The sequence below is a fragment of the Callorhinchus milii genome, unplaced genomic scaffold, assembly GCF_018977255.1.
Source record: "Callorhinchus milii isolate IMCB2004 unplaced genomic scaffold, IMCB_Cmil_1.0 Scaffold2, whole genome shotgun sequence".
Taxonomy (NCBI): Eukaryota; Metazoa; Chordata; class Chondrichthyes; order Chimaeriformes; family Callorhinchidae; genus Callorhinchus; species Callorhinchus milii.
The window spans coordinates 79,074,259-79,306,822 of record NW_024704743.1 but is presented as its reverse complement, the minus strand read 5'-3'; the positions used below and the strand labels follow the sequence as shown (position 1 = coordinate 79,306,822).

The 232,564-nt window shown below is 40.9% G+C and overlaps 3 protein-coding genes across 6 annotated transcripts in view; 1 reads left to right on the top strand and 2 right to left on the bottom strand.

Moving 5' to 3' along the window:
* Positions 1–9,243, bottom strand: part of cyrib (CYFIP related Rac1 interactor B) — an 86,462-nt gene extending 77,219 nt beyond the window's left edge. Inside the window, exon 1 of the mRNA XM_042346386.1 lies at positions 9,063–9,243. The gene's annotated coding sequence lies outside the window, so the exon portion shown is untranslated. The remainder of the gene's footprint in view (positions 1–9,062) is intronic.
* Positions 9,244–34,313: 25,070 nt separating this feature from the next.
* LOC103185093 (arf-GAP with SH3 domain, ANK repeat and PH domain-containing protein 1) lies at positions 34,314–157,435 on the bottom strand. 4 transcript variants are annotated; one of them, XM_042332547.1, is made up of 31 exons: positions 157,352–157,435; positions 156,544–156,626; positions 144,471–144,597; positions 105,633–105,705; positions 103,048–103,193; positions 101,573–101,647; positions 98,880–98,929; positions 97,732–97,861; positions 96,381–96,466; positions 95,876–95,951; positions 92,313–92,399; positions 80,607–80,615; positions 79,492–79,592; positions 78,858–78,927; positions 70,599–70,686; positions 69,432–69,480; positions 66,059–66,222; positions 60,399–60,532; positions 59,978–60,069; positions 59,201–59,387; positions 58,300–58,385; positions 57,472–57,587; positions 56,419–56,486; positions 54,403–54,510; positions 49,167–49,392; positions 47,559–47,735; positions 44,597–44,666; positions 43,223–43,287; positions 41,205–41,896; positions 38,043–38,165; positions 34,314–37,206 (listed from the first exon to the last, which is right to left on the bottom strand). In XM_042332547.1, exons 2-31 carry the CDS (start codon positions 156,600–156,602, stop codon positions 37,132–37,134), a joined length of 3,609 nt encoding a protein of 1,202 aa, XP_042188481.1. In that variant the 5' UTR covers positions 156,603–156,626; positions 157,352–157,435; the 3' UTR covers positions 34,314–37,131. The 4 variants fall into 4 exon arrangements, with proteins under 4 accessions (XP_042188481.1, XP_042188483.1, XP_042188482.1 ...); XM_042332549.1 differs by having other exon boundaries at positions 41,385–41,896; XM_042332548.1 differs by lacking the exon at positions 80,607–80,615.
* A 39,335-nt stretch (positions 157,436–196,770) lies between these two features.
* On the top strand, positions 196,771–226,792 carry tmem65 (transmembrane protein 65). Its single transcript, XM_042346999.1, has 8 exons — positions 196,771–197,056; positions 209,469–209,543; positions 216,029–216,073; positions 217,224–217,291; positions 217,635–217,689; positions 222,539–222,581; positions 223,982–224,087; positions 224,522–226,792. The coding sequence occupies exons 1-8, from the start codon at positions 196,771–196,773 to the stop codon at positions 224,651–224,653; spliced, it is 810 nt and encodes a 269-aa protein (XP_042202933.1). The 3' UTR covers positions 224,654–226,792.
* Positions 226,793–232,564: the final 5,772 nt, after the last annotated feature.

Genomic DNA, 232,564 nt, shown 5'->3' with positions numbered 1-232,564 from the left:
CCCACCCCAACACACACCCCTCACCCCAACACACACCCCCTCACCCCAACACACACCCCCTCACCCCAACACACACCCCCTCACCCCAACACACACCCCCTCACCCCAACACACACATCCTCACACACACCCCAACACACACCCTCTCACGAGGTGGTACGAGACACAAGGCAGCCGGAGGGTGAGGGGAAGAGAGGTGGAGCAAGAAGTAAAGGCGCCAGACACAAACACCGCTGGAGAGAAAACTACCCCTTACCCCCTTGTTATCTCTGCCACTGCATACACACCTACACCCACTCTAGTGCCCGCCTAGCACCCCACACCCCACCACTGCCTGAATGCCCCCTCCTCCCCCCACCACCACACACAACCATTCTGGTGCTCACATTACTGTGGATGCCTTCAAATGAGATGTTAAACCATAGTCCCAATTTCTGTTCTTTATGTGGATGTTGTTGTGTTGTACAGTGTTGTGCTCCAGATAAATTGGTGATGCACTTCATAGATGTTTTGCAGGACCTTGCAATACACAAAATGGCTGTCATGTTTCCCTACGGTCGCGACAGTAATTTCACAGTAATTACTGCGAAGCAGTTTAACACATTGAGACGTTCAAGATGCTAAAATCAAATGCATGCTCTTTTTCACCCAAACCACAACCACATCCCAACTCTAAACCTCCATAGCACCAATACCTATTTAGCCACCATGCCCAACCTTCCCAAACAATGCTCACCAGCCAAAAACATATTACTCAAGCTGGACCACAATTGCCAACTCAGTCCATGTTAGTCACATGTGTACTGTTGGCAATGAGGCTAAGTTACCATCACCCCCACACCATCCCCACTGTTCCCATCATCATGAGCCCATTACACTTCCACACAGCCTATACAATTCATTATTTATTTTCTTCCCCCGCCCCCCACCAAAGAAAAACATTCCTACAGCTTATTCACTTTACTCCAGACTGTTTCTCCCATCTCCTTCATAATGTCCCTTTACCACTCATTTACACACATCGTCCCCACTGTCTGCTCTGCACAGTCCTAGCACCCCCCCCCCCACCCCCACTTACTCACCCCACCTGCTCCAAAAATCACTTTCACACACACCACTGTCTATTCTCACGAAACATCCTGCTACGCACTCCCAGGAGGATTCTATGCCTACCTCACCACCTGCTCTGCAAACATCTGCACCTAAGCCATCTCAGCAGCACTGGGTTTGCAAACCCTGCAGATGCCAGTCACCACAAATTCCCACCACTCACTCAACACTTGGGATTGTGCAGCAAACTCATGGCTGCACATGCACACACACATACACAGCTTGTTCTGTGTGCTACATTCCAAGCAGTCCAAACTCTTTTCAACACACACACTTTCTCCTGCTTCCTAACACCTGTTACTCCTACCCTCCCCCCACAATGTACCAGGTTAATTCAGTGCCAGTATTTCCAGGGATCATATAGCACTCTCACCGAGTTCAATCCTCAGTGCAACCGCATATCCGCCAGTTGCTCCTTCAAGATAAAGCTCAGGCTTGAAATCTCTGAGCTAGGCAGTGGGTGCAGTGCAATTGTGTATTTGTGCCCACAACTCTGTATTCGCAAATTCCTGATCTCAATATTCCAGTGTGGAAAGATGCCAAGAGTCCAGACTTTTTCCAAGGGAGGAAGATTCACTGTGGACTTTTCACTCACACCTCAATTCTTCAACAGAGCGTCACCCTCTTACTTGGCATAAGCCAAGAGATGAAAAGTTATGAAATATTCCATAATTTTTAAAATAAGATAGTGCTTTAATCCTCTAGCATTTCCAACAGGATTCCTTCGGGGGGGGGGGGGGAAGCAGTGTGCCAGACTTCCAGCATGTGAAGCATGCTTTAACACTTCTAATTCTCCAAAAGGGGAATTCACAATCTCTTCCTGAATGTGCCAGATTGGTAAGTTCCCAATATGACTTCAGGTATGTAGGGAGTCATGGATTTGAAAGAAAGCACTGGTAAGTGCATTGCAAATGACCCCAAAGTTGAGTTGCGCGGGGGAGGGAGGATATGGTATAAAATGAGTCAAGAGTTCCTGTTTCGGATCATCATCCAGCAACCTCTGCTGAATAATAGATGTCAGATGAAGATCGGATCAAGTCACATTAGTCTGCTGACACTTGCTGTGTCTTCTATGCTGCAAATTACTTGATAAGAGAACCGGAAGTACATCACGTGAACCCATGGGAGCACTGAACTGGTGCAATCTGCAATTGAAGCTGAGTTCCCACAGGTTGGGGTGACATACTTTCTGTTACCTAAAGGAATTCCCATTCGTATTCCGAACTAAGAAATCCTGTTGGTAAACATCACACGTTAGATTTCATTGTCTATGCTTTGCATATGAAAAAGCATCATGGTTTTTTGCTGATGCCTGTGCGACTATACCCCAGATCAAGTCACTGCTTTCAGGAGGGGTAGTATTGGTGGGGGAGAGGGAGGGAAAGATAACAGGGTGCAGTATTAGAAGTTCAATTACCCAGGAACTCTCACACCAGCTTCCAGAGGATGTGAGAGCAGACCTTCAGTTTGTTTCTTTGAGACAGAACCCATCTTAATAATAATCCTTGCATTTGATATAGCGCCTTATCACGTCGTTGAGGCATCTCAAAGTGCTTTGTAAAGAAAATAGAGCGCAAACACCGCTGTTTATAATGATGAGGTTTGATTGTATATCAGGAAAAAAATGAAGCAATGAATGGTACCTACAAATTGCACAAGTTAAATTCTCATGGGTACCTCGATTTAATGTATGGTTTCAAAGATACTGTTCTGAATGACACTACATTTGCAGATAGAGTCTAAATGGTTCCAGCACCTATAAACATCCTCACGTGGATTAAAATAAATTCATCATTTGTACTGCAGCCCTGGGTGTTGACTCAGCATCTGCAAGTTGCTATGCAACAAATGTGCAGCGGTTACCATGGATACTACATGTTCCTTTTTGCAAAAGTGCAAATTTGATCTGGAAGCCGTGTGATTTCAGCTCGATGTCTCTCACCGGCACAATTTGCTCTTGGGGGATCACAAGTGTGCATGGGTGATTTTTTTTCTTAAAAATGCGTTTTATTTTCAGAATTACAAATAGCAAAATGGAGTCCACGCACCCAGAATTGTATATCCATCAAAGAGGGCCCCTTTCATCGACAATAATGCTTGGTGGTTAGAAGGGCTGGCAGTATGCTATGATTCAACATTACCACTCAAGAGAGTCACTGCACCAAGCCAAGGGGGTTGATTTCAGGGGCCACTTGGCACTCAAGTAAAGGAAAAAGCAAAGTGAATTGATCTCTGATAAATGTTCTTTCTCCACCTAGAGAAAATATAAGATTGCCTCCAATTGTACACCCCAGTGAGTTTAAGCTGCCTGTCACCACTTAACAGCAATACATATTTAGGTTCTGTACAAGTTCTTGTGGAACCTGTGGAAGCAAATCATGCCAAGGGCAACCCTGCCCCTGGCCCCACCCCACCCAGTCCGTTGAGTTATTTAATAGATCAGTCAATAGGAGTCCATGGAGCAGGATCAGCAAACATGGTATAACGGTTGTCAAATCCTCCCCACAATGTATACCTTCCAACCCTTGATGATGTTGTGGTGTGCCAATATATTAACAGCAACTTGCATTGATATAGTGCCCCTCATGCAGGCTAGCGTCCCAGAGCGCTTGACAAATCCAATGCATTTGGCAACTGTGAGCAAGCATTAGGATTGGTTGGAATCCTATTGCTTGTCGATAACCATGGGATGGTAAGAAAGCAGGATTGTTTGTAGACCCAATTTTATTTTGGATTTAATATTAAATGTCCCTCTCTGAGGGACCCATACCTTCAGAGTGCATGTCTTCCAGTTTCTAAATCATGGCTCAGAGCGCTCTCAAAGAGCTGGAGATCATGAGATTCCAAGAGACAAAGAGACTAGATTTACTTTCAGCCATAGGTAAGAAGCGCTGGAGCTACATTTCCCTTGCACAATGTAAAAGAGAAAACATATTTTAATAAAATACAGTAATCTAAAGAAGGAAAACAAAACAAAGTAAATAGTGGCCTCAAGGTTGTTGACCATCTCTGCGTGATATTAACCTGGTCAACCATTTGGTCTAACAGTAAGGATTGGATCTACAAACAGTCCTGCTTTCTTACCATCCCATTAGCAAGCAATAGGATTCCAACCAGTCTTAATGCTTGCTCACAGTTCAACGAATGTCAAATCCATTGGATTTAACAATTGGGTCCTATTTGCAATTTCTAGCAGTTGGCAGAGTGCCCTTGGACCTTTATTTCCTCGCAATTTTCCGGCTTTCAGAAATGACGATTAGCCATTCCCTGAATATTGGAAATCAGACCACTTTCAATATTCAACCACCAGAATTTGCAATTAGCACATCAAATCCTGTTTGTGAATATCACACATTAAACCACAGCTTATCTGAAGCACGCAGAAGGACATGTCCTAACAGCAGACACATTCCTGCATCTTTGTCAGTGTCTAAACAGAATGAAAGTAATTTCTCAAATAGCCCAATCCCCTGAAAGAGCACCAAAACTCTAGGAGGTCATCTCAGGATCCGAGCCAGTCTTGCACTTGCGACATCCCTTTGTTTCTCTCCTGAAAATCTGGCCAAGATCTGGAACTCGCTGCATGGAGAATCTGGGTGTAACCTCATGTCCAAACACTGTGGTGAACTTCCTGCAATCCTATTGCACATTACTCCACATCATCCCATTCAAAGCTGCTAAGACTTGTGCTGTCCCTATATCTTAGCCAGCACTAGGATTATAAACAAATCTATACCACCGTATTGTGTACATTCCAGATCAACACAGCATTCACCACAGCCTTTGCAATAGATCTGACAGTGGAACCTACAGGATGAGGAAATAGATTTCAAAAGCAAGCCTTCAAGTAGGTTCTTTATTGTATAAGCAGAAACCTTCTCAACCTAGCATTCAGAATCCTGAATGTAACCTCATGTCCAAGCAGCACATGAGGTTTGGACATGAGGTTATACTCACGATTCTCCATAGAGCACATTCCAGATCTTGGCCAGACTTTCAGGAGAGAAACAAAGGGGCCTAAGAACTGCAAATACCCTATATAAAAACCTCAGTGGTCACAGTATCAATCCTGCTAAACCATAGAGGTTTGGGGCCATTCCTGCTACCAAAACGTACCTTTAAACAACAGAAACATTTCAGGGAGGTTTCAATAATATTCAGCAAGTAAGAAGCATTCTCAAGAATCTACAGTATCCCCGAGTATCCTAATACTGGTTCATGCATTGTGGATGGATAGGTGGATGGATTCTAAGTAGTGTTGTTATTCACAAAAGCACAAATAGCACAAATGGTAAAGTTCAATCAAGCAAGAGCGATGGATAGTGAACCAGAAGAATCACCTGAACCCCTTTTGTACCCGCGGCTTCTGCCACACATGCACGACTCTGTCACTCCACGGTCAAATCTCAGGTGTGAAGAGAGCAAAGGCTGCAAAACGGAAAAGAGCACATCTACGCTCCATTCGCCTTGGACGGATGGGAAGTTGCAGATTGTCTGTCATGCAACGCAATCACCCACAGCTGTTCATATTGAGGGTGCCTGGAGCCAGCTCCGCTGAGCAATGATTTCTTAGTGAATGCCATGTCCTAAGTAATATCAAACCAAGGTTCTCAAGGGCATTGAAGCAGAGCAGTTTTATGGAGGTTGAAAATGTTAATAGCTGCTGATGATGCTCCTGCGCCAGGAGTTATGAGCAGTGTTGGAACTTGTGGTCAGATTATCTCTTGTGTGTTTGATTTCAAGCATATTGTCAGGGGCATTGGGCGTTCTCAAGACCACTACTAACTTGAATATTTTTAATATCCCTAATTAATATGCATTACTAATATTATTGTAAATAATATTTAATTATTCAATGTTATTGAAATGTCATCGTAGTTCAATGATATCCTTTCAGCCTAAAGCTCAGAGCTGCACCGCTAACCTGTCGGGATCATGTAAGCTTCAATATAGTAAGTGCTAAAAAGCAATTTTCACCAGCCCCGTCACCTGCAGCAAGTCCAGTTTGTTTCTATGCATTCCTAACCTTTACATGGATCTTTTTGAAAAAAAATGGTTCTTCATGAATACTCACTAACAAAGCAGGATTTTGCAAAAAGGCAAAGAAATATTAATTACTCTCTTCCTGGAGGGAACGATTATGCCAGGCACTCGAAAAGAGATTTCTGAACGAAAAAATGAGCTGCTGATATGATACGAGTAATCTTTGAGGCATCACAGCAAAGGCACTTACATTGAATGCAGGACATACACACGACACAATACCCTGAAGCCCCAGTCAGTGCTTTTATGTTTTGCTTTCTGTAATTTATACTCTAAATGTCAATGATTTTATAGGATTTTAAAGCTGTTGGTTAGAAGTTAGAACTGGGCCACACAGAATGCAACCCTTTTACTTTTTGGAGTTGGATTCAAACGCATTATAGATAGAGAGGATGTGTTGTCAATGAGGGACATGAATGGTCCAAGCAAAATAAATTGAGAAGAGTTCAATATCTTGATATTTTACTCATCTCAACCTGTCCATTTTTTCAAAAAAAAAAGGTTTTCCCTGTGGTAGGAAGCCCAATATCATTCTTCTAGACCTGGTAACCTGTCCCACCAGGCCTGCCAAGAAAATTAAAAAATACTAACTGACCCAGTTACTTTCCTTCTCCCCCATACAGGAAAGTGTCTGGCCTGTACATCCCAGAAAGCCTCACTACAAATGGTTGTTGAAGCCAAGTGCGTAAAAGCATTTAAAAAAATACACGAGGGAGAAGGGAATAAAGGTGTAAAGGAGAGAGTATTAAGAGGCTCATGAAGGATTAACATGGCACAAACCAATTGGGCTGAATGGCCCATTTCTGCATTCCCCAGTCTTTGCAATTCTATGTAAGATATTTGAAGAAAAATATTAAAGGGTATGTGGAAAGAGTAGTTGGGGGGAGGGCAGAGCCTTAAACCAGCACAACTGGATGGGTTGAACCACCTGCAAACATTGGGCTCTAATTAACAGTATTCCTGAATGGGATTTCTTAAGAAGGAATCTGAGTCAAGTAAAAGGAAACTCTTTCCAAATAACCAAATGTACATCACCCTGACCCATGGGAACACTTAGTGAATATGACCCATTTCCAGAGCAAAGTTCCTGGGCTGAGAGGCGTTTTAACTGGATTCCTAACAAAGGAATCCCAGTAAGAAATACAGTAAATTGGACCTCGTATGACTTTATGGTACTTTATTTGTTTAGGTGTCATCAATTTTCTCCAACAACCCAACCATGCTCAGGATCTTGCTTTGTTGAGGACAGTTTCAATGGCATTCCCAGCCCAAAGAGTCTTGTTTTTGTCATTTCTACACCCAGTTACTTTCGGCATTGACTGATGCAAATTTAAATGGATACGATAATGGAAATGTTATCATGATGGACTTGTTGTAGAGAATGAAACAATACATCAAGACCTCTGAACTGCATCCACTTCCTATGGATCTCCAGCACCAGAAAGGTGAGTGAATATAAAGAATGAAAATACTGCAATTTTGCCTCTCAAAAAACGAAACATAAAATGCTGCAGATCTGTATCTTAAACAGGCCACACCCCAACACTGAATCTAGATTAGAAATAACAGTTTTTCCGCTTAGTGAAGATGGACATTTATATGCAATAGAAACCGTCTACGAATAAACAGTCACTACACTTGATAACAATTCCCAGGGCAGGGCTTTAAGGCAGGCATTTCAACATTATAGATGCTACATCGAATGCAGGGATTGTTAATAGAAAGGGACACTGAGATTTGCTTTTGCAAACAACATATACTTTTGCATTGAGATAGAAACAAGTAAGATCACAAGATTATCGATGCAAATCTCTAGCAATGCGTTACAGACATAATATTGACCAACAATAATTTCTCAGGAGCTAATAAAACAAGCCTGGACTACAAAATGAAGTCACCCTGAACCAGGCGGCATTCAGACCAAGAGGAAACCTCTCCCCCTCTCTGTCTCTCTCTGCAACAGCGCAATCCTCCAGTCTATCAATGCTTCTCATTCACCGAAAATCCCAATGGCTTATCAGCCGGAAAAGAAAATGCAATTTGAATTAAATGCTGCAACATATGTACGGTTCAACCCGAGTCATAAATCCACGGAGATCAGACGTTTCCCATCGACTGACTTCTCTCTGGATATTTTTTTAAAAAAGAAAAGAAGCAATAAAGCCCCCGGAGACTGGGGGGGTAAAGGGGTCTCAGGTCCCCATCATTGGGGACGATCCTAATTCAGATTCTTCTCCAGGTGGCGATTTGCATCTCCTGCCTCAGCTGAGCTGACACCAGAGGACCATCACCCACACACGCACACACACCCACACACACACCCCCACCCACACCCCCACACACACACCCAGACACACACCCAGACACACACCCACACACACACCCACACACACACCCAGACACACACACACAGACACACACACACACACCACACACACACCCAGACACACACACACACCACACCACACACACACCCAGACACACACACACACCCAGACACACACACACCAGACACACACACACACACCCAGACACACACACACACACACCCAGACACACACCCAGACACACACACAGACACCCACACAGACACCCACCCACACAGACACCCACCCACACAGACACCCACCCACACAGACACCCACACACACCCACACACACAGACACCCACACACACACACACACACCCACACAGACAGACACCCACCCACACAGACAGAGACCCACCCACACAGACAGACAGACAGACACACAGACACACCCACACAGACACAGACACCTACACAGACACCCCCCCACACACCCACAGACAGACACCCACTCACACACCCACAGACACCCAGACATCAGCAGCTGACAGCACCTCCCGGCCCCACCGTGGGGTGTAACCCCCCCCTCTCACTCCCTACCTTTGCAGCTCAGTTTGTCAAAACGGGAAGTAATGTGGGAGTGAAGGCAGGTTCAGGCTGTGCAGTGGAAAGAGCTGTTACTTCCGGGTTGGTCAATTTCACGTCATTTGCTTCAGGTTTCTAACACCATCGAGGTCACAAAATCACTAAATATGGAATCAGATGGCAGAGAGAGAGGGAGAGAGAGGGGGACGTTCATTTCCTCTGCATCACACACAAGGCACACATGATAACTAACCTCACCTGCACCACTTCAAACACAGACACTCGCTGCTGCTGCTGCAATGCAATGCAATGGGTGGGTGGGTGGGTGGTGGGGGGGGGGGTTGACAGGCGAGACTGAGAGCAAAAAAAAATACCCTTTATTTTTGGAAGCGACGTGTCAAAGCAATTGCACAAGGCTTTCACAATCACGTCGGGTCTCTTCAGCCCCAGTGATAGTGAAGTAGTGAGTGGGGGGCTGTGCAGCTGCTGCAGCTGAGCAACAGCCTCTGCAGGCAATTTTGCAGCAAGGTTTGGGTTTTTATTAGCAGGAAAGTGCATTCTCACAAACTCAGCAGCTCAGAGCTGGGACCCCCCCCCCACACACACACACACCACACACACCCCCCCCACACACACACACCCCCACACACACACACACACACCACACCCCACACACACACCCCACACACACACACACACCCCACACACACACACACACACACACACCCCCCCCACACACACACACACCACACACACCCCACACACACCCCCCCCCCACACACACACACACACACACCACACACCCCCCCCCCCACACACACACACCCCCCACACCCCCCCCCCACACACACACACCCCCCACACCCCCCCCCACACACACACACACCCCACACACACACACACACACACACCACACACCCCCCCCCCACACACACACACACACACACCCCACACACACACACACACACACCCCCCCCACACACACACACACCACACACCCCCCCCCCACACACACACACACACACACACCCCACACACACACACCCCCCCCCCACACACACACACACACACACACACCCCCCCACACACACACACACCACACACCCCCCACACACAACACACACCCCCCCCCACACACACACCCCACACGCCTTTCGTTTTTTTTGCACTGAAAGTGAAGGATTTTCAGAGAAGGGCGTTGTCTGCTCTGTACATTTTAAACGGGGACAAAGTCTCGGTTCCTGTTCACAGCTGCTTTCAGTTGGGGATGGGGAAGGCCAAGTTTGCACTGATCGGATGCTTACTGTGCTGCAGCATAAACGCTCAGCGACAGGGATTTCGTGCTGCCTGTTCCGACTTGCTGTCTCACTTGCGAATACGTTTGCAGGCAATAGTTGGGCAGCGTTGCAAAGTCAATGCATTCTTCCCCTGTTTACAAACCTGCTGAAAAAAAAGTCTCAAGCAAAGCACATTTGCACAAAGAATGCTTCTGTGAAGGTGTGTTGCCTTCAAAGACATCTTTGGATGTCTGGTGTGCACTGTTGACATTGCCTTTCACTGGAGGGACGAGGAGAGAAGAGCACAGATCAATACTATGGCACAAATCTGGCTTATGCTGCATTGACACTATGCTTTGCAGTGAATCACCTCAATGTTACTGACGATTCATCACAAAAATGTCAGTGTAAATTGAGCCAGAATAAATTGCGCTGCAGCATTCCTCCTGAGACTTGAGAAGAAATGGTAACAGGAGCAGTTTGATCTCACTTGACTGCACAATAAACACAGCATTCTGCCTCCTCAAAGGATGCCCAAAGAATTTTCCAAGGGAGCATTTTCAGTTAACGTGACTGTGTATCAGTCTGGTGCAGTGAGTAGCACTCTTGCCTCTCAGTACCAGCTTTGGTCTTCTTCCCCCACCCAACTCGGTTCTTACCCCCCAACTCAGGTGCAAACCCTAGACTGTCCAGCGCCCTGGGACGTCCTCCCGATGTGAAAGGCATACATACAAGTTTGTTGATGAATCAGTAGTTGGGGATTCAACAACAACAAGATTCCATTTATAGAGCGCCTTTCACGTCAGGAGGACGTCCCAAGGCGCTGCACAGTTGGGTCATGACCCGAGCAGGGGGGAAATGGTCAGGGTGAGGGAGGGAGCGAGGAGGGGGGAAATGGTCAGGGTGAGGGGAGGGAGCGAGGAGGGGGGAAATGGTCAGGGTGAGGGGAGGGAAGGGAGGGAGCGAGGAGGGGGAAGAGAGTCGAGAGGGGAGCTGAAGGCTTGGTCAAAGAGAAAGGTCTTGAGACCGGCCTTGAAGGAGGAAAGGGAGGAGGCGGCGAAGGCACTGGGGGATAGAGTTCCAGAGCCTGGGGGCTGAGAGGCTGAAGGCCCGACCACCGATGGTAGGGCGGTTGGGGCGGGGGACGTGGAGGGAAGGGAGGGAGTGAGGAGGGGGGAAATGGTGAGGGGAGGGAAGGGAGGGAGCAAGGAGGGGGACAATGGTCAGGGTGAGGGGAGGGAAGGGAGGGAGCGAGGAGGGGGAAGAGAGTCGAGAGGGGAGCTGAAGGCACGGTCAAAGAGAAAAGCTCCACATTGAGACTTGGAACCCATACTATCTATGTAGACACTCCAATGCAGTGCTGTGGGTGTGCTGCATTTTGGAGATGTCCTTCAGATGAGAAGTTAACCTGAGGACCTTTCTGCCTGTTCAAGTTAATGTGAAAGACCCCATTGCGCTAATCGAAAAGAGAAGTGAGTTTCTCCCTGGCCTGGCCGACAATCCCCCAAATAAAATTGGTCGTTCACCTCATGTTTGTTTGGGACGTTGCTGTGTATAAATTGGCTGCCACATTTGCCCACAAAATATACAGTCACACCACTTTCCACCACCTCTTGTGATGCACTATGAGACATCTCAACGACATGATAAGGCACAAGGATTATTATTATGAATTAACTATGTGACCAGGTGTTATTTTACACACAAAAGCTAACACCTGTTTCAGAGTAATTTTTAACTAATGTGATGGGGATTCATTTAACCCCACTGTTACCATAATATATCAGAGCTTATATATATTGTATTACCGTGAAATAGACTATGAAGAACAGAGAGTTTATTAAGTTTAACAAAAAAAAGCAAGACTTGATAAACCAATGCGACCAAGGTGTGTTATCTTCCAGTGCAGTTTTACCCAATTGTGATATTTTAATCCTTTCCTTTTTTTTGACCGTCAGTTCCCCTATACCTGAAAATTGCTTATTACCAACAGTTTGTGGGTAGAGGGGAACTGAAGGTCAAAACAGGAGTAAGGTACTGATCGGTATTCATGTGGAAAATGACCCATATCAGGAAGCCTGAAGGTTTTATTTTGTGAAATATTCCACACTGCTGTTCTGCCCTCCATGACACTACTCACATGAACAACAACAGCAAATTACATTTGTATAGTGCTTTCACGTCAGGAGGACATTCCAAGGCACTGGACAGTCAAGGATCTGCACCCAAACTAGTGGTTGGGATCAGAAGGGGTGGAGGGCGGACAGGGTAGGGGTGGGCCTGCCAATGGTGGGGCGGGCAAGCCGGGGGACGTGAAGCAGGCCGAAGCCCACTGAGTGGAGGGAGCGGACAGGTTGCTAGGGGGTTAGGAGGTCACACAGGTAGGGGGGACCAAAGCCATGGAGGGCTTTGAAGGTGAAGAACAGGATATTGAACTGTATCCTCTGAGTGAGGGGGAGCCAATGGATCCGGGATAGGATGGGGGTGTTAGGGTCATGGAGCCTGGTGCGGAAGAGGACACGGGCTGCAGAGTTCTGGATGATCTGCAGCCTGTGAAGGGAGGAGTTGGGGAGGCCAACAAGCAGTGAGTTTGCTTAGTCGAGCCTCGATGTAATGAATAAGGGTCCATATTCAAGATCCTCATCCTCGCCTACAAGGCCATTCACGGCCTTGCTTCCTCCTACCTCTCCGACCTACTGTCCCCCTATCTACCTGCCCATACCCTCCGTTCCTCTGGCTCCGGTCTGCTCCACATCCCCCGCCCCAACCGCCCTACCATCGGTGGCCGGGCCTTCAGCCTCTCAGCCCCTAGGCTCTGGAACTCTATCCCCCAGTGCCTTCGCCGCCTCCTCCCTTTCCTCCTTCAAGGCCGGTCTCAAGACTTTTCTCTTTGACCGTGCCTTCAGCTCCCCTCTCGACTCTCTACCCCCTCCTCGCTCCCTCCCTTCCCTCCCTCACCCTGACCATTTCCCCCCTGCTCGGGTCCTGACCCAACTGTACAGCGCTTTGGGACGTCCTCCCGACATGAAAGGCGCTCTATAAATGAAATCTTGCTGTTGTTGTATATAAATGCAAGTTGTTGTTGCTTCTATTGTAATTGTGAGAAGCATTTTCAGTTAGAAAGTTTAGAATCATAGAGTGACAACATGGAAGAAGTCCATTTGGCCTTTTGTATCTGAGCTGACCCTGAGGGAGAGCAATCCTTTCAATCCCATTTACTTCTCTTTCCTCTGTACCCTTGTAACTTACTCTATATTATTTTAGAAGAGGGAACTTTTTAGATATCTATCTAGTTCCCTCTTGTAAGCCAATATAGATCCTGTCGCAACCGCCGAACCCAATTCCACATCCTAAAAACTTTCTATGTGTAAAAGAATTCCTCCTAATCTCCTCCTTAGGTAATTATTCTTAAATCGATGCCCTCTTGTCACTCTTGTCAGTGGAAACTGTCACAGTCTCAAGTCATAGGTCAAACCATTCATCCCTGGCATCATCCTAGTAAATCTTCTCTGCACCTTCTCTATGGCCTTAACATCCTTCCAAAGGTGAGGTGACCAAAACTGGAGACAGTATTCTTCAATAACTTGTTGTAATGTTGTTTCGCCTGTGTAAAACTGACAAAATGATGGATGCAGTAATTTTTCTGCTTCAGTATCAGTATTATGCCACGTGTGTGTAAATATATTTTTAAACCTATATAAATAGATAAAGCTACACTCTTTAGGAGAACAGATAGACACATCAACTTCCCTAAAATTTATCTATAACCTTAATAAGATGGGAGCTTAGGTTTGTGAGAACCACAATGTTTTTATATATACTCAGTCATTTGCATTCCAGCTGCAACAAAATTTCCTTCAATCTGCACATCTCCCAACACAGCGAAAAGATTGAGTACAATTTAATTTCCTCAACTCCTCCAGCATTATTTAATTCACATCTAGAACACATTGGGAACTGTGACAACCTACTCATCGCTGTTTACAGTATTGAAAGGAACTCCTAAGGTAATGTATTTTTCTCCAGTCCAAGGTTAACATCTAACTTCCTCTCAACCTTGCCGTTTCTGTGGAGACCTCTTGCTAGCTGACGATTACAATCAGGCACCACAAGCTAACAACAATACAATACACAATTTATCTTATATCGCACCTTTCTCATCCGGAGAATGTCTCAAAGCACTTGTTTTGAAGAAACAATATCAGTTTCGTGGATGTGTTCTCGGTATCCCAACTGGCCTAAAATTCCACCTATTGCAAGACTTGTTTTATCTTAGAATTTGAGGCCACACAGAATTGCGGAAGATTCTTAAACTTACTCTAACGTGGAAGCTGGTTTTCTGGAAATCTTTTTAAAAAAAACTCCAAATAAACATTGAATGGACTTATATGGACATAATTCAAAATTGGCTGAAGGGAAGGGAACAGAGGGTAGTCACTAGTCGAGCTAGGTCAAAATGGGGGGAGGTGTTCAGTGGAGTACCAGAGGGTAATTAACGACTGGAACAGGTTACCAGTAAGGGTGGTTGAGATCAGGACACTTGACTCATTTAAAAAACAGCTGAGAATAGATGGGCCTGCTTCACCTGAAACAATGTTGTGATCTTAATAAAAATAATCCTTGCATTTGATGTAGCATGTTTCGCATTGGGTGCTTCACAGAATATACTGTGAAATGCAGTAAATGAATATACTGTGAGTGAATACACAGAAAGTGGTACAACAACTTGACAAGTGATCTGGAAGAATTAGAGGTAGGAGAATGAAATATAGTTCCAGGAAACTAACAGCAAAAGGTAAAGTAATAACGAATGCAGAAGCATAGAGATTTTATCAGCTAAAAGACAAGACATTACCAAAAGAAATAAACAAAAAATAGATGAAGTCTAAGGGGATTGTCATTCACGTCAAAAGTAGGAAGAGGAAGAGAATGAAGAATGCCAAAGCAGCACAAAGTTTAAACTCAAACAGAAAGAAAAATTCTCAAATCCTCAAGACTAATAGAGGAACTATAAAATGTGTAATTTAATTGGTGTGGTTTTATTTTGTTTTCATTTCTCTTATTCTCTAGCGGCAGTTCATTGGATTAGAATATTTGGTTTCATCAATTATTAGCAAAAATCAAACATATAAATGTTTGAGAATCATCAAGCGAGATTTGGACAAGTGAATGTAAGTGTTGGTGCTTTTCAATATTCTGAAGAATTCTGTAGATATTCTTTGAAAAGGAAGGTTAGGGATAATAATGGGTGTAATAATTTTGAGGCATTTGCAACCTATGCCAAATAGGGGATCTATGTCAGCACAAGGGTATCTTTTTTGCCAATATGAAGAACCCCAGAAGAAGAGGAACCAATGGAGGAGCTACACAGAGCTACAGCTTCTAATTTTAACTAGAGTTAAAAGCCCTCTCTGTCCCCCTCATGTTCCTCATCATCTGCTCCTACCACCACCCCCATTCTACATTCCTTCCTCCCCATCTCTTCCTCCTCCATCTCACCCACCATCACCTCCATGAAACCCACCAGCTGCTGCCTTGACCCCCTCCCCATCAACTTACTGGTCACCCAGCTCCCCCTCCTCTGCCCACTACCGGCTGACGTCATCAACCAATCCCTCTCCTCCGGATCAGTCCCTGCCTCCCTCAAACCTGCTGTCATCACCACCCTCCTGAAAAAACCCTCCCCAGATCCTTCAAACCCCAGCCATTACCGCCCCATTTCTAACCTGCCCTTCCTCTCAAAAGTTCTAGAACGCGTCGTTGCAAACCAACTTTGCACACATCTCTCCTCCCACTTCCTCTTCGAACCCCTCCAGTCCGGTTTCCGCCATGCCCACAGTACAGAGACTGCGCTTGTGAAAGTCACAAATGACATCCTCTCTATCTGTGACCAGGGCTCCCTCTGCCTCCTTGTCCTCCTGGACCTCTCCATTGCGTTCGACACAGTCGATCATGCCATACTCCTCCACCGCCTTTCCTCCGTCATCCACCTCAGTGGGACCGCACTCGCCTGGTTCGAGTCCTACCTCACAAATCGCCATCAGTACATCTGCACAAACGGCTTCTCCTCCCACTCTCACCCGGTCACCTGTGGGGTACCCCAAGGATCCATCCTTGGCCCCCTCCTCTTTCTGATCTACATGCTCCCTCTTGGGGATGTCATCCGTAGACATGGGGTACATTTCCACAGGTATGCAGATGACACCCAACTCTATTTTTCCACCTCTCTTTGCGACCCTCCAGTCCCCTGATGTTCTGTCAGCCTGCCTGTCAGACCTCAAGGGTTCGATGAGCGCAAACTTCCTTCAGCTGAACATTGACAAGACGGAAGCCATACTCTTTGGCTCTCGTCAATGGCTAAAATCTCACAGCTCTCACCTCCTCCACCTATCCGACCTCCCCCTAAAACTCTCCGAACCCGTACGCACCCTTGGCGTCAGGTTCGACCCCCAATTATCCTTCCTCCCCCACATCCGGTCCCTCACCAGCACCGCCTTCTACCACCTCCAACGCATCGCCCGCCTCCACAAATACCTCTCCCCAAAAGCCACTGAAACCCTGGTTCATGCCTTTGTTACCTCTCCTGGACTATTCCAACGCCCTCTTCACCGGTCTCCCATCCACTTCCATCCATAAAATCCAAATCATTCAAAACTCTGCCGCCCACATTCGCACCTGTACAAAACTCCGCTCCCCGATTACCCCAGTCCTTGCCAGACGGCACTGGCTGCCTATCCCAGAGAGGATCGATTTCAAGATCCTCACCCTTGTATTCAAGTCCCTGCACTCCTCTGCAGCCCCTACCTCTCTGACCTCCTCTTTCCTCAGAACATTACCCATTACCTTCATTCCTCCGGGTCTGGCCTCCTCCTCGTCCCCCGAGTCCTCCGCTCCACCCTTGGCGGCCGTGCCTTCAGCCACTATGCCCCGAAGGCTCTGGAACTCCCTTCCTCACTCCCTTCATCTCGTTCCCTCCCTTCCCATTTTCAGGACTCTGCTGAAGACCTTTCTTTTGAACCGCGCCTTTGGTCACCTTCCCCCCCGCCTCCCCCTGGCTCGGCCCCGGGATCCGTTACTGTGAAACGCTCAGAGACACCGTCCGGCGTGGTGGGCGCTATATGAATCCAAGTTGTTGTTTTTGTTGTAGAGTTGTTTTAAATACTTTGGGAGAGAGTTCCAGAGAGTGGGGGTAAAATAAAAATATTAATAATCCTTGCATTTGATATAGCGCCTTATCACATCTTTGAGACATCTCAAAGCGTTCACAGAATATACTCTAAAGTAAATTGACTGTATATTTTGTGGGTGAAATGTGGCATCCGGTTGCACGCAGTAGTGTCCCACAAACAGTTGTAGATTGAGGGACCAAATTACTATTTTTTTTAAGGAATTATTACTCCCAGAAAAGTGATCCGTCAAGTGAATAACAACCGGGTTCTTACTTACTGCTAGGAAAACAAAGACGTGGGAAAAAAGGAAACTTGCCTAATGTTTTCGCCCTGCCCAGGAATTAATCTGGCTTGTAAGGCAAGTGCTCTAACCAATACACTACAGGACTCCACAATGGAGGATTCCAGAATGGCCACCGATAGTGGGGCAGCTGCAGTGGGAGCTGTGAAGCAGAGCAGTGCTTACTGAGCACTGGGAGCGGCCAGCTTGCTAGGGTTGAAGGAGGTCACAAGGCAAGCGATGTTGCAGAGATGGAGGAAAGTAGACCTGGTCACAGATCTGGATGAAAGGAGAGTTCAAGATCAAACAAAATGCCTCAGGCTGGAGTGAGCAGCAGGGAGTTTGATACAGTCAGCATTGGAGGGGAGGAGACACTGGGAGGAGCCGAGCAGAATAGCCTGAGTTCTGTCAATAATAAGTTGGAGCAAGCAGGACTTGAAGTCTGACAGGACTGAGAGGTTACAGCTCTAAGGAACAGCATAATTGTGGGCGCAGGAGGAGAAGCTTTAGAGGAGACATAGTCAGGGTCCTGGGACTGGTAAAAAGGAAACGAGGAAAGTGTGGAGGAAATGTACCAGGGAGAAGAAACAGTGGAGTGGTCAACAATTTTAAATGACAGAGAGATCTAGGTGGACAAGGGAGCCTTGGTCCAGACAGAGAGGAGTATATTCAAGCTCCACAACAGGATTTGGGATTTTCAGTCTAAACTGACACTCTAATAGGCTGTTGGGGGAGTGTTGCGCTGTTAAAAGTAGTCGTAGAGAGAACGTCGTGAGTGACTTTAACTAGGTCGGTCACAGCGATGTGGGCAAGGCAGTAGCCCCATTGGAGAGACTCATACAGGAAGTTGATTGAAAGAAAGGAGCATAGCTGGGAGGTGACAATGTGTAATAATATTTTTGGAATACACTGAAATCTTATACTTCTCTACGTTGTGTCTTTCATAAGATGAAGAGCCCCAGTTTAACCAATTCTTCTTCTTGGCTCTTCATTCCATCACTGAAATGCTGCACTCTGTCCAGCGCCTTGGGACGTCCTGCCGACGTGAAAGGCACTATACAAATGTAATCTTGTTGTTGTTGTTGGATTCAATCTCATCAATTGCTTTTCTCCATACAGACTCTAGGGCCTAGGCAGCTTCTTATGTCTCAGCAACCAGAACTGATGAGATTACATGAGCCAAAGGACCTTCTTCAACCAAATGTCTCTTGCAGTCTGTACGAAGGGTCACTGGAGCTATTTAACAGCAGAAGAGCTGGGTCCCAGATAGCCTCAAAAAGTGAAGATTTTGCGACAATTATAAATTTTAATATGATAGTTGAAATACACAGTCACTACACTTCACAGTATATTCTGTGAAGCTCTTTGAGTTGACTCAATGCCATGATAAGGCACTGTATTAAAAGCAAGGATTAATATATTATATCTTAAGGTACTCCCCTTTTTAAACTTGCTTCTCCTTCAAAGGGCTCACTTTAATGTATTTCAACAAACTCGCCAGTCAGCCAGTGCCTATGTATTCAAGCTCCACGTTAGGGATTTGGATCCTTAGTCTAAACTGACATTATAATAGACTGCTGGGGGAGCCTTGCAACAACAACGACAAAATTACATTTGTACAGCGCCTTTCACGTCGAGAGGACATCCCAAGGCGCTGGACAGTCAGCGCTTCAGACCCGAGCTGGGGGTCAGGATTGGGGAGGGTGGAGGGCATGGGGAGAACCTGGGAGATCGAAAGCATAGTCGAAGAGGAGGGTCTTGAGATGGGCCTTGAAGGAGGCAAAGGAGATGGAGGGACTGCGGGATGGAGTTCCAGAGGGTGGGGGCAGAGTGGTAGAAGGCATTGTTCAAGGTACAGTTTTTGGATGAGATGTTAACCTGAGATCCCACTTGACTGTTCAGGTGGACGTTAAAGTTCCCATGACACTATTCAAGAAGAGAAAGGAGTTTCTCCTGGTTTCCTGGCCAACAATCCCCGAAATAAAATTGGTGATTTACTTCATGGTTGTTTGTAGGACATTGCTGTGTACAAATTGACGTCTGAAACCAATTCACCTACAAATACACAGTTGATACACTTTACAGTAAGGCCTGCAAAGCAGTTTGAGATGTTCTCCTGGTATGAAAGTTGCTATGTCAAAATGCAAGGATTATATATTATTAAAATTATATTATTATTTTTCTGCATATTTATTAAATTTACTGATTTTCTTTGTGGCCAGTTTTGCTTAGTGATTAATTAGTTCACACCAGAAAATAAGACTCAGGATAATCATGCATATGTAGACTTTACACTAAAAAACTGTTTCACAGAATGCTAGTTGCACAAAATCTTACTGTGCAGACAGACTGCCATCAGATCTAGTTGCTCTGCTGCGGTTAATCTTTTTATAGCTGAATTTGCACAAGCATTGGGTTCTGGCTCAGTAACTTAACCAAGCAAGTTCTGCTGGATGATATCATAATAAGTTGTGGCTAATTCTGTCCCATGTAGACAATTCATTGAGACTGCTCTGTTCGCTAAAAAATAGCTAAATTTATCTTATGCAATTTTATATTACTTTATAATTTATCATTGCATTTCATTCATTTTAAAGTGTACGGGGACAAATTTGCTAAATTGAGTAGATAGAACATAACCCACATGAATTTGCAATGTTGAGTGAGCAGAGCCGAATAACCCCCAAATGTTTGTATGGTGGTTGGAGGGCAATTGATGACTGGAACGTGTTGCTAGGATATTGGACTCAATTATGATAGGGATTCGGTATGGTGGGTATTCTGGAAGGATGTGACCAAATTGGCTGAAAGGCCTGGAATCATTTACAGTGTAGCCTGCTGACACTCATCATCTGATACTGATCACACGTGAGGAAGGCACCAAAGGCTTCCAGGGACCCATGAAACCACCTGACAGCATGAGTCAGTGATTTCAGAGTCGGGAGGGGATTCCTCATCTGAACTGATCTTGCATTTGATATAGCATCTTATCACATCGTCGAGATGTCTCAAAGCATTTCACTGGATATGCTGTGAAGTGGATTGACTGTGTATTGTGTGGGCGAACAGGACAGCCAATTTGCACACAGCAATGTCCCATGAATAGCCATGGAGTGAGTGACTAATTTTATTTGAGGGATTGTTGGCCAGGACACTCTCTTCTCTTTTTGAATAGTCTCATGAGATCTTTAACGTTCACCTGAACAGTCAGATGGACCCCAAACCTTCTGACTCAGAGGCGAGAGTGCTACCACTGAGACAGGCTTATGATCTTGTGAAGAAAGTAAAATCATTGCTTTTGATGATAACTATCTAACTGGATGATATTTGGAAACTGTCTTGATGTGACACTCATTTTGTAAATTTAAATCCTCAGCCAGTACTTGCACATCCTTTAGCAAATCTCCCTTTTTTTGTCAATTGGGTCTCTGACACATGCAGAAATCCATCACCATGCTTAACAGTAGCCAAACTGAGAATTCCATGCATCCCACTATACATGGAAATTCCAGAGATTTTTATTGGAATGCGCACTCTCTTCCTGGAGGGACCCATCCTGCTTAATTAATTCCAGAAAATATTGGGCACAGGTTGTCAAGAGCGTAGACTTGGGACCCCAATGTGTGCATTGGGATACGACTAGAGGCTAACCAGCGAAATACTTTGTACATCTTGCTTCGTTTTCAATTTGACTAAATAACTATTGAGTTCACCTGATCATGTGTGAGAGCACCACCTCGCAGCGATGGGAGATTGGAATCTTGCAAATTGACTCCCTATCACAGATTCACTTACAAGTTCTCCCAATGCAGGGTGCAGAATAACAGACTGAGTTGTGTTTATTTCACCTCTGGGGAGGTTGCACTAACAGGAAGTATAGTGTATTGTTAGCATTGGTCATACTTTAACGCCTTCTAATTCTACAAGCAGGAAGAGGTGCATTGAAGTGTTGCAGCAACATGGATTTTGCAGTTCATGCCTCCTAATTTCCTGGAGCCTTTATTTCTCAGCAGTAAGATTACTGGGTAATGGGCGAATGGGTTTTTAAAGCCAAGCAATGTAATTATTACTCATTAGGGTTAAAGTGCTTGTGAAAAACAAAGCTATTAGAACCAATTTTCACAACAATGCATTGTGTGATTATAGGAAAAGGAAACTGAAATAGGAAAAGGAAACTGAAATATTTCAGTTCTCATAAAATGATCTTATCTGTATTAATGTAAATGTTCATAAATATTAATGACTATTGCCCAATCTGCAATGAATGAAATTATACTTCATGATTATTTTACACATTCTGTGTAAATAATAACACATTTCTCTCCCTCCACCCCCTGTTCGAGCCCCTCCAATCGGTTTCTACCCTGCCCTCAGCACAGAGTCGGCGCTTATCAAAGTTACTAATGACGTCCACTCACTGTGTGACTGGGTTCTGTCCTCCTGGACATCTCTGCTATGTTCGATACAGCCATGCCATCTTCCACCATCTCTCCTCCCACTTCCACCATAGCGGAACCGCCTGGTTCGAGTCCTACTTAACCAACTTTGTCTCCTAAAAGTTTTTTCCTCCCGCCCCCGCACAGTCACTTACAGGGTACCCCAAGGCTCAATCCTTGGTCCCCTCCTTTTCCTCACTTAACATTTTTTTAATTCTTGCATTTGATATAGAGCTTTTCACATCTTCTAGACGTCTCAAAGCGCTTCATAGAATATGCTGTAAAGTGAATTGAATGTATATCTGTAGGCGAAACGCGGCAGCCAATTGTGCACAGTAGTGTCCCCCAAACAGACGTGGATTGAAAATGACCAATTTATTATTGTTTTTGTTTTTGGAGGGATTATTATTAGGCGTGTGGAGTAAGGAAACTTGCCCAAGGTTTTGCCCTACCTGGAATTGAACCCAGGTGTCTCGCTTGCAAAGCGAATGCTCTAACCATTGAGCTACAGGACTCCACAGACAGTGATATTATCTGCAGGGTTAACTTTCACATGTATACAGATACATCCAAATCTACTTCTTCTCGTCCAGCTGTGATTCCAGGTCCGCTGATGTTCTGTCTGCTTGTCTGTAAGATATCCAAGGCCTGGATGAGCGCAAATTTTCTGCAACTGAATGTAGACATGGGGAGGACAAATTTTCAAGGCTATGGGGAGAGTGTGGGGGAGTAGGATTGAATTGGATAGCTCTTTTCAAAGAGCTGACACATACACGATGGGCCGAATGGCCTCCTTCTGTGTTGTATAATTCTATGATTCTGTGATATGATACTCCTTGACTCTCATGAAAGTCTTCTTACCTGTGGCTTGGACCTCTTTGACCTTTCCCTAAGAGTCATGTTAATTTCACCTCTGGGGTGGTTCCATTCTTTGGCCAAATGGTCATTTAAGAAAGTACTCCAGGGCTTTTGCTAATACTATACTACAAGCTGCAATGAGGTATCTGCAAATATAGACTTGAAGCACTTTAAATTATGATACTTGGGTTTAATTTGTACTTTAAATTCAGAAATTGCTTAAGTGTTGGCTATGAAATTCCCTAAGCAAAGCAATTGGCAGTGTTTAAGTAAGCACTATAATTCACACTGAAACCAAACCACATGTTTGATGCATCTCCATATGGATTGGGCTCTGTATTGTCACGTAATGTATCACACAGAAGTTGATCATTTTAGCCTCAAGGTCATTATTAAGGCAAGAGTGTAAACCGAGGTGCCATTTGATTGTTCAAGTTAAAGATCCCATCACACCAGCCCTTGCCCGGCTTCACTGGTCCCAATTATCAAATGGATCGATTTCAAGATCCTCTCACTCATTTTCAAATCCCTTCATGCCCTCACACCTCCCTACCTATCCGACCTGCTTACCCCCTACTCCACCAACCACTCGGCCGGCTCCGGCCTCCTATTTGCCCCTCGCCCCCCTCCGCTCCACCATCGGTGGCTGTGGCTTCAGCCACGACGTCCCAAAACTCTGGAACTCTCTCCCTCAATCCCTCCACCTTGCCCCCTCCCTCCCCAGCTTCAAATCCCATCTAAAGACCTTCCTTTTTGATCGTGCTTACGGTAACCTCCCTCTCCCTCTCCCCCGGCTCAGGGTCAGACTCCACCACTGTCAAGCATTCCGCTGCCCTGCATGAAGGGCATTATATAAATGCAAGTTGATGTTGACATTTTTTCAGAAAGAGGAAGGAATTTTCCCACTGTGCAGGCCAATAGTCTTCTAGATAAATTGATGATTCACCTCATGGATGCTTGTGGGAAATTGCTGCGCACAACTAGGTTGACATCTTCGTCTACAAGACACACAGTCACTACACTTCACAGTAAAACCCTGTGTTGCACTTTGAGATGCTCTAAAATGCTATATAATTGGTTATTGTGTAGAATACCAAACAATTTCATGCTTACATTTTTGCGTACCATTTTGCTCCGGTCCCAGGTAGGTCATCATTGACTTTCAATCTATAATCCAGCAGAGGGCATACCTTAAACACAGCAACTTGATATCCTCATATGCTATAAAGTACAAAAGTGGCACAAAGTAGGCGTCAGACTCGCTTGGTAAATCTCTTGCTTCTGAGTCACACACAGACATACACAGAATGGTGGAATGGGCTGACATGTGGCAGATGGATTTCAATGTGGATAAGTGTGAGGTGATACACTTAGGTAGGAAAAATGATAGGAGGCAATATAGACTTGGTAGCTCAATCTTAAGGGGGGTGAACGTACAGAGAGATCTGGGTGTTCAAGTAAACGAATCATAAAAGGTAGATAAGGCAGTAAAAAAGGCATTTGGTGTACTGAGCTTTATTAGTAGGGGCATAGAGTATAAGAGTAGGAGGTTATGGTTAATCTATACAAAACACTGGTTAGGCCTCAGCTGGAGTACTGCGTCCAGTTTTGGGCACCTTACTTCAGGAAGGACATTAAGGCACTGGAAAGGGTGCAGAGGAGATTCACGAGAATGATACCAGGAATGGGGAACCTTAGCTATGAGGACAGGCTGGAGAAGTTAGGACTTTTCCCATTAGAGCAGAGAAGGTTACGCGGGGCCCTGATAGAGGTCTTCAAGATCATGAAAGGTTTCGACAGGCTAGATAGGGAAAAGCTGTTTCCGCTGGTAGGTGTGTCTGTGACCCGTGGTCACAGTCTTAAGGTATCTACCAAAAGAAGCAGAGGGGAGGTTAGAAGAAATTTTTTCACTCAGCGAGTTGTTCGAATTTGGAATGATCTGCCTGAAAGGGTAGTGAAGTCCGATTCGATAACAGCTTTTAAGAGAGAACTGGATAGGTATCTGGGGAAGACGGGTTTGCAGGAGAAAGCTGGTGATTGGGGTTAGTGAAAGTGACTTGCTCTGTCAAAGGGCCGCACAGACTCGATGGGCCGAACGGCCTCCTTCTGTGCCGTAACATTCTATGAATCTATGAGTCAGAAGCTTACGGGTTCAAGCACTGAATCTAGGCTGCCGAGGGAGTGTTGCAATGTCAGAAATGGCGTACTTCGGGTGAGATGTTGAACCAAAAAAGGAGTAAGGGGCTAGAATGGAAATTGTTGTTACAGCCCTGAGCAGTCAAGCTGTGGAGAAATACCTAACTGAGGCCAGGGAGGCAATTCACTCTAGGACTCTCTTCCATACACCCCAATGGTATTGGGTAAGCTGCTCACCTGCCATTTGGCAGTGACTCTGTTTGACAAGTAGGGATAGAAGGCTTTTGAAAACAAATGTAAAATGTTACACACCTAGCATATTTTTATTGCAATAAACATACAGTAAATATTCTGAGACCTGCATAGCTTTCTTTTGTTTATCATATGCTTAAAAGGATATTTAAAATTATATTTATGTGTCAGCTCAGTCAGTCGCACTCTCGCCTCGGAGTCAGAAGGTTGTAACCTTCAAACCTATGTCAAGACTTAGAACTAATATAGTCTAAACTGACACTCTGATGCATTGCTGGGGTATGTGCTTCATTGTTGGTGGTACCGTCCTTCGGATGAGACGTTAAACCAAGGTCCTCTCTGCTTGTTCAGATGGACTTTAAAGATCCCATGGCACTATCTGAAAAGAGAAGTGTCCTGGTAAACAATCCCCCAAATAAAATTGGTCATTTAATTCATGACTGTTTGTGGGACATTACTTTGTGCAATTTGGCTGCTGTATTCACCTGCAAAACAGCCACTGCACTTTACATTATATCCTGTGTGCACTTGGAGACATCCTCCCATTGTGAAAGGTTCTGTATTAAAAGTAAGGATTATTATTATTTAAAATACCCCAGAGATGTTGGTGAACATGTGTCCCATTGCATCATTGTTGCTGTTCTGTTTCTGTGCTTTAAAACCTGCACACTTAATGGTTTCTTGATTCCTTTTACTGTTACAGACACTTTGGGTAATTTGTTTCAGTCATATTGACTATCTGGCTGATCATCTGAAACCCAATCACCTTGGTAAAGTCTTGTGGTCACACTTCCTGTGAGAATGTCACCTACATTACAATGGCCTTATACAATTTCATGAAGTAACAGCTTTAGAAAGCTCGAGGGAGGGGAGTTTGTTAAAAAAAGAACAATGCAATTTTACTGTCTGTCCTCAATAAAAAAGCCATGCACAAAGTCATAGTTTGTGCTTTGTCCAGTCATTACCAGTAGGCTTTGAACTAAATTACATTATTTTAATTCATAGGCGAGGCCGTTTGCAAATTGCTTGAAGTGCTCTGCAACACCCTATAAATAAGCATCAGCAAGTGCTACTTAGAGAGAAAAAAAGTGTTACAAATGTTCCATTTCCTCAATGCGTCGTCCAAAGGTTCAATCAATAACCCTAAGAAATACAATTCTTTATACCATCCTCCCAATGCTAACTGTAGACAATGTTCCCAGTGTCCTGCCCCAGCAGTTAACAGAACTAACCCGGTCAGCAATACCCACTTATCCATTATAGTCTTCAGAGTTCTCAAATGATTTCTGTGCACCTGTTGAAGAATGCAATGCCCATTAGGTTCAGCAGAAAGTGTCACTGCTCTAGATATTGAGACACTAATATCCACTCTGAGTTTTCCCTCCATATTAATTATCATAGAACCACAGAATTATACAGCACAGAAGGAGGCCATTCAGTCCATCATGTCTTTGCCGGCTCTTTGAAAAGAGCAAACCAATTTAATCCCACTCCCCCGCTCTCTCTCCATAGGCTTGCAAACTTGTCCTCCCCTAATAATTATCTAAGTTCTATGATCTTTTACTTTTACTTTGAAACAGAATACTTTCCTTCATGAAGGAGTGATGTTGAGTGCACCACATTTTAAGAGCCCTGTATTCTGATTATCAAGCTGATTATGAATTTAACTTGATGTACAGTTTGAGTTGTTATAGGTTTTGGTTCTTTTAGCAGCAATTTCTCCTCAACCAAGGACAGTGGTGGCCACCCCATGGCCTGTGGGGCCGTCAAGAGGCCCTCCGAACATTCGCACTCGTCTAGGTAACTCTGTCTTACATTAATGTTTTACATAAGAACATAAGAAATGCTAGACAAAAAAATCAAAGTCCATCTAGATTGCCTTCCACCTTCCCGGCTGTCGCATGCACAAATGTCCCAAACTATCTATGTACTATATCTCATAATGTTATTTCCTAAAAGAAAACTATCTAACCTGTGTTTGAAAGAATCAACACTTCCTGCTTCAACCATCTCTCTAGGGAGCCTGTTCCACAGGTTCACTATTCGCTCACTGAAATAGCATTTGTGTAGATTTGTTCTGAATTTACCCCTTTCAATCGAGGGGCGTGTCCTCTGGTTTTGTTTCCAGTTGTTTTTCTTGTTTGAATATTTCTTGATTTAAGGCATAAATCAGGAAATACTCAATCAAGAAATTGTATTTTGTTGGCCAACCAAACAGGTTGGTCAACATTGCCCAAAGTAATCCCCTCGACAGACACCCAATCCACATGAGTGGGACCACTGTTGTGTGTCTGCATTCTGGCTACAGACAGGTGGTGACTCAGATGAACAATGTGCCCGTGGTTTTGTGAAAGTGAGCATGACTTCACATTGTCACCAAGTCTTTATGAAAATTGACTGGAGTGTAGCATTCTCCCCCACAAATTGTTGTTTGAACCAGAATCCATAAATTCTAATAAGAGGGAATTAGATTTTTAATATAATAATAATAATAATAATAATCCTTGTATTTGGATTCTGTCTTTTCTCCCCCACATCCAAGCCATGACCCGCTCTGCCTTCCCTCACCTCCGTAACATCGCCCGACTCCGCCACTACCTCACCCCTCAGGCCGCTGAAATTCTTGTTCATGCCTTCATCACATCCAGGCTCGACTATGCAAACGCACTGCTTGTCGGCCTTCCCAACTCCTCCCTCCACAGGCTGCAGATAATCCAGAACTGTGCAGCCCGTGTCCTCTCCCGCACCAAACTCCGTGACCCCATCTCCCCCACTCTCGCCCGACTCCATTGGCTCCCTATCCTTCAGGGGATCCAGTTCAAGATCCTGGTCCTCACATACAAAGCCCTCCATGGCCTCGCCCCACCCTACCTCTGCGACCTCCTAACCCCCTACCAACCCGCCCGCTCCCTCCACTCAGCCGGCTCTGGCCTGCTCCATGTCCCCTGACCCACCCGCCCCACCATTGGCGGGAGAGCCTTCAGCCACTCTGCCCCCAATCTCTGGAACTCCATCCCCCATCACTCCACCACGACCCCTCCTTAGCCTCCTTCAAGTCCCGCCTCAAAACCCTCCTCTTCGACCATGCCATGGGCCACCCCCCTTCCCCTCCCCTCCTTTCTTCCTCCCTGACCCCAGCTCGGGACTGAATTGCTGTACACTGTCCAGCGTCCTGGGACGTCCTCCTGACGTGAAAGGCGCTATACAAATGTAATCTTGTTGTTGTTTAATGTCTCACGATGCACAATGCTTAACAAAGAATATTAAAGGCATCTCTGATGATTCCTTCATTTCCCTTATTTCCCTCAACCCCCATCATTGTTCACCCCTAAAATTGCCTCGCCCCCCCACTACTACTAGCACACAAAAACCTTGAGTCCTTCAAAATCCTGCCCATATGGCTCTCTGCCCACCTAGACTTCGACTGCTCTTCTTTGACCTGCTGGTTAACTCTGTCACCACCATCTTGGACCTCATTCCTACCAATTCCTGCACAACGGCTTATCATCAGAAAGCCCCCTGACACAGCACCCACCTAGCGCAGGCTCCATGAAACCCCAGGCTCATGCTGTTGTGTGCATCTGGCTTACATTTAGCCTCAAGGTCCTTAGGCAGATTGGGCTGGACTACACCAAACGTAACCAGTGCACCATTGTCTCAGCTAAATCTGCCTTCTCTTCCTGGAATTATCTTGGAAGATCCATCCGGCACTAGTCTACTCCATGACCCCCACTCTATCTGCACCACCATCAGAGGGTGAGCTTTCAACCACTTAGCACTGCTCTCTGGAACTCAGGCCCCTCCGATTTACTCCCTCGCTCTTCCCCACTTTCAAAGGACATCTAAAAATGTACCGCTTTGTCTGTGCTTCTGGTCATCTTTCCTCTCCTCACCTCCCGTGCCCAGGCAGAAATTGTCAGGCAATTTAGGATGTCCTCATAATATGAATGCTTAAGAATTCTCATACACTATCCCGCGTGAAGGGCGCTATATTAATGCAAGTTGTTGTTGTTGAACAGTGTTGTAAAAGTATAAATTGTATTATATTTTATTCTGGAGTCCTTCATCTTAACCCCCACTATTTCCACCTTCAGCCACCTCTCCCCTCCCCCAGTTCAGACTCCCTGTCAGTTGTGTGAAGCACTTTGACACATCTTCCCAATGTGAAAAGTGCTATAATAATAATAATCCTTCCATTTGCTATAGTGCCTTATCACGTCTTCGAAACGACTCAAAGCACTTCACTGTAAAGTGAATTGACTGTATATTTTAAATAACTTCGCAGTTGTTCACTTTCAACTCATGGAGCCTTAGGAACCTCAACGTTCTGTTCGACCTTCAACTCTCCTTCAAATCTTTCCCCTGGGCTCTGACCACGTCCGCATTCCTCCATTTCCACCTCCTGCCCTGGTCACTGACATCCCCAGCTTCATCCTCCAAAAGCTTCAGACTATTGAGAACTCCACAATCTGCATCCTCTCCTGTACTAGGCTGTGTGAGTCAAGGTGCCCCTTCTCACAGCCTAAGGCTCAGAGGTCTGCTGCAGCAATGGGTTTAAATCTTACTGTGAGTGTGCTTGGGCGTGGGCCTGTGAGAGAGCGTGACTGAATGGAAAAATGGAGAAATGAGAGCTATCTTGGAAAAGGAGGGGGGGAAAGCACTGTGCAAGCCAGTTGCATAGAATAATGGAAACAAGGGGAGTGGGTTTCACGGAAATGTCTGACTAATTTGGGTGAAAGTGTCAGAGAGGGGCGTTGGTGATGCTGTAAATGCAACAAAGAGAGCGACTAAAGGGAAGTGGTTCAATTGTGTTTTGAGATGTAATATTTCACCACCAAACAGCAAGGGTTTCTTTGGGGATTACAGCAGTAGCTCATCTCCACAGGGTGGCGCTGGTTTCTCTGGTGTGATTGCTCCTTGTGGCAGTAGATGGTGGTGTTATTTGTGTGCAATTGGAGTCTCAGGGACAGGTTGGTGTTGAGTTGTGACAGGAATTCCTGTTACCTGAGATAAGAGCCCTCCCCACTGACCTATTATCCTCGAATTTAAAAACGAGGATTATGGTTATATTAAGGGCGATGCTCATTGTGATGCTATGTGAGGAACATTTGTTAATGTGCAGCACCAACTCTGGAATATCAATAATAAACCTTGCATTTGATTTAGCAGTTTATTGCACCTTCCATATCAGGAGGATGTCTCAAGCACTTTACAGGATATACTGTGAAAGTCTTGTGATTGTAAATGTTATGGGCAAATGCAGAACTCAATTTACACACAGCAACGTCCCACAACAGCTATGGAGTGAATGACCAATTTTATTTGGGGGATTGTTGGTCAGGACATCAAAGAAACTCTTTAACATCCATTTGGTCAAGCAGATGGGACCTCGGTTTAATGTCTCAACCGCAGGACGGCACATCCAACAATGCAGGACAACCCCAGCTCTGCATGGGAGGCAAGATTGCAACATGGGTCTTGAACCCACAACCTTCTGACTCTGAAATAAAAATGCCACTGACTTAGCCAGGCTGACAAACATTCTGAAAATAAGACAAACTGCCCTTTCAGGGAGAACATATATGAACACCATTGATGTGCTCCAAAATTTTCCTTGTTGAGCTGTTCAGCACAGAGTCATGCTCTCAAAGTATAGACGCCATACAGTACTTAACAGTAATTCCCTTGAAACGCTTTGAGAGATCTTCCTGATGTGAAATGTGCAAGGATTATTGTTATTACTTTAATAGTACTTTAGTATGTTAATAGTAATATTAATTATTAGTAAAAATATTAATATTTATTACTATTATTATTATTTTTAGTACTTTAGCAGGGAACAAGGATACAAGTTTAGAGTTGCAAAATGCTATTTCAGGACAGACACCAGGAAGTATTTTTGAAGGGATTATTACCCTCAGCAAAGTGACCACAATCGACTAACAACCGGGTTCCTATTTACTGCAAGTTAACCGAAGTGTGTGGAGCAAGGAAACTTGCCTAACATTTCGCTCTGCCTGGGAATCGAATCCAGGTCCTCTTGCTTGCGAGGCGAGTGCTCTAACCATACTATAGGACTCCATTATGATGGGTCACCTCATTTACACACGTGGCGGGATTGAGTAGTGACTTATTGAGAAGCTGGAACAAGCTGGGTCACGGGTCAAGTTTTCATTTTTAAAACCGTCTTGAAACATTAACATTTGTTGTAGCCTTCAGCAGTCACACCATTCAACCACCCTCTGACACAGTCTTAATGATCGCTCTCATCTGAGATACAAACAAGCATGAAAGACATTGAAACCTTTGGCGCAGCTCATTCAGCTCCTCCATGTTGAAGTGGAAATTTCACTTCACTATACTTTTTGACTGAACACTGTAATGGAAATTCTATTGAAACACACAAGAAGCAGCAGCATTCATATGTTTTGTTTTATGGGGCATGCGGGAAAGAAAGGCAGGAATGAAAATCCCTTCGTCTGCTGGAGATCGGGAAGCGTTCTTTCCAATATGCCTGGATCCTGGATACATTGAAGGCTGAATAGGTCATTCACTCTGCAAATTTCACTCCCAGAAATACTACTTCACCATAATAGATATCTCAAGTCGGTATGAGCTACATACATGGTTGTGGGCTCCACTATTTGTATTTCTTTAAGTAAACCCCCCTCCCTCCCCAGGCTGAAACGGTTCTGCTGGTTGTCACCCCTACCCGTGGTGTGTGTGAAGCTAAGAGTCTCCAGGACTGGTCAGACTCAACAACATACCATGTTAGCACTCACTGTGGGGATGTAACAGCTGATAGTCTGTTGTAATAGTCTGTTGTCACCCAACCCCCATAGAGCTACAAGCAGCTCGAGGTGTGGAAGAACGTGACTGTTGACATCCAAAAGACTGGGCCCAAGGTGGTCAGTGTTCCATCTCTGGTTGGGTGGGTGAGAACATGCTGACTCTAAACTTCAAGGTGAGATTGAATCTCAAGGGTTCTGTGCTTGTCTAATGGGTCGCTGGACAATCTCAAAGCTTTCAATAATGCAAGCAATTAAACACTGGACAACCAGATACGGAAATTGACTTGGTGAGAGGTTAAGCAGTAAGAACCAACTCTGGCCTTGCCCCACAACTTTGAGACATTTTGAGGAAGGCACAATAAAAATGTATATGGTAAATAGAGAAAGATTGAGAACTAGCTTGAAAACTTTCTTAAATCTAATTTCTTAGTGAAATCAAACCATATTGGAATAAAAATGCTACAAAATCAACAGTAACTCAATAGGTGATGGTGTAGTATTTTCAAATAATAAATCTCACATCTGATGTAGGACCTTATCACGTGGCCAATGTCTCAAAGTGCTTCAGTGGATTTACTGTATGTAGATTGACTATTTGTAGTGAACATAGAGGCCAATTTGCTAATTAGAGATTGAGGCTAAATGGGTTTAGATAAATGAGCAAACATTCAAAGCGAGGTGCTGCCTTCTGAGTTTGGGAGAAATATTTGGGTGGAAGTTAAGGCTGAATGATGATTTGGAGGGAGGAAAAAAGGGAAATGGATTAATATTCTGGAGTCTTTGTTGTTTTGCTTTTGAGATTAGTGAGAACTTTTCTTCAGGAGATTGTTTGGGGTCTGTGATGAACCAAAAAGTTTTTTTTACCCATTTCAGACTTTAATCATAGAATTATATAGTACAGAAGGAGGCCATTAGGCCCATCGTGTCTTGTACCGGTTCTTTGAAAAGATCTATCCAATTCAATCCCACTCTCCCGCTCTCTCCCCATAGGCCTGCAAACTTGCTCTCCACAAATAATTATCTACTTCTCTCTTAAAAGTTGTTATCGCATTAGCTTCCGCCACCCTTTCAGGCAATGCATTCTGGATCCGAACAAATCGCTGTGTGAAAAAATTTCTCCTCACCTCCCCTCTGTTTCTTTTAACAACTATTATCAGTATTGCATTGCATTAAAAAGTGTTTGTGGTTATGATTTAAAGTTGAATTCATTTAAGATGATTGACACATTTCCTTAACACTGTAGAGGAATAATTGTTTGTGGTTAAACTCCCATACCCAATTTTTTATGGTATGATTTGGGATAAAGTTACACAGGAGCTAACCGATTTATAAGCATGTTTACAAAAGGTCTTACTGTGAGAAACTAGTACCACAAATAGGTATTTAATTGACCAATAGACAGTGACTCATAATTGACTTCCCCCTCCCCCCACATGTACAGATATTTCTGTCCACGCAATTATATATTCAAACCCTATTTAACCAATACAAATCTAGATGATAATAATCTTTGCATTTGATATAGCACTTTTCACATCTTCCAGACGTCTCAAAGCGCTTCACAGAATATACTGTAAAGTGAACTGACTGTATATTTGTGGGCGAAATGTAGATCAATAGGAGATTGCAGCTATCACTGTGAAAATGTATTTGGTTGTACCACAGATCCTGCTTGAAATACATCATCATATTTATTTCAATATATAAAAAGAAACCAGACCGTACTTGAATTATGACAATACTAAACGACCAAAACTAAGATTCAAATTGTAGAACCTCGAGTTTCTGTAATTTAAAATTCAATCTGTTTAATCCAAATTTGTTGGAATGTGGTATTGTGTTTTAGTCCTTACTGCTGACACCCACACCAGTTCTGCTTGTTATATAAAGTAAAATTACATAACAGTGTGAAATTGTAACTGTTTTCTTTATTCCTCTTGTTCATTGCACTGTTATCAACCTTGCACACAAGAAGAAATTAAGAAAATCCATGGAAAAGTTATACTGCAATTTTTACTGTCATATCAGTTGTATATATACTTTTGGAACTAAAACACGCAAGAAGCATTTGCATTCATATGTTTTGTTTTATGGGGGGTGGGCGGGAAAGAGAAAGACAGGAATGAAAAAAATAACTACATTCAGCTTTTAGGACATGTCACAGGATTTTATGTTGCAATGTAACAATATCAGAACACAACAGTTTTGTTCTTTTTAAATATCTTCCCATAACAAAATGTTTTACAGAATTAAAAAAAATCAAACTGGAAATACATGAGATATGGTAAACTGCAGTCAAATCACACAATTTCATGTCCAGTTGGCTGTCAGTACCACCCGATACACAGTTTTAAGGAACACATAATACAGGATAAAATGGATTACATTATTAAAAGAACTAAAGGGAAATGCCAAACCCACAATAGCTGTTTATCATTTGGCTTGCGGTTATAATTTATGCATTTATAACAATTACTTCAAAATATAAAGCAAATCATCTGAAATTACAGCATAAAATTGTGGCTTTAAGCGGAATGTACATCCAATCAGAATTCAAACTTCTGAAAATGCTCAATTTAATGCAAATCTTCAGCTGTTCATGATCACTTGGTGTAGTTTGGTTAATTCTCTGCTCGTTATATGCAGGAACTCAATTTGTGAATTTATGCACTGGGAGGAGTCATAAAGCCTATGATCAGTAACTTGTGCATGTTTCCCCTTCGAGCAAGACAACAATAATCGAAGGATTCAAATTGCTTTAAAACAGTTTGAGAGCCAGCTATATTCCGTGGCTTTGGAAATTTATATTTGCAATGAAGACAAGAGGATCTGTACTGGCAACAGGTTAGTTACATAAACAAGTCAATAAACTGCAAGACCACCACAGCACCAGGCCAGAAGTCTCGACTCAACACAGGTGATTACACGTTTTGACTTGTTTTCATCTAAATCTACTAATAGGAATATGTACCTTTATTAACAATTAAATTACATTGTTCAGAGAATTCTATAATCAGTTACTGTCATTGGAGATGAACGTAACTCAGTTTACTGAATATTTTAAGGATCGCACACCAAGGCCTACCCCTCAAGTATGAAATGTAAAAACTGTATTTATTTTTTTGGTCCCTAAAATAAGTTGAAATAATGCAATATCAATAATGATTGTAAAAGTGTACAGTTATCAAAGCCTTAAGCAAACTAAGATCCATGGTGTCACTTTGTTCCCTAACCAGTTCAAGATTTGTGCAAATAATGCAATTTCTTTCATCTATACAATGTAACAACCACAAGACAATTTTAAAAAAAGATTTAAAGTTGAGCAACTATTCATTGCCAATTATCCACAATACAAATAATTTTGTACATTCTTTCTCAATAACCTAGTGGATCACCAACTCTCCACGCCTTACCTCTATTGTCACATAGCATATTACAGTATAATGGTAGTTGACTTTAGGTGACAAATGGAGAAAGAGGGAAGATTTAAAATGGATTTCAGAACAATGTTGTTGCATCTTTAGCTTACACAATAGTTTCACATGCATTGATAATGTACTGTTTCAAAAGGTCTGTAAACATATTTACAATGAAGTATACTTTAAAACTGATAACTGCACACCTTTCATAAGAAAATAATTACATTTATATGTATGTGTGTATATCTACGCGCGTGTGTGAGCCTATGCATGTGTGCCTGTGCGTGCGCCTGTGCGTGTCTGTAATGTGCATCTTGCGTCTGCATTGCTATTGCTTGATTAGGGTTAATATAGCTAACTGCCAATTTTGAAACCTGCCCAGGTAGTCCTACCATAAAAAAAAGTGTCAACTCTATTAGCACAACCACCTCTGCTGCATTGGACAGCACCTTTTATTCTGTCAGTCTCAAATGGACTCGTGTGTTGCCAATGTCCTGTGAACCTTAATACGCTAGTTTTTAAATAGTTACTTTCTTCAGAAACATCCAAACTGTACTGGCATACTTTAGTTTACACTGAGAAATTGCATTAATGAACATAAAGGTGCTTGGCCCACTCAGCATCTTTGTTTAGGTCAATGCTTCAAAAAGTGAACAGATGATTAATTTAATTTCTCATCCTCAACAACCTAACTCTTGAAAAGGTAACCCAATCATAGCTCTTAAATCTTAACACCAGACTTTTAAAAAAACTGCAGACCTATCTCTAATTTTCACTGAATTCTCAACAGAACCATCAGAGCAACTCTGAATTGTGTCAAAATGTTTATCTGCTATAACGACTAACACCAACCAATGTGCGGAATTTTAGCAAGTCTCCTCGGAACGAGGTAAAAACTTTCAATAACATTTCCAGTCATTCTCTCTATAGATAAATTTGCCTGACCACTGCATACAATTAAAACCACATATAATCCCACAGGTACATTAAGAACAGTATGCACAGCATCCATGTTAAAAGCATAAGGAGCAAGGGGGCCAGTGCAAACTGAAAGCTGAACATATCCTCACCAAAACCATTATTTTTGTAATTGTAATCTGAATACTGAGATGATATCAATAAAAGTCAAGCTTTAAACAGTTAAAATCCTAAATGTGTCTGTCTATAATCAGACAAGCAGGCAGGAGATATATCCCATTGACAGTATTAGTAAGTGCTAGATGCCATGGATGGCTGCAGTACAACGAATAAGGCGCGCCAGGTTCCAAGGCTATTATAATACTGGAAAAGGCAGAATAACATAGTATATACAGTACATAATCACCTCACAAGGTGAACCTTAAATGACCTTTTGAACATCAGCTATATACAAAATATGCACAGGAATAAGCAGGCTGCAACCGCTTTTACAACATCAAATGAAGTGCCCCACAGCTTGAACGTGAGACGCTGGATCTCATGGTTCATTAATCAGATAATATGTGCACAAAGGACACGGGAAAAGCACCACTTCTGTCAGGATACCCCTCAACGTGACCAATCTGTTAAAATTAAGAAAAGTACAAAGATTTAATATCTAAAATTAAACATTTACTGTGCAGGCACACAGAGAAATAATTCCAACCCTGTAGACTTTCTTACTCTCGAGCACAGGAAATCTCCAAACACTTCTAGATTCTGATGTGCTAGCACTAGATATGGCTGGGGTGGGGGAAGAGAGAGAGAGGATGTGGAGGAGAACAGGAGAAACATCCTTTCTTTGGCTCTACCTGTGACTTTTTGGGGATGGTAAGATGAAGCTAAGTTTTATAGAACATGGTGAGGATGATGTGTATTGCAGCCCAAACGATCCTCTAACAGGAAGTCAAATGTCTAGGTACAAATACATTTTGTTGGTCAGCTGGGTTTTTGACAAATGCAGAACCCATCACCATACTTAAAGAGTATCCAAACCAGAGAGTTACACCTACACATGGAAATTTCCACATGTCTGGTAAGGGTGCACACTCTCTCCCTGAGGGATGCTCCTGCTTATCCAATTCTGGAGTGTTTTAGGTCCAGGTTGGCTTGGGGACACTAGAATGTGCAATGGGGTTCTGCTCGAGTTTAACCAGCTCAAACCCCAAAATGTGCCATCTAGAGCACTCTCTGGAAAGCTGTCCAGCTAAGACCACCCTCTCATTAAGGCTTTGGCTTGGAGGGTTAACAAGAGCCAGTTGAACTCCCTGCGTAACTCCCTTCCACGGTAACTATCCTTTCTGGTTGACCTGCTGTGCATCAGTGTTTTTTTCAGACAATAAAATGTTACAAAGGAAGGCTCTATCTCAAGATAGAATATATATCTGGAAGATGACAAGTAAACATTACTGACACTTACCCACCACTCCTGATCTTCTTCCCCTGTTACAACGATAACTTCTCCTTCAGCAAATGTAAGCTCGTCATCGTTATCTGCCTGGCAGTCATAGATAGTTTTTACTCGGCGAATCTTGGTCTTTGCCTTGGAAGGAAATCAAAGTTGATTAAAAAATACATCTCTGTTGTAATTAGCAATTTCATTGTTGGTCAGGATTGGTAAGCGCCACAGGACATCCCCCCTGACGTCAAAGACAGCAAAACTCGCATAAATCTTATCTTTATAAATTGCACAATTGCCTGAATTGGACATTCACCCAAGTCCCATTCGGTTTACTTTCAAAACCACTTCTTTGCACTACTCATATTAGTCACCTCCCAACCCTGCTCCCTTGCCCTCCATTACTCTTACTAGTTGCGGGAAACGATGTCTTGATCTGTCTACACATGCACACTTATCGGCCGGCTGCATTAAATTGTGGGAAACTTAGTTTTGATCATGTGCAGAAGAACTTAATTTCCCACGATTCAATGCGATTCCAACGCTTGCTGGTAAGTACACATGCAATGACGGATCATGATGTAGTCTTGATCAATCACCGCATACGCACTTTGAATTATGCATGCGTAGTGTAGATTATGGATTAAATCGGATTTCATACAACTTCTATAGTTTACCTGCAACTCGAACTTCACACAAGTCATATTAAATATTACAATCCCAACTGATGCGACTTATGAGTTTTAAGATAAATGTAACTTTGTATTGTATTGCACTTTCACACAAAATGTGTAAAGTACAGGAATCCATGACCAATAATAATAATAATAATCCTTGCATTTGATATAGCGCTTTTCACATCAGGAGGACGTCCCAAAGCGCTTCACAGAACACACTGTAAAGTGAATTGACTGTATATTTGTGGGCGAACGCGGCAGCCAATTGCGCACAGCAATGTCCCACAACAGTCATAGATTGAAAATTACCAATTTAATTATTGTTTTTGTTTTTTGGAGGGATTATTATTAGGAGTGTGGAGTAAGGAAACTTGCCCAAGGTTTCGCCCTCTGCCTGGAATTGAACTCAGGTCTCTCACTTGCAAAGCAAGTGCTCTAACCACTGAGCTACAGGACTCCAATCCCAAAGTAATTATTTTGCAAGCATTCAGCTAGAAAAATGAGACCCTCAAAACCCCCCAAAAATTGTTGAGGAACACTCTGCTTTTATTTCTTGTTGGACAAAAGCAATTAGGATTTAAGGGTTTATAGAATGTTATTTATGATGCTATTATCTTTAAATTAACTTTTAATATGTAAGGTGTTAAATCAAAAAAATGATTCTAATGGTGAATTGTTGTATAATATCATCAAAATAGNTTTTTTTCACAGGATGACCAATCAAATGTTTCAGTCAGTTCATCAGCGAAACAAGGCTGTTACAAGCAATAAAATACTATTAATGAGTTTTCCTTCTGCTCTTTCTTATTTTGTTTTTCTCCCATCCTTGTTCTGAGAGACTTGTGTTTGTCATTATATAATATTCCTTACATTTTGTATAAGGCCATTCAGGTCTGGAGGATATCCAAAAGTGCTTCACAGGATATACAGTAAAGTGGTGTGACTGTGTGTTTGTGGGCAAATGATGTTTGGCAAAGATGTATTTCATTTTCCCTTCTCCAGTGAAAGAAAGCAACAACAAAATTACATTTGTATAGCGCCTTTCACGTCGGGAGGACATCCCAAGGCGCTGGACAGACAAGAGTTTCAGACCCGAGCTGGGAGTTGGGGACGGTGGATGGTGGGGGAGGGGAAGCAGAGATCAAAAGCATGGTCGAAGAGATGGGTCTTGAAGGTGGCAAGAGAGGGGTCGAGGCAGAGGGACTGCGGGATGAAGCTCCAGAGGGTGGGGGCAGAGTGGCAGAAGGCCCGCCCGCCAATAGTAGGGTGAGCGAGGCGGAGGATGTGAAGCAGGCCGGAGCCCGCTGAGCAGAGGAAGTGAGCAGGATGGTAGTGGGCGTTAGGAGATCGCAGAGGTACGGGGGAGCAAGACCGTGGTGGGCTTTGAAGTTGAGGACCAGGATCTTGAACTGTATCCTCTGTGCGATGGGAAGCCAGTAGAGTCGGGCAAGGATGGGGGTGATAGGATAACGGAACCTAGTGCGGGAGAGGACACGGGCTGCAGAGTTCTGGATGATCTGCAGCCTGTGGAGGGAGGAGTTGGGGAGGCCGACGAGCAATGAGTTTGCATAGTCAAATCTCAATGTAATGAAAGCACGTATGAGGGTCTTGGCAAGTCAAGCTAAGGAGAACATGGTATCCAAGCATATATTCCAGGATTGCAAAGGCCTTTCTAACTGCCTACATTTACATTTAGTAAACTCTTTTCAGTCCCACGACAAAAACTAGGATAATCTGGATTTCCTAGTGTTCCTTTGCATTCTCTCAGGTTGACATAGAAAAACATAGAAAACAAAAAGGGACTTCACTTTTGGGCAATAAAAGGATTAGGATTAGCATGTCACATCAACAGGTTCATGTTGAATATCAAGAGACCTACTGGCCCTGCTGGAAACTGTTACATAGGTTCAGGATCCTAGACACATTAGGCAAATCGTGAGATACCATGCTTGAGCAGACAATATTATTCGGTTTCCTGAAGAAATCATATCTTCAGTTTCAACAATATTTTGGTATACTGTGAAACTGAAGGAGGAACAGGCTCAGAGTAAAATTATGAGATACTGATTTACAAAAGTGTGAATTTTCCATTTTTTTGTGTGGATCTTGTGTTCCTCAGAGTGGGATATATTCTGCTGGGAAATGGAACACTTACCATTTCAGGCATCTCGCATTGAGCCTCCCCAGTAAGGTTCAGCAGTTTGAGCAAAGTATACTGTACCAACAATGTGCCTCAACCCCAATCTAAGCAGAGCAGCCCTGCAACATCCAGCAAGACGATTCCTGCATCCCATATCAGCCTACTATTGCAACAAGAATTACCAAAGCTGTTCTTTATGTTCTTCACTAAACATAGAGAGTGCCTTGTTAATTAATTACTAGCATTTCTAATGTGATGCATGTAGGATTTCTTTAATTTTGATTTCCTCCTTTGTTTCCCTTCAACTTTTCAATTCCTTGTGTAAATGCGATTCATCATGACAAAAACAAACAGTTTAGAACTCACTGTATTTATCTTCCTAGGAAGGGGCACAGGGGTCTCAGGTAGACTGGGAGATGTACCATTTGCTTCCTCGGACGGTTGTCTCTGTGGTGTGTCTCCTGTCTGTGGTTTTGGAGGAATCTCTTGAGCCGGTGGCTTTTGAGAAACCTCTGCAGGCTGGGGCTTTTGGAAGACTTCGCCTACCTGGGGTTTTGGAGGGATCTCTCCTGGTTGTGGCTTTGGTGGGAGTTCCTTTAACTGTGGCTTCTGGGGCAAATCCCCAAGATGAGGCTTCTGGGGCAAATCCCCAAGGTGTGGTTTCGGGGGCAAGTCCCCAAGGTGTGGTTTCTGGGGCAAGTCTCCAAAGTGTGGCTTCTGGGGCAAATCTGCAATGTGCGGCTTCTGGGGCAAATCTGCAATGTGCGGCTTCTGGGGTAAATCTGCAACATGCGGCTTCTGGGGTAAATCTCCAACATGTGGCTTCTGGGGTAAATCTCCAACATGTGGCTTCTGGGGTAAATCTCCAACATGTGGCTTCTGGGGTAAATCTGCAACGTGTGGCTTCTGGGGCAAGTCTATAACATGCGGCTTCTGGGGCACGTCCACAGACTGCAGCTTTTGTGGCAAATCTCCGACCTGTGTTGACTTCTGAAAGGTATCTGAACCAGATTTGTCCACTGAAGCATGATGGACGCTATCAATTTTTCTCAGGGACACTAAGAATAAAATTGGTACAATTATGTTAAAAATTGGCAAAATGTGACAACCTTGGTATAAAACAACAAGATTACATTTGTATAGTGCCTTTCACGTCGGGAGGACGTCCCATATTCTAGATAGATTACTCTATCCCTTAGCAAAGAGCTTTTGGAAATTATTTGAATAAGAAAAAACAGATAACACGGAAATACAACTCAATCACATTCTCGTGTGAAAGTTTTAATTTCAACTAATTCAAATAAAAAAAATCAAGAAGCAACTTCTTTCTGTTCCCATGAATTTCATAGTTTTTCAGCTAGGATATTTAGGCAATATGGACCAAGGACTATCATCATCATAGTCATATCATCAGCAATGTTAGCTGACAGAAGACAAGCTTTATTTGGTGGGACAAGTCCTTCTCCTTCAGATTCCTGTTCTCCGAGGAGCAGGAATTCATATGAGATGTTCAATCTACTGACCTGACTGAGAACTGGCAAACAGAAACAAAAATACCAGTCACTCACTGAGGTTGGCAGAAGTTAAACATCAGTTGAGGCTAGCACGTGAACCCTGTACCTTTGCCCTACAGGACATTCTAGCATTCTCATGCTACAAGACTATTTCCACTTAATCCACCTCCAAAATATTTAATTATTTCTCAGCAAAATGTGAAACATTTTTTCACCATGTGTTATGTACATACCATGTACCAACTTCTGAAAGCCTACTTATAATTAATAGTACAAAGTACATTTTAAGTATTCAGCTTTTAAAAGAAATTGATGCATCAATGCATTTTTGAAACCATAGCTATCAGACTTTCTGCCCCATCCTTTGGAACTCTATTTCACATTCCCTTTGCCTCTCTCCCTCCTTCAAGGCGCGTCTCAAAACTCTCCTCTTCAACCACCCTCCTACCCTTCACACTCCCTGATCCTGATCCCCAGCTCAGGTGCAAATCCCTGGCTGTCCAGTGCCTTGGGATGTCCTCCCGAAGTGAAAGATGCTTTACAAATGTTACTTTGTATTGTATATTACTGGCATTACTCATTGGCCACTGCAAACGTTATGTGCAGCTGGCATCACCTCCTGCATGCTGTACATGTAGACTATGTAGGGAAATTTGTGTTGGTGTTACCCTAACCCAAGCCCACAGTGCGACCATGCTATAAACCACTGAGTTATACCGGAGTTTGACTATTTGATAAATGTATACTAGACTGAACCAATAGAAAAATTTACATTGAGCAAAATATGCTAGATTATTGATTTGGTTTGTTACAATTGTAAGTATTTAAACATTAAACTCATCTAATATTCTTTGAACTCCAAATTATTACCTTTTTGAGGTAGTTTGGGAAGGACTCGTGGGCCTAAGGCAGTTTTTGTGGTTCCAGACCCAGTACTGTACAAAGAAATAAAAACATTTGCAAGTTAAAATACTGTCTGTTTAAACTGTGCTTTGAAGATAAAGGCATACAACTCTGGAAACTCCATTCTGGAAAGTATCCCTATCTCAAATCATAAATCAAAACTGTCAAGCTCTGTATGGTAGGTTTTAATGTTTCTCACCAATCTTAAAAAAATAAATAACTGTTTTGTTACATTTGGACCACTAGATCGCTACACAATGTTACATTTCAACCTTATATTTTATTTATTATTAAACAAATCCTGTTCAAAGATTTTCATTAAGTCCTTAGTGAACCCTCAGGTTATACTTAGTAAAATGTCAGATGTGTGGCTCTTCCAAACTGTTTCCATATGGTCTCAACCCTTGCCATGTACTGAAACATTTTGTTACCCTGAGTTTGCAAACTTGGCACCATAGATATATATAAATGAAACATACAAACAGGTAGGTTAACAAAAATTAAAGGTTATACAAAATGTAAACAAAGAAAACAAAGGGAAGGAAATTAATTGGGCTTTTGTTGCATTAGAATTTGTAGGATGTCATTGTCGTAGGGTTGTTCTATATTCAAAAATAATCAATTAGAAGAACAATAATTCATTGTGTGAAGTTTGATGCATTAACTAATTGTTCAGTTAAAGAGGAAGGGCAATCTAAGGGTAGTACTTTATGATCAAAGTACTTCCCATTGCTGTAGAAGAACTATCTGTTCATTAGTTTATTATATTTTACCTGGAGTTGCCTGCCCTTGAGAAAGCATAGCACTGAAAATATACATCAGTATCCATTTAGCTAAAAAGGTTATTTCTACTAAGGTATTTATTTTAATTAATGTTCCCGTTTCATTAGCCGCTTCATTGTTTTCTGTAAAAGTCCATACCTCATTTCTGCCAGGCTTATGTTGAAATTCTGCACCCATTACTGATTGATTAACAGATATTTTATGGAAGAAAAAAAACTATTAAGCTCAATTTGTTTTTATCGCCTGTGTTTTGGATTTTCAGTCTATCCTGCTTTTCATTACTCTTGATGTAAGTAGGTACACAATGTCCCAGTTTATTTCAGACAAATAAACTTTAGTTCACCTTTTTAGTCATTGGAAAATAAATATGGTTTTCATCAGATTTTTTTTATATAGATAGTAGAGCAATAGTAGAGGTATGTTATGGAACCGTCTAAAATTGAAAAAAGTTATGAAAACATTGAGTATGAAAGAGAGCATAACTCTTTTGGTTAAAAGCAAGTATTCATCCATAATTTAACTTAAAACACAACTATGTTCAATACAGTCTATATTTACCATGGTTGTTGAGATATTCCCTCAAATTTACTCCCTGTTCTGTTCGATTGTGGTGGACCAGAATCTGTACCTGAGAGACAATCATATTTTAGTTTTATTCAGCATTACAACAACAACAACAAAATTACATTTATAGAGTGCCTTTCACGTCGGGAGGACGTCCCAAAGCGCTGAAATGCAGATAGGGAAAAAGTCTAAGGCAAACAACCAAACAGAGACAAGTACATATTAATTCCAGAGGGAAATACAGTATCAATAAACATTGTAAATGTCGGAAATATTTTTGGAAACTGTTAAGAAAATATTTCCAGACTACAAGTGTCCAACTACACTAAATAAATGGTAAGCGCTCCTCACATATCAAGCTCCTTCCTGCAACATGTCAATGAGGGCTACCCATCAACTAAAGGAGATCCTGAGAACTGAAAAGCAATATTCCAAATTTCTGCCGATCAGCACTATTTCTACATCAATACAAGCTAAAGCCTCGTGTTATAATATAGTTCAGAGACAGTATGCATTCTTGGGTTTAATAAAATGAATATCCATAGTTTACATTTGAGAAGTTTCAGATTTCACTTGTCAAAATTGCTAGCAATCCACTGTTGTAGTATTTTTTGTTAAGAGGGATGTGAAACTTGGTAGGAATATTATACAATCTAAACTGCAATAATAATTCACCAAATGGACAATGTTTCAAAGATAGTGGAGTAGATCCTACTACAGTATTCTATTGCTCACAGAGAAAATGTTTATGTACAGTTTTTCCCGAAACTATAAAAAATCATTACTAATTTCATTAATCATTACTATTTCTGCATTTTAAGACAAACACACTTATTTATGGCATCTGGGGTGCTCGCCAATTTGCTAGCCAAGCATTATTACAAATAGATTAACTATGATCACTTTGTGATCTTAGTTAATGTGTGATACCAGGTATAATGTCTCTTCTAGGAACTTATGTGGAAGTTATAGCTCTCAAACACAATGATTGATATCTGTGAAAGAATGCTGAAGAATGATTTTCTCTTCCTATTGATATTCCTTAGTAGCACAATCCTTTTTCCATCCATTTCCTCCTCCACTTTAGATGAAATGTATACCCTTCTGGTTTCAAATGATGGATTAGGAGTTTCAGATAGATACTGCTGCGAGTAATTGGACGTACTCTGAGCAATAGTTCTTTTATAAAATGCTCTCAAACAAATTCTTTAAAATGTTTATGTTTTCTGAAGAACTGGAATTTGATGTGCCTTTGGATTTTACAAGCTTAAACATTCTTGTTGGTAGGATTGTCCTTCACCAAATTAGGTTATGGAAGTTAGATGCTTTGCTGTGCTTGGAGCACGTTTCATACTTATAAATGATGTGATACCAGAAGGCAATGCAATTTCGTGTTTTGAGCATTAGTCCAATGAGAAGAATCAATAAATCCAAAATTATAATACAAATTAAATTCTAAAATTCTTTCTCAATACTACGAAGAATTGTATCTTAAAGAAAACATGATGAGTTTACCCTTCCATATCACATCTTTAACTTGACTGCTCTTTCTAAAGTATTGGGAGTGTGTTTTCCCCACCCAACTGCACTCCCACCTCTCCATCATCGCTTGCTTGTGCCCTCTAGTGTGTACAGACTCACTTGGTTGACACTAACAATGTCCCATTGCCATCTCTCGGTTTCTATTCTCGATTCTGTAGTATGTTCCAGTTAGTGCAATCTCAGTGTTCTGTTTGATCCTCAGGTCACTTTAAACCCCCACATCCGGTCCATTGCTGAGTCTCCTTTTTCCAATCCTGGACAGGGGCTATCTAGACCACTACGTCACTGAAATTGCTGCCTAAATTGTTATTCATGCATTTGTCATCTTGGAAGTTAGACTCCTCTAATCCTTGTTGGCCTTCCTAACTACAATCTCAAAAAGAACCAAAACTGCAGTCTATATTCTCTTCCACACAAGGTTCTGTACACTATATTCCCATCACCTCATTATTTTCATGCTCACATGGTTCCATATACTCCCAGTATCGTAGAAAATCAGCTTTAAGATCTTGGTCCTGCCCTTTAAATCCATTCACAGGTCTCACTGCTCCCCATCAAGGAAATGTTCTCTCTCGACCCACATGCTGTTCACCTGACATTGGTCTATTATGTATTCCTCAAGTATTTCAGCTCCAATGATAGGCAAGCCTGCAGTCACTATGTTCCTGCCCTCTAGAACTTGCTTCTAAAAATTATTACTAGTAGCAGAGGAGCTCTTGCCAATCCATGTGAACTCTCTAGAATTAGGTGAGAAGGATCCGTTCCTCCAGGGAGAGCATGCACAATAAATTCCAGATGTAGGAACATTTCCAAGTGTAAGTCACATACACATGTGGAACTCTGGGAGTCTGGGTTGGATACTGTAAAGCATGGTGAAGGATTTCTACATATATCAGACACATAGATAACCAAAAAAAAATCCAAAACTTCTCAACCCCATTTCCTCACTCCATATTTTCAAAACCTTAAACAAATCTTTGACCACACCTTTGGTCAACATCCCTATGTCTCCATTCTTTCTTCTCCATATTCATTCTGTGTGAAAGGTGTTATTGTATAAGTTGGGGTATAATAGCTTCCAGTTTATAAATGTATTAAAGAACAAAGCTTTCCTGAGTATATAGATGACATTCAACAATGCTGCTGACAATAGATGGACAACTAAAGATGCAGTGGAGAACTAGGTCTTACATAAAACAGTTGAATAATCAGCTGACCCAAAGAACCATGCAAAGGACATGTCCCTAGGTGATTTTGTCTCTCTCCCACATGAAAGTTGAATGCATGAGAAAGAATTACCTTATGCAGTTTTTTATTATTCATAGCACTGAATTTAGATAAACAATATCACCAATTTTCTGCTTCCAATGTAACTACTCTTTTTAACTGATTTAATGAAAGAATAAAAACTCACCCCAAGGAATCAGTCCTTTATTCTGGGGACCATGAGGTAGTGGGCTTGGAGGGTCAGATAGGGTTCGTTTGTGTCCAGGGGGTGGGGGTGGTGGTCTCTTCTTTGATAGAGTGGAGCTGCCAGTTGGGTTCTGGGAGCCTACAGGAAGGGTTGAAGGAGGGACTGGGCCAGGTGGAGCTAGAGAAGCACAAAAACACAGCTGAGTGCTGGAGGACATGTGGAGTGAGAGAGGTTATGAAAGCAGGCAATGATAGAACACAGCATAGAATCAAAAGCAACTCTGAGGTGTTAAACAACTGATTCCTGACCAACATTGACTAAAACTAATGACTGTTACACAAAAATTAAGTATTATGATCACATAATTGTTCATGCAATGCTCATACCTACCTATATTATTCAGACAAGATTATTTAAAAAAATGATATTCAGGATTCAAAGTAAAAGCCAATTTTACATCCTGACAAAACCATTCTTCCAGAATACCATATGAGTGATTTGCTTCATCTTGAAACTGGGTAAATAATACTCATTTAACAATGTTTTTGTTTTCGCCTTGTACGTTAATATATGCTTCTAATTGTAATTTATTGTTGATACTGTTAAATCACAGAAGTAAACATGCTTCAATTAATCAACTGAGCAGTATTATAACTTCACTTGTCTGGCCCTGTAGGGCTCTCGTTGTTACTATCAAAGTTATTGGTTGTGTTCACCTGTGGGGGAGAAGGTGAAACAGACCCAAACAATTCATGGAATAAATTAGAGAACAGTCTCTAAGAAAGTGAGTTGGGACTAATTTGGGACTTAAGAGCAGACATGATACTTTCAGTTACAAAAGCCAACAGAATGCTTGGATATACTGCAGAGTTAAGAATAGTAGAATACCAGAAAAATTATGGTTTACAATGCTCGAGCCAAGCCACGGCAAAAAAATGTTCAGCATAATTAAATGTCACAACAAGGTACATTTATATTAAAAAAAGGTAGAAAAGAGAACCAAGAACCCAAGTGAAATGAAGAAAGAGAAATTAATCATTTAGTCTGTAAAGAAGGTGGTTGGGGGGCTACATTAAAGTATATACGACTTGAATAGATATAAAAACATAAACCTAGATTTACTTTAGAATAAGCCAAGAAGGTAGGATTAGAGGACACAAATTAGTGTGAATTAAATTTCTAACATGTATCAGGAAAACACAAATTATTATGTTATAAAAAAGATTATGAGGATAATAAAAGTAAAAATAATGAGGTTAGTAGGGGTGACACATTAACCTAGACACTGCATTAACGTATACTAATTTTGTGATTCAGAAGGTGAATGTTTTGAAGTGTATGTATTATAGTGTGATATAACATGTTGAGTAACTCACATATTCATTAATAGTTGTTAAACAGCAAGTGGACGAAATAGAATACATTTACCACAGAATGAGACACGGCAGAATTATCATGCAGGGAATGGTACGTTGGCTCAACTGAAGTAATTAATGAATATTTTTAAAGTCATACAATTTGATGTTTTTACAAACAAAATGTGAATTACAACTTCTAATGAACTACTTTTAGAACCTTTGCCATTCCTCTTTCACTTTAGTCACCAACCTTTGTTTGGATTCCTAGGAGGAAGAGGAGGGGCATCCACAGCTGGTGATGTTGGAGAATCTGTGCTGCTCCCATATATTTGATTACTAAATGCTCCATATGAAAGCCTCTGTTTGTCTCGTGCGCTGCCGAAGCCTGGAATTGTGAGTTTATCTTGTGGAGAGAGACTGGACGAATGGCAAAAGCTTTGTGGCCTTGGAGAACGCTCTTTCTTTATAGGGCTGGTCTAATAGAGAGAAATGTACAAAACTAATTTTACAGAAGCTAAATTTATCAGACCACCACAACACACATTTATATAGAGTCCCAAAGCGCTTGACAGTGTAAGAGCATGATGCCGAGACAGGAGGTGATCATAGACATGGTCGTTGAGGAACGTCTTCAGGCGCGACCTGAAGATGGGGAAGGAAGGGGTAAGGTGGAGGGATAGAGGAAGAATGTTCCAGAGTTTCAGGGCATAGTGGCTGAAATCATGCCCACCAACTGTGGAATGGAGGGCACGAGGAACACGCGGAGGCAGCGGGTTGTGGGGTAAGCAGGTCGGAGTTGGGAGGTGCCAGGATATGAAGGAATTTGAAAACGAGTGGAATGATCTTGAAATCAATCTGTTTGGCAGTAGGGATCCAGTGGAGCCTGGCTAGAACTGGTGTGATGGGGGTACAGAGTTTAGTGAGTGAGTATGTGGGTGGCGGAGTTTTGGATCAGCTGGATCCTGTGCATGGTGGAGCTAGGGAGACCGGCAAAGAGGGCATTCGAAAAGTCGAGTCGGGAGGTGACAAATGATTAGATAAGTGTTTTGGCTGCATCTGGGGTAAGGTACGATTGGAGGCGGGCAATGTGGCAGAGGTGGAGGAAGGTGATCCTGATCAGGGTCCAGATGTCGGGCAGGAAGGACAGCTGTGGGTCTGTTCCCATTCCCCTAAAAACTGCCACCATCACTCCCACTTTGAAAAAACCCTCCCTTGATGCGTCGCAGCTATCAAGCTACCGGCCCATCTCCAACCTCCCCTTCCTGTCCAAGGTCCTTGAAAGAGTTGTCGCCTCCCAGCTGCGTTCTTTCCTCTCCGCCCATGCATTATTCGAACCTCTTCAGTCGGGTTTCCGTGCTGCCCATAGCACAGAAACCGCCCTGGTCAAGGTCACCAATGACATCTTGACCATCTGCGATCAGGGCTCCCTCTGCCTCCTCGTCCTCCTCGACCTATCGGCCGCATTCGATACGGTCGACCACGGTATCCTCCTCCACCACTTGTCCTCCCACCTCAACCTTCAAGGCCCTGTCTTTGAGTGGTTTAGGTCGTACCTCTCCCACCGTCTTCATTTTGTTTTCACAAACGGCTTTTCCTCCGGCCCCCGCACTGTCTCGTGCGGTGTCCCTCAGGGCTCTGTCCTCGGTCCCCTCCTCTTCACCCTCTATATGCTCCCCCTTGGTGACATCATCCGCAGACATGGGGTTAACTTCCACATGTATGCGGATGACACCCAACTCTACCTTTCCTCCTCTACCCTCAACTCCACGACCACCGATGTCCTGACAGCCTGCCTGTCCGACATCGAGTCCTGGACGAGAGACAACTTTCTTCAGCTCAACGTGCGCAAAACTGAGGCCCTCCTGATTGGCTCTCGTCAGCGCCTCCGCACCTCAGGCGCTGACAGCATCAGCATCCAAGGCTGCACTCTCCACCTCTCAAAGCCGGTCAGGAACCTCGGGGTTCTGTTCGACCCTGAGCTGTCCTTTCTCCCTCATATCCGCGCCACAACTGGCACCGCCTTCCATCACCTCCGGAACATCGCCAGACTACGGCACTACCTCACCCCTCACGCTGCTGAAACCCTGGTCCACGCCTTTGTCACCTCAAGGCTGGACTATGGGAACTCTCTCCTCGCCGGCCTTCCCGGCACCTCCCTCCACAAGCTGCAGGTCATTCAGAACTCTGCAGCTCGTGTACTGTCCCGCACCAGGCTTCGCGACCACATCACTCCCACCCTCGCTCGCCTCCACTGGCTCCCCATCCCCAAGAGGATTGAATTCAAGATCCTCATCCTCACTACAAGGCCATTCACGGCCTCGCTCCCTCCTACCTCTCCGACCTACTATCCCCCTACTTACCTGCCTGTACCCTCCGTTCCTCTGGCTCCGGTCTGCTCCACATCCCCCGCCCCAACCGCCCTACCATCGTTGGCCGGGCCTTCAGCCTCTCAGCCCCGAGGCTCCGGAACTCCATCCCCCAGTGCCTTCGCCTTACTTTCTCCCTTTCCTCCTTCAAGGCCGGTCTCAAGACCTTTCTCTTTGACCATGCCTTCAGTTCCCCTCTCGACTCTCTACCCTCTCCTCGCTCCCTCCCTTCCCTCACCCTGACCATTTCCCCCCTGCTCGGGTCCTGACGCAACTGTCCAGCACCTTGGAACGTCCTCCCGACGTGAAAGGCGCTCTATAAATGAAATCTTGTTGTTGTTGTTGAACCAGATTCCTAGGTCGGGCACTGGTTCGGTGAGTCTGAGGGATAGGTCAGAGAGGTTAAGGAGGTCAGAGCCCCACGATAGAAGACGTTGACGGTAGCCAAGGATTATGGCTTCCACCTCGTCAACATTTAGTTGTAAGAAATTTTCGCTCACCCAGGCCCTGATGTTTGCCAGACAAGCCGACAGAACACCGGCGGACCTGGAGTCATAGATTGCGGATGAAACACAAATGTATTTCTCCTCCAACGTGTGGAAGTTTACCCCATGTCTGCAGGTGACATCGCCAAGAGGGAGCATATACATGAGGAAGAGGAGCGAGCCAAGGATAGAGTCCTGGAGAAACCATTTGAGGAGATAAAGTGAAGGCGGTTTGTTAGGTAGGACTCGTACCACGTGAGTGTGGTTCCACTGGGTAGATGAGCGAGGGGAAGCTGTGGACGAGGATGCTGTGGTCGACTGTGTCGAACGCGGCAGAGAGGTCCAGGAGTCGAGGAGGCAGAAGAAGCCCTGGTCACAGAGAGCGAAGACCTCATCTATTCCATTAATATACCTTTTTCCAAAAGACCAAAGCTGACAGAAACTCAGGGATGAAAATTATTTGTAATCTTTGCCAAAAATGAATTTTGAAAAGCTACAGCACAGTTCACAAAGACCGTCAGCTAGTCAAATTCCAAGTTCAACAGTAATAAAATTGGTCATGCTGTGGCTAATTGGCTGTGCAAGAGATATTGTGTGCAAATTGTTTGCTGCATTCGCTTAAATAGTCACTACACCTCACAGAAAGCTTGAGATGTTCAACATTGTAAGTACTAAATCAAACACAAGAATTAATACCAAAACAGTAATTTGAAGCAGAATCCATACTTTTTTTTAAAAAAGAGATTGAACAAATATTCAAAAAATAAAAAAAAGCCTTAGTCTGCGCTTTAAAATTCTATGATTTAAACTTAAAAAAAGTCAATCCACTTTACTGTGAAGCTCTTTGAGACATCTTGAAGACGTGATAAGGCAATATATCAAATGCAAGGATTATTATTATGATTCTTTTTTTTAAATGAATGGCAAACCATAATATTGAAGATAATGTGTAGCCCTGTATTTGAATAACGATTTATTAATATGGTGGACGGCTGACCTGCCAGGAAACATACTCGTCTATCACGATTAGGTCTTCTCTCTCCTGACTTATTTCCAGAACCTTGCACCTGAGGGAAAGCACAACTACAAGTGCTACTTCTGATACAAACTCATTATTCCAAAACTTGAACTTCGTAGCTAGTGGACTGTTCTTGATTTGGGAAGTTTGGCAACTATCAAAACAACTTGAAACTTTATAGGCACATCTGGCAAAATTCAACTTTTGTAGTGCAACACATGCCTCAGGTTGCCTTAGTTGATAGCACTCTCATCTCTGACTCAGAAGCTTGTGTGTTCCTCAAAAACTGTAGGGAATGTTTTCCACTGTCCTGATCAATAATCCTCCACATAAATTGGTCATTCACTTTATGGCTAGGTGCAAGTTGATTAACGTATCTGTCTAAAAATATACAGTTAATATACTTTAAAGCAATTACCTGGGAAGCTTCTGAGATAAAAACAGAAGTCACTGGGAACTCTTAGCAGGTCAGGCAGCAGGTCAGGCAGCATCTATGGAGAAAGGAAAGTGAGTCAACGTTTCGGGTCCACGACCCTTCGTCAGAACTGGGAACTTTGTTGATTTCTGACCAAGGGTTATAGACCCGAAGGTTTGACTCACTTTTCTTTCTCCAGAGATGCTGTCTGACCTGCTGAGTGTTCCCAGCGACTTCTGTTTTTGTTTCAGATTTCCAGCATCTGCACTATTTTGCGGTTAGTGCAATCGCAGTGTTCTGTTTGATCCTCAAGTCCACTTTAAACCCCCCACATCTGGTCCATTCCTGAATCTCCTTTTTCTAATCCTGGAACAGGGGCTATCTAGACCACTACCTCACCCTCTCTGTTGCTGAAATTGTCATTCATGCATTTGTCAAAAGGGTCGTGGACCTGAAACTTTAACTCACTTTCCTTTCTCCATAGATGCCGCCTGACATGCTGAGTGTTCCCAGCGAATTCTGTTTGTTTCAGATTTCCAGCATCTGCAGTATTTTGCGTTAAGCTTCTGAGATACTTTGACTTTAAAATGTAAATTCTATATTTTATATATTCTCATGAGGGGAGCAAAATGCAGACACTCCAAGATGAAGTTCCAGAGGCAAAATGGCTCCATTTTGACGGTGCAGCAGATCGGATGGGTACGTGAAGCAAATCAGTGTCTGCTGAATGGAGGGAACTTCATCCTGGAGTGGCTCCATTTTGCTCCCCTCGGTCTCTGCATGCAAAATACCCTTAAGACCAATTTTGGATCATGCTTTCACCTTCCTTTTCTCTCCACCCCATCCCCCCCACCAAAAGAAAACAACTCAGGATTCCACTGAGCTGTGTGAAAAGCTTTGCAAGAGGTCGCAGAGGTAGCATGGGGCAAGACCATGGATGGATTCGCAAGTGAAAACGAGGATCTTGAATCTGATCTGATAGGGGAGCCAGTGGAACTGAGTGAGGATGGCGATGATGGGCTTTCAGAGCCTGGTGCAAGAGAGAATACGGACTGCAAAGATGCAGGACTATATCTAAAGCAATGGATGTTTCAAGGTCTCCCGACAGGTACTGAAAAGGCTGATTTAACTGTATTGAGGTACTTTTCTGTTAAGTGCTTGTCATTACAACAAATCACATTTCAAAAACACTCTGTGCTTACCTTTTCATCCAGGTCATCATCACTTTCATCAATTTCCTCTTGCCGTAACTGCCACTCGTATTCTACATGAATATGAGGATTAATCTTTCCTAAAGCTGCTTGATTAAGCTGGAATTAATAAAAAAAAAGTCATTGTGCAATTGCAGATAAAAACATCATGTAAAATATCCAATGGCTATTTTTATGATATGCAGTTAACTTTTTACTTTACTGCTTTTTAGCAGGATAGCAAAGATGATGTGGTGTCAACTCAAAAGATATGGACATATACTTTACAAATGCATGATAAGTGTTATCTAGTATGAAAACTAAAATCACAGTGCTTCAGATGATTTGGCCATTTAAACTGCAGGAATATACAAGTTCGTTTTCATTTTAGACATAAAATTGTTATTTTTTAATATCTTACTTAAATAGTGGACCGCTAAAATGGTTTGCAATTTAACCACTAAGTGGTACTAAAAGGTCATACCAATTTGAAGAGTGTCATAGTATATTGCAGTACAAATGTGCTTTTCCAAGGAGTAGCAGCATGTGAGTTAACTCACACAATCCCTCACATCAGTGAGATTCCAATTAGACGTCTGTGGTAATAACACTGAGTGAAAACTTAATGGGGGGAACAATTCCCTGGTGGGCAATGAGTATGGGTCAAGTATTGATACAGACCTGGCAATAGGTCACAACGTCTTTCACAGCATGAATTAATGTGTGACCCACAAATAGATTTTAAAAATATTTTTTAAAATCTAAGTACTAGATACAAGCTTGCTACAAAAGAGAAATACTCTCACCAATTTCATACTTTAAGATGTAAAATGTTAATACTTCCATTTGAAGTAATTAGAATATACTTTTGGTCTCTTACACAATTAAACCAGATAAATGCTGTGCACAACTGTTGTGCACAATGTTTAGTTGAAAAGTACTAACTATATACTTTACATGGAGCAGAAAATAACGCTAGAAGTAATTTGGTGAATTTTGCAACCCAAAATAATCCGAACAATGCAATAAATCCAGTTTGCAAGTAAGACCCTAATGTTCACTCTTTTCTCAAGAATAAAGCAAAAGACAATGAAATCTCCTCTTTCAGATAGCAATTACTTGAATCTTCTTAATATCCTTTCACTAGATTTTTCCTTCTCTTTATTTTGATGGGCAAAATGGCAGTAGATTTGATATCTGGAAAACTCTAAGGTGATTGTCAAATCTCAGTTTCTTGGTAGATTTCATTGTGTTATATTACAGCATCACCCAATCAGTAAATTCTGAATTTCTTGGGATGAATCATTCTTGGGCTCATAATAAATTGAATTGGTACTTATTTATTTGTATATACTGAAATATAATTCACAATGAATGCAGCAGCCAAGAAAATTAGGCACAGAGATTTATTAAGGAGAATCCAATTATAAAGGACTTCATTACAACTTATAAGGGGATTGTAGAGTGAACCCAAAGTTAGTTACCTAAAAATTCCAAGGGACATCAGCAACTACAGGCTTCCCTGGAAGTTTTATTCTGGTATTCCCCTTGCCAGCCAGTGGCTTACAGTGCTGATGGAGCAGGCTGTACCGCTGTACATATGCACAGTGAATGAGGAAAAGCTAATTGGCATTCACACCCTCCTATAGTGTTGATTGAGATTTTATGGATTCCAAGCACCGCTTTATAATGGGTGTTACTATATTATGCACTTTCATATTTAGTGTTAAATCTTGTGATTGACCAGAAATTTTGTGGAACAAAAATCAACACAAGTGCAAAAAACAGAACAACAACAACAACAACATTCCATTTATAAAGCGCCTTTCACGTCAGGAGGACGTCCCAAGGCGCTGCACAGTTGGATCATGACCCGAGCAGGGGGGAAATGGTCAGGGTGAGGGGAGGGAAAGGAGGGAGCGAGGAGGGGGGAAATGGTCAGGGTGAGGGGAGGGAAGGGAGGGAGCGAGAAGGGGGAAGAGAGTCGAGAGGGGAGCTGAAGGCTTGGTCAAAGAGAACATTTCTTACCAGTTCTTCACATTGAACACGTTTTAGTCTTTTTACTATATCAAGAGCAGTCTCACCACTCTGGTTTACTGTGAAGAAAGTACATAAAAGACAACAGTAAGAGAGACAAACATTACAATAAAACCAACATTTATCTAAGCTAAAAGCAAACTGTGGAAGTAGCTAAGAGTTCAGACTGCCCAGACAGATTTTTTTTACAATCACTTTGATAATATTTCAAAAATATATGAATGGTATAGCTTGAAGGTTATGTTGCCATTTTTGAAGACTTGAATCTTTCTTGAAACGTGTCTCAAAATCTACATTTAAAATCCTACAAAAGTACTCTAAAGTGCAGTCCACACGTGTTGAATGCCAATTCTAGTTTCTGGTATTGAATGTAATTATATGTTCTGAGGAAAGAAAACAATGATTTCAGCACTCTAGCATAAGTGGGGGGGGGGGCAAATTTGTGGGCGAAACCCGGCAGCCAATTGCGCACAGTGTTATTCCAGCTGAGATCACTGCTCCCGATTGCTACATATCCAATGGCCACTACTGGAAGGTTCATATGTGGACAGTGGGTGAAGCCAGGGTCAGGCTCTCCCACTCCCAAACTAGCCTTCGAAACTAAACAATATCTAAAACTAAACATGAGGCACAACATCTTCAGGCTGAAGGACTCAAAAGCAGCCAGTGGGATGAGTCAGCACCTTTGGGGCTAAGGAAAAACAAAAATCCTGTTTCTGTTTTTTTTTAAACATGGGAGAAACTGTTTTCCTTGCGTTACCTTCAAAAACTATATTCTATAAGATATTCAAAAATAAAGGTGAACTTGTACGGTTATCTTTATTATAATAATTGCATTTGATATAGCGCAAGGCTGGCAGGTGAGATGAGGAATTACCAATGGAAGAGGAAACACATTTGTCCTGTAAATTTTGTTAATTTACAAACTTGTGTATTCCTAAGTAAGATTAAGACTTACATTGGAAGCATTTATCTACAGAATATCTACAAATTATACCCATGATTAAAAAAAATAGAATCCAATACAACAGACAGAATACTCACCTATATCTAAACTTGGTTTGCCCCGAAGAAGCAATTTTAAACATTCAGTTTTATCCAAGATACAACAGTAATGTAGAGCTGTGTTTCCCTTTATAGTCTGTCTGTCCAGATTGCCACTATATAGGGGTTAAATAAATGAAACAACAATAAGTTTTGATTTTAATTGATCCATATTATATGACATGTGATATATCTACAGTACTTTTGAAAATTTCTACACGCAGGTTTAAACAGAAGGTAAAGGATATTGTTTTTCCCTTTCTTTCTTCTGAAAAGCATTTTCATGCTACACATTTTCCCAGCTAGCACACTGCTCCCAGGCCATGCTGCTCTGGAGCCAGCCACCTGAAATTCTAGGAATGTGTGCTAGATTGAACTGGACTTCATATTTTAATCTCCTTTTATTAATTAGCCTCTGCTGGAAACTCTGCTGCAGGGGTTGGGGTGGTGTGGGGTGGGGGGGAGAAACAGCTGCAGTTCACATTCCTGATCACTGTCCAGTTACCTCTGCTGGAAAGTGCATGTGTGGTTGAGAAGACGTCCAAGCTCAGCTGTGATTCCCCCAGAAGGTCATTTAGGTAAAATATTAAAAGGGGAAACTTGTAACTAATGGAAGCATTGACTCCAACTTGAGTCACTACTTTCAAGAAAGGGATGGAATTGGAGGAAGGGAAAGAGAAAATTATACAATGGTAAGAATACTGTACAGTTGTTTAGGTTATTATAGCAGTATGCGTAATAAATTGTGAATCCAACATAGCTAAGAAAAATAGAGTCAAGTGACCTGTGCTAACAGAAAAAAACTAACTTTACTAAAAGGTTCCATACCCATTTTGCACAAGAAAGTCAACCAGGTGGAGTGAAGTTCGGTCAGCAGTTCGCACTGCTAGATGAAGCACCGTCTCCCCTGGCTCCTGTTTGGTAGATAAAGATTTGTATTATTGTACAACCAAAACACTTGAAATTATTTTGAAAAGAATCAATATAAATAGTGTTATTCATGTCTTCAGTTTTACAAAAAACATCCCTCAACCTAAACAAAAATGCCAACTGCAACCACATTAGCTATTATAAAATAAAAAAATGCAAATTTATTGACAAAATGTCAATAAGAATGACTATGTAAATATTAAATGCAAGAGGGAAACATTCTCATAACATCGCTCAACAGTTTCCATCAACTCTGTACTTTTATTTATTGTGACGTACATATATAAAAATGTGCGTGTACATAAAAATACATATTGGAAGGTCATGTACTACTTGTATCAAACATGGTTAGAATACTTTAGTTATTTGACACTGAAATCCTCCATGTATGTACTAAGCTTGCACTTAACATTTGGTGCAAACTTGGTACATTTGAAAAGTCTAACTTGGACAGAAAATGGAAGTCTAGACCCTCAAAACAGAAATAATACAAATATAAAAATTGAGCAATATAAACAAATCATGAAGTTTGACAATATAAATTTAAATATTGTACAGTTTGCTCTGTCAGTTGCATTTTTAATGAAAAAAACTTAACAGGAACTGTCAAATATTGGAACCATTTCTACATTGCATTACAGTAACATTATTATTATGATGAAAGGTAAATTTATGGGTTACAAAGGCATCTAGTATAAATACAAAACAAGAACATGAATTAAACAAGAACAAGTCATATTTTATATATTGTAAATACAGAGCTGAATGGATTTCCAGTTAAACGGTCACTATTTCTCACCTGTCCAGGTTCTGGCAGTGGCTCCATTAGGTCAAATCCCTCTGCATAGACTTGGATTAGTGCAACTAAATCCCTGGATTTCACAGATTCCAACAACTCACTCATTTTCCCTACAGGAGACGTGCACGTCCTTCTGGCAAACTTATGTTCTACATATTTTGCATGAATGTATTCTTTACGTGCGGTCCTATATAAAAACATACGGTTGAATAAGATTATGGTCTTCTTAAATCCGTTCGGCATGAAAAATTGCAGTCAAGCTCCCAATGAAGGCATAACATTAACAATCTGAACATCTCTCTCATGTGATAATGCAGAGTACGAGTGATTCATATTTGAAAATATTACTGATGGATTAAAAAAAGGCAAAATATTAGAAATGTATAAATCATATTGAATAAGTGGGAACTGGACTAAAACCGATGAAAGCCCGTGCCAGCCTATTAAGAAAACAAACAAAATATCAACAATTTAAACCACCATGAATTAGAATTTGTCTATTTGTATCTATAGTCGATTTTCTTGGTTCATTATTTTCCTTTTTTATTGCTGTCTGATTTGGGTGGACATATTGGGACCAAACACCCTACCTTGCTATTTCAAAGAAATCTATCGAGTTGTTCTTCCTGTTAACCTCACTTATATTCCCTCATTTTTAATTTTTTTTGTAAACACTCTGGGACATTTATTTAATGTGAACAGGCACTAAAATAAATGCATTGATTTATTTCCTTTCAAGAATAACATTTTAAACAACTGTCTCACAAATGTACTTACATGTCACTGTTTGGAATAGGCTTTGGTGACGGATTTGGTAAATCGCCTTCCATAATTTCATTAAAACTGGTATTGCCTAAATTCTTGGCCAGCTGGATGTTGAAAAGAAAACAAATACCACATTTTAAAAAAATCATTTCTGCTTCTATACAATATGGTTGTTTTATATATATATTAAAAAAAGTAAGTCAGTTCTTACAAAGATTGATAATAGGCATTGCTAACAGTTAACCTGCTTATCAATGAAGTTAGGAGCTTTAGACAACCTTAAAGTTAAAAGCTTGGATAGAATAGTCCTGGTTGGATAAGTATTGTAAAATTTAATGCTCTGAGCTGTTATCACGAAGTCCTCATCCAGCATAAACCAGAATTGTTTTCATACACATGGGACACTCCATGCTCAACGATTAGGTTAACTCACCAAGAGTTCAGAGGTTCCTAATTTGTCCAGTTCTAGAGATTGTATTCGAGAAATATGCACTCCCATTTCTCTGTGTATCCCGGAACATTCTATACACGTCAAAATGCCAAGATTGGTTGAAAGCCATGTTGGATCTGCATGAGAACAAGAAATGTCATTTACCTTTTCAAATATAGATCATATCAAAGTAGTCTCTGTAGGTCTAAATAATAATCCTTGCATTTGATGTAGCGCCTTATCATACCTTCGAGACATCTCACAAAGCAATTCACGGAATATACTATAAAGTGGAGTGACTGTGTGTTCTGTGGGCAGCAGCGTCCCACAAACACTCACAGAGAGGAGATGGTTAAGGGGAGACAACCTAACTAATGTGGAGTCCTGTAGCGTAGTGGCTAGCGTGATTACCTCACAAGCGAGAGGACTTTTTAAGGCACGTTTCCTTACTCCACACACACAAGGCTCTGTCTACTCAGCAGCAAGCAGGAATTCAGCGGATTGCCCTCTGGGGGCAATAATCCCTCCCCCAATAAATGTGGTCACTCCATCCATGACTGTCTATAAATGACTTAATTGGTAAAAATTCTTATATGTGATTTGGAAGTTCTTAATTAGAAATCCACACATTTTAGGCCCCATAATTTGTATATTGTTAAAGCATAAAATAAAGGGGAACTGTGTGGCATAATGGGTTTGCACATTGCCCTTTCACCTTGGGTATCTGGGTTTGAGTTTAAATATAAATAATAGGTTGAAGGTTCCATTTTCTGTTGGATGTAAGGGTTTACATGGAAGTCCAACAAACCCCTCAAAGGTGAAAGTACAGTACTGTATATTGAAAACACTGAATGTATTTATCAATATTGTGTTTGAAGTGATTTAGCACTACTCAAGTTATACCGAAGTTATATATTAGTACTGCCTGCAGGTGGCAGCATGACTAAATTAAAATCTACAAAATGTAAACTGCAGTGCAGGCCTGTAACAATCTGAAATAAATTTCATACTTCTGCTAATTTATGTTGAGATTTTCTTTTAACAAGTAATTTGATCCCAATATGCAGACCATTGATAAATTACAAATGGTTTTATAATGTGAAACACCAAACTGGAATAGTTCAATCTACATTTATTAAACAGTTTTATTATGTCTCTTCACGTAAACTGCTTTCAACATATACTGTGGTTCTACTCACTAAAGGACACTGGACTGTAACAAATATCAAAGTGATATTATACCTCTGAAATATAGTCTGCAATGTGCAGATCTAGATTTGTGAAAAATTGTCATTATAACCAGTCCACCAAGGCATTTGTTTCAGTGATCACAAGTTCACAAGAAGTTTGGTTGGACGAGGCCCCTCGGCTCATTCGATTTTATCTTTCAAGATTACAAACACGATCCCTCTCCTATTCCAACAACAAGCAGTTTCCTAAACTGTCCTAAACTCAAAAAACATTCTTCTTGATAATGCATTCAAGTCGATAATTAGCTTTCCTAGTGTCTGATCAGAAATTGTTCTTCACACGCCTGGAACTGTGCCCTTTTGCTCTGGGTTTACTTTCTCAATCCCATTTAGAATTTTATAAACCACCATAAAGTCCCTCTCTCAGACGTCTCTTTTCAAGACAGAAGAAACCCATCTTATCTAATTGTTCTTCATAGATTGCTCATACCTTGGGGATTTACACATTACTGCCTCTAGAGCTTGGGCAACTCCCCTTACGTCACAGAGACCAGAACTGGAACCAGCACTTCAGGTCAGGTGCAGCCTGACTAGAGATCTGTACAAACTGAGTCTGATTTCTGGGAGCTGAATTTCAATAAATAATAATAATAATAATAATAATGCTTGCATTTGATATAGCGCTTTTCACGTCGGGAGGACGTCCCAAAGCGCTTCACAGAACACACTGTAAAGTGAGTTGACTGTATATTTGTGGGCGAACGCGGCAGCCAATTGCGCACAGGCATCTTATTTACCTGGTTTATTGCAGCTTCACACTGTTTCGAAATGATGAGCAATGAGTCAAATAAACTCCCAAGTCNTTTTTAGCTTGGGAAGTTATGTTCTATCTATAGAGTACATATGCTTTGTATTTTTATTGTTTACATGCAGTACTTTGTAAAACTCCCACAATTCATATCAGTCAGAGCCCTAACATTTAATATGACTTGCATAACATCCAAGTTGCAGGCAAACTATACAAGTCATATCAAATCCGATTTCATCAATAATCTACACTGCACATGCATAAATCAATGCTGCTGATAAGTGCAGATGCGGCAGTTCATCACTGCAGCTGGTAAGTGCATCAGCGGCGACAGATCAAGACTATGTTTCCCACGACTCAAAGCATCTTGGACTGTCGCCATATGTGGACTTATCGTCAAGCATTGAAATTGCATTGAGTTGCGGGAAATGATGTTTTTCTGCACCTGTGTCATTGAAACCAATCACCTGCTGCCTCGACCCCATCCCTACCCCTCTTCTTACCTCCCAGCTCCACCTCCTTACCCCTCTACTTGCAGACACCATAAACCCCTCCCTATCCCCTGGTACCATTCCCATCTCTTTAAAAATATCCGTCATCACTCCTATTCTAACCCTCCCTGGACCCATCCCTGCTCTCAAACTTCCGTCCCATCTCCAACCTCCATTCCTCTTTAAGGTCCACTGTGGCTGGAATGAGTTGTTGCTTCCCAGCTTCGCTCCTTCCTTTCCCACCACTCCCTTCATGAACCCTTCCAATCAGGTTTCCTTGCTGCCCACAGCACAGAAATAGCCCTGGTCAAAGTGACAAATGAGATTCTGTCCATCTGTGACCAGGGCTCCCTCTGCCTCCTCATCCTCCTTGACCTCTCTGCTGCCTTCGACACTGCTGACCACTCTATCCTCATCCACTGCCTCTCCTCTCACCTCAACCTTCTCCTTGAATGGTTCAGATCGTACCTCTCACACCGCTTCCACTTCACCTCCACAAACGGTTTCTCCTCTAGCCCCCGCCGTCTCGTGTGGGGTTCCTCAGGGCTCTGTCCTTGGTCCCCTCCTCTTCTATATCTATGTGCTCCCTCTTGGTGACATCATATGCAGACATGAGGTCATATATGTATGCGGATGACACCCAACTCTACCTCTCTGCCTCCACCCTTGACTCCAGGACTATTGCTGCGCTGACAGAATGTCTGTTAGACATCAAGTCCTGGATGAGAGCTAATTCTCTTCAGATGAACGTCAACAAGACCGAGGCTCTCCTGATTGGCTCCCGTCAGCGCCTCTACACCTCAGGCGCTGACAGCATCACCATCCATGGTTGGACACTCCACCTCACTGAGCCAGTCTGGAACCTTGGTGTCTTGTTTGACCCTCAACTATCCTTTCCACTCCACATCCGTGCCATGACCCGCTCTGCCTTCCCCCACCTCCGCAACATCGCCCGGCTCCGCCACTGTGTCGCATCGCAGGCCGCCGAAACCCTCAAACATGCATTCCAAAACAAGGGAGCATAGTCTTGAAATTAGAACCAGGCCATTTAAGAGTGAAATCAGGAAGCATTTTTCATTCAAAAAGGGTGATAGAAATCTGGAATTCTCTCCCCCAAAAGGCTGTGGATATTGGATCCATCCACACCTTCAAGAGTGAGTTTGATAGATTTTATTAGTTGAGGTACAGATCAGCCATGATCTAATTAAATAGCGGAACAGACTCGAAGGGCTGAACGGCCTCCTCATGTTCCTATGTTCCATAACATTGTGGCTTGACTATGCAAACTCCTTGCTTGTCGGCCTCCCTAACTCCTCCCTCCATAGGCCACAGATCATCCAGAACTCTACAGCCCGAGTCCTCTCCTGCACCAGGCTCCATGACTCTACCCCCCACTCCTCGCCGGACTCCACTGGCTTCCCATACAGTTCAAGATCCAGGTCCTTACCTTCAAAGCCCTCCATGGTCTTGCTCCCTCCCTACCTCTGTGGCCTCCTAACCTTCTACCAACCTGCCCGCTCCCTCCGCTCACCGGGCTCCAACCTGCTTCACGTCCCACATCTTGCTGGCCCCACCATTGGCAGGCCATTCTGCCACTCTGCCCCCACCCTCTGAAACTCCATCCCGCAGTCCCTCTGCCTCAGCCCCTCCCTTGCCTCCTTCAAGACCCATCTGAAGACTCTCCTCTTCAACCGACACCCAGCTCGGGTCTGAAACACTGACTGTCCAGTGCCTTGGGATGTCCTCCCAATGTGAAAGGCACTATGCAAGTAATTTTGTTGTTGTTGGATCAAGACTAGATTTCCCGCAATGTATTGCAGCTGTTACACGTGGGAGTATTGGAGGATAGGGGATCGGCGTTATGAGTTAGAAAGTGATTAATATGAGTCGTAGAAAGAAATCTAAGTGGTTTTGATAGAAATGGTACTGGAGTGAATGTACGACTTAGGGATTATACAACTTATAAAGATAAGACTTATGTGAGTTTTACTGTATTAAACTTAATTTTCCAGTGATCAGCCAAAGTACACTAACAGCTCTTTTGTAAAACCTTTGCTGCCTTCTCTGATTCCAGAGTTTTCCTAACTTGATGTCATCGGCATATTTAACTAACCTTACATTGAGTCTGTGAATCCAAGTCATTATTAATGTAGAAAAAGAACAGGAGGCATCTTGGTACCAAACCCTTAAAGAGGAACACCATTTAATACCTTCCTCCATTTTGATTTACCTCTTCTACAACACTACCACCTGCTTCTCCCTCACCCCCTCCCTCAGTTAACCAGTAATAATGTCTCACACTTGAAATCCAGTGATATCACCTTCTAAAAGTCTCTCATGTGGTACTTTGTCAAAGGCCCTTTGAATGTCCAGCTACAACACATCCAATGGCTTCACACAGATGTCTCCATGTGTCTTTCTAGCTTTCTCTCTCTCTCACTTCCAGTCTTTGCCCCCTCTCTATATCTAGTGGTCTGCTTGTAGGTCTGTCACTCGGACTCTTTTTCGCCAATCTTTGTTTCTCTGTTTTGTAAATTATCTCATACTCATTTGCTTTTTCCCTTAGCTCTCTTCCCTTATGTTCTCATCCTTGCTTTTTACACATCAAGTTAGTCTGACTCTGAATACCTGTCCTTTTACAGCTGTGGCTGGCTTCCACTTAATAATAATAATAATAATAATCCTTGCATTTGATATAGCGCTTTTCACGTCGGGAGGACGTCCCAAAGCGCTTCACAGAACACACTGTAAAGTGAATTGACTGTATATTTGTGGGCGAACGCGGCAGCCAATTGCGCACAGCAATGTCCCACAAACAGTCGTAGATTGAAAAATGACCAATTTAATTATTGTTTTTTTTTGGTTTTTTGGAGGGATTATTATTAGGCGTGTGGAGTAAGGAAACTTGCCCAAGGTTTCGAATTGAACTCAGGTCTCTCACTTGCAAAGCGAGTGCTCTAACCACTGAGCTACAGGACTCCACGACTCCACGGACTCCACTTGTCCCTCTCCTTTCTTTGCCTCCCTCCCCTTCGTTTGTCTTCTTCATTCCCCTCCTTCCCTAATTTTTTCCTCTTGTTTCTCGTTACAATAAAACCATTGGTAACATTCCTTACGATTAAAATAATAAATACAGAATTTTTTAACTGAAAAAAGTAATGAAGCACTACAAACCTGGGGCTCCACAGTCGCAACAGATATCATTGCCAGGCATGCGCTGCACATCTTCAATAATAGCTTTTGTCAGGTCCTCGATGCTGTTCTCTCCACTGGTTTGTTCTCCTCGGAATGCCATGTTTAATGCTTCCTCTTTACTGTTGGTTAACACAGATATCCACCTGTTCAAATAAAAATGATCCCAATTAACACTGTATGCATCTTCTCACATAAGACAGCCAAGATTGGAGAGTAAGCAATTAAATTACATATATTTGGTGTGTTCTAGCAGGTGCTAATATAAAGGCAGGAGTCTCTGACTGATCTGTAAAAGCTGAAGTAAAATTCCTCACTGCATCCATTTCAGGAACTGTCAATCAAAATTTCTGCATTGCATTTTGCCCAAGCAGTAATTTAGGGCACCACCAAACGCACCAATGACATCAAAACTAGTGACAGCTAGTTAGCTCAAATCCACCTTTCAAAATCAATCTTCTGTCAATCTTCAGGGCTATAACTTTGGGAGTGATCACAAACTGGCACATCGGGTTATTTCCAGCCAGTAAAAATGACTTCAAAATTACTCAGGACAGTGTTAGGTTTTGGCTAGCCAATAAAACTAATGCTTTACAGGACTAAACTTCTGTCTAGAACAGAATTGTTTAAGGAGAAAATACAGGAAAATTCTATCACCAGGTCATAAAGGAAAAGCACATCAACTGCCACGAGGGGGAGCTGCCTGATAACTGTTTCAGCAACAACACTTAAATAGATAGTCAAGATCACAAGATGGGTTCGGATAAAGAAATCCCTTCAATAAAAATGATGTTTGAACACATCCCTCCAAGTTACCAACTGAACAGTCTTCTTATTACGACATAAGGTTTGCTGAATAAATCCCATATTCCCATATTCTAGTCTATACTACTACATTTGGTAACTTGTTTCAGTTATTAAATACAACAACAACAACTTGGATTTATATAGCGCCCTCCACGCCGGACAGCGTCTCAGAGCGCTTTACAGTAACGGAACCCGGGGCCGAGACAGGGGGAGGGGGAAAAAGGTGACCAAAGGCGCGGTCGAAAAGAAAGGTCTTCAGCAGAGACCTGAAAATGGGAAGGGAGGGAGCGAGACAACGGGAGTGAGGAAGGCAGTCCCGGAGCCTCGGGGCATAGTGGCTGAAGGCACGGCCACCGAGGGTGGAGCGGAGGACTCGGGGGATGAGGAGGAGGCCAGACCCGGAGGAACGAAGGCAACGGTTTTGAGGAGAGAGGAGGTCAGAGAGGTAGGGGGGGTGCAGAGGAGTGGAGCGACTTGAATACAAGGGTGAGGATCTTGAAATCGATCCTCTCTGGGATAGGCAGCCAGTGCAGTCTGGCAAGGACTGGGGTGATCAGGGAGCGGAGTTTCGTGCAGGTGAGAATGCGGGCGGCAGAGTTACCTTCTGTGTAAGTAAATACTTCACAATGTTAGTCTTAAATTTACCTTTCACATCCCTGAACTTGTGCCCTTTTGTTAGACTGCCTTGGCGGATTTGAAAACATTGTTCCAGATTTCATTTTTTGATCTCTTTAAGCATTTTATAGCTCTAAGGGGTCTTTTCAAGGTAAAGAGGCCCTATTTTATTTATTCATTCCTCAAATCTCTTTCCTCTAAGGAGCTCTACCCTGCCCCCAGAGCCTGTCACAGTGAACTGAACATGTAATAGAGTATTCAAGAAATAGCATGACCAGAGCACCAATGTGGTTTAGCAGTACAATAACAACTTGCATTTACACAGCGTCCTTCGCGCAGGGTAGCGTCTTGGAGCGCTTGTACCAATAATCCTGAACTAAAAGATTTAATTATCATTGTTTGATATTGCTCTGGGCCAAAAGATTGGAGGTTGAAGTCTATCGGTACTTGAACTCTTAATTTAGGCAGACCGGCATTTGTGATACTGGGGGAGCAGTGCACTGTCGAGATGCTGTTCTTGTGAATTGTCAACCTTTCGTCTCACCTCAATCTTCACGGTTGTCCTTGAATAAATATTATTGCCTGACGTGGTTTACAAACGGTGAATGTTGAGTTAACCAACACCCTTAGATCTTCTGCAGCTTCCCCAAGTCGAGCTCTATCCCATCCAAGTGCCTCCTATTTTTACTTCCAAAATGCAATACCATGCATTTACCAATATTCAACTTTATTTGCCGATAATAAACCAAGTTGCATACACTCTCTTTGTAAGATCTTTGCTGTCTCCTAATTCTACTGGTTTGATGTTACCTGAACTTTTTTCTATCCTGTACTGCATCTGTGAATTAAGGCCATTTATACATAATAAGAATAGGAAGGGGCCCCAAAATACCCATTTTGACTACTAGAGCCTCCCCAAAAGTTCCCTTACAATTATCCTCTGCTTTCTTTCTTTTAGCTGGTTAATAATTTACAACTAAGTAATGATACCCACTAACATTTAGTGAAGCTGTGTCCTTGGTCGTACTCTGTCAAAGACCTTTGAATAACTTGGTAAATTAGAGAAAGTGGCTTTCCATTGTCAATTTGGAATATCAATTTGTTAAGTGTCTATGACATTGGTCATATAATAAGTCTACCCTCTGAAGTCATGCTGGCTGTGATAGGTAGATTATTTTTTTTACACAGATATGATTCCAGTTTGTTTGATTAGTGACTATCATAATTCAATTATTTAGGTTAGGCTGATGGGTCTGTAGTTATCAGGTACAGGTCTGTCACTCTTCTTGTATACAAAAAATATGCGTGTTTTCAGTCTGCTGTAATCTCCAATGATTTTTGACTTCCTCAAAATGACTACCAGTTTCTTATAAGTCCTCCATGGTCTCTATATGCTCTGATATACAGTGTACTTGTGCCTGTCTGATTTTTTTTCTTTATTTATAGGAGATCAATTCAGTTCCATTTAGCCAAATTGTATTCTTTAAAACTGAAGTCTCCAAAATGTGTTAAGATATTTAAATATATACAGTAACTTGTTTGTTGAATAATGTAAATGTGTAAGTAAGTAACACTGAATATCAAGAGGGCATTCTCCTTTGAACAACATCCATTATCTCTCTGGGGTGATTTCTACATTATAAATCAAATCAATGGTTTTCCTCAAAAAATAGATTTGCACTAAAGCTACAATATGCCTGTTTGTGCTGTGGTTTTAATGCAGGGGAATCAGGCATGAATCTGTTCATCACACACGACAAGCAGACTATGTATTGTGCAGTTAGCCTAGAACCATCTGAGGGAGTCAAGATCACAACAGTTGCTCTCCCTTCTCCAACAAACTTTGTAAAACATTTTTTTTTAGAAAAAGTGGCATCTTATACTAGAATTTTCTTCTTTTCTTCCTACCAATGATCATAGAAGAAGCACTTACACTTGGCAGTCCTGCTCATCTTCCGCTTGGAAATGATAAGTCCGGTTATCTGTTGGCATGGGAGAAAGAAACAGACATGAAAATATGACCCTAATATTAGAAATAGAATTACATTAGATAAAGACTATTAGTTACATCACAGCTGAAAACACGGCGTATTCATTGTTGTATAAAAAAATACCCTCAAGTCAACTTCCAATTACCAACCTACAATCATTAGATCTTGCATCTCTATCTTGAATATGCGAAGAATGTTAGTTGGTTATAATCTGGCTCAATAAAAAAGTGCGGGTGCACCTTTTCCACCACGACGTCCTCGTCCATTACAAAATCACCATAAATGTAGTTTCTGGCCCGCAGACCACCTGCGCTGCTTACCTGATGTCACTATGGGCGGAGCGGCTCTGGACACGCATGCAAGCTACAAATGGGCCACACACGGAGGGCCCCCTGTTGTGATCGCCTGTGTGTCTGTGCGTGCGCGTCTCTCTCCGGGTCTCTGAGTGCAGATCTCTCTCTCTCCGTGTATGTCTCTCTCTAGGTCTCCGAGTGTATGCATGTCTCTCTGTGTCTGTGAGTGTGTGTTTCTCTCTGTGTCCGTGAATGTGTGTCTCTCTCTGTGTGTATGTGTGTCTTTCTCTGTGTCTGTGAGTGTGTGTGTGTTTCTCTGTGTGTGTGTGTGTCGCTCTGTGTCTGTGAGTGGGTGTGCGTCTGTGTCTCTCTCTTTGTGTGTGTGTCGCTCTGTGTCTGTGAGTGTGTGTCTCTCTCTGGGTCTGTGAGTGTGTGTATGTCTCTCTCTGGGTCTGTGAGTGAGTGTGTGTCTTCCTCTGGGTCCCTGAGTGTGTGGGTGTCGCTCTCTGTATCTCTGAGTGTGTGGGTGTCGCTCTCTGGGTTTCTGAGTGTGTGGGTGTCGCTCTCTGGGTCTCTGAGTGTGTGGGTGTCGCTCTCTGGGTCTCTGAGTGTGTGTGTGTTGCTCTCTGGGTCTCTAGAGTGTGTGTGTGTCGCTCTCTGGGTCTCTGAGTGTGTGTGTGTGTGTCGCTCTCTGGCTTTCTGAGTGTGTGTGTGTGTCGCTCTCCTATGCATATACTTAGTTTCATATAATTAGGTCACTTCAAAATACCCAGCTATTTCCTATTAACTCAAATGAAATAGTAGAAGGAAACATACGTGATATTAAATCAAAGCATTTTTTCTCATCGCCACTGGGTTTCACCTGGCAAGTTAGTAAATTCAGTCTTGCTGGTTGTCTATTCACCTTAAAAATACAATAATATGCATTAAAGCACATCCTAAACCAGAATGTTTTATTTAACAAAACAATTTTTGTCCCCCACACCAATATTTCGTAAGTTACAGGAGAAAGTAATGTGGGGGGGTTTGTTCCTGTTTTCAGCTTGAAGCACTTCTCCCTTAATTGAAGGGTTCTTCTGTAGAGTAGAATTTAAGTTTCAAAGAAAATGATCATCTTTCAAACAAACAGTGGAGTCCTGAAGCTCAGTGGTCAGAGCACTTGCCTTGCAAGCGAGAGCCCTGGGTTTGATTCCCGGCAGGACGAAACCATGGGCAAGTTTCCTTACTCCACACGCCTGATAATAATCCCTCAAGAAAAAATAAATAAAATAATAATTTGGTCACTGAACACACAACTGTTTGTGGGACACTGCTGTGCACAATTGGCTGCCTCGTTTTGCCAACAAATATACAGTCAACTCACTTTAAGGTATATTGTGTGAAGCACTATGAGACGTCTAGAAGATGTAAAAAGGGTTACATTAAATGCAAGGATTATTTTATTATATAAAGATAATCTTAATGATATATCACAGGAACAGAGGCAGCTTAAGTATATATCCATTGAGTATATATCTGTCGAGTGTAACATCTTGCTGATCAAGAATATTAACTGCGTTTGAATAAAAATGATATCAAAGAAATATCACCAATGTTTGATTAAAGTACTTCGCCCCCATTCCTAGTTTTGAACATGTTATTTTAACCCTCAAGAAGTACAGTATGACTTTTTCCCCACAGAAAATATCTAAATTTTCCAGCCTGAACAAAATTATAATATAAACTATTTAATACGCTTCCATAAAAGAACTGTCAAAAGTCAAAATTATTTCTGAGCTGTGAGAAATTTTGTATGAAAAGAAAATAACAAAAATCTTAAATTTAGTAATGATACTAGCTAAAGGTAAAGACAACTCCAAAGTTTTATTGACAAGATGTATTTACCTCCCTGTCTGCTGAACTTTTAACAAAAAACACCTTGTTTTACACAAAGTAAAAAAATCTTGAAATAAAGGACCCATCTGCAGAGACCAGAAAACAAATGCATCAATCAAACAGCTGTCAGGAAGCAATTTCTTCATAATTGCTCTTTTAACCAACCCACTCAGCAGTAGTCTTTTCAACACAAATCCTGCTGAGCTTCGAGTCAGTGCATTTTGATTTCTGGGCTAAACAACTTAAAGATTGATGTGAAAAATCCATTTAAACATCTTCACTAGAAGGATACCACGTATAAGACTTAATACAAATGAAGAGAGGATAGAACAAATTACACTACAAGGTATCTGATAGATATGTTTAAGATACTGAGGAAGCAGGACAGTATAGATAGGCTAAAACCTACTTCCATCAGATGGGAAATAAGTGACAATGGGGCAGTTTCAGGATTGTTATCAGAAACATTAAGAGAAACTTAAAACAAAATATCTTCACTTAGAAAGCTGTAAGGGAATCACATTCATCAACACAAGCATCTATTAAAGCTGGATTAATAAAATCGCTCAATAGGTACCGGAGTAATAAAAACATTAAGGGCTTTAAGGAGAGAGTTGGAAAGTAGGATTAATAAAAAATGGGCAATTTAGAAAGACAAGCAGCAGTAATGGACAAAATTAACCAAATGATTCTCCTGTGCACAAAATTCCTGTTTCTATCTGCCATTTTTTGACTGTTGATAAAAATCGCTTCGCAACATGTCTGACAGAATTTAAATTTTTAACAATCCATCTAAAGGATGTTTAAAAAGAACCTTTATATTCCTCTTGCTATTTGCAAAATAAATCTTTAGAGTTGATTATTGGCCAACTCCAAAAAAAAACCATAGCAACTAATTGCATCTCCTTCAAGTCTGCCCGATTGAAATCGGTCAAAATACATTTATATAATAATCCTTGCATTTGATATAGCGCTTTTCACATCAGGAGGACGTCCCAAAGCGCTTCACATAACACACTGTAAAGTTAATTGACTGTATATTTGTGGGCGAACGCGGCAGCCAATTATGCACAGCAATGTCCCACAAACAGTCGTAGATTGAAAATGACCAATTTATTATTGTTTTTGGTTTTTATGGGATTATAAAAAAAATGAAGCATGCACACACACAAAATGTACCAGCACAGACACAGGGCCGTGCTGTACGATCTATTTACATTTAAAGGAATTGGAACAATGAAGGAACAGACAATTGTGTACATTGGGAGGAAATGAAAATTAACATCAAGCTTATGAAGAGGAAGAAGACAATTAAAAATTCTAAAAATATTAAGTATACTGTGACAAGATACCATATTTCACAGCACTTTTTCTAATGCTTTGCCAATCGTTATGAAGCCAATATCCGGTGGATAATATTGGCTTTTAATGCATTGCAATTTTAGCAAGAAATGCAAAGTCAATTTCTTACTTCAGTTGATATCTTAGTTATAATTTAATGACTTACAGGTTTCCAAATACTTGCAGTATACATTTTTCATTTGTCACTCTTTTCAACTAAGTAAACAGGCAAAATGATAAGAAACAAGCTAACAGATAATATTGCGCACATGGGCAAAACTTACAAAAATATTCTAATGCTATAAATTTTCCAAAACAATCCATGCCTTCAGTTCATTAACCTCTTTTCATTCTTTAAATATAACAGTACCAAGTTTGTCTTCGGTTCTTAGAACATGGACTGACATAATTTTTTATCACAGCCAAGTCTCTAGAAACTAATTAATAAATGAAATGCAAATGCAAGGATAAGTAATTTCACTATTTTAAAGGCAATAAATCTCTCAACCTTTATCAAAAGTAACCTCACTTTCTAATAAGGTCTTATTGTATTACATGACTCATGAATCAGGTTAACACTTCAAAACTTTTTTTTACCCAGGGGCATTAATCAACATATGGATAAATGATTAAAAATGAATAAGATACATAGCACTTGTCCCTTTCCATTAAATACATCTACATTCCAACATGCATGAAATAATTTTGTTTTTGCTTATATTTAATTCACTGCCACTTCTCTTCTAGGAATGCCTACCTTGAAGAAGTTCTGCTCTTCTCTTTGGCTTGAATTTCGTTCTTCCCTTTTACCCTGCTCACCTTCTTTGCTATCTGTTTCCCTCATCCTCTGTCCTCTACTCCATTTTCTCCTTTGCCCTGCCTCCCCCTCTCTGTTAGCCCTTAAAAGCCTCTCCCTCCCAACATGCCCCAATTCTGACAAAGGGTCATGGACCCAAAACGTTGACTCACTTTCCTTTCTCCATAGATGCTGCCTGATCTGCTGAGTGTTCCCAGCGAATTCTGTTTTTGCATGAAATAATATGCAGTTTAAAATTACCAATGTCATTTAACTATGCCATCTTTGCAGCAAGCCAATCTATTGTCAAGCATTTACCAGAAGCTTACTTACTTACACAAGGTTATGTTTTAATAATAATCATTAATCCTTGCTTTTTTTCTCCACGCATGTTTTGTGTTTTATTTTTTAAATCATTGTCAATCGAGGAGTAGCCCCAAATTCAAGATTACTGTTGAAGAATCTTGTAGCTTACAAGTAAATGAACCTCTGCAGCACTGTTTCCCAGGATGAATTATTTACAATACTGTATATGGCATTCTTTAATTCAATACCGTGGGTCTATCATTCTGTGTGAACTGCCCAGGGGTGGTAGGCTCTCAATCCCATTACCTTGTAATAAGCACTCTTCTGTTCTTCGAAAAGCGCCCACCTAAATTTTGAAGTTCGACTGACATCATTTCAGACACTTCTCTACTCTTTGATGTGAGATCACTGATTTTTAGAAAACTATCTTTTAAATCTTGCATTTTCAAACGTTACATTATTTTGTCTATCACAATAGATTGCATGAAGAAGGCTCTTCAGCCAATTTGATCTCATATTGAAAATATTTCCATTATTCCACTGAACAGTTTTTGAAAAAAAATTGTGTCCTGACCTCAAACATCCTTCATGGTAACCTGCTCTAGTCTTTATGTACCTTCTGTGTAAAGTTTGACTTTCTGGTATCTGCTCTAAACTTGGCCTTCACAACCTGAACCAAGCTATCTCGTCGTTCCCTGCAATATGTAAAATTATTCTTTTGAGTTTACTTCCCTTATCCCATTAAGCATCTTATATAACTCTACAGGGCCCGAATTGAGACATCTCATAGGTTTTAGAGCCCAGGTTACACACAGTTCATTTTCAAACACAGTTAATCAACCTTAGTTCTCTTGTTTTGTAGTGCCTCTGAGCATGACACATGCTGATTTGAACTCTCACATACAATTCAATATCCCTTATCAACAACAACAAGATACAACAACAAGATTCCATTTATAGAGCGCCTTTCACGTCAGAAGGACGTCCCAAGGCGCTGTACAGTTGGGTCAGGACCCGAGCAGGGGGGAAATGGTCAGGGTGAGGGAAGGGAGGGAGCGAGGAGGGGGGAAATGGTCAGGGTGAGGGGAGGGAAGGGAGGGAGCAAGGAGGGGGTAGAGAGTCGAGAGGGGAGCTGAAGGCACGATCAAAGAGAAAGGTCTTGAGACCGGACTTGAAGGAGGAAAGGGAGGAGGTGGCAAAGGCACTGGGGGATAGAGTTCCAGAGCCTGGGGGCTGAGAGGCTGAAGGCCCGGCACCGAAGGTAGGGCGGTTGGGGCGAGGAATGTGGAGCAGACCGGAGCCAGAGAAACGGAGGGTACGGGCGGGTAGGTAGGAGAATAGTAGGTCGGAGAGGTAGGAGGGAGCAAGGCCGTGAATGGCCTTGTAGGTGAGGATGAGGATCTTGAAATCAATCCTCTGGGGGATGGGGAGCCAGTGGAGGCGAGCGAGGGTGGGAGTGATGTGGTCGCGAAGCCTGGTGCGGGACAGTACACGAGCTGCAGAGTTCTGAATGACCTGCAGCTTGTGGAGGGAGGTGGCGGGAAGGCCGACGAGGAGAGAGTTCCCATAGTCCAGCCTTGAGGTGATAAAGGCGTGGACCAGGGTTTCAGCAGCGTGAGGGGTGAGGTAGTGCCGTAGTCTGGCGATATTCCGGAGGTGATGGAAGGCGGTGCCAGTTGTGGCGCGGATATGAGGGAGAAAGGACAGCTCAGGGTCGAACAGAACACCGAGGTTCCTGACTGGCTTTGAGAGGTGGAGAGTGCAGCCTTGGTTGCTGATGGTGTCAGCGCCTGACACCATCAGCATTATCCTATGAGATTATAAACCTTATTGGCTAGAATTGCCCATGCAATATTCCCTCTTTCAGTCGACACCAGAATGTGTCTTGGTCAGTGCAATTTAGCACGTTCTGTGCTTTATTAATTGCTGCTTCACATGCTTCAGACAGTTGAGGATTGAGTCACCTTAACTAACATCCACCTTTGTTTTTTTTACTTCAAACTCACTTGATTACAAGTGTATTAAATGATCAAGAAATGCCAGGTTTTATCCCATCCATGACTTCACTGCATTTAAAACCTAAATTGTTTACAGCAAAACATTTTCCTGAGAAAACTGCTATAATGTTCAGGAATAAAAGTATAATACAGTTCTCCAATTCAAAATAGCAAACCCATTATCATTTTTATTTAAAGTTGTTTGAGATCTTATTCATTTTGTTTTGGTTAAATGCAACAGCTGTTGAGGCACACACTTTTCTACTTAAACAGAAATAGGTTTGAGACAACCCACATGTCACTGCAGTATGCTGCCCAGTAATTATTCAGAAAGCCTGGCTGTGACATGTCGTAAACAGTTTGATTCTTAATAGTAATAATTATCAGTGTATTCACATAATAAGACAGTGATACGAGTCTTAATAAGGGAAGGTTGAACACATCTTATTATACTGATTGGTGATCGAAATGGGCTACTAATTCAGTAAAAACAAAACAAGTCTCTACGTTTTACAAATAGTAAGATATTTCAGCTATTTAGCCAGGTTAAATATTTAAAAAAAATACATACAGGGCAATCCCTTTAGAACACAGCTGCCTGGGTCCAATGTTTCAGGTCCTGAATTATTAATAGGTACAATAAAATGTCTGATGTCCAGGTCAGTATGTTGCCACTGACTTGCTTCCTGTTTTTCTTTGTCAGCTGGGTGTCTGACAAATGTGGAAACCCATCACCATGCTTAAGAGTATCCAAACCAAATTGAAAATTCCATGCATCCCACTTACACATGGAAATTTCAGATATAAGATTGTTGGAAAGCAATGCGCATTCTCTCCCTGGACTGATGCATCCACCCCCGCCCCCCTTACTATGTTCAAGCCTTAGAATCATAGAGCACAGAAGGAGGCCATTTGGCTAATCATATCCATACCAGCTCCTTGAAAGAGCTATCTAAATTAATCCCACTCCCCCGCTCTCTCCCCAAGGCCCTGCACATTTGTCCTCCCCAAATATCTATCTATTTCTCCCTTGAAAGTTCAGTTTCCACCACCCTTTTAGGCAATGCATTCCAGATCATTAATGAAGGCTAACTTTAACTAACTCCATCCTATTCTTTGTATACATTTATGACTTTCGCAGAAGTTACATTTTCAGATAATACTCAAATAAGGGGAACTGTGAAATTAGAGACTGCCAAGATCCTACAAAGAGCTTAGTACAATATGTACTTTGGCTGATCACTGGCAAATAAATTTCAATACAAATAAATGTATTACTGCATATAAAAACTAATTAATAGAACGTACGTACACTCCATGCACAGGATAGCACTTGCCAAGGAAAAAGTTGAAAGCGATCTAGGGGTATTAGTTGACTCATCTCTAACCACGTCAAAGCAGTATGAAGCAACAATAAACGAGGCAAACCGGATACAGTTCCAGATGGCCAAATAAATTGAGCTCAGTTCCCCAGGAGTCATGCTCAAACTATACAGTACTCGGATCAGATTACCCTCAAATGGTCGGGTTGCTACAACATCAGGGTGTTGCTCAGACCTTTCGAAATATATACGATGCTAAGTGGAACTGAGATAGTAAAGTCAGAACAATGACACATAGACAATTAAGGTATCTGGATAGGAATACAAAGGGTTGGAATCAAGAGAGGTAGAAGGCAAGGAGCATGGGGAAGAGAGGATGACCGAAGGTATGGTTGAAGAGGAAGGTCTTGAGATGGGCCTTGAAGGAGGCAAGGGAGGTGTCGAGGCAGAAGGGCTCAGGACGGAGTTCCAGAGAATGTGGGCAGAAAGGCTGAAGGTCCGACATGCCGATGGTGCAGGGGGCAGGGCGGGAACGTGGAGCAGGCCAATGCCTACCGAGCAGAGAGAGTAGATTGGTAGGTAAATGTTTAGTCAATAACAAAGGTAGGGAAGAGCAAGATCAGGGAGAGCTTTAAAGATGAGGACAAGGATCCTGAATTCAACCCTTTGGGGATGGGGAACCAGTGAAGCCAGGCGAGGATGGGAATGATTGGGTCACAGAGCCTGGTGCGGGAGAGCTCACAAGCTGCAGCTTGTGGAGTGAAGAATTGGGAAGTCTGGCTAGCAGGGAGTTAGCATTCAGCCTGGACGTAATTAAGGCATGGATGAGGTTCTCGGCAGGAGAGGAGAGATAGTGGCAGAGGTGTGCAATATTGCAGAGGTGGGGGAACGAAGAATGGGTCATGGCATCGATGTGGGGTTTAAGAGATGGCTCAGGCTCAAACAAGAAACCAAGATTCTGTACTGACTCTGTGAGGTGGAGTGTGCATCCATAAATAGTGATGCTGTTAGTGCCTGGAGTGAGAAGGTGCCAAGCAGGAGGGCTTTGATCTTGGCGATATTCAACTGGGGAAAATTGGCTCTCCTCCAGACTTAATATATGACAGACATTTTGTCAGGACAGCATTGGTCCTGGAGTTGATGGTGGAAGCAGAGAGGTAGAGTTAAGTATCATCTCCAAACATGTGGAAGTTAGCCCCATGCCTGCGGATGATACCCTGAGCGGGAGCATGTAGTTATTGAAAAAGAGAGAACCGAAGGCAGAGCCCTGGGGAACACGGCACGTAATTGCATTTAACGAATAAATTATACAATTCATAATATTTTTCCTATTTTATTTTCAATTAGCCACACTGCAATCAATATAATGCATCAATTCCTTAACATGAATGATTAAAATTATTGTTCTAATAAAGAAATATAAAGAGATATTACTTACAGTTGCATGTGATATAGTTAGATAGCCATTCTTGACGTTGCATTTTCTTCTCTGCCAAACCTTTCTAATGCTAAGTTTTAAGAAAAATATATTTTTGGTATATCGTACACAATTAACATCACAATAGTTTTGCCTGCCCATTATGAATACATGTGTATTTATTAACAGATGTGCTGAATATGCTACAAGCTATTTCCATAGCTTTGTTCTATGTACAATTCATTGTCAACTCTCATTTGTAAACTGCTCATCACAATTACGTTATTTGAGGTGAGCAGTGCCCCTGGAATCACATCCCAGCAAGAAGAGGATACTTGTCTCCACAATGAAGTATGGCTTTTTGATTCTGGCTAGTGAATAGACACAAAAAGGCATACATGGGGAAACAAGTAGAAAACAGATACATTAATTTTTTTAAAAACAAATCTCTCTCCTGCTTACTTCCCTCCCATCTTTTAATTCATCTCTGTAAACCACTTTGAAATACTCTCCTACATGAAAGGAGTTTTTAAACTGCAAGATGTTGAACCAACAAGTTTGAATAAGGCATTAAGAACTGATACCCTTTCAATTTAGATGTAGTGATCAGCAAGTGTTAAATCATCTAGTGTCTACATAGAAAATGAATACATACCCATCACTTTTTTTCATAAGGTATCCTTTCTTTTCACTGCCATACTCTTTGTTTCCCTGAAGTTGGTGCATACTGTATCCCGACTGCTTACTTTGGGAATCCTAGGCAAAGAAAATAGATAAATTAAAGCTATGAACAGTACATAGAATAGGAAAACACCAAATATCTAATAGCACTACATATGATCTAAAGAGTAACAACACTTAGATTATTCAGCCATCTTAATAGGTGTTATCTTAACTAATTGCATTAGTAACCCATTTTGAGTTTTTGAATAATATTTCGTAAATACCAACTTGTCAAGAGCAGTGCCATAAGATGACCACGGAACCTTTCTATGAACATATGCTCTATTCTGTTCTCAATTATAATTTGATGTGATAATTCAACTGTACGATTTTGTTTTTTAAGAGACACATGAACAATTATGATTTCACTTCATCTTCAATTGATAAATGTTCTTCATATAATCGCTAATAATGGAATATTTAAAACAAACTAACAAGGTGACTAAGATGAATATAGATACAACCTTAATTGAACCTTATACTGAATAATTGTATGTGTATGCCTTTATAGATTCCTTTTCCAGGAATATTGTAAAAACTAGACACATCTTAAAGTTTAGGTTTCTCTAACATCACCTTGATAAACTGACCTCAGTCTTAGAAGTGGTCAGGATTTTGTTTCATTTTCCTTTTCTATTCGATATTTGTCAATTTAGACCTCTGAGCATCAAGACTAAGGTGTACTGTACAACATGTAATACAATCTTCACAAAAATCATGGAAACTAAATCTGGGCAGATTTATGTTGGTGAGTCTCAAACCCCAATTCTCTGAATGCTGATCATTTGTCTCATCTTAAATTTCAACTCAGATTTTAAAATGTGAAAGGCAGTAATTTGATGATTACATATGGACTTGTTGAAGATAAACCCTTTGAAAATCTTGAGTTTATTTTATTCAATGTTCAACTGTTTCTTATTCTTTTCCAAACATTACTACAAGTTTTTACAATGGAAATATGAGAATTTCAGCAGTATAAAATAGGTAAGACACACAAAAAAAAACAAGACAAAACACATGCACAATTGATTAAAAGCTTTAACTTACTCTCCTAGACTTCGATCAGGAAAGGCAAAAGCATTTTTAGGAAGGAAAAAGTACAAAGTGTGAAAAATATATACTTTTACAAAGTTCATCAGGTACATATGAAAGAGTAGCGAGAATGCCTGAATTTTTACTGATGACATTAATAGAAATTTAAATTATAACAATGCCTATCATTTAAACTGTGTAAGATTCAAAAACTGCAGAGGCACAAAATCATATTTATTAACAAATGTCAATAATTCTACAGGTCTGTACTGTATGTATGCACTCAATTAACACCATCACAATTACTGGCTCAAATTCCAATACTGTTTTTAACTCACATACAGTAAGACTCACATAAGCCTGATCTGTATAAATCATATTATTGCTTAAGTCATACATCTGCGCAAGTCTGATTGAATTTCCTATTATTTATAAGTTTCACATAACTATATTTTGCAGAAGTTATATTAAATGTATGGTTCCAAGCAATACAACTTATGTGAGGTTTACTGTACATTTGCAATTATTTTCAGTTAGCCTCTAGTGCATCTCACAATACAAAATACATCCTAAATTGTAATAAGTATATTATCAGTACCAAATTTCACAGAGGCTTCTGAAATAGGACTGGCAAAACTCTTTCATCTGCAATATCTTCCATTTTAGGTAGCAGCACCCTCAGTGCTGCATTTTTGAAAAATGTGTTACAATTTCAATACTTCTAAAGTACTGGATTTATTGAGACAAGTTCCAGGACATTGAACCTGAAAATGAGTTGCATTCTTCATTGTTTTTCCTGACAAAATCATATACTTTTGCAATAAATTTCAGTTAGCTCCTAGGGTATTTCATGATATAAAATGCATGCCAAATTGTTATAACTATATTATCAGGACTAAATTTCACAGCGACATCCAGGAGCCAATTTTGCAAGCACAATAAAGAAGAAAATGCTGGGTTATGTTTACTGTGGCAGTGCCAAAAGATTCAATACATCACCTTTTAGAAAAATGTATACTGAATTGTGGAAACATTACTGATATCCATCATCAGGGACAAAGTAACTGAGTATCTGGATATTTAATAAGGGAGTCAGCATGATTTTATGAAAGATAGATCATACTTCACAAACGTAATGCTGTTCAACTCCTCGTTATGCACATGTCGACTATCGACTGCTCGTGTGAAATGCAACGTCAGCAAAAAAGTTTAGTTTTGTGTTTCCCAGGTATGCATGTTGCAAATGAACTGGTAACACAACAAAAGGTTTTTCTTTTTGAAGGCAAGATGTAAAGATTTAGAAAGTCAGACTCCGAGAAGTTTAAGTTTAAATTTTCTAATAGACACTTGGGAGTCTCAGAGGGAGAAAAGACTCAAAGACAGAAAGCAAGTTGGCACAGAGTGGTACAGTAAAACTCACATAATTCATATCAGTCAAGACTGTAACATAATTACTTTTGTGAAGTCCGAGTTATAGTTGTACTTGTAAAAATTGTGTAAAATCTGATTTAATCAATAATCTTCACTGTGCATGCATAATTCAATGTGCATGTGGCCCCATTGAATTGTGGAAAATGTAGTTTTGACCCTTGTCACATGCGCATATACTGGCAACCTTTGGAATCGCATTGAAATTGTGGGAAATTTAAGCTCTTCTGCGCATGTGGCGATGAGTCAAGACTAAGTTTCGTTGAATCAATAATGCTCGCCTTTCCCCCAGAGGGGCACATCCTGTTTACTTAATTCTGGAGAGTGTTAGTTACAGGTTGGCAAGACTCAAGGTTTGGAGACCTCAAGAGTGTGTGTCAGGGTACTGCTGGAGCTTAACCAGCTAAAACCATATCGCTTGACATTAAAAGCACTACCTTGGAAGCATCTCACTGCTGGTCCAACAAGGACCACCCTACACATGAGGGCTGGGCTTATTGGTGCTAAGAAGGAAGAGTGCCTGTGCCCAGTGATCATTCTTGTTACTCCAAGAACTGCCAATGAGTGCCCCGGCTGGTCTGTTACCAGCAGTGATCTGGAGTATCACAAATCCATCTGACTTGATTCTGACATTCCACTGCCAAGCAAGTCACCTTAGACCCAGCTCAGCGCCAACAAGACCCTGCTTATCTATCCCCAAAGAGATTGAGGGTTACCAGAGAATTGATATAGAAGGAACTTGCTCTGATTGGTACATAGTGAAAAGTTGTGTGCCCAGGGAATTGGTGATTGGGCCTCACTTTTTGATGATACAACTTTGAAATAGGTATACAGGGAAGTAATTATAAGTTTGCTGATAACACTAATAATAATAATCCTTGCATTTGATATAGCGCTTTTCACGTCGGGAGGACGTCCCAAAGCGCTTCACAGAACACACTGTAAAGTGAATTGACTGTATATTTGTGGGCGAACTCGGCAGCCAATTGCGCACAGCGATGTCCCACAAACAGTCGTAGATTGAAAATGACCAATTTATTATTGTTTTTGGTTTTGGAGGGATTATCATTAGGCGTGTGGAGTAAGGAAACTTGCCCAAGGTTTCGCCCTGCCTGGAATTGAACTCAGGTCTCTCGCTTGCAAAGCGAGTGCTCTAACCACTGAGCTACAGGACTCCACGAGTCCTACACTAGGACTAGACTAGGGAGTATTGTAAATTCTGGAGAGGACAGCAGAAAAATTGCAAAAGGACATAGACAAATTAAGTGAGTGGCTGGAACTTTACCAGATGGAATTTAAAATAGCAAACCATCTATCTATGTCTCTTTTATACATCCCGAAGGACATTAAAGTGTATGTAAAAAGGCAGGAAATACGTTTATTTTAAAAAGGCACAATATAAACTAGTATTCAGGACAGATTGAATGTTACTCTTGTTACTATACATAATTTTAAAAAAAATCTAAATTCAAAGCAATAAGGAAGATATGTTTACAAAAGACTCACTCAATCCTATTAAATGGATGGCTAGGTTAATTGAACATCTTGGCAAATTACAGGATTACAGGAATACTAATATGAAAAACACAAAATTGAAAGCATTAAAATATAACCCACAGATTACAACACATAAAATATGATTTGAATATTTTGTCCTTAAGGCTAGAAGTATCATCACTAGTGTCTACCATTCAAGTTCTACACTTTGCTATCTACACTAAATGCAGAAAGAGGGCAATATGGCACAAATCCTGGAATCTCAATATATTCTTAAAAAAATAGTCCTGGAAACCAGTTACTGAATACTCTAATAAGAGTATTATTATTATTAATGAGGGTGACAAATTCTGATAGCAGCTTTTCTCAAGACTCACATCACTGAAAAACTGAGTGGAGGTTGCCTGGATTTTATTCAAGATCTTTGGCATATTAACCCTCCCAGCATGAGAATTAACCATTATTTTGAATAACCCCAAGCTACTTGTCTTCATTATTTTGTTGGGAGGTTTTGACTTTTTAGTGTTGGTAAAGCCAATCCCAATTATAATGCATTTCTGATTTTACTCAAACGTTTTCCCTCCTTCAATCTTTACTTATAAAAAAACTGAGATGCTATCCCACGTCAAGGGTGCTATATAAATGCAAGTTGGTTGTTGTTATAATGAAATGGATTACATTATAAATTTAATATCCGACAACTATTACTACAAACCAAAAATACATGGTATGAATTTTCTTGAGATTGCTTCTTTAAAGAACCTCAACCCAAGCTTTAAATTTCTTCATGCTCTCATCTCACCCTACTTCTGCAATTTCCTCCAGCTCCATCGACCTGCCTCTCTGTACCCTTTGCTCCTCCAACTCTAGCCTCACCTTAACTGGCTCATCATATCTGGCCAAGCCTTTAGCATCCATGTACTTGCTCTCTGGACATTTTCCCAAAAGTCTCTTTGAGCTTTTTCTCTGACCTTCAAAATCCCCCCTTCTTGATTATGACTTTTATCATCATTCTCAAACTCCCTCCCCTTCATTCCACATTGCTCAATGATCCATGTCATCCTTTGAGACATTATTCTGTAAGTGCAAACCGTTTACAAAACTATGCTAGTTACTGGATAAAGAAAATTAAATTAAAAGTTATAAAACTATAGAACAGTAAGAACACAGAGATGTTAAATTTCATTTGGTGACTAAAATAATTTGCACTGCTACAAATTACACAACAGAATATGGGTAATATTCTTTTTTGGCATTTTACATTAATAATAATCCTTGCATTTGATATAGCGCTTTTCACATTGGGAGGACGTCCCAAAGCGCTTCACAGAATATACTGTAAAGTGAATTGACTGTATATTTGTGGGCGAACGCGGCAGCCAATTGCGCACAGCAATGTCCCACAAACAGTCGTAGATTGAAAATGACCAATTTATTATTGTTTTTTGTATTGGAGGGATTATTATTAGGCGTGTGGAGTAAGGAAACTTGCCCAAGGTTTCGCCCTGCCGGGAATTGAACTCAGGTCTCTCACTTGTAAAACGAGTGCTCTAACCACTGAACTACAGGACTCCACGAAGAGGTGGAGGTAAGGGTACATTGGGGTAAGGCTGGGCTTCAATTATTATTGCAGCACAAAGTGAGGAAAAAAAACCTACAGCACTTTTAAAATGAATATTGCATTCTTAGCTGAAGAAATATTGCATTCTTAGATGAAGGTAATAACAGTGTTCTGGCCCAAATATTTTATAGCAAGTAAATAACAATTTGTACTTCTATAGCACCCTTCATACCAGTAGTATCTCAGAGAGCTTAACAGCAGTTTGGTTTGATGCCGAGCTAGAAAAAGCTTAATTTTATCTCATCTTAGTGCTGCTTCTAGGCAAAATATTAACCAAACTACTAATGCTGTTTATGACCCCGGCCAAAGTAAGAAAGAACAGGAAACATAAATTTGGCTTCCGCATCCCTTTGGCCAGGAGCGACGAATAGTGCAATATAAACACAGCATTATTGCTATCGCTTTTCTTCCAGCAGTAAACAGCAGGATGCTTGAGGTTTTTTTTGAGGAAGCTACAAATAAAGCAGATGTGCAGATATTTGTACCCCCCATTTTATTTTGACATTCAGACTTTTTATAAAGCTCCACGCAAAAAGACTTGCATAAAAAGCCACAGGGGTCCAGTGAAGAACATAAGACTGTGTAGGAGAAGCTAGAGGAATAATATCAAATCGAAGGAATGCTAAGTGGAGTTCACAAAAGTAATTGTTGGGATATGATGGTTTCTAATCTGCAAAGGTGACCTGGATATCTCTCTGATAAATGGGTATTGAGCCATTATCTCCACTCTTCCCAATTAAAAGTGGCAGCATTCTCATGGGTCCTACATGGGAATAAGGGTGACAGTTACTGACAATACATTTCATCTTTTTTAAAAACTTAAATGTGGAAGTTCAAAGTCCTTCTGAAAATAAAACTAAATTGTATCTGGTTTTGTTTATTACTTTAAAAAACAAATTTACTAACGGCTTCTAAACTTATGCAAATGATCATTTCATGCTCTAACAATGATCATCTATAACAGGGATGGCCACTTATAGCCCATGAACTGCAAGTTGGCCATCCTGATCTTTTACATCCCATTAATTATTTTTGAACATTTTACCCACTGTTGATGTTAGACTAACTGGTCTTCAATGCCCAATTTAAATTTTGCTTTCTAATATCAGGATCAAATTCCCAATCCTCCAGTCTTCAAATACAACCCATTTATGGAGATATAAAAATATTATCCAGAGCCTCATCTATTCCTTTCTCAATTCCTTGAAAAGTCTATGATGCATACAGTCTGGTCCACATGTCTCAGAGCCATTTGATTCCTTGTAGCTTCTTCGAAACTTATGCTTTGCTCACCTCTACACGAATTAGTTTCCCAAGGCTATTGGACTTCATCTAGATTTTTTCTACTCTGAAGACTGGTGAGAGCAGCAAAGCTCATCTAAAGAGAACAGAGGTCACAGGGGTCAGAATTAATATTGAAGCAAAATATTTCCCACCTCTCTAATCTTCCAGAATTCTCTTTAGGAGGTATCTAGCAGATGAGCTATTTATTAGACATCATTTGTATGGATAAATATCTTATGTGGTTCAAAATGGGATTAAAGGTTATACGATAGGTTTAATTTAGATGATCATGCACATTGCAAAATGGTTTATGTTCCCTGGGATCTATTTGTGGTGGACAGGCAGCTAGAGCTGAATGGTGAAGTTTTTGTGTTGGATAAATATTTTTGAGTTATATTGTTAAGTTTTTGAGGTGTGTGTGTGTGTCGGAGGGGGGGAGCATTAATTTGCGCAAAACTATCCCTTTTCTACTTGCTTTTTCCCCAAATATCCTTTAAAGGATATCACATGGTTGTGATTGCTCCCATCTATTTTACATAAGAAAAAGTGGTTGAATTCCAATAGCTATTTGCATTCTGCTTTCACCTGCCATCTGTTTCCCTTCCAACATTAATTTTAGTGGACCTCAACTACGTTACTCCAAGTACACTATATGACAACATATATTGCAATAATAGTCTTCCAAGAAGGAGAATCTATCTCAAAGCGCTCATTTTAATTACATGTGTCTCATTTTAATTAATATAGAATTATATCCAAAACATATTTAGTAAAATGAAAATACAGAAAGAAAAATAAACCTTGCATTTGACTCCTTTCATACGAGTCATTTTATAGGATTTACTGTAAAGTGTAGCAAGCTTGTATTTTGCAGGCAAATATGGCAGCCAATTTCTGCACACAGAAATGCTTCATAAACAGCCATGAAGTGAAATAACCCAATTTTATTTGGGGATCACTGGCCAGAACACTGAAAAACTCCTTTCTCGTTTGGAATATTGCCAATGGATCTTTAATGACCACCTGAATGGCCAGCCCAGACGTAGCTGTAACATTTCACCTGAAGGACGGCATTTCCAACAATACAGCACTTCCCAGCGCTGAATCAGTCGAGATTGAGTTCGGAGTCCTGATTTATGGCGTGAACCCACAACCTTCTGAATTATAAAGACGTCTTCTAAATGTCTCAAAGCGTTTCACAGAATATAATGTAAAATTAATTGATTGTATTTTTGTGGGTGAAACGTTGCAACCAATTGCACACTGCAGTGTCCCACAAACAGTTGTGGATTTCAACAGAATTACCCGCAACTGGATCAAGCAAAATTTCAAGTGACAAAAATAAATGTGGTTTGGTTTCCAGTTTTGTGGCTACTCCAAAACAGAAGTAGCAACTGCAGGAAAATAAATATGGCTTCTAATGGTTGTTTAGCAGGTTGAAGAAAATAAGTAGGTTATTTTAAACTAAAAAAATGCCAATATGTACAATTCCCCTGTAGGATTATATGACTAACACAACAAACACTGCTCTGCATAATTTTAGATTCAGTTTCTTCAGGTTGATTTTCTTTGAAATTCAGACACCTAAAAAGAACACTACTCAACCATTCAGCAAAGGAACATTATTTGAGGATCTAAAAGAAGGGGAAGTTTATATAAAAAAAATGTCTGGCAGACAACAAGAGTCAAAATATGAATCTGCACCTCTGATACTAGGAGAACCAAAATACTGAGGTTTTTTTTACTAACTGACAATAGCAGAATCAAGATCAGACGCGCAATCCTTGAATCTTCTTAAAACTAGAAAGGTCCTTTTGCAAGAGCTATGGAAGCTTATTTTCAAACATATCATTTACCATTAACTGTTAAGTGACATCACAAGTATAGCACTTTCAGATGGGAATAAAGTGGACCGTTGCATGCATACTCTGGGACTGATGGCTACAAGAATATTGTGGTCCATTGCTTGAAATTCTTTAGAAGACCATTTTGAAACACCTTGAAACACTTTACACCGATGGGATCACTGAACGAGGGAAAAAACATCTTTTCCATTGAATATTTTTGTGTACAACCATTGTTGCTATTAGTGACTCCTCTATACACTATGATTGGGATTGAAATGGGTGATGTGGTGAAGATGAAGAAAGGCAGTCATGGTAAAACGGGAAACAGAACTGAGGGTCAAAACATTAATATGTTAATTATATTGCCTCAGGAAGAGAGCAACTGGGAAGATTGAGATGATCAGAGTCAGAGGCAAGGAAGTGTTGGTGGGAGCAAGTAAGATGGCTTTTATTTTGTTCACATTGAACTGAAAAACGTTGAGGCTCATTCAGGACCAGACAACTGGTTAGATCATCAATGGACTAGGAATCAAGGTAGAAGCAGAGAAATAGATTTGGGAGCCATTAGCATCTGCATGGAAATTTACTCCATACCTGATGTCACCAAGGATATACATATAAATGAGAAAAAGGAGGGCCGAAGATACAGCCCACGGGTACAGCACAGTTAACAAGGCAGAGACTGGAGGTGAAGCCGTCAGAGGAAATTAAGTTGAAGGATGAAACTGACCACCGGCTCCCTCGACCCCATCCTTACCCCTCTCCTTACTTCCCAGCTCCATCCCCTTGTCCCTCTAGTCACAGACATCATAAACCTCTCCGTCCACTGATACTGTTCCCACCTCATTAAAAACGGCCGTCATTACTCCTATCCTTTAAAAACCCTCCCTGGACCCATCTCTACTCCCAAACTACCACCCCATCTCCAACCTCCATTTCCTCTCCAAGGGTCCTGGAACGAGTTGCTGCTTCCCAGCTTCGCTCCTTCCTCTCCAGCCACTCCGTTCACAAACCCCTCCAATCTGGTTTCCGTACCACCCCAGCACAGAAACAACCCTGGTCAAAGTGACAAATGACACTCTGTCCATCTGCGATCAGGGCTCCCTCTGCCTCCTCATCCTCCCTCTCTGCTGCCTTCGACACCGTCGACCACTCTATCCTCATCCACCGCCTCTCCTCTCACCTCAACCTTCATAGCTCTATCCTTGACTGGTTCAGATCGCACCTCTCACACTGCTTCCACTTCATCTGCCCAAATAGTTTCTCCTCTAGCCCCGAACCGTCTCGTGCGGCGTTCCTCAGGGCACTGTCCTTGGTCCCCTCCTCTTCAATGTCTATATGCTCCCTCTTGGTGACATCATCCGCAGACATGGGGTCAACTTCCATATATACCATATATATTCCATATACCAATTTTATCTGTGGGATTGTTGGCCAGCACATCAGGAGAAACTCCCTCTCTTTTTAAATAGTATTTGAATAATATCCACCTAAAACAGGCAAATGGGATCTCAGTATAACCGAGGCAGCAAAGGACAGTGCCTCCAAAAATATAGCACAACCCCAGCACTGCATTGGATTGTCATCCTAGACTGTACGAGTTCAGACATGGGACTTGAACCCACAATCTTTCAACTTAGAGGCGAGAGTGCTACCAACTGAGCCAGACTGACATTATTTGCAAAGAGAAGGGAGTTCCTTTCTTCCTTTCCTCTTACTCATAGTGGCTCAGTTATTCTTTTTGTTAGTTCTCCCAATGCATTATCAGCATTCAAATAATATTAAAAAATAGAAAAGCAAAATAATTGGATTGTTTTGCAATTTTTTCCTAAATAAAGAGGGATCAATCATGACACTCATAACAATTAATGGGGAAAAAACAGTACTGTACAGGGCAACCTCATAATGCATGAAACAAGCTATCGTGCTCATTATAGCGCAGATCCATTTCATAGATTTCAAACATTATGTCACACTGGGGCTACACTGTATCATAAGTTACGTTAAAAATAATCTAAAAGTAGAATTGTAAAATGTACAAGGGAATTTTTCCACTCTGTAAAGGTAGAACAAGCCAAACAACAATAACAACAACAAGATTCCATTTATAGAGCGCCTTTCACGTCGGGAGGACATCCCAAGGCGCTGGTTGCATTTAACTTGGAATAACTTGCATTTTTACAGCATCCTTCATACAACAGGCCCCAATTAGTCATGTCAAGGGGGTAATTAGGAGTTGGGTAGGAGAGAAGCTCACAGAAGTAGGGAGATGCTATGATGTAAACTAATTTTTAGATGAGGATGTGAGGACCTTGAAGTCGATCCGTTGGGAGAAAGTGGAACTTAGCAACAGCTGAAAAAACAAAGTTTTTTTTTTCTCTTTTCTCCTGAATATTCTGACTAACTCGGGGACAGTCTCATTCACACAACCAAAAAGAGTTGATGGTATCTTGCCTAAGTGCAATTTTCATATGTGAGTAGAGAATGAATTTTGGTGACGTACCTGACCATGGGGAAAGAGGAAGAAAATCATAGCTAAATTAGATCCTGTGCCCAGCTGAGATGTACTTTCATGCTTGAGTCACTGGATAGCAATTAAGAACAGAAATCCTGACTCATGTCGATTCCAAAGCTAACTTCAATAACCAACTATGGTTAGCTACTTAAGGGCAAACTAGAGAAGAAAATCTTTAGCTTTCAGATCTGTACGGTTAATGCTACACGTGATCCATCTGTGGAGTAGTGGTGGCTAGCACTGTTGTGAGCAAGCTTAGTAATTTTTTACTAAAATGGTTCGTCTAAAATAAAAATTTCTAACTAAGTACAATTACATTTGAGACCCAAAACAAAATCTCGGAAGGTTCCCTGATGGCCTACTGGATAAAGGCCTACCGATGAGTCACTAAGCCACGCAGACCAATTCCCTGGTCTATGCTGAATTACTTTATCTGAGCCACAATAGCAGCAGGAGTGATACAAATTGGCTTCAGTGCCCAAGATAGAAGGAACAAATACATCAGAATGACTTTTTGCTGCTAATCTCTTACAAATGACTCCTGGTAAAAACTGTGCATATGAATGTGAGCCACAATCATGGCTCTCTCCATGGTTGAATGGTTTGCATAACTCATCACCTAGGATCACACAAAATAAATGACCATTTGGGTGAGGTGTCAAGGATTCCTGGCACTCATGAAGTGGAGAAAAAAGGACGAGTGGAGAATAAAAGTTGCTTTGAAAATATTTCATGTTAAATAGCAACTAAATTACTCAAGATATTGGGACGCATTACAGATATATTTTAGGCCAACCTATTTAGTAAAATCATCTATTACATTTTTAAACAATAGGATATTCATAGTTCAATCTTCAACAACAACAAAATGCAATTAGAACGCTTATTTATGCAGGGTAGTGTCTCGGAGCGTTTAACAGTAGTGTAAGCACAGTCAAAGAGGAAGGTCTTCAGGCATGATCTGAAAATGGGGAAGGAGGGGGCCAAGTGGATGGATTGAGGGAGAGAATTCCAAAGTTTCGGGGTGTAGTGCCTGAAAGCAGGGACAAGCAGGAGTTTGGAGCCAGCCAATCGGTTGGAGAGGTCGGCAGGTGCCAGGATACGAAAGGATTTGTAGACAAGTGTGAGGATCTTGAAGTCAATCCGTTCTGAGACAGGGAGTAAGTGGAGCCTGGTGAGGACCAGTGTGATGGGGGTATAGAGCTTCAACAATAATGACAAACTTAAAATGTAAGATAACAAATGCTATTCTGTATGAAAACAGAATCAAATCAATTATCCTTCGTATTTCAAAGTGTCATTAGGGAAAAACAATGTATCTACTTAATGCTACGTTTACAAGAGCTTTTATGAGACAAATCTAGTTTTATGCAAGTCAAAGTTATTTTAAATTTACAAGCAGAGAATGAAGAAATGGCATAATACATTAGGTATATGAAACACATTATTATCCCTCTCACCTATAACTTGTGGTATTTTGTTCATTTTATGAGATAAAGCAATAAATAATATATTTCAGATACACCTACCTCTTTATGTTCAAGTTGTAATGATGATTTGAGCATGTCTCGAAGTGTGCAGAGTTGCTTTTTTTCTTCATCCTGCGTTTGCTTTATCTGTGGAGACCAACATTTTCAACTGTCTTTTGTCAGCTATTAAAAGGTACACAGTACAATTTTACACTTTTATAGCACATTTCACGTCGGAAGGATATCCTAAAGCACTGAACAATTCTACATGAGCACCGGAGCTGAGGGTGGAAGATGAGGGAGGTGGTGCAGTCAAAAAGGTATGTTTTGGAGTACAGCTTGAAAGAGGAGAAGGACCTGAGAATGGAGTTCCAGGGAATGGAGTTCCGCCGATTGTGGGGCGGATAGTGAAGGGGACTAGCGTCAGCCAAGCGAAGGGAACGGCCGGGTTGGTAAGGGTGAAGGATGTTCCAGAGGTAGGGAGAAGTGAGATCACAGAGATCACAGAACATGGGAAGAAGTTAGACCACGTGTGAAATGTACTGAAATGTCCTGGTAGCAGAATGTAAAATTTCTATGAACCTACATCAATGACAAAACGGGTTAAACTTAAGGGCAATTTGATATATATCGCATTGCAACTAAAGAATTAAAAGAGTAAGCAAATTTGGAGAAATACCTACTATTCAAAGTATTTCCTGAATTCTAAAAGTATACAACAAAACAACATCACTGTCGCTGCTAACACTACATGCTAAGTATTGCTGTTCGAGTGTTTTCCAAGGTATCAGATTAGCTTCTGGGCTGGTCCAAAGAATTGACCCCTACTGAAATGAACGGAACTTCGCCAGGAAATATCTGGCACTTTTTCTGTAATAGTTGAAGGAGGAGTCAGGGCTCCCTGAGATTACTATGATGACTATATTTAATTAAACAGAATTTAACTTTATTTTTCCTGACAGAGATGGACGGGAGCCATTTGTTTTCTCATTGTGAATTATTTCACAGCGGATAAAGAGTTTTGCTTAAGAACAATTAACCCCACAAGGTAGTCTGGTTCCAAGCTACAAGGGTCCACAGTATGCCAGTCAATGATGATGACAACCCAGCAAAGCCTGCTCATCAGCAAGATTTAGAGGGCCAGACCTGTCACTGGGAACAACAATTCTTCTCACTCAGCTCCCATTAACCCTGCAAGCCAAGGCCCTAATGGTTAGGGGGATCCAAACTGGACAAGCAGTGGAAAAACTTGGTAGATATTGCTCTCAATGGCAAGCTATGCCATGTGCAGTACTACTGGAGTTCAGTTCATCAATTTCGTAATGAAACCACGCCACTGTTTGCAAGATTGCACTGACTCCTGGAGCTCAACTGGCTCAGAGGGGGTTTAAATATAAAATAGTCACAAATAGATCAAATAGGGAAGTTACAAGAAATTTCTTCACAAGGAGAGTGGTGGGAATGTGGAACATGTTACCACAAGGAGTTGTTGAGGCAAATATCATAGACGTATTCAAGGGGAAGCTAGATAGGTACATGAGGGAGAAAGGAATAGAAGGTTATGCTTGAAGGCTTAGTCGAGGAAGGGCAGGAGGAGGCTCATGTGGAGCATAATACCGGCATAGACCAGTTGGGCTGAATGCCCTGTTTCTGTGCTATATATTCTAATGTATTCTAAATATTGTTTTAAGACAGCAGGGTATGCAGAAATCCAATGCACTGTAGATTGTTGAATAGGCTATCTGGCTCCTCAATGAGACCTGAAAGCACACATTTTTAACTCTGCTGAGCACTAATAGATAGGGTGGTCGTATCTATAGCCATCCTTACATTTGGTATTGTGCCTTTCATGTTGGAAGGATGTCTCAAAGTAGTTCACAAGGATTGATTGTAAAGTGTAGTGACTGTTTTTTTCATAGAACAGAATCATAGAATATTATAATAATAATCCTTGCATTTGATATAGCGCTTTTCACGTCTTCTAGATGTCTCAAAGCGCTTCACAGAATATGCTGTAAAGTGAATTGACTGTATATTTGTGGGCGAAATGCGGCAGCCAATTGCGCACAGCAGTGTCCCACAAACAGTCGTGGATTGAAAATGACCAATTTATTATTTTTTTACAGCACAGAAGGAGACCATTTGGCGCATCATGCTTGTGCCAGCTCTTTGGAAGAGCTACCGAATCAGTCACATTCCCCTCCACTTACCCCATATCCTTGCAAATTTTTCCTTTTCATGTACCTATCTAATTCCCTAGTGAAAGTTGTTATTGAATCGGTTTCCACCATCCCTTCAGGCAGTGCATTCCAGACCGTAATAACTCTGTGTAAAAAAGAAATTCCCCTCATCTCCCCTCTGGTTTTTTTGCCAATTATCTTAAATCTATGTCACCCCTTTCTAACCCACATGCCAGTGGAAACAATTTCTCCCTATCTGCTCTACCAAAACCCCTCAAAATGTTGAGCAACTCTATTAAATCCCCCCTTAACATTCTCTGTTCTACGAGAACAATTCCAGCTTCTCTAGTCTCTCCACGCAACAAAAGTCCCTCATCTCTGGTACTATTCTGGTAAATCTCTTCTGCACTCTCTCCAAGGCCTTGATATCCTTCCTAAAGTGTGGTGCTCAGAATTGGACACAATACTCCAGCTGAGGCCCAACCAGTGACTTATAAAGGTTTAGCAGAACTTCTTTGCTTTTGTTTTGTGGGCAAACACAGCAGCCGGTTTGCACACAGCAATGTCCCAGAATCAGCCATGAAGTAAATAAACTTAACTAATACATGGATACCAGATTTTAAAATATGAAAATATCAGGGCCCCATTAGACAGCTACATTCCTCTAAAAAAATACAGTATGTGTTAAGTTCTAACAGAATTCTTTAAAGAGGAACCCTGTGGTGTCTAGGAGTCAGTATGCTAACTTTAGGAATACATTCTGGCTTCCTTACCAAGGAAACATTTGAAATGACAACCTATTGAACAACTTACATTAAAAAAACTTTACATTTGATATGATCAGCAGGCACTATCCTACTTCATGTCCACCCCCCCAATCCAACCCTACCTGCCCCACCATCAGTAGTTGTGCTTTCAGTCTATCTGTCCCCATTCTCTGGAAATCCATCCCTAGTGTCCTTCTGACTAGCCCTCTCTCTCACCTCTTTCTCTGATTGTGCCTTTGGTCATCTTCCTTTTTCAAATGCAACATTTATTCTGATGATGCATTTTTGCTTTCACCAATTGTTCTACTCGGTAGAGCTTATTCAAGAGATTATAGCACGTCAGTTTTACTATAGCTCTCATCAAGAAAGTGGAAGCCCCAAGGAAAGAGGAGCTTTGAGTCACCTTGCTGTGTACTACATTTGAACTCTGTTTGCCAAGGAGGACAAAATAGAATAATCACTTCTAACTGAAGGAAACACGAGGATATTGGTTTTAATGAGCTGTGAAATTGGTAACAATCCAAACTAGCCAAGCAAGAAACACTTAACATATCAGTCCACTTTTTGCTGATTAAGTAAAAACAATTTACCAATATGGCATCTACTTATGTAATTGAGTATGTAACACATTCAATTGGTGTTGCAATAAACTTTAGGTTGTAAATAAAATACTTACATTATACAAATCAGCAGCCAATTTTTCAATGTACTGCTTCAGTTTATCGGCAGTTTTTAAGCCATCCTGAAAAAAACTGCAAAACATTCGATAATCATTAAGCTGGACTGCCACTTATCCACATGCTAAATAACTGTGCTCTTAATAAGAATTACATCTGATATAGTACCTGTCACATTGCGAGGATATCTCAAAATGCTTCATCGTATATAGTATAGGTTATTATTATTATTATTATATGAGGTGTATCAAATGTATTGTATGGGGAATGCAGCAGCCAATTGTTTGTATGCTTATCTGTATTGGGCTACAATATAGAGGGCAAGTCAGGCCGTGAAGTCGGAGAAAAGCTTTCTAAATCGTCACAGGTTGTAACAAGGCACACAATTTTTCCTAAAATTGAAATGCCAGCGCAAAACATTTTTATGGAAAAAGACACGCACAAGTGCATGCACAAGGAGAAAGCAAAAACAAAAGGAGAAAAGTTTTTGAATTCTTAACTTACTTGCATTGAGCATGGTAATATTTGATGAGGTTCTGGAGCAAATCCACACCCTTTTTTGTCTTGATCTCATTTACTTTAATGAGATACTGAGCAAAGAAAAAACAAAAATAAAATATTAGTGAACTGTTAATAACTGGTCCTGGGCTGTTTAACATCTGGAAGAAATCATCATCAACTGCAAAATATTATAATAATTAACTTTCAAAACAATTTCCCTTGCAGTGACCCAAGAAAGACTTGATGCGGTTTTACTTCAAATTATGTTTGGGCCACATTACCTAATAATGGTACAATCTATTTTATAAAAACATTAAGTGGACATGACATGGTTAATTGTATTAGCACAGAAACACCTTCAGAACACAATCACTTCAAGGTGCTGCACAATGAGAACACATTTCCCTGTACAATACAGATTACCCTAGCTAATGAAAACATCATTCAAGCAGTAAAATACTCTACTGCGTTTCATTTTTGTTGGAAATCAGATCAATTCTGGCACAAATTTATTTTGAAGTCTAGATAACATTGCAGGTTTTAAGCCTCTTAGATCCTTTAAAGATTTGGGTAACAAATCAACACAAATGTAATCAGTAGGGGGGAAATTAACCCTTCAAGGTCTGCAGATGCATTCATCTGTCCAGTTCTGCCAGGTTCCCACGGCTTACGACAAATTCATTCATTGTCTGTGTGGTTTCCTTCTTCATGAATTGACCTGATCACTGCCATGTTGTGATTACATATTTTCAAATATATTGAACTTTCAGAGCACAAGGATTCACCACCTTCACCTTAACGACTTTGTTAAATTTGCATTTCAGATATGTTGCTCATTTTCAAATTAGGCTATATCATAACAAGTGCCATTCTTAAAACTTACCAATCAAGGTTGACTCAACAGTTAGATTTGAAGAAAACAAACTTTCATTCTGGCATGATGCAAAATTTGCAAGATAGCCCAAATTGATTGAACACATGAAAAAATAAACTTGGATCCTCTTTGATGAAAGTTAAACAAAATGACTGTGTAGCCAGAGTTCCAACAGATTACAAAATGCAAAACGGGCTGTTTAGTAAGATTTGATTTAGCTAAATTGATACGTGTTAAAAATCACTTCCACCAAATTTTATTCTTTCAGCCCTTCTCCTGAAGACATCTCATGGAAAGTATGTTTACACTGGCAGCTGTTCGAAGCAGGACCTCAGTGGAATTTTTCTCTACATGGCCAATTGACGACAATGCTAACTGCAGTCCCAGCATCACTGCCCAGCAGGCATATGCTCAAAATATACTTGTGCCTTACGCATGAATAGGCTTTTATTATATACAGAAAGCATGAACATATCTAACCTCACACATCTGAAGCTGAAAGAGTCGTCGCTCCTTCTCCATTTCTTCTGCAATTTCAGCGCCAGTGATTTCAGTCCGAATCATTCCATGTTGCTTTGCGTGCTCTCTTTTCTCTTTTTCAATTTTAGCACTGTTAACAAAGGTCAAATCAATTTTCCCTCAGTTTATATGCAATAACAAAATGGTCTTCACAGTTGCTTTTCATTGAACAATGTTGCTTACTACCTTGGTTATATTTAAAAGTCATAAGACAACCCATTTTCTGGAAAGAACAATGGACTAAAAAAAATCCTTTAGCACAAAACTAGAAGTACAATCGACAATAGATTAACAAGAAATTGCTGTTCTGTGAGATCTCAAACCAACACTTTGTTTTGCACCAAATTTATTTATCAAAAAGATCTGTAGAATTAAAAAATCCTAAAATTAAAAGGAAATATCAAACCAATCGAAAGCCCGATATCTGTAACAATTTGGAATCTGCTGTGGATATGAAGACAGAGCAGATATCAGTTCTCAGTCTGGGTATGTAGGTGTTTGTGTACATGGCTTTCTTGGTTTGTGTATATGTATGTGGCTCTATGCACTTTTTGCATCTCTAACCCTGTGGTTGACTGCACTGGATATCTCAACCTGACACTGATATTTGAAGATTAGGAAACATAACGAACTTGGTAACCTTGCATGCAACCAAACATTCTCACAACTTGACCTCTGAAATGTGGATAGTCAGTGTGTGTTCACATGGTATTCTACTCAAGATATAGCTACATTAAATAATCCAGAAATATGACAACATACAAGGCAACTATTATTGAAAAGATCGAAAAAGAATTAGATATCACATTACATGAATACAGATGGTGGCAATGACTTGCAGGGGTGGTCAGCTTCAACCACTCTCGAACATGTTTCTAGCACTAACAGTTCCAGTAACCATGGATCCATCGTGAACCCATGTTCAAAGTGAATTCACACTCTAACAAGACTTATGGAGATTGTATTTTGTTTATTAAAATTCCCAATTTTTAGCTGACTTTTATTAAGTCAGTCAGCCAGTCAACAATACATTAATGCTAAAATCAGATAATCAACAAAATTAAAACAAAAATTCCATACAACTTTTACACTTCACTTCAAATACCTACAACTTTGTTTCATAATCCTTCCATGCTTTGTCAAAAGGTTTCTTCAGATCCTGAAAATGAAAGATAGTTTCATTAAAAATAAATTTATCAATAAACATTTTAGAATTATTACTTTACAGAATGCATACTTCAGAAAAATCTTTTTTGTAATAAAAAGTCCTCGGTGTATAACATCACACATTCCCTAATTAAGATTTCTTTCGCTGATGCTACAAGATATGCAAAAATAGCACAGTAAAAATCTCTTTCTCGGGGGAGGTGCCTGCCCTCTGGCTGATTTCTTCACTGATATAATAGGCTTCCCCATATAGTCCTGTAGCTCAGTGGCTGGAGCACTCTCCTCGCATGGGAGAGACCTGGGTTCAATTCCTGGGCAGGGCGAAATGTTTGGCAAGTTTCCTTACTCCACACACTTCTGTCTACCTAGCAGTAAGTAGGAATCCGGATGTTAGTCGATTGGCAGATCACTTTTCCAGGGGGTAATAATTCCTTCAAAAAATAAATTGCTCACTTCAACCCACGAGTGTTTGTAGACAATGCTATGTGTAATTCGCCCACAAAATACAGTCAATTCACTTTACAGTATAATCTGTGAAGCACGTTGACATCTCAAAGACGTGGTAAGGCCCTATATCAAATGCAAGGATTATTATTATTATAGCGCATCTAAATTTAGGAAGTGTGTTTGCAAAATTACAAGTGCAAATTTATTTGTGGAACAAAGTGTTAGAACAATAAAAAAAGTTCTTGTGTTTGATATAGAGTCTTATCACATCCCTGAAACAACTCAATGGGCTTCACAGGATTTAATCCTGTGAAGCCCTCCCTTCCCTCCCCTCACCCTGACCATTTCCCCCCTGCTCGGGTCCTGACCCAACTGTACAGCGCCTTGGGACGTCCTCCCGATGTGAAAGGCGCTCTAGAAATGGAATCTTGTTGTTGTTGATGTCTAATGACTGTACATTTTGTAACTGATTGTGGCAGCCAATTTGTACATAGCAATATCTCACAAACAGCCATAAAATGATTGATTAATAACAATGAAAACGGAGGTCAGTTCTAGAAAACTGGGTTTCAACTTGTTTATTGTTAATTACTCAAGATAATTAAAAACTATTCACACGTTACTTTGAAATGTAGGTGGTGATAATTAAACTGCGCAGCCATTTACCACTACAGGAAAAAGGAGCATGGTCAGCTAGGTGTCTGACGCACCCGGAATCCCTTCAACATGCTTCTCTCCTTGGGACGTCCTGCCGACGTGAAAGACACTATGCAAATATAATTTGTTGTTGTTAACCGTATCCAAATCAAGCTACTAAGTTATACATACTTATGGAAATTTCTCTTTACCCGGTGTGGAGTGAATCGTCTCTTTCTGAAGGATCGATCCTGTTTACCTAATCCCCGAAAGTTTAGATGCAGATTGGCAAGAGCCAAAGCTTGGGACCCTTTCAAGGACTCATTTAACCAGCTAAACCCATTCAACTTGCCATTGTGATCACCGCAATGAAAGTTAACTCCATGTTTGCAGATAATATCACCAAGGAGAAATATGTATACAAGGAACAGGAGACAGCAAATAGAACCCTGAGGTTTACCACAACTGCTTACCTAATTTGGGAAAGTATTAGGCACAGGTAGGTAAGAACCAAGGCTTGGGGACCCCAGTGTGTGTATTGAAGTACTGCTGGAGTCTAACCAGCTAAAAGCTTGGCGCTTTTAGCTGTTTAGACTATAGCATGTGAGGGATTGAGCAGGTGAGGGAGGAAAAGCCATTGGAGGAAACAAAGTAGTGGTATCTGGCTGCAGTGTTTCGTCCACAAAAGACAGTCAATCCACTTTGCAGTATCTTTACCTGTGAAGCTCTTTGAGATGTCTCAAAGACATGCAGTTCAATATCAAATGCAAGGAATATTAGAAGGATTATCATCAAGTAGAACTGATTGGAATCAAGGCAGTGCCACGGAGGTAATGAGAGGGAAGAAGCGATCAAGAAGAATAGAGAGCTCTACAGTGTCGAAGGTGTGAAGGGCAGCAGAGAGATCAAGGAGGCACAGGGAGCCCTGGTCGCAGCAAACTCCTCTTGTGATCCAAAACCATTGATTCCATTCTTAAATTACTTTTTGCTCCCTTGAAGGTGTGGGATAAACAGTGAAGAACCCTTTTCTGATATTTGGTTCTCTTTAACAACTTCATCTCAAGTTTGGTATGCATGAACCAGATACAGAGTGAGGTACCTGTGTATTATAAACCTCAGAAGAATTCTGCACCATCAATGTGGTATTTCCATTTTCCACGAATCAGCAATGTGACTCTGGACAACAAAATTCATATCTGTTACTGGAGGACTTATTTCATGCAGCTCTGTCACAGTTACCAAAAGGAGTTGGCTTTAACAATAGCGTTTTGCATATTATTCAACTGCAGATTCCTGAGACGAAGGCTGTTTCAGCCTAATGTAACCCTTCTATTAAAAAAACATTTAGTGCTATATAAATAGAATTCCTTACAAAAAAGCATGAAATCCCGTCGATATCTAATATTTGAAGCCATCCATTACTTAAGATTATGACATCAACCCTAAATGCAATGCTATAATGCAGTTCTTGGTTATAACACTCTTGTGCATGCAGTGGGCATCTTGTGCATCTAGTGGGTGTACCATTAATTCATTAAATACATGAACTTACCCCTTTGACATCTTTTAGGTCTCCCTTTAATAATGAATCCAAAGTGAAGATGACATTGTGGCTAAGATTGTGCAGCTGAAAAGTACAATTTGATATTAATGACAATAGCAATTAAAGCAACAATGCAACTTTACAATATAATATCACACACCTTCATAATCTGAGCAATGGCTACTTAAATTGGTCAGTTTACCTGAGACAATGTAGAACAAATATTAAAATGTAAGGAGCCTACTGTAAGAACTTAATCATTCTTTGAAAGAAGTTCAGCTTTCACTTCCAAATAAAACGTTGCCATCATGTCATCTGAGGCAGATGGTTGTGAGTTCAAGCCCCACGTTGGGACACTCTAGGCCAGGGTTCTCAACCTGTGGTTTGAAACCCAAAATTGTGTCAAAAGGTCACAACTCCAAGTAATTCGGAATACAAATTCCACAATTCTGTGATTCAAAACTCCACCGCATGTTTTCAAACTCCCGCCAACCCATGTGATGCCCACAGCTTGATACTGATTGGTTTAGCTGAGGGCATCAATTGCGCTGCACCACATCAGAAACTATTGTTTCTTTTGTCTATTTTATTTAAAACTTAGCTTTTAATTTTAAATGTTCGGGAGAATTTTAAAAATATATTGTTAATATTAGGGATTAGGATTAGCAGTTAGCCGGAAAATCCATTTTGCCGGATCAGATCTCCCCCCCTATTAGTCTGGTAGCTGGGAGATTGGGTTTTGCTTTTCTAAAAAAAATGCCACTAATGCTGCACCGCATTTTAACTGTGTGCATGAGCTTCTGGTTCAAGAACTGATGGTGATTGTAAAGGTGGTTAGCAACTTGTCTTGGCCGGTCAAAAATTACTGTGAATTAATAAAACAGCGGAGCGGCTTTTGTGAAATGTTGAGAATTTAGAACCTGTAATTGTTGGTCAGAAGCTCTGTAATAAAGTTATTTAACCAACACCGGTGCCAGTGATCATTCAGTCAAATGCAACTTTCCATCACAGTCAATCTACTTTACAATTCCTGTGAAGCGATGACCTGAAAGCTGCTATAACAAATACAAGGATTATTATTATTTTATTTTACTGCAGGAGAGTTTGGAGCATATTTTAGTCAGTGAAGCACGACTTGTCGTCAGTGACATTTTTAAACTGTCCTGTTGCAAGTAGGAATTATTAATGTCAGGGCTAGGGATTCAAGGTTTACAAATGGATCCTAAACCCCAAAAAGAACCACTCATCCAAAACAGTTCTGGGGCAGCTCCGAACAGAATCTCGATTTAACATCTCATGCAAAGATTGGAACCTTCAACAATGCAGTACAACCCAACACTGCACAGGATTGCCCGCCTAGCATCCGCAAAGTCATAACATAAAGCTTGAAGCCACAGCCTTCTGACTCAGAAATGCGTCAGCTACCAATTGAGCTAGATTGATATCATATTTCCCAATGAAGGAGGAAAATGTTTAACCCTTACCAGATTTTTCAGCAATGTTGAGAGTTCCTTGGTGAGAGTGGAAAATTTAACAAAAGCTGTTCCAAGATCTGGATTATCACGGCTTAAAAAATTACTACCAAATTTATCCAGTGCTTGTGCATAGTTCTCTTCATTTTGCACATGTTCTGTAAAAGAAGCAAAACAAAGAAATGTACTCACTTCAACCATGAGGATGGCATACATTCTGCCAATAACTGAACTAACAGGCTCTTTCCCCAAAATACAAAGATGTTAACAGCAAGCATTATGAATTCCAATATTTGCCTTTATACAAGTTTAGGTCTTTCACATCGGAAGGATGTCCCAAGGCGATGGGTAGTTGAGGGTTTGTACCCAAACTGGAAACATATAATTACCAGTCATGTTGCATTGGAGCCAGCTCAGTCTCCAAAGGATGCCCCTTACCACCTATTTTCAGTTGTATAAAGGAAATTTTCTCTCTATTCATGCTCAGTTTTTAATTTATTTTTTTCTGTTTATTTTGTTTCTCTCCCATTACTTCTACAGGTTGAGGCAGTGTAGACAGGTTACCTATTCACCTTAATGAGAATGATACTGCTCTATAATTAAAAATATATTTAAAAATAAACACGTATTTTCATTCACGCTGAAGATTGTGGGTAAGCACTGCCTTCATTAGTATAAAACTGAAACTCCCCCAACAAGTCTTGATAAGGGGAAGAGAGGCAATTAATAGTAATATAATATAGTAACAGCAATAGGCAATTCAGCCAACTGTGCCTATTTCACCATTTTACTAGATTATAACAAATCTTAATTACATTTTCTCATATCCGTTAATATTAAAATGGGAGTTAGAAAGAGTTAGAAAGCAATCCAATTAGATCCAAATATCCACCCGGATAAGGTTTAAGCGTGTGCTTGGCAGGTGCATAATGACTAACTAATGACTATCTTCCTTGATGGTAGTAAGAGGCATCATTTTGGGGCTGAGCTGGCTCCGATGCAACATGCCTGGCAATGGAATATCAAAATTAAGTTGATCCTCTGTGATTGTCTCAGTAGTTTGGTTCCTGAATCAGGCAGGTCAATATAACTCCAATGCATTGTTGATAAGGGAGTGCAGAGGAAGTTTACGACAGTAAAACTCACATTAGTTGTATTGGTCAGGACCATAACATTTAATATGACATGTGTGAAGTATGTGTTACAGACAACCCTGTATTAAATCCGATTTAATCAATAATCTATACTGTACATGCATACTTCAATGCAGCCGGTGGACTGAGCCATACATACAGTGGAATCTAGTTACAACAGCAGTTGGGATCCATGAATAATCTGTCAGGACTTTTGCATTCACTGCACATGCACACAGAGAGATAACATTAACTGGCATTGAGAAGCTGAAATGGCCGACTTTTGGATCATTTGGTTGCAGTTGACATAATTTTGTGTGCACTGTGCATGCATAAAGCAGGAAGTGATGACCTGGGCCAATTGAAAAGTGCAGTAGCACCTGTTCCATGGAATCCACTAAAAATAACCTCCCTACAAACCTGGACACACAATGAGCTAGGCCCCGGGCCTCTCGCACTGTTGCTCGATGTTGCTACTGTGGGTGGAGTGACTCCTGTCTTGCATGCACAACGCGGGGAGTGTTGGTATGGCGGAAGCAGTACAAACAGGAATTCGTCTTCACCCGGCACCCGTGGCCTAAACTGAGCTCAGGCAACCAATTCTTGGTACGTGCTGTACTGTTCAAATTAACATTTTTAGTATTTTGAAAATAATTGTGTTTTGAGTGCCTTTCGGTGTTTTACAAATGTAATTTTGTTGTTTTTTTAATCCAGGTTGTTTCACAAAATGCAACTCTCAATAGCACCAATGAACTCTCCATTATTTTCCGCAAAACTTACCAAACTTTGCCACAATTTCCTGCAAAATTTCTCAAATGCCCCACAATTTTTAGCAAATATTTCTGCACTTTTTTATTAGACCATAAGACCTAGGAGCAGGAGTAGGCCATTCTGCCTCTCGAGCCTGCCCCACTATTTAATAAGATCATGGCTGATGATCTAACCTAATTCCATTTACCCGCCCTAAACCCCATATTCTTTTATCCTTTAGAAATCTATCAAACTCAGGAAATATATGCCGATAGCACCTTTCTTTAGACCTATAGCACCTATTGGCCCAAGTGATGACCTGGAAATCACCCATTTCAGCGCGAGAGCTATCTGGTATGTGGAAGTGGATGAACTGACTGCATGCATGAGCAGTGATTGGAGTCCACACCAAAACTGCATTAACAAGGATTCGATACTGTTAAGAAACATTACAAAGAACTGCACTACAGTTTGAACTACAACTATTCGAACTTATTCTTTCCTGAGAAGCAATGTGAAGATACACTGACTGCCCTCGTTTAGATTTCTGTAATTTTACATATTATTTGCTTGATTTTCATAACTAATTTCTTTGCACAAGTTAAAAATAAACATTGTTTTGGATATACAAAATTTACAAAAACAATAATCAGGAAAATTAGGTGCTTTGCCAAAGACACTATTGAGCTTTATGGATACAAAACTGAAACATACCTTGAACTGAAATGTTTATTGCTTTTGCAGATTTCTTCACTTTCTGTAGTGCATTTTTGTCCAAATCCAATGCCTGTTTTAAAAAAAATTGGAATATCAACCACATGAACATTTACTTTTACAGTGCGCTGTACCAGGTTTTACAAGTAAAAAACATGTAAAAATACAAGTAATTTTTTCATAGATTCATAGAATGTTATGGCACAGAAGGAGGCCATTCGGCCCATCGAGTCTGTGCGGCTCTTTGACAGAGCAAGTCACTTTCACTAACCCCAATCACCAGTTTTCTCCCCATAACCCTGCAAACCCGTCTTCCCCAGATACCTATCCAGTTCTCTCTTAAAAGCTGTTATCGAATCAGACTTCATTACCCTTTCAGGCAGATCATTCCAAATTCGAACAACTCGCTGAGTGAAAAAAATTCTTCTAACCTCCCCTCTGCTTCTTTTGGTAGATACCTTAAGACTGTGACCACAGCGGAAACAGCTTTTCCTTATCGAGCCTGTCGAAACCTTTCATGATCTTGAAGACCTCTATCAGGGCCCCGCGTAACCTTCTCTGCTCTAATGGGAAAAGTCCTAACTTCTCCAGCCTGTCCTCATAGCTAAGGTTCCCCATTCCTGGTATCATTCTCGTGAATCTCCTCTGCACCCTTTCCAGTGCCTTAATGTCCTTCCTGAAGTAAGGTGCCCAGAACTGGACGCAGTACTCCAGCTGAGGCCTAACCAGTGTTTTGTATAGATTAACCATAACCTCCTACTCTTATACTCTATGCCCCTACTAATAAAGCTCAGTACACCAAATGCCTTTTTATTGCCTTAGCTACCTGCCCCGCTACCTTTAATGATTCGTTTACTTGAACACCCAGATCTCTCTGTACGTTCACCTCCCTTAAGATTGAGCTACCAAGTCTATATTGCCTCCTATCATTTTTCCTACCTAAGTGCAACACCTCACACTTATCCACATTGAAATCCATCTGCCACATGTCAGCCCATTCCACCGTTCTGTGTATGTCTGCTTGCAGTTGGTTACAGTCCTCACTATTTACTACCCTACTTAAATTTGTACCTAATGTATCTGAAGATCATGAAGATAGCTGAAGATCAAGATCAAATCTGTTTTGCCATCCTCTACTGTCCTCAAAAGTGTCAGCCTGCCCCAAGTGGTAGCCCTCTAGCTTCCAAGTCAGAAGGTTGCAGATCCCAGACTGTCCAGCGCCTTGGGACACCTTCCTGATTTGAAAGGCACTAAACAAATATAATTTGTTGTTGTTGTTGAAGTCCTATGTCTGAGTGAGATGTTCACAGAGGTCCATCTCATCTGGCTATTCAGGGGGACATGAGAGATCCCATGGCACTTTTTGAAAAGAAAATAGTGTTTCTCCCAGGATCCTGGTCAACAATCCACCAAATAAAATTGGTCATTAATTTCATGGCCATTTGTGGGACATTGAAAGACCATGAAAGGCATGCGAAACGACATAAGCATCATATCAAATGCAAAGTTTATTATTAAAGAGGCTCTCTGCATTAGATAATATTTTGAGATATTTCCCTCTGCCCTGGAAAAATATCTTAGTAGGTGAGAAGACTAACATTAGCTTTGAGAAGAAATATTTGATGAACTAAAATGTAGCTAGGGAATTTTATACAAATGAATTTTCTACACATGGAACCTGAGGTTGCCTGTTGCTATTTTTCTTCACTCAAAGCAAAGGAAATATTTATGTTAGACATTCTATGCATCCCAAACTCTTCACTGTAGAAAAACTTCTAATTATTTCTCCTGTAAAATCTCAATACTTAAGGAAAATAGAGAAATAGATCATTTATTCTACTTGCAAGGAAGAAAGAAAATTCATAAGGGAAAGTCACGATTGATCAAGTCTTTCCCACTTGTGGAATAAATTACATATCCTACAGTTACCGCGGCAGTACTGTATGAATAACTTTGTCTAATTGCTATGAATAATGCACTGATTAAGCAGTAGTTGGGAGTTGAATTATATCTAACAGGTGCTGAAGCCAAGCTTCACAGGGACCTTTCATGATTTTGCTAAACCATCGTACATAGCACTGATACTGTAGTTACTAAACATACTTTAACTAGATTTGGATACAATTGGTTCTCTCCTCATTACAATTGCAACAGTTAAATGAGAGTCATGCATGATATATAACTCTATATTTTGATCTTGTGTTGCAAAACAGAAAAAAAGGTCACAAAGAATACTTTGTTACATCTATTCAAATATTGCCAAAATAATTAAAACCTCCCCATTACTATATGGCAGTATATACATGACAAGATGTACAAGGGTTCAGTTCAGATTTTTGAGCTCCTGATCTAAAATGCAACACCTGAAATGATTGAAGCTAAAACTATCAGAGATATTGTGCCAGAATAAAACGGATTATTTTTATATTATTGTATTTTTATATTATTCTATCTAACAAGTATCTTACCCACCATCCCTCATTGAATAATAAATAATGCCCAGAAAACCACTGAGCCGAACATTCATTCACAACAGCATAAGTACGTTCTCCAAAGTTTAAAAGCGTTGCCAAAGAGCGGCCCCTTTCATCAGTGCAAACCCACAGGTCACCAAAACCCACAATGAATGTGCAGACTGCCCCAATTCAGTATTTTAACCTGTTATTTTGAAGAACGAAGAGGGAGCAACTGGACATGACATTTACATCCATGTGACATTTTAGTGCAATCTTACCCTTCGTTGCAGTTAGATCTTCTTCATAATCCTAACAAGGGCCTTAATATTTTTTTGTTAGCATTCATCGCGACACCAAATCTTGATTTGGCTGCCATCCATTTGCACTATAGAAATGTGCAGTTTCCCTCAGAAATTGGGACTCTCTTTGCAACTGAAGCAATACAGAGTCAACCCCTAATTGTTTAATGTTTTTTCCCCAGCATTTTAAGCAAAAGTTACACTTGTAAGCCAAATAAACAACATTGAAATTTAGAAAAATGTGATCAAAAGCTGTTGCACTGTAAATGACGCACAGAACAATCAGGGAAAGGTTTATCCACCTGCTGAAACTTCTGGTCTTACAGATTTTTCAAGTACCAGCTGACTCTGTTAATAAATTAAAACATCTATGAAGAAAAGCACAAAGAGTAGTGCTGATTATTGCTTCTAATTACTATCATTTGATGCACTATTCAATCTGCAAAATAGTTCCAAGGTTTTTTTTAAAAAACTCACGCTTTCTTTTCAATATTTAATCAGAGAATGCTATAAGTCAATCCGGGGACACCAACAACAAAAACTTATATAGCGCCCTCCACGCAGGGTAGCGTCTCAGAACGTTTAACAGTGGTGGAGCCTGACTCCGAAATGTTGACGGGCACCAAGGAGTATGGCTTCCATCTTGTCCACATTCAGCTGAAGGAAGTTTACACTCATCCAGGCCCTATGTCTGCCAGACAAGCTGATAGAGCATTGGCAGACCTGGAGTCAATACTGGAGGAAGCAAAATAGATTTATGTTTCTTCCGTATACATATGGAAGTTTACAGATGACATCACCAAAAGGGAGTGTTTAGATGAGGAAAAAAAGAGGACCAAGGATAGAACGCTGGGGTACCACGCAGATGACCGGGTAGGGGTGGGAGGAGAAACCATTTGCTGAGATGAAGTGGAGGCAATTGGCCAAGCAGGACTCGAACCATGCGAGTGTGGTCCCACTAAGGTGGATGAGGGAGGAGGTGGTAGAAGACGATGGCGTGGTTGACCGTGTCGAACGTGGCAGAGAGATCCAGGAGGACAAGGAGGCAGAGGGAGCCCTGGACAGATAGAGAGGACGTTGTTTGTGCTGTGTGCAGGATGAAAACCAGACTACAGGGGCTCGAAGAGGAAGAGGTGTGACCCAAGTTGACCTGTGACAATGCATTCTAGGACTTTGGCAACGAAGGGTAGCTTGGAAATGGGATGGTAGTACAAGAGATTAGAGAGATCGAGGGTGGTTTTTTTGAGGAGGGGTGTGGTAACAGCGGTTTTCAGGGGGAGTGGAACAGAGCCTGAGGATGACCGTGTCGATCAGCAGGTGGAGAGGAGGAGGAGTTGAGTGACCAACAGCTGGGTGAGGAGAGGGTCGAGATAGCAGGTGATTGTGGTTTGAGAGGGAGGAGGGAGAAATGGGGGCAAAGGAGTGTAAGAAGGGGGGAGTGGCAAGAACCGTGGCAGAGGGGGAAGGCGGTGTGAATGGTCTAGGTGGGGTGGAAGAGGACATGGAAGGGGAAGGAGGAGAACAATGCAACCAAGCAGTTGTTTTCAATCTTTGAGGCGAAGAAATCTTGGGACCTCTTCGCACTTGGCGTTTGATGTGAGGATAGAGGGAGCTTGAGGGCTGCACGGAAGAGGTGATAAGGCGGTGGAAAAGTGTCTGGGTTGTTTTTGGCCTTCAGGGTGACTTTGGAGTAAAAGTTAGTTTGGGCCTATGAAAGGGAGAGGCGGTAGGTGTGGAGGTGCTCGAGCCAAACAACGTACTGCAGAGGTAAAATACATCTAACCTTGACGACATTGCCTCCATTTTAAGCTTTCTATTGGCCAGTCTCTGACCATGTCCACATTTCTTCAACATCCCCTTCTATCTGTAGCTCATCCCCAATGCAACCAAAAACCTCCATCATGCTTTAGTCACTTCCAGACTTTACTTCTGAATGGCCTGTTCATTAACTTTCCTAGCTATATCCTCTACAAGCTCCAGATCATTAAAAATTCCACAGTCTACTTTCTTTTCCACATTAGGCTACAAAATCCCACCATCCCCTTCCTCATCAGACTCTACTGGCTCTTGATTCTCTAGTGGATCTGTTTTAAGATCCTCATTCTTACCTTCAAATACCCCGTATATCTCAATGATATACTGGGGCAAGGTCTGTTCTGCTAACTCAGGCCTGCTTCATATCCACCATCAGTGGGCAATCTTTCAGCTACCTTGCCCTGCATTCGGGAACCCTCTCCCTAAATCTCTCCCTTTTTGAAAATAAACTTTCAAAAAACAGTCCAAAAACCTCTTGAATGAATATTTAACCCACCACCTCCCCAACATTTCCTACCCTGCTTGAGTTCCCAGTTAGTCTCTAAAACACTTCAAGACGTTTTGCTATGCAAAAAATACAACATACATTTGCAGATTAAAATGTTGTACCAGCTTTAAAATAACATTTATTATAAAACAATGCATCCTATTAAATTTGAATTATTTTTCTCCACTATTTGGAAAGATGCATAATTCTCTAGCTGAACAGCAACTTACAAGACTTAACAACAACAAAATTACATTTGTATAGCAACTTTCACGTCGGGAGGACGTCCCAAGACTTAGTCAGTTTTGCTTTAAAATGATTGCTCAAAGGCATCCATGGTGGATCTTCCTTCAAGTTGCCCTCTGATAAAAAATCCAGGGAATCTAATACTCTGTTTATATTGCTCTACTGATGCAAAAGACTGATTTGGGCAACAATTCATCATCGAATCTGCAACATAAATCTCACTGGAACTAAGCTCCTAATTTCATCAACTGGTTACGATAGCTTCCAGAGCAATGCAATTTGCATATATGCAGTGTAGATTCATAGGTGCAAATAGCGAAAACGTTTGCTTGGCTAGCCTTCTTTAAAATTTGGAAAGTCCGGGAAGTTGGAATGGATCATACTTAATGTTATTAAAATACTATTTTAATTGCACTAGTGAAACAAATTTGGTAATCAAATTTTTTTTAAAAAATCGACTCGACTGATTGCTTCAATCCTACCAGTCAGCACCTCCACTTGAGCTTTTCTTTACACCTGAAGCTACTTTATTTTACATTATTTTTAATAATTGCATTCAGAACGTCTGTCAGACATCAAGTCCTGGATGAGAGCTGATTGATTTTCTTCAGTTGAACATCAACAAGGCCGAGGCTCTCCTGATTGGCTCCCGTCAACGTCTCCTCACCTCAGGCGCCGACAGCATCACCATCCATGGTTGCACACTCCACCTTACTAAACCAGTCCAGAGCCTTGGCATCTTGTTTGTCCCTCAACTATCCTTTCTACCCCACTTCTGCACCATGTCTCGCTCTGCCTTCCCCACCTCCACAACGTCGTCCGGCTCCGCCACTGTCTCACACCGCAGGCCGCCGAAACCCTCATAGATGCTTCACTGCATCGAGGCTCGACTATACAAACTCATTGCTTGTCGGCCTCCCCAACTACTCCCTCCATAGGCTGCAGATCATCCAGAACTCTGCAGCCTGTGTCCTCTCCCGCACCAGGCTCCGTGACTCCGTCACCCCATCCTCGCCCGACTCCACTGGCTTCCCATGACACAGAGGATATAGTGCAAGATCCTGGTCCTCAGCTTCAAAACCCTCCTTGGTCTTGCCCCCCCTCCCCCAACTCTGCAATCTCCTAACCCCCTACCATCCTGCTCGCTCCCTCCACTCAGTGGGCTCCGGCCTGCTTCACAACGTCCGCCTCACTTGCCCCACTATCAGCGGGCCTTCTGCCACTCTACCCCCACCATCTGGAACTCCATCCCACAGTCCCTCCACCTCGCCCCCTCCCTTGCCTCCTTCAAGACCCATCTCAAGTCCCTCTGCTTCGACCATGCTTTCGATCTCTCTGCTTCCCCCCCGCCCTCCAGCCTCCCCTACCCCGAGTCCCAAACTCTGTCTGTCCAGCGCCTTGGGACATTCTTCCCGACGTGAAAGGTGCTATACAAATGTAATTTTGTTGTTGTTAATATCAAAACACAGGAAATTTATGTCGAGTGTAATGACTATTTATAAGCAAATGCACAATTCGCTCAACAAACAGCCAAGAAGTGAGTGACCAATTTGTAATGCTTATAAATGCAATCATTACAATCTGGAGGAACAGAACCACAGAAATTTACAGGACAGAAAGCAGCTATTGTGTCTCTGGTGGCTCTTTTAAGAGCAATCCATTCAGTCCCATTTATATGCCCTTTCCCCATAATCCTGCAGTTTACTCCTTTTTAGGTATTTATCTAGTTCCCTTGTGAAAGCTAATATGGATTCTGCCTAAACCACAGCAACTAGCAGAACATTCCATATCTTAACAGCTCTGTGCTTAAAAATGTAAGCTCCCCCTTTGCTCATTTTCTAACCATCTTAAATTGACTCTCACTAGTCATTAAATAAATGAGGACACCGGGAGAAACCTTTTCAAATAGCATTATGGGATCTTTAATGTTCAACTGACTTGGTAAAATCAGTTGAACATTAAAGTTTAACATCTCATTTGAAGGATAGCATCTCTAACAATACAGCAGTCTTTCAATATCAGTGGCAATGCACGTCAATATAGCCAATCTTATCACTGCACATCCTCACTGAAGCATCGGTCTGAACTATGTGTTCATGTTCTGACATGAGGATTGAACCCACAACCTTCTGACCCAGAAAATCCTAACAACTGATACAAGCTGACATCCATGTAGTTTAAGGTTATTACAGTAACAATGAACAGACCACCTTTTACTACACACATTTTATTTTAAAACATTCAAAAGTGGGGGCCTTGTTAAATAATGGATTTACTGTACATCTTGTAGAAATCTTTAAGAGGAAAGCTTTACAATTTATGTCCCTTCTGTTTGCCTTTTAATCTTTATTGTATCTATCAGCTGGCCATTTTACAACGTACATTTTGGGCATGGAACATGACAGTTTTGATTACAATATGGTATTCTGAATTTATATGGTATCACATAATAAAAGTGAGCACACCAATAAAACTAATTTGGGGCCATAACCAAGAGCAAAATAAAATATATGAATAACCCTCTTAGCTACATTTTGAAAACAGACAGTCGTGATGTTGAATCTTTAAATCTAACTGCACAGTAATAAGATTGAATACACTGATTGGCATTGCTACAGAAACATAAAATAAATGCACCAAAGAAATAAGTTTCATTTTTATGGTGCCTTATCACAACAAAGCATCTCAAAGGTCTTCACCAATAATTACTGTCAGCGTAGTGACTTATAAGCAAATGTGGTAGCCATTTTGTACTAAGTAAAATCTCACAAGCAGCCATGAGGCAAATGCCCAATTTATTTTGGAGGAATTTGGCCAAAGATTTAATGATAGACTAGAAATAGTAGGAACAGATTGGAGTATAAAAAATATGCTGGCAACCTTCCCTCAAGGTCAGTGAGTTCACTCCACTTTGTCAAGGGCAGAATGCTGCAGTAAGCAAATAAAACAGCTGACCCTAATATATCCAAACTGCAGCATCTTCCTTTGATCTACATTATCCATCTCTTACACACCAAAAAAACATGGAATCAGACTGGTGCATAACTAGGAGTCAAATAAAATGTGCATAACTACAAATTCAATGTGGGGCTTAAAACCACAACCTTTGAACCAAGAGTCAAGAATGCTACCACGCTGACACTCAAATACTTTAAGACGATTACAATAATTAAGCTGCCTTGACGAAGTGGCTGCTCAGGCACAGTTGAAATTTGCAGTTTAGATACAAATTTAAGACGTATGTGAAAATCTTGATCAAGTAATCAGGAATGCTGAAGATTTTCCCCCTGGATTTTCTTTCAATATCCAAAGTAAATTTAATAGTACTGCAGTATAGCAAATGCTCTTCCCTAAGTAATTTATGAACAGTATCAATAGTAACACTTCAGAACAAAAACATGGTTGGTTACTGTACTTAGATGCAGCTTTTCCATTTTTTATCATCTTCTGCTTTTCATTAGTGTCTAATTGTGTTAAGGAATCCTGAGCTAAACTGACAAGAGACCTGGAAGTTGACCAGCTTTAGATAAGAAGAATGTAAAAGGACATAGTTAGGCGGGGGAGGAGAGATGCACATAAGCGACAAATTGAATTTAATGAGAAAAAAATGGATATTAGGAATATCAAGAAAGATTATTGTATACCCTATTGTGGTAGTAATCTTAATGGAGTTGAGAGGCTTAAGAATACAGATACTTAGGTCTTTAAAGATGGAAGTGCAAACCGGCAATATCACACATCATCAATCAATTTTTAGCATTTAAATACAAAAAGGAAATCACATTGTCTTGGTGCCTATCACATGTGAAAACGCATGTGAAAAAGAATATCCAAAGCCTATTAATGAGAGTTCTACATATGTCGCATTTTTGTCCATTTGTCTGGTTTGGAGAGCATACTTTGTTCCCAGAGAGACACATCCAGATTGTATAAGCCCAGAGAGCTTAGGTGTAGGGTGGCAAGAGTAAAAGGCCTTTGGATAAAATTTTGAAATTCCCTGCCCCGAAAAGCAATAGATGAGAAAAACAATTGGAGAAATTCAAGAAAACAATGGATAGAAATTAGAGTAGAAATATTAAAGGAATAGCAAAAAAGTAGCATGTAGCATCAAGGGATAATAATAATAGTCCTTGCATTTGATATAGCGCCTTATCACGTCTTCGAGACATCTCACAGTGCTTCACAGAATATACTGTAAAGTGAATTGTATAGTTTGAACGCAGCAGTCAATTGTGCACAATGTCCCACAAACAGTCGTGGATTGAGTGACTACATTCTTTTTAAAAGAGATTATTATCCCCGGAAAAGCGATCCTCCTATTAGCTAAACAGAGATAAAGATAAATAGAGGTGTGTGGAATAAGGAAACTTGCCCAACATTTTGCCGTGCCGGGAATCAAACCCAGGTCTCTCACTTCCGAGGCAAGTGCTCTAACCACTGAGCTACAGGACTCCACAGGGAAGTTCTGTAGTAGAGCAGGATTCATGGGCCAAATCACCTTTCCTGTTCCTAAATTCATGGGCAAATAGTTAGCTTTATCAGAGAGTAAGCACAGAGATAATGGGTTGAATAGTCTATTTCTGTGCAGTATGATTATAGAATAAGAAGTTTCACCTTCCCATTACAAAATCAGGCGTTCTTCTTAAACTATTCTGGTGCCCTGGTCTTAACCACCCTATTAATTACCTTTTGTTTAAAGAAATATTTCCTGGCAAACCTGTCCTTCACAGCAGTGAACCTGTGCCTGCTTGTCCTGCTGTGTTGACGTACATAAAAAGTGATTTAACAGTTTGAATTCACCTTAAGTAAAACTCTTAATAAAGGATGTTTTATAATACACATATCACAAATTAGTAGCTTTTAAAAGAAATTACAACCCAAATGGAATATTACAATGAAAGGCAAGAGAGATTAATAGGCCTAACCACTGCTGGGCTTTACCCGCTATTGGATGAGCTGTTGATCAAGATGCATATTTCATTTCAGATTTCTACACAAAACTGCAAATAGTTCTAATATGTAAGTACCAAATTATCCTGTTACGTCGTAAGTACTATGCTCAATTTCACATAACTACAACATTAATCTTACCTGAAACTTCTCAAACTCCAATATAACTTACGTTTAAATAGTGCCTTTCAAGTTGTGAAAATATCTCAAAACACTCAACATTGCTGGTAGGGCACCCAAGTGAGAGGTGGGAGCCATAGGGGTCAGGGAGGGGAAATATCACCAAAAGCATGGTCAAAGAAATACATCTTAAGACAGGCCTTGAATGTCAGTTTTTGTTCATACTAATCAGAGATACTTTATAGAAAGAGTTTGCATGATTGAAAACCTGGAAGAAAAAAAACTATTAAACCCCAAATCTGGTGTTGACAAAAAATAGTTTCTTACTTCATTACCAGGTTCTGCTGCAAATGAAACATTTCTCAATGAATGTTCCGACCAGAAGACGACTTCAGAGTGTCAATCAATTTTACATTTACAGCAATAACTTGACATCACCAGTCTATATTTAAACAGACTTCCTGAAGAAAACCTATCAGTGCACAACAGCACTAATATTTCTCCTGCATCTGCTCTCGAAAAGGAAACAGCCAATGTAGAAAATAGACAGGATATTTTGTACATGTTCTGGAATTGTAGCCGACAAACATTTTTGAAGCTATATTTCTCTTGAAAAGAAGAAATAACAGTATAGTACCTAGCTATCAATTTACTTCAAAACATCTAATATGAATGTGACTGGAGGTCTATGGAATTCAGAATTTTTTGTATTTTGAATAAAACCAGGGATTTATTGTACAAAAAAAATCAACTTCCATATGAATCTTCAATGGGAAATCCAACAACATGTAAAACTAAATCAAAGAAATATGTGCAATTCATTGGCACTCTCCTAATGTTCAAGGCATGACACAATATAATACTAATCTGGACAGGCAAGGTGGTCACACGTGCAATTACAATCCGTGTGCATCAGATGAGAACAGGATGGATGGTGCTTGGCTGTGATGACCTTCATGGTAGTAACTTTACAGTATATTTTGTGAAGCGCTTTGGGATGTCTAGAAGCTATCTCCCCCTTGAAGGCTTCCCATTGTTCGTTTGCTGTCTTACCTGCCAATCTTTCTTTCCAATCTATCTTGGACCAGGTTTTTTAGCTCACTAAAATTAGCCCGCTTCCAGTTGAGGGTCTTTACCTTTGATTGATTGTTGTCCTTTTCCATAACTATTCTAAACCTAATGATATTGTGACCGCTGTTATCCAGATGCTCTCCTACTGAAACCTGCTCCCCTTGCCCCACTTCATTTCCCAGAACTGAATCCAGCACTGCTTCCTTCCTCATTGGGCTGGAAACATACTGATACAGAAGGTTCTCCTGCACACATTTCAGGAATTCCTCCCCTTTCTTGCCCTTTACACTGTGTGTTTCCCAGTTTATGTTACGATAATTGAAGTCCTCCATTATCCCTACTCTATTGGTTTTGCATATCTGCAAAATCTGCTTGCAGATTTGCTCATCTATTTCCTTCCCACTATTTGGAGATCTATAGTAAATAACTAACAGAGTAATAGCTCCTTTTCAGTTTTTGGACCCTCTAACATATCGTCCTTTTCCAGGACCGTGTCCCTAATGGGTAGAAGTGATGATCGTGGATCAGCCAGCTTGACTCAATGACAAGACTTGACCAGTCAATAGGGGCGATTTCTACCACTCAGTTCGATAACCCTGAAAGCTAAAATTATATTCTTCTGAGCACTTTTTTTAATAAAAATTCAGCTCAATTTTTGTTTTACTAACTACAATTAGGAGCAATATGCAAGTGGTCTAGCCCTCACATTCTTTGGCAATTTTTAAAAAATATATGGTTTTCTGTCACTCAGTCGTTTTCTCCAAGTCTCCTCTCTCTTTCTCCCATCTCCAACCCCCCCCACCCCCCATCACCTGCAACCTAAACCATATAAAGGCTTCTCTCAGCGACCAGCAAAAAAAGCAACCTGTTAATACACATGTTTTAAATTGCACACAATTAAATGGGAGGCTGTTACAATCGGAATATAGCCTGGTTCAGAGCTTCCTAAGTAATCTCTCATGCAACTTTGTAAATGAGCACACAGCACAACTTTTTTCTAGTCAATAATTTGAAGTTCCCCATTTGAATGTTACCTTAAAATGATCTTTGGAGATACAAAAACTATTGTAGTAACCAAATGGGTCAAAGCCATGTTCAACTTCAACAGAGGAGACCAGTGCAGATAAACTGGCATTCTGCTATAATCTAGATTTGCATTTTGCTTCAATTTTTCTAGACTTTATTCTAAACTGCAACAGAGTATAGCTACAGTTTTTCCCTCAATGGGTGACTGAACTATATTTAGCTCAAACATCCCTCAACACTTTTGACAGTTTGCTAACACAAACTAAAGAATATTCTGTAACCTCCTAGTAACCCTATTTTTCTGCAAACAACTTCAGTTGATAAAACCTATTCCACGAAGACTTTGTTGGCCTTTTTACAAAGAGAAACTCCTAGACACAATAGTATCACCCAAACCTTATGCTCAATTTGGATTACAATGGTTTCTACTATTGTATCAGTTCCAAAATACTCCCAGGAGGCAAATCCCTGACTTGCCTCTAAATTCTTAGGTAATTTTATTTGACCTAAAAGGCAGCCCAGAGCCAAATCATATTACTCCATTGTAAAATGTACTGAAATCTACTTGTTTAAACTTGGCTTAGATACATTTTATTAAAATCTGAAGGGAATTTTTTTAATTAAAGGCAGGTTTTTGCTACGATGTAGAACTTTTGGAAGTTGTGGGTTCAAACCCCACATCAGGTCTTTGAACTCGATCTTGAGGGTGCACTGAGGGTGCACTGCATTGTCAGAAGTGCCATCATTCGAATGAGACATTAAACAGAGGTCCTGTCTGCCTGTTGGATGTTAAAGATCCCACACATTATTCAAAAGGTAAGTGAAGTTTCTCGCCTCATCTTAATAATAATAATCCTTGCATTTGATATAGCGCTTTTCACGTCGGGAGGACGTCCCAAAGCGCTTCACAGAACACACTGTAAAGTGAATTGACTGTATATTTGTGGGCGAATGCGGCAGCCAATTGCGCACAACAATGTCCCACAAACAGTCGTAGATTGAAAATGACCAATTTATTATTGTTTTGGGTTTTGGAGGGATTATTATTAGGCTCTGTGTGGAGTAAGGAAACTTGCCCAAGGTTTCCCCCTGCCTGGAATTGAACTCAGGTCTCTCTCACGTGCAAAGCGAGTGCTCTAACCACTGAGCTACAGGACTCCACAATTCCATAGACAAAATTGATCATTCACTTCAAGGCAGTTTGTGAGACATTGCTATGTGTAAATTGGTTGTGGCGACCTCCCACTTTACAATACAATCCTGTGAATCGCTTTTGAGATGTCCTTCTGACATGATAGCCTCTATATCAAAAGCAAGGATTATTATTTTTAAAACTAACAGAAAAGACACGGGGTATTCATTTTCTTCAACTCAATACAGTTACACAAGATAAAACAAAGCCAGAAATAATAATTTCAATTACCTCTAAGTCAACAATAGCAGAATACAAAGTTGTTTATTCCATAGCCCTCATTTAAACGTTTCCTTAAAATAATCATCATTTTGGAGATACAAAACTACTGTTGTGACAAAATGGTCAAATGTATCACATATTTTCCAACCAGGAATATCTTTTGCAATGCATTTGAAAAAAATACAAATTTTAGTGTCAATTCTTTCCAGGGTGAATTCTTATCAAACTTTAACAAGCGTTAAGCATAGTTTTCAAATGTCATCAAATATAAAGCATTAGAAAACTAAAGGAAATATTTTATAAACTAGAATCCAATCAATTTTCAAATGCATGTCACTATATTCCCCATGGTGCTACAGCAATCCATAAACCTCCTAGGACAAGCAGGTGGTCAAAAGCTACATAATAAATCAGATATCCTTGAGTAGCTCTGCGAACTTTTAAAATGACCTTTCATACCAGTCTGTCAATTAGCTTCAAATATACTGAAGTGCACTTCAATATTACAAGAAACGACTCAATTTCAAGCCAGCAGATAAACATTGTTTAAACATTATCTTGAATTGGTGCCAGAAAAGGATTCAGATAAAGCTTTCAAAATTACACTAACGAAGTCACCCAAAAATTCTCCAAAGAAATGCCAATTAAAAACAACAAAAAATAAATCATTGCTCTGTTCAGTATCTGTAAATGAATATGGAATACTATTTTACCACTCAATGAAGGTAAAGCATTTAACAAGAAAAAGCCATTCATTGCATCAAGTCTACTCCTATAGAGTATGTCCTATCCATAGCTCTAGACCATCCATTTAATCCTGAACGATGACTTTGCATAAGTAATTCCTAATCCCTAAAGGTCATTAGGTAAGCCTCATAGTATCCATCCATCATTACACCTCCACTAGGAAGTTTGATCTTACTGGGTTCTCCAATTTTCCCAATTACCTTATCCCACACAATTACTTTCCTGACTAATTATTCTCCCGCCCAATCTTAAGGTTGCACTTTTCCCTTCAGCTTTGAGATGAGATTGCTGTAGCCCTTGGGAATCTGCCAACATGATCAGTCAGCACGAAATGTTGTTGTGAGTTAGCACTGGTATTTTAATTTTTGCTACATTTTGCCCATGAATGACTCTCAATTTTTTGCTTTATTTTGAGGCCAAGGTCATGTTATGTTATACAACATAACTGTTATGCACAGTCATTATGCTAATGTAGACAAAACAAGAAACATGGAATTTTTCTGGTGCAATGTTACATTCTCGGTTATTCCACAGATCAGAGATTCAGAACACCAATGTGGAAAGACTTTGCATTTGTGAGTTTAGTATTTAAATTCATCACGCTATAAATATACAGGAAACATAAAGTTTCCTGACAATCAACATAATGGAACACCTCGTAACCACAGAATGACTATGGACTTGTCTCTGACGCAGAATTAAAAGTAGAACTCCAATACCACTACGTCATTTTAGTTGGCACATAAGCACAGTTTTTGTGATATTTCACAAGTTGGAGAGATCCAATAAGTTAGTAGAGGATGAAAATGAGGAGAGGCTCACCATATACATACATATTCAATATTGTTTTTATATGAATGGGGCCAGATGCTGGGCTTAGTACTGTACTTCTTTTAATTTTTTTTACAGTAATGCACAATTATTAATGCTTCAGTTTGAACACAAATATGTATCAGCACAAAGCACATTTAGAAACCGAACAACTGAGTAAACACTAACATAAAATACTCAATTTAAAAATATATCCAGAAATAATTTCAAGGGAATAATTAAATCTCAATGAAGTCATATACTGCTCAAACATCCGGATTCATTACATTTTTGAAGGGTGATTCTCTGATCTTCAGTAAATTTACTAATCTTCATGGCATCAGTATACAAAGATAACTTCATGCTGAAAATATCAGCAAATATATTGACTAGAAAGTAGAAAAATTCAATTATTACACTACTGTGTGCCTCTTGAGCGTACGATGGATATTTTTTTTCGGATCTGACAAGATCCAACTCTGAGTAGAATCTCTGATTGCCTCTGTGTAGGGGAGAACCAATGAGAGGATTTAAAAAGTCAGGAGACAAATAGATCTTTGATGTTTTGCATCTAAACAATGGGATATGATCAACATGAGATATCTCAATACCAAAGACTATTGTAGAGGGACTGGATGTGGAGGAGGAAGGACAGCTGGAGGGTCGAACTGGATGCCTAGATTGCGCACTGGTTCGGTGAGTCTGAGGGTGAGCCCAGGGAGGTTGAAGAGTTCAGATCCGCAGGAGTGAAGACGTTGACGGGAGCCAAGGAGTATGGCTTCTGTCTTGTCCACATTGAGCTGCAAGAAGTTTGCACTCATCCAGTCCCTGATGTCTAACAGACAAGCTGATAGAAAATCGGCGGTCCTATATGCAAACAGTCGAATAGTCTTTGATGCAGGTGGTTTCCATGGCTATGTTAAATAAAATTATAGCTTTCAGGATTTTGGAATCACTAAGAACTACAATATATAAACAATACAAAACTTGTTTATTCACCAAGGCTGATAGGCTTACTAGCAATTCTAGAATATGCTCTCATCCACTAAAACTGGCAAATTTACTGAATAGCATGAGCTTGCTATGAGTCAGAGAATTAACCTTAACCACAAAGGCACTGTAGTTAAAACATTTGCTTCTAAAGAAAAATAGTTGTGTGCAGGGAAAATGAGAGAAAGAAAACAAAATTATCCAGACCAGGGTTAGACAAAAACTACAATAGGTGCATTACTAATTGATTATAAACAACCAACGAGAAAGAGCCCTCGATCAGAATTTTGCGAGGTAGCTTTTCATCTTAATGTTGCATTCATCCGGCAGACGTGCTTCAGGAAGTAATTGTTTAATATTTGCCATTGCTGCAAAAAAATCCCATCCCATTTTATACTGCAGGGCAGTTTCTGCAGCACGAAGTCCACAATTATACAACTTGGAAGCTTGCACTTGAGCCGCTGTTTTCTAAAGGCAACAATGATTGAGGATGATTTGTGCAGGACAGTGGAAGTTAAACCATCTCACTAACTCATAATATCACATGTAAGCAATTCACTCAATTTTACAAAAAAGTGCCTTCTCATTCCCCCTCACTTCCCCATGATCCTGTACCACTGATTTAAGAAATAGCATGCTTAAATTAATCTCAAATTGTACTTCAGTACCATGGATGTTTTCTACGTACGTTCGGGAGAAAATGGAAGTATAAAAAATAGTTCCTCTTGGCAGTTTTATTTCAATTAAATTTGGCAGGTATAGAATTATACAGTGCCCTACTGCAACAACAAAAAATTGTATGTAGGACTTTCCTTATTCTGTCCATGTTCTCACCCCACAACACACACACAATATTCTATTTTAAACAAACAGGAGAAAAAATAATATTTATTTAAACTTGTTTTAACTTTATAGACCTACTTTTCATATAAAATAGTTATTACTTCAGAACTTCAGTTTAAAATCCTGTTTGAACAGATCATGAAACACATTAGGCAATTTCTTTGCATTCATTGTTCCTTCGCCATCTCACCCAAGCCATTTCCTGAAATACATGCATGAACTCGCTCCAGCTTACAACTTTACGCCGCTTCCCTCTGCATAGTGCTACAACAACTAGCAAATAAAAATAACTCATTCATCACAATAATTCCATTATTTCAAGTAATATATTTTGGTATTAAACCCGAAACCTTTTTTAAAACTTTATTTCAATTTACATTTTGGAGTACTAATTTTACACCAGAACATCCGAGATGCAAACAATGTTTGAATCACAAGGTGATGGGTTTCCAAACTGACCAAAAAAAATCTCCCTACTTACTTCCCAAATCAGACTCCCACTCAGATTTTTTTCCCCCAACAAAATATAGTCACTACCCATCTCATGTTTGAGATGGCGTAATGATGTGACAAGGCGCTATATCACACGCAAGTATTAATATTATTATTGTAAAGCACTTTAAGACAGCATACATTTGAAAGGCAGTAAACAAGTGAAAATTGTTAAGTTTATACAGTACTGCAAGTGGCATATAGAATGTAAATATGCTTTCAAAGAATAAACAGACATCCTCAGTGTTACAATATCAAATATGTTCTCCTGATGTCCTAAGGGACCAATTTTCTTAAATTAGCCTTAAATTTTGAAGACTAACTAATTGAAGAGAAACAATATGAAAGAGTGCAGGGAAGTGCAGGGAATTAGGATAACAGTAATTCGATCTAGTGGAAGAGCACAGGATGAATGTGCTCTTACTCTCTCAAAACAAGCAGATATTTCCCAGGAAATTTTTTAAAATTAAAACTGAACAATCTCATCTCTGGATCAAAAATCATTATCCTAAACAGTACACAGCATTGATCCTTGCATTCGATATAGCGCCTTATCACGTCTGTGAGTCGTCTCAAAGCACTTCACAGAAGATACTTTAAAGTGAATTGACCATTTTGCAAGTGAAACACGGAAGCCAATTGCACACAACGATGTCCTACAAACAGTTATGGATTGAATGACCAATTTATTATTTTTCTTAAAAAAGGAATTATGGGGAACCACAAGCCAGTATGAGGAACTGGCGGCAAGGAACAGAGACGTGTTATCAACGTCGATAGAAAAATAACTGACTGCACTAACATTTTTAAAAAAATAAATGGAGGCCATGCATTGATCAAACATCCAAGGTTATGAGAAATTAAAACAATTTCTAGGGTTCTATTAATTATTTTTGTGATCAAATAATTTTATACAGAGAAAAATTGATTATTTAAAAGATCTAAATGCTAAAGGACTTCTTCCACATCAAAAGTAGATTCTATTGTAAGCTTAGATATTATACAATGCTGAGTAAGTAGCATCTTGTTCAGAATAAATTTTCTAACTAACACTGTTATATGGTAGTTTCCTAGGTAACAAAGTAAGNTTTTTTTGTGCATCAGTGAAACATTTGCAAACATTATGTTAATGAATGGCAGAAACATGTCAGCCACGTGTGCAGTCCTGTAGCTTAGTGGGCAGAGTATTCGCCTTGCAAGTGAAGAGGACCTGGGTTTGATTCCCAGGCAGGGCGAAACGTTGGACAAGTTTCCTTACTCCACACGGCTGTTTACCTAGCTTTAAGTAGGAACCCAGTTGTTAGTCGATTGGCGAATTGCTTTTCTGGGGGTAATAATCCCTTCAAAAAATGTTTTTTTTAATAAAAGTATGGATATGGTCATTCAATCCATGACTGTTCGGGGACGCTGCTGTGCGCAATTGGCTGCTGAGTTTCGCCCACAAAATATACAGTCAATTCACTTCATAGTACATTATGTGAAGCGCTTTGAAACATCTCAAAGATGTGATAAGGCGCTATGTCAAATGCAAGGATTATTATTATCATTACTTAGTACCTTGGCTGACTAAAATCATTTGCCAAATCTATAGTTCGCTTTTATGTAGATTCCCACCATTTCCTACCAATTATTCAATTTATAAAAAAGGAGAGAGATTTGCTTAATGCAGTTACATCCAATCTTCCACCATCTATAATGCTTTTCAAAAAACATTAATTTTCAAACACATGTAGCACAATAATGAAATGGCAAGACTGTAAACTTAATATTTTGAGGTCTTCAGGAGAGATCGAGGATAATACCACATTGGTGGGACTTCACATAGGTACCAATGACATAGGTAGGGTTAGTTGTGATGATCTGAGGAGGGAGTTCAAGGAGCTGGGAACTAAACTGAAACAAAGAACATCAAAGGTAGTGATATCAGGATTGCTGCTTTTGACATGTGCAAATTGGTACAGGAATAAGCAAATTAGAGAGTTCAATGCATGGCTGAGGGAGTGGTGCGGAATGCAGGGGTTTCATTTTATGGGCCATTGGCACCACTTAAATCGGACTGGAATTAGCAAACTGAATACATAGGGAGGTAAATAAGGCTTTAAACTAGTAAGGGGGGGGGATACAATTAGAAATAATTGCAAGCCAGCAGTTTTGAGAAAACTAGAGGTGGCAGAACAGAATAGCTACAGAGATAAACAGAATAGGTCAAAGAAGGGTAAGAAGCTCAGTAAAGAAGATAGGGCATCAGCGAGGAGGGGAAATGGTAAGAAACTAAAATCGCTTTATCTGAATGCACGAAGCATTCGGAATAAGGCAGATGAATTAGAGGCACAGATAGATACAAATAGGTGTGATCCGGTAGCCATTACTGAGACATGGTTACAGGGAGATCTAGGGTGGGAGTTAAATATTCAGGGGTTTTCAGCTTATAGGAAGGATAGACAATGTGGAAAATGAGGTGGGGGTGGGGGGTAACCTTGTTAATAAAGGATGGAATTAAAACAGTAGCGAGAAAAGATTTCAAATAAAGATGTAGTGCAAAATTCTCAGTGGTCACATATTCCCTTGAGGAATAAGAGTACCACAGGGAAAGCAGTTAATCCGTGGCTAACTAGAGCACTTAGAGAAAGTATAATACTAAAAGAAAAGGCCTATGAAAAAGTATAGCAAACCTGAGGACTGGGAGTGTTTTAGGGACCAACAAAGAAAAACCAAAAAGCTCATGAAGAGTGAGAAAATGGATTATGAGGGCAAGCTAACTAGGAACATTAAGACAGATTGTAAGAGTTTTTATAAATACATTAAGAGGAATAGGCTAGCAAAAGTAAATGTGGGTCCATTACAGGCAGAGACAGGAGGAATTATAATGGGGGATAAGGATATGGCAGAGTCCCTAAATAAATACTTTGCTTCTGTCTTCACATTAGAAGACACAAGAAGTTTACCAGAAATAGAGATGAACCAAGGGGCTAATGATAGGGAGCAACTTAGGGAAATTTACATTAGCAAAGAATTGGTGCTAGGGAAATTGTTGGCATTAAAAAGTGACAAGTCCCCTGGACCTGATGGTCTGCATCCTAGGGTTTTAAAAGAGGTAGCTCATGAGATAGTGGAGGCCTTGTGTCTGATCTTCCAAAATTCTTTGGATTCTGGAACAGTTCCCATTGATTGGAAGATCGCAAACGTCACACCACTATTTAAGAAGGGTGGGAGAGAAAAGATGGGGAACTATAGACCAGTTAGTCTGACATCGGTGGTAGGGAAAATTCTAGAATCCTTAATTAAGGATGTCGTAGTGGGATACTTAGAGGATCACAATATGATTAGACAGAGTCAACATGACTTTACAAAAGGGAAGTCATGCTTAACAAATCTTTTAGTTTTTTTGAGGACATATCAAGTAGATTAGATAGGGGGGAAAATCAGTGGATGTAGTGTATTTAGATTTCCAAAAGGCATTTGATAAGCTGCCGCATAAAAGGTTGATGCACAAGATTAGGGCCCACAGAATTAAGGGGAATATGTTAGCATGGACTGAAGAATGGCTAACGGGAAGAAAACAAAGAGTAAGGATAAACGGGTCCTTCTCAGATTGGTGGGATGTGACTAGTGGAGTGCCACAAGGATCAGTGCTTGGGCCTCAACTATTTATAATCTACATCAACGATCTAGATGAGGACATCGAACTTAATGTATCCAAATTCACAGATGACACTAAACTAGGAGGGAGAGTAAACACCGAGGATGACATCAAAAAAATGCAACAAGATATAGATAGGCTAGGTGAGTGAGAAAATAGGTGGCAGATGAAGTATAATGTGTGAGGTCATCCACCTAGGTGGCAAAAACAGTAGAGCAGATTATTTTTTAGAAGGGGAGAGACTAGATAATGTTAGCGTTCAGAGGGACTTGGATGTCCTTGTACACAAGTCACAAAAAGTTAGTTTGCAGGTACAGCAAGCAATTAGGAAGGCTAATGGTATGTTGGCATTTGTTACAAAAGGGTTAGAATATAAGAGTAGGGAAGTATTGCTGTAACTGTATAGGGCCCTGGTGAGACTTCACCCAGAGTATTGTGTGCAGTTTTGATCTCCTTATTTAAGAAAAGATGTACTCGCCTTGGAGGGGTTACAACGTAGATTCACTAGGTTGGTACCAGGGATGAGGGGGATGAGTTGTGAGGATAGGTTGAGCAATTTAGGCCTATATTCTCTAGAATATAGAAGAATGAGAGGTGATCTTATAGAAACCTATAAGATTATTAAGGGGCATGACAGAATAGATAGTGGGAGACTTTTTCTCCTGGTTGGAGAAACTCTAACCAGGTGTCACAGTCTTAAAATTAGGGGTAAGCCCTTTCGCACTGAGTTGAGGAAAAACTTCTTCACTCAGAGAGCAGTGAATTTATGGAATTCTCTACCCCAAAGGGCTGTAGATGCACAGTCCTTGAACATATTCAAGACTGAGTTTGATAAATTTATTGTGGATAAAGAGATTAAGGGATCTGGGGATAAGGCGGGTAGATGGAGTTAGAATAGATCAGCCATGATCTTATTGAATGGTGGGGCAAGCTCGAGGGGCTGAATGGCCTACTCCTGCTCCTAATTCTTATGTTCTTACATTCTTAAAAGATGGTGAGATGGCTTTGCTTTTAAGAGACTAGAATGAAAGTTATTGCAAATGAGACTACTTAAATAGTATCTCTCTAGATTGAAACAAGAAAGCTGCAATTTTATCCATTTTAGAAACCCGCATTTTAGAAAAGCAATTGAGGAGGAAATGTGTAGGCAATTTAGGAAGGTTTAAAGGAACAACACTATTAGTCATCTTAAATTATCTAAGAATGGACTGGGAAAAGTATAAAGAGAATAGGGAGGGGCAAAATCTTTGCACAGTCAATATTCTTCAGTTGTGGTAATACAGTAATTTTAAACAGTAGACTGCTGCTACATTCCTGAGATGTTTGTATACGGCAATTACTATCTGCTCAATCACAACTGGAATTAATCTTCACGTGATCCTCAATGTGAATGGAATTATTTCTTCCACCAGAAGCATCATGTGTTTGCTCCACCATGTCGTAGTTTTAAGAGAATCTAAATTTGAAAAGCAATCTCCTGCATTAAGATTGATCAAATGTCTAAGAACTTGGTCTACTGGGGGATGGAGAACCAGTGTAGTCAAGCGAGGATGGGGGTGAAAGAAATTAAAGCTGTCCAGCTGCCCCCCATGAATGAATATTAGTACATCATTTTCTGGGTTAGCATCACATGTTTTTCAGTAGTTTTAACCATCAAGAACCAACAAAATTTGCTTGCACTAAGTTATTGCTGAAATGTCCTTTTTCAACTTTACATGGCTCCACACTCTGTCTGAAAATTAGGTTTATTTAATCAGAGAATCAGCAATAAGCATTTGATATGAGATATCAAAGTTTCTGTACTCAAATGGTGGGGGATGGAGTAAAGTCATGGATTAAGCTCACAGTCCTGTCTCGTCTGGGTCTCAGGTTCAAATCCAGTCCAGACTAATAGGATGAAAGTCTCCTCTTTCTGCCAGGAGCAAGGGTCTGGTAAAATAAGTTCAAACAGTCTTAACCTAGTTTTAGTTTTAGGAGTCACAGGCCCATAGCACAAGAGTGTCCATAATTTTATACTAAGCAAACTCTCATGAAGAAAGACTGAAGGACAGCAGATATGAGAGCAGATATTTTCACACTGGTGCAGCTGGAAATGCTTTTCTGAGAGGGGGTCAACATACTTTGTTGGAGAAGAGTCAACTATGTCTGATAGGCAACCTGACCTGGGAGTTTTTGAGGATGACAATGATAAAAGTAGAAGGCCTAGGTGAATCCCATTAATTAGTATAAACATCTTAATAGATATAAAATATTCATAAGAAGTTTCAAGTGAATGCACAATGTTTTCAAAGAAGTCATAAAATACAGTACAATTTTAAACAGGCCTGCAAAGCCCTCAAAATATAATAATCCTTGCATAATTTGTGCCTTACCACATTGTCAAGATGCCTCAATACAGTTCACAGGATATATTACAAAAGTGGTGTGACTGTGAGCCAATATTAGACATAGATAGCACACAAACAGCCATGGAACAAAAGACCAATTTTATTTGGGGTATCATTGGTCAGGTTACCAGGAGAAACTCCATTCTCATTTCAAATAGTGCCATGGCATCTTTAACGTCCACCTGAACAGGCAGAAGGGACCTTGGTTTAACATCTAAAGGATGGCACCTCCAAAAATGACGCACAACTACGGTACTGCACTGTAGTGTCAGCATTGAGTTTACGGATTCCAAGTCCCAACATGGGCTATAATATAATAAAAGTCATATCAGTTGGCACCATAACATTTAATAAGATTTACGTTAAGTCCAAGTTACAGGCAACTGTATATGTCGTATAAAATCTGATTTAATCAATACTCTACACTGCGCATGCTTGATTCAATCCATGACAGTAAGTTCACATGTGGTACTTAGGCATTGCAGTTGTTAAGTATGGATGCGGCGATGGGTCAAGACTAAATTTCCTGCGAATCAATGTAGCCAGCCGGTAAGGGTGAATGCACCGTCGGGTCAGAGTGTCATTTCCAATGATTCAATGCAGCTGGTAAGCCCAGCAGCAGTGGAGGATAGAGGAGTGGCGGTACAAGTTAGGAGATGGCTTGTTCATGAAATATGACTAGTGCAAAGAAATATAAGTGGTTTTGATAGGAAACTGAATGGGTCCCAGGTTCTCGACTTAGGCGATTATACGATTCAGAAAGATAAGATTTAGGCGAGTTTTACTGTTGAATCAACTAGCCTAATCAGCCTCAACACTCTTAAAAGAGTCAAATGTACAGAAGAATACTCTGTTCAAGTATTCCCCAGAATAATTATATAAAATGTTGTACCTTTAATAAAATATGCTCATATTTCACCCAGGCTTCTCCAGTGATATCACTGTCACAAAACAGACAAAAGGGGCTAGAGTTTCCATTTAATCAATAGAAATGATTGCTTAGGATCAGCTTGATCGAGAACAATCCAACTCCAAAGAATTTAAGTTAGATGGATTTAGCGTATTTACTTGATACATTATACATGTTCTAATGACTTGTGTCTGCAAAAATGATTCAAAGAGCAATAAGCGAAAGTAAACTTTAAGAGTCAAATGTTCCTAGTCTTTCTTCCTTGTTTTCTGTAGAATACAATTTACATTTACAAAGCCCCTTTCATGTCCCAAAGCAAAGTCTCGGTGGTGGATCAGCCCCCTAGCTGAGGATGGAGAGGAGAAAAATGACTGGAAGTGCTGTCAAAGAGGTATGTTTTGATATGTACCTTCAAAGGAGCAAGGGAGCAAATGAGTCAGAGGGAATCCAGGATGGAATACCAAAGAGTGGGTGTAGAAAGACTGAAAGCCTGCCCACCCGTCAATAGTCGGTAGATAGGGAGGGGGACATAAAGCAGGCGGATGCTCACTGAGCGAAGGGAGTGGCTGGTTCAGTAAGGTTAAATGAGGTGGCAGAGGTAGGGTGAAACCTGTGGAAGCATTTAAAAGGTAAGAATGAGGATCTTGAATTCTATCTGCTGGGGGATGGAGAGTCAATGGAGCCGAGCAAGGATGGAGATGAAAGGCTTGCAAACGCCTATCTAGGTCAATGACCCTCATTTTTCCTTCAAAAGGGCAGTACAATTTTACAACCTTATTATTTCCATCCTTGTTTTATAACAGAATAGCTACTTGACTGAAATGCACCTCTAGTGAACTTACCCAAAAATCAATCATTAGTATTTTGTTGAGGACAATTTTCCTACAGTTGAATGTGAACAAGACTGAGGCCCTCCTGATTGGCTCACGCCAGTGCCTCTGCACTTCAGGCTGTGGCAATATCAACATCATGGTTGCACAATACAACTCACCAAGCCAGTCAGGAACCTCGGTGTCTTGTTCAACCCTCAACTGTCGTTTCTTCCCCACATTCAAGCCATGACCCGCTCTGCCTTCCCTCACCTCCGTTACATCGCCGGACTCCGCCACTACCTCACCCCTTAGGCCTCTGAAACTCTTGTTCATGTCTTCATCAACTCCAGGCTCGACTATGCAAACGCCCTGCTTGTCGGCCCTCCTAACTCCTCCCTCCACAGGCTGCAGATAATCCAGAACACTGCAGCCCATGTCCTCTCCCGCACCAAACTTCGTGACCCCATCTCCCCGCTTCTCGCCCGACTCCACTGGCTCCCTATCCTTCAGAGGATCCAGTTCAAGATCCTGGTCCTCACATACAAAGCCCTCCACGGCCTCTCCCCACCCTACCTTTGCGACCTCCTAACCCCCTACCAACCCGCCCGTTCACTCCGCTCAGTCAGCGCTGGCCTGCTCCATGGTTCCCAACCCACCTGCCCCACCATTGGCAGGAGAGCCTTCAGCCAATCTGCCCCCAACCTCTGGAATTCCATCCCCCAGTCACTCCGCCTCGCCCCCTCCTTAACCTCCTTCAAGTCCCGCCTCAAGACCCTGCTCTTCGACCATGCCATCTTCCACACCCCTTCCCCCTCCGCCTCCCGACCCCAGCTCGGGTCTGAAATGCTGTACTCTGCCCACGCCTTGGGATGTCCTCCCGACGTGAAAGGCGCTGTACAAATGTAATCTTGTTGTTTATTTTGAAATGTTGTTATAATGCAAAGAGTAACAGCATCATTTTTCAACATTTCCCAGTACATGCAAAAATATATTGTGTTAAGAAGTTAAAGAATAAGAAGGGAATGGTGAGTTAATTAACTAAGTGTTGATTTTAAACGGCCAAACAGCAGAAATGAAAATAAGATTTTTTTTTAGAAAAATCTGAAAGACGAGGAATTTCACAAAACAGGCACATTTGGCCTTTTTTGTGCTGTAAAATGCTTATGATTCTAAATATACATTTAAAAAAATAAAATCAAAATGATACCTGGAATAAAATTACATATATTCTAAGACAAGAATTATTTTGTCTAATCCCAACAAGCAAGAAAGCACAGCAAAGCCAAGCAGTGATATTATATTCCTGGGGGCGGTTAAAACAAAACAAGCAGCTTGCCTCATGTCAGTTATAGAGAACAAACAGAACAACTGTGGTACAAGTTTGTCACCATCTGTCAAGGTCCAGAGTGCACAAATCCATTTCTTATTCTGAAGGAAGCAGTTCATCCACAAGTTACCTACCAGGATGAGTCATGCTATATAGTCATACAGAAGGACCATTAAAGTCAGTTTGTATTCACAAAATAAAAACTATGGCGTTATTGTATATTTCAGGGATGGGGGTTGGGTCAAAGAAAACTGGAGAGGATCGGGTGGGGTGTTTGGAGAAGGTACAGGGGAAAAAAAATCAGTGAAAATCAGGATCTTTTTGGAGAAGGGAGCCTCAAGAAAGAAAGCCAGAAAGTAACAAAACAGTTGCTTTATTGAGGAACACAACTATTTATACAGTAGAGAACAAAATATCCACATTAACTGTCCTTATATAATACTACACAACCTACAAAACACAAATTGCCTGCAATGATAATCAAACACTGTTACAATGGGAGATATACCTTCACTGGGCCAACACTTTTATCTCAAATTTGAATTTTTCTATCTGTGAATTGTACAAAAGTGAGCCCGAAAGACCTTTGCAATCTAGTGCAAAATTTAATTGGGGACATGTGCACAAGGTTGCCACAGACACAATCATAAGCTCAGCAAACTATACGAACATCAGGAGGGAGGGAGTGTGGAATGTTCATTAGGATTTTTTTCAAAGTTAATATTTGAGTCATTTTTTAACCAATTGCCTTTCACAAAAAAGTGCATTCATTGGTTAAAATTGGTATATAAATAAATTCAATGGTCTTTAAGCATAACACCTTGGAGCGTCTTAACAACATGGAAGGTGCAATATAAATGCAATTTGTTGTTGTCGATGTTTATAGTTGAATATGGTGTTAATTTCTGATAAATCAATCAGCCAATAACATCTCAACTATTGAATGGCATCTCCAAAGCCACAACCTTCAAACCAATGTGCGATTAGTTGATTAACATTTTGAATATAAATGTTCTTGACATAGACATAACCTTTGCCCATAAGAGCAGCATTTGCATTCAAGGACTGCTATATTTTTTTGGTTTAGATTATAGCTGCACCTAATCAGAGCTGTCTAAAGTAAAATGCTATTCAACAAGAGGCTTTAAATTGATTCTTGGTAGTCTGTTTTGGTTGGAGCTAATATGATTTAGCACACAATCTTAAAAGGAAGTTTAAGTGCTCAGACCAACAATTTTTGTATCCTGCATAATTGTTAGGCATTTGAGCACACAACAAAACTTCCTGTTCATTTCATGCAAATTAAAAAGCATCACTAATAACACATTAATCTTAGCTTGCTGCTGCGACTACAGCACAAGATACAGGCCCAAATAGCATTTAGCATCAATAGTTTCAAGTGGGACATCGGTATTAGAAACTGAAAAGCAGAGCATTAATTGAGAGGAAGAAACCAGGCGTAATTCCCCTATTCTGCTCAATTCTCTAGTGATATATGCCTGTGACTTTTATGTGGCATCTCCAAGAAGGGAGGTGCCACATGAGTCACAGCCTCTCCTTGCAGGGTTGAAGCAAATACGTACATTACAGGGTGGCAGTGGTGACTGATGCAAAAGAGAGCAACCTATTTTTTCTTTTAAGTTAATTTTTTTAAAGAAAGTGCTCAAATAAGTAGCGAGTCATGAATTTTCAATTCCAATTATCCACATTATGAATTTTCAATCTCAGCCGTTGTGGTGAAATACTTTGAGGGTTAGGCAATTCTTAACCTTTAGGCTGAGGTGAAACAAAAACTATAAACTGACAGTTAACTATGACTGCTTGTGTTCATCTTCTGTTTCAGCACATTGGGATGCTCCCGACGTGAAAGGCACTATATAAATGCAATGTTTGGTGGTGGCTGATCATATAGCAGTATTTGCAGTGGTGGTGAAAATCTTCCCACTATCTTGGCTGGGATGATGCATGGTGCAACACTTCAACAAGATGGAAACAACTCCCTTTTCAAATTTGAAAAGGGCGACAAAAGAACCTTAATAAATTAGCTTGGAAACTGAAATGATGCAATTCAGTAAGAAGATTAGTATTTGAATTTCGTAACCCCTACCTGTTGTTTACTGCACCCTCTTGGGCATGTTGTAACATGTAGTTGTCAGTCCTATACTGATAATACCAATTATTATGAAGGTTACACCTAAAATATTAACCCATATAACCCTTAAATGCTGATCAGTTTATTATACATTTCCACCAGTTTCCATTGTTTCAAAAGATAAATTTCACCCTTTTTTTAAACTATGTTCATCCAATTATTGCATTTTTATTTATTTACAGATGTTAGAATTTGCTCTCTCTAAATTCAAAGGACCATTGCAAATCTGTCAAAATCAGGTACATTTCTTCTGTACCTGAAGATTTATAGTTTCACATTTATAGCTAGCTGTACATAACAGACGTGGTAAGAGTGGATAGCTCCATCAACTTAATGTTCAAGTTCCATTAAACATCAACACAGAGGCCAGATAGTAAAACACTCACATGACCAATTGAAAATTAGTGTACTTTGTCCTTTAAATGCTCATTAAAACTTAAAATAAATATTTTAATTACATTGCTTTGAAATTTGTAAACAGAAAACACTGAAATTGCTAAGGTGGGGGGTGCGAAAGCTACCCAACTCAAGACCAACATGGTTTGAGTGCCTCTTCTAATTTTTCTTCTCCCTTGTAAGGGGGAGGAGAGACAGTGAACAATGTCTCAACAACGTTAACCTAATTAGACCCTTTCAGGCACAATAAATGTGTCAAATTAACCTTTCCACTCAGTGTGGATCAAATAGCGAATTAATTCCTCACAAGGCCTACCCGAGTGATGGACTTAATTCAAATTTCTATCAATTGTTAATACTCAATGATTGACAGATTTGCAAAGGGATAATCTATACATTCTTTCTGAACACTTGTGTCCCTTCTCAAATCCAAGAAAAACGAGGAGAACATAAAATATCAGATCATTGCCAGTGAACTCTGTCTTATTACAAAGAAATTCAAACCACAAAGGAAAAAGATGGTGCATTGCTTTTAAGCTATAATACTGGTTCCACTTGGTCATCTTTCTTGCAGTAGCTTTCTGAATTTCCCATAAATTCTAAAAATACCATAATTAGGCAGACATTAATTACTATAAAACTATTAAAAAAAAGTTGAATTAAGAGAGAGATCCGCAAAAGCAAACATGTTGCAGGGTCCATAGTCAAAAGCAATACCACACATGGACAATATTCCATCAGCAGGCCAAAGAGAGGAGATCTTAAGATGCTCAGAGGAAAAGTGGGAAGTTGACTTTGAGGAGGAAGTGCAAGGGCAGATCAATTAGCAGAGAGCCTCGATCGCTCAAGAGTCCAAACTGGGGTTTAAACAGCCTTGCCTGAAATTATTCTGCCATCCAATCCAAATACAAGAGAAAGAACCTGAATCATTCACTAACGTATGAGCATAATACTATAAAAAGCTGTGAAAAGCAAGAGCATGCAAGATAGAATTTATCCTGAGTCATTGTCAAATCTAATTGGGTTACCATCCACTCTAGCTTAGCCCAGATGGAATGAGAAGGAAGTTCCAAACGTACAACCCCAAACAAATTTACCAGTAAGCTACAGAAAGGAGAATACATTCACTAGATAAACTACTTCATTCTTTGAATGCAAATTTTTCACAATATCTGCACTTTCTTAATCAATGTTCTCGCGGTGACAATAAAGATCTTCGCAAGACTACAATATAGTTACTAGACTCAAACACCAGTTAATTTTGCAGAAATTGCAAAATGATTCATCTACAATGAAACCCCATGAAGGACCAAGTCAACCTCACTGTTAAGTACGAATATGTATTGCAGCAACATCAGCAGGTTAATTATTACAATGCAATGAATCAGTAAGAAAAGTTCCCTTATGAAACAACCCAAACAGTCGATTCATCTGTGCCTAGCAAACAGTACAGTACTCTGGAGTAGTTTACTTCCACTTGATAAAGAAACAATTCTGTAGTCTTCTAAGGGTTAAACTGTATTTCAATTTCCAACCTGCTTTATAGATATATCCAACTACCCTTAATTTCAAGAACCTTCATACAGCCGCTCCCGCCTGATAATACAGGAATATGATGTCAAATGACTAAGGTAGGAGGTGACTAAAAGCCACAAAATTGAAGGACAAAATTTAAGTCAGAGTTAATACGAAGCATGATTTTAATCCCAAATTATATTATTGTATACTTTTGGGAATGAAAGCAAAAATACTATTTCAAATTGTAACGGTGCTATTATAATAGTTTTATATTACACTAATAATCTATGCACTTGATATAACATCTTACCAAGTCATTGGATCGTTTCAAAGGGCTTCATAGATTTTACTGTACAATTTAGCACCTGCATTGTAGATGAACATGGCAGCTAATTTGCACACAAGTTGGCCAGGACACTGGAAGAAACTTCATTCTCATTCTGAACAGTGCCAGAGTTTCTTTAAAGTCTAAATTCTGAATAAGCAGAATGTTTAAAGTCTCACCTGAAGGACGGCTCCCACCACAAGCTATTGGAGTGTCAGTTTACACTTCCCAAAGTCCTGACTTGGGCCTCAAATACATAACCTTGACTCAGAGAGTGCTGCCAACTAAGATGGGCTGACATTTGCGAACAATGCCAAATTGGAACTCCAATATGTGGTGCCACAAGTTTAAACGATGCAATTTTATTGCTACATGGTAAGTCCAGAACCTATGCTGTCAAGGGAAGGGTGTAGAGAATGTATATGTTCTATAGAAAGGAAGGAAATTTGAAAGAAAATTAATTTCAATTTGAAAACTGAGATATTCTTATTAAAAAGTGATATTAAAAAGTAATAGTGAAGTGAACCCATAACAATTCATTCACCAGCAATGAGACAGAATCGATTGCCAGTACATTAATGTATATTTTTCCCATTAAATTAACTTAAAATTTTACTTTCTTCAAACTCTTTCTGCAAACCAAAATAAAAACAAGTTAAAAATTAAGTGAGTTATTTCATAATAATAAATTGGAACATTGGGAATATCTTGCGCTGCAAAATGCGAGCAAAATAATTTGCTCCTTATGACTATTTGTATGCTGCTGCACCTTTCGTAATACTGCAGTAGGAAAAATGCACTGCTGGGCTAAACAGCCACTCTGCTGATGGCCAGGAAAGATGGTATTCTGCAGTTCCAATTAGTTGTAGTTAGGAATCCCCAAAAAGAGAATAAGCTGGGTATGTTTGTATGCCGACATGAGCAGTTTTAGCTGGTTAAACCCCAGCAGTCCCCAACACATTATCTGGAGTTCTCATACTCTTACCAACCTGCGCTTGATAATTTTCAAATGAGTCCAGAGTCCTGACCTCAACCAATCTGTTCCAGTCATTAATTACCATCAGAATAAAGAAACCCTTCCTGGTATCTGTCCTGAAATTCTGTTTTACAACTCAAAGCTTACGTCTTGTTGTTGTACCTTCTTGGTTCAGGAACCAAACTCCCGAGATCGCCACAGAGGATTGATTTGATTCCGACATTTTATTGCCATTAATGTCACGTTGGAGCTAGTTCAGCTCCAAAGAGGCCCTACTCACTTCTTCCCCTCTTTCCCCCAGGAGTCTTGTATCCCTCCATGAAGACAGTACTTACCCACTCCATTACAGTTAGATGAAAATTTTCTAACATTTGTGGAACTCTCAGTCTGGTTTTAATACTCTTAGGCCGTGCGTATCAGACATCGGATGATCCCAAATAAGGTTCATCATAGGCAAAGGCATGAATTCTGAACACTGAACAAATCATAAGAAATGTTTTTTTTTATGTTGCAGATTTTCTCCACCTAGATCGCAAATTCACCTTCTCAAGAAAGTAATGTTATTGTGTTGATCTGCATCTCTAGCATTTTCTATTTCTAATTCAAAGACATAAGAATGGGCATTACTGCTAGATATGTGAAATTGTCATGCAAGGAGCATGACACAACATACAAATAGTTGTACAAAATAGGGAGGTTTTAAATACATATTGCAATAACTTTTTCTCCTTAGAAAAAATAGCCTTCCAGAAGGTATAGCTCCCCACATCATGAAAGTAAAAACAGCAAGCAATTTCCCTTTCGAATTGAGTAATCCGTTATGCTCAAATTTTTTAAAGCACATTCAAATAATCCATAATACCACACAATAAAACACAATTCAGTAAATAGTCTGTAAACAGACAAAATAAAACAATGGAGATGAAAAATAGAGATACAAGTATTGTATTGAGCAATTGATTTTGGTCAAGTTCCCTATAACCCTTACAATTCCATGGACTCATAGAACCCACACAAATCTATTCTATTCCCCACCAGTCCATATGATATAATTGTAGTACCACTGTTGAAAAACATTAGACAATGCACAATATTGTCTAAGACAGGGTGCCACAACCTTTTGCTGCGGATGCCCCATTTGTGAATGTCATAAACAATATTTCTGTTTCCCTTCCAGAAACAGAACATTTACACAGCGCCTTTTAATAAAACATCACAAGGATGTCTTAAAGGGCTCAACATTGCTGGCTGGGCACCGAGCTGGGGGTGGGAGCCGAGGGAGGTGGGGTGGAGATGGGAAAATATGAGCGAAAGCACGGTCAAAGAATTTGGTCTTGATATGCATTGAAAGAGGGGAGGGAGCTCCGGGAATGGAGCTTCAGAGAACGGGGGAGAATGGCAATGGTGGGGCAGATGAGGTGTGGGGGTATGAAGCAGGCTGGTGTTTGCCGGGCAAAAGTGAACAGCTGGGTCAGGACCTTGCAGAGATAGGATGATGTGGGGGGAGGCCATAGAGGAGTTTCTCATTGGGGAAAGAGGCAGCTTTGTGTGAGGTGCTTGATGGACTTGAAGAGCTTTCTTGCCACAGGAAAAGGTTTCAAAAGATGACACATTTAAAAGGTAAATTGTTTAAGATTCAAGGTGTTAAGGGGACTTATAAGATATTCTATGGAGTGACAGGATGTTTGTTTCACACCTACATTTTCACAAGTGCTGATTATGTGACTACTTCTGTATAAGCAGAATGATAGATGACAGTAATTTTCCAAAACTATACAAGAAAGACTAAAGCCAATTTACTTCAAATTTTGTTTTAAAGCATTGGTGCTATCTGCTTTAACCACAGCTTCTGTAGTGAATTCCACATTTTCAAATTAGTTTTTAAACCCATATTCACCACAAACGCACAATATTCCCTGGAAAAAAAATGGATTTGGCTTGATCAGCTTCCAGAATGCGCATAAATTCCAGTCCTGCCAATCGACGACATATCATAGTTGCTCATAGATAATCTCTGAAACTCTTAACAGTGCACAGATGATCTCGGCATGGCACTGTACATATGTGCTTCAGGATGCATTCGATGGCCCTTGGTGGCAGAATTTATTGCATTTGTTTTTAGCAATTAAATTAAAGGCTCCGTTTGGAATTGCATTAATAAAAATATTATTGTTGTCTCCATTAACATGGGCAGAAAATGTAAGTCAATGACAGATTCAGAGCAATTTTCTCTCTTGATTTTCTTCCCCCCCCATCCAAGAAAAAAATGGAGTTTTGAATTGCAGATAATTAGGCTTTAATAGTTCTTACACATTCATTACGAGTGCAAACAAGGCCTATTTACTGCTTCCAATGGTACCATAACCATTGACACCTAAAGTGATGGATTAGCATTTAGTCACTTTAGCTCCAACTATACAGAAACAACCAACAGCATGTTAATATGCATTGGACCACATAACACAGGATCCTGGATACGATAGAGATTTCATCAAATTCTGCATAAAGCTGGAGAACCACTCATTACATTGTTTTGCTCCCACAAGAATAGCCTCCTGCAAATAACCAGATTTTGCTTTGCTTAATTTCTTCAATAACTTTTTTCAATAGATGTACTTCATTTAAACACATGCTATTTGTGTTTAAAAATAACAGCACTAAGCTGTATGGATAAATACCATCAGTTACAGGTACTTACCCATGAAATTACCAATTTCATTAAATATTTTTCATTTTTAGAGTTCCTCCAGAAAGCCCTGTAAAATAGTTATTTTGATCAGTGGCTTTAAGGGACATGCTGGAAAGATACCCATTCTATCAAACAGAGTAGGTTATCTGCATATGCACCACAACACTTCTCGAGAGCGCTGGTCTCCAATAGATCAATGTTTGATTCCCCACCCACAGCCCAAAAGTCTCCATAAATATTCGCTGATGTTTTAGAAACAAACAAGATCGGTTTGGATGAATACGACCTTTCAGCCCATTTGATCTCATCCTGCACCAATTTGAGCTTGGCCACTCAACAAGGTTCACAGGTTTGAATACCAGCCTGTGCTCAGAACAATAAGACAACATTAATTTGGGCCAGGGCAACTAGCTAGAAGGAGAAGAAATCAGTTTTGTGCTCCTAAGTGTGTATATATGCACTGCACATGTGAACTAAAATACCCCCACTTGGTATCAGCCAACTGCTTCTCCTCCCGCAGCGTCACATATGGCATTCTTCAAGGTTCTATCCTTAGTCCTCTTCTCTTTAGTAACTAAATGCTTCCTCTCAGCAAGGTCATCCTTAGGCATGGGGTTAATTTCCACATGTATGCGTTTGACACCCAAACCCCTCTTCCTCCACCTTGAATTCCAGGACAATTGCTGTTCTGACTGATTGCCATCAAGTCATGGATGAGAGCTAATTTTCTACAGTTGAATGCCAGCAAAATCGAGGCTCTCTTGCTTGGTTCCCATCAGTGCCTTTCCACCTCAGGCAATGACAGCATCAATCTACAATGATGCAACTCCACCTCACAGTCAGTGTGGAATCTTGTTTTACTCTCAACTGATCTCTAAACCCCAAATCCATCCTGTACACACTCAGCTTTTCCTTCTGCAACATCACCGGCCTGGGACACTAACTCTATCCTCTGGTCGACAAGACCCTCGTCCACGTATTTATCACATCTAGGCTCGACTATTTTCCTGATTGTCAGCCTTCCCAACTCTTCCCTCCACAAGCTGCAGATCATCCAGAACTCTGCAGCTCTTCTCTCCTGCACAAGCCTACCAACCCCATCCTCACCCAGTTTCACTGGTTCCCCATCCCCCAAGAGTATCAAGGTCAAGATCCTCATGCTTATTTTTAAACCTCTCCAGAGTCTTACCCCCATCCTACTTCTGTGACCTTCTAAAATGCCTGCCCGCTTGACAGGCCTGCTTCATGTCCCCAGCCCTGCCTGCCCAACCACTGACAGTTAGGCTGTCAGCCTAACTCTCTCAAAATCCGTCCAGGAGTTAACTTCACCCCAAAGTCCATCTCAAGACCTTCCTCTTTGACCACACCTTCGGTCATCTTACCATCCAACTCCCTGGCTACCACCCCTCCCAAATTGAACCCCCAACTCAGGTGAGAGCCTCTACTGTCCAGTATCCTGAGACATCCTCCCAATATGAAAGGTGAAATGCAATTTGTTGTTGATGTTTTTGTGGGGTGGACTCCAAATAAGGACAAGATCTGATTCAGATAGAATGCACTGCACCTCACAACTCACATGCAAACAGCCTTCCAATGTTCATTTACTAGTAATGACTTAATAACAGCTACTTGAGTACTAGAGAGAACCTGTAAAATTATATAGAAGAATGCAAAATGAGTCAAATATCTTGAGGAGGAAAACTGATTCAAAAGTGCAATTTTTAAAAAAATGTTGTATCATTGGTGAGGAAAATAGGCAAATCAATTCACTTTTTGATAAAATGAATACATGATGAAAGACCACTCATGTCTATGTGCCTGCATCATTCTTAACTTTCCTTTCTACACAAGTTCCACAATATCACGGTGAACTGAGATATACAATTGATAAGGATGTTGCAATGTATTCACTATTCCCAATTTCTAAACTAACCTATGAGCTTCTTCATGACTACAACAACAACACAAAAAATTACACTTGTATACTGCCCTTCACATCAGAAAGACTACAACTAGAGCTCCCACTCTAAGCTCAGGTACAAACCCAGTGCCTTGGGACGTGTTACCAATGTGGAAGGTGCTATACAAATGTAAATTTATTGTAGTTGTACAACAATGAATTAACCTAATTTCTTTGATTTCTAAAAGTTTTGGGGAAACACTAAATATTTGTTGGACTAGCTAAAATTAAGTTACCAAGTACAGGTGTGTTGTAACATCCTTTAAGAAACCAAATTGCACACATCTGCAAATAAACATAAACTGGATCATATTCTTCAAAGTAATTTCCAAAATTAATTGTACACACATTGCTCTGCCATTACATGCACGCTTCTTTGAACATAGCACTGGAATACTGATACATTTTGGTTTTCTTTATTAACTGGAAATACAGTCACTACATCACCTAACAAAAGTACAGTACTTCTCAGTGGTTGCAAGAACAAAGAAACAGGCCAGTCTGTTGTTGTGCTAACATGATGCTCCCAAGAGTTATACAATTCAGTCACTCCTACACAGATCACCCACACATCACTGTGGATTAGATCCAAATTGAGGGAAGATACCTCGCCAGAGGAAAAGAGAAAAATTAGAAGGCAAAAGCAAACAATACCAGTCATGCACCTACTACCAAGTTTAAAAACACCATTGCCAGGCATTCAGGAGTAGGACAGTTGCACCCCCACCACCACCCCTTATCTGGGGAATGGTGCCCAGCGCAAAACAACCCAAAAGCCATTTGCATATGAAAAGGCAAAACTGGAATTCAATTTAAAATATCCCACGTTTTCTGCGAACCCTGTGAAAACCAGCAAACCCGAGGAGCCGAGGCGCGATCTGAGGCCCAGTTACCACCTCAATTCTGCACCAATAGCGCCTTCCCATCCCCGCCGGAGATGGAGAAAGGAGCAGAGAGATGGGAAACCCGGCGAACACACACACAAAAACATTTACAATCCCTGTCAACTGCTCCACACACAAAAAGTAATCCCTACAACACGATCGCCCTTAAGAGAGTCGAAAACATACCGCCTCTGAGTGATCTCAACCAGCATTAAAGGCGATGTAAAGACATGCGATTTTTTTTAAAAAAAAAAAAAAAACCCCTGTGCAGCCCCACGCACTCGCTAATGGATGACAGTCAGAAAATCCAACTGACGCTGCGAGTTCAGCCTCAGAACCGGGCACCACCACACAAAAAAAACCACGAAGCTGTAAACAATGATATAATGCTAACAAAAAAAATACTATTTTCTGTCCAGCACACAGGGTGTGTGTGTATTTTTTTTTGCCGTGAACCCTATATATTCTTCCTAGTTCCCCCCCCCCACACACACACACCCGCATGCGATTGCGTTAAAACAAAAACATTTTTTTAATGGGGGGGAGAGGGGAGGGAGGGGATTCAAAGACTCTTCTTGCATGTATGTGAGCTGGAGCTGGATGTTCCGCAAGGCACAGCAGAATAAAGCCAATCAAATATGGTTCAAATTAAAAAGAAAAAGAGAAGGCGCGGGTGGTGGGGGGGAGGGGGGGGGGGTGAAGGAGGAGGGCGTGTGAGCTGCTGCCAGACTGAAGATACTTGGCTGTACTTCTTGCAGCACTCAGCATGTAATGCCCCCCACCCCACCCCACCCCGGCGAGTGGCACCATCAGTTCGCCAGAAGTCACTCCCTCCCTCCCTCAGACAACTGCGGTTATGCAACACCCACACGACACCAGAATCAATACCTCACTCGGCGGCAGAAACCACCGGGTGCCAACGCGAAGCACAATCTACTAACAGCAAAAACACAGACAGACAGACAAAAAAAAATAAAAGAACAACAACTGTACGGCAAACACACACACAAAAATGTGCAGGAACAACCCAGAGAGGTATGGCAGTGTAATAAATGGCTGCCCCCCCCGTGTGTGTGTGTGTGTGTGTGCGCCTCACCTCCTCCAGTAGGGTCACCGTGTTCCTGCAGTTGACCAGTTTGGTGGTGAAGCTGGACGTGGTGGGCGAGTTGTAATCCTCCGTCGTCTCAGCGATGAACTCGGGCACCGAGATTTGATCGGGCATCCTTCACGGTGGACGACGACGAGGAGTGAGTGAGTTGGTGAGGAGAGGAGGAAGAGAGAAATAGTGAGTGTGTGAGAGAGAGAGAGAGATGAGAGAGATCAACCGTCAAACGCGCGCGGTGGGGGGGGGGGCGCCGGCGCGCGGTCAGGTCAGTGTGTCGGTCGCTCCGCTCGAGCTGCAGACGGTTGCTCTCGCGCCGCGCTACAGACGCCGGTCACGTGGCAAAACAAGGAAGTGCTCTGCGCATGCGTCATCTTCACCCCCCCCGCGCCGCCACCACCACCACCCACCCCGTTTGGGCGGGTTCACGCCCAATTGGGCGTGTTTTTTTTTGTTGTTGGCTTGTGCAAGAATTAAACAGCTTAGTTGTCACATTTTTAAGTTAAACCTGCAAAACGTGTATTTCCCCTCCCACCACCCCCTTTGAAGATCTTTTATACAGTTTCAAAAGCACTGACCTAAATTGGCCACTCTGCTTCCCACAGGCGGAAACACATAATAACAACGACAATAACAACTTGCATTTATCCAGCGCCCTTCACGCAGGTTAGCGTCCCAGAGCGCTTCATTCGATAATACTCGGCGTTTGGTAGACTTTGGGCTACAAGCATGTTTTAAATGCTGCAAACCCAACACCCACCACTCAGCTCCCTCAAAACATGTCCGAGGTGTGTTTGTGCCCGTTTGTCTGTGTGGGTTTCACTTTCCATTTTATTATCTCACTTAGTCACTCTGTCTTGACACATTTCTTTCTTTGTTTCTTTCTCCTATAAACGATGAATGATTCATTTTTCCATTCACACACACACACACACACAGGGTCTATAATAATAAATAATTATCTTTTTGTTTGATATAGCACCTCTCACACCAGGCGGATGCCTTAAAAAAAATTGGTCTCACCCTTCATTTGCTATTTGTGAGACTTCCTGAGTGAAAGTTGTCTGCCACCTTCGTCCACAAAGTACACAGTCATTACACTTGATAGTAAATACTGTCTGTTAAGCACTTTGAGATGTCCTCCTGACAAAAGTCACAATGTCAAACGTAAGGATTATTATAATATTAATAATAATAATATTCCTTGCATTTGATATACCCCCTTATCAGGTCTTCATAACATCTCAAAGTGCTTCACAGAATATACTGTAAAGTGAATTGACTGTACATTTTGTGGATGAAAGGCGGCAGCCGATTGCACACAGAAATGTAACACAAACAGTGGCAGACTGAATTTTTTAAAAAGGGATTATTACCCCTGGAGAAGCAATCCACTAATCAATTAATAACTTAGGCGTGTGGAGTAACGAAACTTGCTTAAGGTTTCACCCCACCCAGGAATCGAAACCAGGTCCTCGCTTGCGATGTGAGTTTGAGATTACTTGTACATTTGCTTTGTTGAGCTACAACTGAGGGGGCACCAAGTACGTTTTCCACATGAAATCCACATTAAGTCCAAAAAAGATTTTTAAAAGAAAATGCAGAAGGAGATTAAAAAAATCCCTTCACGAGGACCCCATTTTTTCTGCCCATCTTTGTCTCTCAAATACATTAAGGATATTGTAAACCTTTCATATCTTTGTTATAAAACATGGTTGTGAAATGTAATAATAATCCTTCCATTTGATATACACTTTAGGAGGATGTCTCTCAAAGCACTTTATAGTATTTACTGTAAAGTGCAGTGACTACAACAACAACAAAATTAGATTTGTATACCGCCTTTCACATTGGGAGGACGTCCCAAGACGCTGAACAGTTGAGGATCAGGACCCAAGCATGGGGGGTAGGGTTGGGATGAGAGAGGGCAGAGAGGTATGAGGGTGGCTGAAGGCACGGTCAAAAAGGAGGATTTTGAGTCATGCTCCGAAGAAGGCAAGGGAGGGAGCAAGGCGAAGGCATTGTGGGATGGAGTTCCAAAGATTATGTTCTTTTTAGGCAAATATACTGATAACCATTGTGCTCCATAATAATACTGTAATCTGGGGGATACTGAACTACTTCCTGATCCCCCACACCCCATTTCTGTCCTACACCATCCATTGCAGTCCCTCGGAAGCCTCCTGGAAGAATCCTGTTAAGAGAGGATGCAGATAAAAGATCTACCCAAGTGCAGATTTGGACTGGGTAAGCTATGGCAGCCCTCATCATTCTATTTCCCTTATCCTTCTCACATTTACTGCTCACTTAAAATGTGAAAGATTATCTCCCTCTCTCGTGCCACACACACCAGAGTGCCTGCCATGTACACACTGAATAGTTCTCTTTCACTCTGAGTAAATGTCTGTTTTTCACTACTGAATGGCTCCCTCGCTGTTTCTCTTTTGCCTTTCTTTTACTGGTTTAGTTTTGCCTCTTGCAGCACAAAGAACAACGTCACATGGAGTTGTAGACAATTGACGGTCACTCTTTATGCTCCCTCCACTTTTATTTTGCACGTGGCGCATTATTCATGACATCAACATGTTGCATGCACACCAGGTGATGCTGCAATGACACAGTATGATGCTTTTCTGCATGTACAGAAACTCAGTTTCTTTTTTTAAAAATATATAATTGCCACTAATGCTTTACAACATATTATCGATGTGCATGAGTTTCTACCATAAGAACTGCCAGTTATAATTTCTCAACATCCCAGAACAACAGGCGATTTTAAAGCTCAGTCCACAACTTATCTTGGCTGGCCGAGAACGGCTGTTCACTGTATTAATACGAACAACGGAGTGGTAGTTTTGGAACGCCGAGAATTTGCGGCAGAAGCCCTGTAATGAAGTTATTTAAATTTTGAAGGCCCAGTAAATAGCTTTAGTTGAAAAACCATCTGGATTACTAAATATTTCTTTCCCTCAATATACAATATACACATTCACAAAATACATTAACAAAAAGTTACTTAAACAGCAGCAGGTGCCAGTGATTAGCCAATTAAATGTAACATTCCATCATTTTAGGGTACAACAAATTACATTTACATAGCGTCTTTCATGTCGGGAGGACGTCCCAAGGCGCAGGACAGACAAGGATTTGCACCCGAGCTGGGGGGTGGATTCAGGAGGGGTGGAGTGCAAGGGGGCTGGAAGTGGGAGGTTGTCAGAAGGCACAGTCAAAGAGGAAGCCATTGAGACAGGCCTTGAAGAAAGCAAGGAAGGGGCTGAGGTGAAGGAACTCCAGACTGGAGTTTCAGAGGGTGGGGGCAGAAACGCTGAAGGCCTGACCACAGATGGTAGGGCAGACATGGCGTAGGACATGGAGCAGGCTAATGCCCGCCGAGCGCAGGGAATGTGTGGAGGAGCAACATTATGGAGGGCTTTAAAAGTGAGGACTAGGCTCTTAAACATCTCACGGGACTTGGTGTGGAAAGAGGACACAAGCTGCTGAGTTCTGAATAATCTGCTGTTCGTGGAAGGAAGAGTTTGGAATTGTAATCTTTCAGTGGAGAATTTGGAGTGTATTTTAGTCAGTGAAGTGGAGACATTTTTAAACTGTCCTGTTGCAAGTAGCGGTGACAGTGAGAACTCTTTTGCATCAAACTTTGATAAACGTATTAAAGAGAAGCAAGCTCAGGTTTCTTATTAAGTACAACCTAGGATTTAGACAACAAATACTTAAATACTATATTTTAATATTTGCTGCATTTAGTACTTATTTTGTTAATGTGTACCTTACATATTTTTTGCACTAAAGCTATCTACTGGGTCAGGACAGGCCATCAGGGTTTACAAATGGGGCCTAAGCCCTAACATATTGACAATCACTTATCTAAATAACAATAGCAAAGCCCAAGAGCTGTGGCTTCACACTTGGCCTTTTTGCAATTTCTGTTATTGTTATTAAGATATCAGGATGATTAGGCAAAGGCTTTGCTGATTTTCGCACGCGAGAGAAATGCCAGACTTTATTCCATTGCATCAGCACTAAGTATGTGTGGTAGCTGTTTGACTACTTTGAGTAGTGTCCTGCAAAGGCAGCAAAGGGAGATAACTGTTTTTGCTTTTTAAATGTAATTTTGTTGTTGTTGTTTGTCTCCAGTGCTCCCCAGAACATCAAGTGTGTTGCTTAAAGCTCCCTCTGCGACAACAGTACTGCCATAGCAGGGTGATGTGCAGGTCAAATGCAGCATTCCAACATGCAATGTCTATGCATGTATCTCCTCTCTTCCCCCCCACCCCACACGTTTCTATATTCCACGAATTAAATCGACAATGGAGTTGAAAAATATCTTGTATGTGAAAAACGCAGCCTAAATGGCGCAAACACGAGATAAAGCCCCTCTGGTTATAAAGTGCGTATTGTACAGGAACTCCATGTATTTCATGCTGACTGATGAGAATAGAGTTTTAACACAAGGCACATTTTGCAACTCTTGTTTCCATCAGAAGATTGCAATTACACTGGTGGTTTTCGTCAAACACTTTCTCACCCTTATTGTTAACCAAGACACCTAGACGATACTATTCTCATCAAAGTTCCGTTCTTTGATTTACTTCTGTATTTGAAGATACCTTTACTTAAACATGCTGAATATTATCTGTAAATATTTCTCTATGAAGTAGTGTAAACTGGGACCATCTGCCTAACCTTTTAAAAAGGCTAATTATTTTGGGCCATGCATGAGGATTAAGCTTAGTGGGCGATTAGTGAATGATTTTACTGATCCAGCCTCAATACCACTTTTGGTAATGAATCCTAAATCAAAATAACCAAGTAACTGAGCCAAGCTGACACAAGATGAATACAATCCTGTGTAACCTAAGCCTCTTATACTTCTCTATTCCTTGACCATTATCTTTCCTTACCTCCAACCACCCTGTGCTTACGTCTTACCTTCAGCTGTCACACTTATCACCTCCCTCGTGAAACCTGCCACCAGTTCTAAATAAGTAAATAACATGCATCCCTCCAGGGAGAGAATGTTCCATTCCAATGCATAGAAATTGCCATGTGTAGGTGGGATGCATGGAATTCTCAGTTTGGTCTGGATACTCCGAAGCATGGTGATGGGTTTCCCCATATGTCAGACCGGGCTGACAAAAAAAACTGTTCCAACCAGCTCCAGGCAATGTGAACCTTTCCCTAGAATCATGGAACTTCTAACATCATTCAGCTCATCAAAACTCCATCATCATCTCCCTCCTCTCAAAAAAAATCCTCACTTCTTTACTCTCTCAAACTATTGCCCTATCTCTATCTTACTCGTACAGCCCAACTAAGTTCCAACTTTTCTATGATTCGCTGTTCAAGACCCTACATTGCATAGCTAGATTGCCACCCAAGTTAGGGGTGGGAGCCAACGGTGTGGGAAGGAGAAAGATGATCAAAAGCATGGTTTCAAGATGTCTTGAACAAGTGGAGAGAGCGAGTCAGAGGGACTCCAGAGAGCGGGGTAGAATAATAATAATCCTTGCATTTGATAATAATAATAATAATAATCCTTGCATTTGATATAGCGCTTTTCACGTCAGGAGGACGTCCCAAAGCGCTTCACAGAACACACTGTAAAGTGAATTGACTGTATATTTGTGGGCGAACGCGGCAGCCAATTGCGCACAGCAATGTCCCACAAACAGTCGTAGATTGAAAATGACCAATTTAATTATTGTTTTTGGTTTTGGAGGGATTATTATTAGGCGTGTGGAGTAAGGAAACTTGCCCAAGGTTTCGCCCTGCCTGGAATTGAACTCAGGTCTCTCACTTGCAAAGCGAGTGCTCTAACCACTGAGCTACAGGACTCCGTCTTGATACAACACTTTATCAGGTTGTTGAGACATCTCAAAGCCTTTTACAGTTATACTGTATAGTGGATTGACTATATATTGTGTAGGTGAAACGTGATAGCCAGTTTTGCACACAGCAATGTCCCACAAACAGGCACAGAGTGAGCGACAATTTTATCTGGGGGATTGTTGGCCAGGAGAAACGCCCTTCTCTTTTTGAATAGTGCCACGGGATCTTTGACGTCCACTTGAACAGATTGAGAATGCGAACACTAAGCCTGGCTGACACATTAATGCTGAAAGCCTGCCTGTCGATGATGGGGTGGATAGGGCAGGGAACATGAAGCATACTGGTGCTTGCCAAGGAAAGGGAGCGGCCAGGTCTCTGTGGTTTTGTCACAGTATGACAGTAAAAAAGAAAAATTACACAATTCTGACTTTGTTCCTTTTTGACAAGGACCTGGAGATCAATATATATATATATATAGCACACCACTGGTGGAGTTTTAAGGCTATCCCAAGGGGGGTGAGGGGAATAAGTGACAATCTAGGACTCAAAGATCTACCCATCTTGTATGGAGCTTGCTTGTTAGGTTCAATTGATTTTATTCTAGCTCACACTTAATATATAGAACAGCAACAACAACAACTTGGATTTATAGAGTGCCCTCCAAGCCAGACCGTGTCTCAGAGTGCTTCACAGTAACAGATCCCGGGGACGAGCCAACGGTGGGGGAGGAAGGTGACTAAAGGCGCAGTCGAAAAGAAAGGTCTTCAGCCAAGACCTGAAAATAGGAAGAGAGGGGGTGAGGCGAAGGAAGTAAGGAAGGGAGTTCCAGAGCCTCGGGGCATAGTGGCTGCAGGCACGGCCGCCGAGGGTGGAGCGGAGGACTCGGGGACAAGGAGGAGGCCAGACCCGGTGGAACGAAGGCAACGGGCACTGTTGTAAGGAGAGAGGAGGTCAGAGAGGTAGGGGGGTGCAGAGGAGTGGAGGGATTTGAAGACAAGGGTGAGGATCTTGAAGTTGATCCTCTCTGGGACAGGCAGCTAGTGCAGTCTGGCAAGGGCTAGGGTGGAAATAGCGTGCAGTCAAATAAAAAATATATTTGCAATCATCCTGAAGCCGAGGCTTTGCAGTGCTGCCCTTCCCTACAAGGACATCGATGGGTGTGGGTCCCTATCAATCAAATCCAACTTATACTTCTAGCAAGTTATGTCAGTTCTTAGCCAAGTGCTAAGTATAACGGCTCATGTTTGAACAGAATTAACTCGTTCTGTCTCCTGCTGCAAGTGTACGTCATTGCTGACTGTTGTGTGGCACTGACAGCATCCACAACATGCAACTACCCATCCTTTTCAGACTACGGTGTGAAAGAACTAGCAAAGAAAAATGATGAGAGGATTGGAAATTTATAAATAAAATAAAATTATTATCCAAATTAAATTCAAATATTCTCAACCGTGTCTTGAATGTAGTAATAATTATATAATTTATCATGAATGCCTTCGGTGTAAATGCAGATTTAAAATATCAAGTGAAATAGGAATAGCAGTTCAAAGGTTAGGACAACTGCTCATAAAAATATAGCAAAAAAGTGCCACCGAAACTGTCCTTTTTTCTGAGCGTCAATTCACTGAATAGTTGTCACAACAAAATTCAAGAAGCCAAAAATATTTTTTTCTCTACAATATCTTTCCTGACTTTACTCTATGGGGTCGAAATTCTGTTGTACATTCATTGCTGCCGGAAAGCGGTCTGGACAGTGGGTGGCGCAATTTATTTTTAGTACCAAAACATTAACACAGGAAAATTACAGTTTATGAGTTTATCTTGGGAAGGTTTCAAAGCCAGCGGCAGCACTGTAGCATATCAAAATCTGTGTTCCTATTGAATCTCTCAGATCTGATTAACAAGAAAACATGCTGGCCAGGTCTGCTGTTTATAACCACGTTGATTTCAACGGGAAATGGTAACTGTTCTTTGTTTGCGTAATGCATTTTAATAAGGAAAGCATGCTCTGCTAATCAGCCTTGCATATGTGCTTCTCATTTGCTTCTTCCAGCATCCCCTCCACCATCCATCCACCCTTCCCTTGTCCTGTCCTCACCAGCCCCTCCAGTTTTCCTCCAATCTAGCCTAAGTGACCACCTCAAGCTTGAGTGGCATATTGAGTAGGATTTCACCACCATCGTTCCCATAGAGGAGAAACAGGAGGAAGAATATGAGGAGGAAAGATGCCAACTAGGGGAAGGATGGCAGTGAAAATGAACTATGCCAACTCTCTGCTGACCCGACTTCCCTACTCTACCCTCCACCAACTGTTATCTTTTTCCTTTTTTTTTCATCTTTTTCTCTCTCCATCTAACATTTTCTTTTCACCATTTGCTTGCCATTTCTTTATCCACTTTACATAAATTCCTCAAATAGATGTGGCATAAAGGATCAGGAAATACATAAAAATAACAAGAAAGACCTAGGTTTGATTCTGGGAACCAAATTTCCACTTGGTTGAGGATTTCCATGAGCTCTCTGTGCCTTTTCATTGTTATATGATTGGGCTGAAACACCAAAAACATACTGTACGTGCTCACGGAAAAATAAAGTCATCACGAGCAACAAGTTTTATGAAGAATATAAAGAAGAACGATTGAAATCACAAATACTGTAACTGGTTCTGGGGGATTTCTACACCAATGAAGAAAATCTTAATCATAATCAATAAACCCGTATTACAATGTCAGTCTTTCCAAATACATAGTATCATCCTGTACTCATTTATGTATTCAGTAACGATTTTCTTTGTCCTCAGGGGATTTCTTTAGTAACATTTACAGGAGGACACTGTTTGCTGCACTACTCCTTTGTATGTTTAGGGATGGGTGTTCGAGGATTGTTTTACCGAGAGAGATTCCAGTTACTTACAACAAAAGGCTCTGGTGCAATGAAGCATGTTATTAGATGTCAGATTGCATTTATGTAATTTCAATAATAATAAGACATATTAATAAGCATCCATTGTTCACATTAGATATTCATGTAGACATGAAGGACTTGAATATTAATCAAGAACAATTTCAAATCAGCAGCCAGATGTTTCTGAAAGAGGAAGGAGCACACATTCAGAGAGAGTAAAGGGACTCACAACTGAAATTATTCAGTGCATTTGACCTGTAAGAGTTTGTGAGGCAGGATACTTGCTGTGGCGGGTCTCTATGTCCTGTGTTTTCAGCGAGACATAACTTGTTGTTTATGCCTCGCACATTTTTGGTGAAACTGATATTAATTTTTTTTTAATTTGTACACTTTGGAAAATTAAGTTTCAGATAATTAGCTGTTAAGATATTTCTAAAAAGTTTTACAAAGTTAGATAGCTAATAGGTAGTAATATTAAAGGATCTGTTGCAAGTGTGCTTAATTGGAACTGGTCCAGTTAATTAAAAAAAACTCAGTGGTATTCAAAGCCTTAAGCTTTGTATAATTACAATAAAATAATAATAATCTTTGCATGTGATATAGTGCCTAATCACTCGTTGAGACGTCTCAAAGTGCTTCACAAATTATACTGTAAAGTGAATTGACTGTACAAAAATATATATTTATACATTTTACAACTATTTTGTTTTGTCTTGTTATTTTATAGTTGTTGGAAATTCATACAGACGTCACTAGAGAAATCCCCTGAGGACGAAGAAAATCGCTACTGAATACATAAATGAGTACAGGATGACACTACATATTTGGAAAGACTGACATTGTAACATGGATATTACCGATTATGATTATGATTTTCTTCATTAGTATAGAATTTTCCCAGCCTTGTAAGGTACTAAAAATACCAGTTCAGATTTACAGTAGTACAGCAAGCATTTTCCACATTCACTCACATAAGTTGTTTCAATTTGAAATTGTGTAGCACGTTTGTCTGCTTTTCTGCTTCCAGGACAAGTTACTGAAATTATTTAATCATTTTAACTGTAACTGTTTATAGTTGTAATTAAGCATTTAAAATATGTTACAGTTATTTAGCATTTAATAATCTTACAGTTTTCCATTCTAAAATTTGTTCAGCATAACCAATGCATTATTCAGTTTACCTTCAGTAAAATTGTATATGGGTGAGTTTATCTTTTAAAATATTGTATATCTTTGCTGTTTTGTACAGTATATTCTTGCTTTAGATTGTGCACATTCATTTTACCGATAAAGAAAAATTTAGATCCCCTAAAGGTTTAATATAAAAAGTTAATGGAATTTTGTGGCTAAAATTTTCATACTTATTTTATATAAATAGAACACATTATTCCCGTCAAATAGATTGTATTATTGGGGTTGGAATGATAATCACTGTAACAGAAACAAGTCTCTTCCACCTCCTAATTCTGCACCTATTTGTGCTCTTTCTCATCCATGCAATTACTTATTTGTCCATTTGACTGGAGCTGTTACGCCACCTACAGGTAATAATCAGGAAAGTAAAAGAATACACATCATGAGACTGTGCACAATCCAATAGTGAATATATATTTTCAGTGCCACATCATCATTTTGGTTCAGAGAGGAACTCTCCCGGGAATATAATTTGTGGCAGAATACTTAAGCAGCAGCGCAGTTCAGTATTCGTGCACATGCATTTTGGATCGCAAGAAGACGTAAATTAAAGCTGCTTCGTCTCACGTTAACATATTTTGGACTTAAGAACTGTTTATTAAAAATGAAACAGATCCTGGAAAAATTGCAGTAAGACATTACCCGTAAATTAAAAGCATAAGCCTTTTTATATGGAGAGAAAAAATGCAGGCAAATGCTAATCTCTGCTCAGCAGATCGTGTCCTCGCACTGGTCAAACAAACTTCAGATGGACGGCTGAATTTGCTGACCAAGGAAATCACATGTTTATGTGCTGAGTCAGAGCCACTTTTCAACATAAATATTTCATTCCCTCGTGTGTCCATTTAAGTTTTCCGATGTATCATCCACCCACTCCCAGATAAAACGTCACCATAGCTTCTTATTCTAAAACTAAGACTGTGCTCCCCTCCTACAGCTCACTGCAAGAACAATTACACTGGAGAGGAACGCAAATGGTGGAGGAACTGAGAATCCATTTGGTCACGTTTCTAAAGAGTAAATACTAAGGTTCTGGTTATATTTATCACTGATATAAAAGTCCTGGTAAGCAAACAGTGATAAAAATGCCACTTACATATTTCCTGTTGTTTTTACTGGAAACTGACATTAAAGTTTTTTTTATGAGTTTTACTATCTTTCAGCCAAACTAACCTATTTGCATAAACAATGAAAACTCTCTCAACAACAACAACTTGCATTTATATAGCGTCCTTCACACGGGGTAGGGACCCAGAACGCTTGACAATGGCGGAATATGACACCCAGCACGAGAGGGAGTTGACCGTAAGCACAATCAAAAAGGAAGGTCTTTAAGCGGTATTTGAAAGTGGGAAGGGAGGGGGCAAGGCAGAGGGATTGAGGGAGAGAGTTCCAGAGTTTCTGGGCATAGTGGCTGAAGACTACCGACAGTAGAGCAGAGGGGACGAGGAACAAACAGGAGGTCGGAGCCAGCCAAGCGGAGGCAGCAGGTGGTGGAGTGTCGGGTGAGCAGATCAGATAGGTAGGGAGGTATGAGGGCATGAAGCGATTTGAAAATGAGTGAGAGGATCTTGAAATCAATCCATTCGGTAATTGGGAGCCAGTGGGGCCTTGCAATGGCTGGTGTGATGGGGGTATGGAGTTTTGGGCGGGTGAGTATTCGGGCGGCGGACTTTTGGATTAATTTAATTTTGTGTACGGTGGAGCTGGGGAGATTAGCGAGCAGTGCATTGGAATAGTCCAGATGGGAAGTGACGAAAGCGTGGACGAAAGTTTCAGCTGCGTTGGTTGTGAGGTACGGACGGAGGCATGCCCTAGCGCCTCCCTACCTATTCGATCAGCTTCCCCCCCCACTCCTCTCAGCCAACCTTCTGTCAACTTTCACTATGACAAGAGAATTTCTTAGTAGATGTGTAAGTTGCCCTTTCCCGCCCTTCTCTCTGTGATTGACTCCCTCCCCCACCCCCAGGCCTCCCTCCCTCCCTCATAGATCTGTCACCGACAGGCATTTCCAACTCTCACAAGAGACTAAAGGAATGATATCTGCTCATGATCAGAATATTGGTGCATAAGTTCTTAAAGACAAATTGTTTTGAAAGATAAAGTTTAATCCTTAGTTTACCTGTTCCATAATGAATCCCTTGAAGAGAATGTTGAGATCCTAGAAGATGAAGACCTCATGGTTTATTTCACAACGAAACCCACCTACATGAATGAAAGGGGCATAATTAGATCAAAATGAAAACCTAAATTATTACATACCTCGATTGCTGCTTAGCTTCATACCGTATCACCCATTAAATTCATACACGTAGAAAGGGGGTTAAAATCAGGAAAAGGTTTGAGTGTTTTGGTCAAGCTTCCTAGAACTGTAAACACACTTTTAATGCAGAATCAGACAATTATGCCAGATGATATTGAATTAACGCAGCCCACAAAATATACAGTCGATTCATTTTACAGTATATTCTGTGAAGCGTTTGAGACGTCTCGAAGGCGTGATAAGGCACTACACCAAATGCAAGGATTATTATTATTAAAACGCCACGTTCCTAAATAGAAATTGGTTACGTGTCAGCCCCCAGTCTTAATATACACACCATGCAATAAAATTACTGGTCGTCGTTTGAGATGTCACAAATGACATTGTGTGAAATCTTGTAAAAACTATCTGTTTTCCAAATGCCAAGCCCCTGAAGGAAGCCTGTGCCAATGTCTGTCTCACAGCCATGTATGTCTGCATCAGCAACTGAGCATTAAAGGCAATTCAGGCGAGAACGAGCCAGGAATTAAACGAGCTTCAGCAGCCCTCCAGCCCTGCTTGTGCACAGTCACAACGATTAAGGAAAATACAGGAGGGGGCAGGTGGAATTCACCCATTGCTACATTTTCCCTGCTGTGTCACCACGCCTGTGGTTGGGATAACTCACCAGTGCTGCAACTGTTTTTCTTCCAAACCAAAGTTTACATATGAGATGCATTGCCATTATACCATCTTTCGTCCTCGGATCCTCTGGCAGGAATGGATCCTCAGTGGGGGGTGTTTTTTTTCCCCCCCCTCTCGCAGACGATCTGGATGAAAGCTCTGTGTTAGTAACGCGCTGCTGGGGAAGAGGAGGCAGCAATGGAGAGGAGAGGACTGGGATCTGTCTCCATATCCGTCCCCTGTGCTGTGTGCTGGAAAGCTGGGAATCAGGAACGGAAGGAAAGTCCAGCGTGTGAGCAGCACACAACACAATGGGCAGAAATGTGGCTGACAGCACAGATTTCAGGAAATCCAGCCAACTCGACGGAAACCAGATCCCTGTAAAAACACACTGAGAAACTGCACATCCTCGGGTTGTAATGTCTGACAAACAGCTATTGTATCTGTGTCACCAGCAGAGGCTGGAATTAAAAATGCACAAGCGCTCGCTGCCTGTTATTCCGAATGCAGGCGTTGCAAGTCACTGCTGAGAAATATATATGTATATATATATATATATATAAAAAAAAGAGCTTTGCAACAACCTGCGTTGTTACGGAAAATAACGTGATCAAAAGCGTTCTGACCAACACACTGGTGGACTCGGTACATTGCTGTGTGGGAGGTGATGGGCTGCAACTCTTGCAGATTGCAAAGGGCACTGTTTGATATTTCCAATCTGATCGGTGATTTTTTTTCCTCCCCCCCCCCCCCAAATAAATTATTGCAATGGAGATGGTGCATCCAAGAGGAAACAGTCCAAAACTGAACACACATGACCAGGCATTCGGAAATCAACACCCATCTTTGCATTTGTACCTCGAGTCAATAAGTGTGCACAAGATAGTATGATAGGCGAGAACATCTGAAGGAGAATCGTCTAAAATGGTACAGCATTAGTAATTAATTGGAAGCACCTACAAGTATAGGTACAGATTTTGCAATAACACTCCTGGACGCATCAGATGAAATCTTCAATAATTATATATTTATAGAGTTTTATATATATATATTTAAATCAATGAATGGCAATTAAAGGTCCATTCTACTGCGGTCCGGGTTTGTGTGGTGTTTTTTTGGTTAGTCGAGTGTCTGACACACGGGGAAACCTATCACCATGCTTTAAATGATCCAAACCAAGCTGAGAATTCCTTGCATCCCACCTATACACGGAAATGGAATGCGCACTCTCTCCCTGTTATTAGGCGCAGGTTGGCAAGGCCAACGTTTAGGGACCCCACAGTGTGAATTTGGGGTACTGCTGGAGTCTAACCAACTAAACCACACAGGTTGCTATTGAGAGCACTGCCTGGCAAGCTTTCTTGCTGCTTATCCACCTAGGACCACCCTACCCATTAAAGCTTTGGCTTGCAGGGTTAACAGGAGCTTAGAAGGAATCCCAGCCCCCAGCGATTGTTCTGCCCTTCCAAGTCCTGCTGATGAGCCAAGCAGGTTGTGCTGTCATCAGCAGTGCTCTGCAATACTACGGACACATCTGGCTCAGAAACTGGACTACAGATAGTGCAACACAGGGTAATTCATCAATTCCAACACTCCATTGCTAGACATGTCACCTTGGGAGCCAGTTCAGTATCTTATGGGTGTGATAGACACCAACATTTGCCTGGACGCTGTCCTGAAGGACTGCACTGAGAATGGCTTTGTGCATAATAAGGACCCGGCATTGAACTGCTTGATCTAATTTGTTGTGCATTTGCCATGTTTCAGCCAAACATTCAAGACCACACCACATGCTGCATATTTTTCTTCAAAAACTACGGACTACACTTCCATAACAATTTTGCCTTTTTCTGCTGACCCTAAAACAAACCTAACCCCAATTTAAGACTAGGTTTATGTTCCAACCCACATCCCAACTTTACAAGTAGGTCATCATTTCTGTTCCTAACCTGGATCAGAATTAACTTTCTACCGAGCCAAACCATTTTTGAAACGGTCTCAGCGAGGGTGTGTATTATTTTGTAGAACTTAGCTCCACTGTAAATGGCCCCTCAAGGCTTAGCGTAAATGTGACAACTCACAATAACAATAAAGTAATTGGAAAGCACAGCTGATTAAAGAGTGATGACACAATTCAAGCTGTTAATTCATTACCCTTTACAGTAAAATCCTGTGAAGCGATTTGAGAGCTTTCCACCAAGTAGTATGGCGTTATGTCAGATGCAAGGATTATTATCACTTCTAGGATTGGCTACTGGAGTCAGTATTCTCAGAAATGCTAACCTTTCAGAGTTAGGATCAACAGAACTGATGGATTTATCTAAACTTTAGTTTAAGACAAACATCACACGATTGTTACACTACTGTCAATGTTCATTGACTCCGGTCTGGTCCCTTTCTAACACAGCAAACTTGTTACCAAAGTAAATATCTGTTTCCTTGATTAACATTTCCGTTCTGCTGCTCCTGTTTATTGTCGATCCTTTTAAAGAAATGTTTTATCACTAGTTACCATCATCCTTGTGCCGAATGAATTAAACAGGCAGCATGAGTCATAGGAAGAACTCCCAAGCCATAAATGAATTTAAGATTTTCAACAAAAAAACACCCCCAACTACAATGTACTCATTCAACCCAATTATTAGCAAATCTGTCAGTAATTCATTGCAGTGAAAAGAGTTTTTTTTAAACCTCTGCCATCAATATTTATATGTGATTTGTAATTCACAAACAAACAAGAGTGGCCCTGAACATGTACATAAAATGCACATACAAATTAACAAATGCAATTCAGAACTCCATTGTCAGCGTTATTGTGACTGGCCCTCACTTCAAATTTATAAATAATGTATGAATCTTTGTCTTACTGTTTATGGGAGGATCGGGCGAGTTTTATTTAGTCAGTTGTGGTTTGGGACCTTTAACACTAGCCAGTAAATATGTAATGTGATATATCTTGGCTCAAAAGGCCACTGGAATGGTTCCCGCTTTATCTTCTGAGATTTCTTCTAGAACATCTGTTTCCTGTGATGGAGGATGGAGGAGCAATATCCTATTATCCAAACTAATCCCCACCCAAATTTTTGTATGGTGGGTATATTAAATTGCATTTGAATTGCATCTGTCTACTAAAGCTTCTGAAAGGGGATGGCTCTCTCCACCCACATTACTGGAAACACCATATTAGATCTGCATTTATTTAACGATAAAACCAAAGCAGCATTTTCACTAAAATGAACACTGAAGCAGGACGTGGGGTTGGAAAGCTTTTCTACTATTCTATTGACTTTGGGAATGCAGGAGGAAACGTTGTGGAGCCTGCCAGTCTTTCGTCAGGAGGTTGAGTGCTTAGATGGAGTCTATAGTAAAGCCAATTCTACATGATGGAGGAGGAAGGAGTTGACCTTTACTCTTTTGATGTTTATGTTTGTAAATCCTTTGCAATCCACAAGTCTGGAGAAAAGACACTGTAGTCGCAGGAAATCGTAATGGCAAAAGGATTTTCCATGAACTCCTGACATTTAAATTGAAAGCAGAGTTAATAACCTCTAAATTGATTTGTTTAAGGAAATATTATTTTTTCGCAATATCTTTCAAGAAGGAAAAATATAATGAAAAGATTATTTTTCAAAAAAAGGGTGGTTTTGCCAGCTAACTGATTATATGGTATCGTCTGAACAATTTCCCAATCACAGCAGCTTAGTGAACAGTTGCTATGAAAGTGGAAGTTAGTCAGACTATTCAAATTTCATCAACAACAATAACAACTTGCATTTATATAGGGCCCTTCACGCAGGAGTAGCATCCCAGAGCGCAATTTCCCACCATCACGAGATACTCAACATAGTTAATGGAGTCTGGGACTCGGCATTTTCAAACAGGATTTATTAAATAAGAATTGCCAAGGTTTAAGACCTCAATGTATACTACAATGCAACAAAAACAAAGAAATTATGCGCTAAGTGATTGAGACAACAGTTAAGATATTGCTATTAAAGGATTATGCACCAGTAGAAATCAAGATCAAATTGCTTGAGTGCATTTTATTGATGTTGCAGAAGGAACACGAAGCAGGTAGAATGACTGAATGATACCTAGAAAAAATAGTTAGCAATTAACCTAGTATATGCTATGTTTTGTGCAGTCAGTAAGAGTGTCTTGGATGTTCAGAGCATGGCCACTTTGGGGTGCAAGGATTCATTGGTGGGACATGAGGCATGAACTGGAGTCAAAGGTATAACCTTCAATAGCCTTGATTGCCATGGTTTGCCAGAAACTTCAAGTCAGTGAAAACCGAGTTAATAAGCAGATGGAACAAGAACAAAGGTACAGTATATGAAGCTAGCCAGTTACATGAGGAGTAAGATAGACTGATGTAGGCCCATTTGTGATATGCTAGAAATCATTACATCTCTTTGCACAGCCAAAGGAGATGACATTTGCGGAGGTAACACAGCACACATATTGTATAAGTGACCAGATATTTCCTACAGAAAGTGACCAGATATTTCCTGAAAGAGAGCTGCATTCTACAAGCCGTTTTTTTAAAGGTTTATAGATCCCTTTTACATACCCTCTTAAAAACTATCTGGTCAACAAACTTGTTTTAAGGAAGAAACATTGTACTCTATAGGCTTGACAACCAATATTACAAGCTTCCACAAGACACTCAGAGAGAAACCATTCATCTCCTAATTGCTATTGGCCATCATCAAGCCAGATAATAGTAATAATAATCTTTTATTTATTTATCCTCCAGCTTGCTTTACAGCCCCCGCCTCGTCTGCCCCACCTTTGGCTGGCGGGCCTTCTGCCACTCTGCCCCCTTCCATCCTGCAGTCCCTCCACCTTGCCCCCTCCCTTGCCTCCTTCAAGACCCATCTCAATATCCTCCTCTTCGACCATACCTTCAGTTAGCCTCCTTCCTCCACTGGCCTCCAACCTCCCTGATCCCGACCCCCAACTTATGTCCAAAACATTGACTGTCCAGAGCCTTGAGACGTCCTTCTGACATGAAAGGCACTATACAAATGCAATTTTGTTGTCGTTGTATTTGATATAGCACCTTATCACGTCTTCTAGACATCTCAAAATGCTTCACAGAATATACTGTGAATATGAAGTGAATTTACTGTATATTTTGTGAGCGAAATGCGGCAGCCAATTGTGCAAAGCAGTGTCCCACAAACAGTTGTGGATTGAATGTCCAATTTTTTTTACAAGGGATTATTACTCCCGGAAAAGCGATCCATCAATTGACTAACAACCGGATTCCTACTTACTGCTAGGTAAACATTGGTGTGTGGAGTAAGGAAACATGCCTAACATTTCGTCCTGCCCAAGAATCAAACCCAGGTCCTCTCACTTGCGAGGCGAGCACTCTAACCATTAAGCTACAGAATGGCCGATATTAAACAGATGGTTTTCAATGACACAACCCAATGGATTTGATGTCACTGAATAGATGATAGTACCTGTGTTACTGTTACCGCATAGGCATGTGGGCAATTTGCAACACCCCCTCTCACTAGAAATCCTGGCTTTCTAGAAGCCTCTAAAAACCTCATTCCAGATATGCTGGGTGATGAAGGTCAGAGCTGGATACCTGAGGCAGCTGAACAATAGTAAGGAATGCTTGAATTGCAACAGAGATTACACAAGGTGTTATCCTGGCTCAGTTAGTAGCATTCCCTCCTGTGTAAGAAGTTTGTAGGTTTAAGCCCCATGTCAGCACTTTGCACTCAACTAGTCCAAGCTGACACTCCAATAGAGTGCTGAGGTGTGCAGCATTGTTGGAAATACCATCTTGCAGATGAGAGGTACCAATATGTTGTTTGAACAGCCTTGGTTTGTTGGTGTAAGCTGCTGCTGACACTATTCCTTCACTAAAAGGGGAAGATGCGTACTTCTTCAACATGGAAACAACTCGAGATGATAAATGTTGCATTTAATTTTCAAACTAATGTGGACAAAAGCATTACAAATAGTGCATGGCAAGCATACTAAACTAAAAGGAGGTATGGATGGACTGTGTGCTCTATCTATGCCCAAACCACCATGGATTTATTAACGTTTAGGTCTATAGATAAGATTATACTATGCAATGCTAATGTTTGTGCCTTTTTAAAACATTCTGAATCCTGAATTAGGCAGGTCTGTTGTGCTCCAAGGCATCGTTGTTGACAGACCAGGAAGCCTGGCTCAATGGCAGGACTTGGAAAGGCAGATCAGCTACTAAGGAGCAGTGATCCTTTCCTTTCGACCCGACATCCATTCCTTGATCAGGACTGCTTTTCACCACCTCTGTCACATTGCCCACCTCCGTCCATACACACAACCATCGCAGCCAAAACCCTTACCAATGCCTCTTCGCTGGTCTCTCAGCTCCACCTTGTACAAAACCCAATTGATTAAAAACTCCGCCACCGGATACTCACCCACACAAAACTCCGACCCCCATCCCACCAGCCCTTGCCAGGCGCCACTGGCTCCTAATTACCGAGCGGATCGATTTCAAAATCTTCTCACTCATTTTTAAATCTCTTCATGCCCTCGCACCTCCCTACCTATCTGACCTGCTTACCCCCCCACTCCACCACCCACTGCCTACACTCGGCTGGCTCCGATCTCCTGTTTGTCCCTCGTGTCTTCCGCTCCACCATCAGTGGCCTTGCCTTCATCCACTATGCCCTGAAACTCTGGAACTTTATCCTGTAATCCCTCCACCTTGCCCCCTCCCTCCCCACTTTCAAATCCTGCCTAAAGACCTTTCTTTTTGATCGTGCTTACGGTCACCTCCCCCCTCTTTCTTCCCCTGGCTCGGCGTTAGATTCCGCCACTGTCAAGCGCTCCAAGACGCTATCCCGCATGAAGGGCACTATATAAATGCAAGTTGATGTTGTTGTATTCTTTCCACTCAGCTCATGTAAACTGTGCAAGCCAGAACCCAAATGATCCTAGCAGGCCAAGCAACAGAAGGCTTGCCAGACCGTGCTTTCAATGGAAAGCTATACAGTTTTAGCTGATTAAACTGCAGCAGTACCCCAAAGCACACTCTGTGGTCCCCAAGCCTTGGCTCTTGCGATCTTGAATCTAATACTCTCCAGAATTAGGTAAGTAGGGTAATTTCCCTGTATCTGGAATGAAATGCACACTCTCTCCCTGGAGAGATTGCTCATTCCATTACAGCTTCAGGGAAATTTCCAGTGTAGGTGGCACACACATGTGAAACTCAGACTGGTTTGGATACTCTAAGCATGGTGATAGGTTTCTGCACATGTCAGACACTCGGCTGACCAAAACAAAAAACTGTATTTTTTAGACATTATTAATCTTAGAATGATTTTGGATGGCTTGCTCTTTAAACTGGTTCACTGTTTGGAATAAAATTACTTTCATTGAAGCTGAATGTTTGTTGTACTTTTATTTTCTTGACCTTACTCTTGTTATAAATCCTGAAGCATTCAGATGTCATAACATATCGTCTGTTCATAACATTGTCTGCCCCACAAAGAGGCCTAAATACCTTGTTAAAATCTTTAGTGTGGATACACAAGCTGGGCCCTTCTCAAGAGTCGATGAACTTTTCCCTTAGCTAGGCTGCTCCTTGCCAAGCTAACTTGAACCGTTTTGATCTACCAAAAGGCTGTTGCTGCCCTAAAGTGGATAATCATGATTCAACCTATGACTAAGCTACAATAAAGGTAATTGCTGTGTACAGAACGTCTCCATATGCATGATGGACTGAAAATTATAGCATTGAAACATCTGCGTACGCTTTGATTTACGCTTTCAGCGCAAAGCAAACTGAATGTCAGCCCTCAGGAGCAGACAGAGAACACTACATTCCTCTGAATATAAATGGTTTATTTCAGCTGCATTGTTCATAAAATCTCGCCTTTCAATCCCAAACAATGCTGCCTACTCCAAGGGTGTACAGATCATTATTGTAAGGTGGGGGATGGGGGGGGAAGAAAATCAGTAAAAGTTCAAATATTCATTGAACAGCACAGGACTGCAGAAAATATATTAACTTCAATATGGTTGCCAAAAAGATTAACTTGAAAGCTTAAAGTTTCAAAGGACATTGAGAAGTTTGAATCCACCAGAAAAAAAGCATCCACATGACCAGAGGATGTGATAACTTAGATTTGCAAGTTAGACCTCGAGAGAGAGAGAGAGAGGGAGAGAATTCATCCAGAGTTCCCGAGGTCTGGTAAATTGAAAGTATTCCTTTTCTTTTATGTAATCTCAGTTTAGTCAAAGCAGTTGGAAAGCACAGAACATAAGTATCAGTATGTAATATCTATTGACCACGATTTTGCTTTATTTGTGTAAACTAAAAAAAGGAGAGTATATCTTTGAAAAAGCCATCATGCTGTCAATGATAGCATAGCTACCTTCTAATCTTTCCTAAGAGGTTATTAAAAAGCGAAGCACTTGCTGAAGAACTGATGTGGAAGTTGCTCCCTTGCTACAGTATCATTTTTAGAATTTGGGAATGAAAATATTTCATTATTATTCATTATTATCCCCCTCCCTCTCCCCTTGGCTCGGGGTCAGACTCCGCCATTGTGAAGCACTCCGGGAAGCTACCCTTCGTGAAGGGTGTTATTTAAATGCAAGTTGTTTCTGTTGTTGTTGTGGTGGTGGTATCCTAATCTGCTTTAGCAATGAAAAATTGAAAACCACATAGTTCTCCATATGGCATGCTTCAGTCTTGGCCCAGTTATTTTTTTGGTGAGGAAGGGGGAATTATCAAGTTGAATCACCGTGGGCCATTCTTTTACATTAATAACCTTTGCATTTTTGTATTGATAGAGGAACAGGAGCAGATTGCTTGCAGGTCCGATAAGATGGATGAAGGGTGCTTTGCCTGTGTGGAGGAGGGTAAAAAACTGAGGCATATATCTATATTGTACATTCATTCTAAAACTGCATGTTTAAAGAAAAATTCATGCCAACATTTCTGCCAGTGCAGGCGAGTTGCTGTTTCACAGTACTGTATTTTAATTCTTTCACTTCAATGTCAGATCTGCGATTGGCTGAGCTCTGCTTGTCCCCCGGCATCAGTTCTGCAGTCTCTGCATTTCTCTGTCAGGTTCCTATGTAGTCATTCCATGTATTTAAAGCAATGCTACTCCAGAAATTACATTGAATACAATTTTCACTTACATGTCTTGTAAGAAACTTAAAGAATTGTGTGCATTTTTTCTTACTAGAAATTGTACATTTTAATGTAGCTGATTTAACAAATGTTATTCATAAAACAGCGATTACAACTGTTTGCAAGAAAGCATTTGTAAAATGGCTGTTGCCCTGTCACTTGCCTGGTGTCCTTCAGTGAAGCAGCAATTCTCTCTCTGCTATCTGCAGTGTGTTCTGTGTGACCTTTATGTGAAAGGCTCTATATAAATGAAAACTTATGCTCCAAGCTTAAAAATCTCATTATTCACTACGGCTTCCAAAGAGCATATGTTGGACCCCATTTCAGTTTGATCCTTTATTTGGATAATAATAACTCTTGCATTGTAGCTGCTGCTCATGATGTTTCTTCCAACTTCCCAAGGATGAACAAATATTGAACTAAAAGCTCCATTAGGAATTGATGGGACTTTATACTTTACAGAGGGCAAGTTATAGCACAAGCAATCTAACTGTTAGCCACACTGCTGTCAAGAATGCTACCACTCCCTCCCTAATAAATATTTCACTAACCATCTAAAAAACTGGCACTCTTCATGAAGTCAGCTCCACCCTGTCTGCAAATGTTTTAGCAACAAAGATACTGCTGTACCTTAGAAAACTATAACCATATTACTATACATACAATACAAAATTACATTTGTATAATTCCTTTCATGTTGGGAGGATGTCCCAAGGTGCTGGACAGTCAGGAATTTCGACTACATAAATCAGTTTGATCCTCTATTTGTATATAATTGCTGCTCATGAGGTTTCTTCCAACTTCTTAAAGCCCAGCCCCTTTGCACAAGAACACAATGCTACCATCACATTCATGAGGTTGCTATCTAGCATCCCCTAGATCACTGAACCGGTTGATGAGGCATTTACCATGAGATTGCTGTCACAATTGTCCACATTGGACCCCTAACCCCATTCCAAAACCACACAAGTTCACTCGGCTGAATAGACTTTCGAGTTATGTCTTAAAAAGTAGTTAAAGAATGATATAGGATAGGTATTATTCATAGGTTAAAGAAACTCCCTTCTCATTTGGATTAGTGTCATGGGATCTTTATTGTTCACCTGAATAGGCAGTAGGAACCTCGATTGAACATCTCATCCAAAGGACGGCAACGCTAATGATGCAGAAAGTCACCTAACACCAACACTGCACTGTATTGGAGTGACAGACTACACTACATGTTCAAAGTCCTGAGGTAGGGTTTGAACCGACAACATTCTGACTCAGAGGCAAGAGTGCAACCAACTGAGCCAAGCTGATGCCGAGGCTAATTGAAGTCAATGCCATTTTAAACCGCTGCTCTTTTATAAAGATTTTGCCACTTGTGCACGAGAATTCTGCCATTCAGCCAAAAAGCCCCTGCCGACTTTCATTTGTCCACTTTATTTTCTCAGATGTCATAAATCCCCAAGTTTACCTCAAATTCTTCCTAAATAAGCTCCAGTTATACCATTCACGAGCCTGCCACCTAACCCCACAGTTAAAATGATCAAGGTAACCTGATTACTGATAAGAGAAGTGGTAACCTCGGTACTTCTTTTCTCAGTAATGTAATATTTTACATTATATGTGATTACCTTGGTCATTCTAATTATGGTGTTATCATATGCGAGTTCATCCCGCAACAGGTTCCCTGACCCCATCACCCCCACCTTTGCCCCCTACATTGGCTCCCCATCCCTCAGAGGATAGAGTTCAAAATCCTCGTCCTCACCTTCAAGGCTCTTCACGGCCTTGCCCCTTCCTACCTCAGTGACCTGCTAACCTCTTATCAAGCTCCCGCCACTTGGGTCCAAATCCCTGAATGTCCAGAGCCTTGGGCCATCCTCCCAACCTGAAAGGCATAAGATATAATTTTTATTGTATTGTAATCCCCCCAGATGCTGCTCTCCCAGATTGCTATCTTTCTCATCCCTGATGGTGTTGCCACTGCATGCTAAAACTTGTTTGAGTTCAACTGGCATGAATGTCACAAATGACATAAAGAAGTTATTGTTATTGTTGGTTTGAAATGACAGTGACTTCAGAATTTGGGTTTGGAGAAGGGAAGATATTTGGAAATTGGGAAATAATCAAATGTACAATGCCCAAAATATCCTAATACTGTCATAAGAACATAAGAGCATAAGAAATGCTGGACGAAAAAAGACCAAGGTCCATCTAGTTCGCCTTCTATCATCCTGGTGGTCTCGGGCACCTATGTCCCGAACTACCCATGTACTGTATGCCATAATATTATTTCCTAAAAGAAAATTATCTAAACTGTGTTTGAAAGAATCAACACGTCCTGCTTCAACCATCTCCCTTGAGAGCCTATACCATTGGTTACTATTCGCTCACTGAAATAGTGTTTGTGTAAATTTGTTCTGAATTTACCCCCTTCAATCGCAGGCCGTGTCCTCTGGTTTTACTATTCTGGACAAATTGAAACAGCCTGTCATGATCTATATTGTCTAGGCCCTTTAGAATCTTAACGACAGCAATCATGTCGCCTCTCAATCTTCTCTTTTCCAGCATAAATATAGCCCAATTTACTTAGTGGCTCCTCATAGTCTAGTTGTTCTATTCCCTCAATCATTTTGGTTGCCTCTTCTGTATCTTCTTTGTTTCTCCAATATCTTTTTTGAACTGTACGCAATATTCTCAGTATGGTCTCACCAATAATTTATTCAGTGGCAGGATTACCACACTATTTTGGCTTGTTATTGATGTTTTGATACATCCCAAAGTCTGGTTTGCTTTACTCACTGCCACAGAACATTGTTGGGAGAGCTTCAATTTATTGTCAATCAGGACTCCCAGGTCCTTTTCATTTTCTATACATATTATCTTCCTTCCGTTCAAATAATAGTCCCTTCCAGGATTTTTTGTCCCCATGTGACAGTACTTTACATTTCTCCACATTGAATTTCATCTGCCACCAACCTGCCCAATTCCCAAGTATGTTCAAATCCATCTGTAACCCATCTTGTTCAGCTTCACAATCTGCCACCTTCATAACTTGGTGTCATCTGCAAACTTAGCCACTGTGCTTGCGACTCCTAGTTCCAGATCATTTTTTAAAAATGATGGTCCCAAAACAGGCCCTTGTGGAACTCCACTGGTAACATTTTCCCAGCCTGGTGACTTTTCCTGTACCACCGCCCTCTGGGTTCTTCTGGTCGTCCAGTTGTGTATGCATTGTAATATACCTCCACTGATTCCCGCTTTCTTTACTTTCAGTACCAGCCTCTCAAGAGAAACTGTATCAAAGACCTTACTGAAATCTGGATATACAAATCTACAAGCTCCCTTGCCACAATATCAAAGAAAACCAATAAACTAGATTGGCAAGACCTCCCCTTCATGGCTATCATTTATGATTTATTTCTGTCCAGATGCTCCATCATTTTATCTTTAATAAGAGTCTCCATAATTTTACCAACAATGGATGTCAAACTTACTGTAGTTTACTGGGCCAGTTTTGTTATCTTTCTTAAAAATAGGAGTAACATCTACCTGTCTCTAATTCAATCCAATTCAAGATCCTCACCCTCACCTACAAGGCCATTCACGGCCTTGCTCCCTCCTACCTCTCCGACCTACTATCCCCCTACCTACCCGCCCGTATCCTCCGTTCCTCTGGCTCCGGTCTGCTCCAAGTCCCCCGCCCCAACCGCCCTACTATCGGTGGCCGGGCCTTCAGCCTCTCAGCCCCGAGGCTCTGGAACTCTATCCCCCAGTGCCTTCGCCGCCTCCTCCCTTTCCTCCTTCAAGGCCGGTCTCAAGACCTTTCTCTTTGACTGTGCCTTCAGCTCCCCTCTCGACTCTCTACCCCCCTCCTCGCTCCCTCCCTTCCCTCCCCTCACCCTGACCATTTCCCCCCTCCTCGCTCCCTCCCTTCCCTCCCCTCACCCTGACCATTTCCCCCTTGCTCGGGTCCTGACCCAACTGTACAGGGCCTTGGGGCGTCCTCCCGACGTGAAAGGCGCTCAATAAATGGAATCTTGTTGTTGTTGTTGTTGTCTCCAATCCCCCAGCACCTCTCCAGTATTCAGTGATTTTTAAAAGATTTGTGCCAGAGTTTCTGTGACTACATCCCTTAGTTCCTTAAGGATCCTCGGATGCAATTTATCCAGCCCCTGAGATTCATTTACCTTAAGGTTACACAGCTGTTTGGCAACCATGCTGGTAGTGATATGAATAGTGTTGCAATTTTCCTCTGCGACACCCTTGAGTTCACTTTCCAGATCAGATAGGTTACCCATCTTTTCCTTAGTAAAGACTGATGCAAAAAAACTTATTTAGCACCATTGCAGCCTATGCAGCATTATTTGTCATGTTCTCTCCCGAACCCACCTTCAGTGGCCTCATTCCATTGCTTGCTTTTCTTTTATTCCTAATGTAACTAAAAAACTTTTTGTTGTTATCCTTCACATCTCTTGCCACGTTCAATTCAAAGCTTTTCTTTGCCATTCTGTCAATTGTCAACAGCGTAGCAGTACCACAATGAATACAACTACTCCATAACTGCATTTATTTTTAAATTTAGTTATTCTTGTGGAAGAGCTGAATTGCAGTACATTCACCTACAAAAGGGTTGAATATTTGAAATTTTCCATATGATATCATCACATACTTTTGCTATTTGTTATTACTGTGTTATTTGTTTAAAAATTAATAATATTTTCTCACAAATTGCTTCAAGTCCATTTTAGAAAAAAGCTTCATATGACTGCTGGAAATCATAATGAATGTCAACCAATTACACAGTGAGTTTGTTTGGGAGGAATTTACTTTCAGTTGGCTTGCTCTAATACCTTTCAATACTAGCTATAGTACTTCTTGGTCACAGTGCCAAAGGCAATAAACAGTTCTTTTGTTCACTGAACTCTCTTATCCATAACTCTTCTTTTTCCGTTCACAACACATGCTTATGGACGTTTTAGTTATATAATAGTGCTAAGGTTTCCTGCTTTGACTAAGTTGCAAATATGCGCATTCCAGATTATGCAATGATGTATGAACTGTCCAATAAATTGTCTTTGCTTTTCTCTATAAACTGCAAAATGTAGTTGTCAGAATGGAAATGTGGTTAAACACAAATAAAAATGACTGATGATTTCTAACCCGGTAGGTAGTCTAGCCAGTTTTACTGACAACCTGTCAAAAATGCTTTCAGTTGTCACCTAGAAGGGGATCAAGGCATTTTCCAACAAGTCAAAACACAACAAACGACCAGTAGTAAAATAAGGCAACAAATCAGTGTTCAGTTGTACTAAACACAGATTAGCATCTTACCAAACAGGAATTGGACTTATTGACCACTGCAATACATTATGCAGATGGTTCACATGCTCCAATTAAAAAACAATAACTTACTGATGCAGGATGTCTCGGTAGGTAAGAATGAACTGAAGCATACTGGTAATCAAATGTTGGAAAAGTGAAGGTTTAAGGTAAAGACAGGCTCTATCTTAAGGCAAACTAGGCAGCTTTCTGAGAGAAGCAATTTTTTTTAATAATGACCCAGAAAATTGTGACAGATAGGGAGGCTGCAGCGAATGTCGTGTGTTAGTGCCGGCAGAGGCCTGTAGATGTTTAAGGTAAATTCACCTCTCTTAAGTTAAAGCTAAAGCTATCAAACTTCAAAGGCGGTAGGAGGGGGGTGCGGCAGAGTGAAGTTTTACCTAGGGCGGCAGATTGTCATTTGCGGCTTCTGGGTAAAGGGAAAAAAACAGAATAGAGAGAGCATACAATAACTTGTACTTGCATAGTGCTATTCATTTAGCATGAAAGCTTCAAAGTGCTTTACAGATATGACAGAGTACACCGAGATGGAAAAAGAGAAATTTAAGAAAGTTGACTAAAACATGCTCAAAGAGATATGTTTTCAGAGGGTATTGAATGTAAGGAGGGAGGGAGGAAGGAAGCAATAAGCTTATGGAAGAATGTCCCATTAGTCAGGAATATGGTGGCTGGAGGTTTGGCGTCCAATGGTAGATCACCATTAGTTTGGATGAAGAAAGCACATCTGATCTAATCCCTTTCATTTTAGATCAACAAACTTCAAGGATATGAGGGCTAAGTTTAGAAAAAAAACAGACTGGGGGCAGGCACGACAGTACTCAATAATAAATCTGTCAGGAATCAATGGTAATCCTTCATAAATATTATATATCTAAGTGCATATCTAATGCAGTAGAGACAAATTAAACAAAATTGATCTGAAATAGTCAACAGGAAAATTTTAAAAAGAATGCATGATGTTGTATATTTGTCTTTCATCGACTTTATTGAATGCCTGTTCACTTTCAAAGAGGGCTACACTTTCAGATGGATTCAATATTACTACTGCCAAGCCCATGTGGGTTGTGTTGATTTCTTGCAGGTACAAGTGACAAGTGTAGACTGTTAACCTGAAGTGTGTGTAATTTCCCTCTATAATTAAATGCTTTCCCTAAACAGGTTTCGCACTCACAATCCCTACTCATTCCTTGAACTGTAACAAATGATTCCAATCAAGAGTTATTTGTCCTCTGAACCCCAACTTCATCTACTTTTAACAACTATTCAATCTGACAAATGCATTCAATTTGTGATGGTGGATCTCAGCACTTGTCACTTGACATTGTTTTTCGCTATGGCAAAATTACTGTAAATTATCCAACCTCATTCACATCCTATTGTGAATGGAACTTTGGAGAGTAAACAAAACAATGATCTTTTTTTTCAAAAGTCTGACAGTCTTTGCTCTTTGAAAGAACAAACCTCTTTGGTTTTAAGAAAGTAGAAAGATAAGATAATTTTAAAAATAAAAAAATTCACCGGGAGATTAAGGAAAGGAAAATTACAAAGCTCGTAGGAAGAAGATGAACTTCGGGCAGCATAGAAGACTGCCCAGAAGGAAGTTAAGAAAAAATGAGATTTGTGGAGCCAAGATAGAAACATTAATAGCAGCAGATGTAAAGCATTAGGCAAGAAAATTCTTTCAATATTATCATACTAAGAGAATGGTCGGGGAGGAAGTTAAAACTCTAAAAGACCTAGAGGAGCTGAAAATTAGTAAATACAGGAGAGAGTGAAAATACTCTATCAAATAAATACTTATTAGAGAAGGAATCTCTGATTTCTTGAAACATAAATTTCTTATTAAGAAATATCACCCAATAGGCTCCAATTTGACATTCAAGACACAAATTGTGTTGGCTAATGATAGCTCCGAGCTCCCACTTCCACCAAGGCCACCACACAAGCAGCACAAAGAGCAGTTCATCAGAGACACAAACATAGGGTAAAGTAGTGTTCATTTCATGGGGGTGGAGGCAAAACATAAGGAACATTTCAGTGTAATTCAACAAATTTAATCAATTGATTCAAAACACTAACTTCGCTTTTGCCTCCTCCGCTATATATACTTTTGACTTGGCATAGAACTAGCACTAAGTTCAGGTCATGGGAAAGAATTCTGGAAAATGGTGACACACCCATTATACATATCCATGTGTAATCATTCATGTTATAATAATAATAATAATAATAATCCTTGCATTTGATATAGCGCTTTTCACGTCGGGAGGACGTCCCAAAGCGCTTCACAGAACACACTGTAAAGTGAATTGACTGTATATTTGTGGGCGAACGCAGCAGCCAATTGCGCACAGCAATGTCCCACAAACAGTTGTAGATTGAAAATGACCAATTTATTTTTGTTTTTGGTTTTGGAGGGATTATTATTAGGCTCTGTGTGGAGTAAAGAAACTTGCCCAAGGTTTCGCCCTGTCTGGAATTGAACTCAGGTCTCTCGCTTGCGAAGCGAGTGCTCTAACCACTGAGCTACAGGACTCCACCATGTTGGTTGCAGAGCTGGTATGATGTATCAATAGCCATGACCTGATATCAGCCAAATTGGAATATGAAGTTTTTCATACTGGATCAGGAAGCTGGCTTAATTGAAATGGATGACTAGCAGCATTGGTGGGGATTTAATATTAATAGCAATAATAATCCTTGCATTTTATATAGCGCCTCATCATATCTTCAAGACGTCTCAAAGCACTTCACAGGATATACTGTAAAATGAATTGTGGGCGAAAGGTGGCAGCCAGTTGCATACAGCAGTGTCCCACAAACAGTCATGGATTGAGTGACCAAATTAGTATTATTTTTATTATGATTTGGTAGCAGGCTAGCTTTTCTGCCCACTCAATCGTGGGAGGTTTTAAGTCTGGAGAGAAAACAAAGAGAGGAAAAGGTAAGTGTTAACATAGCAACGTAACATACCCTAAACATATCTTGGTGAGATGTGTAATAATAATAATCCTTGCATTTGACATAGAATCTTATCACATTGTCGAGATGTCTCAAAGTGCTTCACAGGATATACTATAAAGACTGTATTTTGTGACTGAAACACAGTAACCAGTTTTGTGCATAGCAATGCCCCACAAACAGCCATAGAGTGAGTGACTGGCTTTATTTGGAGGATTGTTGACCAGGACACCAGGAGAAACTCTCTTCTCCTTTTGAATAGTGCCATGGGATCTTTAACATCCACCTGAACAGGCAGACGGGATTTTCGTTTAAATTCTCACCCAAAAAACAGGTAGTTTGGGTATTGGTGGGAAGCGGAATAGGGGTTTGGGGGTTATCCCAGGAATGGACTTGTAGTTCTCTGCACCTGTTCCTCTATTTAAGGTAGAATCTGCAGACTGCTTCCCTGGAATTTTGCAGTATCCTAATTAACTTTTCAACTTCAAAGAAGACAATAAGTCCTAACTTGTGATATTTCTTAACAGGATTTTTAAAAAAGGAATCGAATGGAGACTCCATCCAGTAGCTAAAAGTGTGGTCTGCTATCCCGTGGGAACTCTGCTCCAACACAATCTACTTCCGGAGTGGCGTTCCAACGGGGTCAATGGAGTTCCATCTTAAAATATCCCACAAATATACAGTCAATTCACTTTACAGTATATTCTGTGAAGCATTTTGAGATGTCTAGAAGACATGAAAAGCGTTAAATCAAATACAAGGATTATTGTTATTTTATGTAAAAAGGTGCTGCAGAATAAACCCCAATAATGCTGTTGTATTCAGAAAGTCTCGATTCTATATTTTCCATTTACTGAATAAATTTACTTATTATTCTGACAATTACCTTTTAAGAAGAAAGGTAAATAGAATTATTTATTATTATAGAATTATATTTCTATTATTATAGAATTTAATGAAAATTTAGCTGGGTAACCTGCAGGTTTGACAGCTGCAGTAATTTTATTCGATCTATTGCAGCAAAGCTGTTCTGAGGAGATTTGTGAGACTATCGTACAGCTTACCATAATTTAGTGATCAAAACAGCTACTGTACCCTGAGGTCCTATGGGTCTCGTCAGTTTCTTTGACATTACCAATCTTTGTACATAGCCTTCTGCTCTTAAAAGCAAATGGGTGGAATAATAATAACAATAATCTTCGCATTTGATATTGGGTCATTGAAAAATCTCAAAGCATTTAACAGAATATACTGTAAAGTGAATTGACACGTTGAGGAACAGGTTAAAGTGTATATTTTGTGACGCAGCAGCCAATTGGACACTATTCAAATTGAATAGAAACAGAATTTAGATTTTGCTTTAGTCACATTATTCTGGGGTGAAGCTGTCGCTGACAGCATCACCATCCATGGATGCACAAGCCTCCTTACTAAGCCAGTTCGGCACCTTGGCGTCTTGTTTGACCTCAACTATCCTTTCTACCCCACATCCGTGCCATGATCCGCTTTGTCTTCCCCACCTCCGCAACATCTCACACCACAGACCGCCGAAAGCCTCATACATGCATTCATAACATCCAGGCTTGATTATGCAAACTCCTTGCTTGTCAGCCTCCCCAACTCTTCCCTCCACAGGCTGTAGATCATCTAGAACTTTGCAGGCCGTGTCCTCTCCCGCACCAGGCACCGTGACCCTATCATCCCCATTCTCGCCCGACTCCACTGGCTTCCCATCACACAGAGGATACAGTTCAAGATCCTGGTGCTCACTTTCAAAACCCTCCATGGCCTTGCTCCCCCTACCTCCCTCCACTCAGCGGGTTCTGGCTTGCTTCAAGTCCACCACCTCGCCTGACCCACCATTGGCAGGCGGGTCTTCTACCACTCCGCCCCACCCTCTGGAACTCCATCTCGCAGTCCATCCATTTCGTCCCCTCCCTTGCCTCCTTCAAGACCCATCTCAAGACCCTCCTCTTCGACCTTGCTTTTGATCACCCTCCTTCCCCCACTGCCCTCCACCCTCCCAAATCCCGACCCTCAACTTGGATCCGAAACACTGACTGTCCAGCGCCTTGGGACGTCCTCCCGATGTGAAAGGCGCTTTACAAATGTAATGTTGTTGTTGTTGCAGCTCCTCAAGGCCCACAGCAGTCATGCTTCTTTGTAAAAAGTAAACTCAAAGAGCATGTTGTTAAAAACGATTTACATCACACACTTATGCTTTGGCCTTTTAAGATCAGAGTACAAATAAACTCTCCTGGCTGTTACTTGAAATCCTGACAAGTTTCAGGCTTCGAGGCACTGCAGCCAGACTATTCAGATTTCTGAACGAGAAAAATAAACAATTGCTAAAGTTCAGTGGGGGTACAAAATTGCAACGTGTGCTGTGTTCCTTATTGCCTCTGATAATACGCAAACTGTTGATAAATGTAATCAACAAGTACAGTTGATAACTAGACTGGTCACTAACTGGTGTGACCCCATAATGGTATCATGGTATGGCCCTAGGCCTCCCTGCTCTGGCCAGTGATTTGCTGATCATTGGTATTGGGCTTGCTGGTTCACAGGACACTGGCTTTATTCTGTTTTGTTGTCGCACTAACCCAGTATCCCCCCAACTGACACTCTAATCACACTCTAATCTGTGAAGTGGCAAACTCAGCTAGTGGCCTTCATCCTACCCAACTTGACTGAACAGGGGACTGAATATGTGTCAGTCATGTTACCGACTGGTTTTGTTGACTTTGTTCATCAACAATGTGATAACAATCACAGGTGATAACAACATTTACTGCAATTTCTACCCCATTATCTTCCGTATATTGAGACAGACCTTGGAACAGACAACGTGGAGACCTGCTGAAGGCATGAGGTAATTCCTTCCACTGCATTTGAGGAGAGGGGTTTTGGAGCCGAAAAGCCAGGCTGAGAGACTGCAGAGAAAATGATTGTGCATGTGCCTTAGAGACTGGACCATTGGGGAAGCATGAGGACTTGTGAGGGTTGGGAATTGTGAATGATTAGAGGAGGAGAAGGATGATTGTGAATGCAAGTAACCTATCGTTAGTTAGAGATAGTTAATGTTGTTTGCTCCTGCTAGTGATGCTAGAAGACTGCTGAGGTTGAGGTTTTCCCATGTATGAATAAACAATTGATTTGCAAACCAGGTCTGCTTCTGTGTTACAATAATAATGATAGTCCTTATATTTGATATACACTAAACTCCTGATAACTTGTCACTCCCAAGGGAAAAAGGCTCAATGATGATTTATCCAGAGTGGTGAATTAGGTATGTGTGTGTATATATATACATATATATATATACACACAGTATATATATAATATATACAGTAAATGTGGCTGGGATATTGGCAGCATGATGACTTAAATGGTTGTGACAAGTTAAGCTAGGGTCAAGTTATCAGGAATTTACTGTTGACCCAGTATCACCTTTTTATTTTGGGAGGACATCTCAAAGAACTTCACATACTGTAAAGTGGAATTCAATCACAGACAGCAAATGTGAATTGTTTTGAACATCCAGCTTTGTGTGGATGGTTGCTCTGATACAGTCTGTAGTGGGAAATGAATCTCCTTTTCCATTCTTCTCTGTCACTCCGTGCCAAAAGCCCTGAGTTGCCAAATGTATAAAGTCAAGTCCATGACAATTAGAACAGGATGTTTAACTTTGCTTCATTGGCTCAATAACATATTGAATGCGTCAGAAGCTGTAGCAAACCCTCTCGAAAGATTTGGCCAAGTTTTGAAGAAAAGGTAAAAGAAAAATTAAACATCTGGATTTTTTAATTAGACTATTTGACCAACACGTATTTATACAGAAACAAAACTGTCTTACCTTAAAAAAATTGCAAGAAAATCAAAGAACTTTATAGAGATGAAACTGGGTCAAAATGAAATCTACTGACCTTGTTAACTGTACATCCTCTAGAAATGTGGGATTATGATGAGCGATTGGGGATAGGTGACTGGGTTCTTAGGACTGAGTTTCCCATTCAGTGCAGCAGTGTTAATTGGCCTGAGCGAGGCATCAAGCAAGTTGAGGGAGAGAAGGGAAAATCAGAAGGCTGGTCAATTTGAATCAATTTTGTAAGTCTCCTAGTGGTGTATTGTTTTATTAGTTTTTGCAAATGATTGCACGATAATGACAAATCAACAGATGTTAAACATGAAGGGTCAGGATACCACACATTATGAAGGCCCATGTCAACTGAAACGAAAGGATGATCTTGAAGTCACTTGTCTAAATCTATTTTCTGGTGAATTATACTCACTGTTGTGAATTTCACTTAATTTTTTATTGGATACTGGTTGAGTCATAAGAAAACCTCTTTCCTTCCAATCCCTGAAGAACCACATTTTCCTGCATTCTTTGGCAGTATTAAGAAATGTCCTAATTTTTGTATCAATGATAAATTTGATATAATTCCTTTCACTCTTAAAGCCAGACCATTCATATAAATAGAGAACAAGAGACCCTAACATTGATCTGCGAGGCTCACCACTAACTACCCTCTGCCAATCCGAAAAGCACTCCACTTTACAGCATATGAATATTTTGGGATTATTATTATTAATATCCATTCTTTGTCATTTGTCCTTCACCTGCTTCTCTTTCCATTTTACTACCTTTACCATTCATTCCCAAGTATCTTTAATGTGTCTTTTGTGGCACCTTAACAAACATTTTCCTAAGGTCCAAATATATAACATCTACATCATCTCCCCCATTCTGTTCTGGAGTGGAGTCCTGTAGCATATTAATTAGAGCAATCGCCTCACAAGCGAGAGGACTGGGTTCAATTCCCAGGTAGGGTGAAACATTAGGCAAGTTTCCTTACTCCACACGTCTCTGACAGATTGAAATAAACTCAATGTGCCTTTTATACGCTTTCTTTTCTATGTATTTCTGTATCTATAAACAAAATTCCTTACTGGACCCACGTTTTTTGTGCTGCTGAGAGAGGGGAGCTGGCATCTGTGAGGGAGGAGCCTAGAGTTGGATATGGGGTTGTGCTTGACTGCCTTTGGGGTTCTGTCTACGTGGTGCTTTGCCCAGGAGATAGAATTACATAAAACCTACAGCATCACAAAAAGGTGTTTGGTGCATCTAGTCCATGCCATTGTTTATACTCCATATGAGCCTCTATCCATCCTATTTCTATCGCCAGGCTCTCCACCCCCACCCAACCCCCACCTCACCATGCCCATCTTTTCCATATCTCTCATGCATTGAGTTTCCTCTTAAAGCTTTGATAAATGGGAGGAATTATGGCAATTACAGGGTAGATTTTGATAGAGTCCACTGGATAATGAAGACAAATTTGCCTGCTCTTTGGTCCAGTGGGATAGATTCAGTGAAGCTTCCTCCCTATTGACACTTACATTGATCTTAGAGTACAGTTCTCAGATGAGATCTAGGATTTCACACATTGGCTTCCAGTTTCCATGAGGGTACATTGAGGCACTACATTGAAAGCAGGTCAGATTACCAAAAGCCTCATAATGTTCTGTGGGGTCAAAAGGTCTCCCGTGCATTCCCTGCATTCCTTACATGAACGGAAGTTACCCTGCTCCTTCCTGATAAGACATGGGCCTTCAATGTGTCTGACACACAGTCTAGAGTTATTCAGAAAACACTATCAGAGCCATTTGAATTGGCGTGAATCCCTGGTAGTTTTCATTTCATTGGTGTCACCTTTTCTTGTGGATAGACATCATAATTGCTCGCTGAAACACCAAATACATTCTTCCTTCAAAAATAAGTATTTCCTCCCCTAACAGGATTGGGGGGGGGAGGTGTTGTTGCAGGTTCATGGCATTCATCTTTTAAGATTTTCACAATTCCCCTCCCCAGGCAGACAGCCTCCATCTAGAACAGCTTTAAGAATTTGGAATTGACACCACCCACACCTAGTGCCCTACGATTAGCCAGGCAGTACAGTGCCATGTCTTGTTCCTCTTTGCCAACTCATTCAGGTCTTCTGTCTACTTCACGCATTCCGCTGGTTTAATCAACCTACATGCAGATAGGTCACTACTATAATCTGTTAGGCTCATCAATCACTCATCTTGCCAGTGGATTTTGATTGACAAGCTACCGAATACAGTAGGAATGCAGCTAACCACGCTCTTCCCTCTTGCAGTTCGATCCTTTCTGTCCATCTTACTTGCTGCAAAAGGTAATACAAATTGGGAAGAATTGTTGTCAAAGAAATTGTGAGAAATGACAATGTGCAGCAGGGGAAAGAGTGCATGTGCAATAAGAGCAAAGAAATAGCATCTGAATGCTAGATTGCTACCAGACATCCATGTGGGTGTAAATGTATGTTGAACTTGTTGATCTGAGAGACGCCTTGTTCTGATGTTGCAACAACAGCAGAAGCACAGCATTGTTTCATACCACTGTCATACCCCATTAAATTAACTCTCTCCCTCAAAGAAGAAAATAATGGTTGAGAAAGTTTTAACTCTACTTTGTAAACTTTCCAATGTTTTAATTTCAAAGCTCTGTTAGAAAATATACATCTTTTGCTTTCAAAGATCTTAGTAGTAAGTGGTATTTTCGACACTGCAGTTGTGAAAAGATCTTTCTCTGAAAGGTTTTCTGTTAATCATTACAATTTCCAAACTCACAAATCAATATAATTATGGCAGAGTACCTTTTTGCAGATCCTGTGGAAAAGAAGAAAAATAGACAGAAATAGCTTTTTAAAAAAATTAACTGATATTAAATAACTTAATGTATGGAACTCACTACCCTAAAGGGCTGTTGACGCTCAGTCCTTGAACATATTCAAGACTGAGATAGATAGATTTCTTATTGTAAAAGGGATTAAGGGATATGGGGATAAGACAGGGTCAGGTTATTAGCTGGAGTTAGATTAGAAGATCAGCCATGATTGAATGGCGGGGCAGGCTCGAAGGGCCGAATGGCCTACTCCTGCTCCTACATGTTATGTTATATTTAGGGATGTTTCAGTAGCCAAAATGACACAAAAGAGATGAAATTTAACCCCATGATCATTCATTTGGCAAAGCCAGTGCCCAATGTGAACCTGAGCCAAGGCCATACAGAGCAGATCCCCAGTCTGGGTGGAGCTAGCTGATCTCACACAGGATTTCAACAGGATACTATAGTTGCCCTAGTTTGGGCTGAGGAGAACAAAAAATCAGTCAGGTGTCCCACTCCCAATCACTATTAAACACAGCAGTTATAAAGAATCTATTCATAGAGATCCGTAATCAATACAGAGGGACAGCGTTAAGGAAATAATTTTATTCCTCCCTCTAGAATTGTTACATAACCTCGTAAAATAGGCCCATATATGAAGAATGATCATTTGGTCAAGGTACCAGAGGACAAGTGATGGCTTTAGCACCATGCCTTAGTGTGAACCCCATCCTTGAGGAATGGTAACAGAACAATTGTAGGGCTAAAAACTGGTACCTCCCTCCCCCCCCACACCCCAACACATACACACACAAAATGTTTGATCATATGGGGTGTTATTGCTCACTGTTAGTGTTGGGGGCAGAGAGAACAAACCTGGCATTTCTCTTTCCAGTTTGGCTTTGAGAGGTAAAAGTAACTCCCCATTCCCACAATAACTCCAGCATTAGAATAACATGTTGTTTGTTTGGCTGAGACAAACACGTGATTGGCATGTAGTTTACAATAGTCCTAGTACATTTTGCAGTTTTTAAAAAGGTTTAAAAAAATCTTTGAGATCAGCAGAGTCCACAAAACTTGCAGAGTGGGAATTATAACTTGTGGAAAAAACATTACAAAAATGAGAAACAGACCTCCCCATGCCAAACACACACACACACACACATACACACACTAAACATAGGGCCCTCAATTTGAGCACTGAAGCTTCTGTTTACACAGCTCTTGGATTAATAAGTAATTGCAGTATTAGAAGTGGCTAGCCTAAAATTAGAACAAAAGTGATTTTTTTGTTAAACTGCACTTTTCAAATATTTAATCAAATGGAACTGATCTTTTCCATGGCATTAACATCGCAACACATGGAAATAACTTTGTACGTGGAAAGTATTTGATCGGCAGAATTTGATTGTACGGTATCTTAGTTGATCTCAAGATGCTCTGCTGTAAAACAGAGTTCCTTTACCTTGGCCACAAATGAACATTTTCCCATAATTTTTAACTGGTGCTTTAATTTACCAACCTGCAGCTTCAAAAGTGAACACGAGGATAATTCTCAGTGTTAGAGGGTCGAACTATGAGGAACGACTCAATAAGCTAACGATTTCCAACCTTGAAAAGAGATATCTCAGTGGACCTTATAGTGGTTTCGCCGATGTTAAATGGGTTTGAGGAAGTAAACCCAAAACAATGCTTTTGGATATGCTAAGGCAACAGGTCACGAGTTCAGTGTTGACGAGGGTAACTTCGAGACAGACACAGGGACATATTTCTTTACACAGAGGCTAAAGAATGGCTGGGAAGGATAACCAGAAAAGATGGTTGAGATTGGTGCGCTGGACTCATTTAAGGAGTAGCTATAATGGGAAGATGATTTGCTGAGTATTCTGGATGGATTAGATTAAATGGGCCAAAGGGCTTTTTCATCCATATCTTGTGATCCTACAGCACTATTTGAAGAGAGAAGGTAGTTTCTTTCGGTGTCCTGGCAACAATTTTCCAGATAAGTTAATAATTTTACCTTTCAAGCGTTCAGGTAGTTTGCTTTGTGCAAAATAACTGCTGCATTTCTCTATAAAAATGTCACTAGCCATGACAGTAATTACTTAAAGTGCTTTGAGATGCTTTAACATCATTGGCATTATATGCAGGTACTGACAGCATCAGCATCCATGGATGCACACTTCACCTCACTGAGCCAATCCGGAACCTTGGTGACTTGTTTGACTCTCAACTATCCTTTCTCCTCCACATCTGCGCCATGACACGCCTCTGGCTTCCCCCACCTCTGCAACATTGCCCTGCTTTGCCACTGCCTCAGGCCGCCGATACCCTCATTCACGCGTTCATCACATCTAGGCTCGACTACGCCCACTCCCTACTTGTCGGCCTTCCCAACTGTTCCCTCTACAGGCTGAAGATCATCCAGAACTCTGCAGCTTGTGTCCTCTCCCGCACAAAGCTCCATGACCCCATCACGCCCACCCTCGCCCGGCTCCACTGGCTCCCCATCCCTCAGAGGATCGAGTTCAAAATCCTCGTCTTCGCCTTCAAGGCCCTCCACGGCCTTTCCCCTCCAACCTCAGTGACCTGCTGCCCCTATCAACGTCTGCTCTCTCCGCTCAGCAGGCTCTACGTCCCCTGATTGGCCGGCCCGCCCCACTATCGGCTGTTGGCCCTTCAGTTTTCCACCCACCCCCACGCTTTGGAACTCCATCCCACATTTTCTTTGTGTTGCTCTCTCTGTTGCCTCCTTCAGGGTACGTCTCAAGACCCTCCTCTTCGACCGTGCTTTCGGCCACCCTCCTACCCTCCCTGCCCTCCACCCTCCCTTACCTCAATCCCCTCTGCCCCAGCTCGGGTCTAAATCCCTGACTGTCCAGCGCCTTGGGACGTCCTCCCGATGTGAAGGGCGCTATACAAATGTAATTTTGTATTGTTATAAAAATGCAAGTTCTTTCTTTTCCTTTCTGTTTTCACTTTATCTGTGACTCCTAAACCTTGTTTTATCACTGCCTTTAAAAATCAGGATTTCCTTCTTCTGCCTCTATTTTTCCTGCTAACCTTCAGTTATCGCAACAATAGTTAAATATTGTCCCTGTAATTTTTTTATGAACAATATACTGTGTATGAATATTATTTACCCCCCCTAGTGGCAAAGAGCAGAATTAACAGAATAACAGTGCCCTTGCTGCTAAATACTCCTGGAGCCTGCTTGCAGCGGCTATAAAAATATGCCAGAGATGCATTGGTTGATCTATAGAAACCACAGGTTTGAATTGTGCATTAAAGAAAATATCATATGTGGTCCTGAGTTTTTAAGAACCCTCAATTTTAAAATTAATGCAAACTGTATTAATGCACTTTTCAATATTACATTCTTGATAAAAACGGGAAAATTAAGTCCTTGTGGGAATAAAATAACTTGTTCATAAACACCCTTAAATATGACCCCATTTACAGAGAGCTGACGAGCCTTCGGAGGTGCAAATTGAAGGCTGCGTTTGTCTGCAAATAGACAGTTACTGAACACTACAGATAAATCTCTGTGATACACTTTGAGAAGTTTTGACATGATAAAGCACTGTACCAAATCCAAGAATTACTATATGTGGTTACCTTAGTGGACCACAAACATATCAGATTGTACATGACTGTACATAAATAGTGTTTATTCCTCAGGACTGATATCCCTCACTTTCATGCATAAAGATGAAACATGGAGTTACATTCTGACATTTCATAATTTCATATCCTCCATATTATGGAGTCCTGTAGCTCAGTGGTTAGAGCACTTGCCTCACAAGCGAGAGACCTGGGTTCGATTCCTGGCAGGGTGAAACCTTGGGCAAGTTTCCTTATTCTACACACCTGATAATAATCCCGCAAGAAAAAAACCCAATAATAAATCAGTCACTTCAATCGATGACTGTTTGTGGGACGCTGCTGGGCGCAACTGGCTGCCACGTTTTGCCCACAAATACACAATCAATTAATTTTACAGTATATTCTGTGAAGCGCTTTGAGACATCTAGAAGACGTGAAAAGCGATATATCAAATGCAAGGTTTATTATTATTAGTCGTTAGATTAATCAGATTATATATGATTGTCCATAATTAGTATATACAATGCAATACAAAATTACATTTGTATCGGCCTTTCACATTGGGTTAGCTGAGTGGACCATGAACATATCAGATTGTACATGATTGTATGTGATTGTACATAAATAGTAAATTATTTCCCTCATTTTTCTTTCTCCTCAAATACTGAGCCAGCATTGTTTACCATTCCCTTACCCTCTGTAGCACGGTAGTGATTTGAAGAATTCCTGTTTGATTGTGCGTGGAATGAACCCAGCAGAAACAGCCCCAAATAAGAGCATTGTTGAGCTTGTTCCCAATCTGGCACACACTATGCCACAATGATCTTACATTAGAAGGTTAAATAGCTTCCTCAAGAAATGTGCTTTAGGGGGATTGCTTGGTGTGTAGATTAACAGATCTAATTTATGGTACTCAGGGTACTCAAATGATTAAAAACTAATTGATGCCCTGGAGAGTGTGATTATTTCACACTTTTGTGGCAGATCACGCCTGAAAAACTAACATTAAAATAAGAAAATGTTTTACAAATGCCCCACAGTCTACAAATTACAGTGAAAAACAATTCCCAAATTCAAGCCGACAGCTATTAAAATCTGTAGGCAATTAGCTGCCACTTTTCATCCACAAAATATGCAGTCAATTCACTTTACAGTATATTCTGTGAAGCAGTTTGAGATGTCTAGAAGATGTAAATACAGCGCTATATCTAATGCCAGGATTATTACATTATTATTTATGCGAGCTGCAGTTTGGAGAGACCATTGTTCTGGAGAGGAGTTGCCATCTAGTGGCACTCTATTGTTTAACATTAAACATCAGCGTCACCATCTATTGATGCACACTTCACCTCATTGAGCCAGTCCGGAACCTTGGGAGTCCCTCAACTATCCTTTCTCCCCGCATCCGTGCCATGATCTGCTCTGCCTTCCTCCCACCTCTGCACCATGGCCCACTCCACCACTGTCTCACACAGCAGGCCACCGAAACCCTCATTCATACGTTCTTCACATCTAGGCTCAACTTCACCAACTCCCTGCTTGTCGGCCTTCCTAACTCTTCCCTCCACTAGCTGCAGATCATCCAGAACTCTGCAGTCCTCTCCTGCACCAGGCTCCATGACCTCATCAGTCCCACCCTCGCCTGACTCCACTGGCTCCCCATCCCTCAGAAGATGGAGTTCAAAATCCTCGTCCTCACCTTCAAGGCCCTCCACATCCTCACCCCTTCCTATAATAATAATAATAAACCTTGCATTTGATATAGCGCTTTTCACGTCGGGAGGACGTCCCAAAGCGCTTCACAGAACACACTGTAACGTGAATTGACTGTATATTTGTGGGCGAATGCGGCAGCCAATTGCGCACAGCAATGCCCCACAAACAGTCGTAGATTGAAAATGACCAATTTATTATTGTTTTGTTTTTTCGGAGGGATTACTACTAGGCATGTGGAGTAAGGAAACTTGCCCAAGGTTTCGCCCTGCCTGGAATTGAACTCAGGTCTCTCGCTTGCAAAGCGAGTGCTCTAACCACTGAGCTACAGGACTCCACCTCTCCAACCTGCTGACTCCCATATCAACCTGTCTGCTCCCTCTGCTTACTATCGGTGGTCGGGCTTCAGCCTCTCTGCCCCACCCTTTGGAACTCCATCCTATATTCCATTCGCCTCGCTCTCTCACTTGCCTCCTTCAAGGCACATCTCAAGACTGTCCTCTTCGACCGTGCCTTCGGCCACCCTCCTCCCATCCCTACCTCCACCCACCCTGATCCCAGCACACCTCCCCCAACTCGGATACAAATCCCTGATTGTCCAGTTCCTTCAGTCGTTCTCCCAATGTGAAAGGCACTATACATATGTAATTTTGTATTGTATTACAAACTCCATCTTAATTATTGCCAGCGATTAATAATGTGGAGAATAGTTATGAAATGTCAGAACATAACCCCAAAGCTTCATCTTTGTGCATATGGAAATGAGGGATGTCAGTCCTGAGTAATAAACACTTCCCTATATTTACCAACCAGCATCAGAACCTGTCACCTCCCAGGTTACTAAGTTATAGCACAGACTAGATGCAGAGTAAAGCTTCCATTCTGCTAGCAATTTACATCAACCACAGCCCAAGAAGGGTGGCACCAGAGAAAGCTTTTAATTTCAATGACGAGCCATCCTCGTGGCCTCTCTGTGTAAGGCTGCCAAAATAGTGCCAATTATTGCATGATGGATATAGCCCGCAGAGACACAGAGAGAACCACATGCCACATTGTTTAGGCTGGATTCATACCCAGATCTCAGAGGTAAAAAGACAATATTTGTCTAGCTCAATACAAATACGCAGCAAATTTATCTTTCTTGCCATAGGGTTATTATTTAACTCTCACAGACTTCAAGATGAGCTTAAGCAGCAATAAAGCAGAATTAAAAAATTGTGCCCAGAATAACAACAATTTGAATCCTTATAGCACCATTCATGCGGGTAGCGTTTCAAAGCACTGAACGATGATGTAGTTTGATGCAGAGCCAGGGGAGAAAGGGTAGGTGACCGCAGGCACAGTCGAAGAGGAAAGACTTCAGGTGCGATCTGAAGATGGGTAAAGAGAGAGCAATGCGGAGAGATTGAGTTCCAGAGAATCAGGGCGTAGTGGCTAGTGGATGAAGGCATGGCAAAAATCTGCAGAGGAAAAAAAACTATAAATGGTAATTTGGAAAATTACTTTCTGAAGAGGATTCTTGAATCCATGATTCTATACTAATATCTTATAGTATTTTATTAATTCCGTTTTTTGGGGGGTGCAATATGGTTGCATATTTTGTGATCATCAAGGAGAAAGGAAATTAAACTTTTCACACTTTTGCACCAATGTCAAATGCAAAGGATTTCAAGGTCACATGTACAACTTGTTTCTTGGGCACAACGATTGAGAGAGGCAGTTAAATTACATTTTTTACTAATTGACCCTGAGGTCTAGGATGTCCAATCGTAAACACTTATTTTTTTTGGCTGGGGAGAGTGAATTTCTTTCCTTCTTGGGTGAGCAATCCGTGAAAATAAATATTAAGCAAAAAAAAATTAAAGTGGTTTAGGGATCTCAAATTACAATACTATTCACCCTTAAATGAAGTGCACAACCATTGGTGTCGTCTATCATATTTGGTGCCTAAAGTGTTACTTTTTTATCTAATAATTTATATACAAACTGCATTGCAGTATTTCATGCTGGAGCACATAAAGGGTTTACTGCAGGACAAACTTTTCCAGATGCTCAATATGGTACACAGATTACTGGTCCAGGAACAGAGCCTGGCTGGAAACTCTCTCTAAACCACTACCTTACATCTTGAAAATTAACAATGTTTTTCCTCAAAAATCTTTATGAAAAAAGACACCACTTTTAATATGAAACAGCAACATGTTCTGCCTTTCCTTAGATTGTAGAGTTAAACAGATCAAAATAAGTTTGAAATGACAAAGATTTATCGAAGTACATTCCAGGTAATTTGGGTTTTCACTTTGTGTTTCCTCTTTAACTAGATTTTTGTTCAAGCAGTTAAAGTGACATTGCAAACAGAAGATATAATAGCTACAAATGAAATGTAGCTTTGTACTATGAAAAAGAAAAAATGCTGAGGATTAAGATAAAAGGCAATTACATTTCCTATTTCATAGTCCATTGTCAGACAAAGAATAAATTTCTTATACCCTCGAGCTGAACTTCAGATTTTGGTATGTGGTGTGTTAATTAGCACATATACTTTTGGTCATCTGGGTGTTTGACACGTGTGGGAACCCATCACTACACTTATTAAGTTACCAAAACAAAATGAAAGTTCCATGCAGCCCACCTTCGCATGGAAATTCCCGTGTATTGGAATGGGATCACGTCCGAGACTAATTCATAAATGTTTAATTTTTCACATTTTTCAGCGGTGTAATAATTGTCACATCATGTTTTTTCACAGGACATATCACAGAGAGTAATTGTGTGTTATAAGCAGTAAAATGTACTGGTGTGATCATTCTAATAATCTCATAGAGCTGCTCCTGCAGAGCTAGGTCTGGAATCCAGTCGAATTCCAGTAGGGGTCCTCAGCTTGCCATGCTCATCAGATCAAATAATCACAAGTTAATAGCAACAATGAAAGAAGGAGACTGAATTGTATTTGTTACACACATTTGTTTCAAATAATAAAAATGTTTTTCTTATTATCTTGGCCAAATATACCAAACTGATACCTGCAAAAGGTAGCATGTACGAGGAAAATACATTTCCACTTACATTTATATAATAATAATCCTTGCATTTGATATGGTGCTATTCACGTCTTTCAGATGTCTCAAAGCGCTTCACAGGACATACTATAAAGGGAAATGACCGTATATTTGTGGGCAAAACGGGGCAGCCAATTGCAGACAGCAGTGTCCCACAAAACAGTCGTGGATTGAGTGACCAAATGTTATTGCTTTTTTTTTCTTGAGGGATTATTATCAGGCGTGCTGAGTAAGGAAACTTGCCCAAGGTTTCACCCTGCTGGGAATCGAACCCAGGTCTCTCGCTTGCAAGGCTAGTACTGTAAATGTCGTAGCTAGATGCGCTACATAAAACACAATTCAAAGACAGTTTCAACAATCAACCATTGTAAACTTTATTGACCCACTGCAGTGAGGGAAGAGGTCGTTTCAGGTTACAATACCCGAGCAGGACAACTTCCAATTTTGTGTGATTATACAGGGTATATATATTTTTTAGAATACATGATACACAAATCTTATCCAACCAAAATAGTTTGTTCACGTAAATACTTTTTCCCAATTTCTCTAATTGATAGTTTTCACTCTTGCATGGCTTTGCATTGCCTGTCAAATTAATTGGTCAAGCATGGGATACTCCTTACCAATTAATTTTAGTAAGGCAGGAAAGACCTTGGAGGAGATCTTTTGACTATCTGCCAATAGACAGTAGACTTGTTAAATTTACTGATACAGGGACAACACTTATGTCAATGCAGTCAGGAGGTGAAGGACCATTTACACTGTATTGCAAGGTGTTTTTAACCTCATGATTTTGAAGACCTCTATTAGGTCTCCTCGTAACCTTCTCTGCTCCAATGAGAATAATCCCAGCCTCTCCAGCCTTTCCTCATAATCAAGGTCCCTCATTCCTGGTACCATCCTCGTAAATCTCCTCTGCACCCTTTCCAATGCCTTAACATTGTGTCCGGAACGGGGCGCAGTATTCTAACTGAGACCTAACCAGTGTTTTATATAGGTTAATCATAACCTCCTGACTCTTGTACTCTATGCCCCTATTTATAAAGCCTAGTATCCCATATGCCCTTTTTACAGCTTTATCTACCTGTCCTGCCACCTTCAAGCATTCATTTACCTGAACCCCCAGGTCTCTCTGTTCCTTCACCTCCCTTAAGATTGTATTATTTAGCCTATATTGCCTCCCTTCATTCTTTCTACCAAAATGCATTACCTTGCATTTCTCCACATTGAAATTCACCTGCCATGTGTCTGCTCATTTTACCATTCTGTCTATGTCTTCCTGCAGTTGGTTACTATCCTTCTCACCATTTACTATCCTACCTAACTTTGTGTTGTCCGCAAACTTCGAAATGGTACTTGCTATACCCAAGTCCAGATCATTTATGTTCATTAAGAAGAGCAGTGGTCCTAATACCGATCCCTGGGGGTTGCCACTGTACACTTCCCTCCAGTCAGAAAAGCAGCCGTTCACCACAACTCTGCTTTCTGTGTCCCAGCCAGTTCTGGATCCATGCTGCCACTGTCCCTTTTATATCATGGGCTTCTATCTTTCTTGCAAGTCTTTCATGTGGCACTTTGTCAAATGCCTTTTGAAAGTCCATATAAACTACATCAACTGCACTACCTAAGATTTCCTCCTTGATCCTTAATTGGCCCCATCCTACCTTTGACTAGCCTTTTTTTTCTTGATATGTTTGTAAAATACTTTTGAATTCCCTTTAATGTTACCCACTAACCTTTCTTTGTATAATCTTTTTGCCCCACTTATTTCCTTATTTCAGCGCCTTGGGACGTCCTCTCGACGTGAAAGGCGCTCTATAAATGGAATCTTGTTGTTGTTGTTGTTGTTGTTTTTCAAACCTCTTCTGCACTTCCTATATTCTATTTGGTTGTCTTCTGTATCTTGGGTTTGACATTTGTCATATGCTTCCTTTTTCTGCTTCATTCTAGATACAATTACCTTCGTCATCCAGGGAGATTTGGAAGCCCTACTTTTCCCTTTTGTGGGAATGTATTTATTCTGTCCCCGAGCTATCTCATCCTTGAAGATTTCCCACTGCTCTTTAGTTGTTTTACCTACCAATCTTTCTTTCCAGTCCACCTTGGCTAGGACGCTTTTTAACTCACTGAAATTTGCCCTCTTCCAGTTGAATATCTTCACCATAGATGGTCTCTTTCCATAAGTACTCTGAATCTAATGATGTTATGATCACTATTGCCCAGATGCTCTCCTCTTGATGTGAAATGATGTATAATAAAATTCAAGGTTCATTATTTATTATAAAAGTAATTAAGCATTAAACAGGCAAGATGGTACTGTATTACATTACTCTCCCTCTCTGTGTGCTGCCATATACTTATACTGCTTCATGTTTGGTCCTCATGGATGAAGTTATTTCAAGACATTTGGCTTTTCCACAAGTAAATGGGAGAAAAGATTGTGAGTTCATGAAAAGATTGCAATTCTAGCATTTTACTTCACATAGCAATTCATTTCTCTGCAACTGACTATCTGAATGGAATATTCAGCAACTCATACCTGGTTCAGTATAATAACAAACGGTCCAAACATCACTTAATGGAAAGGACACCCTTTATAAATGATACAAAAAAAACAACTATGGATAAATGCACTCTGAACCATTAAAGGAACAGACTGCTCCTAAAATGATTTATAACTGAAGTCGTAGCTCTATAGTTTCCTTCACAACAAGAAATTACTGGTGTGGTGAACAATGAAATGAAACATGATGAGTGCATGCATGATTGGTCACATTTCTCTATGTACTGACACACTAATAATTTCTGCACTAATAATTACCATTATTAGGCAAGTACAACATAGCTGCAGATTGTGTTTGTTCTGTAGAGCAGGCGTATACTTTCTATGCACCATATGCTAGCCTGCATTTTTAATGAAATTAAGTGAAATTCAAATGAGAAGCTGGGAAAGAGTTATCCTTCTGGCTCATTTGCTATTTTGAGTCCATAGGACTCTGGGATGCAAACACAGCTTCAAGGGAAAGCAACATCTTGCAGTTTCATTGTAGTTTTGTCAAAAAACATTGCCCTGGGAAAAGCTGTGATTTTATTCTTATTAGAAAGTTGTCCCTCAGGGGATGAGAATGTGATACATCTTCAAAAGAAAAAAAGCCCAAAGTTTCATTTCTCCCAGAAGCTGGTACTGTTTTCACAGCTAGTGAAATATATTGACCATCACTTCAAGATGCATTGGTATCGGAAATGATATATTTCAAACAGCAACCGAATGTTCCAGAAGGTTTGATAGTTGAATGGATAAATGTAGCTTTGCTGGAAGGGCTGAGGTTAGCTTCTGATTACATTTCATATTTTCCTGGGCAGGAAATCTTCTCTGAGATAATGAGTAATCGGGTCCTTGAGCATAAATGCAATAACAATGGACCACAGAAAGAAAAGGCTGCAGTCAGACACCTGCCTGTCTCAAGGCTGAGAAACAAGCAGGCTGTGGGAGGCTGACCAGAAGTTGTCCACATCGCTCTGTGTAAAGCAGCCTACAAAGGGTGGGGGCTATCTCTGTGCAAGGGAAGATGGAGTTAGAAACACATAAAAGATGTAACTTTAAAATAGTTGAAGTTGTGTAGAGGCTTAGTGCACTTCCCAGTCGAATCAATATCGATTCTACTGTATCTATGTAAATGTACAGAGGTGAGGGAATTTACCTCCAGTAAGAAAGTGACTATTAAAAGTGAAAGAGGAAGAATAGTGGTTAATATGTTTTTGGTTCTGTTTGCTAGGCGGACAAATAATAATGGTTGTTCCATTTGAAATGCAGAAGTCAGGTTAGGCAGCACGGGGTGAGGTGCTGGGCTGAGAGCTGATTGTTTCTGGGGAGTTTACAGGAGCTATTCTGTGTGATAGTTCTGTAATTCAGTATTGTTTTTATAGGATTGTTTGTGTCCGAAGGTTTACCGGGTGCCAGTCCCTACTAAGTTTTGTATTACTGAATCAGTTGTTCCTGAGGGATTTCCAGGAGCTGACCTCTGCTGTATATATTGAGGTCCGTTCTCAGACTTATCGTTTTGATTGTAGTACTGAGCAATTCCTGAATGCATGCTGTTGTTTCTCAATTATTTGGTTGGTATATCTGTGTCGTTGTATGGTGCAGACTATTGTGTTGTTATATGTCATATGGTTTAAATACAAATTGTTGAACTTTACCGTTTGTCTCATATGTATATTTGAGATTAATGGAATAGACACTATAATCTTACCACTTCCTGTCAAATTATTAACACAGCTACATTGAAGGATTTCACTCAGGAAGAAAGGAACACTCAATGACAGGAACGGCTGTTTCCCAGTCCTTACCTTGTGTGTCACTCTAAAATGTTGTGGTTATGGATCACCAATATGAAAGTTTTTTGGACACTTTTCCTTCCATCGAACCCCGACGTGGCAATGTACTGGTACAAAAACAAGAACAACTTGCATTTATATAGCACCCTTCATGCAGGGTAGTGTCTCAGAGTGCTTAACAGTGGCAGAGCTTGAAGTTGAGTCAGGGGGAGGTGACTGTCGGCATGGTCGAAGAGAAAGGTCTTCAGGTATAATATAAAGACAGGCAAGGAGGGAGCAAGATAGGTTTGAGGTAGGTTTGGGGAGTACTGGCTTAAAACACAGTCACCGATGATGGAGAGGAGGGGTCGAGGTACGTGTAGAAGGCCAGAACCAGAGGAGTGGAGCGTAAACAAGTTAAAGTATTGGTAGAGTTAATCTGGAGGGGAAGAGGCCAGCCTTGCATATACTAATAATCCTTTCATTTGATATCCTTAACATTTTTTAAACTGTCTCAAAGGACAGTTTATTCTTAATTGTAGTAACTATGTATTTTATAGGCGAATGCGGAACAACAACAAAATTAAATTTGTAGAGCGCCTTTCACGTCGGGAGGACATCCCAAAGCGCTGAACAGTCAGATGTCGGGGCCCGAGCATGGGGGAGGGGTGGTGTAGGGGTGAGGGAAGGCAGAGAGATGGGAGGGAGACCAAAGGCATAGTTGGAGAGAAGAGTCTTGAGACCGGCCTTGAAGGATGCAAGGGAGGAAACGAGGCAAAGGGACCTTGGGATGGAGTTCCAGAGTGTATACAATAACCAATTTTATTTGGAGGATTGTCTGCCTGTTCAAGTGGACCTTAAAGATCCCATGACACTTTTTTGAAAAGAGAAAGGAGTTTCTCTCACAGAAGGGAGTCCTTTCTCTCAGAAGGGAATCCTGGCTGACAAGCCACCAAATAAAATTGGTCGCTCACTTCATAGCTGTTTGTGGGGCATTGCTGTGTGCAAATCGACTGCCAATGTTCGCCTACAAAAGTACAGCCATTATACTCCATAGTAAATCATGTGAAATGATTTGAGATGTGCTCCTGACTTAAGTTACAAAAATCATTTAAAATTTCACCAACCCAGTGGGAAAGCACAAGACAAAATAGTGCGTTCTAAAATATTATTTCATCTGATGGTAAAAAGAGTAATGTGTAGTTTCTGGTATTATTTAAAGTCTCGTCTTTATCACAACAACAACAACAACAACTTGCATTTATATAGCGCCCCCTCTTGCAGGATAGCCCCCCTGAGCTCTTACAGATCAGTACGCCTTTACAGACCGCTTTAAACATATTCTACAACAGCAGTGCTGTGTGAGAAAGCGGAAAAACAGGGGCATGATAATAACATCATCGTCTGGGAGGACACGCCCTGCCAATGACTGCAATTAAGTGGCACGGGAGGCTGACAGCTTATTTTTTCCATCTCAAGGCTCTCTTTGGTTCGGTCTGTAATAATAAGAGCCACAGATCATGTTCACTGGGGGGCGACACAGCTGTAGAGCGCGGTGCGTGTCGGGAGGTGTAGTTCCCCGGACCCTCCGCCAGGGATGGACTGACGGAGACTACAGCTCCCAGCATGCCCCGGGAGGGGCTGGGCGGGGACAATCTCCTGACGGGCGCCGTGTGCGTGTGTGTGTGTGTGTGTCGGTGTGTGGCCGCTCGCTGTCAGGCAGCGCCTCAGGGACAGTTCTGCAGGTTTCAATCAGAAACCGAAACACACTAAGACAAGACACCCGCCCAAAGCCGACTTTTATCCCAACAGCACAACCCGCCCGATCTGACAACTGACCCTGAGTGCGAGTTTGCATTAGATCTTCAGTCCCGCAGCTCAGAGACTCTCCTCCTTCACCCTCCACACACACACACACACAATCACACCCCTCGTTTGCTCTTTTAATTTGAACCACGTTTGATTGGTTTTATTCTGCTCGGCCTTGCGGAACATCGAGCTCCTCCACCCGTGTTCACACACGTGCAAAAAAAATCCTCTCACCCACCCCCTTCCCTCACGCAGGTTCTTTTTTTTTTCTGTTTTAGCACATTTGCAGGGCCGGCAAAAAACAAAAGCGTATAATCACATTTACGGCAAAAAAAAGCGATGTGTGTGTGTGGTGTTCGCGCACGCGCTGGTTGGCAGGAAAAAAAAAGTGGGAACATTGTAAATTGAATTGGTTTCCTGGTTTGCCTTTGACCGATTGCTGGATGCCTCCGAGAGGCTGCCCCGCGTGAAGGGAAGGGAGGGGGCGCGTTATAAAAGGCTGCCGGTGCCGCCGCCGCCGTTGCTGTTGCCCGACAAGCGGCGCAGTCGGACGAGCCGAGGCGCTCGCGGCGGCCCCAGTGGAACGCGGGCCCAGATTCCGAACCTGGCGCTGGCGGCCGCGCGCGTGTCACGTGCCAGTCAGTCAGTCAGTCCGCGGCCCCGCCCCCTGGCCCCGCCCCCCGCCCGCGCGGCCCCGCCCCCTCCCCCCTCCCCCCCGCGCGGGAGCTCCCATTAGTGCCGGTGGTCTCTGTGCTCCGCTCCCGCTCGCCATGGCGCTGCCGCTGCTCCTGCTCTCCAGGCTGTCCCGCGCTCTGCCCCTCGCCTCCTCCTCCTCCTGCTGCTGCGGACGGGAAGCCGCCGCCGCTCCCCTCCGTCTGGGCGGTTTGCCCTTTTCGGGTCGCCGGCGGCGCTTCGGGACGCACTCGGCCAAGGAGCCGGTGGAGCCGCTGAGCACGGAGCAGGGATCCCGCGACTTCGTGTGCAGCCTCCACTGGACCGAGAGGGCGGGTCTGCTGAGGGAGCTGCGGAGGTTCGAGTCCTTGGCCGCAGCGCAAGGTAAGAGGAGTCTCTCAGCAGCGGCGAGAGGGACAGGGGGGGGGGGGGAGAGGGACAGGGGGGGGGGGGAGAGGGACAGGGGGGGGGGGGAGAGGGACAGGGGGGGGGGGGGAGAGGGACAGGGGGGGGGAGAGGGACAGGGGGGGGAGAGGGACAGGGGGGAGAGGGACAGGGGGGGAGGGACAGGGGGAGAGGGACAGGGGGAGAGGGACAGGGGTGGGGGGGGAGAGGGACCCGACAGTGGGTGCAGCTGAGGGGGTGGTGTTTGCTGTCTGACCGCCACACACTGACCGCCTCAGCCTCAGCCTCGGCTGTCGGTCTGTATGATCTGCGGAAGGTTACATTGCACGAAAGTTTCTGGCACTGGCGCTTCCCTCGCTTTCGCTTTAGGTTTGAATGAAATGTCTCTCTTACACTCCCCCACTCCCCCCCCACTCCCCACTCCCCCCCACTCCTCCTCCCTCCCCACTCCCCCCTCCCCCCCCACACACTCCCCCCCCCACCCCTCCTCCCCCACTCCCCGTGTTATTCCCGAATACCGGAGGCGAGTTCTGGAAATGGAACCCCCAGTCCCGGGGGTCGGACGCCGCCTCAGTGCGCGCCGGCGATCAGAGCTGCGGTGGGGTGTGGGGGGGGGCGACGGTGAGCGTGAAGTTTCCGTGGCTTTACCCTCTCCTCACGACCCGGGGCAGAAAGTTGTAAAACTGCAACGAGAAACCATTCCATTCCCCCCGACGGCCGTCAGTCACTGCAACTCACAGCGCTCTCACTGCAGCGCGTCGCAGCATTTCTCCTGACTTCGTTGGGGCAGCAGTTCAGAGCTCGGGAGTGGCACCTGATGGGAGGGGGAGGGCTGCATTTTGTTTGGGTCAGTGAGGTGACAAATTGCTACCGGAAGCTTTGCCCCCATTTAAGGATTTTGGGGGCTTGAGCGCATTCGCAGACCAATGCATTCAGTGCCATGGCTCCTGGTTCCTCGCTGAGGAGTCGCGAAGGTGTCTGGAAATGGGACTCAAAAGTTATGGATTGAAACCGATGGCATTGCATTATCGGCCTTTGTTAGTTTGCCACCGAGCCAAAGAGATGCCAAGTCTGTGGGGATTTTTTAAAATTATTTTTATCGCTGATGAGCAATGCACGCGTGCACTTGGTACAAAAAAGTATTTAAATGAATGGTATTGTGAAATTTTGCAGTATTCAATCCTCCTCGCCCTCTTGAGTCCCACCTCCAGCTCGGGTGTCAAGAAATGATTAAGATCCCTGGGACCGTCCTCCTGATGTGAACGATGCTATCTAAATGTAAATTTGTATTGTCTTGCATTTGTGATGTTTTACAAGAGAGTAGTTTTGCTAATCGAATTGTGCATATAATGTGAATGATCGATACTTGAGGTACTCATTTTGTTCTGTCTTCGAAGAAAATAATACCTTAGAGCTGTGTTGTAATGTACCAGCAATGTTTGTATGCCTGACTGTATGATTTGTGACTGATCCGTAGATACATATACACACAAAGTTGGAAACGAAAGAGTAGAAAAAGGTTCAGTGGCCAATAAAATCCGTTTCCCATCCAAAGCTTTAACCACACTGCTTGTGAAAGGCGTTATACAAATGTAATTGTGTTGTTCTGCGGGGGTGAGAGTCATTTTGGAAAATTCCTCTAGGATTCCTGAAAGGATTCCTGAGCTCCAGGAGAGGGATGAGCCACCACAAATGCAGGAGTATTCAATCAATCCTATTTAATCAAATCCCTATATCCTGTTGCACTATTATTGCACTATTATTCACTATGTCACTGCAGCCCATTTAGACTCCCAGTCCAGCTGCTGATCAACTCTTCCCTGAGAAATCTGTCCAGACTATGAGTCTTCAGTATTTCAATTCACCTCTAATGGTTTATGTGATTTGCTGACATGCATTAAGTTTTTTTGCTTACCTGGGTTTCTCAGTTGGAAAACGGATTTAGGTTGGGGACTTATTTGGCATTAACATTGAATTTTGCAATAGCGAGTAAGAAATACAATTTGTGGTTGCAGAAGTTTTGAAGTGTTGATTCAATGCTGTTTTTTTTTGGTTGAAGCCTCGTGACACCTGTGCTATATGTTCTAGCAGGCTTTGCCACTTAGGCATTGAAGCGGACCTGAGTATCACATACACCTAAACTAGGAATGTGACTTGGGCACTAGTTCAGTAACAGGCAGAAATTATTTTGTAGTATTTGCTATTAGAATGTATGGCTGTGAAGACATGATAGAAATAGTGCTATAGTCTGATGGTGTACATCTATGTAAAGGTTTGTTCTGTCAGTGTGCTGATGTCTGTAATGCCAAATCAATTCCTCTCTCCCAATCGAGAGTCTGCTCAAGCCAAGTAGGATGACGCCTTCCTGAACCAGTTTTTTTTCCTTATTCATATGCGCATTACATTGGAACGTCTATACCCCAGATATTATAAAGAGTAATAATTTGCATCAGGATGATCTAGCCGCACTGACCAAGGAAATTAAACCCTTATTTGTATTTAATTTGTGCAATGCTCCTTGTCTGAAATCGGCATGTAACACTTTGTTGCTGGATTATGTTACTCGATCCCTTAATTCTAGATTATTGCAAGGAATTGTGAATATTAGGAATGTTACTTGTTACTCATTTTATCTCTGCAAAAAAGCACTGACAGTTTTACTTTTGAGGAAAAAGTACCACACTGTTTGAATGCAACTAAATTCACAAACAACCTCCTTCCGGGCATTTTTCCTTATCCTCTGGTGGTGGGTGGGTACAACCCATTTTCAGGTATGTAACCACTGCTCATCATCGCTACCTTCACTATTTGCTCAATAAATGTGGGTCTTTGCTCAGTTTGGTTGCGGTTGCCACTTATCAGATCATCTTTGCTGTCAAAATTGCTGCAGTTTTGTGCAATAAGAACATAAGAATTAGGAGCAGGAGTAGGCCATTCGGCCCCTCGAGCCTGCCCCGCCATTCAATAAGATCATGGCTGATCTTCTGACCTAACTCTAATTACCTGCCCTATCCCCATATCCCCTAATTTCTCTATTTTTAAAAAATCTATCAGTCTCAGCCTTGAAGATGTTCAAGGACTGAGCATCTACAGCCTTCTGGGGTAGTGAATTCCATAAATTCACTACCCTCTGAGTGAAGAAATGTTTCCTCAACTCTGTTCTAAAAGGCTGACCCTTAATTTTAAGACTGTGACCCCTGGTTATAGATTCTCCTACCAGGGGAAACAGACCCTCAGTGTCTACTTTATCAGCCCTTTAAGAATCTTATATGTTTCAATAAGATCTCCCCTAATTCTTCTGTACTCTAGAGAATACAGCCCTAGTTTATTCAGCCTATCCTCATAGGTCAGTCCCCTCATCCCAGGAACTAACCGAGTGAATCTACGCTGCACCCCCTCGAGGGCAAGTATGTCCTTTTTTAAATAAGGAGACCAAAACTGCACACAATACTCTAGGTGCGGTCTCACCAAGGCCCTATACAGTTGCAGCAAGACTTCCCTACTCTTGTACTCTAAACCTTTTGCAATGAACGCTAACATGCCGTTCGCCTTCTTAGTTGCTGCTGCACCTGCAAACTAACTTTTTGAGACTGGTGTACAAGGACACCCAAATCCCTCTGAACACTAACACTATCTAATCTCTCCCCCTCTAGAAAATAATCTGTTTTTCTATTTTTTCTACCTTGGTGAATAACTTCACACTTCCCCACATTAAATTCCATCTGCCACCTACTCGCCCACTCCCCTAGCCTATCTATATCCCGTTGCAATCTTTTTGCATCATCCTCAGAGCTTACTTTCCCACCTACTTTAGTGTCATCCGCGATTTTAGATACGTTACATTCAATGTCCTCGTCTAGATCATTGATGTAAACTGTAAATAGCTGAGGGCCAAGCACTGATCCTTGTGGCACTCCACTAGTCATATCCTGCCAATTCGAGAATGACCCGTTTATCCCTACTCTCTGTTTTCTACCCATTAGCCACTCTTCAATCCATGCTAATATGTTCCCATTAATCCCATGGGCCTTAACCTTGTGCAATAGCCTTTTGTGTGGCACTTTGTTAAATGCCTTTTTAAAATCTAAATATACTACATCTACTGGTTCCCCCCTATCTAACCTGCTAGATACATCTTCAAAAAACTCTAAAAGATTAGTTAAGCATGACTTCCCTTTTGTAAAGCCATGTTGACTGCCTAATAGTAATAATAATAATAATCCTTGCATTTGATATAATCTTGTTATGGTCTTCCAGGAATCCCATAACAACATCTTTAATTAAGGACTCAAGAATTTTCCCTACTATAGACTAACTGGTCTATAGTTCGCCATCTTTTCTCTCCCACCCTTCTTAAATAGTGGTGTTATGTTTGCAATGGCCAAGGACCTCCTCATTCCTGGAATGTTAAGTACTTAACTGATTTATTACTTATGTTTAGTAATTGTCAGCAGAAGGTCAAAAAAAAGGAGGATTTGAAAGTGCTGTGATTGCCTCAGTGACAAATTCACTTAATGCAGCAAATTAGTTCAAAGTCATCTGTGCACCTGCCAGCTGAAGCCACATGAAGTTTACAGTATATCCTGTGAAGCACTTTAAGATTTCTCGCTTGTGTGATAAGGTACTCTATCAAGTGTAGGTATTACTGTAAAAGGAGATGAGAAAGGGCTTCATTTGGTCCATGAAGCCTGTATTCCAATGCATTAATCATGCTTCCAGGATTTATGCACATTTTCAGTGTTATTGTCGCCCAAAGGAGATGCTCGGTTTGGTAGCACTCTGACCGTTATCTCGTCAAATGACTTTGCGGCTACTCTGCAATTATAATTTGGAGCTCTCTCATTACTAAATTGTGCTGTCTGATGAAATTTAAATATTCTTCCAACATTTTCTTTTGCTTACCTTGATTGCTAGATTTTTCCAAATGTTCCCAAATCTTGAATAAAAAAATATTTTGGTGCAATCTGCTATACGTTTACTTTTAGCTATCTAAGTTTTCTCATCTAATCTTACTTTCTTGGCTTGAATAAAAGTCAATAAAAATAGATTGAGCAATGTGTCTCAGTGGATCATATTTACCCAGGTGGATTAGAGGAACTTGTACAGGGAATGGTGGGAGTAGGAGAGGAAAGAACAATTCTTTAATAATACAATTAAAAATAAATTGACCATAACAACCATAAACTGTAGACAAAGCAACTACCGGTACATTCTTATCTATAAATTACAAATGTCTAATTTTAAACCCACAAGTTTGTAGTGCTCTATCAATCGGTGATACATTTGTCATAAACCAGCTGACCATTGATGCTAGAAGTTTTGCTCTGTCAATTCCCTTAGCATTTGCTTGTTGTTTTTAAACAGACTTTCTGTACAACAAAGTCTCTCTGGTTTAACCTTGAGTTTTTGTATGAATGAAGCTGATGCAGGTGAGTGGCCACGGTAGATTTGTTTGGCAACATCTTTCAACACTGAGTTAATGAGATAATCGATGTGCAATCTTGAACCTTGAAGAGGTACACCACTACATGACTGGCAATACAGTTCTCTGTGGTAGCATAATATATAGTTGAGGTCATGTTGTAATTATATTTTTAACTTATTTTGCTGTTTACCTGTGAAATGAGAATCTGTCAAATATCCTGGAATTATTCAAGCACTTTGAAATGCTGTGATTGTTTTCTTCCGCTTTGCTGAAGGCTTGTAATATTGGGTGTGTTTCAGTGGTTGCGTGTTATGAATATTGAATTTGCGGCAATTGTGTGTCAGCTTGACTCAGTTGGAGAACTCTTGCCTCTGAGTCAGAAGGTTTTGAGGTTCAAGCCTCTTGTCTGGACTTGGAATCGTAGTCAGACTCTGAACTGATACTCCAATGCAGTGCTATGGTTGTGTTGCATTGCATTAGGGAGGTGCCATCCTTTGGATGAGATGATAAGCTGAGGTCCTGTCTGCCTGTTCAGGAGGACGTTAAAGATCCCGTGATGCTATTTGAAAAGAGAAGGGAATTCCTCCCATTGTCCTGGCCAACAATTCCACCGCCTACCCCCATAAAATTGGTCTCTCACTCCGTGGTTGTTTGTGGAACATTGCTGTGCGCAAACTGGCTGCTGCGTTTTGCCCACCAAATACAGACAATTCATTTTACATTATGTCTAATGAGGTGCTTTGAAACATCTCGACAAAGTGATAATAATAATAATCCTTGCATTTGATTTAGCGCTTTTCACGTCTTTTTGACGTCTCAAAGCCCTTCATAGAATAGACTGTACAGTGAATTGACCGTATAAGGTGCTATACTAAATGCCAGGATTAGTCCTGTGAGTAGATTTAATGTGACTTGGACCACAGCAGTATCCTGAAAAGTTCTTGTGCAGAGCAGAGAGAAATGCAAGAACACTTTACAGTATTTTTGATTTCCTGCTAATCATTTCGCTGCTCTGGGCCATCTTGGAGTTGCCTTGAATTGAGTCCAGAATCTGCTGTACAGTATATCAGATTTCTTAAAGGTTCAAATGGAAGCAATTGCCCACAGGGCAGGCATGTACTGTAGTTGGCACAGACTTCGAGGATCCATGACTAGCAGGAAGACGTACTTCAACATCTAAAATGTGTTTCCTGTGGATAGTTGTTTCTGCTTTCTGTAAGGAACAGATGTCTCTTATGTGGCAGAGCCAAATGGAACAAGCTATTGCAAAAAAGCCTGTGCCCTTATTTTGTTTCTCTCCAACAAGCTTACTCCAGTCTGCAGTGTGTGGCTAGTGCAGGGCAAGAGAGATTAGTGATGATATAATATTGTAATAGGAGCAACTTTCAGACAACAACTTGTTCTTATACAGCACCCCTCATGCAGGGTAGAATCCCAAAGAGTTGACAGTAGCAGAGCACCACACTGAACTGGGGGGAGGTGACCGTAGGCACGCTTGAAGAGGAAGATCTTCAGACCCGACCTGAAGATGGAGAAGGACGAGGTAAGGCGGAGGCATTGAGGGAGCGTGTTCCAGAGTTTTGTGGCTGAAAACATGGCTGTCGATGGTGGAATGGAGGGCATGAGGGTCAAGCAGGAGGCTGGAGCCAGGCGAGCGGAGGCAATGGGTAGTGGGTTGAGGAGTAAGCAGGTCGAAGAGGTAGGAAGATGCCAGAACATGAAGGGATTTGAAAACGAGTGTGAGGATCTTGAAATCGTTCTGTTGAGTGATAGGGAGCCAGTGGAGCTTGTCGAGAACTGGTGTGATGGGGTTATGGAGTTTTGTGCTGGTGAGTATGGGGGGAGGGGGGGAGTTTTGGATTAACTGGATTTTGTGGATGGTGGAGCTGGGGAGACCAGTGAGGCGGGCATTTGAGTAGTCGATGTGGGAGATAATGAACAAATGGTCGAAGGTTTTGGCTGTGTTTGAGGTAAGGTACTGAATACCTGAGCCTACCAACTTTATCGTCTTTAAATGTGAAATCTGTTTAAAAACTAATTGGCTGTTTTTTTTCAACATTGCATTGTGCTCAATTTAAAATGCGTCTTTCATGGCACCTGATCATTTTTCTTGTTTACCAACAAATAATTGGATATTGCACCATTAGGCAACTTGTCTTGGATGTACTGCAAATAATATCCCAGTAATTTCAGGTTCATGGTGATTCATTTAACATTAGTGGAGTCCTGTAGCTCAGTGATTAGAGCACTCGCTTTGCAAGCGAGAGACCTGAGTTCAATTCCCGGCAGATCAGGGCGAAACCTTGGGCAAGTTTCCTTACTCCACACAGAGCCTAATAATAATCCCTCCAAAAAGCAAAACAATAATAAATTGGTCATTTTCAATCTACGACTGTTTGTGGGACATTGCTGTGCGCAATTGGCTGCCGCGTTTGCCCACAAATATACAGTCAATTCACTTTACAGTTATTCTGTGAAGCGCTTTGGGACGTCCTCCCAACGTGAAAAGCGCTATATCAAATTCAAGGATTATTACTTGGCTTGCCTGCAAGGATCACTCAGTCGTGTCACTTCTTAGGAATGTAAGTAAAATTCCTATTCAAAGGCCACACTAATTTGCTGAATCTATTGCCTTTTAGTATTCCTGAATGTCATATTGGCTGTGACTTGTACCTATCCCCACTCCTGGGAGAACGGGGCTCCAGGAATGTAATGGATATCTCAAGAAACAATCTCAATAAATCAAGCAAATGGCTTTTGCACTGCACTTTTATGGTAGTTATTAGTGATGCATTCGAATGGCTCCAAATTGTCCTACAAATAATGTCCGGTTCAGATCAATTTAATTAGCTTAACTGTGGTGTAACAGTAGAGGATTTGTCTCTATTAAAGGTAATTTCTGCACTGACTGAAGATCAAACTCTCACTTGCTGCATGTCCCTCACCCCCTCTATCCCGCCACATCTGTTGATGAGCTTTCAGGCAATATGGCCCCAGTCCTCTCTCTCTGCCTTCAAAATGCTGCTTAAAACTATCTTTGATTGGCTTTGGTTGCATCTTCACTTTCCCACATCCCTACCTTGTGATCATCACTGTCTGTAAAGCTCTTTGAGACGCTGTCCTTACTGAAAGGTATTAATTATGTAAATCTTAAGTTGATATTTTATCTCGCAGTAAGTCATGGCCAGTAGTTTTGTATATATTAACCCAGGTTTTAACTCTATCCTCCCAAAAGATGGGAAGTAGCAGCTCAGATGTTTACATCTGAACATATGACTCTTTACTCGCAAAAGAAGCATTAAGCCGACCCTATCGTTCCATAAACTACATTTTTAACCATCGCTGAGCATATAGCAATTCAGTAACACGATCATTTGATTACAAATATGATACCACAAATGTGGAGTCCTGTAGTTTACTGGCTAGAGCACTCGCTTCGCAAGCGAGAGATATGGGTTTGATTCCTGGCAGGCGAAATGTTGGGCAAGTTTCCTTACTTCACACGCCTCTGTTTATCTAACAGAAAGTAGGAACCCGGTTGTTAGTCGATTAACAGATCGCTTTTCCCAGGGTAATAATTCCTTTAAAAAAAATGATAATAAATTGGTGCACGATTTCAATCCACGACTATTTGTGAGTCACTGCTGTGCACAATTGGCCGCCCCCAAAATGTACAGTCAATTCACTTTACAGTATATTCTGTGAAGTCCTTTGAGACGTCTCGAAGACGTGCTACGTCATTATATCAAATGCAAGGATTATTATCATCACAGTAGTTGCTGGATTGAATCTGAAATACAATCGATAAAAGACTAGCAATATTTCAATCGTTCATTTTTAAGTCCGAAAATTAATATTAAATGTGTGCAAAGTGTAATTAACATCTGATAGGAACCCATCACTAATGCAGCCACAGGACTTTATTCCTTAATGCCACACAGCCACCATTTTCTTCTTTGATTTCCATTTCTGACATTCGCATATCTACCATGGAAGCTGCCAGTAGTTGTGGATTCAGCTGCTAATGTTGCTGGGTTTGATCCACTATACAAGGAAACCACTGTGTACATCTGAGCTGTAAGTTGTGACGCTTTCTGCTTGTGGACTCTCCACTGAAGAGGAAGACATAAAATGTGAAAATGGTGTTGCTGGCCTTTATTGGTAGGTTGACATCTTGGCTATTGAATAATGGTGGTAAGAGCTGCTGCTCCACTCCGCTAAGAAACTGTACTTATTTTATATTGTAAAGCTGACATCGGTAGCAATTTTGATGGCAGACGCAGGATCATTCTCATCATCATCCCCCCACTCACCCACCATCACCGCTACAATGATTGGATATAATCCAACCTGTGTGGTGTGCGCTGGGCACTTTGAACAAAACAAAATGTGTCTGATCTGACTTTCAAGCCCTGATAACACAAGTGACTTGCGCAGCAAATCCTTCAACAAACTAAGCTTGTGAATACAGACTAATTGGATCCGTATTGCAAATTGTTTTTGTAATGTAAATCTAAACAAAACTGTTGCTGTACCAATTAATTGTAGGTTGCGTTAAACTGGAGGTGGGGAAAGGGAAGGAATTGAACCACTTTTTCGGCACCTTTTGAAATGCGGATGAATTTCTAAGATCTAATTTCTAAGTAGGTTTAATATTGTCAACTTTCACAGGCAAATTACAATTAGCAAAGCTTTACGTGTGAGTAATCTATCCACAGAACCCGACGAGTTTTTTTTAAAAATGTGGTTCATGAGCTTATATGTAAACATCTTACAAGGATTTTTTTTTTTGATTTCTCGTAAACTGAGCGAGATGTGGAGGACCACTAAAATCAGAATAGCAAAAAGTACTTCTAGGTTCATCACCTCCCTGCTAACCGTTGCTGAAAGGTGGCAACAGTTTTTAAGTTATACATCCATAAAAGCTGAATTCATCTCTTGGAAAGACCATATGCAAAATGTTTACATTACCAGCAAATAGGACATGGCATCAATATGCAAGTTTAACTAAGGCTGGATGTGGGTACTGTCAGTCTAGCTCAGTCGGTAGCACTGTCACCTCTGAATTAAAAGGTTGTAGGTTCAATTCCCACATCGGGCCTTTGAAGTCCCAGCGGATCGATTTCAAGGTGTCGCCCTTGTCTAGGAGGAGATCAGAAAGATGGGAGGTGCTCGGGCATGAAGGCATTTATAGTTGAGGAACTTGAAACCAATCTACAGGGAGACAGTGAGACGGTAGAACCTCGTCAGTAGTGGGGTACTGGGGTGAATGACCTGATCAACCTTGCCTCATAAATTTGTTTAAAGGTTTCTGCAATATTTTGAAAAGTTGATTGTCAATTTGCTATCGACATTCTTGATGTCTATCACCTACACTTCATTTCTATCAAAGGCCCTTCACCTGTTTTGAGGAAGAAATTCTTGGTGTTGAGAAGAAAAGTGGAGGCATTTTGCTGGCTGTTTGATGGAATTTGAAAACTTTCAGACTTAATAATTTTTTTTATTGTTTTTGAAGTCTGTGATTTTGTGGACTTTTCAGAAAAATATTTGGAAAAAATATTTGGAAAAAAAACTTTCATTCTTTTAAAATTATAGCCTCACAAACTTCCTTCTGCATGATTTTATAATGCTTGTATTTGACAACAATACTAAGTCATTGACATTTCAGAGCTGGAGTTGTCAAACTTGTGTTTTTGATTCCAGTAGAGATTCGAAAAGTTGAAACAATTGCCATACCTCAAAGGGAGGTATTTGCAGCTAAACTGGGTTACTGGGGAAAATGATGCCCAATTGGGTTATGTCTCACATTCCAAGCTTTTTCAATGTTATCCTGGTTTAAATTATTTAAGACATGCCATAACTCTCCCCTCTTATCCCCCTTCCCCTGGGCGAAACCTTGGGCAAGCTTCCTTACTCCACACAGAGCCTAATAATAATCCCTCCAAAACCAAAAACAATAATAAATTGGTCATTTTCAATCTACGACTGTTTGTGGGACATTGCTGTGCGCAATTGGCTGCCGCGTTCGCCCACAAATATACAGTCAATTCACTTTACAGTGTGTTCTGTGAAGCGCTTTGGGACGTCCTCCCGACGTGAAAAGCGCTGTATCAAATGCGAGGATTATTATTATTATTATTCCCACAGCAATCGTCTAATCGGTCTGGCTCCATTGGTAACATTCTTGCCCATGTATCAAAAGGTTTTGGGATCAATCCTGCAGCTGATGTGAGATCAATCCATGCCACATTTGTTTGCAAAAATCCTACACTTGACAGTAATTACTGTAAAAATCATTTACCCAAATGCACAAAAGAATAGCTATTTTGACCCACAAATCAAGATTACTCAATAGTTCTCTTCTTCCCCCTTTTCCCATTATATGGCTATCTTTCTATTTCCATGGATCCACCAGTTTGAGACAATGAGGAGAAGAATGGAATTAGATCACTTTAGTTTCCTTCTCTGGGAAGAGATTGTAAGATAAATATAGGATATCTGCAGTGCCAGTGTAAATGTGTGGTTTTGTTTTCCTCTTAGAGCGGTAAAAGATTAAACTTGTGACTTGTTTTTACGTGTGAGTTCCTGTTGTCTCTAGAATAGGACATTAATCACTGAGTTCCTTGGCCTATTTCTGGATGGCAAATGATTTATTCCTGCGAAATAATAGGATGAACTTGCCTGAGAAAAATATTGGTTCTAGCAATCCTTGCCTTGCTCAGTCAGTCTCTTAGTACTGATGTGAGCTATACGAAGCAGCATTTATAATTCCATAAGGAGCAATGTTCATTAATATTGTAACGCTACAATGCTTTTTTTAAAAAGACCTTTTTGTAAGTCCATCAAAGATTATGATTTTATTGCAGCATGCCAATGATGCTATCTATATCTGGCTGTTTTCTTTGCCCGTGACAAGTGCATTTATTGCGGATGCTAACAGATGTTGGACTTGTATTTGAATTATAGCATCCCCTGGACACCGCTACTCCAGAACACAGATTCCAGTAAGCAGGACGTGGAGAGATCTGGCCGCAGCAGGTGGTATGGGCTGTATTTTAGTGCCACGTTTTAACCACAACCATGCTTGTTAGGTTTCTGTTGTGTTTTGGCATGTTAATTGTGGTCATATTGCTTAATATTTCTATATTTTTTGTTAAACGTCCTGCGCAGTGCTGGATTTCACTTGGTTGGCATGGTGTTGTGCTTTACAGGGAATACCAGCTGTTGCATGTGGAACAGTTGTTCAAAAATCCTGTCTGAAGCTCCTTGGTTTACCCACATTGCATGCTCCACCCCTCTTCCCGTTAATTCCTCAGGGAAAACCTCAGAATAAGAGGAGCAAGATGCTGCTAGCCCAAACCAAAGTATCAGGTTACAGATGAGATTATTAGAAAATTTGGATTTGGAAGACAAATGCGCTACTTCCTTTTCCCTATTGGCTACAAATGATTGCTGTGGAAAAATATCCTGAAATAGCCTTGATAGAAGCAATTCATGCACTGGAGTGATAGGACTAGATATAGAATTTAGAACAGTTGGAGATAAGAATAGAGGTGGGATAGCAATATTGATTGGAGTCCAAAGCAGCCGGAGAGAGAATCTATTGGAGGAGATTATTCAGACTGTCAATCGGGAGAGAAACAAGATGAAAACAGTTTGGCGTCAATGTTGTTGAGTTTAGTGTAGATAATTCCAAAGAAATTGAAGAGCTGCACACAGGCATTTAAAGGAGGCCAATAAGAGTAATTATTATGCACACTTCAGTTTTCCAAGTAAGGTAAATGTTCATCAACAAAACAGAGAGGTTTGTTTATTCATGGAAAATGAACAAGGTCAAGAAAGTATTGTTAGGATAGTGGAACACTTAACTTGGGTTTGGGGTGTGTGTGTGTGTGTGGAGGGGGTAGGGGGTGCATCAATGCTTGCTGATGTGAAATTGGGTGGATTTGCAAATAGCGCATAATTGTATACAATTTCTGGAAAAAAAATTGAGAGACTAGAGAAATGGTTGGACAAGTGCAAATGTAGATTAACTGATTAAAAATGAAGTATTGCAATTTGGGAAAAACAGTACCGAGTTGAGTTATAGCCTAAAGATTAGAAATGGTAACGGAGTGGAGATATTTGGAGCACACAAGTACATTGATCACCGGAAATGCTGTGAGGCACTACCCCACGTGACGGGTGCTAGTTGGTTTTGAAAAGGGACAGCAGGTACATAAAACAACCAAGATGACAAATTGGAATATAAGTAGGATATTGAATATAAAAGTGGGGCAGATGTGTTGGAATTGTATAGGACATTGGTTCATCAGCGTTGGAATATTGTGTTCTGGGCGCCCTATTACAAACATGATGCCACTGCAGTACTGACTCACAATGAGGATGGTGGGAGATATGAGACAATATACATAGGTAGAGAAGATGGCTCAAATCTCTGTACTATGAGAACAGTGGAGGCTATTGATAACAATCATTGCATTTGGTATAATGGCTTTCTTCTCAAAGCACTTTACAGGATTTTACTGTAGAGTGACCCTATCTGTAGGAGAATACGGCAGCTCATTTGCACAGAGCAGTGCTCCACAAGCAGCCATGTTTAATTTGGGGTGGAGATTGTTCGCTAGGACACTGGGGGAAAAACTCCCTTCTCTAAGTTGAGAGGGGCATGAAAATTCGCAGAAGAATTGGGAAGAGGTTGGAAGGAATTTTCCTTTTTTCAGAGGTCTACTGACATGTACAATTCATTAATAATTTTATTGAGGCTTGGGTGATAGAATCATGCCTAGATCCTGTCCTTTGTTCATTATCCTATTATATCCATATCCCACAGTTTTATTTTCCTAACCATGTGTCCAGCCTTTTTTTTGAAGTGCACATGGTTACTGTCCCAACTCCTACCACTCGGTGTGGAAAATATTTTCCTAATCTCTTTTCTGCACCTCCCAGTTCTGATTTTAAAACCATGCCCTCCAGTTCTATAATCCCTGACGACCAAAAATTATCTTTCCCTGTCCACCCTATCATCTTATGCACCTCTATCATCCTCCCAGCCTTCTCAGCTCCAAAGAAAAAAAGCCCCATACATGATGCTTCTCTTTCTCTCGTCATCTTCCCCCCGGCTGCTGGAGAATTTTATTGTGTATGTGTGTGCATTTTACATCCAGCCAAATGTGTAATATGACAATGTTGTTGAAGCACAAACATCCTAGCTCTTTGAATTCATTGCAGCAACTCGATTTCTTTTTGGCTGAAAACATCAACCCCTGACATTTTGACAACCTAGTACTGAATGTTACAGGGAGAGAGAGACTAGCATTTAATCTATTGAATAATAGTCTGGGTACGATTTTAGAGGGAAACACATGATTTTTTTGTCTCAAAATTCTACCTAATCTTAGCCAAATATTATCTAACTATTTAAGGAAGCCCAGGTTTGTGGAAAATTCTTAAATTTAGTTAATTTGGAAGGGAGTTATTTTTAAACCCCGGGTTTAAGACTGTTCCAATAGTGCAGGCGTTCCATTGAGCCAAGCAGACCATCCGTTTGCTAAATGAATAGTGCTCTTGCAATACATTGTAGGAGAACAGAATGAAAAAATAATTGTAAAGTATAATTACTGAGTCAAACCCTATTGTTAGCTGCTGCCCAGTGACTCCTCAGCCAGATTGTCTCATTAGTTTTTCGATTCATTCTACTTTAGTCTCTGTTTGAATGATTAATATTCTTCTGATTGTAATCCTATCATACTGGTATTCTGGTACCGGGTTAGGGCAATATATCCAGTGGCCTAGGTATGATACTAATTAACGGGAAAAAAATATTTGAATGATTCTAATTCATGATCTTAAATCTTTTGTCCCAGATTCGTTTCTTTGGCCACTGAAACATTCAGGGTGGAGCTTAGAACTAGCATTCATCTTTCTAACACTTGCTGTCAGGCTGTGTGCTCTGTATCCCAGTACTATGGACAACTATGAAGATGGAGGCTTAAGTATCCTTTGAAACTGCAAAGTTTAAAGGTCTCTTGTACCAGCTATATATAAGTGTTCAGTTGTGCAAAGTAAAATTTTAGGTCTCGATGTGCTGCTTTGACCAGATTTTCATATTGATTCTGTATTAATGCACAGCTGTTGGTGTTCAATAATCTCCTGGGGTTTGAAATTGTATTATATCTGCTTGCCCCCTGGAACAAGCTGACAGCATTTCACAACCTTGGCTAGCACCTCTGTCTGAATTACATATCCCAGCCCCAGTACTATCAAAATCCATTTAACTGTGGCGTGAATTACAAAGGGTCGAAAAAATACATGGATTGTTGTTTGGTCTCGGCTCTCCTTCCTCGGAAAGAAGATGACTGATACCTTTGCTGCTGCAGATTGAATCTGAATGGGCTGAAAAAACTTCCCAAAGCCAAAACCATGTAAACAATTTCAAAGTGGCAGAACAAAAGTTCTGTTTGTTCAAAAGTAAATGTCGATATGAAGTAGCACTCCTGCTACTGGAACGTTGAAGGTGGACAGGTTGAGAGCACTGTAATCTGAATTATTCGATGCTGGTCTGATCCTTCTGCCCCCCATCTTACAGGTTCTACTTAGCACACTGGGAAATTTGATGACATTTTCATCGCCCGCTAATGGTAATGCACGTGTGTGGCAGCCTGGCTGGAATTGGACAGGGTCGGAAGCAATTTCTATAACCTAGTTTTCTGTTGACACATGAACAGTGACCATTAGGGTAGGGTACCAGAAGGCGACCGCACTTTAGCATGAGGCGCCTGAGGAGGGATCAGAGGCACCTGTGCATGGGGAGAAAAGTTTGAAAAATAATTGACACACCCATGTTTTAAAAATCCGTGTAAAATATTACATTTTCAAATGATTATGAGTAATAGATATAATTACAGTCTGAAAGCTTCTAAACTCAAGGTGTCCCTTTGATTCTCCTTTATTGCTATCTCCTCAGACTTCTTTAATCTCTTACCCATAAAAGCCTAACCTTATTTACAGAGTACATGCCACCAAATTCAGCAGCAGCACGTCAGTTGTTCCTGTTTTGTCTATTATGCCATAGAATTCTTGGCCAAGATTTCCCTCTGCTGCAGTGTTTTGTTTTAAATGGAAGAAGGGAAGAGATTGCAGGCAAAATCTGATCAGAGGAAACTTGCTCAAAATATGTAGAAGAGGAAGGGATTCAGTGGATAGAATTTAAAGCTGTGAATGTTGATGATGTCAAGCTAGTACCCGCTGACCTCAACGATATGAGGCAATTGCATGCATGCTGAGTAATGGATGATGCTATTTTAGCTCCCATTTGAATCTAGAAAAATCCTTTGAGATTAGTGTTTGATATTATGGGACTTGCCTTTTCAACAATTCTCAGAAATAAACCCAGAGACAAAAGAACAAAAACATAAAATGTTCAGGCAATTGGGCTTTCTTTTAAAGAAATCCGCTGATGAAGAATGCCCCATTTGAAGTGTGGTCAAATTGATAATTTTAATAGAAGGGGAGACCGGTGCTAGAAATAAGCTAATTGATTCTAGACCTGAGGTCTCTGTGTGCGAGTTGAGGCAGGGATGTGAGTGCGACTTGTTTGTTGGAATAGGTGTTGCTGTTGGGTTATTCGGTTTGTGTGGTGCTACCACATGACATCTTAAAATGTTTGAGGTTGTTGAAGTTTACACAATGCTGCTGCGAAATGCCTGAGAGGTGTCTTGTATGATGTCTGACTTCAGCCTGCTGACTAGACTAATGGCATGACTAACTGGACCTCTCTTGTGGATAATGAACATATATTAAAAAAAAATCCTTGGATTTGATATAGTGTTTTTCACGTCTTCTAGATGTCTCAAAAGTGTTTCACAGAATATACTGTAAAGTGAATTGACTGTATATTTTGTGGGCGAACATAGACCCACATCCTATGCGTCTGTGCGTTTCGTTGTTGTATTATGAGCCTGAATCTTTGCATTTGAATAGAAATATCTTAACCATTATGCATCAAAAGCAAGGTTTATTATACTATCATTCTAGTATACACAAAAGCAGTGAGGGGTTTCTCAGTCTGATTTTTTTTGGCACTGCGACTTTCCTCCCAACACATTTCCACTGCAGCACTGTGAGATGATGATGTCTGATTATAATAATCTTATTTTGCATTGTATGCTGAAAAAATCTGAATCATTATTACATTACGGTGTACTATATCAAGATCAGCAAGCTGGCAAATGAATTACAATATATTTGAATTGTAAGTCAAGTACTGTTTTAAATTGGTAAAGCTAGTTTCAATGGAAGTATTAACTTGGCATGATTTTTTCCAGTTGCTGCTTATATTATCATTGATTTGTGAGCTCAGATAAACAATCATTAAGCGCAAGTATTACCACTCAGTTATATAGTAAATATATTTGAGCCTTGGATTTCTTCGCCCCGTACATTGGAACTTTGTGTGACTAAACTGCTGAAAGGAATTGTGCAGTTTGAACAACTCTTACTCAGTGGGCAGACAGAGTGGGGGGAACAGAATTTTCCTTTCAGTATAACACAACAATTTTGTTTACAACGATTTTACATTTGTATAGTGGCTATCATGATACAAAAAGATGTCTTCAAAGAGCTTCACAAAGTCAACTGGGAAACTGCGCAGGAGTTGAAAAGGGTTTTTTGGGGGGAAGGACAGTACACTGAAATATACAATACAAATTTACACTTGTATAGTGCATTTCATATCAGGAGGACATCCCAAAGTGCATAACAATACTGTCTTTTTTTAAAAAAAAGTAACCAAACACACAGTCAAAGAGGTCTTAAGGCAGCAGCGTCAGCCTCTAAATATAGGGTGAGGCAGAGGGACAGAGGATGGAGTTCTGGAGATTGGGGGAGGATCGGCTGAAATTGATTGCCCACTGATGATGGGGCGGGTGAGTCTGGGCATATGAAGTTGACGGGTGTTTGCTGAGGGAAGTTATTAGGGTTGCAGGAAGTTGATGAGCGGTGGTGGGGCCATGGAGGGATTTAAACAGAAGGGTGAGCATCTTGAATTGGATGTGCTGGGAATAGGGAACCAATAGTGCCAAGTAAGGGTGGGAGCTCATGTGGACAAGAACATGAGCTTTGAAGTTCTGGATGGTACAAAGCTTGTACAGGGAGGAGCTCTGTGGTTCAGATGATCAGGGTGTATGAATAGCAATGTAAATAGAAAAAGAAGTCAGTAAAGTATAGCCTATTAAAAGTGCAGTACAGCAAGTGGAGATAGGAAGGACTTAGAATTGATCCTTGAAAATTAGGCATCTTTACAAACTGGGCTTGTTTAGGTTGGCTTATCGTCAGCAAAGTTGAATGATCGACAGCTTATGTAATTTTCAGTTCCGTCAATGCTTAATATGGGCTTTGTAAAAGTGTGATTTATTTGTATAATTTATTTTGAATGTAATGTTTAGATGCACAAAGGGTGTTTTAAGTACTGAGAAAAAATGTATTTTTTTCAGTTTGTTCCAACCAGTTCTTTTTCTTTTCTGCAGAAACAATGGAAATTAAGCCTCCATCATCAGCCCAGAGACGATATGGTACAAAATCTTTATTTACTGAGAAAGCTGTCCTAGTACTCTGTACCCCTTAGTTTGACTGCATTGGTTAGTCGTGTTCTACAGTGTTGAAACTAAGTCAATTCCTGTTCTACTCTGTAGTGCAATAATGAATGCAAAATATCCTGTGAATCAAAGCAATTCACCAAAAGCTTATTTATAATTAGGAGGATTTCTTACTCCAGCTTTGATTTAATTACACTTTGAAACTGATCAAGAGAAATGCAGTATCTACATTTACTACATTTGGTGAGCTCGTTCCCAATTACTAAACTGCTTAGCACCATCATTTCCAAACCAGGTTTCAAGCAGATAGTCTCAGTCAGTGCCAATTTATAATCAGCTGCAAGTCTTTGCCTTCTTTCAGCACTCTGAGATGGTACCCCACATGAATGGTACTATATAAATGAAGGTTGTTCTTCCCTTCTCTTTCCTTTGCCCTGCCACACACATAGGTGGAACTGCCTCACATCCACTGTCAATGTCATGGTGAAGGTTGGTAGCTTGTTCATTGGGGAAGCTGGTGAATTGCAAAACTGAGCTGACATGATATTTTGCAGCTTGCCAGAAAAATTCTAGTGGGAATTCTGTAATTGGAATATAATTAAAAAGCTTCAAACGTAAGGTGCTTTGACCAGAAAATATCTCCTCGCTTGCACTATGTCTCCTGGCAGCCATTTCCCCAAGGTAAATGACAGATTAATCTCGCATTTTTCTCTAGGACACCTGGAGAAACTTCCTTCTTTTGAATAATTCTGTGAAACCTTTGATATCTACCTGAATAGACGAGATTTCAGTTTCTCAAAGACAAATAAGACTCGAAGAGACTCAAATATAGATGGTTTATTTTGAATATGATTGTATTCTGAATCCCCCAGGTTATCTTGCATGTCTTCCTGCTATGTGAATAATCATGATATCTGGGGAATATTTCATACGTTAAGAATAGTGTACATTAAAGCATTATGGATTCAGCTAGGTAGTTTTCAATTAAAACTGAATTAGCAAATACTCTATAGGTAAGTTAATAGTGTAGAATTTTAAGTATCTGGTGCAATGATTTTGATTGTAAAATTTTGTGTCGATTTGTCATTGAGTATCATCAACTTTCCATCTTTTTCTCATCTTGCAGTGTTTCTTCACAGTGCAATACCTTTTGTAGGATTTGGCTTTTTGGACAACGCTATAATGATTGTTGCAGTAAGTATTGCTTTTATTGCTCATAAGATTCTAATCTTAAATGGAAGTGTTTAATAAGTGAGTGAATGTTGTGTTGGGCTTGACGAGCTTTGAGTACCTTGGTGTCTTCATGCAGAACATTTGCCTCAGGAAATTGTCTGGATGTGGTAGAGTTCGCAATGGGATAGATCATGTACAATCTGATCTGCAGATGCATCAGACTTTGTGGGTGGAATGACCTTTTCTTGTTCCATACTTTTTATGTTGTACTGCACTTGGAGGCATTTTCATTTTAATGACTGTTGAATTTACACAATAACACTTCAAATGCTTATAATCTGAAATTATGTTTTTCTTTTCGCAGGGGACACAGATTGAGCTGTCCATTGGAGTTATCTTTGGAATTTCTACCATGGCAGGTATGATTGCAGATGAATAACTATCCATTTGAGTTTTGGATTGTGGGATTTAGAGGAGCTGAATGAGAAAATTCCAGTTCCCAGTGGCTGGTCTGCTAATCCTAAATTCTGCTGGTTCAGGTACCAGACTATGGGACTACAGCACAGGATTGATGTTATTCCAATATTTCCTTGCCAGGCATGTCACCTTGGAACCAGCTCAGCACCAAACACTCTTCTTTCATTTCTACATGCCTTTTTCCCCCCATCTACTTCCTACTTCTCAACCATCATCACTCATATGAAACCTGCTGCCTCAACCCCCACCCGCTCCTCCCCTCCTGGCTGTTGGTCACTGGACTCCTCCTCCTCTGCTCACTGCTAGTTGATACAGTTAACCAGTCCCTCTCTTCTGGCTCCGTCCCACTCCCCCTCAAAACTGCTGCCATTATTTTCCTCTCCAAAACACTCATGATCCCTCTAATCTTACAAACTGCCGACTTATTTCTAACTAGCCTTTTCTTGCTAAAATTCTGGAACGTGTTGCAAATCAACTCCGGTCACACGTCTCCCTTCACTCCCTTCTGGATTCCAGAATTTAACATCGTGCAGAATGATTGAAAATTCTTAATCATTCTTTATATTGGAAGCCTTTATTTAAAAAAACCCACTGGAAAATCAATTCCAAATTAAACATTGAAAAGTTCACACCGTTTACTGTACAGGCTTGTGACTATTTGTAGGCAAAATTAAGACTGCACTTAAGAATTTACTATTTTTTATAAGCTTAAATTTTTTAAGAAAATGGTCTTGCAGGCTAAAACTAGGTGGAATTTCAGGCCCGTAGGGCTTTACAATTTTTGGATCCAGTTTTTAATAGGATGAGTATGTAGGCAAGAATTTCCTGAGCTAAGCCATGCAAAGTTTAGTCATGGACACTGACTTCATATAATTTTCCATTGCATATTTTTGGCACAACTTTATTAAAAAACACTTAAAGATTTATTTCTCTTCTCAATAGCTTAGAAAGTTTTATCTAATGGAAAAACTAAGTCATACAAACAAAGAAAGGGTGAGCTAAGTTGGTTGATCTCAAATGAAGTGACAATTGGCCTCTGTTTCCCCCGGTCAGGGAAGGAAAATTCAGCCAGGATTCCAGTTGTTTTTTTTTTTTTTTGCTGTCCAGTGACTACTGGTGGAGATTGCACTTTTTAGTATTGGTATTCATTGAACTAGGATCTGGCTTGTCTGCAACTCCTCTGTCACCCCCCTTCCATCAACATCCTATCAACATTCACTGTCAAGACTACTATATGAAGGCTAGACATTTAATGAGATAGGAGAGGGTGACCAGGAAGCATAGGATCGCACCCCTGTAAAAGGAAGACTTGAAAGCAGCTTCAGAGGGAAGAAATTGGCAAGGAAAGGTTTAAATGATTTAATTGTTTTAATAAATGGATTAGCAATGAGTAGCATTTTTTTAATGAGTCAGGATTTTTTAGTATACTTCAGCTGTAAATTGTTAATCACTATTAAAAATGTTTTACTGCTGATCCACATTGTCCCAACCATTTCTAATTATTGTTTAATCAGACATTTGAAATAGATCCATAAGTTCATGATCCAGTGAACATTAAACGGGAACAAATGGGTGAATAAGTGCTCACGTGCTGCTGAATAAAACATTTTGCACAGTCAATTATAATTGAGATTTGAGAGCAAGCGGATGCAATTTACACTGAGGGTTTTGTATCCTGTGAACTGCCTATATAGTATAACATGTAGGAGCAGGAATAGGCCATTCGGCCCTTCGAGCCTGCCCTGCCATTCAATCATGGCTGATCTTCTAATCTAACTCCAGCTAATACCATAAACCTGCTTTATCCCCATATCCCTTAATCCCTTTTGCAATAAGAAATATATCTATCTCAGTCTTGAATATGTTCAAGGACTGAGCGTCAACAGCCCTTTGGGGTAGTGAGTTCCATACATTCACCACCCTTTGAGTGAAGAAGTTCTTCCTCAACTCAGTGTGAAAGGGCTGGCCTCTGATTTTAAGGTTGTGACCCCTGGTTTTAGTTTCTCCAACCAGGGGAAACAATCTCCCACTATCTACTCTATCATGCCCTTTGATGATCTTATAGGTTTCTATAAGATCCCCTCTAATTCTTCTATATTCTAGAGAATATAGGCCCAAATTGGTCAGCCTATCCTCGTAACTCATCCCCTTCATCCCTGGTACTAACCTAGTAAATCTAGGCTGCACCCCTCCAAGGCAAGTACATCCTTCCTTAAATAAGGAGACCAAAACTGCACACAGTATTCCAGGTGTGGTCTCACCAGGGCCCTATACAGTTGCAGCAAGACTTCCCTACTCTTATACTCTAATCCTTTCATAATGAATGCTAACATACCGTTCGCCTTCCTAATTGCTTCTGCACCTGCAGACTAACTTTCTGTGATTGGTGTACAAGGACACCCAAGTCCCTCTGGACGCTAACACATTCCAATCTCTCCCCTTCTAAAAAATAACTCGCTCTACTGTTTTTGCTACCTAGGTGGATGACTTCGCACTTCCCTACATTATACTTCATCTGCCACCTACCTGCCCAATCACCTAACCTATCTATGTCGTGCTGCATTTTTTTTTAATGTCATCCTCTGTGTTGACACTTCCTCCTAGTTTTGTGTCATCCGCGAATTTAGATATATTAACTTTGATGTCCTCATCTAGATCGTTGATGTAGATGGTAAATAGCTGAGGCCCAAGGACTGATCCTTGTGGCACTCCACTAGTCACATCCCGCCAATCTGAAAAGGACCCGTTTATCCCTACTCTTTGTTTCCTACCCGTTAACCATTCCCCAATCCACGTTAATATGCTCCCCCCAATTCCATGGGCCCCTATCTTTTGGACTAACCTTTTATGTGGCACCTTATCGAATGCCTTCTGGAAGTCCAAATAGACCACATCCACTGATTCACCCTTATCTAGTTTACTGGAAATATCCTCAAAAAACTCTATGAGATTTGTCAAACATGACTTCCCTTTTGTAAAGCCATGTTGACTTGGCCTAATTATATTGTGCTCCTCTAAATACCGCACTACCACATCCTTAATCAACGATTCTAAAATTTTTCCTATCACTGATGTGAGACTAACTGGCCTATAGTTCTCCATCTTTTCCTTTCCACCTTTTTTAAATAGTAGTGTGACATTTGCGATCTTCCAATCCATGGGGACTGTTCCAGAATCCAAGGAATTTTGGAAGATCAGACACAAGGCCTCCACTATCTCATAAACTACCTCTTTTAAAACCCTGGGATGCAAGCCATCCGGACCAGGAGATTTGTCACTTTTTAGTGCTAACAGTTTCCCTAGTAGCAATTCTCTACTAATGAGAATTTCCCTAAGTTGCTCCCTGTCCTTATCCCCTTGATTCATCTCTATTGTTGGCAGACTTGTTGTGTCTTCTAGGGTGAAGACAGATGCAAAGTACCCATTTAGGGACTCTGCCATGTCCTTATCCCCCATTAAAAGGCTCTGAGGCTTTTGACATGGCTCAGGACAGGAGTGGTTCAGTTCTTCATGAGCCACCTACCGTTTATACATGCTGTTGGAGCTGAACTGGCCCCAACGTGACATGCTTGGCAACAGAATATCAAAATCGAGCCAGCCCTCAGTGACGGTCTCGGTAGTCCAGTTCCTGAGCCAGGCTGGTCTGCAGTATTCCAGGGCACTGCTGATGACAGCACAACCAGCCTGGCTCATCAACAGGAACTGGAAGAGAATCCCACTCATCTCCTGTTAACCCTGCAAGCCAAATCCCTAACTAGTAGCGTGGTCCTAACTGGACAAGCAGTGGGAACACTTGCCAGAACAGGGGATATCAATGGCAAGCGATTGGTTTTAGCTGGTTAGACTCCAGCAATACTCCAACTCTGGGGTCCCCAAGTCTTGGCTTTTACCAACCTTTGATACATACTTAGGCAAACAGGATGTTTTTGTCCAGGCAGTGTGTGTACATTCTATCCCAACAGTCTATCTCTGGAATTTCCTTGTGTAGGTGGGATGCATGGAATTCCCAACTTGGTTTGGATACTATTAAGCATGGTGATGGGTTTCTGCATGTGTCAGACACCTGGCTGACCACCCCCAAAAAACATGTTGTTTCCTGTTTGTTTTTCCCCCTTCATGCCTCATGATTTTGGGGCTCACTTTCAAATGTCATAACATTAGGTTTAATTCATTTGCTGCTAGAGTTTGGTTTCACAAGCCTTGCCACAGTTCATGCAGTTGGGATGAAGCAATTGCCACAGAGCATCAACTGTAATATAGCTGTGTAATACATGGGCAACACATGATTTGGAGTGAGGACAGTGAAGAGGGTCTTGGAACCGAGTTTGAGGAAATAGCCCTATTTTCTGCAGTTGATGGTGGTGTGTATCTGAAGACATTTTCTACAGCTGAAGCATCCTTTTGTTGTGTATATAGACGAGTATATATGTCCTCATTGTACTTTGACTTACACAACCCAGTGAAGTTGGATCTGACTGAATGTGGTACTTTTGTGTTTATTTTTTTAAACTTTGTGATGGATACTGTGTGTAACCTAATTGTAAGTTAGTAAATTCTACAGTACCTTCAAAGCCATTTAACAAGTATTTTTACAGATGGAATGCATTGTCTTAATAAACTGGGCCGTCTTTCCAACTCCCTGGTGATGGTTCTGAATTTTCAAAATATTTTCAAATATGAAGATGTAATACTAGTCCAGGCAAATACTTGAGAAGTATGATGTGAACATAATTGCAAAAGACAGGCTCAAACCTATCACTTCAATTGTTTTTTGTCTTCTTAACCAATCAGCTGCAGCACTGGGGAACCTTGTGTCTGATGTTGCTGGCCTGGGGTAAGTGTGTGCTTCTGCTGGTTGCTTGGTTGATAGCATTAGGCATTGGTGTTGAACACTCAGATTTATTTCTAAGTGTAGTGTTGTACCATTCACGCACTCCACTCCCCCCCCCCCCCCCCCCCCACACACTTTGGTATCAAATCCATAGAAATTTTGTTTATAGTATTTGTATTTAGACTCCTTTGCCCCTCTACTTCTCCCCATCCCCCCACCCCATATACCAGTATGAAATTCTATTTTATGTGTGTTTGGAATTGATCTGTGATCAAACCTCCACTGCTGTTTAACCTAATAGTAAGAGATGCATAAGAAAATGTCCACTGATGACTTTGGCTCATTTCCCTTATGGTTAACAATTAAAAGAATCCATTATAATCAGCAAAGAACATGATTGGATTCTCGGGAGGAAATTGTCAGTGAAGCAGCTCTGATGCAGAGGTCTCTGTGATGCTTTTGGCATGAAGACCAATTAGGGATTATTACTTTTTTTGTCCTAGAATGGAGTTGTGAATGCTGGTTCAGATCAGTATTAACTTATCTTAAAGGGGGTGGAGGAGCAGAGAGACCTGGGAGTTCACATAAGCAAATCTTTGAAGGTGGCTGGAGAGGTAGATAGGAAGCTGTTTAAAAAAAAGCTTACAGGATCCTTGCCTTTATAAATAGGGGCATAGAATACAAAAATAAAGAGGTTATGATGAACCTTTATAAAACATTGGTTAGCCCTCAGCTAGAGTACTGTGTTCAATTCTGGGTGCCATACTTTAGGAAGGATGTCAAGGCCTTGGTGAGGGTGCAAAGGAGATTTACCAGGAATGAAGGACTTGAGTTTTGTGGAGAGACTAGAGAAGCTATGATTGTTTTCTCCCCCACCCCCCTGGAGCATAGAAGGTTACGGGGAGATTTAATAGAGATGTTCAAAATTATCAGGGATTTGAAAGAGTGAACAAGGAGAAACTGTTAGCACTGGCGGGTGGGGCATTAACCCATAGGACCCAGATTTTAAATAGTTGTCAAAAAAAACAAAGGGGAGATGAGGAGAAATTTTTTTCACACAGCAAATTTTCGGATCTGGAATGCATTGCCTGAAAGGGTGGTGGAAGCCGATTCGATGATGACTTTCTAGAGAGAAGTTTGCAGGACTACGAGGAGATCGTGGGGAAGTGGGATTAATTTGAATAGCTCTTTCAAGAGCCGGCACAAGATTGGTGGGCTGTATGATTCTATGATTACAGCATTTCCTCCAATTTTAAGGGAGAAGGCAGAGTTAGTAGAAGTGTAAAACAATCATGTTGGCTTTGATGGAGTTTTATTAATAACTTGTGTTTTGGAGTATATACCAGTTTTAAAAAATTGCCTCAAATGTAGGCAACTGGTTTGAGAACTTCTTTTGCTATTAGTCTTGCAGGATATGTCGAGGCCCTTGCATATAGACTAGGGCTGCCATGTCCTGATCTATCACCAAAACAAGCTGACATGTGGCAGACTCGGGTTAGTTCGCAACTGGTGAGTGTTTCATTTTTTTTCAGGTGCACTTGCCTCCTTTCCTACGGCTCCTTTTCAAGGAACAAACTAGCTATTTAAAGAAGAATCATTTAGTAATAAATATTATCAGTTACATGCTCATTCTTGTACTAAAATGTGAAATATTGTTTCTTCATTGGGACTCAAGAGATGAGTCTTCCTCTTTCTATCATAGCTTAATGATAATATGGACTTCGACCAAAATAGGTAGGTAGGTATTGGGTTGAGTGGGATCAAGTTACAATGGTAACAGTACTGTGTGCTACTCCCCAAACACTGCAAGATCCTTAAATAAATTCAGGTCTTCATTTGATTTATGTCCTCAACAGCAAGCTGAAATTTTCTTTTAAAATTAGATGTTCAAATGAATAACGTAACTTTTTAAAAATGTTTCTTTTAACCTTTTATGTTCCCAGGGCAAGGTTATCGGTGTGACTATAGGCTGCTGCCTTGGAATGTTTCCTTTGCTTTTCTTGAAAAGTGATGAAGAAGAAATCCCAGAAGAAACTGCAAAGTTAATTGAAGAAAACACTATTGACCAGAAATAAACTTATTTTCCCTTGAGTATTGAAAGTGAATTTTGATTATGAAGCAACCCTGGAACAACAACTACAGCGAACAATAACTACAGTCCAACAAGGGTAAAAGTGCAACTCAAGCCAAAAAGGCTTGCAACCCAAGCCAGGAAGTTGTGAAATGCAGAATAGGAAATTAATACTCTTGAGTAATTCTCTTGGATAGAATCTAATGAGCCTTTTTGGGACTGGTCGTGTATAAATTTATTGAAACACTAATTTATTTGACTTGCATTTAAGTGGTCTCTACAAATGAGACAAGTTTTACAATGTCAGACTATTTTGTTCACTAATATCTTAAATGTTGCCCAGGTGCAATGAACGTGACAACATTTAATCCAATAATGAAATTCTACTCTACTAATTGATCAAAGTTAATTATCTAGATGATTTAGTTTCCTATTTGGAAATTATTTTTTAATTGTATGGATTTCAAAGTTAGCCCAAGTTAGATGGTATTATGAATTGGTAATTGTAAGATGTGTGTGTGCATTTTTGTAAGTGTGTTTTAATTGTACAAAGTTGTAGAGGGTGCTGGTCACACTGTGTTAAGAGTTTGTCTATTTCCACATTGTTTTTCTGCACAAGAATCATAGAATAGGATCATAAAAATTACAGTACAGAAGGAAGGCCATTGAGCCCTTCAAGCCTATGCTGGTGCTAACTCCTCCACTGAAGCCAATGACTCTTAATCCACAAAGTTTGCCCTCACCCCTTATTCAAATGGCCAAGACTGAAGCCTTCTATCTTGGCGCCTGCCAATGTCCCCTCATTTCTGGCTCTGACACCTCAACCTCATCAGGCTCTCTTAAACTCACTGAACCAGTGTCCAACTTCTGAGTCTAGTTCAGTTCTTAGCTCTCCTTTTCTTACATTGGTTCTTGGACTAAGACTACTTTTCTTCACTTCTGCCACATTATCACTTCTGTTCCTACCTCATTCTGAATGTGGCTGAAAACATTATCCATGCCTTTATTACTTCTCATCTGGCCTTTTAAAATGCATTCCTTGCTCGTCTCCCTAGCTTCACCATCCATGAACTTCAATTTATTCAAAACTGCATGTCTATTAACCTACTTCTTGTCAGGTTTCATCGGCTCCCTGGTCTGAGGATTTCAAGATGCTCACCTACAAATACTACATGTCTTTACACCACCCTGTCTCTCCAATCTCTTCCTACCCACTCCTCTGCTCATCCCCTCCACTTGATGAACTCAGACTTGCTACATGTACCTGCTGTATTTTATCTGTAGCTGGGCTTTCTCATTCTACACCCCCTAACCTTATCTCATTCTACCCTTCTGTTTCATCCCCTATATTGGTCTTCGGGTCCCACCTTAAATTTACCTCTTTGACTGTGCCTATGATCTTTTGCTCTGTGTTTCCCCGACACGTAAAGTGCTCTTGTTATTTTTCATGAAATGCAAGTTGCTTATTCGACATCCGTTTAAATGTTATAAACTCAACAAATAGCTCTTAACAAAGTAGTCTTTGGTCAAACTCTCAGCTTAACTTTCTTTTATACCCTGCTTAACTCATATCTCTCTATCCTGACCAGTGTGAATAATATTTCACTCTCTGTCCTCAAAACTACTGGAACTTTGACTTGCTTCATTTGAACAATGAATGATCACTTGATAGTGATAAATGTCACTGTAATCACTTAATAATATTTGATTCTACAACTTGTGCTGAAAGGTGAGCTATCTGTTTCAGCCACTGTATTCTTACAAATGCCAACTCACTCTGCATAACTTTAAATCTACTGGTTATCAGTTTATTCTAATTGTTTGCCTTTTCTGCTTTATGGTTATATTTTAGTGTTTTTCATATTTACCACTATCCTGTTTTGACCTTTAATTAGCGTTAGCACAAAAGAAAATCTGAGCTTTGGGCATATGTTTGCTTGTGCAAATTTTAAACTTTCCCTATTTTATTCTTTCCTATTTGGGAAATCATAAATGATTTGTTGAATCTGGATGGGTCATTGAATCATTGCACAAAATAATTTGAATTGTACAGTGTGTGAAATAGACTCCCTTAACAGTGAATAATCTGGATCCAATTGATTCGTATTAGGCACTTATCAAATAATAAACACGAACAAAATTAGATCTGAATTGTTAGTAAAATTTATTGCGAGAGTGCCATCAGCCAAATTGTCCGACTGGTGGTGGTGTATAGTTATGGAGTTACTGTTAAGAGTCGATATGGAGCTTCAAAAGTGTTCAAGGTGATTTCTGAACTGGATTTGGCAATAAAAATACCTATCTTTATAGCAAGACACATTTAATAAGGGTTGTGAATGAATGTCAATTCATGACATCTATTTACATGAGTACACAAGTTGGCTGCTAATTCATTGATGCCATTTCTAATATTAGACAACACTAAATACTGTCCTTTAGCATTGGATAACCAAATGCGTTTCCATAAAAGAAGACAGTATACAGAATAACCTAATGATAGGACTGATATATGGTGTTTTTCAGTCAGTGTACAATGTGTACGTTTATTCTTTTAAATTCTTGTTCATTGTGGTTACAGAATAAATGTGAGAAATCTATGACAGAAATCTATGACAAATCTAGGGTACTCCTTACGCTAGGTAATCAGACGTATGTTACACTGACCTGCAGCAACTCTACTCTGCAACTAATTCTGTCGGAGCAGATTTCATACTGAAAGGAGTCCCCATTTGAGACTTGGTTCTTAAGGAATTTCTCATCTAATTACATCTCTAATGAGAAGATGAAGCATTTTGCTAGTTTCGGTATAAATAAAACGCAACGTACTGCAGATGCTAGAAATCTGAAACCAAAAACAGAAGTCACTGGGAACACTCAGCAGGTCAGGCAGCATCTGTGGAGAAAGGAAAGTGAGTCAATATTTTGGGTCTACAACCCTCCATCAGAACTGATATGCCCCCTTCATCATAATGCTGCAGTATCTTGCATGCTGCACCCAGAGTTCAATACACTCTTAATGTAAGCCAAGCATCCTGGGTATATTATAGCACCTAGATGAATATTAACTATAGGCAGGCTGATTCAAGTAGATGAGTCATAGTTTGAACACAAGTAATGGCTAGGCGTAGATTTAATGCCCCCAATGGTAATAGCATCAGGATTAGATGAGGAATTGAGCATGAAGTCTATGCAGGCCTTCATCTTCTGCAGTGTAATTCCCAGACCGTTACGTAGGGAGAAAGGGGCCTGTGATTTGGAGTGCTATGTTGAACTGATAAGATTTGATCAAATGAATAGCAAAAAAAAACCTCCTATTTATTTTGTGAAGAATGGTCAGTGTTTTTAACCTGATTTCCTCTTAAAAACTAATATGGATTCTGTCTCAGCCACTGCATTCCAAGTTCTAAAACTTTTTTAATAAAAAAACTAACCTGTTCATTTACTGATTTGATAATTATCTTAAATTGATGCCCTTTAGTTACCGACTCACTGAGCAGTTGATGGACCAGTTGATGGTCAAGGCTGTCCCCTAAGTCCAGGGTTCTGGCGGTCAATTAGTACCTTGTAACACAAGTAGAAAGAGAATCTATGCATGTCTGGAAACCTGGGGCCTCTACTGTAATACTTTCATTTGATACAATCCTCACAACGTCAAACAGCTTGCAGAGAATCGCTGTCAAGCACAGCAGACATTCTGCACTATATAGCAGGGTCCAGAGAATGTTCACAAAGCAAATGACCAACCTATCGTAATTGCTTGACGGAGCTGGAGCCCTGGCTATTTTTCCTTAACCCAGAGCACTGAGGCCAATGGTAATTCTTACTCATGACTCTCGATCCAATTAGGGATTGAAAATGGTATTCTTCCTAATGGCTCAGCTACTCGATAATTGATTTTACTTAACCATCAGAGTAACTAATGTAGTTGTTTCATTTGCTTCCTAGTATTTATTGTTTGTAGGCCAGTGGAAGGAAGCCAAAATGAAGCAATGTCAATTTTGACAAAACGCAGGTTTCTAAATGCCTAATGGATAACCTTAAAGATAACTTGCTCGTGTTTATTAAAATGACCTTGATTTATACAAGTGTTGTCTTATATGAAGAATAATACAATGACATATTTGCAATTCAATTTGTAACCAACATTAAAATATTACAACCAAGTATATGTTTGATGGTGTTTTAATACATGTTCAGAAACCTATTTTCTCATTGTGGCATGTTTGCGAGTTAAGTTCAGATCCTAGCCTTAGCTAGAGATTACAGTTCTGATTATTAAACATTAAAAGATCAGAAGTTCTCTATGGACTTATCTCTCCATTAGTTATGTTATGGAGTCCTGTAGCTCAGTGGTTAGAGCACTCGCTTTGCAAGCGAGAGACCTGAGTTCATTTCCAGGCAGGTCAGGGCGAAACCTTGGGCAAGTTTCCTTACTCCACACGCCTAATAATAATCCCTCCAAAACCAAAAACAATAATAAAAATTGGTCATTTTCAATCCATGACTGTTTGTGGGACATTGCTGTGCGCAATTGGCTGCCGCGTTTTGCCCACAAATATACAGTCAATTCACTTTACAGTATATTCTGTGAAGCGCTTTGGGACGTCCTCCCGACGTGAAAAGTGCTATATCAAATGCAAGGATTATTATTATTATTATTATAATTGTGATTCCTTGGTGCTGTACTCAAGTACATCACTGAGTGTCTTGTTATAGGTGGTCAATATAGAAGCCAGTTACTTTGTTGTATGCCTTCACTTATTTAAGGTTGACATTGTAACGGGAAGAAGACAAAGATTTGTGTTCTGCAATCACAGAATTTTCCAACACAGTAAAGGCAATTTGGCCAATCATATCTACGCTGGTGTTTTTCTCTATTTGGACCCTAGTATAATCTCATTTATTTTAATTACCATTGTCACAGATCTATTATTAGCTTTTAGCATTCATGGACTATGCCTCAACAATAGTTAATGTTAGAGAATTCCGCATTTCTTTGTGAAGAAATGTTACCGATTTGTTTGTGATTTCCTTAAATTCATGCTGGGGCCATAGTCTTAAGAGTCATAAGAAAAATGGAGAATTTAGGTGTAGAAGCAGAGTCAATTTGTGTTTCAAGAGGTAAGTAGATTGGCATATGAAAGATAGAGGCTTGAAAGCGTATGGAGATAAGAGTAGTGGGATTCAATGAACATTTTCTGAGAGCTATGCAGACTTGATAGGCCAAATGGGGTCCTATGCTGTAAATTTTATGATTTAATGATTGTAAATTTAGCNAAAATTTAATGAGGAAAAATTATTCAGGAAGAAGATTTCAGGAAGGGTAAATGAGTCACAGAAGCAAGAAATTTACTGTGTAGAAGGAGGACAATCAGCCATCGAGTCTGCATCAACTCACAGAGCAAACGTCTTTAAATCCCACTGCCCTGCCCTATCCTCATATACTTTAAGCGTGAGGGTGGGAGTCAGGGTGGAAATGTTATGTATGCATACTAGGAATAAATTTGGAGCCACAAGGCACTAATTAAATTGAAAAAGATATGATGCTTTGAGAGAAACATGACGTAAAATTTCCCAACATTCGGTCACATGGAACAAACTACTTATTCCAAATGTAGAATTTACGCTTTTTGTATAATGTTAGAATCATAATAGATGTTGCGAACGGGTTAACTTTTAAGTGTGGGGGGACAACTGGACTGAAACTCATGCGTTTCCCCGGATCACGTGAGTGTCTCAAGGACAAGACGTGTACTACTTCCCTGCAAGTACACAAGATAACGGACTGTCTTAAGGACAGTGTGTTTTGTGTGTGTGAGGCACGTACACTCCATGAGATGTTCACGTGAACCCAGCATGATTTTGGCCAGGTGACCTAATGTCCACACCATCATTGGATGTACACAAGCTTAAGGCACCGTGCCAGACCAAGATCGGCGCACGTTCTGGACAGTACCTACCGTGGATGGAAGACTGAGAGCTAGAAAGCAGAAGTAGACGACCACGAGGAGGGATTACGCGGTAGTATTGTTCTGTTAGTGAATCTATTGATTGTGCTTACTTGCCCACGCACATCGGGAACTTGGACGGATCCTGGAGTTTAATAAACACCACTCTGGTTGCAAACAGTGGCTGTGTTTGATTGGAACTCGAAAAGGTTTTTCCTTAACACAAATAAATCCAATTTGTCCGCGCATTATCTCTGCAAGAAGTGGAAATGTTCCACATAAATGATAGCGAGGCACTTTCGCATTCATATGTAATGACTTAAATATCTCACTGGTTGCATTGGTTATAAATTATGGATTTTCTTTCACGCTCCTTAAAATAAAACATCATTCAATGTCACTGACATAAGAATGGAAAGATGATGAAAAATTAGGTTTCAATTTTACCCTGAGAGCAATTTATATTGATTGTTTTTTAAAACCCATGAGTGAAGTTCAATGTTCTTGTGTTATTTTGTTATATTTGTTTGTGAACACTGAGAAGTAACAAACACATAGTTATTTATTAGTGTGGCTGCATCTGGAGCTATTCCAGCACTTTTGTTCTGCCTTCATAAGTTTTCACTCTCATCCTTGCATAGACCTCAGAGATGTAACTTTAAGATCATACAGTGACATTGTAAAAACTTCAAATGTTAGTTCAGAATACCCTGGATAGTGTGCCTCCTGAAGAGGACTACCACGATGGCCATCTGTCTCATTCAATTAAATGCATTTTTTTTATTTAATAGCTTCATTTAGGCAAGACTTGTTATCTTGGGGCCCACATGCTGGCACATACAGTACTGACATTTTCTCATCAGGTTACATCAGAGAGGCGGAAGGGCCGCTCTCCAATGGTGGGATGGGCAAGGCAGGGGACGTAAAGCAGGCTGGAGTCCACTGAGATGAGGGAGCGGGCAGAATTGTAGGGGGTAAGGAGGTCGCAGAGGGAGGGGAGAGCAAGGTCATGAAGGGTTTTGAAGGTGAGGACCAGGATCTTGAACTGTATCCTCTGTGATGGGAAGCCAGTGGAGTTGGGCAAGGATGGAGGTGATAGGGTCACAAAGCCTGATGGGGGGGGAGGGGACAACAACAACAATAACAACTTGGATTTATTTAGCACCCTCCACGCTGGACGGCGTCTCAGAGCGCTCAGAGGACACAAGCTTCAAAGTTCTGGATGATCTGCAGTTGATGGAGGGAAGAGTTGCAGAGGCTGACAAGCAAGGAGTTTGCATAGTCAAGCCCAGATAACCTTCTTCTGTCTCATGTGGCATTCTTCAGGGTTCTGTCCTTGGTCCTTGATGTGTATGAGGGTTTCAGAGGCTTGGGGTGTGAGACAATGGCGGAGCCAGGCGATGTTGCAGAGGTAGGGGAAGGCAACAACAACAACAGATTTATATAGCGCAATCCACCCCGGACGGCAACTCAGAGCGCTTCACAGAAATGGATCCCGGGGCCGAACCAGTGGGAGGGAGAGGAAGGTGACCAAAGGCGCGGTCGAAAAGAAAGGTCTTCAGCCGAGACCTGAAAATAGGAAGAGAGGGGGCGAGGCAAAGGGAGTGAGGAAGGGAGTTCCAGAGCCTCAGCTGAAGGCACGGCCGCCGATGGTGGAGCGGAGGATTCGGGGGACAAGGAAGAGGCCAGATCCGGTGGAGCGAAGGCAACGGGCACTGTTGTGAGGAGAGAGGAGGTCAGAGAGGTAGGGGGGTGCAGAGGAGTGGAGGGATTTGAAGACAAGGGTGAGGATCTGGAAGTCGATCCTCTTTGGGACAGGCAGCCAGTGCAGTCTGGCAGGGACTGGGGTATTCAGGGAATGGAGTTTGGTGCGGGTAAGAATGCGGGCGGCAGAGTTTTGGATGACCTGGATTTTATGAATGGTAGTGGAGGGGAGACCGGCGATAGAACAAGGCAGTGGGATTTAA

Excerpts from the sequence above, each read along its gene's own strand:
- LOC103185093 (XM_042332547.1), bottom strand. The coding sequence starts at position 156,602 with ATGAGGTCTTCATCTTCTAGGATCTCAACATTCTCTTCAAGGGATTCA. Across the intron at positions 70,687-78,857 it reads TAACTATATCACATGCAACT|GTGAATAGACAACCAGCAAG; the intron begins GTAAGTAATATC and ends TGTATTTTTAAG. Across the intron at positions 44,667-47,558 it reads TAAAGGACTGATTCCTTGGG|GTACAGATTCTGGTCCACCA; the intron begins GTGAGTTTTTAT and ends ATTGTCTCTCAG.
- tmem65 (XM_042346999.1), top strand. The coding sequence starts at position 196,771 with ATGGCGCTGCCGCTGCTCCTGCTCTCCAGGCTGTCCCGCGCTCTGCCC. Across the intron at positions 209,544-216,028 it reads AGATCTGGCCGCAGCAGGTG|AAACAATGGAAATTAAGCCT; the intron begins GTATGGGCTGTA and ends TCTTTTCTGCAG. Across the intron at positions 222,582-223,981 it reads TCTGATGTTGCTGGCCTGGG|TCTTGCAGGATATGTCGAGG; the intron begins GTAAGTGTGTGC and ends TTTTGCTATTAG.